At 34.5% G+C, this 288,358-nt stretch overlaps 2 protein-coding genes across 3 annotated transcripts; both read right to left on the reverse strand.

Moving 5' to 3' along the window:
• Positions 1 to 573: 573 nt before the first annotated feature.
• Positions 574 to 50,834, reverse strand: INTS2 (integrator complex subunit 2). The gene is made up of 25 exons (XM_051994116.1): positions 50,510 to 50,834; positions 48,801 to 49,107; positions 48,322 to 48,460; positions 46,765 to 46,867; positions 46,375 to 46,488; positions 34,505 to 34,635; positions 34,077 to 34,250; positions 32,166 to 32,392; positions 30,834 to 30,959; positions 29,367 to 29,438; positions 29,167 to 29,281; positions 28,596 to 28,664; positions 27,615 to 27,749; positions 26,092 to 26,268; positions 23,643 to 23,763; positions 18,492 to 18,596; positions 16,112 to 16,276; positions 12,851 to 13,052; positions 12,127 to 12,252; positions 9,509 to 9,710; positions 7,235 to 7,450; positions 6,679 to 6,786; positions 3,857 to 3,962; positions 2,763 to 2,939; positions 574 to 2,546 (listed from the first exon to the last, which is right to left on the reverse strand). The coding sequence occupies exons 2-25, from the start codon at positions 49,094 to 49,096 to the stop codon at positions 2,377 to 2,379; spliced, it is 3,576 nt and encodes a 1,191-aa protein (XP_051850076.1). The 5' UTR covers positions 49,097 to 49,107; positions 50,510 to 50,834; the 3' UTR covers positions 574 to 2,376.
• A 17,536-nt stretch (positions 50,835 to 68,370) lies between these two features.
• On the reverse strand, positions 68,371 to 160,029 carry MED13 (mediator complex subunit 13). 2 transcript variants are annotated; one of them, XM_051994118.1, is made up of 30 exons: positions 159,166 to 160,029; positions 156,969 to 157,203; positions 146,366 to 146,534; positions 131,339 to 131,484; positions 130,596 to 130,793; positions 124,963 to 125,157; positions 122,910 to 123,072; positions 122,635 to 122,745; positions 117,176 to 117,856; positions 103,607 to 103,823; positions 102,258 to 102,339; positions 99,592 to 99,713; positions 96,036 to 96,126; positions 95,704 to 95,918; positions 95,212 to 95,408; positions 93,745 to 94,661; positions 90,846 to 91,013; positions 90,403 to 90,626; positions 87,570 to 87,759; positions 86,230 to 86,683; positions 84,161 to 84,377; positions 82,723 to 82,914; positions 82,262 to 82,485; positions 79,751 to 79,893; positions 79,037 to 79,195; positions 77,904 to 78,089; positions 76,957 to 77,105; positions 75,170 to 75,343; positions 72,724 to 72,824; positions 68,371 to 72,563 (listed from the first exon to the last, which is right to left on the reverse strand). In XM_051994118.1, the coding sequence occupies exons 1-30, from the start codon at positions 159,229 to 159,231 to the stop codon at positions 72,431 to 72,433; spliced, it is 6,519 nt and encodes a 2,172-aa protein (XP_051850078.1). In that variant the 5' UTR covers positions 159,232 to 160,029; the 3' UTR covers positions 68,371 to 72,430. The 2 variants fall into 2 exon arrangements, with proteins under 2 accessions (XP_051850078.1, XP_051850077.1); XM_051994117.1 differs by lacking the exons at positions 130,596 to 130,793; positions 131,339 to 131,484; positions 146,366 to 146,534; positions 156,969 to 157,203; positions 159,166 to 160,029 and having other exon boundaries at positions 82,723 to 82,815; positions 124,963 to 125,834.
• Between the last annotated feature and the right edge of the window lie 128,329 nt (positions 160,030 to 288,358).

Raw genomic sequence — 288,358 nt, forward strand, 5'->3', positions numbered from 1 at the left:
TGATCTTTTTAAGCTAAAGTCTTTACCAGGTCTGTTTGTGTAAGACAGGGGTCCTCAAACAGTTCACTGTCCCTAAGACTGTTGGAGGACCAGACTACAGTAAAAACAAAAACTTTGTTTTGTGGGCCTTTAAATAAAGAAACTTCATAGCCCTGGGTGAGGGGGATAATCGTCCTCAGCTGCCGCATCTGGCCCATAGTTTCAGGACCCTTGGACTAAGGCAACACTCAATCAATGATTAAGACTAGGTAAGAAATGAAGCAAAGAATGACCTCTTTTACCAAGTCAAAAAAAAAAAAAGATCAATCTGGGAAAGGAGGACCCTCAGAGTTTCTGGCCAAAATAGAAACAATTGCTATTTACATTCGCATTTAACCAACCAGGGCTCAAACAATAACCAAATGGGGCTTGCCCTGGGACCTATACTTGGTCAATTAAAGAGAGTCAGAGTAATTTGGGTTTAAAGTAAGGTCCTAAAGAAAGAAACTTAAATTGACATAAACTAATAAGTGCAGTTCTTGGTTCAAAATTAATTTGAAATAATGCACAACAACAACAAAAAATTCAAGTCCATTTGATACCAAGAGTATGAAGATTTATAAACAAATATTCAAAAGTTGCACACATTTTTCCTCAAATCAAAAATATTATATTGCATTGTGACAAAATTTACTTTAACATAAAATACATGAATAATAAAATTTTCTAATGTATTTACATCTTTTATTTACAGATCAACAAATATGTAACAGCAAGTTCTGACTAGTAGTCTTTGAAAAAAAAATAGATTGGAATGTGTATTGTTCATTTTGTTAGAAAATATACTTCAACATTTTCTGAACTCCAAGAAAAGACCTATGCACTCAAACTAATACAAGGTTGAAGATTTTAAAAGAAAGCAGCAACTGTTGTTTCTTTATGGGAATATAAAACTGGTTTAATTAAAAATATGAAAATTCTTGCAATGCTAGTTTAAATGCTTTCATTTTGCCCTAGGGTTATTAACCAAAAGTTAAATGTAAGAAAAGTTATAAATATATTATGAAATGTGATACTGTACACTTAATGGATCTCTAAAAAAAAAAAAAAGTTCTTATTTGACCCTCCTAAAGATCAATATAATCCCATTTTAAAAATGAAGGAAATGGGATATAACTATGTACCAGGAGGAAAGTGAAACTCCTTAAATGCTATGTGATATGCTCTTATCACCCTATTTACTTTCATTTGTAAGCACAGAGTGCAAGAATTTATCATTCATGTACACCAAAAAAAAAAAAAAAAAAGAAAAGTATATCTACTTCAGCATACAAAATGAAGATTGGGGCCCTGACTTCACATAAGAATACCTAACTTAAAAGAAAGTTACCTATATAGGACTATAGTATGACTTACTATGATGACATTCCCCACCACCCAACTTTCCTGAGGATCACAATTATTATTATGTGCATGCACATAATAGCATGTGCACAAACACAGAAGAGTTGTTTTGTTTTTGTTTTTTTGCCAAAGACCTCCTGGAATACAGAATTCTCAATGACAAGTCAAGAGATCACTAACTCAATAGGTTTTATTGCTCTAATTTTTGTATAATTAGGTATCTTTGAACTTTACCCCTCTAAACATTAGATAAGTTAATTAACATTATAAAAATAAACTTTTTTAAAAATTAACTTAGACCTTTCAGGATCTGCTTTGCAAAAAGGTGTTTCTGTAAACACTTTTAAACCAATATCATAAAATTCCAAATTATTCAAGTACCTTTGACATATGGCTTCACACAATAGCAATAATTGAAGCATATATGTAGAATTTTTAAAGATCTCAACTGCAATTCCATGGAATTGATTTTCTTAGTTTTCTTAACACTAATCCTTGAGAATGAGAATTCATCTTGCATTATTTATCTTGCAAGTCCTTGAGGTTTCTATTTGGATATCTAACCCCTGATTTTCCCTGAATTCTCCCTTCTGATACTTCTTTCTCTTTGCCATCACTACAGCACTCAGTCCCAAGCTGACAGCCAAAATGAACACTAAGTCTACTTACAGACTTCAAAGAAAATTGAAGCATGATATATGCTTTTCTCACTTCAGAGGATAGACATGATGCTGAAATCACTGGAAAGAAGCTCAATTAACAACTGCTATCAGACAAACATACCAGCAAACTAGATCCATATACTTTCATCCCCAAAAAGGCAAGATATAAAGCATAATTTTCAACAAAGTCAAGTTTAAGTTCAGTTGTATGTTGTCTTTTTTTTGTAACTCCAACACATTAATGTTCCCATTCAATATTAACAGTTGTTATCAAATGCAGAATTATGGTATTTTTATGCTGCACAAAATTTCAATTTCATTCATTTCTTTTTTAAACTCCACTAACACTCATGTTTATTATTTCAATTATTGTGCTTTCAATACACTGACATAGCTGCACATCAGGATCCATGCTTCCTATATCCCTGGCTCCATTTTTATAAGCTAGGTCTTTGCAGATACCAGACCATCCACTTCGTTTTTCCTTCAGTTGCTGAAGACCTAAAAGTAAAATGAGAAGATACCAAAATCAAGACAAAAGAAGCTGGTCTGGTGTTGAAAGAATCACAGAACCTCAAGAGTTGGAAAGAATTCAGTGACTATTTTAAGCCATGCCAAAAAAATAAGGCTCCTTACCATATAACTGGTCTTTATTTAAAGACCTCAAGACTTTGTATACATGTATAAAAATTTTAAGAAATCAAGATAATTACTTACGTGTAATAATTGGGTCTATGTCTCTTGTCTGTGTAGCTACATCAGAGGCACAAACTTGTCCTATTTGGATCAATAAAGACATAATGTCCTCATAGAGTGGAGGAAATGCTTGACAAAAAGACACCAAACTTGGCAGGGTTGGCATGAAAAAAGCATACCGCTTAGTCTGAGTTAAAACTGTTGAAAGAAAATAAAGCAGATTTGAAGAGATGCAAATGTGAATGCTAATATCCAAAGCATAGCTTTAAGTACTTCAAAATTCATGTGTTTAAAATGTTTTGCATTGAACTGAATAAAATATACCTCCCTATCTCCAAAATGATGGGAGACCATGAGTATTGAATACTGCATATAATTTCAGACAAGAATATGTTGATTGTTTTTGCTGAGATATATTGTATTTTATTACTTTATATCTTATTACTTTATTTTGTTTTTATTACTTTTCCTTTTTTCACCTTTGTTGCAAGGAAGTACTTGCTGGGCAGAGAAAGAAAGAGGGATATATTTAGAAATGAAGGTGATACAAAAAACAAAAATGTGTTTATCATTTTAATCTACAAACTAAAAGTTAGTAATGGCAAATTACAAAGTTCCATGAAATCTATGGATACATTTAATATACTTTAACCTTTAATATTGCATGTGATATTTTATTGGAATTACTCTACAGAAAGAAGCATGAATTAGAAATAAGACTTTGGTTATTATTCTTAAGTTCCTGAGATATTCATATATTACAAGCGCTTCAGATAATTATATATAGAAGGTAATTTAGGCCATTAACTGCATTTAAAAAAATATGAAGTTTTTTTTTCAAGTCACTGTAAATGCATCCTGTCTGTGATAGGTAAGGTAGACTTGTAGTGAATTGAAAAAATACTTGTCATATTTTAAATATAAGCAGTCATTATCAATAATAAAAATAAATTCACAAATTATAAAGATACTAAATGTGTTTTTATTTTAGGATTATATAGTTATCGTTTTAAAATATGCAAAATGATGAATTGTAACAATTCAACTCAAATCACCTTATTAAAATCACAAAATTTATAAAGTGAACCATGTCTCTTGGCAGTCCAATAGCATACCTGTCAGCATTGTTCCCATGACATTGATAGCTAATCTAGCCACACTCAGTGATTTTGGTAAAGCATACTGGATACATAAGTAAGAAAGTAACTGGATAGCAAATACCTGAAAAGCAAAAGTGAAATGTTAAAATGTTTCAAAGGCATTTAGTCAACCAATATGCACTGTGGAGGAAAAACAAGATGAAGATCATCTCTTCTAAGGATTTTATAATAATCTAGTAAAGAAGAGGGCTTCAAGACGGAGGTATTTTGTCTTGTATGTGTTCAAGTGCAATCGATGTAAAGAAGCAAAGGATCATAAAATCTACAGCAAAGAGAGCTTAACTCTGTATCATGAATGCTTTGGCATAGTGGGAAAGTCTATACAACTTCCAATTCAAAATGTCCAAGCAGTTCATAATTCAATACTAGAATTGTTCAAAGACACTAGGGCTAGGTAGAGAAATTAGAAGCAAAGAGATGAACTGAACCCACACAAGAGCATAAGACACTTCAGGAGAGCTCAGGACATAAGCTCAAAAGATACCAACTTCTATTGGAAGCAATATAAAAATCCAGCCAAGTGGACTGAGAAGAGTATTAAGACAGGGAAGAGGAAAATGGATATCATGAAAACCAAAAAGAAAAGAGTGTGTCCAAAAGGAGAGAGTGGCCAACACTGTCAAATACTACAGAGATATTTTTAAAAGACTGGAGAAGAAGTCATTAGATTTGTAATTGAGTAATGTGGTAATTGGTAACGTGGGATTTTCATCTGAAAAATGAAGTTGGAAACCAGACTACAAGGGGTTTTAAGAACAGAATGAAGACAGGAAGTAAAGGCACTAAAGTAGAAAGCCTTTTTAAAGCAATTAGCTGAAAAGGGGGAAAAAAATATGGGATGAAAACTAATGGAGTTGGTAAAAACTCATTTTTTAAAAGACAAGGGAGAGCTGAGTATTTTTGTGAATAGCAGAAAATTAAATAATAAAAAGGGAGAGATTAAACATTAGAGAATACCTCCAATAGTGGAGGCAATCTGTTAAAGAAAATAGGAGGGGATAGATCAAGAAGATGTGTGACGTGCTTGAATTTGATGAAAAAGTCCACATTTCATCAGCAATAAGAGTACAGAAAAAGATAGTGGTGGATGAAGTCAGGGATATATGAGATGAGGAGAAAGAGAGAAAAGAGAATTAAGGCAAAAAGTATGGCAAAGATGGCATACTATGGCAGACATCCTCAGCTCAGAGTGGGAAAAGAAGTAGTGTAGGAAGTATAAAAGTGGAGGTTTGAAAAGATACTACGCATCTATATGTACTATGTACAAGGATTGCTTTGTTTCAATAAGATTAAATTGACTTTCCATCAGCTCACATCAGCGATTAGCTAAAAGATGGAGATAGTGCAAGTAATCCAAGTTGGGATTTGGCAAAGCATGAATAGCAACAGGATAAACAAACAATGGATAAAAGTGAAGAAGATAATTATAAGACTTGAACTGGTTCTCCAAAGGATGAAAAATGGGAAGAAAGAGTATAGCCCAAGAGAGGTGACAGCTCAGGAAAATACAAAAAGGATCATACAAAAAGGATCACAAGGTCACAGTAATTAGTAAAACACAGGGAGAAATGCTAGAAGATTACTATGAGATGAAGTGATTTTGAAGTTCCTGAACATAAATTACTAACACTTACTAAGATTATTAAGTTTATATGCTCAAAAAGTTATCAAACTGTGCATACCCTTTGATCCAGCAGTGTTTCTACTAGGCTTATATCCCAAAGAGATACTAAAGAAGGGAAAGGACCTGCATGTGCCAAAATATTTGTGGCAGCCCTTTTTGTAGTGTCTAGAAACTGGAAACTGAGTGGATGCCCATCAACTGGAGAATGGTTGAATAAATTGTGATATATGAATGTTATGGAATATTATTGTTCTGTAAGAAATGACCAGCAGGATGAATACAGAGAGGATTGGCAAGACTTACATGAACTGATGCTAAGTGAAATGAGAAGGACCAAGAGATCATTATATACTTCAACAACGATACTGTATGAGGATATATTCTGATGGAAGTGGATTTCTTTGACAAAGAAAAGATCTAATTCAGTTTCAATTAATCAAGCAGCTACACCCAAAGAAAGAACACTGGGAAATGAATATAAACTGCTTCCATTTTTTTCTTCCCAGGTTATTTATACCTTCAGAATCCAATTCTCCCTGTGCAACAAGAGAACTGTTCAGTTCTGCATACATATATTGTATCTAGGATATACTGTAACCTATTTAACATGTATAGGACTGCTTGCCATCGGGGGAGGGGATGGAGAGGGAGGGGAAAAATCGGAACAGAAGTGAGTGCAAGGGATAATACTGTAAAAAATTACCCTGGCATGGATTGTCAATAAAAAGTTATTTAAAAAAAATAAATAAGATTATTAAGTTTATAATTATGTTAATTAGGAAAAAAAGATCAAGACATATTTGGCAAATGACATAATTTCTACTGGCTGATGGTCAAGGAGAAGGGTAATAGAAAATAATAATAGAAAGGTACAAAAGTCCTGGTAAGGCTAAGGAATATGGATTTAATTCAGTAAATACTGGAGAAAGTTTGGGACTTGGTAAATAATGAGCTAAAAGTCATATTTTAAGAAAATGAATCTCAATTATATAAGGTAAATAAAAATTTGGAAGCTAGGAGATCAATAAGAGACTATAACTTAGTTTAAATAATAAATGGGAGTGACAAATGTTTTTGAGGTAAATACTTAAAACTTCTTATCAAGACTCAAAATGGAACAAAAATTACTAGAAAACCTCGATACATTCATTACCTGTTTTTCAAGTTCTGGCTGAGCTATTAGCTCAGGAATAAAATCCAGGCAGATGTGCATAGAAGGAATACCTGCCACTGTCAGTGGCAAAAGTTCACATGGATAACCCTATTCCAATATGAAGGAAAAAAACATTGATTAGATACAAATTATTAATTAATAGTATTTTTTAGCTACTAAGTCATTAAATCTGAGTAGACTATTATTCTCATTTCATAGACATGGAAATCAAGCTCAGTCTTAACAAAGCAAATCCTCAAAGTCAACACATACCCCACCTGCAGATACAATGGCCAATAAAAATTTTTTTTGCTACACGGAGAAGGGGGAAAAAGGAGTACTTCAAGACAACTGTCCTCACTGCAGTCTTACTTTTCATTTTTTAATTAAATACCTTAGTGAAAAGTGCTATTACTAAAACATCTGAATTTTTTCCAGTTCCATAACTGAACATAATAGCAGATGAAATTCCAGGAACATTACCCACTTCAATTATCTTTTGCTATCCCCCCAAAAAAATAAAATGAAAACAAAGCATAATTCTTTGAAAACAAACCTGAAAATGAACAAGTTTAGCAATGTTGGGATCAGCAATATACATTTGGTGTAATAAACAGCAGATAAGGCACTGAACCTCTCGAAGATTACAAAGCAAATTGTCTTCTCCTTCTTCGATTCCCTTATTATTAGTAGCACTCTGAATAATACCCTTAGTTTTCTCCTCTTCAGTAGGAAGGCAAATTTCTAAGAGAATCTGGACAGCAGCACTGTCCTACAAAGAAATGAAACACAATGAATGTAAGAAATCTAGTTTTTAAACTAAATTTGATATTATATGGTTCTATATACATAATCTAATTTTCTGTAATTTACAAATTGTCAAAAACACAAGCCAAGGAGAGAAGTTAGCAATGTAGATATGGAGCTTTTGAGCAGCAATTGGGCCTACCTTAAGTGCCACTGTGAAGTAGGCAGTTTGTTTCTGGCTACCATACCCATACCTATTAGCACTTCAGCACCTTCCTATCCCATCTACTTTCCTATCCTGTCCTCTAAAGAACCATCTTATATTCTATTCTTACTCTCTCCTGACTGCCGACTAATCCCTCATAAGATATTAATGTCAAAGTAAGATGTTCATTCATAATGGAGAGGCCTACTTAAGACCTTAAAGTGAGAGGCAAAAAAGGGAATAGCCTATATCTTATCTTGATAGAAGGCTTGTAACAAATAAATTAATTTCTTGGGAGTTAACCTGCTAGTAGTCACTACTATCACTAACAACCCTGTCTCAACAGATGAAAATTTACTAAAATATCTCTATCACGATTTGTTGTTAACCAACATGTTAAAAGCCAACTTTCATTCTGTTTAACCATTCAGTGTAAAGGGCTGAAACTCTTAAAAGGTATGCTTAAATCAGACAACCTAGCACTTCAGGCTAATTACCTATTCTAGATGAGACAATGAGTCTATTAGCATATGTTTGGAAAAATGGCTCTTCTCACTGTTGGATGCTTGCTTGCTAAATGTTTGGTGTTCAGGTAATCAGAGGCTACAGAATGAGGAGGAGAAAGGTGGAGAGTCTCGACTCCAGAATCAAGAAGAGATCTTTGGCAAAACTCCTGGCAGTTTGCCTGCTTCTCCCCCTAAAGACCAAAGACTTTTACTTATCCTGACTCTAGCTGATCCTGAGGCCTCCAGGGAGCTAGTCCGGACTTAATAATTCAGAAACTACAAATATTGTTATCTGGGATGATCTTGTCATATCATTTGCACTATTTAGACCCATTCTAATTATTTTTTTTCTTTCTAGTGGAAAAATTTCAAATAATAATTGTATCTTAGGCTTTCTTAGTCTATTTTTTTGTCTAATGAAGTCTAATGAAATCTGAAAAATGTTTTTAAAAGAATAAAATACAATGCATAACATCACAAAGGAAACCAATTATACTGAAATATAATTATCAAAAATGCCAAAAAGAAAATAAAATTCACACCCTAGGTTCCAAGACCTTACTCTAGCAAATATTTCCATTTTGAAGTTCTAAAAGCATTTTATATTTTGTCATCTCATAACACTTTACAAGACTCCTTCAAGGATATAAAAGTCATGGCTTACTGGAGGGTCAGATAAAAATTTGTTTCACCCTATTTTAGTTTTATATATCACACAACAAAACTTAAGTATAATGATGCCAAAATTAAAAAAAAAAAAAAAAAAAAAAACTACATACCAAGATACAGAAATTCAAGTCTGTGGTCCAAACAACTTCTTCAATATTTGAAAGGACCTGTAACTTAATCTACATAGATATTTACTCTACCAATGCATATTACAGGGTCTCTGTATCTTAGCAATTTTTATGAACTATGTGGCCAAAATAGTCATTAGCTGATTACTTTGAGTAATAATAATTCTCATTATTTGGCAAGGCTGATCCTTGGACAATAAGGACAGAGATTAGAGTCAGACTCCTATTCAAAAAGTCTTTTCAATTTGGTAGGATCTGCCAGGGCACAGGTTCCATCCATGGACAGTGATCACTTGCCATGACACAATAAATTATAAGGGTATAACTTTATTGGAAGGATTAAACATTCCAAATTATGATGGATGATAAAATTTATTATTACCAAGATCCCTTTTGATTTCATCAATACAGAACTTTTCAATATGACTAATGCTGGGCACCAACATAAACTTTAACAATAGGGCTTCTAATAGTAAAAAGAATGTCCCATATATCAATCTGTACAAAAGGGAGATAATTTGACTCATATTAGAACCAAATTCATACAACAGAAAGATGCTTTATATGCATATTACCTGAGCAGCCAGCAATGCATTTTTTAATTCTTCTCTGGTAACCTCCGGGGCATCAGCCTGAACCACTAAGCCTAGTGTATTATTCGGGGCAGGTCTAATATCTTGCTCTGCTGTTTCCTTCAGGTGCGAACTAAGATAGGCTTTGGAAGCAAGAAGATACCCATTCAACATGTGCAGAGTAATATCCATCAGAGGGGGACATCTAACACACCAAAAAATGGAAAAACATAAAAATATGTACAATTAGCTAGAGTATATTACATATTGAACAGTTAAATAAAGCTAACAGTATAGAATAACAGTCTTTCCCCTACAAAGATTTTCTAACTCTAGAAAAAATGAAAATATAATGTATTTTTTCCTCATTCTCCTTTGTATTTCAAGATGATGTTAACAAATAAAGACTATAATCTTAATGTAAATATAGAATGTAGCCCAAGACTGATACATAACAAGTTTTCAATAATTACTTTCTACAGTTATTATCTGCAAATCTGTGTCTTAGACTCACTGATGAAAAAAAAAAAAAAAGCCATACCCCCAAAATTGTGATAATTGATAAAATGGGGAAGAAAAGTAATGGAAAGAGTCTAAATTCAACATCTTTAACTCTTTTCTTTTTTCTATCTTTTCTTGTTTTTTTTTCCCCATCTACTGCCCACTAACAGCAGGTATTTCCCAAGGTCCAAATTCAATTTTCTGCTTTTTCCTCCTATTAAAAAACTCTTGGACATGTAATAGTTTTATGCTCAAACTGAAGTCTCTTCATACCTAGCCAATTCAGAAATCCAGGATCCTTCTTTAACTGCCTGCTACATTCTCATACCAATCTTCCAACAATACTTAAAACTTTTAACCCAATCTCATCATCTTCCCCTCAAAAGTGTCCACCCCATTCTCTACTTCTCTAATTGAAAGAATGGAATCATTATTATCCTTATAAATTAGGCTTTAAGTCAGGTTCATAGTTTTACTTCCCCTCCTCCCTTGTTCCACCACAACTAGTTACTGAGCTCTTCCTTTTTAACATTTTCTTTCTTTTTCCTTTCCTTTCTATTTGCATTATAACTGCTCTAAAACAGCCAGGCCATTATCACTTTATACATGAAATAAAGAAACACCTTACTAGCTAGTCTCACTACTTCTCAGAGTATCAATACCTTCTAATCCATTCTATATAACTCTAATTAAACTATCTTCGTCCAATCATTCCCGCTTTAAAAACAACAATAAAACACTTTTGATGCCATTGTTATTTCCTATAAAATACCAAATTCAAAACTTTTTTATCTTACTACTCAAAAGATTTCTACAATAAGAGTTGAATTTATAACCCTTATTCCCCAAAGTGAGTCCTCCATCAATCTGGTCTTGCTATAAATAGCATTATTCATTATTCATTATTGCCATTAATAAGCCTCCTTTATTCCTATTTCTTTTTACTTTTTAATCACTTTTTCCTCTGTCTGAAATGTGAGTCCCTTTCTAACTGCTATCCACACTTCAAGGTCCAATTTAACTTCTCTTCCAAGAAACTTTCTCTGACCAGAGCAGCATACAGTGAGTCTACCTCTTCTGAATGCCTGTTTATTTCACTTGTCACTACATTCAACTTTTTACTTTAATCATATACTGACTTGTATTTTTATTTAATTTTTCCTGTATTGTTTTGTATCCTCAGTGAGACCTCAAAGGCAGACTCTGTTATGCTTCTTTATGTCCTCCAAAGTGCTCTGCACACAGAAGGAATATAATAAAGAAGTATGTGTGAATGAGTACATGCAATACATTTCATAGTTAAAGTTAACAATTCTATATGAACTTTACAGATAAATGTGGAAATAATGAAACCAATTTCCTGAAAATAGTAGGAAGAATTGCTTTACAAGTTTACTGATTCATTTAAAGTATCTTGAGTCACACTACAATAGAAATGGACCTAACCGTACAACGTGCCAATTTTAACATTGCAACTATCACCTCTCCTTTTGCCAGAAAGCCTGAAGAACTATTCCTCCTTTTCCTCAAGTTTTGATTTAAAGAAAGAAACTTAAGTTAAATGTATAACAATTTATAATTACTTTTTAAGCTTTGCCCTATGGTTTGGTTTTTGGTTTTGATTGCGTTTTTTTGTTTGTTTGTTTTTTTGCTTAGGCAACTGGTTTTAAGTGACCTCCCCAGAGTTATACAGCTAGGAAGTATTAAGTGTTTGAGGCCAGTTTTGAACTCAGGTCCTCCTGACTTCAGGGCTGGTGCTCTATCCACTGTGCCATCTAGCTGCCTCTATAGTTTGTTCTTATTTCCTTACTTCTTATTCTTATTTACCTCACTGAATAATATGCTTGTACTTGTTAAAAGAATTTTTATTTGGCTTGTGACTAAGTGATCTATTTAACATTACATTTCCCTATAATTGGGTTTGGTAAATCATATACTAAATATTTACCAATGGATTACAAAGTTCAGGAATAATAAGTATAAGAAATACTGATTAGACTACAAGTTAGCTTCTCTATCAACACTATGTAATAATATAGAACTTAACTAAATGCTGTATTCTCTTGAAAATCTCCAAAGCACAGTATTATGGAAGAACATGAATATTAAATGACATTTACCTGTGAACCCTCTGATCACACCTTAGGACAATGAGAGGATCAATCATCAGGTCATTCTGTGTGTACTTTTGCTGTCTAACTAACTTCATTGATGGCTGCAGTGCATTAACTGTCATGACCCATAACCTGATAAGAAAATAAATCAAATATTCAAAAAATTATTTCAACCTATCTAAAACCCTATCCATTCAAGATATTAAAGTCTTACCTATATCAGAAAGGATGTGAAAGATTAAAATGAGACAACAGATGTAAATCTACTTTAAATAGTTAGCTACTACATAAATGTAAATTATTTTTTCATCAAAATAAAAGGTAGAAAAGTAAAATCAAAACTTGCATTTTTAAATATCTTAAAATTCATTCATCATAGCAATGAATATCCACTTTTTTATTAGATATTAGTATGTCAAACAGTAAGTAAACAAGTCAAATCACTGCAATTAGCTGAAAGAAACTAGAAATTCACTTTTTATTCAATAAAAAAAAGCAAGTTAAAAACACTGCTTCATCTATGACAAAGTTCATATCATTTTTGCCTATCTTTAAAGTTTATTAATGTTATTTAGTGATTTTAACATGAAAGTTACTAACCACTTAGAAGATAAATGTCCCATAATGATTGATATTACTGATGAAAAGACTTTTCAAAGATTGGCATAAAATATATTGTCCCTGCTGTCAATTAAATGGTTTATGCCATTTAAACAATAAAAAGAAGTACCTTCTAGGCATCACAGTATTAAGAACCATCCACAATTTGTTGACTGTTTGAAGAATTCTCCGTGGAACTCCCGAATTCAACAGCTGGTTCATATTTGATGTCAAAACTTCTGCATATGGTATAAGTTCACTAGCAGAAACCAGAGTCAAATGTTCCAGAATCTGCATCACTTGTGTATGACTTACTTGGAGCACTGAAAATGCTAAAAAGAAAAGACAGAATTTATACAAACTCAAACCTTCCAAAGCTATTGGCAAGAATATTATACTCTTATAATGTTATGTCTTGTACAATTACCCTGGTCCAATATTTTCAATAACTCAAGAAAAAGATGTGGCTAAAAACTAAAATGGAAACATTACATTCTGTCATAATAATTTTACAGTTTTAGCTAACCTTACAATTAGGAGCTTTGTCCAATAAATAAATAGTCAAAGGAGGAATGAGCAGTTTTCAAAGCAACAAATTGTTAATAACCACTTGAAAAACTATAAGTTTTAATAATCAGAGAAATTCAAATTAAGAACTCCCAAGTAAGCACTTAATAATTTTTTTTCATTACACCTATTAATACAACAAAGACAGTTAAAACAATGATATAATATTGGAGCTATATTAAAACAGGTAAAAATCATATATGCTAGAGCTGTGAACTGGTTTAATCTTTCTGAAAACTCTGAATACACAATGAATTTCAAAACTGAATAATAGCCTTTAATCCAATGATCCCCCCACTATTCCCTAAAGATGTATTTAAAAAGTAAAGATCTATTTGTACAAAATTATTTATTGGCTTTATTTGCAATAGCACAAATTTAAGCAATACATATGTTCAATGCTAGGGGAATCACTGAATAAATTGTGGCAAGTCAACAAAAAGAATGTATTTGAATTAAAACAACTAAGAAGAAAAAGAAATATCAAAGAAATATAAAGATTCAAACACAAAATTATACTTTATATGCACAAAAATATGCAATAGTATAAAAACAAGTAATAGGGAGAAAGACTTAATTGATGATTTCATGGGTACATAACAGGTTCAGAAACTGCTTTTACCAATGGAAATCAGTACCTTCCCTGCAACTGCCTCAGTTGAGCTCCCTGTAGTATTGAGAAGTTAAATGACTTGCCTAGCCATCAAGGATAGGATTAGTACCTTGCTCTAGCTGCCTTTGAGACTAGTTCTCTGTTCTCTATGCCACAAAACTCAAAAAATGTACCAAGAAGAAAAAAGAAATTAAGAGAATACAAAAATAAAAGCATTACTGTTATTTTGTTAAAATCAATATAATAACACTAACGGACATTTATACATCATTTACTATATGCCAGAAACTATGCTAACTGCATTACAATTATCATCTCATTTTATCCTTGCAACAATATGGGAGGTAGATATTATCATGATCCTTATTTTAAAAGTAAAAACCTTGAAGAAAATAGGTATTAAATAATTCTCCCAGGTTCCCACAATGAGTAGGTAGGCCAAAATTGAATTGATCCTTCTCTATATGATTTTTAGCTTTGTCCTAACAGAATATTTATCTTTATTCAAGAATTCCAAGTAATGTTGATTTTTTGTTTGTTTGTTTATTTTGGTTTTTTTGCTGAAGCAAGTGGGGTTAAGTGACTTGTCCAGGGTCACACAGCTAAGAGGTGTTAAGTGTCTGAGACCCCATTTGAACTCAGGTCCTCCAAACTTTAGGGCTGGTGCTCTATCCACAGTTAGGTGCCACCTAACTGCCCTGATTCTTAAAAAAAAGAAATATCAAAGAAATATAAAGATTCAAACACAAAATTATACTTTATATGCACAAAAATATGCAATAGTATAAAAACAAGTAATAGGGAGAAAGACTTAATTGATGATTTCATGGGTACATAACAGGTTCAGAAACTGCTTTTACCAATGGAAATCAGTACCTTCCCTGCAACTGCCTCAGTTGAGCTCCCTGTAGTATTGAGAAGTTAAATGACTTGCCTAGCCATCAAGGATAGGATTAGTACCTTGCTCTAGCTGCCTTTGAGACTAGTTCTCTGTTCTCTATGCCACAAAACTCAAAAAATGTACCAAGAAGAAAAAAGAAATTAAGAGAATACAAAAATAAAAGCATTACTGTTATTTTGTTAAAATCAATATAATAACACTAACGGACATTTATACATCATTTACTATATGCCAGAAACTATGCTAACTGCATTACAATTATCATCTCATTTTATCCTTGCAACAATATGGGAGGTAGATATTATCATGATCCTTATTTTAAAAGTAAAAACCTTGAAGAAAATAGGTATTAAATAATTTTCCCAGGTTCCCACAATGAGTAGGTAGGCCAAAATTGAATTGATCCTTCTTGATTGTAAGACTAGCACTAATATGTGTAATTTTTTAAAAAATAAAAAAAGTTTGGAAACTTTTCTATATGATTTTTAGCTTTGTCCTAACAGAATATTTATCTTTATTCAAGAATTCCAAGTAATGTTGATTTTTTGTTTGTTTGTTTATTTTGGTTTTTTTGCTGAAGCAAGTGGGGTTAAGTGACTTGTCCAGGGTCACACAGCTAAGAAGTGTTAAGTGTCTGAGATCCCATTTGAACTCAGGTCCTCCAAACTTTAGGGCTGGTGCTCTATCCACAGTTAGGTGCCACCTAACTGCCCTGATTCTTAAAAAAAAAGAAATATCTTGATATTAGCAAGAGTAAGAGTGGAAAAAAATTAATGTCACTATCTCTAATCCCACTTGTATTATAAGAATTGATTCAAATAGTAAAAACCATTATCTACATTCTGACAGAGGTCTGCATTCAGAGAACTGTCTGGTCCAAAAATTCATTAATTTAACATAAATTAAGCAACTATTATTTGCAATGAATTATGTCAATTCTATCTTGCCAAGGTTGTCCTAAAAGTCTCTTTTTCAGTATTTGGACACATATTAGATGACTATTCCTACTATGAACACAGTGATCACAGCCACAAATTATGCTCCTAGTCTAGTCTGTTCAGTAACAGTCCTCAAGAAATATAATAAGCACTTATATGATAAAGAATCTACAAGGGAAAAAAATTTTACAATTCAACAAAGAAAAACAAAAAAGTCCTCAGAACTACAAATTTAGAACTGCTTACTTTAAAAACTATTAACATCTTTCAAAGAAAAATATTCCATCATATTTAAATATTTAATAACATTAAGTAGCATTAAGAACTAACAGGGACTGCACATAAAACAATTAAAAAAAAACTTTAACACACCTTCTTGAAGTTGTTTAGGAGAGTGATTTTTGGCAGTGTTGGTCAAAAGCATTCGCCGTAGCAGAGCATCTGTCCCTGTAATTTCTTCTTCACAAATCCAATCATCCACAATACATAAATGTGGATAGTTAGTTGCAAGAAGACGCAATAAAGCAGAGTGTAACCCTTAAAAAATTGCAATAAATAAGTTAGAATACTTATGTTAAAATATTCATAAGATCTCTTTCCCCTTCCTCAGTTTCCAATTTTAATGAACAAATATTATCTAATACTCAATCACAATGGATGACTATACACTTGCTTCTCCTAATGATGGATCAATTAAACTTGGCTCCAGTGGCCAACTAAGTTTCTGAAGGAGAAGCAAGCAAGCAAGTGCTTAGAATCATATACTTAAAACACAATTTAGAGATGGAAACAACCTTAGAGACAAACCATTCAACCCTACCCACTTATAGAGAAGAGAGGTTAATTGGCCCAAGGTCACACAAGCAATAAGAAGCAGGCTCAAGATTTGGACTCCAGTCCTCCCTCTACTCCAAAGCCAGTGAATTTTCTATTGCATTAAGATCTTCTCCACCCCAGCCCTGTTTGTAGTAGCTAGAAACTGGAAATTGAATGGATGCCCATCAATTGGAGAATGGCTGGGTAAATTGTGGTATATGAATGTTATGGAATATTATTGTTCTGTAAGAAATGACCAGCAAGATGAATATAGAGAGGCTTGGAAAGACTTAATGAACTGATGCTAAGTGAAATGAGCAGAACCAGGAGATCATTATACACTTCAACAATGATATTGTATGAGGATGTATTCTGATGGAAGTGGATTTCTTTGACAAAGAGACCTAACTCAGTTTCAATTGATAAATGATGGATATAAGCAGCTACATCCAAAGAAAGAACACTGGGAAATCAATGTGAATTATTTGCATTTTTGTTTTTCTTCCCGGGTTATTTTTACCTTCTGAATCCAATTCTCCCTGTACAACTAGAGAACTGTTCGGTTCTGCAAACATATATTGTATCTAGGATATCTAACATATCTAACTGCAACATATCTAACATATATAGGACTGCTTGCTATCTAGGGGAGGGAGTGGAAGGAAGGAGGGGAAAAATCGGAACAGAAGTGAGTGCAAGAGATAATGTTGTAAAAAAATTACTCTGGCATGGATTCTGTCAATATAAAGTTATTATAAAATAAAATATATATTAAAAAAAAAAAAGATCTTCTCCACCTTTGCCCTCCAAAAAGGTAAAGGGAATATGGAATCAAAATCCCCTGTTATCAAAAAATTAAAATCTCAGTTTCCATTACCTGCCTTTATCACTACTATACTGTTAATAAATATTAACAATAATGATAACAACCATCCTAATAACAAATGCCATAATTGAAATTAGCTGGAAATTTTTAAGCACTTTAAAGATAACGTTTAACTATACATAGCAAAAACCTTCTTGTGAGCTTTTAACCTAAACATGATATAATGTAAAACAAAAACTAAAATACACCTATGACTTGGGCATATTCCAACATATGCTAGGAAAATTTACAGGGTTGCAAATTCTCCTTAAGTAAAAGAGATTCCAGATAAAACAATAAATATTAAAAGAATTTTGTCATTACTGTGATTGAAGAAACTTTGGTGTTTTTGTTCAAAAATTATATAGTTAAGAGACATTAGTTCAAACATTTCTTGTCTTGACAAGAAAATTTTTATTCCACTCTAAAATTCCATGCTCAGAAATTTATCAAATCTTTTCAATGAAAAGTCATCACCCAAATAAATAATATAATCTAGCATAGCATGAGTTGAAACATTATTTTAGGCCATGTCAAGGCAAATCAAACTTGTAGACTCACAACATATCAGAGATAGAACCAGTCCAATTTCATCATTTAACAGTTGAATAAACTAGAGCACAGGGTATATAAATAATTTGCTTATGGTCACAGTTCGCTAGTGGCAAAACAGGTATCTGGGGTTTAGACATTTTCCTGACTCCTAGACTAGCCTTTTCCACTATCTTATAGTGCCCTCTCTACATCTCTCTGTCCTTATTTCCTTATCAGTCAATTACGGATGACAATATTTATTTCTTACCTGCTCAGAACAGCTGAAAGAATTAATGTACAACATATACAAAAAAAATGCAAAGGAATATTATTATTTCTAAACTACATATGTTCTAACCCCTTCCCCCCCAAAAAAAAAAAAAATCATTGCTACAAAAAGGGATATTTTTCTTCATATTTTTCTACAAAACAAAAAAGGACCGAGTACAAATAAGACCAGCATCTCTTTGGAAATAAATTATTCAAAGTAATAAACAAGTAATAGCATTAAAAGACTAATAAAAACAATGAATGTACCTCCCAATTCTTGCTGTAGTCCTTGAGCCTGTCGTATGAGGAACTTGATTGGAATCTGATCCATTAAAGAGGAAGAGTATGATTTAGGTTTTCTCTGCATGGCAGCTGGTCAGATAAAGATAAATGTCAATAAACACATTTAAACCAATCTGAAATCTAAAGTTTCAATCCAAACTATGAATGAAAATTCAAGAAGGCCTATCCATTGTTAATTCATTTTGCGTTCAACTTCATAGCTCATAAAAGGTGTAGAATTATCAATATGCTTTAATTCAAAAGTTATTGATCCCTCAGTATAATACCATTTAAAGGAAAAGTTAGGATTCAAAGATTAGCATATTTATTTATCCGTAAAGATTTCTAACTACTGTCCAATTTCCAAATCAGCTTTTAAATTGCATATAATCATATTCATTCAAATACCCTCCCCTCCCACCATAGATCCCAGCCCCCAAAATATTTTAAATATTAGAAGGAGTACTTTCTCATTTTTCATCCTAAAACACGGTCAAACAACAAATATTTATAGCATGCCATCTATATTGACTACGGGGCAAAACTTAAAGGGTACTGTACTCTCACAAAACATGGTTAAAATCTTCTATTTTTATATTCTATTATTACTCTTAACTTAACTATTATCCAGATATGAAACTTCAATCTGTTATATGCAGATTTAAAGGTTTAAGATAGAAGGGCTCTTTTTTTTAAGGGAAAAGACAGCCAAGACAAAAGGAAAACCTCAAGTTGACTGGGAAGCTTAAAAGACAAGGGGGCCTTATACCTCCCCAGAAACAATAGATCTATCCATATCCCCTCTCGTCAACAGAAAGAATCATAGACATTAGACCTGAAAATCAAGTAGTCCAACCTTCTTATTTTATAGCTCATAGAATAATAGATTTAGAGCTCAAAGCAACCTCAGAAGCAATCCAAACAACCCAATCTTAATTTGAGCACCATCTTCTATGAGAGGCCCTTCCTGAAGATCCTCTCTCCAAAAATTATTTTATATTGAGAGAGATAGAGAGAACAATCAGTCTGTGTGTTGAAAGGCAGGGTGGACTATTCATTAGAAATAGGACCACTGGAGCCAATAAGGTCTGCCTCTGACACATGGTGGTTATATAACCTTGGGCAGGTCACTTAATTTCTTAGTGCTGTAGGCAACCAACACACTAACTTGCAGAGACAGCACTAATCTGCTTAGTAGAGGGATTTTCCCAACAGGCACTCTCTACTAATCACAAGTCTAGTCTCTTTCCCTTTCCTATTCTGTCCATCTGTATACCTGCATATATCTTGTCTTGTCGCTTCTATTAGAAAGTAAGCCCTCTACTAGGGAGGGAAAAAAGTAAGCTCGGCAGTGTTTGGAAGTTTTGTTTCCGCTTTGTCTTTGTATTCCAAACACTTAACACAACATCTGGCACAAGGCAGACACTTTAAAATGCTAATTGACTGATTAATATAAAATAGCTATTTTACAATTGAGAAAACTAAGGTTAAGTGACTTGCTCAGAGAGAAGTTGAACAAGAAGATTGACCAAAGTCACAAACATAGCAAGAGGTAGAGCTAGGATTTGAACCTAAATCCTCTTATTCCAGATAGAGGCAACTGATTTTTTCAGCAAGTTGATGTATGACAGAATGGAACAAAGAGAGAAAAAGCCTTGGTTCCTGTGATCAAGATACAAAGAAACCTTTTGTAAATCATTTGAGATCTACATCTATTCAAATCTGCTTGATGGTGCCTAGTACAACCCAGGTATAAAGACATTTATGTAGATCAAATAAATTATTTTTTCATGCTCTGAAATTATTTTTAACAGTATTTTAGTTTGAGGATATTTTAGACAACAGGACACATGAAAGTTTGCAATACATTGGTTAAATATCCATTCTAAGACAGCAGTGAATGCATAGTAATATAAAAATAGTTTTAACTTGAAGAGAAGTTACCAAGATACTGAAGTTATAAGAATATGACAAGCAGTAATAAAACTTATAACAAGAATTACCAACAAGAAGCAGGCAACCTTCTCGAATGCTGACTATCCCAGCCCAATCCATGAAAGCAGCCAAACTACATGACTGTTCCCAATACATCATGATCTTTCCCACTTCCATGTCTTTCTTTATGTATCTAAAAGGTCTCCTCTCTCCCTGTTCACCTTTTGAATTTTTATCCAGCTTTTGGAATATGACTTAAATGCCTCCTTTAAGATCTTTCCTGATCTTCATCCTACAGCATTGTTTTATACCTCTTTAATGCATTTATCATGTAAATTCAGCTATCTATATATGTCTTTTCAACTTACTAGGCCACAAATTCTATGAGAATGGGGACCATAAAAGTTAATTATAATTTGTCTCTTCCTCAGTACCTAGCCCAGTGCTTTTTGCACTTTAGATATTTAATGTTAATGGAATTAAGCTGCACTTCATGCAGACTAATTCCATTTTCTAAAGAGAAAAGAGTCAGGAAAATTCTCATATGGGAAGTAATTCTCCTCTAGCCTATTCTCATGAACAAATTTTCAGAGACAAAATTTCCGGGTAGAAACACTCAAATTCTCCAAAGAATTGCTACATGCTGTAAAGGACTTCTGTAGCATAATAGTCTTCTTTTCTTAAAGCTTGTATGATGTGACAGAAATAACTATGCTTCTGAGCCTTGGAATGAAGTTAACTTTGTCTAAAATAAGACAATCAAGTCAGAATATTAATTACTCAAATGTATTTTGCCATGCTCAATTACATAAAGTAGTAGCATAGAATCTTTAGGACTTACAAGTCTCAGGACTTAGTTTATATATCATCTTTAAGACAGTATATGTATAATGTATAACTGTGCCCCCCTCAATTTCATGACAGTACAGAAGAACAAGTCATTAATAAGATAAAATAATTCCCCACCTTTATGATCACATATGGCTATACAGACTTTAAATTTTCCTTCTGAAGTCACTATCACACATTCAAGCCAGTCACCTTGAATGAAAAAATACTTCCTTTCCTGCAGACATCAAAATTTATAACAGCATAACCTAGGAACATTAGCCAATTACAGGTACAAAAAGCAGCTAAAATGTAGCTTTTTCAATTTAGATCAATTTTACTTAATTCAATTCAACAAGCATTTATTTATTAAATATTATGTATCCTATTATGTATCTGGGACTAAGGATACAAAAAAAAAAAAAGAAACAATTTCTACCTTGAAAAAGTTTACATTCAATGTAAATAGGGGAATGGAGAGAACAAGCATACAGATAATATAACATACAAAGTAATTTGGAGGGAAAATAGAAGAGAGCACTAAAAATTAATGTAATCAAGAAAGAACTTAAGAGATTTTTCAGGTGTTTCGCTCTAAACAAGTCTCACTTTCCAAAAAAAAGTCTATACTCTTTCTTGAATTCTATCTAGCTTTTATTTTTCCCCCACCCTTAAGTTAAAATGGAATTTCCCTTTAGATCAGGCTATAGAATATTCCCAGGTCATATATAAGTCCTTCCATTAACTCAAACTTTTCATTAACTTGATCCTCTACTTAGTACCTTTTGCTTCCCACCTAAAACTAGTTTTTGCTTAAGTGCTAAGTGTTAGCTATAAATCTAGAGTTCTTCTTTCTTTCATATCAGACACTTAACGGTTACCCATTTAATACTGGCACTAAATAAACACAGTCATGAACAGAAACAGAAGGTTCAAATGATTGTTTAAGATATGAGGTTCATAGTACCCATTCACTTCTCAGTGACAACACAAAAAGTACTTCCTGCCCACCTCAGAAAGATTATGTGAAGGCACAAATAGTAAAATTTTCTTAAAGCTTTTACTATTTGGATATACAAATAGGCTGGTAGTAAAATCCTGCCCAACTGTCCCAAATGGAAAATCTCTAAAGCATGGTATAAAAAACTTTTTTTTCAAAGAGCTATTATAAAATAACAAACAGTATTCTTTACCAGAACTCAATGCCTAATCAAAGATTCAAGAGGAAGACAAGTAATAAGACCAATTAATTCAATTTTCTCTATGATAAATAGGTAGGTATTGGGTTATCACCCTGAATCCAGTTTCTTAAAATGTGGATTACGGCCCCACATGAGTTCTCATAACAATGTGGAGACTGTGAAATTATGATTTATTATCAGTAAATGTTTGATTTGTACACTTACTTTATACAATTATATACCCAGGATCATATAAAAATTTCTAAGGCAAAAAGGGGTCACAAGTGAAAAAAGTTTGAAAAGCCGTATTTAGAGAATCCTCAAAGTAAAGCGAAAAAGCCAAAGAAATATTCCTATCATGTTTATTACAAAATTACTTAAAAACATTAAGGACAGCTGATGGGCCTGTCACTAAGTGATTTAAATCAGCAAGATGAAAAAGTGCCCCTATCCTTGTGATAATGCCAAAGAACTTGTCCCAAGGGTAAAAATTCATTACAACCATAATAATGGTTTTCTACCTTAAAACAAACAAAAACCTTCCCAAATTAAATATATAAGACCAATCAGATTTAAAACAGATGTGAAATTTCCTCCTTGGTCACAGAAAAAGAGATTCTACTTGTTGTGATATAACATGTTATATTATTTTTAAAAAGCATAGTTTAAAAGCCCAATTCAATGACTATAATGGCAATATTTTAGACTAATAGTTAAAATATATATGTAAAATGTTGTTATATACACACATGTGCATATGTAATACCTAAGGCATGTATTTAAGTCTACATTATTTACCAGCAAAAAGTTAATGATATAAAAATTTTGTGATAGCTCTCACAGTGATGTCAACAATTGTACATATTTCCTAAAAACAAACTATACTATTTTAAAAGTTTTAAATACAGTCAACTCAATCATTTCCAGAATGCTATCATCATACAAGCAGAACCCAGAACACTTAAAGTAAAAAAGTCACAAGATCAATGCCAGTTCCTTAAAAAGTGTATAGGTATATATACATCTTTTATTGTATTCTAAACTCAGTGGAAATGATTCGGGGTTTATCTATTTTTTAAGCTAGTGAATATGTTCTACCATCCACTCAACCAAAGAATTGACAGAAAATACACTTAAAAAAATAAAACATCATTTGATCCCTTGACCGGATTCCAGGCATACAATCACCTACCAAGAGTCTTAGTGTTGGCAAGAAGGGCTTCTTCATAAGACAATATGTAGTACAACACCAGGAGCTGAGCTGTGATACTGTGACATTGTGCACCATGCTGTGTAATTCTATTGCTGTCAGCCTGCAGACAAAAATCAGACCCTCTTCATTAAAAATACTATGACAGAACTTCTTGATAAAATTTCATTTCATGAGACAAATACTTGATTTTACAAGACAAATCTAACCTTTGACAAAACAATATTCATTTGACTCTTTTAGAATCAAAATATAGGTCACTAAAGGCCAAAATAAAGGAGGAACCTGGACAGCTTGACTGTTGCAACTCAAAAATCTAATTTAATTTTTTTTTTAGGTAGTAGAAAGGTTGAGACACAGCAAATTCAATTACTCTTTCATATGCTAAGAAAATTGGATTCATAGTCCATTTTTTGCAAAAGCAAACCTTCACAAAGATTAAGGAAATGTTTTTGAATGGTGCTAATAGGAATCTTGTTTAATAACCACCATCACCAGCACCCACAACGCATTTGTACTTAGAAATTATCACAGGGGTACAAATTACATTATAGTAAATGACCACAATAATCTAGTTTATGATAAACCTAAAGATACAAGCTTTTGGAACAAAAGCTCATTTGACAAAAACTGCCAGGAAAACTGGAAAAAAGTACAGTGGAAATTAGGTATAGACCAACATCTCATACCATATACCAAAACGAAGTCAAAATGTGAAAATGATTTACATATAAAGGCTGATTCCATAAGAAAATTAAGAAAGCATAAAATAATTTTTGTGTCACCTACATGGATAAGGGAAGAATTTAGGACCAAAGAAGATGTAAAAAGCATCACAAAATATAAAACAGATAATTTTGATTATATAAAATGTAAATGTTTTTGCATAAACAAAAACAATGCAACCAAAATTATAAGGAAAGAAGAAAACTGGGGAGAAATTTTTTGTAACAAGTATCTCTAATAAATATTTAATTTCTTAAATATATAGAGAACTGAATCAAATTTAGAAAAATACAAAACATTCTCCGTTAAATGGACAGAGGATATGAAAAGGCAGTTTTCAGACAAAGACAAAGAAATCAAAGTCATATGAAAAAATACTCTAAATTACTATTAATCAGAGAAATGCAAAATAAAACAACTCTGAGGTACCACCTCATACCTATCAGAGTTAGCTAATACAACAACAAAAAAAGGAAAATGTTGAATATTGGGAGTTGTGGGAAAACTAGGACATTAATGTACTGGTTGATGGAGTCATGAACTGATCCAACCATTCCAGAGAACAAATTTGGAACTATGCCCAAAAGACTATAAAACTACATTCTTTTTGATCCAGCAATAACCACTGCTAAGTCTATATCCCAAAAACACCCCAAAAAGGGGGAAAGGACCCATTTATATAAAAATGTTGATAGCAGCTCTTTTTTTTGGTTATTAAGATTTAGAAATCAAAGAGATATCCATCTACTGAAGAATGGGTAAACAAGCTGTGGTATACAATTATAATGGAAGATTACTGAGCTATAAGAATGAAAGCAGGATGATTTCAGAAAAACCTGGAAAGACTTACATAAACTCATGCAAAGTGAAGTGAATAAAATCAGGAGAATCCTGTACACAATAATAGCAATATTATTTGATGAAGAACTGTGAATAATTTAGCTATTTTCAGCAATACAATGATCTAAGACAATCCCAAAAGACTAAGAAGCATACTATCCACTTCTAGATAAAGAACTGATTGAATAATGACTGAAGTATACTATTTTTCACTTTTCTTTTATTCATGTCTTCTTGTACAAAAAGACTAGTAAGAAGATGTTTTACAAATTGCACAAACATAATCTATTTCTGATTACTTACCATCTTAGGGAGGGGGGAGAGAAGGAAGGAGGAAGAAATACAAATTGGAAACTTAAAACTTTAAATACAAATATTTTTGAGAAAAATTACCACAGGGAAAACAATTCTAGGACAATTACATACACATAGGGAACAATGCTGTATTATTTTGTCCAAAAAGAAAAATCACCTTTCTTCAATCCTCCATAAGTGAATCCAGGTGCATTATAGATACACAAAGACTTGGCCAGAGCACCTGAATATGCTACAATTTTTCAAAAAGCTTTCTCCAACCCTAAGTTTAAAAGGAAATCCTTAAACCTGAGCAAAAGTCATCATGTTTATAAGTGGGTTTCAAGAGAAAACAAGATTTCCTCATAAAATTTCCATCTACCAAACTTACTTTTGAATTACTGTTCATTTTAACTTTAGAAACAGCTAAAAAAAAATGACCCCTCATCCAAATTCTGGACTATATAGAAGCCATCTAAGATCATCTATCCTTAATCCAAAAGAAAAAATCAAATGGAGTTAACCAAAAGAGAAAAGTCTGAATTGAAAGTATTAAAAAAAAAAGTCTTACCCCAATGAGTCCTTTAAAAACACTGAGTATTTCCTGTTCTGTGATTGGTTGGTTTGTGGCTTCTGGATTTGATTTAGAAGCAGGAGTAAGTACAGAATTTATGTATACATCAATAAGAGGAAGTAACTGAGGGTGAAGTGGAATGGAGGTTTCACACAGCTGTCTATAAATCCAGTCCTGAAGAAGGAAGTCAGAGAATCAATTACAGCAAGAAAATCCAAGTGAAAATTTTAATACTGCATATATATTTGTACATGACTTATGAACTCATGATAAATTTAAATTTAATTTGTTGCCATTTCAAAACATAACTAGCTCTAATATAAATCATATAACTTGGCTTTAAACTAGTTCTACAATTGACTCTCAATGATGAAGAATAAGTACTAAAAAGAAAAACTTGGGATTTCATATGTTTTAAAGTTAGGATTTTATCAAGTGCCAACAAGTAGAATATATAGTAGCAAGGTTCTTGACATTAACTGCATGGACTGACTTTGAAACAACTGCATTGGAAGGCACTTCCAAAAATCTTGTTTATTTAGTCTCAAATATGCATTGAGTAAACACTTAAATTCTTATTGATCTGTCTTAAGAAACTTTCCTCCCAAAAAAAGATATCTTTTTAAATTGAAGTGAAACATGGGGCCACATTACTATGTATCCCTTCAAACCAAAATGCAACTAAATTTTAAAATCATATCTGAAATATGAATTGAGAAGCAGCAGGTTCAAGAGAGGATACCATTGGGTGTTTCTCAATAGTTTAATGCCTAGGTAGAAGGAAATCTATAAAGGTGGCATGACAGTGAAGGAACACAGGACTGAAAAGCCTTGACTCTAGTTCTGGCTCTGACTCTCAGGGCTGGGACAATGTTGAGGCAATCACTTCATCTCCCTAAGTTTCAGTGTCCTTGGCTGCATAACTATGAGGCTAGACATCATGAACCCTAAAGTCTCATCCAGTCCTATACACTATCAAGTCTTATCATATTTACACAGAAACAAAAAACATGTCACATGTACATGCACATGACTACTGACAAAAAGAATGTCCACTGCTACTGGAAGTGGCTCTAGGATATCAAAAAAAAGTTTTTTATTTAATTTTAAAATACTAGTTTCAGTGTTGTCTTTGGAAAAATCTTCCAGAATTGGTTTTTGATCATTTTTTCCCTGTTTTTAAATACTATTTCAGAAGTGTTTCAGACAAAAATGGCCAACAGTGAAAAAAATCAGTTCTCAAAAAAGAAAAAAAAAGTTTTTTATGGATAAACAGATAAGATACATAACTTGGATTACTAATTCAGGATATTATTATAAAATTTATACGATAATTTCACGTTTAAAAATGTGAAATATGCATGGCTTATATTCATATAAACACTTAGTTCAATATTTTACATTCAAACAACTAAAAAGAAACAAATACCAAAAAGCATCTAGACTGCAAAACTGCAGAAAAATGTAATGGAAAATGTTTTAACACAATGTGACACTTTGAAATATAAATGGTAATATACTTTTATGGACACTTTGTGCTTGGTAAAGGATCTACTCCTGAGAAGCTGATAAATGCAGTGGATAGGTAAAAACCCAGCAATATTGGCACTGAGGCTGCTGGTTACAGGAACCCGAACAGCATGAGCTGTGACAACCTAAGGGTAAAAAAAAAAAACCACAAACTTTTAGTATAAGGTATATTAAAATATGCGCATTCATGAATAGTAGGTTGTTCTGATTAGTCACATGTACCTATTTCCAGCACTTAAAGATACTTAAAGTAAGGAACTAAAACTTTTTTTTTTTTTTTTTGCTGGGGCATTTGGGGTTAAGTGACTTACCCATGGTCATACAACTTGGAAGTGTTAAGTGTCTGAGACCAGATTTGAATTCAGGTCCTTCTAACTTGAGGGCTAGTGCTCTACTCGCTATCTACCTAGCTGTCCCAGAATTAAACTTTTTAAACAATCCAGTGAGACCTATTATCATTAGGCTTCAAATTTAAGATTAAGTAAAATTTAGGACTGATTCAATAAGGTTTAAAGTAATAAAGATACCTCCATGAGTAGCATGATGCTAAGGGTCAAACGAGAACCTGTCACATTAAGTCAAGTAGTTCTAAACAATGTCTAACCTTACAATTTCAAAAAAATTTAAATTAAAAGATGTAAAGCTCTGAACATGCCTCAAAACAGCAAATGAGTTATTACAATCTTTTTGAATTCCTCTTACTAGCAGGGCAATTATTAACAATGACTAACCATTCACATACTTCTAAATAAAAATGATATAAAGATACAATTTAAAACATGTACTAAATCATACATTGTTCTAAAGTATTAACCTCTATAAAAGTTTCAACAAGGAAGTAATCTACTGAGAGACTTTCAAGAAGAATATGAATCTTAATGTGAAATATTTTGCCTATTAAAGTGAAATATTCACCAAGTTTATATTACAGGATGCTTTATGAGTAAGTATCTAAGGTTAAAGAAATATACCTGCTCAGTAAAAATTTCCTGAGTGAAGATAGTCTTCATTCTACTCAAAGAGCTTGGTTTAATCACAATCTGAAAGAATGACGTAAATAGGTAATGAGTAAGTGAATAAATACAAACTATGAAAGTAGATAATGTACATATCTAATATATAAAAGACTGCTTGCCATCTAGGGGATGGGGTGGAGGGAGGGAAAGGAAAAATCGGAACAGAAGCGAGTGCAAGGGATAATGTTGTAAAAAAATTACCTTGGCATGGATTCTGTCAATATAAAGTTATTATTAAATAAAATAAAATAAAATATTGAAAAAAAAAAGAAAGTAGATAATATACAAAACAAGAAAAAGTTTGCATAATCTAAATTAGCTCTAAGTAATGGTACTTGTTTCAAGAAGCCTACCTCACAGGTTTTACAAACATGTAAAGGAAATAGCCTTTTCAAAATTTTCTAATATTAAAAATACTCAATTAAAATAAGATTAACAATGGAACCAAATAGATTTATATTAAGGTTCTAGAAAAGTAATTTGAATAGAAAGAAGTGCATTATGCTATAGGAAGGAGGCAAATTACCTTCATCCCCAATGTTGAACAGACCAAATCTATGATAGCACTCAGTTGGTTGCTATGGAAATACATAGCCACCAGTAACAGCATCTCCCCAAAGGAAGCAGACACTCCAGAAGTACTGTTACAACAGAAAGGAAATAATAAATGTTAAGAGAGGGCAATAAAAATTCTGTCACATAAAGAAAAATATTAAGCAGACTTACCTTTCAAAATAAGCTTCTTCTTTTATCATCCAGCTTAGCCACATCACCATTAGCTGCTCCTGTTCAGGTGTACTGAATAAAAGATGTCAGACCATTAACTGTTTAATTCAGATGAAGAATAACTATTCTAAAGAAAGCATTATGGAAATGTACATGCTAGAATAAAATTCTTTATTTTCATTTAAAGCTTAAACAAGAAAATGAAGAAAGTATTAAAGTCAGTTCTTTTAACAGAATTAGCAAATGACACAGTAGGCCAAGAAAAGAGGCCAGGCCTGGCCTTACTGCTGCCTTTCTACAGGAACTGATCAAATCAGACCTCCTCAAGTTTGGTCTATTTATCAGTAAAGCAGATACTTGAACTGATCACACAACACTTGGAATTGAAATAGTGGGAAGGCCACATTAATGTCTCCTAAATGACACTAAAAGACTCTTTTACCAAGTTAACAGGCAAATCAGCACAATGGTAAAATTCATTTTATCATATGTACAGACACCTAAGCAAATGCCATTTCAACTACTGGTTTGGGGCACAATTTTAAAAATAATCTGAGGGGGCAGCTAGGTGGCGCAGTGGATAAAGTACCAGCCCTGAAGTCAGGAGGACCTGGGTTCAAATGTAACTTCAGACACTTAACACTGCCTAACTGTGTGACCTTGGGCAAGTCACTTAACCTCATTACCTCAGCAAAAACAAGCAAACAAAAAAAAATCTGAGGAGCACAGGATCACAGATGTAGAAGAGAAGAGAACCTCTAAGAGGTTATCTAAATCAACTTCCCCATTTTACAAGTAAGAAAATCATGATCAGACTCCACACAGAAGAGATGACCAAATGTCTAAGTGATAAAGAATTTGTACTTCTTTCAAAAAGGGGATGTCTAGTCTCTGGACTTAATTTACATATTATATATTAAATCTATATTTTATATCCATTGCTGTAAGGCTTTACAAATCTACACATCAAATTCAACATACTAGAGTTAGCCAAATGAGTCCAGGCCCCAATAGCAAAAGAAAATAAGGTCAAATAAGGTAGAACAAGCAGAGCAAGAGACACAGACCAGAGAATGGTATTTTATTATTAATATTGTTCTGGATATTTTAAATGGTCAGAATTTCATTATATTAATGATCTGGATCTAAAAGCCCAAAGCATCTACAAAGATAGTTTCCAATCATCCTTCCATCTTACAGCTTTGATAATAATGGAAGCAAAAGCAGCTGAAAAATATACTTCTAACTTACTTCACTGATTGGGAAAGAGAAATGAAGCAAGCAAAAATAGGTCTATCAATAGATCCTAAGTGACAGCATTTTTAAAAAGCCTACACATAACACTTCTGATCCAAACCTGAATCTGCTGGAAATCTCTAATCTCTTGCTAGTTGTGCATTTTAACTAGTGAAAGAAAACACCTTCAAAGAGGTTAATAAAGACAGAGCAACATTTCCATAAAGATACCTGACAAGCGTGGAAAAGGCCAGTAGCATACAAAAGGAAAGAGAAACAAAGCGAACCCCAGCTGGTGTTGCAGGAGGACGACTTGTCATAAGCTGCAATAGCTGCTCAGCTTCTTCATCAGTTGGCCTAAAAGAAATCAATTTTTTGATGTCAAAGATGTTCCACATAATAAGACCTTTGTTTTAATTTTTAAAATAAATCTTTCCACAATCTTTAATATCTAGAATTGCCAAATGTAAAATTCTAAGAGATTTGTAATACAAAATATGTTCTTTCTGAAACAGACCAAAGGAAACAACTAATAAAAAGAATTAGGAAAGGGTGATGATCAAAGAACAATTCTTGTGTTTATGTACCTTACAACCACATAAACAAGAATTTACAACCAGCTGGCTCATAAATCCAGAGCTGTAAGGCACCTGAGAGGTCATCTAGTTTGCTAGTCCTTCTCAGGAAGAAAACATCTAAAAAAGAAAGCTATTCAGACGTAAGACGAAAGAGGACAGATTTATGTTGAACATAGCTTCTCATTCACCATAGTTCTGCCAAAATGACTAACAGTGTTAAAATATATGGAGTCCAACAAAGCTAGAAGAAAAACTGCTCTAGTTCTACTCATATCTACACTATGGCTTTTACAGACAAACAAAAATAAGTTCCTAACACTTTCACTTAGAAAGGAGGGATTTGTTCCTAATGTACACAAACCTGACTCTAAGTCTGAGAATTAATACAGAGGGTCCAAAAAGTTTTGTTTCAGTTTGAAGCTTCAATATCTTCAAACTCTAAAGCAATAAATAGCACTTTAGAGTTTACAAAGCATTTCTACATACACTCCTTTTTCTGGCTTACAGAATATTAAAATGTACTCAACATTTCAATCCAGCTTTTTTAATAGGATGCTTCATTTTATACACATTTGCCTTAGCACCAGCTATTCCCCAGTGCCTCAGATCTCTTTCTCCACATCTTTACCTGCTAGAATCTCTAGATTCACTCTTTCCAAGGCTCAGATCCAAGGGCTATCTCTTATACTATGCCTTCTCTGATCCCCCAAACCAAAAATTACTTTGTATTTATTTTATACTCATTTATCTGCTTCCATGAGGGATCTTTCTACACTCAGAATATAAGTTTCTTGAGAGATTGGTGTGCCTGGCACAAAATAGGTGCTTAATATTGACTGATTATAATGAATCAAAATGATCTAAGCCCATATAGTCTAGTTTGAAACTTGTGAATTCTCTGTTTAAGAGAGCTTTCATTCACTTACTTAGAGCAAAAATAAGAACAAAAAATTTTTATAGAATGAAATATCAAAATAATAAATACTTGAGTCCAGCAATTCCCATCAAAGCGCAATAAAGACGTAACAGTGCACTGGCTTTCACAACATGCTCTTCTTTCAGCCCTGAATACACAGACACATTAGGCTCCATCTCTACATCAGCTTCTTCCACGATGCGTGTACTTCTTACTGTGGGAAGGATGCCCATCAACTCCAAGAGAAGCTGCCTTCTCATTTGCCAAAGCACAGAACTGCTGGTCTCTCTTTTTTTCTGCAAGAAAAAATGGACCACATTAATCACTTATTGTATCAAAAGGAAATTTAAATAAAGCACTTAACACCTGAAATTGACTTCTATCATTCCTTGGAAGAATAGACTGGTCATTTTTTGTGATGCACATAACAGAAAGTAAAATCAGTGCACCCAATAGAGGAACATAAGAGAATCTGTAAGGAAAACGTGGAAATTGGGTTTAAACCAAATTCCACAATAAGCTCCACATAGATATATAGAGCCTAGGGGAAGCTACATGGCACAGTGGATAGAGCACCAGCTCTGAAGTCAGGAAGATCTAAATTCAAAAATCAGGTCTTAGATACTTAACATGAGCTGTGTGGCCCTGGGCAAGTCACTGAATCACAACTGCTTTAGGGGGGGAAAAAAGATATAAAGAGCCTAAATCAAATATATAACAATGACCCTTCTCCAATAAAAAAAGGGATATGAAAAGTAGTTCTCTAAAGAGGAAAAGTTAAGTTACCAATGACCATATTTTAAAATGTTTCATATTATTAATTAGAGAAATGCAATTAACAATAACTTTGAAATTTCATCTCACACTCATCAGAACAGGAAAGATTCTGGAAAGTAAAGTCACTAAACCATACATGTGTATGGCTTACCATTAATAGGCATATATTCCTAAAAACACCAAAGTAAAAGGAAAAGAGCTCAGGCTTAAAAATATTCAGGGAAGTATTTTTGGTTGTGGTAAAGAATGAGAAATTAAAAGAATATATACATGTATATATACATTGCACATAAAAATGCTTGTTGATTTGTCAAATGTGTGTGTATGTATATGAGTGTGTATACATATGTATACACACACACATACACACACACAAATATATTTCAACTGGGAAATGGATGAACAAATTATGGAATACCATTGTGCCATAAGAAATCTGGAAGATTTGTAAGAACTGATGAAGAGTCAAATGAGCAAGAGTACAAATGATAAAATAACAATGACAATGTTAATAAAAGATTTAAGAATTCTGATTTATACAACAACCAGCCACAATTCCAAAGGACCAATTTTGATGAAGCATGTTATCCAACTCCCGAAGGAAGACTTTAGAGGACAGGAAAAGGCACAATTTTTGGATACAGCCAATCTGGGAATTTGTTATCTTCATTACATATATTTGCTACAAGAACACTGCCTTTCTTTCTTTTTCTTTAACCAATAGTGGTAGGGGAAGGAAGGAATAAAATAACAAAATTAAATTTTTAAAAAGAAAATACACAATAAAAATTTGTGCACCGGTGAAAAAAATTTTTTTATTGGAAAAAAAAAGGTTATGTCAATGCATAAACATCAGTGTTGCTTAGTTTGAATCATTCCAGCATAGGCTAAATTATTACAATAGCCAATTAGTAGGATTAAAGTTAATAAATTTAACTTTTTACCATTATATACTGAGTTAATGATCAACTATTACACTAAAGATTAATCCACTATTAACTAATCATTATTGGGTTTAGATATTGTATAAGAACTGTTAGGGAAAATTTTTAAATATTATACTGCATTTTACAAGTATGAAAGTTTTATGCAAATGCAACATAATTTTTTTTTTAAATCACCACCTTCAAAGTATATTTTTCCCTTTTCAAAAACCCCTCATAAATTCTGAGTCCTTAATTCTCACTTTCCAATGTTTCTTACCTGCTGTCCATTTCGAATAAAAGTTCCAAACCAAGTCCGAACTCTTGCATTTGTGCCAAGCAACAAACCACTAACAAAACAAACCAGATCACTCACTCCATCTTCAGATGCTTCATTCTTAGTATGATCCAATGTCAAAGCTACTCCAAGCCCTGGCAGGTGGCATTCTTCCACCTAACAGAAAAGGAAATAAAACAAGGTCAACATATAGCAAGCAAGTAGGACTGGCAAGCCTGAAGTTAGATTTCACAAAAAGGAAAAGTTCAGAGAGAAAAGTGAAATGAAAACAAGGAAATCACACCCAACTCCAAAGTTGGGCACTCAGACTTTCTGGAGAAAAGTCTTTTGCACTCATCAATGGGAGGATACTACCTATTTAATGATCTATGTTTCATTCCTTTTACCCCATCAAGAGCCAAGTTTCTTACCACCATGCCTCGGACCTTCAGGGCCTGAGAAGGGTTCATTTTACATAAGAAACGTAGAGCATCTGTCCGACGACGTCCACCCAGGCTCTCCTCGTCTTGACGTTCACCATTCTTAATCAATCCTCTACAAACTGAATATTAAGAGTACTCAGTCACTTCAATTTCATTATTATCATGAACTCAACATTTCAATCCAACCCAACAAGCATTTTATTGTACAAGGCATAGTAAGCTCTGGAGATACAAAGAAAAGCAAAAACAGCAACAAGCATTAGCAATCTTTGAAGTCCCCCTTAAAAAGCTCTCTAATTCTTATGAAATTAAAAACTCGTTAGTCTACATTCAGTTTTTCTAAAATCTGGCTTCTTCCTACCTCTTTCAGTCTTAGTGTACTCTATTCCCCTCATATACTATTCAAGAAAAAATTGACTACTTGCTGTTTCTTAACTTCTTGCCCTTTCCATTTTCCTACTTTTGCCCATACAGTACTCCAAGCATGAATGGAGTACTCCTCATTCCCAACTTTCCACACCATCTCTATCTCAGCTCAGATGTCATATCTTTCATGAAGCCTTTCCTGAGACTGTTAAATAGACATTTAATAAGCACCCACTTTGTGTTAGTTAGACACTGTACAAAGCACTAGGTATAGAAAGAAAAGCAAAAGACTACCATACTCTCAAGAAGTTCACAATCTAAAAGGGGGAGACAACATGAAAACAACTATGTACAAATAAGCAATACACAAAATAAATCGAGGACAACTAATAAAAGAAAGACAACAGAATAATGGGGTAATGAGAAAAGCTTCTTGTAGGGGGGATTTTAGCCTAGGACATGAAGAAAGTCAGGAGGTAAAAATGAAGAAGGAAAACATGAGGGAAAAGCTAGGCAAAATACCAAGAGTGGAGACACTGAGAATCTAATATAAGGAACAGCAAAGAAGTCACTATCACTAAATCAAATAATACTGGACAGGAGTTCTAAGATGTTAGAAAGAGTAGGAAAATAAGGAGAGGAGATAAAATTATGAAAGCCTTTCAATAGCAAAAAGTGGATTTTATCATTGATTCCAGAGATGGCACATACTCATTGGAGTTTACTGCGTTTGAGGATATCATCAGATCTCTACTTTAGGAGATCAGTATCACAAGTGAAGAAGGGACTACAGTGGTAAGAGACTTGTGACAGAAAAATCCACTAACAAGCCATTGCTAGTCAGTGTGTAAGGCAATCAGGTTCTGCACCAGGACAGTGGAAGTGCCAGAGGAGAAAAGAGCACATATTATTCAAAGATAAAATTGGCAGGCTTGGAAACAAATTAGAAATAGGAATCAGAGTGAGGAATTATGGAGGAGACTTAAGTTGAGAGCCTGGGTGATTAGGATGATTGTATATTGATGTTGAGGATACTATTATTTTTCTAGTCATTCAGGCTAGTCAACATCAATAGACAAATTAAAAAGGGGACAGGGTTTGGAAAGATAATTAATTCAGTTTTGAACATGATATATTTAATATATCCAAAGAAAATACAATTTGATGTCTAATAAGAAGTTGGAAATCCAAGACTGGAGGCCAAAAGTAAGTTTAGGGCTAAATTTGAGAATTCAGTGGCATAGAGAGCAAAACTGAATCCATGGGATTTGATGAGATCAATAAGTAAAATACTATAGAGAAAGAAGAGGAGACAAGACATAGCACTAAAGGACACATATGATTATCATGACCTGGATAAAAATCAAAAAAGACTGAAAAGGAGTAACTAAATAAATGAAAGAATCAGAAGATAGCCGTATCCTGAAAACTTGTAAGGAAGAGAATTTCAAGAAGAAGGTGATCAACAGTCAGAGGCTTTGGAGATCAACAAGGATGAAGAGTGAGAAAAAGCCATTAGATTTAGCAATTAAGAAATCATTGGGAAGGAGTCAAAAAGAGTCCTTGAGGCAACTCTCAACATTCTCTTCCAAACAACTTTGAAATAATACCCAAATGAAACTTTGGGGCAAGTTTTTTCTAGCTTGAGAAAACTTAGGTCAATAGGAGAAATTTGTGACACGGTGTGTAGAAACCTGTTCAGAGTCTATATATAAGGTGGCAGAAACAGCATCTTCAGAAGATCTAAAGCAATCAGAAAAATGATCAGAAAGAGATCAGGGGACCCTTTGCTGTCAGTGGATATAACTAGAATTGATTGGCAAGTCTATTATCCATATAGAGTTCCAGGGTAAAGAGAAACACTGAGGTATAGAAATAAATTGGGAAAATAAACCAACAACAAAAAAAGAACATGATTATGAAAAGCTACTATGATAGCAGGCAAGACCAAGACAACAATGTAAAACCAGTTACAAAAAAAGCCTCAAAAGAAAAGGCATTAATTGTACTGAAAGCCCAACAAAAATTCTGGAAAAATTAAACAGATAAGATAAAGGAAAAATTAGGAAAAGAAATTAGTGGGGCAGCTAGGTGACACAGTGGATAGAGCACCAGCCCTGAAGTTAGGAGGACCTGAGTTCAAATCTGGTCTCATACACTTAACACTTCCTAGACTCTGTGTGACCCCTGAGCAAGTCACTTAACCCCAATTGCCTCTGCAAAAAAAAAAGAAAAAGAAAAAGAAAAGAAAAAGGAAGAAAGAAAAAGAAAGAAATTAGAATGATGCAAAAAATTACAAAAAAAAAAATCAACAACTTGCTAAAAGAGGGACCAAAAAAACAAATCAAGAAAATAACACTTAAAAAAAAAGAATTGATGTAATGGTTTTAAAAAAAAAAATAAGGTATAAAAATTCATTGAAGAACACTTTAAAAAAACCAGCATTGGCCAAATGAGAAAAAAGGTACAAAATCTAACTATAAAGAATTCCTTAAAATTTAGAATTAAGCAACTGGAAGCTAGCAATTTCCATAAGACATCAAGAAGACAATTAAACAAAGTCAAAAGAATGAAAATGAAATAAGAGATGATATTGGGGGGGATGGTCAGAAAACTTTCAACTCTCCAAATTTCCTCCACAGAAAAACATCTAACATTACCTAGAAGAAAAGAGCAACAGAAATAAACAGAAGTCAGTTGTTCACCTAAGAAGATCACAGAAAAGACCTGACCTTCCAGAAGCAGAACTAAGTTGTTCACATGAAGATCAAAGACCTATTATACTCAAGGGAAAGAAGGGAAGAGGGATGAGAGAAATACAAAACCCGCAGGCCAACCCTGCAGAATCAACAAACAAGCCCTGGGAGAATGTTGGCATTGAGTGACAGACAGTCTCAGCCTTAGAAACTTTCATCTCATGGACAGTATGGGGGTAACTTTGTGAAGATGGAAGGATCTTCCACTATTCAGAGAAACCAAGCATAGGTATGCTGACAAGACTCATCTACATCCAACCTGGATGGCAAAGAAGAAGTTACCACATACCTGGTGACAGGCAGGGACACTGCTGACTGTTGGCATCAGCAGGAGTTTCTGGTTTTGGTAACAAGAAAGTACAGCTACAGTTTTCAACTACATGAGGAATCTCAGGAAGTAAGATTGTAAACAGGACAGTGTGACACAGGGCTTAGGAATGGAGAGGAAAGTCCAAGATTGAGGCTCAGAACAGATCTCAAAAAATAACAAAGGACTTGGGACATTTATTCCCCATACTTCAGGACTAGAATTTGATCACACTAATAGCTGCTAAAAATAAAATAAAAATAAACAAGGAAAGAAGAAAGAACTCAACCACGTATAGCGCCTATGAGGATAATAAAGATCAGGGTTCATATTCTGAGGAAGACAATGGAACCAAAAAAGCTGAGAAAGATCAAATGGTCCCAATCCCAAAGATTTCTTTAAAAGAACCCCAAGATCAAAGAAAAATTAGGAAAAAAATAAGAGCAATCCAAGAAAATTATGAGAAGAAAACTTCTATGAGAAGAAAGTCAACGAACTTGAAACAGAATGAAAAATTTAAAATAACTTTTTGAAAACTAAAATTGGGTGAAGGGAAACTAACAACATTCTAAGATACAAAGAAATATTAAAACACATTCTTCAAAATATAATTAAGGAAAACTGCCTCAACATTCTAGAAACAGAGGGGGAAATATTCATTGAAAAACTTCATCAATCATATTTGTAAAGAGATCCCACAAGAGAATCCCAAGGAACATTGTTGCAAAATTCAAGAACAACAATCTCAAGGAAAAAATACTGTAAGCTCCCAGATAAAAACAATTCAAATATCAAAGAGCAACAATCAGCATTACCCAGGATCTCCTGGCTTCTATAATGAAGGATCAGAGAGCCTGGAATACCATATTCCAGAAAGCAAAGTACCTAGGGTTACAACTAAGAATTAACTATCCAGCAAGACTCAGCATTGTGTTTCAGGGGAGGCAATGGATCTTCAATTAAGTAAGAGACTTTCAATGATTTCTGTTGGAAAAAACCAGAACTAAACATAAAATGTAATCAACAAATACAGGTCTCAAGAGAAGCATAGAAAAGTAAACAAGGGGAAAATATGTATTATTTAAAGATTATTTAAAGGTTAAATTGTTTACATCCCTAGATGGGAAAACAATATTTGTAACTCTTGAGAACTATATCTGTCACTGGGGCAAACAAAGAGAGGCATCACATGGACTGAGGATGTGGTTGTAAATGGACTCTGATGTGATGACATCAAAGAAAAAGACATTAAGGAATGGAAAAAAGGAAAGGAGAGGTGTAATGGGACAATTAGTTCACATGAAGATCAAAGACCTATTATACTCAAGGGAAAGAAGGGAAGAGGGATGAGCACTGTCTGAAGTTTGATTTCATCAGGGAATAACTTAAACATTCAGTTGAGTATAAGAATTTATCTAATCCTACAAAGAAGAAAAAGGAAAGAAATGGGAAGAACAGGATACTAGGGGAAAAGGTAAGAGAAGGGGGGAGGGAGGATAAAAGATAAGATAGTGGGTGGAATTAGTTTAAAAAAAAAAAAAACACTACTCAAGAAGGGAGGCAGAGTGATAGGAGAGAAAGTAGTGGGTAGGGTATGTTAAAACAAAAACAAAAACTAGTCCAAAGACAGGGTGGAAAGAGAAAACAAAAGTATACACAAGGGAGAAAATAGGATGAAGGAAAATACAGAGCTGGTAATTATAACTGTGAATGTAAATAGGAAGACTCATAAAATGGAAATGAATAACAAAGTAGATTAAAAAACAGAATTCTAAAATATGTTGTTTACAAGAAACACATTTGACACAGAGAGACACAAACAGTAAAGATAAAAGGCCGGATCAGAATTTATTATTCTTCAGCTTAAGTAAAAAGATGCAAGGATAGCAATTCTGATCTCAGATAAAGCAAAGGTAAAAATAGATCTTATTAAAAGAGATAAGGAAAGTACATCTTGATAAAAGGTATTGTAAATAATGAAGTAGTAACAATACTAAATGTGTATGCACCAAGTGGTAGAGCAGCCAAATTCCTAGAGATTTTAAGCCAGTTACAGAAAGCAAAACTTTTAGGAGTGGGGGATCTCAACCTTCCCCTCTTAGAATCAGACTAATCTAACCACAAAATAAACAAGAAAGAAACTAGGGAGGTTAATACAATCCTAGAAAACTTAGATATGATATAGACGTTTGGAGAAAACTGAATAGAGACAGAAAATAAAACACCTTTTTCTCAGCCACATGGCACCTACACAAAAAATGATCATGTAAAAACTTCACAATCAAATGCAGAAAGGCAGAAATAGTAAATGCTTACTTTTCAGACCACACTACAATAAAAATTATATTCAATAAAGGGGTAGGGAAAGATAGACTAAAAACCAATTGGAAATTATGACAATAATGAGACAACATACCAAAACCTATAGGATGCAACCAAAGAACTTCTTAGGGGAAATTTTATATCTCTAAATAACTACATGAATAAAAGAAAGAAAGAAGAGATCGATGAATTGGGCATGCAAATAAAAAATCTAGAAAAAGAACAAATTAAAAATCCCCAAGTAAATACCAAATTAGAAATTCTGAAACTCAAGGGAGAGATTAATAAAATTGAAACTAAGAAAACAATTGAACTAATATATAAAACTAAGAGTTGGTTTTATGAAAAAACAATAAAATAGATAAATTTTTGGTTAATTTGATCAGAAAAAGGAAAGAAAAAATTCAAATCACCAGCATTAAAAATGAGAAGAGTGAACCAGTAATTAGGAGCTATTTTGCCTAACTGTATGCTAGCTGGGACAGGTAGGTGGTGCATTAGATACAGCACCAATCCCAAAGTCAGGAGGACCTGAGTTTAAATCTGGCTTCAGACACTTAACACTTCCTAGCTATGTGATCCTGGCAAGTCACTTAACCCCAATTGCCTCAGCAAACAACAACCAAAAAATGTTCCAACTGTATGGGCAGCAAATCTGAAACTAACCAAAATGAATGAATATTTACAAAAACATGAATTGTTCAGGTTAACATAAGAGGAAATAAATTACTTTCCTTCTATGATAAAAATATGGCATTGATACCTAACCTAGGAAAAGCCAAAACAAAAAAAAACAAAAAAAAAAAAAATTACAGATCAATCCCTCTAATGAATTTGATGCAAAAATTTTAAATATAATTTTAACAAAGAGATTACAGCAACTTACCAGCAGGATAATACACTATGACCAAATGGAATTTATATTAAGAATACAAGGCTAGTTCATTATTAGGAAAACTATTACCATAATTGGCCATATCAATAACAAAATCAACAAAGATCATGATAATCTCAATAGATGCAAAAGCACCCATTTCTATAAAAACACTAGAGAGCATAGGGATAAAAGGAGCTTTCCTTAAAATAATAAGCAGATATATTAAAAACCTATAGCAAGCATTATTCATAATGGAGAGAAGCTGGATACATTCCCAATAACAGGGATGAAAAAAGGATTCCCCCATCACCACTATTATTCAACATCGTACTTCAAATCGTTGGCTTTAGCAATAAGAAAAGAAAAAGAAATCAAAGGAATTAGAATAGGCAATGAGGAAATAAAACTATCACTCTTTGCAGATGATATGATGATCTATTTAGAGAATCCTAGAAAATCAGCCAAAAACCTACTGGAAACAATTCACAGCTTTAGCAAAGTTGCAAGATATAAAATAAACCCACACAAATCATCAACATTTCTATATATTACTGACAAAGCCCATCAGCAAGAAATAGAGAAATTCCATTTAAAAATATTGTATACAAAAAAAAAAAAAAAATACTTGGGAAGTCTATATGCCAAGACAAACCCAAGAACAACATGAACATAATTACAAAACATTTCTTACACAAATAAAGTCAGATCTAAACAACTGGAAAAATATCAAATTCTCATGGGCATGCCGAACTAAAATAATAAAAATGACAATTCTGCCTAAATTGATCTACTTGTTTGGTGCCATTCAAATCAAGCTATCAAAAAGTATTTTATAGAACTAGAAAAAAATAATTACAAAATTTATCTGGAAGGACAAAAGGTCAAGAATATCAAGGGAATTCATGAAAAAAAAAATTACCAAGGATGGTAGCTTAGTTGTACCAAACCTAAAACTACATTATAAAGCAACAATGATCAAAACCATTTGGTACTGGCTACGAAATAAGAGTGATGGATGAGTGGAATAGATGAGATACACACAACACAATAATCAAAGCTTATAGTAATCTAGTATTTGATAAACCCCCAAACTCCAGTTTCTAGAATAAGAACTCACAATTTGACAAAAAAAAAAAATTGCTAGGAAAACTGGAAAATATAACATGTCAGAAACTCGGCATAGACTTACACCTCACACCCCTTACCAATTATTTGGGCACAAAGGGTGATAACAAACAAATTAGGAGAACAAGGAATAATTTACCTAGCAGATCTTTGGAGAAGGGAAGAATTTATAACTAAAGAAGTACTACAGAATATTATGAAAGACAAAATGGGCAACTTTGATTATATTAAACTAAAGTTTTTACACAAACAAAACTAACAGAAACAAAATTAAAAGGGAAGTACAAAGCTGGGAAAAAAGCTTTACACAGCCAGTGTTTCTGATAAAGGTCTCATTTTTAAAATTATAATATAAAGAACTGTGTCAAATTTAGAAGACTACAAATCATTCCTCATTGATAAATGGTCAAAGGATATGAACGGACAATTGTTAGATGATGAAATTAAAGTCATCTATAGTTATATGAAAAACTACTCTAAATTACTAGTGATTAGAGAAATGCAAATTTCTGAGGTATTACCTCATACCTCTCAGACTGGCCAAGATGACAGGAAAAGATAATGATAAATGTTGGAAAGGATGTGGGAAAACTGGGACACTAATACACTGTTGGTGGAGATGTGAAATGAGCCAAACATGGATGTGAGTCAATTACATTGAAATGATTAAAAAAAAAAAATGAAGAGATATACTGGGAGAAGAGGGAAGGGAAACACAGGAAAAGTCCATTTATTCCTATGCTCTCAAGTGTTTTTATTAGGAATGGATGTTGGATTTTATCAAATGCTTTTTCTGCATCTATTGAGATGATCATATGGTTTTTGTTTGGTTGGTTATTGATATAGTCAATTATGCTAATAGTTTTCCTAATATTGAACCAGCCCTGCATTCCTGGTATAAATGCTACTTGGTCATAGTGTATTATCCTGGTGACGATTTTCTGTAATCTTTTTGCTAATATTTTATTTAAGATTTTAGCATCAATATTCATTAGGGAGATTGGTCTATAATTTTCTTTCTCTGTTTTCAGCCTACCTGGTTTAGGTATCAGTACCATGTCTGTGTCATAAAAGGAGTTTGGTAGGACTCCTTCAATCCGGAAGGGAAACACAGAATGGAGAAAATTTTCTCACACAAAGAGGCAAAGAAAGGAAGAGCTTATACAATGAAGATGAGGAAAAGGGAGTACACAATTCTTGAACTTCACTCTCAGCAGAATCGGTTCAAAGAGGGAAGAATATATACATATGTATGTATATGTGTATATATATATATATATATATATATACACATACACACACACACACACACACACATATACACACACACACACAAAGTCAAGTTGTGTATAGAAATGTAACTTAATAGAACAGGGGAAATGGATAAGAGAAAAGGTATGGGTAGTTATGATAAAAGGGACAGCAAATTAAAGGAAAAAGTAGTTAAAGCAAAATAGACTTTAGAGAAGGGAAAGAATTTTTAAAAGGGGAGAGAAAAACATACAGAAGAAAATGGGATGAAAATATACTGTTAGTAATCGTTAACTGTGACTATAAATGGAATTAGCTCACCCATAAAATGGAAGCAGAAAATAGAATGGATTAGAATCCATAATCCAACAATATGTTATTTATAAGAGACATTTGAAATAAAAAAACACATACTGAGTTAAAATGAAGAACTTCAGCAGAAACTAATGTTTCAATTGAACTAAAAAATTGACAAGGATAGCAATCATGATCTCAGACAAACCAAAAGCAAAAATAGACCTAATCAAAAGGGATAATCAGGGAAAATACATTTTGCTAAAAAGTACCACAGACAAGAATTTTACAGCAAGTTTCTCTGATAAAAGCCTCATTTTTCAAATATATACTGAGTATAGAATTAAGTCACATTTATGAAAATCCCTCAATTGACAAATAGTCAAAGGATACAAACAGGAAGTTCTCAAAAAGAAATCAAACCTATATATTGTTATATGAAAAAAAGACAAATTAAAAAACAACTGATATACCACCTCATATCATCAGAAATGATAAATGTTAGAGGGGATGAGGGAAAAACAAATGAATAGTAAACAGATCCAATCAGTCTTGAAAGACAATTTGGAAATAGGTCCATACAGGTATAAAATTGTACATACACTCTGATCCAGTAATACAAGGTCTATTTACCAAAGAGATTAAAGAAAAAGAAAAAGGATATATATGTACAAAAATATTTACATCAGCTCTTTTTGATGTTGCCAAAGAATTGGAAATCAAAAGGATCTGAGGAATGGCTGAACAACCTTTGACAAATGATTGTGATGGTGTACTATTGTGCTATGGGAAATGACAAGGTAGGTGATTTCTGAAAAACATGGCAAGACCTATATGAACTGAAGTAAAGTGAAAAAAATCAAGAGATCATTGTGCACAGTAACAGCAATATTATAAGGATGATCAAATGTGAAAGATTTGGTTACTCTGATCAATATAATCCAAGACAGTTCCAAAGAATCCATGATGAAAAAATGCTATCCACTTCCAGAGACAACTGATGAACTCTGACTTATACAGTGAAATATAATTTCCTCCCTCATTTTTCTTGTTTTTATTAAAATATATGGTTAATATAAAAATAGGTCTTACATGATTTCACATATATATATCTGATATTATATGCTTACTTTTTCAGTAAGTAAGGAATGGAATAGGAGGGAAAGAATTTGAAACACAAAATTCTTTTTAAGTGTAAAAAAAATAAATTTTTTTTAAAAGAAAGAAAAAAATCCTTGGTAACCATAGTTTTGATTAAATAATGAAGAGGGAAGCCAGAATGTAGAGCGTTAAAAAGAAATTGAGAGGAAAGAATATGGAGGCATTTATTACAGATAGATGGCCTTATCATGGAGCCTAATTACAAAAAGGTAGGAGAGATACAGGACAAGTTATTCAGGATGGATAGATCAAATGAAGGGTTTTTTTTTGTAAATGAGTAAGATATAGACATAGTTGTAGGGAGCAGGGAAGCAGCCAGTAGACAGGGAGAGATTCAAAGTAAATGAGAAAATAAGAATGATGAAGGGGACAATCTGCTGGAGAAGACAAATTAGTTATCAGTATTTACTTCTTATTCTCACTAATTGTAAACTCTTTAAAGATGGAGTCTGTCTTGTTTCATCTTTCCATCTGCAATATAAGTAGAGCGTTCACTAATTAATTATTGATACCTCCCATGCTATCTATAGATGAGATATATTTAACAAAACAAGAATTAGAGGAAATTACAAAAGATAAAATAGATGAATTTAGTTACATGAAACTGAAGTTTCTGCATAGACAAAATTAATGAACTTAGGATATGAAGGGAAAATAGAATGGGAAAATAAATCCTTGTCATAAGATTTCTCTGATAAAAATGCCACAGCCAACATAAGAATCTCTTTCCCTGATAATGTTCAATACAAATGCCTCCAATCATCTGACTTTAGGTTGATTTTACTGGGTTGGGAGAATGGTTAGTCTAAAAAAGTTCTTCTAGTCCCCAATCTTTTAGCTAAAACTACCAAAATAACTATTCATTGCAATATTGATTCTGAAATAAAGCCTTAAGAGAATCAATTCAAAGTACCTATCACCTTATAAGAAGGAAATAACTCAAAAAAGAGCTGTTGACTTGATTCTGATTTATTCAAATATTTGACTATATGATTATTCAATAAATTAATGCAATACCTTCCAGTCACTGCTACTTTGAAAGAGATAAAAGACAAAAAAAGACTGTTTCCATCATTTTCTATTCTAAATTAGATGAAACTGATGAAGAGAATTTACAGAAAATATATCTCCCCAGCATTCTGATTAAATGCTATATCAGGCTACTTTTTAGTTGACCTAAAAATACATTTCCAAAATTTCAACAGTCTAAATTTTCTAAATGATCTTTCTGAACCAGAGAATACATTATTGGGTTTATAGCTCAGTATTTAAAATGGCTGTAATTTCTTAAGAATACTCAAATGAAATCTTCATTAATGTTTCTTCATTTTAAAAAATCAAGCCCTTGAGGTAATCCAATCAAAAAATTTTAATCTTCCATTTTATAAGATCTACCTACCTTCGTTAAAACTATCAGGGACATTGGCCACTAAGAGACACAGAAACCAGGATCCATTTCGAACATGTAACAAGGCTTCAGCTACATCAACTATAGGAAGTAGGGAAGGAAGCTCTGTGGGTGAACAAGGTGTGTTTCAATTAATAAAATTAGCAATATGCCTTATTTCAATAAATTACAATAAATTAGGCATTGAACATCTTCAGTTGATATGATCAAAATTTGTATAGACTTAGGAACTTTATCCTCTTGTTAATTTCCTTTCCGCTTTGGGCATTTGAAATAAATATTATAGTTGGCAATTTGAAAGTAACACAATGTTCAAGGTTGAAATGTTACACTGTATCACTAAAGAATAAACTTTTTCTGAAATGTATCTTAGCATAGTACCTGCTTGTAAAATACAAAGCACATCTGCAGCTTCCTCCAAATAGACTGGGCTCTCAAAAAGCTCAGAAGATTTAAAAAAGAACTCTCCATTGGACTCAGAAACCTACAGAAAAAGATCCAAAATTACAAATTAGCTAATGATTCTATAAATTGTAATTAAGGAAATAAGATCCTTAAGACTGAGAATTATTGCTATCCATCAACAGGTGTCCTAAATATTCAAAAAATCATTATGACCTTCAAATAAATATCTATTGACTGATATTGATCAGAATAAATTTCAATTATGTGGAAACTCAATTAGAAAATCATCTGAAGAAAATAGGAATGACTGTGTAAGCATGTCAGTTTCAATCTCTACAATTGCATTTCAAATAACTATCTTTGAGTAGAGAAAAAATTAAAAGAACAGGAACCCTACAAACAATGAAACACATCCATGAACCAGAAATGCTACTTATAGTGGCATGTTTCAATCTTAGACTAACAGCTTTAAAACTTTAAGTGACTCATGAAAAGAAATGCAAATTCAAATTTCTTTAAAAAATGACACAAAGGATATTAAATTTACTTAAGTATTACAACATTACCAATAATAAATTATTTTTAAATGAATTCAATATTCTTCCTATTAAGTATCATCATCATATCTCATATAAACAGAAGTGAGCAAACAAACCTTCCATATGAATATTACAATTAATGAAGGATGATAGATCATTTTATCTTATCAACAAAATATACTTATTCAAAAAGAAAAGTATAAATGGAGAAAGTTTTACATTACTGCAGTACTAATAGAACACAAAACTAATCTGCTCCTACTGAGAAGTGTGATAAAGATTAACTTTTTTTTAAATCATGATACAAAACTATCTTTTAGATTATATATAACATTTTAAAAATACTTTGAGAAAAATAATAAATTAATAGAATTTGGGTTTTTTGGTCCCAGATTAATAAATCAGTTTTCACTAGTTTCAACTATTAGCAATCAGGACCAAAACTGATATAAACAATCATAATGTGATGATTTAGTAAAGTAGGTAGTACCAAAAATGATGGACTTTCCCATATCTTTTACAGACTAGCACACAATATCACACTCACTAAATAGCAGGTGATTTTTCAATTAACAACAATAAGATCTGATAACCCTCTACATTGGAGAAAGAAAGGTCCAAATGAGGTGAGAGGAGAGCAAGAAAGAATAAGTTATAAGGCAATATTTTGAAGAACCATTAGCCTCTGAAGTTAAAAGTCCCAGTAGATTTAAAATAGAACAATGCACAATACAGAATGGTAATCTGCCTAGCACTGTTATCACTGACCTTACACATCAGTGTGGTACAGTGGAAAAAGCAGTCTTCATGGTCAGAGAATCTGGGTTCAAATCAATAACTGACCTTGGACATGTCATTTGAACTCCCTGGGCCCCAGTGTCCTCATCTGTAAAATGAGGGGATTGGACTGAATAGTCAGTCTCTGGGCTCCCTTTCAGCTCTAAATCAATGAAATGTCAAGTGGATTTCTCATTATCAGCAAAAAAAAATTCACCTTGTTCATTATTGCCAAAAGTTCACTAAGCACAAGACGCAAACGACGAGGTGAATCACTATGTTCAAATTCTAAAGTCAGTCCATGCTGAAGCTGTGATACCAAGATGCTCTCTCCACTGCTTCCACCAAACTTATGCCTAGTAAAGAATGGAAAAAAAAAAAAATACTTAAGCAAACAATACTGTGGGAAATAGAACAAAAAAATCATGATTTTGTTTTAAAAAGCAACTGAGAAAATTTAATATAAATATGTACTAATAATTCTGAATTATGATCTCATCTGACTAATTCAAATATATGGTAAAAACTGTTTATTATCACCCATAAATTTATTTCATAAACCTCAGGATTAAAGCAGCAAAGTTTCAATTCCTTTGCTCCTCTTTTCTGAAAATTCCTTCCTATGAATATTTTGAAGAGCTCTAAGGTATATCATTTTTGGTTAAGTTCTAAACTCCAAAACAAAGATTTCATTACCTAAGCTGTTGTTCTTTATTGGCATCTTGTTCCAAAGCATGGAAATCCACAGACAGCAAAGCAACAATGGAATTGACAGCTTCCACCCCTGAAAGAAGGCGCAGAATAAGTTTTTTATCCTGAGCCCAGCTTTGGCTCTGGTCAGCTGGAGCACATAGTGCCATCCGCACCAAGCAAGGCAGGAGAAGTCTTAATTCTGGATCACTGAGGGAGGCCAAACGGACAACATCAACCTTCTGCATTGCCTCAAAGGCAAATGGGCTGACAAACTGAAGATTTGTACACTCTGCCATCATCACTGTTACCCCTGATAAAGAAAAAGAAAGTAAGTAAGTAAGAGGATACTTCCATTTATATGATTCCAAATAACTGCAATTCCATAAAGGCCTGAGAAAATGTAACCTACGATTTAAGTGAACTGGGGACATTTTTTTTCCCTGATTTTTTTTCTGATTTCCTGATTCACTGGCCCACTTAGCACATCAATTTATCTACTAGATAACTGTTAAGAAAACATGATATGTATAATATGAAAAGTAAATGTGTCAAGTCATTAAAATTAATACCATATAAGTTTTGAGACAGGAACAATGCCTTGTATTTTCTATACTTACAGGTGTCACAGTGCTAGGGAGCTAAAGCTGGGACCTCAGAAGCCATTTAGTTCACCCACTCATTTAACAGTTGAGAAAACTGAGGGTCAGAGACTCGCAAAGAATAAATTTCAAAAGTAGATCTTGAATCAATTCCTTTCACTACACCCAATAGTTTGAGGGACTCATATGATCTTAAATTTAGAACTGGAAGGAACCTGAGAGGCCAGCAGATCCAATCCCCTCATTTTATAGGGAAGGAAGCAAAGGTTTGGTAGGCTTCTGTGATCAGTCTACAATCTCTGGGCTAGTGAGTGCATGGGGGTAGAATTCAGACTTCCATCTGGCATTCTATCCACAAACTACTACCTCAAGCTCAGTGACATCTGAGCCCAGGGTTCCAGAGCTATTTAGGTATCAGAATCATGCAAGGAACTCAGATTTCTGAACTCTAGCACATCCTTATAGTACTGTCACAGTGCAATGAACAATAATACCGGTTCAACTTCTACTAGTTTGAGAAAAGGCATCTTAATTTAAAATAATAATAATAAAATAAATGGCGACACAGTAATGTTTTACATTTCGCCTCATTTTCAGGAGCGGGGGGGACGGGAGGAGAGGAAAGGGTGGGGAGAAAAAAATTGGACTTGTAGCCTCGGATTCCACTTTCCCCTCTCTGGGCCTCACTTTTCTTATCTGTAAATTAAGGGGTTTGGGTTCCTCTAGCAGCCTGCGGGAGGAAGACTCCAAGCTCCCTCCTCCCGGAGTTTCCTAGGGCTCCGACTCGAGGCAGAAAAGGAACGACTCGGGTCTGGCCTGAGGCCGCAACGCAGCACTCCCCCCCACCTTCCCCGCCCTCTCCTGCCCCGCAGCACAGCCTCCCCACCTCGCCTGCTCCGCCCCCTCCCCGCTCGGGCCGCGGGACTGGGCCCCCGCCCTCTGCACCCGACCTCTTTCCCCCCCTCCCCCTCGCTTGTCCTCCCCCAAGGCCCCGAGGGGCCCCGTAGCCCGGGCCGAGGCCGAGACCGCGCAGAAGCGCCCATCTAACCGCAAGAGGCGCCCGAGGCCCTGCTTTCCCCGCGGGCCTCCCGCGCCGCATCGAACCCCCGCTACCTAAGGCACAGCGCGGCCGCAATCGGGAGCGCGGCCCGGGCCGGGGCCCAGCCTAGGCAGCGTCCGGAACCCCGGAGCCTCGAGCTCGAGCCGCGCGCAGCCGCTCGTCCGCTCCCACGCTCCGAGTGGCGCAGGCGCCAGAAAGAGAAGTGGCCGCGGAGAAGGGGGAGGGAAACAGTGGGGAGGAGACCCAGGAAGGGAGGAGGAAAAGAGGGAGGAGAATGTGGAAGCGACCTAGGCTGCACGCGTTTCTCAGCACCTTCATTCATCCCTGAGAAATGACTCTTCTGGGCCACCGTAGTAGGTTAGAGAAAGAAGACGGGGAGTGGGGGGAGGGGAAGAAAGGATGGTGGCAATCAAGAGGAAGTGGAATGATGCTCGCTCCTCCCTCTTTCTTCCTCCTTGGCGTTCTACCTTCTCTTCCACTTATGTACAGTCCTTCATCTCTCTCCCTCCTCTTCCTCTTCCCCTCCATTCCTTTCCTTTTTTACCTTCCTTTTCTCCTTCCACTTCCTCCTTTACTACTCCATGTTTCCTCCTTTCCTCCTTACAGTTCCATTTCTCATCCTACCTTTGCTCGTCTGCAGCGTTAGATGGGCGCTTCTGCGCGGTCTCGGCCCCCTATCCTTTCCTCCTTTTTTCCCTCTCTCCCTCTTTCCTCCATCCTCCTTTTCCCCCTTTTCTTCCTCCTCTCTGATTCTCCTCTCTCGCCTCTCTTTTTTTTTTCTCTTCCCCCACTTCCTACTTCATTCTCCCTCCTTACTTCTTTTCCCCTCCCCTTCTCTATTTTCTTCTCTTTTCTTTCTTGTTCCTCTTCTCTTTTTTTCCCTCCTCTCTTCGCTTTCTCTTTTGTTCCCTCTTTTTCTTCCTCCTCTTTTCTTCCTTCTTCAACCTTCCAACTTTATTCTTTCCCCCTCCTCCTTTATTATCTCTCCTCCTTTCTTTCATCTTTCTCTTTTCTCTCCTCTTCTCCTTCCCCTCTATTTTGCCTTCACCCACACTAACTTCCCTTCATCCTCCTCTTCTTTTTCTATTCTCTCTGCTTCTCCTCCTTTCTCCTCTTCCTGCCTTATAGAAGGCCAGAACTTTGGAGAAGTATACTTGAAACAAAGATACTTAAAATAAGATGGAATTGATGAGATGATGGTTCTTTAGTATACATATACTTAGTATTTAGCATGGTGATGTAATGGTTCTCTAGTTCACATTTACATAGTGTGCTGTAATGATGTAATCACACCAAGTTATTTAAGGGCTGAGAAGGACTGGAAATGGGACATTACATTTTTGACCATCCTCCTGGTGGCTCTCCTGCCTCCTGTACTTCTCCACGAAGATCAAGGCTGGTCCCAAGATTCTCCAGAAAGCTACCCCGAACATTACACTCCTTTCTGTCCTCATTTCTGTTTTCCCTTTTTCTGTGTCCCTATCAGCTTCCTTCTAAAAGTACACTTTTGGGATGTTGCAGTTGCTATTCCCTTAGGCTGCAGGGGAGCCTTAAACGGCTCCATTTCTCATCTGGGCTTTTTAAAACAGCCTTGGTGGTCTTTTGCTCCCTGGGATTAATGGTATTTGGTGCCAGAATTAGTGCTGACATCCAATTTTCTTAAACCACTGTAACTCAGAACTCCTGAGTTTGTTATGTATACTAGCTTCAGCCTAATGGGTAAGCAATAAGAACTGTAGGCTTTCCACCATCAAGCCCAGCCAAGGAGTATATACTCTAATGTGAGAGACAAGCACGTGTGTGTGTGTGAAGAATAAAGGCAAAATTACAGCTTAGTTGAGTGTATAGAAGAGAGCACTAACAGTTGAGGGAAATTAGGAAAGAATTCCTAAGTAATGCTTGAGCTAAGTATTTTAGTTATTCTTAAATAACAAATAAAATGCATACAAAGTAGAATAGAAAAAGGACTAAATGTTTTTATTAGTAAAGCTTTTTATTTTCAACATTCACCCTTGAAAAATCTTGTATTCTCAAATTTTTCCCTCTCTTCCCCCCATTCCCTCCCCTAGATGGCAAGTAGTCTAATATATGGTGAACATGTACAATTCTTCTATATATATTTCCACAATTATGCTGCACAATAAAAATCAGATCAAAAAGGGGAAAAATGAGAAAGAAAACATAAAGCAAGCAAACAACAACAAAAAGAGTGAAAAACTATGTTGTGATTCACACTCAGTTCCCACAGTCCTGTTTCTGGGTGCAGACAGCTCTCTATCACAAGATCATTGGAACTGGCCTGAATTACCTCAATGTTGAAAAGAGCCATGTCTGTTGGAATTGATCATCATATAATCTTGCTATTGCTGTTACAATGATCACTTCACCCAGCATTAGTTCATGCAAGTCTCTCCAGGCCTCTTTGACATCACCCTGCTGATCATTTCTTATAGAACAATAATATTTCATAGCATTTATATACCATAACTTATTCAGAAATTCTCCAACTGAGGGCACTCACTCAGTTTCCAGTTTCTTACTACTACAAAAAGAACTGCCCCAAACATTTTAGCATATGTGGATCCCTTTCCCCTTTTTTTTCCCTGTGGCAATTGGAGTTAAGTGAGGTGCCCAGGATCACACAGCTAGGAAGTATTAAGTGTCTGAGGCTGGATTTGAACTCAAGTCATCTTGATTTTAGGGCCATTGCTCTATCCATTGTGCCATCTACCTGCCCCCTTTTCCCTTTTTTATGAAATCTTTGGGATACAAATCCACTAGATACACTTCTCAATCAAAGGATATGCACAGTTTGATAGCCTTTTGGGCATAGTTCCAAATTGTTCTCAGAATGGTTGAATTAGTTCACAACTCCATCAATAATGTATTAGTGTCCCACTTCATCCCCTCACATCCCCTCCAATATTCATCATTATCTTTTCCTGTCATCTTAGCCAATCCTAAAGGTGTGTAGTGGTAGAGAGGATTAAATATTAAACTGAATATTGCTTTCCCTTTTAATTACACAGTAAATTTAACATGTAACTGTTTCTGTTTCTTTCTGATCTTCTCTTTGTCCTTTTCCCTGTATTAAAAAAAAAAAAAGCTTCAATTATTCAAAATTTTTTCTTTGATTACCCTATGGATGGTCTCCTCTTTCACTCATTTCTCTCTTTAAAATTGGGGGAGGGAGGGAAGAAGTCTTTGTAAACTATTACATCACCTTTCTTAGGGAGGTGGATAGCATATTACTCCATTGGTCTCCTGGAATTGTGAATACTCTTTGCATTTTTGTTTTTATTTACAACATCATTGCTATCGTGTAAATTATTCTTATTCTTTTCACTTCATTCTACATCAATTCAGATGGTTCTTCCCATGTTTCCCGGAATCTCTCCCTTTCATCATTTTTTATAGTTCAATAATATTCCATTACATTCATGTGTCTTAAATTGTTTAACCATTCCCCAAGTATATTCACACTTTTAGTTTTCAGTTTGTTGCTATAAATAGACCTGCTATAAATATTTTCTTTAACATAAGGGGTTTTTTTGGTTATATATTCCAACAGAACGCTTTCCTCTTTTTTCAACAAATGTGCTTCAATTAATGAATTTTTACAAGTGTTTTCAAACACTGTTATTTATAGAGGTTTTGCATTTGTATGTTGTATACCTAATTTATTCCATTACTTGACTATAACATTATTTAGTTATATCAAGTCATTTTGATAATTATTGCTCTGTATTATAGTTTGAGATCTGGTATTTTTAGGCCCCTTTTATTCGCTTTTTAAAAAAATTTCCCATAAGATTCTCCATCTTTTGTTCCTCCAGGTGGATTTTATTGTCAAATATTCTGAGGCCAGATCTGAACTCAGGAAGATAAATCTTTCTTATTCTAGGCTTGGCACTCTATCCACTGTGCCACCCAGCAATCTCTTGACATAGTCTACTCTTCAGCAGTTAATTTTTCTCCAATTATTTAGGTCTTTTTTTCTGCTTTAAAAAAAAACTCAAACTGTAGGCAGTTAGATAATATAGTGGATAGAGCACCGACTCTGAAGGCAGGAGGACCTGAGTTCAAATTCAGCCTCAGACACTTAATATTACCTAGCTGTGTGATCTTGGGCAAGTCACTTAACCCCATTTGCTTCAGCAAAAAAAAAAAAAACATTAAAAAACAAAAACAAAAACAAAAAAACCACCTGTTTTGTAGTAGTATTCTTATAGTTTCTGTGTATTTTAGATGCTGTCAGATAGTTTGTATTTCTGTAATTATTTTTAAATGAAAATTTTCTTCCTACTTAGTTTTACTGGAAATAATCAAAAATGCTGAAGTTATTGTTTCAATTAATTTCATTAACTCTTTAAGGTTCTCTAAATAGAGCATTTTATCATTTACAAAAATAAATAGTTTTTTTTCTCTTGGCCTATGCCTATTCCATCAATACCTTTTTCCTTTATTTTTATCAATATAGCTAGTATTTCTAGAATTATATAATCAAATAATACAAGCAATAATAGATATTCTTCTTTCCCCCTGATTTTATTAGAAAGACCTTGAGCATTTCTCTATTACATCTAATATTGATTCTTGTTAAAAAGAATCTTATTGCTATTATCTTATGTAGCCTTCAACTTTGCTTAAGCTAATTGTCTGGGTATCCAGGTAAATAACCATATCATAAACAAATGGGGGTAGTTTTATCTCCTCCTTACCTATATTTATGTCTTTAATTTCTTTCTCTTCTGTTATTGCTACTGCTAACATTTTCAAAATTATAGCTTTTGGGGGTTTTTTGGAGGTTTTTGTGAGACATTGAGGTTAAAAGATTTGTCCAGTCAAACAAGCTAGGAACTATCATGTGTCTGAAGCTGAATTTCAACTCAGGTCTGCCTGACAGTGTCCTATCACTGTGTCATCTAGCTGCCCAAGAATTATATCAAAGAATATTGAAGGAAGCAGAAAGGGGAATCCTTGTTTTACCACCATTTTTATACAACAAGATCCTAGTGTATCACCCTTGCATATGATGTTCACTTTTGGTTTTAGATAGATGTTTTTTGATACTGAAAAATGGTATCTTTATGCCTATACTTTGTAGGGTTTTTAGCATAAAAGTGTCATATTTAGTGAAAGCCTTTTCTGCATCAAGATAATCATATGGAGGCAACTAAGTGGCATAATGGATAGAGCACCAGCCCTGAAGTCAGGAGGACTTGAGTTCAAATCGGGCCTCAGACAGTTAACACTTCCTAGTTATATGACCTTGGGCAAGTCACTTATTCCTAATTGCCTCATCGAAGGAAAAAAAAAAGCATATGGTCTTTGACATTTGGGATTTTAATATTATTATGTTGTTTTCCTCACCATCTTTGCTGATTGCCTAGGATTTGGGGTTTGCATACCTGATATAAATCCTATTTGGTCATAATGAATAATTAGGTGGAAATTCCCTGCAATTGGTTTGACAAAATAATGTTTAAAATTTTTAGTCAATTTATAAGAATGCAAGCCCTTCCCCAATTGATAAATGGTCAAAGAAATGAATAATTTTTCAAACAAAGAAATTAAAACCATTTCTGGTCATATGTAAAAATGTTCTAAATCACTATTGATTAGAGAAATGCAAACTAAAAACTCTGAGGCACCATTTCACACCTCTCAAGATTGGATAAAGTGACAGGAAAAATAATTTGGAGGGAGTGTGGGAAAACTGAGACACTATACATTGTTGGTGGATTCGTGAACAGATCCAACCATTCTGGAGAGCAATTTGGTACTATGCTCAAAAAGTTATCAAACTGTGAATACCTTTTGATCCAGCAGTGTTTCTACTGGGTTTGTATCCTGTAGAGAGTCACAGTCAGTGGGGAAATTCTGGGTAAGGTATAAGACCCTTTAGCCCAGAGGGAATCTGCTAACAATATCTTGTTCAGCTCCCCAGCTCCCCTATGAGCTCTCAGCCTTCCCGAGAAGTCAGGAGGTGATGACAACTTGTGTTGAGATTGAGGCAGAGTGATACCAGGTAGAAAAGTGATACCAGGCAGCAAACTACATACAATAGCAAGTTGTTTGTGTGGTCCCATGTACTCAGTGTTGTTTTTGTTACATTATAAAAAGGGGAAAGCCCTTGAAATAAATGGACTCCGTTTTTCCACTATCCTGGGGAGTCCCACCTCATCACTTCTCCACTAGGAAGGTATATTTCAGTCACCCTGGTATGGGGGCTCTAGAAAGCAATAGTATGTTTTGTCACCCCAACTTGGGGGCTCTAGAAAGCAGGACACAATAATATCCCAAAGATTTAATTTAAAAAAAGGGAAAAGGACTCACATGTGCAAAAATGTTTGTAGCAGCCCTTTTTGTAGTGCAAGGGACTGGAAAGAGTGGATGCCCATCATTTGGGGGATGACTAAATAAGTTATGGTATACGAATATAATGGAATATTATTGTTATATATGAAATGATGAGCAAACTGATTTCAAAAAAGCCTGGAAAGACCTACATGAATTGATGCTGAGTGAAGTAGAACCAAGAGAGTATTGTATATAGTAATAACAGGATTATGTGATAATCAACTTTTTCAACACTGAAGTTATTCAAGGCAGTTCCAATAGACTTGTGATGGAAAGAGCCATCCACATTCAGAGAGGGAACTATGGAGACTATGGATAAAAGCACAGTATTTTCCACCTTTGATGTTACTATGTTTCCTTGGGTTTTTTTCTCTTTTGATCTGATTTTTCTTGTGCAACATGACAAATGCAGAAATGTATTTAGAAGAATTGCATGTTTAACCTATATTGGATTGCTGCCTGGACAAGGGGGAGGGAGGAAAGGAGGGAGAAAAAATGGGAACACAAGTTTTTGCAAGAGTGATTGTTGAAAACTATCTTTGCATGTATTTTGAAAAATAAAAAGCTATTATTATCTTAAAAATGAAAATAAAAGCAAAAATAAAATTTAAATCAAATGTCCAATAAATGATATTAACCTAGGGGCAGCTAAGTGGCTCAGTGGATAGAGCACCAGCCCTGAAATCAGGAAGACCTGAGTTCAAATTTGGCCTCAGACACTTAACACTTCCTAGCTGTGTGATCCTGGGCAAGTCACTTAACCCCAAAGGCCTCAGGAAAAAAAAAAAAATTAGCCTACAATTTTCTTTTAGTATTTTAGCTTTCCCTGGTTTAAGTATCAAGACTATATTTGTCTCAAAAAAGGATTCTGGACTATGCCCAAAGAATTATAAAACTATATATGCTCTTTGATCCACCAGTGTTGAAGTGGAAATAAAGATACCATTAATGGTAAATAGATTTGAGAGAGCTTATTTGTAAAAGATTATAAAAATAGTATAATAAAAATTCAATTCATGGAGACTTGATATTTATTATAAGAATAGCACACAGGCTCAAACAATCTGACTAGACAAGACAAAATCATAAGGAGTGAGCAACTTGCTTTAGGGAAACATGACCTTTAAAGTCTCAGGGGAGCAGAGGCAGATCTAGGAAATATGGGGAGGAAACAAGAAGAAATCAGGGAAGGATCAAGACAGAGCCAAGTGTGGCTAACCAGGTCCCAGAATTGTCTAAAAGATATACTAATTAAGACAGTCTCAAAGAGGATGATCTGATTAAGGTTTCAGCCTGGCATGATAGAGATAAAGGAATATGAATGAGCTGATTAAGAGTTTCAGCCTCTCATCATTGATAATGGGAGCTTAATGATTAAGAATTTCAGCTTCACATCAGTGCCACTGCTGGGTCTGTATCTCAAAGAGAACATAAAAGAGAGAAAAGAACCCACATGTGCAAAAATGTTGGTAGCAACTCTGCAATGGCAGGGAATTAGAAATTGAGTGGATCCCTATCAGGGAATGGCTGAATAAGTTATGGTCTATGAATGTAATAGGATATTATGGTTCTAGAAGAAATTATGAGCAGGCTGATTTTAAAGAGCATGGAAAGACTTACATGAATTGATGCTGAATGAAGTGAACAGAACCAAAGTAACAGTAACAGCAAGATTATGTGATGATCAACAGTGATAGATTTGGTTCTCAGCAATGCAGTGATCCAAGACAATTCCAACAGGCTAAGAATGGAAAATGCCATCTGCATCCAGAGAAAGAGCCATGGAGACTGAATATGGATCGAAACTTAGTATTTTTATTTTTTTGTTTCTTTATTGTGTTTTTTTCTTTTTGATTTTTCTTGCACAACATGACAATTTTAGAAATATGTTTAAATGGATTATGTTTAATCTATATCAGATTTTCCTGCTCTCTTGGAGAAGGAGGAGGTTAAGGAGGGAGAGAGAAAAATTTGGAACACAAAATCTTACAAAAATGCATGTTGAAAACTATCTTTACATGTATTTGGAAAAAGAAAATATTATTGAAAAAGAAAAAAGAAAAAAGGATTCTGATAGGGTGTTTCCTTTCGCAATATTTAAGAATAGTTTCTGAAGTATGGGTACTATACTGCTCTTTAAACGTTTGCTCAAATTCCCCTGTGAATTCACCAAGACCAATTTTTCCCTTTGGCATATGGCTAGATATAATGGGGTGAATAGACCCCAGCAAAAGGCCTTGTCCCTGTTAGCAACTCAATATGTGAGGCCCAGAGAGGGATACTGACAATTACCGTGTCTTTAAGTGGGCCTTTATGGAACTTGTTACTACTGACAAATTATCTTGTCATAAGTGAACCCTGGTTGAATATCTTGTATTGACAGGATTATCTTGAACTAACACCCAGAGTTACTGCAAACAGAAGGCCGAGATTTATAGATGTCAACCTGGAGGTTCTTTTGTATAAACATTCCTAAATCACCAATTGACTTTGATTTTTTCCTATAAAAGATCCTCTCCCCTTTCTGCTAGGGAATTTAACCTGACTTATGGCATCACAATAAAGCTTTTGCCCCTTGATTTGAAGATGACCTGACCCTGTAATAGTAGGGAACTGATGTTGAGTAAATATATGATTCTGGACAACTTCCCACTTACATGATTTCTTGTACCCCATTTGATCTAGTCCTTTTCTGAGACTGTTGTAAGATTTCTATTTGGTTGTCTGATAATTTGGGCATTTGATAATTTTTAAAAGATATTCTTTTCTTTTGTGAAATCAGTTTAGTTTAGTTAGCATATTGCCATGTTTAATATGTTCTCGTTATTTTTACTTCTAGTTTTGCTGTGATTTTACCTTATTTGCTATATTATTGATTTGATTTTTTGCTCTCTTTAATCAAACTAGCTAAAGGCTTATTAATTTTGTTAGTCTTTTCAAAGAACCAGCTTTTGGTTGTATTTATCCTTTGTGGGTTTTGTTTCTCATTTATTCATTTGCTCTCCAATTTTGAATGCTCCCCTTCTGAATTACTTTAGGATTATTTGTTGGCTACTTTTTTTTCCAGCATTGACAACTGCAAAGCCTTTTATTCCAATTTTTCCCCTCCTTCTTCCTACCCCCTCCCCCAGATGGCAGGTAGATATAGACCAATACATGTTAGATATGTTAAAATATATGTTAAAAACAATATATGTATACATATCCATAGTTATTTTGCTGCACAAAAAGAATCAGACTTTGCAATAATGTACATTTAACCTGTGAAGGAAATCAAGTATGTAGGTGGACAAAAATAGAGGGATTGGAAATGCTATGTAGTGGTTCACACTCATTTCCTAGAGTTCTTTTGCTGAGTGTAGTTGGTTCTATTCATTACTGCACTATTAGAACTGATTTGGTTCAGCTCATTATTGAAGAGAGCCACATCCATCAGAATTGATCATTGTATAGTACTGTTGTTGAAGTATATAATGATCTCCTGGTCCTGCTCATTTCACTTAGCATCAGTTCATGTAAGTCTCTCCAAGCCTCTCTGTAGTCATCCTGCTGGTCATTTCTTACAGAACAATAATATTCTATAATATTCATATACCACAATTTATTTAGCCATTTTCCAATTGATGAACAGCCACTCAATTTCCAACTTCTGGCCACTACAAAGAGACCTGCAGCAAACATTCTTGCACAAACAGGTCCCTTTCCCTTCTTTAAGATCTCTTTGAGATATAAGCCCAGTAGAAACACTGCTGGATCAAAGGGTATGCACAGTTTGATAACTTTTTGAGCATAGTTCCTAATTGTTCTCCAGAATGGCTGGATGTAGTCACTACTCCACCAACAATGTATCAATGTCCCTGTTTTCCCATATCCCCTCCAACATTCAGCATCATCTTTTCCTATCATCCTAGTCAATCTGACAGGTGTGTAGTGGCATCTCAGAGTTGTCTTAATTTGCATTTCTCTGATTAATAATGACTTGGAGCATCTTTTCATATGGCTAGAAATAGTTTCAATTTCTTCATCTGAAAATTGTCTGTTCATATCCTTTGACCATTTATCAATTGGAGAATGGCTTGATTTCTTATAAATTTGAGTCAATTCTCTATTTTGGAAATGAGGCCTTTATCAGAACCTTTGACTGTAAAAATGCTTTCCCAGTTTATTGTTTCTCTTCTAATCTTGTCTGTATTAGTTGTATTTGTACAAAAGCTTTTCAATTTGATAAAATCAGAATTTTCTATTTTGTGATCAATATTGATCTCTAGTTCTTCTTTGGTCACAAATTTCTTCTTCCTCCAGGTCTGAGAGGTCAACTATCCTATATTCTTCTAACATTTATAATCTCATTTTTTATGCCAAGATCATGAACCCATTTTGACCTTATCTTGGTGTACGGTGTTAAATGTGGGTCAATGCCTAGTTTCTGCCATACTAATTTCCAATTTTCCCAATAGTTTTCGTCAAACAGTGAATTCTTATACCAAAAGCTAGGGTCTTTGGGTTTGTCAAACACTAGATTATTAAAGTTATTGACTATTTTGTCCTATTTCTTAGCCAATACCAAATGGTTTTAGTAACCACTGCTTTATAACATAATTTTAGATCTGGTATAGCTAGTTGGCTACTTTTTTTTTTTAAGATGCATATTCAATTAATTAATCCTTTTTCAATTTTGCTAATGTATATTTGTATCAATATATTTTTCCATTGAGTGATTGCTTTAGCTGAATACTAGAAATTTTGCTATGTTTTTTCATCATTATCATTTTCTTTTTGGCTTCTGTTCTGACTCCTGGACCCTGATGGCTTGGGAGAAGAGAGTGAAGTTGATGACTTTATACAGTTCTGCCTCACTTAAATCCAATTCACTTGCAAGTCAAAACATCACCCTATTGATGATGTCCATGGTCCTCTTCAAGAATAGAGATAAACAATCCCTGAGTAGTAGAAATTGCACCTTACTAAGATACCCCCTAAGAATTCAACCAATTAATTCCAATTGGACAGTGCTGCTACACCTCTTTCTTCCTTTTCCCCTGTCTACGTGGGAAATCATACTCTTTCATGTGGGCACTCAATCCAATGAAATGTTATGATTCAAAGGAGACCCCCAAAGGTTGGGGTTGCACATTGCTGTTGTGAGATGTTTCAAAAGAATTTGCAGGCTTGAACCCATCTCCAAGTCAAGGAATAAAATTTATTATAATTGTAATACCAGTTTTAGCAGGCTAATTTCCAAAAGGATTTAGCAAAGAACCAGAAGCAAGAAGATAAATCTATGAGAGAAATTAGGTGCTTCATGTCACTGAGATGCTAATTTTGTGGCTTAGAGATTAAATGCAGAATTGAAGAGTGATCTGGTATGTATCTATTGAATTTTATGGTTTAGTCTGGTATATCCCTTATTGTCTCAGAAACTTTATTACTTGTAATGGGCTGAGGCTTGAGTTGATGCACTGAGGTCCCAAGCACATGAGGCTAAATAGTAATTGGACCATACTCTATTAATATATAAGCTTGGAGAAAGAATAGCCCTCGCCCACTCTTTGTGCAAGTCCTGATGTGTTGTATAGGAAATTACGATTTTGGTGGGTGGGGGCAGGGGAGTGGAAAAGGAAGGGGAAGGAGAGACTCCTCGCATTGCCATTGTGTCGGCCTTTCAGCTCAGGTCTCTCTCTGCTAGTTGGCTTCCTGTCGCAGCTGCCCATATTGCTATTCCAATCCTTCTTGCTCATATTGCTATCACGATCTTTTTTTCATCTCTTCAATAAAGATTGAAGATTTTCCCCTTAACCTGAATTCCTGACTCTGGCTGATTTTAAATATGCAGTCATTACAATTACTGACCAACAGAGTGTTATCTGAAAGTTAGCAACATTTGTGGGACTATACTATAGTATTTCTAAGGCCAAGAGACTTTAGGATCATTGGCAAACAGATTGTTAGAATAACAGCATTCCTAAGGTCAGGGGGCCTCAGGATTACTGCTATATTTCCCTTAGAAGCTACACTCCGGGAATATAAATTTTGATCATTTATACTTCATAAAGCACCTTGGAGTTTAGGAGCTAGATTTTTTTGTCTGTTTCCTTTTTTCTTCCCAATTTATTAAAATTGGGACAACTATCTTGTTTAAACTATCTTCTAATTTTCACTTATAATTTTTTGGAAATATAGCTCTGAAAAACCAGGCTTTGTTTAAAACCCATTGTGACTCAATTGAAGCTCTCAACAACGCCTTTAAACCCAAATCACTCAGGTTTTCATCCTTGCTCACTGCTTGGGTTTTGATGGTCAGAATGAATGTAAATAGCAATTGTTTCTGTTCCAACCAGAAACTCAAGAGGATCTTCTTCTCTCAGACCAATTCTTTTATGAACACCAATTGGGTGATTTGGAGCTTCAATTTTTTTTTTTTTTTTTTTTTTTTTTTGCTTGAGGCAATTGGGGTTAAGTGACTGAGGCCAACTTTGAACTCAAGTCCTCTTGACTTCAGAGCTGGTGCTCTATCCACTGCACCAACTAGCTGCCCCATGCTTCAATTCTTCTTACCTTTAATAACTGAATGGGTTTTGCCTCAGAGACTCAAGAAACACCCGAGATTAAAAAAAGGCTAAGGTCTCCCATTACATCACGGGCCACTGTCAGATCAATGTCTTGCCAATGGATGCTGAGGAATTTAAAGGAGAAAGTGAGGCTGATGACTGCAGAGTTTTGCCTCCCGTGGAGCCAATTCATTTGCAAGTTATGACATGTCCAAATGATATCATTGGTCCTCTTTGAGAAGACATTTTATGTAATTATTGTTTCTAGTCTCTATCTTGTGTTTGCAGTCCTTGGATGAATTCTATTCTTATTGCATGGTTTTATAATAACTCACAATGACACTTGACTCTTCCACCTTCTATCTTTAGTACAGTTAGAAATTTCTTATTGGTCTCTACTCTTACTTGTACTATTGCTATCCTTGGCTGCTACATTTACTCTTGCATTTCTCTTGTTGGGGGATGCTCAAAAAGCAAATTTCTTCAATTCTGGTTTTCTTAAAATGTTTTCAAATGCCTCTTTACTGAATATTTTTGTCATGTACGGTTAAGCTCAGATTCACAGGCTAAGTTATTCTGGACTGCATCCTCACTCTTGTTCTTCAGACATTATTTCATTCCTGTTATTTCCTTTCAAACATACCTCATTTTGGAACTTCCAGGTTTAATACTTGGTGTCATTTTTGAGGTGTTACTTTCAATTCACATACCCCTATACCATCTCTTGGACCAGTCATCCTGTCTCCATTTCTATTGTCACTACTCTAGTTCTTTTCATAACCTATTCCCATTCTATATTTCCAGTCTTATTCTCCTTCATGCACACTATGGATCAATCGCTTACTGCTCCCCACAAATGTTTCATCTATCTCTGTTTTCACCATGCATGGACTGCTTTCCCTCAGAATCCTTATCTTTCCTTTGAGTTATCAAAGGATAACTCAAACTGGAAAATCCTTGTCTGTTGTGCCAAGTGGCAGTTACAGTTTAAGTGGGGCACTAGATAGAGCGCTGGGCCTAGAGTCAGGAAGACCCTAGTTCAAATATGGCCTTACACATTAGCTACATAACTGGGGGAAAAGCCACTTTGCCTCCATTTCCTCCACTGTAAAATGGGGATGTAAATAGCAGCTATTCTCAGTTATTGTGGAGATCAAATGCGTTAATTTTGCAAAAGCACTAAGCACAGTGCCTGGCACATAGTAAATGCTTAATTAAGCTTCCTTCTATCTTTTTCCCATTAGAATGCAAGCTCCTTGACAGCAAATTTTTTTTTAATTGTCCCTTTGTGTTGCTAACACCTTAGACATTACCTGGCATTTAATAAAGCTTAATAGATCTTTGTTGATTACAAAAAGTTCACCAAGAAGTTGATTTATTTAGAATGATAAAATACAAGATCAAATGCCCCATGAAATAGTATATATGTCCAATGATTAAGGAATGACTAAACAAATTGTTTAGTAATCCACAAAAAATAATTCTTAGACCACAAAAAATGACCAATATGTAGAATTCAAAGAAACTTGACAAAACCAATATGAATAGAGTAAATGGAACTAGGAAACGAATCAAATGCACAACAATGTAAACAAAATACTAAAGCTAAATGTCTTGTTGTTATAACCAATCTTTACACCAGTTGAAATATATTTTACTCTTCTTCCTCCATACTATTTAACTTGATCTCTTTAGTTTTGATGGTTTATCTTTGTCATATTGCTTCTGACCTTTTACACTGTTCTTGGTGCAGGACACCTTTTAACACTTAAAAGATTATGCAATAGCTTGCTGGCAAGTCTCTGCCACATCACAGGCTACACCAGGCCATCATCTACTCAGCTACTAGTAATCTTCTCAAAGCAAAGGTTTATATCACCACCAATACAAATTCCAGTAACTATCATCTCCAGATCAAATAGAAAATCTTGTTTGGCTTTAAAGTTCCTTTGTAATCAGTTGTCCTACCTTTCCAATGTTCTTATACCTTACACTCTTCCCATCTTCCAATACACCTCCTTCCCCACCAAGAACTGCCTCTAGAGAAAGGACTGATGTCTGAATACGGACAGAAGCATATTTTTCACTTTTTTTTGTCATCTTGCACAAAATGATGGAAATGTTTTACACGATTGCACATGTATAGCCTATTGACTCGCAGAAGGAGCAAAGGAGAAAGAGATAGAATTTGGAACTCAAAACTTAATGCCAATTGCTAATAATATCTCCTCTGTTTTTTAACTATTCACTCCCAGAGAAGGCTATATTCAACTGAGAACCATTTTATATTTTTTTTATGGCTAAAGACTTCACTAACAAGTAGGAGGCAAATGGTGATAAATGTAATAAACCTTTCCAGTTAGGTAGATACTTATAAAACATTTGCTAGAACTATTCTCTTAATCGTTTCCAACATGGTAGAACCTACCAAAGCTTATGTTCTTTTGGAATAGCCTTCAAGACCCTAGAGTCAAGACCCTGAAAAGTATCAGAGTAGATCATAATTATGCACTTAGTTGCTTAAATATTTGGTCTTTTCCCAAAGCTTAAGTGAAAATAATAGTATAAATCTGTGTAAAGACAAAGAAAATGTAGTAAATAAAATTTAATTAATAGCCAAAAGGATTGGCGATTTAAAAGCAAGATTTTAAAAAGGAAAAAAGACCATAGAAATTATTAATAGTCCAATACCTTTATTTTTCAGAACATGGAACTAAGATCCAGAGAACTGAAAAAAATCTTAAGCTCTATTGGAGTTTGTCACCCAAACCCTATATATAAAACCTACTATAAACCACCATCCAGAAAGACTAATCAAATGACTATATAACATTCTTACCTAAACACTTATCTATAATAAAGCAAATGAACATTACAGATTTACTTGTGTCCCTTTTAAGTTCAATTCAAATTCTACCTTTCATTTCATAAACTTTGTTACATTGAGGGAAAAATCCTCTTATGGAAAGAGTACAGGATTTGTTGTCATAAGGAGGCCTAGGTTTCAAGTACTTTCTAGAACACACAAATGATGAATTCAAACCCATTTGGAAAATAAATGAGCTGCAGCTTCAACAACACAGTACAAACTGACATAAGGCACGTTAGAATCTACTGCATTGTAAATTTGAAAAATTGCTTCTTCACATGATCTACTTTTGGTTATTGTATACATGTGATCTCAAAGGAGGATTTGCTCTTTGTACATAAAAAAAAATATTCTATCTTGCCTAATCAGAACTACCTGGCTAAATTTTGTTAAACTAGAGGTACAACATGTTGCGTTTATTCCTTACATTAACTTTTCAAAACCTGTTTTATTAAATTGTTAACCTATTCAAATTTGTTGAATACTATCATCTAAACTTAACATGTTTACTTTAGTTCCAAAAAAAAATGTTCCATACATATTTTCTTTCAGTATTCCAATATCTAAATTCTATAACTTTCTAGTTATTTCAACACTCTAATTAAACCAACCTGTATTATTGAGCCCCCATCACACCTATAGTACAATGGAGTACTCAATCACTGAATATTTCCTTAAGCATTATATATGTTTTGGAACAATGAATCATGAATTTACTAAAGTACATTTATTAGTTTTTAAATTTGTATAGATCTGATCACCTCAGGCAGAAATTCTTAACCTGGAATGTGTGTTCGTTTTAATGAAAAAAATCAGGAGTAGCTAGTGTATAAAGCACTGGGCTTTTGATCAGGAGGATGTGCATTCGAATCTATCCTCAGACACGCAACACTTCATAGCTGTGAGCAAGTTGCTCAACCCCAACTGCCTCAACAAAGAAAACCAAAAATTTTTAAACTTTTAACATAATTCTCTTGTGTATTATATTTTGTGTATCTAAAAACACTGATCCAAGGAGTACAAAGGTTTTACCAGATTGCTGGAATAAGAGAAGTAGTACCATAAGAGTTTTGCAAACTGGCAATATCTAATTAATGGTCCTAACTTTGGTAGAAATATAATGCAATTTTGGGAGGTTGGCAAGGAATTAACAACTTCCTCAAACTGTGAACAGAGATTTCCTTGAATTTAGCAGTCAAGTCCTTAAAGCAAAAGCATATGTAATCTTTTCAGTAAAGGAATATTTAATGGGGATATTGTCATAAAGAATTTTATTTGGATAAATAATCCCTTAGTAGCAAGAAGTTACTCAGCTTTCAAATGAAAATTAAAAGCACTAAAGAAAAGTTGTTTGCAACTAAAAGTGAATACAAAAAAGAAGCTTCTTATTGCATTCAGTCATTTTTATTTAAATATATGGTATTGCAGTAAAAATGCAGAAATAACCAGAAGCAATGCAAATTGTCAGTGATCAAAAAATGATGTAAAATGTAGGAGGCAGCATTATCCACTGTATACTTTCCAGTAATTTCCAAACAATACATACCTTTTGTTTTAAAGAATTATTTTAAAAAATTCATTTGTAGAAACTACCTCAAAATGACAGTAACAAATTCCAGCCGTGGTCATTTGATCAGCTTTAAAAAAAAAAAAAAAAAGACTTAAGACAGATAGAGTCCAAAGTTTGGTTCCATCAAAATTGATAGAACATGGCTAATTTGCAGCATGAATAAGAAACAAATGCATTTTCTTATGCCCCATTTCATGTATGCAAAACACATTGGGCCAGTTCTTTGAAACTACAAACTGGAAGAAGGCTATACTGTGTTGATTTTAAGTTATAGATCTTTTTTCCCCATCTTCTTCAACTAAATCAGTATTTTAAGGTAAAAGGTCTTGAACACACATTTTAATGTATGTATATACAAACACAACTGTATATACATGTTATTTTAAAATCTAAAAGCTGTTTTTTAAATTTCTTCAGAGATGAGTTGTAAATATGTTTTGAAGAACTTATGAATTACTTTTTAGAATGTTCCTCCCATTTATATGACGACGTGTTAGCTGCTTCCTTATATATATTTGCATAAGCTTGAGATAGAAATATGGTCAATAGAATGAGACACCACAATGAAGGCTTCATGAATAATTTATTCCATTTGAAGTTTTTTTTCTTTTTCTTTTTTTTTTTTTAAAAAGTATAAACCTTTTTTCATTTCCTCAATCACAATTTGTACAACTCAGTGTTTATGGCATTCGGCAGCAATAGTGTTTGTTCCTTATTCTTTTTATCATGTTAAAAAACACAATTGGACCATATTAAATGTCATTGCTAAATAAGAACTTAAAAACTCCCCTTATTAAAGTGACCCAGCTGTTTTGAGAGGGTTTATGATGCTGCTGACATGTCCAGTAATGATGTCACAATCTGCAATTTAAACCCATAACTTTTAAGGTCCGCAAATCCAGTTTACCTTGAAATCTAAAGCTATTTTAAAACTTCATGAAAAAGTCAACATGAGGAGTATCTTAGGTCCCAAATCCAGTTTTGCTAATTAATACTCCACTGAAAGAGAAAACACATAAATAAAAATCTGAACCACAGTTCTGGGTTCACAAAAAAACCAAAAGGCAAATCCAGCTGATATACTTTGTGTCTTGGCAAACAAAAGTCAAGAACATTTTTACTTAATTTAGACAAACTAAATTCTTTAGAGGAAACCCAGACCAAAGCATTACTTCTGTGTAACATTAAATGTATTAGACTGATATGCGATGCCATAGGTGGTTGTGTAGCAAATTATATGATGCAACAGCATTTAAAAACTTCCTTTTAATCTATTCAATTTGAACATTTTAAATAATGCGACATAGTATTTTGATATTACAGTATTAACATAGTGCTTGATTAAAGATCTGCAAATCTTTGTAGTAACACATTAAGTTAAAAAATTACCTCAGAAGGTAAATATGAAGACGAAAGGAGAATATTTTAATACAGTAATCTGTGCCATACTGACAATTGAGTACGAATACAGCTGAGGATACTTGACTAAGTAGTAAGAGCTTAATTTTAGTGGTTTCAGAAAAGTTTAGAAAGATTTAAAAATTACAGCTACTTTAAAATTTAAGGATTACACATAAGTACACTTGGTGGCCATCTGGCCAAACAATAAGGTGTACAGAAATTTATTCATACAGTGTTAATTCACAGTCCTGATAACTGAATGGCTTGCATAAGAAAAGTATGGCTAGATGTTTCTGACTGGCTGGAAGCAGACATTATATAATTATCACTTCAAATCCCCAAATACTGAACTTCCACCATGCTTCCTAATGGACAACTGCACAGAACACAGATATGAGCACTGTAATGAACAAGGATTCAAGTTGTTGATGATCCATTAGTACAAACTGTTAATATTTAGCTTGCACATTTAAAAAACTGCTCTTACCCATCTGTGACAGTTTTGTAGATAAGTCAGTATAATAAATTAGTCATTACCACCCTAGGGGTAGAATGTTAATCACTATTGAGAAAACTGATTCAACAGGTAAGAAATATTTTATTTAAAAGTAAGCCAAATAGGTTAACTTTAGCATGCTTCTTGCCGCTGCTGGTTTGAATGTGTCCATTGCCTGCAATGGATATCATATCATGCAGATCCATCATCCTGCATAAAAGTCTTAAATTCTTTTTTTTTTTTCTGTAGTGGGTCTCCTGACCTTTCCTAATGGCTATTAGATAATTTTCACTTTGACTTTCAGTTGACATGTGGGGGGAAAGGGAGAGCATTGGGAAGGAGAGAGGTAAAGAGAAGAAATCCTATTAGCAAATCCTATGTTTGAGGAATATTTAGCCCACATAAATTGAACTATATATTATGCTCCTGGATGTCTGGATCTAGGAACCTGGTTCCTTCTTATGGCTACAAGTAGAAAAATCACTGTCAAGAGTTTAAAATTTTACTTCTACCTGGTTTCAAGCTGGAGGTGTATTCACTTCAAGCTAATAAATTTCAACAATGGAAATAAAGACAGTCATTGCTGAGTTTCAAATATAAAAAAGGGGTACTTTTGGAAACTCCAAATTAGCCTCTTTTCCCTCAGATTCCAGCCAAATTTTTAAAAAGCTATAGAACAAAACATACCAACTGACTCTGTATTGTTAGCATAATTTAAAAATCAATGCAGAGATGTGATCTTTATACTCAATATCAAAATAAGCTGACCATCTGGATTGCACTATTATTTTGAAGAAATGACTGAAAACCTTTGTCATCAATGGAACATTTTCTTTGTACAAAAACAAGGGTTGCTAGTATTTTTATATACACAATTCAAAGAAGTTAGGTTGTTCATATGAAAGTGATAATTCAGATATTATTTTATATTTATGAAACAGGGGTTTCAGGGGAAAAAAAAAACAAAATTGGAGTTTTGTAAATACAAGTGATTTTTGTCCTTGTAGAGGATTAGTGAGTGCACTAATAGAAGTTTTACCAGACTGCTTCCGAGAAATAGGTAGACTAGGCGGCATTTTACGGAATCAAGTCAGTCCTACCTCCAAAGAGGAGGCTAATGGGCTCTCATGTGAACAGCATTGTAGAAGGGATTTTTCAAGGGAGTAGAAGCTGCATAACTGCAGCCATCATCTTGGCATGTGCAAAAAGGGGGATGGGGGAACGTGATGAAGGAAGGGGTGAATTAAAGTCCCTCAAATTCAAGTCCCTTCTTTAGGGAGGTGAGAACCTCCTTGGCATGCACCTTATCTGAGCTGTGTGATGAAAAAGTATGGACTCTAGTGTTTGGGACTGCCACCTCCAAACCAAGGAAATTAAATAAATAAAAAAGGCAAAGGGAATCAGGTCTAAGAAGTTTAGAAAATGGTTATTTCACTAGTGGAATAGAGTCTGAATACCAGAATTCACTGAGAATCTATTTACACCACAGTTTGCTTGCACTCACCCCCCCACCCCCATTCACACACCCACACACCCACGCATACCTGATCTTAAAAAAAAAAAAAAATCAAGAGTGACTGCTTTTAAAAACATTTGTAAAATGGTTAGAGCTGGGCTAAATTTCAACCTTGTAGTAAAGATCCTAGAGATAATATAGAATTATCAGCATGCCTCGATTTTGACATTGAAACTGAGAATCTTTTGCGCATGGTGTTAAAAATTATAAATTAACATCAGGATAACAGTATCTGATAGCAAATATTTCATAAACACTAAATTTCTATTAATGGAAAAGGCTTGAAATATTAGTCATAGCCCTAAACCATAATACAAAATACAACTGAAGAATTAATTTTATTCTCACTACAAGTTAAACCACCTAACAATATCACTTGTATATTGCCATCATGTTACTCTGTAAAGGTGTGATATATAAAATGCTGTAAGACCCGGTACCTTTTCAATTTATAAACACAGTGAACTTCATTACTGTACATGTACTCTGCAACTACAGCTTAGCTGTAAATCCTCCACACACAATGGCATGGACATTAACCCCCCTCTATCCCCATTAAACTGTACATCAAGACAATACAAATTTACTGTCCCACCCACCCCCTTACAAAAAAATAATACTCTAAAAGCAACCCTACTGCAACTTTTAATTAAGACGATTACATATATTTTAGACCAATTGCTTTAAAGCAAGAAGGCAGTATAAACCTTCTAGGAAAATTTTTATAAAAGAGGTTAAGAAATATAAGACAATTTATACATTTAAAAACTTACAATAAATAAGATGCAGGCATTTTTGAATACTAGGTACTATAATCCAATACAAGAACATCTTGATGTTCTGAAGCCATATGCTGAACTCATTGTTCCTTGTGTCTCTTCTCCATGCTTTTAATATTCATTTAACATGACTGGGCACTATGGCTCATTACTTTCACAAATACTGTGACTGGAAAAAAAAAGGTTAATTTTTGCTACTAAAATGTTATAATACATTTTGTATGATCAATCATCATAATCCTAAAAGTTCGGTATATGATCAGTGAAAAACAGCAGGGTTACAGCCCCCTCCCCCCGGGTCAAAACAATATTTGTTGAAGTAAGAAGAATGATACCCCATCACAAATGACTTGCACTGAGAAGATTATAACTTAGTCCTGCAATGAAATAAAATCCCTTTTTCCTTGTTCTTTTCTTGCACAGTTCAGAAGATCACAGCATATTCATGATAAAGTTATATAACTGATTCAGCACCACAAAATGAATTGGGAGACATGACCGTCTGTCCTGGATTGCAGGGTCACAGGTAAGCCAGGAGAGTGCATTGTACTGTTCCAAAACAAACCTGAAAAAGCAAAAACTTCATGAGTCATATTTTATGTAGAAATGTAGTAGAATCATTGTATACTTAACACCAAAAATTTCATCTTCTTTTACAAAAATTAAATGCACAAAGTCCCTAAGGAAAAAACAAATTTCTATCTTAATAGTAAAAAAGGTAATACCTGAGGACATCTGAAGTCTGATTTGAGTCAAGTGGGTGGGAGTGTTTACTGTGAAGCAGCTCATCTGATTGCACTGAAGGCACATGGAGGTGCAAAGAGGCCTAGGAAAGAAAATGAAACAAAACTTCCTTGAAGAGAATTAGTTTTGTGTTTATTCTTCTGTTATTGAACTGGACTATTATAATGAGAATGGTTCCATTATATACAATTAAATGGAATAATTATAAAAAAATCTTTGGTTTCCTTATGTGGCAAGATGACAAAATTCTGAGATGTCAGTGTCTTTATTTGCTTCTTTTGTTTTTCCAATCATAAGGCAACCAGTCTGAACAAAGGTTTCTATAATTTTATAATAATCAACTTGCCTCTATCTTTAGTTTCAAAATATACTGTAATGATCACTAGAGATCAAATCTCAAGAGTAATGTTTTTAATCTTCCCACTTTTGTTTAAGTCAATAATGCAGTATAACATAGATTTCTTTCTTGCCCAGGGCCCTGAACCTGGATGGGGGTGGAAAGAAAGGGCACAACCTAAGAAAATTAATACAGAAACTAAAGTTTTAATTTACTTGACTATTCAAGGACCAAGAATGCTGACACTGTCACTAAAAAAGAATTTCTAGGAGAATAGGAAATATGCCTCTCTTACCCATAGATTTATAGTACTAACAAATGATTTTCAGTATAAACAAATTTCAGCATATCAAAAGAATCTGAATAGTTTCTTGGTGGTTGTTACTTTGCATTCTAGAGATTAAATACACTAACTCAAGGATTCTTAACCTTTTTTATGTGTGTCATGCACCCCTCTGGTGAAGCCTTCTCAGTATAATGTTTTTAAGTGCATAAAACCAAACATGAAGGGTTATAATGGAGACTAACTGTATTGTATTATAGTTATTATATTTCTTAAAAGCCTGGTACTAGATGTAACAACAACTAATTAATTTGGAAGCAAGAGATGGGGGAGAAATGATTCGTAATGAAACCAAATACTACCTAGATAGGAACTTTTAAAGTATGATAATCTCATTAGCAGAGAGACTTTCATGACCCTTTAAGCAGGCATGAAAATAAAAAGTCTGACGTCTCATTTTGATATTTTCACACAGTTTAATATTGCACAAGTTTAATAGCAACTGTTGTTTGTTCTTTTTAAAAGCATGCTGATATAATAATGTTGAAGCTGTCAGAAGCTTTGTGGGAAAATGATATAGTCATCACTTTGTAAAGTGATATAGCACTGTCCAGGAGAAAGAACCTTCCACTGGCAGTGAAGACAAATGGGACTCTGACTCCATGCAGGATTCAGGACAGTTTGAACTTTAGTTTTCTCATCTGACAAAGACAGGACTAGATGGTTTCTATAGTTGGTTCTTGCTTCAGAATCTCATGATTACAATGTATATGTTTGGAAAGTCAAATAAGACAGCTGGTGGTAAAATGGATAAAATGCTAGGCTTGGAATTAGAAATCCAGATTTCAAATATGACCTCTGACATTTACTAACAGTACAGCCCTGAGCAAGACATGTCACTTCAGTTTGCCTCAATTGTAAAATAAGAACAATAAAAATGTGTGTCTACCTCCCAGGGTTGTTATGAGAATAAGGTCATTATAAAGGATTTAGTACATAGTAAGTGCTATATAAATGTCACCTATTATTAAAACAGCATCAATATCAACAGCCATTTTAATAATTAGGAACAATTAAACAAAACACTAAAAAAACAAGCTATTCTTACATCTATTTTTTCCATTTAAAGACTCGTATTGTGCCATGGAAGGACTTGTTTTGTGGTCAACCAAGCTTTCCTTTGGATGGCTGTGCACGTTTTAGCACCAATATCACTGTAGGCATGGTTTGCAAAATGTTTTATTAGAAGAAGGATTCTGTTCAGATGATTCTAACAGATTTTGCCTTATTGTATGTGGCGTAAGATATGAATAGAAGTAGTTGATAATATAAAATAAAAAATCCTCAGTCTGACCCAAAACAAAAAACCAAAACTCATGATGCATTTAAACATTTTTAGAACTCTACTTTAAAAATCTTTATGACTGTATAGTAATCCCTAATAATGAGGAATCTGAAGATCAATTATCTGAGCACAAAGGTTGTAGTGAGCTATTTGAAAAGGTGGTCTGCACTGCATCAGGGAACCAATAACCCTCAGGACCCAGCATCAAAAAAATAAACAAATGATTTAAAAATTTTATGTTGCAAAATCCCCACCCAGGAGTGTGCTAGTTTAACTGGCTTCTCATTCCCAAAACGACTGTAGGACATACTTTTAAATTTAATCTGCATTAATATTTTCTCCAATTTATAGAAATATAAATGCTCGTAATGAAAATTTAACCATCAGCTGCCAGCACACTTCTGTCTCTAGGTCCCCAAACTGTCAATTAGCATTCCACAAAAGGCATAGAAATAGTAATACCTTAAGAAAGAGGGGACACTGATGTTGTGCTTGAGGACATGCTGACCAAAACCAGTCAGGTAATGGACCCGCTTTGGCAGTTGATACAAAGTAACCAAGGGCCAACGGTTGCTGAAGAATATTTGTTACTTCATCGTGAGATTCTGTTGAAAGCAGCCGATCTGTACCTTGACCCTTGGGAATGAACAAGAGAGAAAAAACTGAGTTTTTCTGAAAATAACAAAGATATCCACACAAAAACAATGATTTATGATATTTGGTGTAGCTCTCTGCATTGCTTTGGGACTCTGTATTGAATGTAATGATATAAAAACACTCCTCACCATAAATCTCAACCTTTTAAAAATATTTTCCTGTTGATGCCATATGGTTGAGAATATTAGATTATAACAACTTCTGAGAAATCAAAGTGCCAAAAAGCAATGAAGAATTGTATGGCAGCACAAAAAAGTTACATGGTATTTTACTTATGGCATGGCATAAAAGAAACAGCACAAAGAATAATCATTAAGGAAACATATAAATGAAAAAGAAGATAGAATATCTTGTGTGTGTGGAAAGAATAACAGATAACATATTCTGAGAGATGCAGAATATAAAAAGACTCGTGCTTCTAAGCATTTTGGGTATAATTTTTCACACAGTCTATGGGAAAATATAATCAAGAATCATGAGAGGGTGTAATAGTACTCATGAAATGACCTATTAGTATTTTTGGTCAATTTTTGGAAAATCTTTGGTGTGATTATTAAAGACCAATTTTTACATATGGTTCATGTGAATTTTTCTTTTCAAATCTAAGCCCAATCCTTCATTTTAAAGTCTCAGTAATAGGTAATAAAGGGAATTTGAAAGACTACTAAAAGATATTTAAGAAAGCCTATATGCAATAGTATTAACATTAAAATAATCATTATTTTTCCTTTATTTAAAAACCAGCATTTTACAGTTCCAGTGATCTTGTGAAGAGAGTTATCTACACCCAGAGAGAACTGTGGGAAGTGAGAATCACAATATAGCATTTTCACTCTTTGCTGTTGTTTGCTTGCATCTTATTTTCTCTCTTTTTTCTTTTTGATTTTATTTTTCTTGTACAGCAAGATAATTGTATAAGTATGTATGCAAATATTTAACATATTTCTACCATGTTTAACTTATATTGGATTACTTGCCATCTAGGGAAGGGGGTGGAGAGAAAGCAGGAAAAACTAGAACACAAGGTTTTGCAAGGATTAATGTCGAAAAATTATCCATGCATGTTTTAAAAACTAAAAAGCTTGAATTAAAAAAACCTGCCACTTTAAAAATACAACTCAGCTATTTGCAGAAATTATTAAGTTGCTTCATAGTGAGACTTACTAGATACTCTTCATGTCACTAATGTTTTCCTTGCCAAAATCCTGCCTAGAGCAGTTTGAAATTAGAAATTCAAAGTTTTTGTAGTCCTGGAGATCAGAAGGGCCAATGGTAGTATAGGAGAGAAATTGTAAACAAAAGTTTATAGCTTTTTTTCAGTGCTCTGTCAAAAAACTAAATAAAACAAACAATAGAGGCCTCATCATGTCTTCTAGGATTCATTCCATGATGTATAAGTTGAAATAATAAGAGTAAAGGATAAGTGCTGAAAAATAATTACTGTTCATGTCTAGGAGACAGAGTATATTTATCTATATTATGCATAAGAATATGTATATAATATATACATAAAGTTCTATTGGTTCTATTGATTGAATGAATAAAGAACATGTTCATGGATGACCAATTTATCTTTATTACATCTTTATTACCTTGCCAGCATCACCTCCATGAGGATAATGAGATCCTGGAGAATGTACAGGGGACCCAGTTGGAGATGCAGGAAGTATATTAATGATGTCAGGGTCAAGATCATCTCCTGTGTCTAACAGATCAAAAATACCTATTCCATCTGCTCCATCTGTATAGTTAAAAAAAAAAAAGGGGGGGGGGTGGGGAGAAGAGAAGAGAGAAATCAAAAAATATTTTCTAAATTCCACAGACTTTTTTCTTTTTGAGAAATATCTAGAAAATTTATGATTTAAGTTCACTAAAATGGACTTTCAGATACACAGAAATAAGCAGATATGGACACATACCCTATTTCCCCAGCTAGCATAGTCGCTTGAATATTGACCTTGAAGTCAAGAAGGCCTAATCTCAAATCCTGCCTCAGATATCTCCTGGTTATTTTATCCTGGGAAAGACATTTACTCTCTTTCTCAAGTTTTTCCATTTCTGGAAAATGGGGACAAAAATAATATCCACTTCACTAGGTTTTTGTGAGGATCAAATGAAATAATATATGTAAAAACAAAAAAACATTAAGCTTTATATAAATATTGGCTATTATTATAACATACCTACATATGAAACAATTTTTTAAAAAATCTTTAACATAAAACAAAATATTCAAAAAACATAAAATCATAAAATAGTAAGAGAATACTTATACCAAACCCATGGTTTGAGAGGTCATTTGGAATTGTGCAAGAGATGAGCACTAACACTGAAATTTCATGTTGTTGTTTTTTTTTTGTTGTTGTTTTTGGAGAAATTCATATGGGGATACAGTTATTACTTAAGTTATCTATAATTATCTTGTAATGCTTGGTTATTAAAATTCTAGCATGGGAGAATCTCTACATGAAAGAATACAAAATAAAATTTAAAATTTGTTCCTTTATTAATCTATGTATAAGCTTGCACAAACTCTTACCATTGTTTGTATTGAAAGCCAAGTCCAAATTCTCAGTGGTGTAAGTAGCTGAAGCTACTTGCACAGAAGCGGAAGTAGGGAATACAAGTATATGCGTGCATGATGTATCCTGTGGGGTATTAAGCTGAGATGTCTGCATATTTAGAGTAGTACTTCGTCCAAAAACAGATCCTGTTGACACAGAATCTGAAAGAGAATCAGAAAATTTCTCCTTAGCAAAAAGCATAAGAGTCTCATGGTGGAGCCAACCATTCTGGAGAGTAATTTGGAAATATGCCCAAAGAATTATTAAATTGTGCATATCCTTTGATCCAGCAATGTCTCTTCTGGAAGATTAAAAAAAAAAAAAAAGGGTAAAGAACCCACACGTGTAAAAATGTTTATAACAGCCCTTTCTGTATTGGCAAGGAACTGGAAACCGAGTTGATGCTCATCAGTTGGAGAATGGCTGAATAAGTTATGTTATATGAATATAATGGGGTATTATTTTTCTGTAACAAATGATGAGTAGGCTGACTTCAGAAAAGCCTAGACTTACATGAACTGATGCTAAGTGAAGTGAGTAGAACCTAGGGAACATTATATACAGCAACAAGATTATGTGATGATCAGCTGTGAAAGACTTGACTCTTTTCAATAATAAGGTGATTCAAGACGATTCCAATAGACTTGTGATAGAGCTATCCACATTCAGAGAGAACTATTTAGACTGAATGTGGATTCAAAGCATATTAATTTTCACCTTTTTTTTGCTGTTACTTGTTTGTTGGTTTTTATCTGATTTTTCTTGCACAGCATGACAAATGCGGAAATATGTTTAGAAGAACTATACATGTTTAATCTTTATTAGATTGCTTGTTGTCTAGGAGAGAGGGGATGAAGGGAGAAAATTTGTAACACAAGATTTTGCAAAGATGAATGTTGAAAACTATCTTTGCATGTATTTGGAAAAACAAAAAGGAATAAAAAAATCATCATAATAATGAAAAAAAAAGTCTCATGTAATATAAAGTATTCCAAAAGTCTCTGTGCAATTTTAAGCTTTGCACTTTGACTATATGAACACTCTGTATTTACCAACTTAAAGCAGGAAAGAAGTAAAAAGTCATTCAAATATAAGCAAAATATCTAACCTGGCATAATAACAAAAGATCCTTGGGGCTCCATTGCTACCAGGCAAGCACTAAGAATGCTTGGAGAGTCAGCAGCAGATATACCACACATCCTACACATATCTTTTAGTCTTTTACTAAGAGACTGCAGGTTGCGACGACTTAGCAAACAGCTCCAATCTGTGGGTATTAACATTCAAGAAATAATGTGCAAGTAATTAATCAATAACGATAATATTAACTTAAGAAATTTAATTTACAATACAAGAGAAATTCTAACGCAGCATTCTTTAAAATGCAGTTGCCAATAATAACCTGAAATATTTAAAATAGTCTCTTGTCATTATTTCCTTAGCTTGGGATGTCTACTCAGATTCTAAGGGATGTTTCTAAGTAGGAATTTACACAAATAATGACGTATGAGTTAGAAGTTAAACAACAAAAACAGGCAGTAACAACCTTAAGGAATTCAAGAATAAGGCCAAAAGTGGAATGCTACTTATAAGCAAATTATGAGGGAAAAAAAGCCTTTCCCTCTTGTATTTCAAGATGTAGCTCTTTAAAAAAATTATTCCAGTAACAATCATATATATTATGTAAAGCTAATCTATTGCTTTAAATGATCAGAAGAAAAATAAAAATAAACCTAATTACAATCTGATTCTGAAGTTGTATTAATATTACTCATGTGGTTCAGACATAAAAGCAATTTAAATACGGAAACCAAAATTTTACCTTTTAATTCTCCATGCCCTATTCTTCCTAAGCGACCAATTACAACTCTCCAGGGTAAAGAACTCATCTGCACAAGTCCTAAACACCATTCCCACAGTTTTTGGAGACCAAGTCTTCGAGCAGAACCTTTTTTCCTACGAGCTCTATGAGAGAGAAATGAAAAGCAATAGTTATTGATATCCTACTGCAACATATCAAACATATAAAGGATTGCTTGCCATCTAGGGGAGGGGGTGGAGGGAGGGAGGGGAAAAAAATTGGAACAGAAATGAGTGCAAAGGATAATGTTGTAAAAAAAAAACATTACCCTGGCATGGATTCTGTCAATATAAAGTAATGATTAAATAAAAATTAAAAAAAAAATAGTTATTGATATCCACAGAAGCTAACAAAGGAAAAAAAAAATCTATGTTTACTCTTTATTTAATAATCCCTTTAAAATGTGTCTAACTACTAAAATGCAAGAAGAAATTGTATAGAAGTAAGAAGATGGCAGGGAAGGCATGTCAAAAATTTTAAATGCACAACTGATTTCACAAAATTGATCATTTTTTAAATTTTAAAATCTTATCTACAGATATCTTAATTGTGGCAGGCTCAGATGGTCAAATTAGCTTAGAAAACTTGCATCTAGAATTGACACAAACTTGCATCCAAAAATGGTTGTCGTGCAATTGTTTTGTTTTATCTAGTCAGAACAATGTAATAGGAATGTGCCTATTATACCTACAGACTTTAAGATATCAAATTCAATTTCACTATTATTGGTTAAAACTACAAGCCAATTCCTTTAATACAAACTTCAGGAAGCTGTTAGTAAAGTTTTGTAAACTATATTGATATTTCTTCTGAATGATAGTATTTTCATCCAAAACAACCCTTGAAAGCAATCACTCGAATGCTCACACAGGAATATATGTCAGCACTTTGTTTGAATATGAAGGGTAAGCTGTATAACTTCTGAATTTTGATAAGAAAACTTACAAAATCAATTACTATAAAGGAGAATGTGAATACCTTGAGAGTTTTTATTTTCTATTTTCAGCTCTAGAGAGCTTAGTATAGCAAAGACACAGTAACATCTATTAAATGCTTCATTCACAATAGAAATAATAACAAAAAGAGTTATTATCAGAGTAGAAACAGTTTGGCCCAGTCCATAGAGCAAAAAATGTCTGGTCAAAAGACTTAGATTTAAGTCTCACCTTTGAAACTTAACTAGCTGTGTAACTAAGACTTTACAAAATTTCAAGTTACAAATTTGCCAAGGAAAGGAAAAAACTCCACAGTTAAGTTATACACACATACCCCATAACATAAGTGTTTTCCTCATAATGTTCATATGTTCATAGTGTGCAGCACTAATAATAATTGACATTTACAGAGCACTTTAAAAGGTTTTTGAAGTGCTTTTCTCAGATATAATTACACAACTACTTGGTAGTCAAGCCAGGATTTGAACCCGGTTGTGACTCTAAGCCCAATCAATACTCACCCTATAACAACTATCTGAAGACCACACATTTTACCTATGATAAAATTTTTAAAATAATTATAATTTAAAGACTACTGCTATATGATAATTGTGGAAATACATACAGAAAAAATGTACATATTTAACACATACTAGATTATGTGCTATCTAGGGGAGGGGGTGGGGGAAAGAAGGGAGAAAAAATTTGAGACACAAGGTTTTGCAAAGGTAGATACATGTTTTTATTAAAGCTTTTTATTTTTTATAACATATGCGTGGGCATTAGCCCTTGCAAAACCTTGTGTTCCAATTTTTCCCCCTTTTCTCCACCCCCTCCCCTAGATGGCAAGTAGTCCAATATACATTATGTTATGAAAATAAAAAGCTTTTTAAAAAAAATACTACTGTTCTTCATATAACACTCTGAATTGTATTAAAGATACTTTACATACTCCTTCTTTGAACCTACAACCCTCTGAGTTAGGTAAACTATCTTCATTGTTTAGATAATAAAACAGGCTCAGTGATTTGTCCATGATCATATAACTTACAAGCACTGGAGGCAGGATTTGATTTCAGATCCACTATACTATTCAAATAAGGTCTTTTAATTAAAGTTTACTCAAAATAAAACTATTTTAAGTTTGTTCAAAATAAATTATGTCCTAATGAAGTTCATGTCTTCTATCTTCCAAGGAAGATTAGCAACGTGGTGGGGATACAGTATTAGGCAATCAAAAAATGCTTATAGACTTTTTAGCTAAATAATATATACAGAACTAAAAGTAGTAACTTTGGAATTCAAAGAGAAAACATATTCAAAATAAAGTAATAGAAAAAAATTGAAAAATCTAAAATACTGGTTTTTCCTTTAGTTTCTCTTGGACAGACTAAAAAAAAAGAAAAAAGAAAAACTTGGAAAACACTATTTTAAACTATTCATAGGAAGTAATGTGAAGAGAATATTTAAGGACTATTATATTCCCTTATTTAAAATTAAAGTTCACAAATACTCACACTTAGTGAAATGTTATTACCTGTTTGGAACATCAATATTAATGATGCAAGTTTCTAATAATTCTCCATATAGATCTGTGCATGATGCAAGAAGCCACCTTTGATCATGAGATAAACAGTAGCCCACAAAAAGTACATTGTATTTCTGTCCAGCTTCTCCAAATGTTTCTCCTAGTTCTGTCTGTTTGTCCTTCACAGGGGCCAGAATAAAAGGAGGAGTATAAAGCCGAATACACTCTGGTCTCTGTAAAACAGGAAATTGAGGTACTAAAATGCCATCATAAGGAATAATTTTAATGATGACAATCTAAAACCCTATTTAAAAAACAACAACAACAATAACAACAAAACAACCCACAAGATAATGAGAAAATGAAAATGATAAAAGGTAAAGAATTTCTATCGTACTTAAGCAAAGACAAAATTAAGCCTACAAAGATATTAATATTTAAGAATTTGTTTGTTCAAGAAAAATACTTACATCAGGACTTTTAAGGGCGGTTTCCATTGCTAAACCTGGCCCAAAGCCAGTTAACGTTTTTACATTGGTTGATGTTGGAAGTGGTCTCCGACACTGGGTAAAGACCGAAAAAGCCAAAGATTTTAAATGTTGCGTATAGATCTGTCTATCTTCATGTTTCACAGGTTGTAGCAGGTATTGACATGGGACAATCTAGAAATTGCAGACAAATAATATTACAAATGCTGAATTTGTAATCCAGAGATCAAATTATGTTCTAAGTCAAACATATGCAACTAATATTCTGGCAGAATGTTGAACTCAATTACTGATATAGAACCAAAGTAAATGATAAGGGCAGTGTTTCCCAAACTACTTGGCCACAGAACACTCTTAGTCTTGAAATATATTGATGAAACCCATAAATGATGGTAATTGCTGAGGGAAGACAAAGGAATGTGAAGAGAAAAAAATCACAATGCAGGTGAAAGAAAATTCTAAGGTTTGTCACAATGAAGGAAGGAGTGGTGATGCCCCACCACCATGAGTGCTCACCACTCTCAGGTTCCTCTACTTCTTCCCCTATTCCAGGTACAACAAATTGTTCTGTCCTCCCCCTGGCTCCAACCGGTCTCAGGAACAAGGCTACACATTGAAGATGTCAGTGACCATTTGGAGCTAGCATTGATTTTCTCATGGAACCTTTTTCACATTCACATGTGCAAAACCAGAATTCCATGGAACCCAAATTGGGAAATGTGGCTATAAAGTACAGCTATAAAAAAAAAATGAAGCTTCCTAATATTTTCTTATCTAGTTAATTAGATTTTGAAAAACAGTAAACCTGGACAAAAATCAAAAGGTCTGAGTTTAAGAACTACCTAAAAGCTTAAAAAGAGATAGGTTCTGAGTGAAAAAATTCCAACAATTTAGTAGTATTAGCTCACCCCAACCTTTAGCTACTTCTGGTATAGTCTGTAACAGACAACAAAGACGTGTCAAAATCTCCTTTAAATCTGTGCAAACCCTGTTAGGTATGACAGAGAAGTCAAATATTTTCCCCCTTTGTCACCCCTCACCCCCACCCTTTAGCACCATCATAGATCTCAATTACTTTCATATAATAATTATCCTTGCTTCTGATGGGGAATGTAAGCAAGTGAACAAGGTAAATGAAACATTTTTGAAACCTAGTCAAATTGTCGTGTTTATTTCTTTGTCCAGAAAATATCAGACGGAAAATATTAAGATACACAAATATACTCTCCTACATTATGATTATCTCACACACATACTCCTTCTCCCTCTCTTCCTGTCCCCTCCCCCACATAATCAACAAGTTGCTAAATAGACATTTAAAAAAACTTATTTAAATCCAGAAAAGCTGTTAAAACTCAATTTTGCCCAAATAACAAGCTTTGTCACATATTGTAAATGATTTAGGATGCATCACTCTTACCTGTACAGAAACAGTACTCTTGAGATTTGGTGGAAGAGTTTGGACCATTTCCAAGAAGCATCTAAGTAGACCCAAGGTCCATACATTAGAATTAGAGCTCTCATCTTTATTTTCATATGTAAAAGGATCAATTATGTAAACAACAATTGCAGGTGGGTAAGTGATTGCATGTGAATCACCATCTGTTGGAATTCCCACCTTATCACGATCCATAGTGCTAGAATTTAAAAAAATTTAAAAGTCAGCAAATAGTCAATAAGTATTTATTAAGCACTTAATACTTATTATTTATTAATAATAATTAATGATTATGCCAGATATGGCATTATGCTAAGTTATGGGGATATAAAAAAAGGCAAAATATAGTCAAAGAATAGTACAATGCAAACATATGCTATATATAGGATAAAGTAGAGATGATCTCAATGGGGAGAGAGGGAAGAGTATAAACTACTACCATTAAGGTGGATCAGAAAAGGCTTTCTTTTAGAAGCTAAAATTTTACAGAAACTTAAAGGACACCAAGAGGTGGAAATGAGGAAGAACATTCTAGGTATGGAGGACAGCTTGAAAAAATACCAAAAGTCTGGGGATGGAATACCTCATTTGAGGAACATTAAGGAAGCTAGTGTCATTAGACTGCAGAGTACGTGGATATAAGATTAGAAAGGGAGGAAGAAAGCTATCATTATAGCTTTCAATGTCAAATAGAAGAACTGATAGTTAATTCTCAAGATGACAGGAAACCACTGAAGTTTACTAAGTAGGAGAATAATCTAGTAAAACCTGTGGTTTAGGAAGATCACCATGGCAGCTGAATGAATGAAGGATGGACTAGAGTGGGGAGAAATTTGTGGCAGGAAGACTGACTAGGAATCTATTGAAATAATCCAGGCTTGAGATGACAATTTCTTGTACCAGGTGGTGGACAAAAGGAAGAACATAAAAGATTTATCACAAAAGGAGAATCGAAGGACTTAGCTACAAATTGGAAATAGGGAGAGGAGGAAGAGAGCACACCAGGATGAATGGAGAGAGAAGACATAAAAAAGAGGAATTCAGGATAACATTCAAGTTGGCAGCCTGAAGCGACTAGGAGGATAGTGTGCCCTCAAAATTGGGAAAAGGAGCCCTTGGAAGAAAAGATAGTGCGTTTACTTGTGCATATGTTGAATTTAAGAGTTATAAAAATAAAAGGTAGCTAGAGATACTAGAAGAATCTAAGGTAGAATATTGGGGGACTCCCAAGTGTTAATGGATATGAACAGATCCGGAATCAAGCGAGGTAGGAAGAGAACCAAGAGAAAGTAGGACACAAAGTCCTAGAAAAAAAGAAAATGGCTGATACTGCCAAAGGCTGCAGAAAGATCAAAAAGGAGGAAGATTGGGAAAAGGGACATTAGACTGAACAATTAAGAGATTATCAGTAAATTTGGAAGCTGAAAGCTCTGATTACAGTTAAAAAACTTACATGAACTTATGCCGAGTGAAATGAGTGTCACTTGCTTGTTTCCCCCCCTCCCCCATGTTCATGATTTTTCCCCCCTTTTAATCTGTTTATTCTTGCACAGCATGCGAAATATGGAAATATATTTAACTTAACTATATTGGAAAACTTGCTCTCTTGGAGAAGGAGAAAGAGGTACAGAGGGAGAAAAATTTGAAACACAAAACAAAATACAAAGTTTTACAAAGAAGAAGGCCCACTCATTTTGTGGGCTTGAAAAACAAAATGCTATTAAAAGAAAAAAAGATCAAGGGTGTTGTATGTGGTAAGTAAACAAACAAAATTTAGTGAGAGTGAGTATGACAGAGTAGGCAATTTCACTGAGAAAACAGGATTAAATGGGATCACATATAAATGCAAAGTTCTAAGTATATGGTAAACTATGATCCAAAGAACTCAGTTCCTAAAAAATAAAATAAAATAAGGAAATACACAAACCCCTCCTCAAATTTTTAAGTGTTGTGTGTGTTAACTATTACAGGTTAAATTTTCATTAAAATTAAATTCCCAAGGGAAAAGCAAAAATAAAATCTAAAATTTATTCTAAACATGGGTTTTTTACCTTTCAGACACTTCTGGATGTAGCTGAGTTGGACCAGATGATGCTTCTGCAGAAACTCCAGCAGTCTGTAGAGTTGGGGGCTGTTGTCCCCCTAACTGGGCATTCTGAACAGTAGCTGTTTGGGTAGGCATAGATCCAGCAGCAGCACTGTTCATGCTTCCAAAAGGTGGAAATGAAGTCTGTTTATTAGCTGACATTCCACTGTTTATGTTGGTGGAGGAGGAAGAGGAGGAAGTTGTAGTCAAAGTAGAATTAGTTGTGGTGACTGCAGAAGAGCTACATGAAGTCATAGTCATAGTGCTGCTAGTTGTGGTTGCTGGGGTGGCAGATGGAGTGTTTGAATTCCCAGTATTTGACAGCTGAGGTGGTGTAGTGAGAGACTGACTTGTGGGGACAACCAAATTTGGCTGGGTAAGTAAAGAGCTATCCAATGGCTGGGAAGCAAGATAAGGACCTAAAGGCAACAGAGCACATGGTATATTTAATTCTTAATTTTCTTTTGTTCTCCATTTAACATGTTAACAAGAAATTCTAATCATTTTTTCTGTAATAAATATTAAGCATCTATAATATGTAAGAACATAATAAAAAATTATAAAGACTTAAACTGGCATTTATCACAAAAAGAGAAATTTAAAAAAATAAGTAACTTTCCTTTTTTTCTTCTGAGGAGGGCTATCAATTTAAAAGATGAAGATTATGTTATATATTTAACACTGTGTAAACATCACTTCATTGAAGTTATTATTCTGAAGTCATTAATGGGTGAATAAGACAAATGAACTCCCCTATGTAAAATTCTTAGAATGTAGTATATTTCTATAGTTTTCTTGAGGAAGCTAGGAGGCAAAGCGCATAGACTACTCAAGAGGAATCAGGATGACCCAAGTTTAAATTGTGTCAACATTAGTTGCCTGACCTTGCATTCAAAGGTTTCTAAATACCTTCCAGGTTCTAAAAATATGATTTCAAACATTAGGGGAAATATGGAATGAGATATACATTAATTTTTTGCTTGCCAAGTAATAAAATATCATTAAATATTAAATAAAATATTAAAAAATAAAATGAGTAACAAGACTAACTGTAGCCTTGCTATAAGGCTACTTAAGGTCACTGATATAAACATAAATGAATGAAGTCCTTTCAGTTTCAATTTTAAACCCTTTTGGATATTTTTCAGGTAAACATGCTGCCTTTAAAAAAGTTACTAACCTTGAATTATAAGTAAAAATCCTTCATGTTTTTCAGGCCCAATAATCAAAGAATGCATGTCATATATTTGTAATTCCCAAATAATTCCCTTTCCACCATCCCCTGCAGTAATATAAATTCAGTACCCAGGTCGTATCTGCAGACTTGTGCATACAGCTTGAGTTTAGAAAATGCTTCATTGTTGCCATCAGCTGCCTGAGAAAACCATTCAGTTACCAACTTTTCTGAAAGTTTCTTTGAAGCAGTAGATCCAACTCTCATGATCCCATCAGCCAATAATCGTGAAATGGGTCTATGTTGTCCTAATCGACAGGACTACACAAAGAGAACAATAAGACTAATGAATTCATTATAATAAAGATACAAATTTTATGAAAGCATCTATTAAAAATAAGGCAAAGTTAATTCTTTAGCCTCTTTTGAAGAGAAACCAAAGCATTTGAGTAAGAAGATTAGTAACAAATAACATGCTAAAATTTTAGATTCATTCATATTTTCTCTCATTCAGAATTAAAGTTCCACACATTACTGATTAAAATTAAACAGCAAGGAACCAATTACATCAATACCATGAGTTGTTCAATCTTTTCAGTCATGTCTGACTTTTTGTGACTCCATTTAGGAATTTCTTGGCAAACATACTGGCATGGTTTGTCATTTTCTTCTCCAGCTCATTTTACAGATGAGGGAACTGAGGCAAACAGAATTAAGCTACTGGCCCAGGATCACACCGCTAGTTAAGTGTCTGAGGCCAGATTTGAATTTAAAAAATGAGTCTTCTTCATTACAGACCCAGTAGCACTCTCTCCACTCAGCCATTTAGCTGCCCTACAATACTCTATTACTTGAAAACAATAAACTGCAAAATACAGATATAGATTGCAATTAAAAAAACAACTAGACATTTAAAATGAGCACATAGAGCCTTAATATGAGAGGCAATGTGATACATAGTAGATAAAGATGCTTATCTTAAAGTCAGAAAGACTTTTTATGTCTTCTCTCTGATATACACTAGCTGTATGACAATGGGCAAATCATTTCACTTCCCTGTACTTAAAGTAATTAAAACTAAATGGTGAGAGAGGTGCTGATCCAAAGTAAAGAAATTTTTACAGAGAATTTTCTACACAGATGAAATCGGATATCAAGCCCCTTCTCTAAAATTATCTTAAAATGTCAAAATAGTAGCAAGAACAAAAATTTATACTGAAATAAATGAAATTTTTACTGTCTCTATATAATTTGTCACGATGTGTACATGTTTGAAATTTACAATCAATCTGAAGATCTTGTCTATACTCTTAAAACTTTTAAAAAATACCTATTTTAAGTATATTTTATATGATTTTAATATTATATATATCTAAATATATTTTTATATTAAGTATATTTTCTACATACTGAAGGTAAATAAAAATATACTAAAATGAAAAAATACAACCCTTAATATTGTATGTGTACAATCTTTAGTACTCTGTGTGTGTGTGTGTGTGTGTGTGTGTGCACAAAACAATCCCCTGCCCATCTCCCAACTTTAATTTATTTAAACAAATGATAAGATGAATACTTGAACTAATTGGTAAGGAAGCAAGTCAAGAAAAACAAAGAATTCTAACTTTGGGATCAAAACATGTCATTTTACAAATTAGAAAACTGAAATTCAAAGAGACACAGTGATTTACCTATGGCCAGCCAGGGCCAGAACCAAGATGAAAATTGGCATAATAATTTCTCATGTATCTTCCTCACCCCTTTCCCAAATATAAACTTAAGGCCAATTTGTCAGTTATAAATACAGTATTCTTTATATATAATACATACTATAAGCTTTCGTGATAGCAGGTCATATTAAACCTATTCTACTTTTCCTGGAGATTTTCTGGGAACTATGAAATATCTGATGGTTAGCTGATCAAATCTGAGTGCAATGGATCAGTTTTTCTTTCAATTTAAAGATTTATTAACCATATCTTAGGTAAAGGTGGAATGGAATAGTGACTTGAGGAGCAGACTACAGTCCTTTAGCCTCTGACTTATACTAGAATTTTGAACTTGGAGAATACACTCAGATTATGTTGTTTACCTAAGACTATAAAGTACAAATGAGTTGTCATTGTTGGCTTTAGTAGAACAATTCTACACTAATATATGAATACAGTTCCAGACCAAAAAGTCAAAACAAAAAAGTAGAAAAGCACTATCACAGATATCAGGAGCATAAAGGTAAATGAATAACACTCCTTGATTTTGAGGAATTTCTACTGTGGGATACAACATTTACATAGATTAATTGATATAAAATGGCCTGAACGTGAGAACATTAATAACTAGAAAGTGCATGAAAGTCTTCCGCAAGGACACAAAATATGAACTTAAAGCTAAATACTATTAAGAAGCAGGAGACAATGTCAAGTCCAAGTAACAGCATGAAGGCCAGCTTGGTTGAAATGTATAAGTATATGAAATCAGATAAGCACAATATCAGATACTATGAATAGTAATGGAATGACAAGGGTGAAACAAGTTCTTTCCTTCAAAGAATATACAGTCTAAATGGAGAGAGAAAATGCAATATAAGTATATAGATACTATAAACAAAATGAATATAAGGGATATATGTAATAGTTTTAGTAGGGAGGGCACTAGCAAGAGGGTTGGAGGATGATGGAAGGAGAAAGGAAGGGAATTCATTGAGATAAATATTAAATAAAACAAGATGCAAAGATGTGAAGGTGGGACATGTAGTGCCATGTGCACAAAATGGCAGGGAGGTTAGTAAGCCTAGATCACAAAATGTGTTAAGACTCATGTGAGAAATGTGAAAACCCACTTTGCCAGCAATATCATTAAATCCTACTTGAACCACCTGCCTGGTAGGTTAGGTTTAGATAGCAGCATAAAGATATAAGATACTATATATTTTTAAATTTCATATCTCTAACTTTGAACACATACCTCATATATTGCAGTAAGATCTCGAAAAAAGGTTTTTGCTCCATTCAAAAGGGCTTCATTCTCTGGACATAGTACAACATATGCTATATCTCTTTGAGATCCATAGGGTTCTAGCATCAGCCTCTCCCAATAAGGCAAGGCAAATGGAGAGAGCACCAGAAAATCATAATCATATCCCACCAAAAATGTGGGAATTGGCAGTGGTTCTGGGGACTCATCAGTTCCTTAAAAAAAAAAAAAAAATACAATAAGAACACATGCAGAAGTAGAAGAAATTGATTCCTTAGATTAATATGAAGCAGTGTACAAAACTGAAAATTAAAATGTTACTTACTTGGGACCACTACAGATTTTAGAAAATTAATTTGTTAACAATTGAAATAAAAGTACCACAGTAATTTAAAGACACTTAACCAATTAATAATTCCATACATGTTATTTACCATATGAGCCTCGGCCAGCCATTTTATGAAACTGTTGCCAAGTAAGAGGACCTTGGACTCCCCAAGATCTCACTGTTCTTTTTTTCTGAATGGCATCTTGAAGTACTGGCTGAAGGGACAGAAGCATTCGAAGGATGTCCTGTGAACACTGCATGCTTACATCTACAGCTATGAGGATACAAAAATAAGAATTGTTATCTCAGCTCTATGACTTCAACAAAATATGAATTTGTTAAATCCAGCAGAATCATTCACTATATATTTAAATTTCTACTTATAAAGAACTTGTTTCTGTCAGAACTATATGGGAAAATTTGACAGACAATTCTTCCAGTATTCTACAACAAAAATAGCAACTCCTCTAATTCTGATACTTGATAAAACTAAAATGTACAAGTATTCTTTAAGAATTTTCATTTTACATGATCTCATATACTTGTTCAAAATACTAATGTTCAAATCAAATTTTTAAAATTTAATTATTTAGTTACTGATAATCTATACTTACTCATGTGCATGCTTCTTTTTCTTTTTGTGACTTGACCATAAATATTTTATTCCTTTAATGCTATGCATTAAGAATGAAAGGTTGCTAACTTGGACTGAGGAGGGACATGATCTTGAATCGTACCACTCAAACTACATAATTAAGAGAAAGTCACTTAACTCCTAAATCCCTCTGAGTCTCAGTTTCCCCATCTGCAAAACTGGCAATGGTACTATTTTTAAAATCTATATTCCAGAACTATTTATATTCAAATGAGAAGGTTTACTTTGTAAATTTTAAAGTTTTATGTCAGCTATTATTAGGAAAAGTTAATTTTGCTTAGTTCCTTTTCACTCCTACCCAAACATTTAGAAAACAATGATTAATGGAAAAAACAAAATAGTAAAATTATTAATTACAATCAGGTTGGAGAATGTAAATTTCCACTCTTATTATCATGCCTTTTCAGTTCCAAAGCTCAATAAGCATGATATGATTGATTTTATTTTGTACTCTTTTTCTCCCCTAAGTAACTCAGTTGCCTTCCAATTTTGGCTTGATACCACTTTCACTCAAATAGTTTAATATCCCTTCATTCAAAACAGTATCATTTAACTTTGACTTAAATTTGTTAATAGCAAAATATTTCAGGATTTCCAATCCAAAAGTCTATCACTTCCTATTTATGTTATTAAGTCAATGTTTTACAATAAGACCACAAAATAACTATTTTTTATGATTTAATTCATAAAAAAATTCCCCAACTCAGTGAATTTCAGTATTACTTCTGTTTTGATTTTATGATATCTTTTTGGGGGGAGGGAAGGGGAGTGTGGGGAAGGTACAGCAGGGAGAATAGGGCCCAGATCTGAAGTTTCTTTGGTGCAGGGAATGCCACTCAAAGAAATTTCTTCTATAAAAACACTTCAGCACCTTTTCTGCAATTTATGATTTTTAGAGTTGCCTAGAACACTGGGAGGGTGATTGACTTAGTCCACTTAGAATTGGCATGAGTCAGGGACCTCCAGGAAGTCATAAAGTTTCTATGCCAAGTCAACACCTCTATTCCAAACAAAAATGCAAATTACTGTAATTAAAACATAGTTTCAAATCAATACAAAATAAAGTGTTTAACAGTTTCTTCTTAACTGAGATCCAGTTTTGATCATCAATAAATTAGCAAAACTAAACCAACTTGGGATAAAAACAATTCAAGGTCCACATTTTTTTTTCTTTTGTAAATGCTAGCTCTTAATTGACTTTCATGCAGGTGAATCCTGAGATCTACTTTAACAGTAAACTATGGTTCAAATGAAAAATGCTTTCTTCCAAAGTTACTAATGAGGTCTTAAATTATTGAATCAATGATGTCTTAATTGTTGAATCAAATTCCTCTTCATACCCTCAATCCTTACGATTGTTGTAAATCTGCTGACCATCCTCTTGTCTTAGATATTATCTCCACACTAGGTATTGATGACACAACTTTTTCTTGGTTCTCTTTTTGCCTGTCTTGATTGCTCCTTCTCAGTTTCTTTTACAGGATTATCATACATAGTAAGATCCCTATTTGTGGATATAGCCAAAAGTTCTGTCCTGGGAGTACATTTCCTCTCAGTTACTGCATCAGTTTTTATGAGTTTAATGATCTATATCTCCAGTTAAAAGACTCTTCCGCTTTTCAGTCTCCTTTGCTGGAAACCCATTAGGTCACACCAACTACCTTGGGGATAAACCACAAGACTCTATTCTAGGGGCATGTGTGTGCATGTGTATGTGTCTTTCCTCTACTTTTAATCTGTGATCTCATCAGTTCCTATATATTTCATTCTCATCTTTATGCTGGTAATATCTCAAATTTATCTATCCAGTTCTAATCTCTCTGATGATCTTAGTCTCAAATCTTCAACTTCCTTTCAGATACCTCAAACTAGAAATACAGTAGGAAATTCAACACAGCCAAAAATTATCATTATTTTTCCTACTACTTTCCCTATTACTATAGAAGGCAACACCATCCTCCTCCAGTCCTATTAGGTACTATACTTTTACTATATATTATATGTTATGTATATATATATATATACACACACACACACACACACATACACACACATATTATTAATTTATATTATAATATCTAATCATATATGCCATATAATTAAGTGTTATATTTTTATTATTATTAGGTACTACAGGTATCTAATAATAAAAGCCAGTCTGAATCTCCTTGAAAATTTTCAGATTGCCCACCATAATCTCTTATTTAAAGATATGTGTAAGCCAATAGGAAATTTACATTGTGAGCCAATAAATACTAAGAACAACAAACAAATATATGGAGGACAAAAGGTTAAAACAACAACAACAACAAAAAAAAACCAAATCCAAAAACATCGTTAGCACACTTACCATTTCTTTTGGCCCAGGGATGTAAACATGTAGTTTTCACGAGGGTTTCATCAACTTTTCCTCCTGACATATTATCCATGAACTGACGTCCATGTTCTAATGCAAGGTAGCAGTCATTGCAACAATCCCGTTCTTCAACACGTACCGAGTTGCTAATTACACCAATTTTGGGAATAGGATCTTGGTCTGCTGCTCCAAATGGTGAAAATAAATTAGTGCACTGATCTTGTAGCAATAATATTAACTCATCAGGCAATTTTTCAGTTTCTTTCAGTCCTCCATTGACATGTTCAACAGAGGTAGCCCTGAGAGCTTCAAAACGTTTCTCTGCTTCTTTACCACATTCAGTATTACGTCCTATGATATCTAATTCATCTTCAAGAAACAATCCAGAGCTGTTTCCAAATTTTCTGTTCATGACAGCACTGAAGCCACAGGTACACCTATACTGTGCTTCCTGTGTTGGATCTGGAATGTAAACTCCAACATCAGCACCTTTGATGTTCATGTTGCACACACAAATACAGCAACTGTCAAAATTACAGTCTTTGTATAAATTCATTACTGACTCTGAAAGAATGAGGTTTACATAAAGACTATGTGCTTCAGGGATAGATGGAACAGTTGCAGGCTCAACAGAATTTAGGGGTCTGCACGTTGATGGGGTGGAAGCTGGTGAATACAAATCTGAATTCTCATATTTGACTGAACCTTGGGCACTGGCAGGCCCACCAGCTCCACGAGGCGTCCGAGGTGTCCTTGGTGTTCGTGGAGTTGGAAATCTAGGGGTGGAAGGAGAAGGAAGAATCCCTGCTCCACTATTACTAGGAGGTGCACTACTTGGGGGCATTCCAAAAGGAGTATGAGTTTGAGGAGTATAAGCAGGGCCATATTCTTGATCAATAGCACTTCCATCACTATAACATTTCCCAAAGGAGAATTCATAAAAAAAAAAAAAAAGAGAGAGAGAAATTGAAATTAGAATCACAAAATATGGCATTCCTAAAAATCACACAGATAATAAGTGTTTAAGGCATGATTTGAACTCAAGAATTGCACTATCAAGCTGCCTCACATACAACCACAATCAAAACACCTACAAATGTCTCAAAATATATGAAACTTGTACAGATATAATAGGACTACACTATTTAAAAAAACAAACAAGCAATTAGATGATTCTCAAACCCAAATAAGGATATGAGGCAGTGAATCAAAATATGCCATTAGTTTATCATGCTAAAAAAAAAAAAAAAAAAGATGTTTTGGAAGAAATGAATGCATAATGTCATACAATTTATTCACAAGTTTTTTTCAATGTTTTATCATATTAACAATTTTTGCTACTACAAATAGAAGCTTAAAAACCTGAAAGATTTGGGAGGGGTTAAAGTCTTTTTAAAAAGCCATTTCATAAAAGTATTTTTCTCAAAATTCAGTTTCATACATGTTGGATATAAATCATACCCCTCTTTGATGAAAGGCATGGTGGGCCCTGGAGGAAGCAACTCTAATTTTCCAACAGTCCAACTTTGCCGATAAATGCACTCTTCTGGAAGCTTAATAGGAGGCAAACACTGGCTGGGGAGTGTTTTTAGAGGTGCAAACATGGAACATCCCACCAGAGCTTGACAATTTTCCAGTTTATAGACATATGAAAAATCCTATAAGATAAAAATTCAAACTTAATTTTTGAACCTCAAAAAGAGGGAGTTAAATATTTAGTGAATTTTGAGTGGCAATTTAAATTTTTTTTAAATTAAAGAAAAAAAAACCCACAAATAGTTTACCAACTTCAATCCAGTCATTTTCTAACAAAGAGATGCTACCATAATAATTCAATTAACAATAAATTTGAGAGGAAAAAAGTACAGTAAGTGCCACAACTTAGTACTGTTAACTACAACACTACTTGGACTTATGAAAATTCCTCTTGCATAAAATCATTTACAAATTCACCTTAATTTCAGAAGGTTTGGGACTACAGAATCCCTCATCAACCTCAATTTTGAATTGGGCTCCTATACTGGAACTATTCCCATCCAGGATAGTTCCTCCAGGCGTAGTATCTATACTACCATATTCTTTGTTGTTCATATTCATTGGGGAAAATCCCATAATATGCTGTTCCAATGATGGAGGTGTTGGATACATCTTATGAAGATCTGCAGTGCCTATAAGAAACACACATGTTGATATAAAATAGATATCAAGAGAATGTTTAAAATGAAAAGTGACTAAGTTGAGAATTCATATATTTAAAAATGCAACAAATTATTTAGGAAACTTACTTATGCATGATAGTGGATCCAAATTCCCTGCCTTTGACTCCTTGCAATTAGATTTTTCATCTGAGCCATTCAGTGTTTTTTTAGAGCCAGGCTATCAAAAACACACAACAGAAATTTACATGAAAGTTTAATTCAATGTGATTCAGTTCAGCAATAATTCAAACTGATAATTTATTTGTTAAACATTTGACAGTGAAGATACAACTTTAGATAAGATAGAGTCTGTTTTCAAACAGCAGGATGAGACTGACACAAACAAATTATAATACACTATAAAATTACATGGCCACACATGGGTCAGGGAGGTGGTGCAGAGGATAGAGCACCAGCCCCTACGTCAGGAGAACCTGAGTTCAAATCTGGCCTCAGATATTTAACACTTTCTAGCTGTGTGACCTCGGGCAAATCACTTAACCCCAGTTGCCTCAGCAAAAAAAAAAAAAAAAAAAAAAAAAAAATTACATGGCCACTGCACCAGAGAATTACAAAGCAAAAGACTATTTTTATGAGGTATGAGGAGGAAGGCTTTCATCAGAGGATGTAATACTTCATGGTGAAATAGAATTTGAATTAAGCTTTTATAGGATTGGTAGGAATTTAAGAAGTATGGGACTGAGGACCTTCTAACAAAGATTTAGCATAAGCAAATACATGGAGGTAGGGAAGCAAAGAGCAAATTAGCAATATAATCTTGGAGCAATGAGGAGTTGGAAAGAAAATAATATATAGTCTTGAAAGATAGGGTGGTCAAGATAAGATCAAAATGGGTTCATGATCTAGGCATAAAGAACGAGATTATAAATAAATTAGAAGAACATAGGATCGTTTACCTCTCAGACCTGTGGAAAAGAAAGGAATTTGTGACCAAAGAAGAATTAGAGATCATTATTGATCACAAAATAAAAAATTTCGATTATATTAAGTTAAAAAGCTTTTGTACAAATCAAACTAATGAGGACAGGATTAGAAGGGAAGCAATAAACGAAGAAAACATTTTTACAGCTAAAGGTTCTGATAAAGGCCTGATCTCCAAAATATATAGAGAATTGAGTCTAATTTATAAGAAATCAAGCCATTCTCCAATTGATAAATGGTCAAAGGATATGAACAGACAATTTTCAGATGAAGAAATTAAAACTATTTCTAGTCATATGAAAAAGTGCTCCAAATCATTGTTGATCAGAGAAATGCAAATTAAGACAACTGTGAGATACTGCTACACATCTGTCAGATTGGCTAAGATGACAGGAAAATATAATGCAGAATGTTGGAGAGGATGTGGGAAAACTGGGACACTGATACATTGGTGGTAGAACTATGAATAGATCCAACCATTCTGAAGAGCAACTTGGAACTATACTCAAAAAGTTATCAAACTGTGCATACCCTTCGATCTAGCAGTGTTTCTACTGGGCTTATATCCCACACACTCTAAAATTATGTTAATATAAGCCTAAACTGAAATGCTAAGAACTAAATTCATAGTCTAAGTGTGTGCCAAAGTAGACAACATCTTTTTAAAGAATGAAATTCTAGCCCCTTTTGCAGTGGCAAGGAACTGGAAATTAAATGTATGCCCATCAATTAAGGATTGCTGAATAAGTTACAGTATATGAATGTGATGGAATATTATTGTTCCATAAGAAATATTTTAAGCAGGCCAATTTCAAAAAAGCATGGAAAGACTTATTTGAATTGATGCTGAGTGAAGTGAGCAGAACCAAGAGAACACTGTACACAGTATCAAGACTATGTGATAAATAAATTGTGAAGGACTTGGCTCTTTTCAACAATGCAGTGACTGAAGGCAATTCTAATAGACTTGGGGTGGAAAACGCCATCTGCATCCAGAGAGAGAACTATAAGGACTGAATGTGGATTGAAGCATTATATTTTCACTTTTGTTGTTGCTGTTTGTTTCTTTCGCATGGTTTTTCCTTTTAGGTCTGATTTTCTTGCACAATATGACAAATGTGGAAATATGTTTAAAAGAATCACACATGTTTACCCTATATCAGATTATTTGCTGTCTTGGGGAGGAGGCAGGTAACACAAAATCTTACAAAAATGAATGTTGAAAATTACATGTATTTGGAAAAAATAAAATATATTGTAAACTTTCAAAAATAAGAAAGAAAAAAAACACTAATCTTCCTCCCCATTAACAATGAAATTTTCTATTCACAATTTCAAAGGAAGAGTGATTATCCCTCCTTAGCTTGATGAGAACATGCATTTTTAAACTACTTATGTATAGGTTTTCTTCCATAAAAAAAAAAAAAAATAAGGATAGCTAACTATAATAACTAGCATTTATATAGCATTTTAAATCTTGCAAAGCACTTTTACAATTATCTTATTTAATCCTCACGACAACTCTGAGAAGTATAATTATCCCCTCTTTTTTTAAAAAAATAGGTAACAAGGCAGAGAGAAGTGATTTACCTGGGGTCACACAGTTATTAAGTATCTGAGATCATATTTGAAACTCAGATTTTCATAACTCTCAGTGAAGCATTGTGCCACCTGGCTGCTTTCCTAAAGAGATAGTTTAATACAGCTGAAAAAGCAATTGCTTTGAAGTCAAGAGGAACTGGGTTCAAACCTATGAACTTTCTTGGGTCTTTTTCCTTCTTCTACAGGAATCTCAGAGACTAGATAATCCAACTTTCTGAAATTCCTTCCAGTTCTAAATATATGACTATGATGTAAAAATATTTATTTTTATAAATACAACTACCTCATCAGAAATTAAAGATCCCCCATAAAAAAATCAAACAATGAAGCCAAAACTTAAGATACAAAGACTGCATCAGACAATCCTGTTATCTAACAATTTATACAAGCTTCTGCTCTATATAGCATCAATTTTAAGATGTGGGAACTAACATCTTTTTGTTGGGTATTATTGTTAATACTAAATTTACTTCTCCAATGCCAAATTAATTCAAAAGTACATGATCACAAAGCACAATTTTATTATATTAAGATATGATATTAATCATATCAGACAGGTTAAACAATATTAAATATGGAATCGATTAGCATACTTCTTACTTAAACAACTCAGCATTCTGCTTTCAAGATATATAACCACCTTTTAAATAATACCTTCATTTGATTGGTAATACCCTCCTAGATTAGTAATTCAAGATAGCTCTTGCCATCATGCTTCCTTTCCCCTATTACTTCCCCAACCTTTTTGCCACAGAGCTCTTTTAGTGCCATACTATCCCCTCTCCAACCCTACAGTTCTGAACCAAGAACAGATCAATTCTACCGTGGACAGAGTTCATCAATGATTCTCTCATCATTCTATTAATTTTCAAAATACCCCTTTCTGCCCACCATTCCCCTATGTATACAGAAATCCAAAGTTGCTTTTGTATTAAAATCTTTAGGCTTACCACAATACTTGGCACATAAATTCTTAAAAATGTCTCATTCATTCAATAATCTAATACACTTAAAATCTTTTCAAAGAAATACAAATCTCAAGTAAATTAGTGACAAATCCAGATTAAATGATGGTCCAAAAAGGCAGTACAACACTCACTGTTAGTTCATCTTCATCAGAATTGAAGAGATTGTCAAGGTCAGTATAAGAGACGGCCAGATCAGAATCATAAATGAGGCTGGTTGATGGAGGACGGGCATGACCACCAGGACGCTGTGCATCTACAATATATGAAAAAAATTGTACTACTGATAATATAATATGCTACTTAAATCAGTTAGAGAAAGCCTCCAACTTAAAAAACTACAGGTAGTGTTCTTAAATTTTTTTTTTTAATACTTTCTGAACTTAAAACATCTATAGTTAGGTATTGTGGGCTAAGCTACTTATTTTAATCATTTGCAACAAAAAAGTAAAAAATAATTTTCCAACATTGAGAATGAAATGTTAAAGTAAATGAGATTTTTCTTTTTTGATACAGAAAACTTATAGGAAGTAGGCAAAGCACAAATACAATGAAATTTCTAGAAATAACAGAATAAAAAGTAGGGGAAAGGCAGGAATTAAACATGTCTCATCTTCACACTCAATGTAGGAACTCTTTCTAAATGACAATACCTATGAGAAATGGTATATCAATCTTTGCTTACTTTATTTTTAGGAGAGCAAATCATGAAATAATACATTCAACTTTTAGACAGCCCTTCTTTTTTCCACCTGGTGGTTCTAAATCTCACTACTAGAGCTCTATAAAATAAATCCAATGTTTAAAAATGTTTATATTGGCCTAAATAATCTCCAATTTCTTTTCTGGCTCTAAATTCTATGATTCTAAATCTCACCTATCTCCTCCTACCAAGTCTTCTCTATTCAATCTCAATATTCCAGGTGCTCCAAATATTCTTCATTACATTTCACATTATTTAGGTCATTATTCTCTAGATAAAAATCCAATATGCCAGCTGGAATAGAATAGCTATAAGGAATAATGAGTACAATGCTAGACTTTGAATCAAGAGAGATAAGCTCAAATCCTACCTAACATTCATTTGTCAGACCATGGGGAACTTAAGGCTTTGTAAGGCTTAGCTTTCTCATCTGTAAAATGGCAATAAAAGTGTGGTTCTTATCCTCATAAGGTAGTTAGAAGTTAGGTAGCTCAAATGAACTGAGGTATTAAAAATGCTTTTGCAAACTTTAAAAATGTAAATACCAGGTTTTTTTTTTTAATGGAAATTTATGTACATGAGAGAAACTGCCTATAAAAGGATGTAGTAGAAAGCAGAATAGTGTGGTACAATAATAAGCTCCAAAGGTAGAAGGAAAGATAGAAAGGTAGCACATTTGAATGGTAAACATTCAAACAGAAAACAGGATCAAGACATCTTGGATGATGGTCAGAGGCCAAAAGCAGACAGGTCAGTTGTTCATCAGCACCAAGTATCCCCAAGTTTTAAAATTAGTAATTTTGAGATTAAGATTCTACTTATCTCAGTTTGATAGTAAAAGTTACTACAATTCAAGTTTAAAGAATTTGAGGAGTCTATTTGTTCACACCTTCACCCACAATGGATAAACAGAAATCTGAAAATAGTATCTATTAATGTTTGCATTATATAAAAATCAAGAACCCTTTTATAATAAAGACATTAAAGTCAAGACTTCTCAGAGTTTAACACCAATTTTCTTCTAATTTATAAGATTCTGATTGCTATTTACTTCATTCAAATTTCTAAAAAAGGTTCTTGCTTTATTTGCAGATCAAATGAAAACTCTTCCTCCTTTAAGATGTAACTCTGGGATAACCTCACCTTTCAGAATTGAACAGAATCCCCAGTCACCTTCTGACAATTTTGCATTTCCTTCAAGGATTCACTGGGGTGACAACCAAGGGGATTAGGTTATGTTCCCTCTTCAAAGAGCTGCTCATTTACATCATATTCCTTAAACATGGGACATAAAGATAAGCTATACAACTCTAAATGTTCTTATAACACCAAGCTCTCTACTACCTAGGTTCATAGATTACTATACAGTACATAAACACTTTCACTTTCCAATTCAGATTAACCTTTTCTTCTAAGACTTATGAGTAGCTTCACTCAGACATATAACCTAAAACTCCACCAGGGATCCCTTAGCAAATAGCTTTCCTAATAAGGAGCTAGCTGGTACATGTAAAGAAATGAAAACTTAACCCTAAACAAATCAGATTAAAAAAATATAAAAGTGAAGGTAGTCTGATTTACTAAGGAGCTATTTAGGGGTTGAAGGGAGGGACTGTAATTTCATTAATGTAGATATTCCCTTCACAAAAACAAAACAATAACTAGTCTACAACTTTTAAGAGTTTTATAAAGTTGTTTGTTTGTGTTTTTTTTTTTGAGAGGCTAAGTGATTTGCCCAGCAATAATATGTCATTAGAAGAGGGACTTAAATCCAGGTCAGCCTAACTGGGATCAGCTCATTGTGTACCATTTTGCCTCTTGATTTTTTGCGTTCTGGGGGGGAAAATGGCTTCAAAGATTTCTTATTTTTTATTCTCTTAAATAGTTACAAATGCATAAATTCTGATGTACCCAGCACGAAGCTATATAATCTCAAACTGCTCTCAACATAAATATATTAATAAACCTAGCATTAAAATTTATATTTTAATTCAGAGGTCCTCCCTTTTTATTAAATGCATTAATTTTGTAAAAGTGAACACAGTTTATTGCCAAGCTGAAAATAAAAAGACTATATTCTAAAATGTCATTTTTTACCTTGCTTGACAGAAGGACTAAATAATGACATAGCATCTTCTTCATGTGATAACACTGTTACATTAGAAGTCCCATCTTCTGCCTGCAAATGATAATGATAAAGCAATTATCACTTTCATTTTTAAGAAGCCCAATTTCAATCAATTTATTCATTATAGGAAACACATTAATTCTTCTAGAAATAAGACATATTATTTATTTAATGATTAACACAAGCACAGGAAAATACCAATAAATCAAATGTGTAGATCTGCAGACATATGTGTAAATGTATAGGTTAATAAACTTGATTCCAAAACAGAGTGGAAATCAATTTGTTTTTTGATATTAAAAGAGAGCTAACTAGAAACAATGAGTATCAAGTGTGAACAATGCTTTCATAAACGTTAAATAAACATTCTTTTCATAATTGCATTATATCAACTGTAAACAATTTCTATTTTCATTGGAGTGCTTAATGTAGAATATTTTGCTTTAGAATAATAATTTAGAGATTAGCTAGTTCCATCTGATCATTTTATAGATGAGGAAATTGAGATACAGGTGTTACTTGACTTACTCAATGTCACCACAACAAGTTAGTAACAGAATCAGATCAAGAGCCCTGTTCTCCTGAATTAGAGACCTTGTTCTTTTTATCAACTTATGTTGTTTTTTCACTAAGATTTTTCATGTAGTAGGTATTCAAATATTTATGTAGTTTTTATATTTTCTTTCCTGTGGCACAGTGACTAAGTGTGAAAACTGGGCTGCAAGCCAAATAGTTCTATTACCCAGGAATTTTACTCTTTATCACTGCAATAAACTAAAATTATGTTTAGCATAGCTTTGATTCCACATGTATATTTCCATTCTAATTCTCTGAATATTGATCATTTCTCTTCAGCACTATTAATCAGAATAGAAGGTGACAATGGCTAGATTTAACATCATTAAGACCTCAGTACAAATCTTGCCTTGAACTTTTAAGCTTGTTCTTTTCATTTACTAAATTGTAGGTGCAATTATTTGGGGGGGTGAGAGGGAAAAGGAGGAGACAGGCCTAATCAACTGAAAACACTCTAATTCCAACCATGAAGCTGGACCAATTTACCATATTATGTTTTACAGAGGCAAAAAGGCAAAGATTTTCTCATATGAAACCTTTTAAAGCATCCCAAACTCTCAAAATTATTTTTAATAGTAGATACCACTAAAAATATAATTAAAAGTATTCACTTTTTACAAAATCTTTGCAATGATAGAATTGCTCTGAATTTCAAAAAAAGTATAAAAAGGATAAAAGTTGACTATAAAATTTTTCCCTATAATTATCAGCCCCCTTTCAGAGCATTATTTTATCCACTCACCTTATGTTTTTTCCCAGGTTCTCTATCACTGTTCTGCCTATCTTTTTTATTATCAGGAAAAAGAAACTCCACATCTCCATCAACAAATGCATATGGATCAATTTCAGGTTCTTGTTCCATATCAGATACTACTGCTGAAAGATACTGATTTTTACTCTGATACTGTTGCACCAGTTCATCAGAAACCTTTAAAGGTTTTTTACATTGCACCATTAACCTGGACAAAATAAAGATAACATTAGAAAATTTTGTTTCACTATATCAATATATGCTTTTTCCCACTTCCCCCCCACCCCAAAATAATTGGAAACATTCAACTTAAGAGCCTAAAGGCATATGAATACCAACCATGACTTGGAGGTAAGGAAACTAAGAACTAGAGAAATTATTCAAGATTTTATTAATTTAATTTAGTTTAATAATAGAAGCTAGGAATGGAACATAGATCTGATTTAAGCTTTTTTCCATTAAAAATGTCTCCTGAAAGACAACCTTTATTCTGAAATTCTCAATATTGAAATAAAGTCCAATGTTCTTTTCAGGTGGTCAGGTATGTAACACCACTGTTTAAGTAACCATGAAAAAAACAATAAAATGGCCTAATTTTATAGTACCAAACACCATAATAATCATATTTTCTGCCACAAATTGGTTATAATAAAAATTATGTATCAATTCATTATCTCATCAAAAGAGACATACTTTTTAATTAATTCTGCTAGGTGTTTTATGACGGGGATGAATATAGACATAAGTACTCCATTTTGCTCTAAGTATGATATCAAAAACTTTAAAATTCAATTATCTGTACAGATTAACAAGCAAAACCCAATGAGAACTCTTGGGACAAATTTGATTGATTCTCATAGAATTAGGGAAGAAACTGAGTTCCCTGGCGTAGAAACTTCCAAAAGAAGAAACTCCCTCTAGCAAACCTTGAGAATACTAAGGAATTCCCCGAGTCAGAGAGGTAAATAAAGTGTCAAAGACAAAATCTGACTCTAAAAATTCCTGGATCTGGATGCAAACATTTTTGTGCACGCACGCGCGCGCACACACACACACACACATACACATTCAAATAATGTCAAACAATTATTTGAATTCAGAACATTTCCATAACTAGAGGTCTCAAATCCTTCTGTTAGGTACATTAATGGGTGAAAACCAGAACTGACAACCTTTTTATATTTGCCATCTCACAAATGGAAGCTGTTGTCTTTGCTACTTGTGATGTCTTTTCTTCCTTTAGTATCAAGGGACTTGTTTCAAGTAAATTTATTTTACTTAAATTAAGTAATATGAAATATTGTAAATATGTAAAGATGAAATAAGCAAAATGAATTAAGATTCATTTTAAAGACTTATTATTTACACTACCCTAAAAATTGGTAAAACTGTTTTATCACCACCAACTGGTGAAATGTAGTATTGAAGTTCTAGCTTCCTTAGTCATAAATGTCAACAGGAACAAATGAAATGAACTATGAATATAAAAACCTATTATGCCCCTTTGTTTCTAATATCGTGTTTTATATTGCTTAACACTGAAATGAAATGAAATGGGGGGAATTCTTATATTCCAGGAAAGGATACAAAGCACAAAAAGGAGATCCCAGCAAAAGAAGATTTAAGTCCTATAAAAGTATTAGTATTACTAATACCAAAGTAGAATTCAGAAACCCAGGCTGCCAGCTTAGACCTCATTGTCAATAAAAACTTCCAATTCAGACTACTCAGACTAGATATTTATTCCTTTTAAGAAAATAGTGCCAGTGTTTGTTTTTTTTAAATAACTGAAGCCAAAGGAAAATGAGGATTCATGATTCCGCCAACAATGTCCTAAATTCTAAAGTATTTTATTCTCAGAGATTAAGTAAAATAAGATCTTACAAGATAATATGTTTAAAATACTTTTTCCTTACAAGCTTAGACAAACATTAGTTCTTTAAATATTCACAATTATTATTAGCTCTATTTCATAGATAAGGAAAAGTTGAAGTGATCTGTTGAAAATCACATGGGCTGGTTAATGACAGTCAGGATTAAATCTCCTAATTATAGTTCAATGTATATTTCAATTTGACCATAATGCTTTGCCCAAATATTTCACAATTATGTATTTACAAATGACTAATCACATACACAAGTTTTTTCTGATACTCAGACATGTGCAGAGAAAAGATATTTTAATCTATTTGCTTTATATTGGATGAAAGAACCCAGAACCCTCACCTAGTATTAAAGCAAATGGATTAAAATATCTTTTCTCTGTGGGAAGATATGGAAGGGAAAGAATTTGGGACTCAAAATTTTCAAGATGTAAAAAGTTTTTATGTTCATGAAATTGGGAAAAATCCCTAGAAAACAAAAAAGCACACTTTTTTCTTAGCTTCTGGTAGAAACACCAGAATTATTACTCTATTCATTTACATAGGTAACTGTAGAACGATGTAATAAATCCATTGAGACATATTTCTACTTGGGCAACTACATAGACTTAAGGACCAAAAAAAAAAAAAAAAAGAACTAAATCAACTAAAACATACATTAATGGAATTTATATATGCTGCAACTAAGGAACTTTATAATGCAAAGGTATTAAATAACATGTCCAAGATTATAAAGACAGACACAGACATCAAAGATTCAGGTCATCCTAGCTTTAAGATGGGCTCTCTAGACAATATATCTAGCTGGCCTTCCTAAAATCACATGACCAAAATTGAACACAATACATCAACTTCATTCTAAGACAGTAAAGTGAAATTTTAACTTTATTTGTCCAGGGTAAACCACTATTTTTGTTTTTAAACATGAACTGTTAATTTCTTTCAAAAGAAATGTAAGACGGTGATTTTATAATGATAAACATAATTTCATTAAACTCATTCTATCCACTGAAATATTTTTGGATCCTGATTTTGTTGTTTAATATGCTGGCTATCATATTCAGCTTCTTATCAGCAAATATGATAAAGATTATGACGATACCTTCAACTAAATAGTAATAAATATCTTCTTCCCTGCATAATACAGATAATAAAAATAAAGTAGTTTTCATGACCCCCAAGATTGGCCTTTTTTTTTTTCACAATTCCATGCTAACACTCATGTAAAGTTATCTTTACAATATATAAATTGTTGCAATATGAAATGAATATTTTCTACATCTATTCTATTAATTTGTTAACGTAGCTATAGTTAGAAATTTTAATAATCTAATTCAATAATTTATTTATTAGTAATTAGCAATTTAATTCAAACGAATACAGAAAATGCTATTGTTACATAGTAACATTAGTCTTTTTTTTCTCTAGTCCTCTTACTTTTCTTACCTCCTCAGTCTCTCTGAATCTGCTTCAATATATTTACTATGGTTGACACCTCTCCTCCTTCCCCATCCCATTCCCCCACAATACTGTCATAACCTTTCTCCATCTACAATTTCAAATTCATGATAGCATCACCTATATGTAGATTCCTTCCAGATCTGTACATAACAAGTGCCAGTATCTTCTGAGAGTTAGTCCTTCTATTACCAGCTACTCAAACTGGATGACCTGTAAGTATCTGAAACCTAACATGTCTAAACATAGAACTCACTATCTCTCTCCACAAATCTACCCCTCTTTCAAATTTCCCTCCCTGTTACTGTTGAGAGCATATCATCCTTCCTGTTATTTTCAGCTTCTCATATCTACTTCTCACAAAGGTTACTTTCAGTTCCTTTTTTTAAGGTATTTCTTACATAAGTTTTCTTCCTTCCACTCACTACCACCCTAGTTCTGACTCTCATCACCTCTTTTCTAGACTTCTTCTAAAAGTCTTTTAATCAGACTTCCCACCTCATATCTTTTCCCCACTTCAATCCATCTTCCACAAAGTTGTCAAAGTGACTTTCTGAAAGTTTATAAATATAAACCCTTTGATATTTAACTTCATAATCTGACCTTTTCTAGCTTTCAGGATTTTAACACATCAATCATCTCCATGCATGCTACTATCCAAACATACTGGACTATTTGTCTGACAGAAGCTCAGCAGAGAGGTTAGGGCAAATAGACAGCCTGAGAATCATCAGCATAGAAATGTGGATAATGAAATTCATGGGAACTGATGAGATCACAAGTCTAATGTGAAGGGAAAAGAAAAGTGTCAAAACAGAGTTCTGAGGGACATTTAAGATAAGAGTGACCTAGATGAGGATCCAAAGAAACAGAAGGAGCAATTTAATAAATGAGGGGAGAACCAGAAGGGTTCTCAAAAACTTAGAAAGACTGAATATCAAAGACAGAAGGTGATCAATAATGTCAAAAGAGGAAGAAAAGTAATGGAAGTCTTCAAAAACTGGTGCTAACTTCTTAATAATTTGCACAAAGTAGGGAAATTAAAATGAATTTTCAGCACAGCTATACTCTCTCTGGTGTTCATTCTTTTAAACACAATAGTTTAAAAAAAAAATCATGCTAAATTATGCCTCAATTATAAAATGAAACATTTGGAGACAAATCCAATTCAAAAACATTTATTAAGAGCACATATGAACAAGACACTGTGCTACATGTCAAAGCTAAGACAAAAACTAAAGGGAGGTTATAGTCTTTTTGGAAGAAGGCATTTGTTCTGCCAGTACAATCAAGTTTAGCGACTTGACCAAGATGAAACTGCTAATAATAAGTGGTAGATGCCAAATTTGAACTCAGGTCCTCCTGACTCCAGGCCAGTACATGGTCTACTGCACCAACTAGCTTTACAGTCTATTTGGGAAAGGGGAGAATATATAATATAAAACATGTAAACCGACAAATATGTACACAATAATTTCATGAGAAAGAAAAGACTTAACAGCTAAGGAATATAGTAAGGCTTCCCATAAGCTAGCCTTAAAGGAAGCTATAAATTCTTAACAGGGTAAGGTGAGGAACACATTTCACAGAAAGAGAGCCAGTGTCAAAGTTTATATACTAGATAGGAGAAAGAATTTTTAATTTGGGTGAAAGCAAATAATTCTGTTTCCTGGAACACAATACAGAAGGGGAAACCAATGAACTAAAACTGGAAAGGCAGACCAGAATCCAATTTTAAGAGCTTCAAGTTTGAGGAAAAGGAGTTTATAGTTTATCTTAAAGGTAATAAAGAGCCAACAAAAATTCTGAAGCAAAGAAATAATATGATTATTAGGCTTGGGCTTTAGAAGATCATTTTGGTAGATTTATTAAGAGATTGCAAAGGGGGGGCCTGAAACCCAGCATTTCAATTGGAAGGCTGTTGCAGTAATTTAGGTGATAGAATAAAATAGCCTCAACCAAGATGGTGGTGACATGAATGAAGAGAAAGCAAAGAGTATAAAATGCTATATAGTACTGACTAGTTTTAACAACTCCTAGGCTGTCTGGATGTGGAGGTGGTGGTACTCCCAAGAAGAAATAGGGAAGTTTAGAGGAATTGGGTTTAGATTATATTTTGAACATGTGAAGTTTGAGATGCATCTAAGGCAGAGGAAGAAAGGACAGGAAAAAGGGAGGGGGAAAGGGAGAGAGGGAAGAAACAAGGGTGGAAGAAGAAAAAAAGGGGAAGGGGAGAGGGGCAAAGTATGAAAAGGAGGGAGAAAGAAAGAAAAAGGAAGAAACAGAAGAAGAAATGGAGGGAAAGAGAAAGCATAAGAGAGAGGGAGGGGAAAAAAGAACAAACCATAAAATTGAGCAATTAAGAGATTTGTTAGTCATTTTGGAGAAAAGTTTCAACTAAGCAGAAGTTTGAAATGAGACTGCAAGATTTTGAGAAGCATATGTAGGAACTTCTTGGTTAAAGCTATGATGGCAAAATGAAGCCAGGAAGCTGCTGGAGTTCTCCTAGTTTCCCTCGAAAACTACATGAAATCAAGCCTCTGAACAGAGTCTGATGGAATGAAACCACTTTCCAACTCAAGATAAATCAGAAGGACTTCAAGAAAAGTCAGTCTCACTGGGGTGAAAGGAGAATTCAGTTCAGACAGAATCTGGGAAAGCTGATAAAAGGGTCTTAATCACAACAAATAAGCAACTGAGACCCTCGGTCTTGGCTCAGTAGAGGAGCAGACCAGTGGGGCAGCCCCCAATACCAGCTCAGAAGGCAAGTTCTGAGAAACCAGATTGTTTCCTGAAAAGAGCAGGTAAAGCTTCAAGCAAAACACCAAACACAAGGGGCCCCCTGTGCTCAAAGCCAAGACTCAGAGCTGAACAGGAAGTTTGGGACAGTGTCCCCTTTACCAGGAGCAGAGTCCACCATAAATTTTACATAAATTGTAAAAAATTACAAAAAGAAAATGAGCAAGAAACAGAAAAGAACTGTGACCATAAAAAGCTACTATGTGTGACAGAGCAGACCAAAACACCAAGTCAGACAAGGATAACATGTCCACAGAAATCTCAGGCTTTTTGGAAGTGCTCATAAATCAAAAAAGAAATGAGAGGTATGAAAGAGAGTCAACAGCTTGAAAAAGGAAGTCAATCCCTTAAAAAATACAGATGGGCCAAACGCAAAATAAATAAATAAATAAATAAAAAATTCCACTGAAGAAAAACACCTTTAAAAGTATAGCAGTGCATGAAAGAAATAAGTGAAAGAAAAAGAAGAAAAGGCAAAGAAAGAAGAGGAAAGGAGTATAAAAGAGATTTTCTAGGAGCTCTGGAACAACAGTTTAAGGAAATGGTGGGGTTAATAAGTCAAGGTTTATGGAGAGTTTTTTCTTATTAAAGGTCAGAGAAGACCTGAATGGAAAGAAATGAACTATGAAAGAAAATGAACTTTTGGAAAGAACCAAAAGGAAAATTTAAAAATCTGACAGATAGAAAGAAGGAAAAAAGAGACCAGAGGTACAAACAGAAATTGACCCTGAAAAGGGTCATTTCTTCATCAGAAATTGGATCAAATAAGGGCAAATGGGAAATGACAGAGCTTTGAAGAATTAAAAAACATATTTTGAGGTTATATCTTTTGAGTAGTAGCAAATAAAAGACTTAAAAAGAGATATGAATAGGTGCAAAAGAGTAGATTGAATTATTTAGGAAAAAATAATAAGAACTGTTGTATATCAGTGAAGGGTGAAGGACCAAAGAAAATTAGGTAACAAAGTTGTAGTTGATACAGTAGAGCTGAAGGACTTCTTTCAGTAGCATACAAAAGTGGAGAAAACAAATCAGGGATAACTTGGACAAGAAATGCATGACAATAGAACAGAATGACAACTGATTTTAAGAGTAGAGAGATAGATGATTGAATTGGCTAATTAGTGGGTCAAAAGGAAAAAAGTGAGAATGAAGTGAAGAAATGGGAAATGAAGGATATAATGTCTGAAGGTCAAAGTCAAAATTTAAAACAATGTTGGGAAGGCAAAGGGAGAGAAGTAAAGATAAGAGATTGTATTAAGAAAGAATTTCAGATATTTGAATCATGGGAGAAGAACACAGATGGTGAGATTAAGGGGTATATCATTTCTGTGTGGACCAACGTAGAAAGCAGGTGCAGCTCATGAAGTGATTGAGGAAACACCATCAAGACATATACTGAAGGCTCCAAGTATGAGGAAAGGGATGTCACTTGAGAGGAAGACTAAATTAGATTTCTTAAGTAACTGTAAATAAGAACTAAATAAATAGAGCAATATAAACAAATGGAATTAAACCAAAGGTAGACAAGTTAAATGATAGCAGCAAAGAGAGGAGGGTTTTAAAGTAGTAGTGAGAAACAGGGAACATGTTTGAAGAGACATAAACTAAAGCAAAGCTTCCTAAACTGTGGATCTGTGACCTCTCCCCACCCCTACAGAGTCATATAATTAAATGAGGGAGTCATAAAAATTTGTCAACAGTAAAAGCTATCAAATATTCTGCCAAGATTTAAATCTTTATATAAAACTAAACAAGCACATTCATCATTAGTATGCAAATTTGCTTTTGTCTTTAATAAAGGGTAAAATTTTACATACATATATACGTATACACACACACACACACACACACACACACACTGAATTGTTTTATAATATATTTCTATCTTTTTTTTTTTTTTTTTTGGAGTGGCAAATGAAGCCAAGTGACTTGCCTAGGGTCACACAACCTAGTATTAAATGTTTGAAGCAGAATTTGAACTCAGGTCTTCTTGAGTCCAGGGCTGGTTCTCTATCCATTGTACCATCTAGCTGCCCCAAATAAATTTCTTTATGATTTATTATCAATAAATGTTTGATATGTACACCTATTTATAAACCTATAACCAGAGTCATGTAAAAATTTCCTGGGTGTCTAGCAGTACTAGATCTAAAATTCTTATTATAAAACAGCAGTAATCAAAACCATCTGATACTAAGTAAGAAATAAAAGTGGTGGATCAGTGGAATAAGTTAAATACATATAACACAATAATCAATAGCTATAATAATCTAGTGTTTTATAAATCCCCAAACTCCAGCTTCTGGGATAAGAACTCACTAACAAAAATTGCTGGAAAACTGGAAAACGTCAGAAACTCAGCATAAACCTACATCTCCCACCCCATACCAAAATAAGGTAAAAATGGGTACATGACTTAAGACAACTATGATTATATTAAATTAAAAAGGGTTTGCACAAACAAAACCAATGTAGCCAACATTAGAGGTGAAGCAGAAAGCTGGGGAAAATTTTTTTTTTTTACAGCCAATGTTTCTGATAGAGGCCTCATTTCTAAAACATATAAAGAACTGAGTCAAGTTTATAAGAATAAAAATCATTCCCCAATTGATAGTCAAAAGACATAAACAGATAATTTTTGGATGAAGAAATTAAAGCCACCTATAGTCATTTGAAAATACACTCTAAATAACTATCAATTAGCGAAATTGTAAAATTGGGACTACTGTACTGTTAGTGTTGTGAAATGATCCAACAATTCTGGAGAGCGGTTTTGGAACTATGCCCAAAGGGCTATAAAACTGCATTAGCTTTTGATCCAGCAGTGCCATTCCCAAAGAAATGATAAAAGGGAAAAGAAGCCACATGTGCAAAAATGTTTATAGCAACTCTTTTTTATGATGGCAAAAAATTAGAAAATAAGTAGATGCTCATCAATTGGGGAATGGATGAATAAGTTATAGTACATGGAATATTACTGTTCTATTAAAAAATGATGAACAAGTTTATTTTAGAAAGGCCTGGAAAGATTACGTGAACTGATGCTGAGCAAAACAAGCAGAACCAGGAGAACATTGTACATAGCAACAGCAAGAATGTGCTATGATCTGCTATAACAGACTTGGTTCTTCTCAGCAGTTGAATGATCCAAGGAAATTCCAATAAACTTTTTTCCCCCTGAGTCACTTGGGGTTAAGTGACTTCCCAGGGTCACGCAGCTAGGAAATGTTAAGTATCTGAGGCCAGATGTGAACTCAGGTCCTCCTGATTTCAGGGCTGATGCTCTATCCACTGCACCACCTAGCTGCCCCTCCCAATAAATGTTGAATGGAAAATGCCATCCACATCCAAAGAGAATTTTGGAGACTGAATGTAAGTCAACACATGCTTTGTTCACATTTTTTTCCCCCTTGTGGTTTTTCCCTTTTGATTTTTCTCTCCCAACATGATTTATAAGGAAATATTTTTAGGAAAAAAAAAAAGAAAGAAAAGAATGTACATGTATTAAAAAAAAAAAATGTTGTTTTTACATATAACTGTGGGGGGGAAATTCCTGGCTGAAAAGAGAAAAAATGGGGAAAAGTTTAAGAAGCCCTATATAAATTCTACTAGGTTGAGAGGCTTGGGACAAATGTTTAAGAGTTAAGGAGAATAAGGGGAGGAGACAGATTTCTATGAATGTAAAAAGATGAAAGTATGTTAATAATATAATCAGTATTTCAGCGGACACAATAAAAGAAGAGAACAGAGCAAGATAATAGATTAAAAGATAGTAAGAAGGAGGTAGATAGGGATGAGAAAGAAGTTTAAGAAAGAATCACAGGGATTAGGGAGAATGGATAGAAGCTAACTAGCCATATTTAGATACCACAATATTCAGTTAAGTTCAGTAACATTTCAATTTACATCCAGAAAATACTATATGATACACAGTAAAGGTTCAGTTTAAAATGAAAAAGTAGCATTATCATATTTATCTGATTTTATACTAGAATTAAGTATATCAATAGAAAAATAACAAACAATAACCAAAGATGATTCTGAAAATAGCTGGAGCATTTAGCATAATGTGTGCATATATACTCAAATATACGTAAACCACAGAAACTACAATTGATAGGCTAAGTGCGCCACACCCCAAAAACATTTAATCAAAATTCATCCTCAGAGAAAGGTGATACTTAGGAAACTAAAAACTCACAGAGTAATTAATCAAGCAGTCAGCTTTGAAATTTTCAAAAAAAAAAAATTGAAAATTGCTGTATATGAAAGATCATAAATAAGATAATATGATCCAGAACTACCCGGAGATCCTGAAAGTAGAAAACTATAAATAAAATATTGAACAAACTAGACTCTAAAGCAAGAGCCTTCAAAGCATTGATCAGCTATCAGCTCCCAGGTTTGAAGCTGAGGAAATGAGGAAAAGAAATCATTCTTTCTATTTAATCAAGTTTCAGCACTTGTTATAAAGGCTCCAGATAATCTTCACTAGGATTAAACAGAAACCACTACTCAATCAATCCGTAAACATATATTAAGCATGTAGTATGTTCTTGGCACTGTGCTAAACAGTTTCCATTAAGTGCAAATAATCAATAATATTTCCTAATTTCTCCTCTAACAAAGACTCCAAAGAGTTTGGAAAACTCTTATGACCTAAGTTTTAAAGAACTGCAAAAGTAAGATAATCTGAGCAAAAATTCAAATGTGTTATGTACTGTAATGGAATTTTTTTTAATACCACATGGAAAAGTTATTTTTATACAAATTAAATATAAAAGCATAAAAATAAGATTTCCAGAAAAATTAGGTCAATGGATCATTTTATCTTTGTGAAGTAATTACATAAGCATTATTAAATGCCACCAGGAAGATACAGTAGAAGAAAAAATACCAAGAAGCTATTTTTCAGGAATAAAGTGAACATGTGGGTTTGTCTGAATTACTAGTTCCACAGGGAACATAGTCTGACTTTCACTCCAATTAGCTTTGTTACTCTTAGGGAAATGAGTATTACCTGAATGTTACCACTCTGATCAATTTGAAATCCTTTCAAGTAAAAACAGTCAGTATATGCAAGATCCTTTTCACTGCTGAAGAACTAATATTCTGGATTGAGATGCATGTAATTAATGAGATATGGCCAATACATTAAAAAAAAAAAACAGAAACTTTCAGTTCTCTACAGTACTGGGATAGTGTCCCTAATGAAACTAACTGGGAAACTCATATTCTAGGATTCATCAAATATGTGTTAAAAGTTAAATTAGTTATATTTAAGACCTTGAAGGCATACTGACACAGAAATAACATGCTGATCAAGACCAAAAATCTTTTTTCCTAAGCCACTAAAGTACAAATAGTAATTAAACCTGAGATTTCTTAGTCTATTTGACTTAATAGCTGGAGGGGCACAAAGTAGTAACATATTTGTATATGTATGCTTATATATACAAATATCTATCATTAACCGCAACATCCCTGTCAAAGTTCTGATGCCTAACACCTTGCATTTTACCACCTGTAATTCAGGGCTTCTTAAATTTTTCCATTTGCAATACCTTTTCACTTGAGAAATTTTCAGGCTTTGGTCTATGGTATATCAAATATGTAAACAAATCAAACATTTACTGCATTATGATATCTTAGCAAAGGTGATATCCAAAACTAAACATTTCCCATTGATGAGTTATCAAAATATTACTTACACTTTTGTAACATAGAAGAACTGAATTTCTGTCTAATCATATGTACACAAATCAGTCAATCATCCCCAACCAGAATGGAGTACAGATAAGGCAAAAAAAAAAAAAAAAAAAAAAAAAAAATCAAGTACAGAAATCACTTGATTGATTCATATTTTTTTGGGCTTTATTTTTAATTTTCCTATACTTTCTCTCTCCCCAATCAAAATAAAATAAAATGGAAAAGAAATATTTGATATAGCTCAGCTCCAGGATAAAATATCAAACAACTTAACAAAAACACCTAATGGATTATTGTTTTCTAAGAAATGACTACAGAACAAGATGGCATGAGTTGGAAGAACTAATACCCAGACAATTAAAATCAGAGAAACAATATACACAATGGCTCTAACAATGTAATAAAAACAAAAACTTAAATGCTATGAAATTCTAATGACTAAATTTGATCTCAAAGTGATAAAACAATCACCTTTTCCCCTTCTTTACAGAGGTAGAGGATTATGAGCATGGAATGCAGCATATAACAATGGATTTGGAATATAGGATTTTAGAACAAGAAAGGACTTTAAAAACAAGAAAGAACCTTATATGTCATTTAGTCCAACCTCCTCATTTTAGACATGAAGATAAAAAGAAAATAAAGCAACTTTTCTAAGGTCATAAATGTAGGAAAGAATGTGAAAATTAAATCAATGCTCTACTCCAAAATTCTCTCACTTTCCACTGAATCTAATATGTCGATTAGTTTTTGTTTTTAAGTAATTTTTTGTTATAAGGATCAGTCCTCTCTAACATATAAGTCCTGCTACTGGGAAGGTGTGTAGAGTAGGGCAGAATACATTAGAAAACAGAGCTGATGTCAACTATTATGTGTCATAATTATAATTAAAATTAACTTGATTTTCAAATTTGAGGATTTCAAGATACTCTTGAGTTAAGTGGTTGCCCTTGTGAAATTACAAGTGGGAAAAAACAAAGATCTGGATCCTCTTCCTATGGCCACTATTTTTTGATAATAAAGGGAGAGAAGGGTAAGAGGAGCTACTCATGAACAATGAGAATATTTTTTCATTAAAACAAGAAAATGACTGTTCGGGTCCAAATGTGGAAAGTCTCTAAATATAACTCATAAAACAAAAATGAGATCACCTTGAAATAAAGAATCCATTCAGATAATGAAAAATAAATATGCATCAAAAGTAAATATGCATTATTCAGGTTTTACATAAGCCAGATGAGGGTGAAAGTATAGCCTATTTCCATACCATGTTGAAATTTTAGTTGTCAGACAAACCTACTTTACGCCTTCATTTTCTTCTTTTGTAGTTTTTAGCAGTTATTCAATATAGACTCAGTTCTTCCAAATTCCATTTTTAAAAAATTCACAGTTCTATTATTAGTGAACACATTTATAACACCTATACTAGTTGCAACATTTAACCAGACAATACTGGGGGGAAAAAAACTATCAGAGATATTAAAGTTCATGCAAATTTCTATCATTACCAACTTATTCCCAGGGGTTACTCTTTAACAACTAGACATACCATTCATTGACCCTAGAATTTAATAAAGTGGCTTAATCTTTTCAAATTTACAAATTAGTGATTTTATCTAAAAAACAACACTGATGCCCTAAAGAATTTGGAAAAAACAATTTTTCCACTGTGGTTAAACATATATTAATAGACTACAAAAATACATACTCTGTAACTGATGTTACACTTTCCTGTCCAGCAGGTCCAACTGGATCATCTTTGAATTTATCACTTGGAAGCTGTGGGGGTAAAAATTCCACATCTTTTTTCTTTGGGACCTTGTAATACTTCCAGGTTCTATGATCTTCATCTTCTTCTAAGTTTACAGCTGTACCAACATATACTGTGGGCTCCAAAACTTCTGGAAACTGTGCTGGGAAAGAATGAGACAAACCATCTATCCTATCTTCCAATGGTTTAGTAGGTACCAAGGGATCAGGTGTTGGCATTTGATAGAAATGTTGACTCTGAGGAGTTGAAGGGGTTTTAGTTACTGCTTCATCAACCACATCACATGGATGAGGACTAAGAGGTGGTGGCTGAGGGGAGTTTGCAATTTCAGTGCTATGCATCTGAGGAGTCTTTGCCACGTCATTAGTTCGGATGTTTGAGAACCTCACTTGGCTGTCTGGAGCAGAGATCACCAGCCTCTGACTGGCTGTATCTGATTCCATAGTATCATCACTAATAGATGCACGATGGTGAAAAGGAGTCAAGGGACGTTTCTGTGGCTTTTCACTTTTTTCTTGCTTCTCATTGGCTTTGTGCTTGGGAGCTGCTTGTTGTTGCTGGCCTACAGGTGGTGCCTGCCCCTGTTGTCCAGAATTTCTTGCTTTGAAATTTTTGTGCCTAAAGAAAGAAAATCAAAGAAAGGTTTAAAAAAGCTTAGGGCACTACTATATCTAAAGTTATTGTTAACATTAAAATAATTTTCAGTACGAATCTAGTTTCTAAGACAGCTCCTTCCAAATTAAGAGATGACATCACAAGGATAACAAATTCAAAATGAAAGTAAGATGAGACTTTATTCAGTTACTTGCAATTTAAAAAAATGCTGAAGGATGATTTCAGAAAAGCCTGCAGAGACTTGCATGAACTGATGCTAAGTGAAGTAAGTAGAACCAAGAGAACATTCTATCAATTCTGATGGACATGGCTCTTTTCAACAACGAGGTGATTCAGGTCAATTCCAATAAACTAGAGAGCCATCTGCATCTAGAAAAAAGACTAGGGGGACTGAAGGTGGATCACAACATAGTATTTGTCTTTGTTGTTGTTTGTTTGCTTTTTGCTTTTTTCTCAATTTTTTTTCTTTTTTTGATAAGATTTTTCTTGTGCAGCATAGTAATTATGGAAATGTGTATAGAAGAACTATACAAGTTTAACATATATTGGATTACTTGTTTTCTAAGGAAGGGGAAGGAGGGAGAAAAAATTTGGAACATAAGGTCTGGCAAGAGTGAATGTTTAAAACTATATTTTTAAGATAAAAGACTTTTATTTAAAAAAAGGAAAAAAAGAATGCCGAATGAGGAAACAATCTTATTCTTATTTAGCAACTCTGAGAGAATAAAAACAGTTTTTCTTAAGACACTTTTTCAAACCATACAAATATGAAGGTGCCATATTCAATGATATTTAAAATCAATGAGGCTTAATAAGGAATCCCATTGAGACTGCAGACATCCTATTTGTACCCAATTAGATAAATTTAGGAAGTCTGTGTACTCTCTTCCCTTTCCCTGGAGTTACCTCTTCTATGTGATTTTCTATAACTATATCTGTCTCTCTTTCTTTTGGGCTGAATTGAATTGTAAACCCTATTGATTCAGTCAAGTCTACAGAAAACTAAAATATCTGGCTAACATAATCTTTAAGTCTTTATTTCAACTCTTCATAAATATATCAATGTTTTCTCTTCCTAACTCCAAAGAGTTGATAAAGTTTTCATTCATTAATGTAAAATATTAGTGAACAATCTATTTTCTAATATTGGGAGCTCAAGCCTATGTTTTTTACATTGGTATTTATTGTTTATTTATGGAATAAAATAAGTATTTCTATAACACAGTAAAAATGATTGCATATAAAACTGCAAATCAATTATGTACAACTTGCTATTCCTTTTAAATATATAATAAAGTTATCATGTAAATTTAACAAAAAAAAAATAAGGAATCCCATTGTATGGAGATTGTGAATACAAAGAATAGATGTATGGGAATAGAGAAATAAACTTTTAGAAATGTATACTGTGGGTTCAGAAGCAGGGAGAAGGATGAAGAAACTGCAGAGTAAAAAAACTGGTCAACAGAGAACCACTCAGGAAATCTCAGCAGCATGCTACATGCCCTAACCTAAGTTATTCAGAGAAATTCTGCTAGCATCTTTTAGTACAGCACCAATTTAGAGTTTAAAGGCTATTAGGTAAACAATTTCAACCTAAAATCAAAGGATGAACCTGCCCCTCCCCCATTCTAGGAACCAAAGGAAGAAGAAAACTGGATGACCACTAGTCAGGTATAATAGATAGGAGTCTTTCAAGTACAAAGTAACTGTTTAAGACACTAATCAGAAATTCTGTGATTATTTTTCAGCTGGTTTCCTATGAGTCTAAATTAATCTTCTGAGTTTTATATATAGAAACAAATAGTATTTTACATGTAGTTATGATTAAGTCCAAATAATTTGTTACTATTCACACTGAAAAGCAACATATAACTGATTACATATATTCTATATACTTCCTATTAAATGAGTTAAAAAATAAGAGTCAGCTTTTTATTCTTTTATCTTTCTTTTTTCAAGAGGCAACTGGGGTTAACTGACTTACCCATGGTCACACAATTATTAAGTATTAAGTATCTGAGATTGGATCTGAACTCAAGAGCACCAGCCCTGGCATCAGGAGAATCTATCAACTATGCCATCTAGTTCCCCTTTTATCTTGATAACAGTATTTTGAATATTTACATATACACAGTAAGGAAGAGAAACATATCTGAAAAATGATTACAATATAAATGCCTACAACTTTCCTTACTTTTTATTTATTTATTTAAATTTCTCAACCATATGAGTTGAACCATATTGCTTTGGGAATACAAAATGCTTTTAACAATCAAGTTATTCTTTGAAACATCAAAAGCTTTCTGGTGATGCTCTATGGTTCAGTCATGATATACCACAATTTGTGAAGAATTAAAGTAAAGGATTTCCCAAAGGTTAATGAAGAGGAACAAGATAGGTATCAATAAACAACAACATAAAAACACAATAATATAGGAGGAGCACCATAAAAGATGAGAGGGATGACACTGTACTCTACACTCCCAAAAAGAGAAGGTTGTGGAGTGAAAGCATAGGAAATCCAATGTACTGCCATGTGATCCACTGATATACCATGTTGAAATCTAGAGAATGTCACTGGCATACTGCATGGATTTCCTGTGAAAGGATTTATAGGAGATACATGTAAGTTACATAGAAATAAAAAGGAATGGATAGGCACCATTGTAAGAGTATCCATAATGATAGAATCAAACACCCAATTCTAAAAATGGAATGATTAACAACAATCAAAATTTTTTTATAGATTTAAATAAATGCCAATGCATAAAGTATAACTTTTCAAACATTCTAAGCTTATATCAATTTTGTCTCTATGTATTTTTCCCTTAATCCATGGTCACAGTTAATAGATTTTGTTTTTCTGGTTCTGCTTTTTGCATCTGACATTGTTTCATAAATATAATTCAAAATTTGTCATATCTAACTGCAATTGCTAGAATTTCTAATACTAGATAAAATAAAAGTAGTTTAAGTGGATAGTTATTCTGTATTTCAGCCCCCTCCTTTTTCAGTGGGTTCACTTTTAGTGTTGCCACTGCAGAATGGCTCCCGGTTATAATTGTTGAAGAAAAATTTCTGTATTTTAATATTTTAAAAATCATACATAAAATTTGTTTAATTGTCAAAGTTTTTATTTACATGTTGTATTATGATGGTTGAACAACAAAAACCTCTTTGCAATCCTGGTATAAATTATGATGATGAAAACAATTTTTGATCTATTCTTAGCTAATATTTATTTAGTATTTTTACAATTACATTCATTACAGCAATTAGTCTTTGCCAGGTCTTAAAAATCAAAAGCATATTTTCATTGTGAAAGGTATTATGCAATACCCATTTTTCAATACTAAGGGGTTTTACCAACTCATTTTAAAGTGAAAAGTGTATATTCTTCTAGAAAAAGTGTTCTGAGCTAAAGGCTTAACCAACCATATTTTTTTAAAAATTCAATAAACTTAAAAAAAATGTATTGGAAGGGGGCAGATAATAAGAAATTTTGGGGGGTTAACATTCATACTTAAAATAGGATTCACTGAGAAAGCCATGAAACAATAAGACAAAAGCTTTAGAATTAAACATGACTTTATCCCTTTCACAGTTTGAAGCCCTTTAAGGTTTACAAAGTCTTTGAGACTTGTGGCTCTTTTAGTTAATGGTGATTACTACTGTGGCTCTAGTAGAAGAGCCTGAGAGCATTTTTGAGTTAGATTATTATTTTGACTGCTTCTTTAAAAATTGAAAGGAAAATATGACAACATAACTCAACAGAAAAACATAGATGTTACTCGTTAATCAATCCTGACAATATTCTAACCCAGAATAACAATCAAATCTCAGTTATTCAAAGTCTCTTAATTTCTAAAACAAAGGGCTTTGTATGGAGTAAACACCAACACAGAAGTAACTAAGAGCTTACATACATGAATATGTGAATAAATAGAATATATTTACTGGACCATACATAAATTCTGTAAAGAAACTGAATTTAAAGATTAAGTGTTCAAAAAGCAAGAGACTATTCTAGATCCTGGAGATAAGTATATAAGGTCTATCTTGGAAATTACAATCTAATAGAAATTTCTACAAGTCTCAAAAATGCCAATTTATACAAATAGTAAATGTCAATATATCAAGTTTCTGTATATAATGACGTACACTTATATTGTGCCAAGAATTGCTTGGAACATAATGCAAGCTGGTTCTTGACAATAGCCATTTCCAGAAGTTCTTAGGGACAAAGAACAGAACAGGGAAAGTATTGGGGGGGAAGCAGGGAGAAGGAAGAGGAAAGAATGGAGAAAATTAAAGAGGAAAGGAAAAGGAAGGAATGGAGAAAATTAAAGAGGAACCCTTTGAGAAAGTTTTTGTTTAGAGACTCGATATAAATTCAATTTAAAATATTTGATGACGTTCGAAACACTTCATTATTTTAACTTCATTACACAATTCTACCAAGAAAAAAAAATCAGAAATTAAAAAAAAATATTATGAATGAAACGAAACAACATTAATATGAGTTAATTTGAGAAAAAGATAAAACATATTTAACATTGCTACTAATTTGTAAGAATTGATACTAGAGTTAATCTTCACATTCTGCTTCTATCATCCAAATACAATTTTTGCCTACCATCAGATACAAACTACCATTTTGTGATTTGTTATTTTCCAACCAAAAAAGAAAAATTTCTAGATCTAAAAATTCCTTGTCACAAGCTCTTTATTCACTTTCTTGGTATATCCAACAACATATTTAACAACTTTAAATCTACCTTGAACAACTGCAACTTGTCCTCTGTGTGGCCTCCACAAAATCCCAGGATGCAACTTTGTTAGCAGTTTCTTCTTCACACATACCACTTGATGAAGCAGAATACTTCCTCCTAAGATTTGAAATTGTTTAGAAATTACACTACTTTGTACTCTTAGCTTAAACTAAAATTAAAAGTTTAAGTTAAGAAAAAGTTAAACAGGGGAAAAAAATTGTAAAGGCTCGAAAAATTTTTTTTCACAATGTACCATTTCAGAACTTAATAGAAATACATACTTGTTCTGTGCTCTGTTCATATTGCATTCTTGCCACACTCTATCCACCACCTGATTGGCTAGTTTTCTGGGTATTTTCCCACCGTGATGGCTAGTACTATCTGAGTTGAATCCATCAGAAACGGAAGGAAATTTGACCCATTTTTGAGCAGACTGGGCATCAACTGGGGGAAAAAAAGAATACAGGGTGGAAGGAATAAAGTAAATGAATCCATAATCCATTTTAATAAGTTTGTTCTGGGTTTTTGTTCTTTTTTTTTTTTTTAATCAATTGCTCCAACAAAACTGACTACAGGTATCTATTCATACAGAAATAGACAAAAAAAATCATTACTTAAATTTAATTAATTGTTCATGTACAAAAATTAGCCACTGGGAAAAAATCTTAAAAACAGATGTTCTAAAAATTAGCTAGTATTCATTAAGAAGAAACTATTTTAAACAACAAATTAAATATGTATATATTTACAAAGCACATATAACAAGACAGGAAAAAAAGATGCATTTTAAAATAGTAAAAATATTGCCACTATAAGCCATATTACCTTAAAGTAATAAGTATATATAAGTAGTACAGATATGTTCATATTCTTCATTCATGGAAGAAGACAGAAAAACCAGACAACTGAACAATTTTGTTTTGCAGAAAGCACGGAACTTGGAAATAAGTCATTCTCTGTACATTTCTTGTTTACTACCATTCCACTCCAATGTAAAGTATCTCTCATACCAGAGAAAGAGTGGTAAACAATAGTCTATATTACTAATATAAAAGCTAGGTTTTTCCCATTCTTATTAACTTCTTCATCCACATAGTATTGAATAGCTTAAAATTCTATACATACCATCACTCTTCAAAACAATGATATTTTTAAAAAATATCTTGGTGACACTGCTGTGTGACCCTGGGCAAGTCAGGGAGGAAGAGGAGGAAGAATATATTGAAAGAGGGAGACTGAAAAGGGATAGACCTATCTATAAACTTAAGGAACTGAATCACTTTTTAAAAGAATATTATTCAACAATTGTTGTCTGAAGGTGGATCCATACCCAGTGAAAGTAGAAATGCTCTAGCTAATCTTTTTAATTCAATCCCCAAAGTACTACCAAAATTGGTCTTAGGAGATGTTACGTATGATCATAGATTGTCAATCACCTCCATTCCTAAATGCACAGGCAGTCTACATAGAAGTCTTTAAATCGGAGAAAATTATTTTTAAGTATTTTAGCTATCTTAATGTGGTTGAAATTCTCTAGGTTGATTGTTTAAAAAAGTTTTGCAGTAATCAAGTAACTCAAGGCTAGAAATGAACATTTTTGGCTTAACTATGAACAATTCTACCATTTAAATTCACTTTCTAACAAGTTTGGGTTGTCATATATAATGAAAAATAAGCAAAATGACTAGCAAATGACTAAGGATGAGAAAAAGAACAAATTTCAGTTCTTTAAAGAAAGGTATGAAGACCTTGTATCTGTAAATCCTTCTAACGAAGGATGTTAAGATATAGCCTAAACCATAAACAATTAAAGTCACTGCTACTTCTAACTTGCCTCTAAACTGACTAAATTTCTCTTGATAGCACTAGCTGGAATGTCATAAAACAAAATCTAAACCAGGGTTTACTTATATAATAAATCAAAATATCAGCATAGTCACCTTTTTGGTTTTTCGGAACACTATAATCAAGAATATCAGATCATTTTTCAAATTAAGAAACCTAAGTAGCAAAGTAAATGTCCAAAAAAGTTGGTGGCATCTACTCCATTTTGTTTTCTTTAATATTAATAGAATATTATTATTTTATAATAGTTTAACTACCAAAATAAGTTTACAGCTAGCATTCTAATCTCAGTAACAAAAATACGAGTACTTAAGCTTTTGCAGTTTTAATATGAAAACTAGTAAGGCAAAAACAATTTTAGAACTTGGTATTCCCTAAGAGGAGTGAGTGTGAGTCTGAGTGTGAGTGGGGTGTGTGTGTGTATATGTGTGGTGTCACCAATCAAAAAACAAACCTACTAAGAGTTAGAAAATAAATTACTTATAATACCTGTTTGGACTTCCTCAGGAGATGTAGGTGGAGTCAGAGTTACTGAAGACATGGCAGGATCTCTTGAAGAGGCAGGCACTTGGTGGACACCCAAGCAAGTAGTTGAACAATGAGAAGATCCCACGGAGCTAGGAGTAGGAATGTCTGACTGAGGGACTAACACAAAGCATGCTGGATAGATCATTCGCACACCAGCTGAAGGGGGGAAAAAGTACTTGTCTCAATTGCTAAAGATAAGTTTTATGATTCTGAATGCAAGAAAAAAATCACGTGTCTTTCTATATATGAAATGCTGAGAACAAAACCAAAACATTGAAATGCAAGTTGGCTATGGCAATTAAAATCTTATCTAAGTATAAATAGACAAACCTAAAGAAGACAATGTTGTGTGTGTGTTTTGATATAAAGATATGGCAAAAAACTCAAGACCATATCCCCATATTGCTGCCAAATAAAAATATTCAAACATGATCAAAAAAATTGTGATTACCATGTTATGGAAAAAAACATAAACTTCTGTTAATATTTTGTCAGATTAACTTCAGTGTCCCTCTCTGAAATTTTCCTGGATATTTATCCTGATTGGATTACCATATCTATTATTATTTACATGATAGTAGTCAATATAAACATATATACATGCTGGATTTTTGGTTCTAATTTGTTCACCTTACATTACTTGTCTTCTCCTATTTCTTTATATTCCTTGTAATTAATATTTCTAATAGAATAATATTCCCTTACATTTACATCAGTATTTAACTTTTCTCCAGTCACTGGGCACACCACTGCTGTCCAGTTATTTAAAACCTATTATTATAAATAGCATTGCTAATATTTTTGTATAATAATAGATCATTCTTAGTACATAATTCTCCAAGGATAAATTGTTTTGCTGGGTCAAGTGCCAGGACCATTACAATTAGCCTGTTAGTCTTCCTCTTAAGGAGATTATCTTTATCTCATTTTTGCATATGTATACCCATCACCTAGCACATATTGGGTGCTTAATAAAAGTTATGGGTTGAGTACTACTAAATGGTATTCTTATCTATAAATCTGCTAAATTTTTCCCTTAAAAAAAAAAAGATAGGAAAAAATGTTGGTTGATTTTGCCTTCATACTTCATATTTCTGCTATAACTTATCTTAGTTATATTTTTAGAATTTCCATAAATAAAACTGGCAGAAATATTCTAACATATTTCCTTAATATTTTTTTTGCTTTACTGCTATATGTAGCATTTAAACACACACACACACACACACACACCAATGAAGAAAGTATGAAAGATCTCACTATATTTCCCCCATTCTTAGAAGGAATGTTTGTTTTAAGACAAAATATTCAGTTGTGCAACCACTGACGTAATCATAATTTTTTAATTTAAAAAATTTACCAATATAATTATGTTGATTAGTAACATAAAAAAATTCTCTCATCTTACTGAGATAAACTGCCCTTAATAATTACTGCTACCATTACAGTACCAAATAAAAATTATGCAATGCTTTAAGGATTGCAAATCACCTTATATTCGCATATTATTCTTATAACATTCTGTGGGATATGTACAAGAATTATCTCTATTTCGCTGATGAGGAAATGGAAATTAAATGACTTGTCCATCCATAAAAATGCTAAATTCAGGATTTGAATTTGGGTCTCTCCTGTACTCTTTCCTTTATAGCAAGCTTCACCTAATCATCATATAACATTATTTTACCAGCATTAAAAAAAAAAAACCTCAGTTCATATTTAAATTTGTTCATGAAGTCTTACTGTGAAGTAAGTGGCATAATATTGATTCTGTGTTCTAAAAAGTTGTGCTTGTCAAGAGAATGCTTTGCGTGACAAAGCCAAAAGCCACAATGATAAAGAAAAGAGTGTGGGGAAAGACAGAAAATGCTAAAATTCTCAAAAATTTATATCTGTAAAACTGCTGAGACTCTTAAGCTGAGATTTCCATTTAATGTTAAATTGAGATTTCTGTTTAATGACCAAGTGATATACAGTACTATTAGAAGAAAGAATTGCATCAAATATTGATGTTTTCATAACAAATAAAACAAGAATAACACATAATTGAATAGTGCTTTAAGGTTTCAAAGCACTTTCCTCACAACATATTTGAGATAGATAAGATAATAGCTGCCATTTGGAAGTCACAAAATGGCAGAACTATATTAACACATGCACAAAGACAGTAACAAATATTTCATGAAAGTCTGGAAAGACTTACATGAACTGATGCTAAGCAAAGTGAGAACCAACAGAACACTCTACAAAGCAACAATAAGATTATATAGCTCTTTTCAACCACGAGATAATTTAAGGCAATTTTAACAGACTTGAGATAGAAAGAACTATCCGCATCCAGAGAGATGACTATGGAGACTAAATGTGGATCACAGCATAGTATTTTCATCTTTTTTATTGTTTGCTTGTTTCTTTTTTTCCCTCTCATTTCTCCATCTTTTGATCTTATTTTTCTTGTGCAGTATGATAAATGTGGAAGTATGTTTAAAAGAATTGCACATATTTAACCTGTATTGGATTACTTGCTGTCTAGGGGAGGGAGGGAAGAATTTGGAACACAAATGTTTTGCAAGGGTGAATGTTGAAAACTATCTTTGCACATATTTTGAAAAATAAAAAGCTATTACTGCCCATAAATAAATAAATAAATAAAAGGCGATAAAAAGAAAAAATTTCATGGAGCAATTATCTTAGCTTGTAGAATTCATAATGAATATAAGCAAAATGAGAATCATAATAAAACTGCAACTTAAACAGGGGATCTCAAAGAACTTAAGATTCTCAAACAAATCAAGTCAAAATACATTTTTATATTCTATGACATCTATGTCTACATTTGCCTTATCCTAATATTTTCCTCCATATTAAATCCAAACACAAAGGAGAATAGCAATGAATATATTGGGAAAATACAAACTAAATTCAAGAAATGGGGGGAAAAATTAAAGACTAGTAGACCCAGAAGCCTTAATTCTATATATCACAAATACTTTCTTCACAAAGAGAATTTAGAAGGCACTGAGCATGGCAAACAATCATATTACAAAGACTGAACCTGATTGACAATCTCTAGAATATCAACTACTAATACCATCTATGTGCAGGAACTGTGCTAAGTGCTGGATATATAAGTACAGTAGGAGAATTATTTTTTAAAATCGGTTGATTGTGTGCAGTCAGGTCATCGACTAATTTAGAACCACCCGTTAAAAATCACTCCCCAAAAAAAAAAAAAAAACCCAGCCAAAGAAACAAAAACAAAAAAGATCAAGATAAGAAAATAACATCATGTGATTAAAGCAGTACTAATCTGACTTGTTCAAAAAAAGTACTGATAGGGCAGCTATGTGGTATAAAGAATAAAAACATGGACTCTGGAGTTAGAAGGAACTGAGTTCAAATCCAGCCTCAGACACTTGCTACTTACTGGCTGAAGGATTCTGGGCAAGTCACTTAATTCCAATTACCTCAAGCTCTCTTTTCCCTCCCACCCAAAAAAAGGTACCAACACAACATGAAAAAATATTTAAAGGAAGAGAAATTGACATAGACCATAACTAATTTCTATAGAAGTGTAAACAAGAAAAAAAAGATGCCTCCATGAGGAAGCCAAACATCTAGAAACATCCCTTTACCAATGATCAGTGGCAATACCCATCAGAATTTCTTAAAAGTTGCTTTCAAAAACAATTTTTTTTAAACTTCATTTACAACTTATATACTTTACACATAGAAGATGATGGCAAAATATTAAGGGCTATTTATTTTCAAATAATGAAGAGAAAAGAGTGAAAGGTCTGCAGAAACTCTGAAGAAACAACAAAGCTGAACCATCCCAAACATATTTATAACTAAAACTGGAAATGCTTACAAATACTGAAGGGCAGAAAGCCAGTATTTCTATACAGAGATCCATTATCATCAGGAACAGTTAAACATATGGATACCTCAAGTTCTCTAAATGTTTCTAAGGGCTTGATAATGGTGCTCAAGATAAATTTGGGAAGAACCAATAGCCATATACTACACCAATCACATCAGATACAGATGAAATTCATAGAAGGGGTGGAGAAGGTAAAAACAATTCTGAAAACAAGGTCCAATTTTTCCCCACGTATTCTCAAAAAGATGATACTGAATGCTGGAAGGCAGGGATGATGGACATGAAGAAAATAAAAGGCAATTATCACTTAAAAGGTAACTCTGGCAGTAGCAATAATACTCATATGTCCACTTTCTATTTGCTGTAAAACCTTTGTAAATAATCTATGCATGAATTAAGGGAGACAGCCTTTTATCAACAATTTTCTATAGCAGTTCATATCTTCAATCACCTAACTAACTTAAATATGAAGAGAATATAAAATTGGATTGTTACTTTGTTGGCTTTTGTTTTTTCCCCCAAATCATTTAACGTGGCCTTAAAAGCTCTTTTCTGCGAATATAAGATTATACAATTTGCTAAATAAAACATCAGAATATCACTGAAGCAAAGTATCAATATTATAAAGCAAGGCATGAGAAAAGCAGATCCATACTAGCTAAAAAGTATTTTGTGCTGTCCTAGTGGAAAAAGAAGAGGAAAGCAGAGATAAAATCACATCAAGTCCCAGAATAATATCAGATCTTTTCAAGGAGTCCCAGTCACTTGAATCAGACTAATAATTGACTCAGGGGGAAAAATTTTTTTTTAAATGACCAAAGATTCATAGAGTTGGATGAGAAATCTATCAACACATGTACCTTAAGTGTATGTTCCAAAAGGACAGTAAACTAGCCCACATTGGGATAAGAAGAAATATGGGACTGGACTGCATTGGAAAAATTGCAGTGCTTTCATATTAATTTCTACTTACCTCTTAAAACATCCAAATAAAGATCATTTTTCCTCAGTGATGCTACAAAGAGCTGTGAATGCTACTATACACAAAGAATAAAAATGCAAATAACAGAAGATACGACAGCAATGTATGGTAGGTATAAGCAGGTTTCAACTTATCACTAAAGATCATTTTTACACAAGAATTGGTATAAAAAGTTATACAAAAGACAGAATCAGAAAAGATGTGAAATGGTCATGAAGAAAGAGCACAAAATAACTGAGCAGCGGGAATGCATTTTAAAACATTTAAAAAGACTTATGATCAGGCCTCTAAAACGTTGACTAGATCCTGTAGTAAGGATCCTATAAAAAATAAATGTATGGATAAAAGGTCAACAGGTGAGGGTGAACTGGAAGAAGCACCCACCTCGAGGAAATCTCAGATATTTATATAGTTATCTTTTAATGTAATTTATTATCTATAAATCCAATTTTGCACCCAAATATTACACAATGAGTCATAAATTAAATTATTACTTTTAAGTATAATGACTTTATAAGTAAGCATATTTAAAATATTTATGAAGATAGGTTCACGTTTCTCTTATTCTTTCATTGTTATGTTGTAATAAAACTTTTGGAGAAGTTCATGCTTTCAAAACAGTATTTCTCCATGGGGTAGAGTTAGAAATAACTGAGAAATTTCCCATTTCTTTTCTTTTCTTTTTTTTTTTTAAGTTTTCTTTGGCATCTATATCTAAAAAATGCATACCAACAAGAACTTCCACAGCAGCTAAAGAATCATCTTCCCAATCCATATCTTCCTGCTTTTCTTCTGATACTTCCTTCAAGCATGATGAAATAGGATAAAACTGTTTCCATTCACCAATCAATTTCTTGGTGGATGAATCAGACATTTTGAATGCTTGTCCTGTTAGAGTGCCATTTAATCCAAACGGACTTAAGATAACTAGAAACACAAAAAGTTGTGTCACTATATTAAGCATTTATTAAATATCTACTAAATGACAGTATTCTAAAGAAAAAGCAACAATAAAAAGTCATGGTGCCTACAAACTATGGGCTCTATTCTCAAGGATTTGTATTATAAAGAGGGAGGAGATATAAATGGGGAATATAGCATTTGAACAAAAAGTGACATCATACTAATTGTTTTGGTCAATGATATAGCAAATATTTTTTGGCTACATTATTTTAGAAAAGGGAATTTTATTAACAACCTCAAAAGCCCTATGATAAGATTCATCTTAAAATAACTTTGTACCTTACTGATAGGAATACACATTAATATGCAATCTTAATATTTATGTTCAAGAACTTTCTGATAATACTTAACCATGGCAGGTTTTTATTCATCAATAATAGAAGAAAATTACTGAGAGGCTTAGGGAGAGAAGACATAACTGAAACTGAATATTCCTCAGACACAAAGTAACAGAACTATCCAAACATGGGTAAACAAAAACTGAAAAAAAAAAAAAAAAAAAAACATACCTTGAAAAGGGTTATTAGATTGTTGAGCAAGGGTGATGTGCTCTTCACTAAGAAGATATACAGGCTGGTGCTGGTTAATTTCCACACTGGTACAAACATTGCTGTCCCCGTGCAAGAAAAAAGTGAAAGAGCAGGACAAGTGTTCACTGATTTAAAAAAAAAAAAAAGAGTAAATGTTACATTTTAAAGTGATCTGATTAAACAAAAAGACTAGGGTTTGCTTTCCAAAATATATTTTTCATACTACCACCAAATATTTCCTGTTTGTATAACAGATCCTCTATTATCCTAATAATAGATAATATTAATAATAAATTAATTATATATAATACATTATGATATATGTAATATATAATAATAAATAATAAAAGATAATAAATAATAGATCCTAATAGGTTATTCTATTAGATGCCAATCAAGCTTGTTCTTTATTAAGAAATTATGCCACCCAAGAAATTGGAAACTGAATGGATGCCCATCAGATGGAGACTAGCTTAATAAATTATGGTATATGAATGGTACTGAATATTATTGTTCTATAACAAACGACCAGCAGGATGATTTCAGAGAGACCTGGAGAGACATACATGAACTAACACTAAGTGAAATGAGCAGAACCAGGAAATCATTAGACATGGCAACAAGAAGACTATACGATGATCAATTCTGATGGATGTGGCTTCTTCAACAATGAGATGATTCAAAACAGTTCCAATTGTACAGTGATGAGAGACAGCTACACCCAGAGAGGACTGTGGAAACTGAATGTGGTTCACAATATAGCATTTTCTTTTTGTTCTTGTTTACCTGCATTTTATTTTGCTTCTCTTTTTTTCTTGTGTGGCACGATAATTGTATAAATATGTCTACATATTGGATTTAACATATATTTCTATCATGTTTAACATATATTGAATTACTTGCCATCTAGGGGAGGATGTGGAGGAAGGGGGTGGAAACTGAACACAGGGTTTTGCAAGGGCTAATGTTGAAGAATTGTCCATGCGTATGTTTTGAAAAATAAAAAGTTTTAATTAAAAAAAAAAAAAAGAAATTATGCCACCAAACAGAATATTTTTAAAAATTTATGTGAGTAAAGCAGGTTGCAAAGAGTTGTACAGTGCTCAAGCAAAAATGCTCTAGGATGCAGAGAAGTATAGAATTATTCTTGTACAACAATCATTTTTCTGGAAGAGTCAATCCAAGAATAAGAGAGAACAGAGAAGACAATGAGGTTAGAAAAAAATGGAGAGAGGAAAAGTATTTTCTTTTCTCATTCAATTTTCTACTATTCTTTCTTCTTCAACCTTAAGAGTTCATTCTTTAAAACATTTCTCAGGGTAGTCTACTCAAAATTTCATCTCTCCATTATATACATCTTAAAATAAATGATTCATTTCCATAAGAGATTAAAAAAAAAGATATCAAAAGCTTAAAAAAAATAGCCAATGTGAAATTGGTCAAAATACCTAGTAGTGAAGTGAATACCTGTTTTAGTAGATATTAGTGTAACTGACAAGTTGAATTAGTGCAGAGGCTATCAAAGATCCTAAGGCATTTCCACTAACAAACAGAATAATCCTTACTTTAACTAGTCACTTAAGTTAATGTATGTAAACCTTATAAATCTATAAAGTATACACACACACACACACACACACACACACACACACATATATAAATCAGATATAAGATTTAGGTGGCAGCAAATCCTAAATCAGAGCAGGTTAATTATATTTCCTACCCATTAATAGTTATTGAGTTTGCCACTTTGAGAAGAAGAAAATATATTACCCATCTTCCCAAGAATGTTTTTCCTAAGTCACCAATCAGACCATGTCTTTCCTCCTACTCAATAAACTCCACTGGCTCCCCACTTGACTTTAAAAATCAAAACCAAAATCCTCCAGCACCTTTCTAGATGTTCTTTACAAATAACATTGCATCTTCTATCTTTACTTTTGCACAGGTTGTTCCGTACCCAAATATGCTTAGAATAAAATGCCCTTCTCATTTCCATGACTTAAGAATCGTCAGTTTTCTTCAACACCTGATTCCAATACCACAACTCATGAGTTTTTTTTCTGATCCATTCAGTTGTTTGTATCTCTTGGACCAAATTATTTTGTATATACTTAAATATATACATAGTTTCCTTTTAGTTAAGTAGCATGGGCTCCTCAGAGGGGCAGACTACTAGATTTTTGTCTTTGTATTTCTATCATCAATATAATTCCTGGCATACCGCCAACACTAAATAAATGCTTGTAGATTCTTATGTATATTTGTCTCTTTAATACCCCAACAGCAGATTTTAAAATCTGCAATGATTCAGCAAGAACATATCTGTCTAGACAGCTCCAGCTAAGCTAAGTTCTCTACCAGTGTTTCTACAAGCTTCACTCTTAGACTTTAAGCTCCTTCCCAGTAAAGGGTTTGTTTTTGTACATCTGGTCCAGTTCCTCTCAACACTGAAGGGATCATAATAGGTACTCAATAAATGTTTGTTGATAATAAATATGCCAAAGAACTGCACAAATTTAAGTCACACATAAAAAAGTTCCTGTTTCAAAACAATGTTAATTAAAAGGACTAATCTTGTTCACATATCAATATTTAATGTAGTAGCCTCCCTTGAATTATGTCTTAATAAACCTCCCCCAAAAAAAACTCTGCCTCTGAACAGTCAATCACACTCCATTAATTTAATCCAGTGTCTACTTACATAAAAAAGAATAATGTTTCCAATTTTTTTTTCCTTGAAAGGTAAAAATAGTTCAAAACTTGTGTTTGGCTACGTTTCTCCTTTCATTATTTATTTCACTGGCAGTAAACAAATTCTGACATCCCTATTCACTTCACTAATACAGAGAAAATAATTAAAATTTCCTCCAAATCAGCAGTATCCTGTGTGCCAATTCTCAGAAATTAAAGCTAGTGTAATATACAAAATTAGGTGAAGGTACAATTTTTCAATTTATTTAATTTTTTAGCACAATTAGTCATTTCCTCCATAAACACCAGAGAAAGAAGTAGCAGTGTAAAAGATCATCCAGAATACTTGACAACTGGCTAGTTCTTACAACACTAATACACACACATATACACTTTAATTTTTTTTTCTACTTTTGAAAGCCAGTCTTTATATCTTTTCTTTTTATTATAAGTTCTATTTTCTCAGTAGGACAAGGAAATAGTAATATATATCAAAATTCTTTTCCTAAAATTATTACTAGAAAAGCTGGCAAGTCTCTCTTACTCTCTTATCATTAACTTCCTCACCTTTAAAATGAGGAAAGTAAAAGCAACTATCTCCCAGAATGAAATAAGGTAACAATAGGCAAAGTTCAGCAAACCTTAAAGCACTATGTAAATGTTAAGGATTTATCTATTTTATTTAGCTGAGAAAGATGGCAATGGAATTAAAGCCATCAATATTTTAATGTTCCAATCAAGAAAGATAAATTTGCAAAATAGAGTGCTATTTCTAATGTGTTATGTAAGTGACAAGATCTACAGAGGCTCACATGTTTTTTCCTCAAAAATACGTATATGAAAATAAAGGGGACATGTAGGAAACTCAGAGCAAGATGAAACTGTAATAAGGAACTGTGACAAGAAATGATAAACTGATCTGCAGTTGGGGTGGGGAGGGAAAGAAAAGAGAGAGTGCTGGTAAACTGTCTTAAATGATTGTATTGTTCTGAAACATTACCCTTCTTTATAAAAATATCAAAGATTTATTTTTAAATGGCATTAATAGTTCCTTAAATACACAAAAATACAACAAGGATGAGAATTGAGGGGAGATCATTAAGTTAAAATAAAATAAAAAATATAAGGAATAAAACATAAATGACCAATATTTTTAAAAAATCACAGCTATAGGAACCTGTTTATTTTTAAACATCAAAAAGTATCTACTATAACTAAATGATCAAGAACTCTATCTTCTCCATAATAGCATATATTTTTAAATCTGAATTGCAAATTATAGAAAATATTTGCAAGTATAAGCAACCTGAAACAAAACGCTCCAAGTACTTATATCTTAAAAGACAAAGGAAATAAAAGAATTTGTTTTGACTATGGACATTTGTTACAAGGATTTAGTTTTTATTTTTCTTCTGGAGAAACTAGGTAGGAGGAAAAGAAAATAAAGCTTGTTATTTAGAAAAGACAAAGACTGAGAGACCAGAATGTTATATGTATTCCTCCCATAATAATTAAGGAATATTTTCTTTTCCAAAGGGAAAAAAAATTCAACAAATAATCATTTAATTATTTTTTGACCCCCGTGAAAATGGAAATAAATAACTTAAATACATAAAAACAAAATTAAATATCTTAATTATCAAACATTCAAGACAGATTAAGCCATACTACTCTAACTACAAAGACAACATTCCTCTACTCTAAAACTCTTCCTTTTACTCTCCTAAAAAAATGACCATTTATATTTTTGAGGAAGAAATGAGAATACAGCTTTCTGATGTAAAGTGCTAAATTTGTCTCCTAGAGGTCTCTGTAGCAACCCAATATTCCAAAGAGACAGTCATGTGATCACTGCTCAGCTCCTGCTGTTTATCCTGCACTGTCCTACTTACAGCAGCTTTCATTCCAGCTGTCTACAGTAGAAGGAAAACATCATTGGTTATACTGTTAGCATATGTTCTTAATACAGTCTCATTAGCACCGTTGTTTAAAAAAATAAAATCTTGTTTGTGCAGAGTATGGAAACATTTTTATGAAAATTTCTGAAGTTTATAATGAATTAAATTAAATTAATTTATTAATTTCTGAATATTAGATATTGCTGTAGCAAATTAAATGTGGTATCATAGTTTTAAAATTATCATTAGCATTACTTTTTAAATTCTATATAGCCAAAACAAAAAACAAAACAACCACCACCATCAGAGTACTTTTTCTTTTGAGGTACTGTTCAGAATTTCACGGCATGTTTATCTTTACAATACTTTACTCACAAAATATTTGAGTACCTATTATAGCAACATTGTGTAAAGTAGGCAAAAAAGAAAAGTAATTCTGCTTTCTAGGAACTTATAACCCAATGTACATATGACAAACATGGATGGGTTATATAAGTAATTTGGAAATAAAAAAACCAAAATAGGCCAAATATTTCCTAGTCTAGAAGAGAATGCTTTCTACTTAAGTATTAGAACTATGCAAATTAAATATAAGAAAACATACTTGTAGTATACCCAAGTTTTTTGTGTGTATTCATTCTACCATAACCTATCTAATCTAGATCTTAAGAAAAGATAATATCAAATGAGATAATACAGTAAAGTGCTTTGTAAACCACAAAATACTATATACTAGCTATTATTACTGGGAACCCCTAATATAGTCCTGCTTTTAGTGTGAACTTTCAAGGAGAAACTGCTAATATTATTAAACAAGATATTTGCAAATATTTGCAATATATTACCAAGAAAAGTTAAAAGCTACCTATTTCTCTCCAGATAAGGCTTAGCAGCTTTATTATCTATGGACTTTCCAAAATCTATCATTTCATCAATATGTTGAAAAATATTTAAAAAAAACAAAACAAAATTTTTTTTCTGGCCTACAAGTACAAACACTGGAGTTTTATTATCTCCTATCACTTGAAATTCTACAATGCAAGTGATTTTGATAGGGAACAATCTATTTTTAGTTTTCCACGCTTTACAGCTTTGCCTGTGTTCTACTACCTATCTGGATGTTTTCAAAATTCTCATTTTAAATACTCTTAACTGAGCAACCAGCTTAGTTTCTTTTTCTTTTTTTTAATTAACGATCAAACTAAAGTTTTGGGGGAAATTAAATACTTGTTTCCAATTCATTTATATTTACTAAAAAGTGAACTTTGTTCAGTCAAAGGATAGTCACGAACACTTTTCTCCTCAAAAAGAGTTTTTAACAATTAAATTAGCTTCATGAAAATGTGAACATGGAATTAAAAACATGTTGATCCTAAAGAATTTAGCACTATAGACAGCTAGGAATTGTATTTACATATTATATTCTATTTTGAATCAATATAAAAAGGATCAGTCATTCTGACACTGTTGGGACTTATTCTACTAATGCAGAATACAAACCAGTTTATAACCTACTCTTTCAGAGTGACTTAGTAACTGTTCTTTGGTCACAAAGTTATTAAGTGAGAGAGGCTAAATATGAAGTCAAACATTCCCGACACCAAGTCCAGAATTCCACATAGTCACAGAAGTTTTTGTTCATCAAAAGACAATTATTGAATACAGAATTAATACATAGTCTATCCTTGATAACAGACACTAAGGGAAAATATAAGTAGATACCATCTAAACAGAAACAGATAAACATGGAAAGAAAGAAGTTGGAAACTACAGAAACTAAAAGCCCAATCTTAACAGTTCTTTGCTAATAAAAATGGGTCTTTTCTAGGGAATCTGGGACCTCGCTGGGGTTCTGGCCTCTCCACACTGCTGTTTAAAGGACATTCAGGTTCATAAACAAATTTATCTGACTTGTGAGAGAAGGGATGACAGAAAAGTTAATTGTCATAGCCTTATACTTGTCAAAACCCAAGTTAGTTGAGTGGAATGCAATTTCTGCCTGCAGGTATTTCCATAACACGCTTTCAAGAGTTTTTTTTTTTCTTTCTGACAATTAGTGATTGTATGCTCATAAACATAAGTTTCATTTTGCAGGGAGGAAAAATCCCACTCTTCCTCCTTTAAAAAATAAAATGTGGGGAGGAGGCGATTGGGAGGGGGGAGTTCCCATTCTTTTTTTGCCCACAATGCTGAAATCTCATAATTCATTACAGAATGAATGGTTTGTAACCTTAAAAAGGCACCAAGTCCCTGGGTCAGACTTTAGAGATTGTATTCAACTATGTTTCTGATCTGGTCTTTATTGTTTTATACCTGGCAGGGATTCACCTCATCCTTCATGGATCAACAATCTATAGCTTCTTCAAGTTGAGGTCAAAGATAAAAAGCTTTTTACTGAAGAGTACAAATTCCAAAACAGATTTAACAATAGATTATATTTTTATCTTCATTTCATTTAAATTTTTATATTCAAAGTATTTTTTATATTTATTCCAATTATAATTCTTCCTCTCTGGTTGAAGAAGGGCAAAATGAAATCACTTCTATAAGAAGATAATTTTCTATGCCTTTGAGGGAATTTAAACAGCTGATAAAGATGCAAACCTCAAGTATCAATGTATTATGAATTTATAAATATATAAGCTTGACATGTAGTACAGACAATTATTCTGCTGTAATAAGTTCCACATGGATGTAAATGAACCCAAGGCAACTCATGACTTGAATAGCATAGCCTCAATGTCTCCTTTTTCTCCAGAGAATCTACCCAAAGTTCCCTTTAGGATAGGGTCTTGCTGATATATTGGTTGCTCTGTTGCTCAGATAGGATGGCTTCCATCAGCTAGCAATCATTGTTGGGCTGAATCAAGCAAGTCATGTGACTGATTGTTGGTCAGCAGGGCTAAGCAGGTCATTTGGTCACTTGTTTAAGTGGGTAGTTATGGCTAGTTTTGAGTTTGGGAGATGACTCAGGCCTTAGGCTTTTCATACAATCTCTCTGCTGAACGGGTCAATCTGTTAGTTTTTGGGTCCACTGTTCCGTGGGCAACTGTAGTTTTCACTACCTTCAGTCTCATCTAGTTTTTACTCTTTCCTCAGCTGAAGTGTTACACGAATCCTTTCAGTTGGAATACTGAACAAGCATTTGTAATAATTCTCTATGGCAGGGGTAGGAAATGTTCAGCCGATGGGCTGTATAAGGCTTGTGAAATCATTTGTTAAGACAACCGCAGGCAAGATAAGCTGAAAGCTAGATGCAACAATCTCTTATTGCTTGAGTTCTGTAAGTTGATAATTTTGTATGGCCCTCAAATGATGTTATAAATATTCAAATGACCCTTGAATGAAAAAAGTTCTCCCACCCTACTTTATGGGAACCATATCCAAAAAATAACATTTGAAGCAACTCAACAGTTAGATAAAATAGCTTAAGAATACCTCCTCTACTAATGTTTCTTTCTCTGTTCCATATCAAATTTGAAAAAATATTTTTCCATGGAAAGCAGGAAGTCCTATGTTCCTACAAGTAAAATGAACATAATCTGTATTTCTTTATTAAATCAATTCAACAGAGATCATGAGAGCAACAAGATGGTGAACTAGACATTTTCTTCAATCCTATAACCTCTCAAAGCTCCAAAATAGAAATTATGTACGAAAGATTAAGCAATTTTAGTTGTTTTCATGACCTAGTGGATACAAAAAAAGTTGGGGGGGGGGGAACCCAACCCCAAACCCAGAAACTGATATTCAATGATCCTGAACTCATTCAGCACATCAACTTCTCTTCCCCAACTTTTGTACCAGCAGAATCTGCAAGAACACAGGTCTATATCAAACATCAAAACTCATCCCCACACCCAGTCTCCTCTTCTCTTTTATAGAGCTCCAGACTTCAGAATATGGAAGTTTCCTTGGGCCTCAATAACTAGAGTGGCCAAAGTCCTTCTAGAGAAAAGCCTGTTGCAACCTGGAAGCACCAAACTCAATCCAGGTAACCATGCTCTGTCCTGGCAGTATCTGGCCAAAGAATTAAGGAAATGAGACAGATCAGAGTAGATACTTTGCGTGTGGAAGACTGTAGCACAATTCATCGAGTTTGAGAGAAGACGACAGGTCTAGCTTAAGCTAGGTCTGACCACCCAAAAACTGGCTTACATTGATAATCCATGAATTGTCCAGTGTAGGAAGAAACTGAGGTGCTTTGAGAACCAACAGCTAAGGAAATCTTAATCAGAGAGGAGGGAGTCAAAAGTGAACAATAAGGAAAATAATTGGGGGTGAGGATTAAAATTACCAAAAATCCCAGGAAAATCAATTGAACAAGCATTTATTACCTATTACATGCAAGGCATCATTCTAAAGTGGATGGCCAAAGTACCTATCTCATCTTATTTTGGCTGATGCCAAAGTAGATAAAGTAATAAATATAAAAATTAGCATTTATATAGTGTTTCAAAGTTTGCAAAGCACTTTACAGATCTCATTTTATTCTCACAATAACCCCTGGAGATAGGTCATTTTAAAGAAAAACAGACAAATAGGAAAATAAACAGGTGGTTCACCTGGAGTCCCAAAGCTAGTGTCTCACATTAAATATCAACACAAGTCTTACTGACTTCCAAGTCCAGCATTCTACCATGCTACCTAACATTTGTTTTATTTCTAATCAACTTCTGAAAATCATTTTAGATAGTATTCTACCACTTCAATATTCGGAAGTCAAATTTCTAAATAATATATCAATTAAAAATTTATCACAGAAATTTGAACCCATTTCCCTTGCTCACTTCTCTGCATACTTTAGTCACACAATAGTTATTAGTAGGAGATCAGGGCAGCTAGGTGGCCCAATGAATAGAACACCAGGCCTGGAGTAAGGAAGACCTGAGTTCAAATCCAGTTTCAGACACTTACTAGCTTTGTGACCATGAGCAAGTCACTTAACCCTGTTTGCATCCAATTCCTCATCTGTAAAATAAACTGGGGAAATAAACAAACCATTCTAAATAGTGTCACAAAGAGTCAGACACAACATAACATCAAGAATAAGGGGAAACCATAAGTTGGGGAATGGTTGAATAACTTATGGTATTTGAATGTAATGGAGTATTATTGTTCTATAAAAATCCATTAGTAGGCTGATTTCAGAAAGGCGTGGAGAGACTTACATGAACTGATGCTAAGTGAAGTGAGTAGAACCAAGAAAACATTGTATACAACAACAAGATTATGTGATGATCAACTGTGATGGACTTTGCACTTTTCTAACAAGGAGGTGATTTCAGGCCAATTCCAATAAACTTGTGAAGGAGAGAATCATCTACATCCAGAAAGAGGACTGTGGGGACTGAATGTGGATCACAACATAGTATTTTCACCTTTTTTATTTTTGTTTGCTTACTTAATTTTTTCTCTCATTTTTTTCCCTTTTTGATCTGATTTTTTTTTTTTTGTGCAGTATGATAAATGTAGAAATATGTTTAGAATTACACATATTTAACCTATATTGGATTACTTGCTGTTTAGGGGAGAGGAAGGGAGAAAGGGAAAAAGTATGGAACACAAGGTTTTGCAAGTGTGAACGCTGAAAACTATCTTTGCACGTATTTTGAAAAATATAAGGAGAAACCAAAAAGTATAATAACTTTTTTCTTCTCATAATGTTTAAATCTCAATTTTGAGTATAATTTTTCCTGGGTCAGTTAAGTTTCTCACAAGCTTACTAAGCAGTTTTAATAATTAATCTTTGCCTAAATTAGAAAAGGGAACCTTAGCTTCTGCCTTAAAATGGGCTGAAGTATAAAATTACAGTCTACTGTATAGCTGTGGACTACACTAAAATAGTTAAAACATATTTTAATTAAATAATTAAAACATCAATAAGTTTCCTTGTACCCTTTTTCTGTACTATGCCAAAGAGATTTCCATTTTAAATTCTTTTGTGTATCCACCAACATAAACTACCATATCAAGTAGTAGTATAAATACTTAGTTGTAAAGGCTAAAGAATATTATAGAGTAAAAAAAGCTTTTTTTTAAATGTTAATTTGGACATAGTAGGATGAATAATATCCCCTAGAACACAACTACGGATAGTATAAATTAGTCTTATTCCTATTCAGAAAGATAAGGTTCAACTATTTTCCCTATAATGCTTATTAAGCATATAGATATAACCAATGAGTTATTAATAAACACTCCCAACTATCTATACCTGCTGCCTCTACTTCATCATCATCAATCTCAAGCAGTCTGGTTTCATGTCCTACCCTTCTATTTCAATTATGCCCTGTGAGGAATCCAATAAACACATAATTGCTGAATGCAAAGGCATCATATATTATAGGAGCAGGGAAAGAAATAACTTTACAACTATGGATATGAAAAAGACTTCTAGACCAAAGGATGAACAAAAGGATCAACAAAAGATAAAATGGACAACTTGGATTACATAAAATTCCTACACAGACAAAATCAATGCAATTACAAAGGAAAGTTAACTCAGGGAAGCCTTTGCAACAAGCTACTCTGAAAAAAAGTTTTCTATCTAAGATATCTATGGAATTAAATGTGTTAGAGTTAATCATTCCTGAACAAACAATTTAAAGTAAGGATATGAACAAATAATTATCAAATAATCAGATCAAATCAAATAAAGAAATCCAAGCTATCAACAGTCATATAGAACTGGAAATTAAAAAGATATTCCATTAACTGAGGAATGACTGAACAAATTACAGCATATGAATATGATAGAAATGACAAATAACAGAAGGGATGGATTCTGAGAAACCTGAGAAGACTTTTATATACTCGATTTAGAGTTAGTTATGTATGTTAATTAAATGAGTTAGTTCTCATTTAACTAGGAAAACAGCTTTTACAGTGACTACAATACCATAAAAGAATCCAATTTGAAAATATTTAATAACTATTATTAATGCAATGTCCAACCACAATTCCAAAGGATTCATGATGGAAAAAAATGACACCCATTTCTTAATAAAGGTATGATGAAAATGCAAAATGAAAGATATTTCCAGACACAGACAACATTCATTTCTTTGACTTAACTATTACAAAGGAACAGTTTTTGCTTTTTGTTTTTAAAATTTAGAGGAGGGGCAACTAAGTAGCGCAGTGAATAGAGCCAGCCCTGAATTCAGGAGGATCTGAGTTCAAATCTAGTCTCAGACATTTAATATTTCTTAGCTGTGTGACGCTGGGTAAGTCATTTAATCCCAACTACCTCAGGAAAAAATAAATAAATAAAATGAAATGAAATTTAGAGATAAGTGATAGTAAAACCAAAAGGGAGTGGGAGAATGGGGGAGTATTTGAAGCAATTTTTAAAAATGCCAAGAACAGAAGGGAACCATGGGCAAGACAACTTTGAAACTCATCTGTTGAATTTGTTTTATTTATGTATATATACATTTATATGTGCATACTTAGAGATTTCTGAAGCAAGTTATAGGTAATAAAAATTCAGTTTCATATGTAATCCGCATAAACAATCAGTGGCCTTGCTCCTTTTAAGTTCATTCCTATACCCAGAGCTCCTATATTACATTTACAGCTGTCTACTTTTCTCTTTTCCTCTAAGTTCTACCTCAACAATAAATCTGCTTAAATAACTGAACATCTCCCTGTTTCTTTCTTCCCACCAAAAATAAAACCAAGAACCCACCCACCTCCTAAATTTGCCATTTCTCTTGAACTAGTGACTTCTTTCTTCACCACACATACATCCATAAATTCTGTTTACTTAACCTCCCCAAATTTTTCTATCCCTTCCTCTCCACATGCAAAATTCCCAAACTGGTTCCAGCACTCCCCATCTCTTGCCAGACTACTGTAATGATCCAAACTGGTATATCTTTCATTTCTCCATTTTATAAGATCCCTTTCACAAAGTACCAGAATAATTTTCCTAATGAAGATGTCTGACTTCACTTAATCCAACAGAAAATGGTTTTCTAATCCTAATGCCTTTACTATAACATAGGCTTCACTACATCTGCCTAGAAACCTCCAAAACCTCCTAATAGGTCTTTCCTACCCTTTTTGCCCTCTAATACATCTTTCATTCTTTGCAGGAATAATCTTCCTTATAAAAATATCTGGCCATGACCTCCCCAACCATTTTTAATGGCTCCCTATTGCTGGAATCTCATGTACTATCCCTTGTCAACAAAAGTTAATACAAGATTTAGAGCCTGAATAGTCAAGGTCTAAAAAAGGAGTCATTAAAGCCTCAATGTCAGCTTGAAAGAGGGTCTCCAATACACTACTCCTAAGACAAAATCCTCTTCTTGCTGGTTTTTCCCTACCTTTTACTGATGCTATTAAAGTATAATTTGATATACTTAATCAAATTTTCAGATGATTCAAAGCTAGGAAAAATAATTAACACAATGAATGACAAAAACTAAGACCTAAAAAGTTCCTGACAAACTTTAACATGATTCTGCTAAAGATCATCTAGGGAAGAGAATCAGAATGGGGAAGAGACTCAAGATCATGAAGCTACCTTACAGAAGGTTTAGACTTGTTCTATTTGGGGAAAATCATCAAAAGCTGAAAAAAAAGAGCAGATTCCAATTCAATGTAATAAAAATCTTGTCAACAACTAAAGACATAAGGTATAGGGATTAGTCCTGTGTAATTCTGGGTTAAGAAAAATTCCTACTACTACAGTTTAGTACTTCCCTACAATGTAAAAGTTTTAAAGAGCTACCCAGAAAACTGACAAATGACTTTCCCAAAACCAGTATGTCTCAGAATTATACAAAAGCAGAATGAGAGTTCAGAATTGTTTCCCTCCTTCCCTACCCCATTAAAAGTCTTCTAGCAAAAGCCAGATTACTTGTCTGGTATGCTATAAAGGAAATATCTGAACAGTTGTACCTGACTTCCAAGATCCCTTCCAATATTGAGATTCTGAGTCAAGTTCAAAATTTTATGTAGCAATCAAAGCTTTTAGTCTTATATGACCCTACCTTTTCAAGTCACCTCCTATAGTTCTATTTCACACACTGTATGTTGCTGGCCTTTCCCATGACTGGAATGTTCCTCCTTACTTGCTTGGTGAATTCCTACTTATTCAAGTCACATACTGCTTCTTTCTTTCAATTTTTTTCAAGGTCCAAATCAAATGGCACCACTTACATAAAATTTCAGATAATCTCTTCATGTTGCAAACATCTCATGACATTTCAATTTTAACTTCCCAAAGGACTTAATACTGTCTATTACAGTTTTATAGTAAATCTTAACCTTTCCACATCACTAAGCTTTTTGAAGGTAGGGAATGTACTCCCACTCCCATAACTACCCTCCAACACTGAGTTCAGTGTTCTGAGTGCATTTTAGGTACTTCAACCTACCATTATTTCATATTACTCTTTACAAATCCCAAGAAAATCAGAACACTAGTCTTTTCCCTCTGATCAAATTTTCTGCTCTCTCACTTCTATACATTTACACTGGACATTGTCCATGTTTGTTGTTGATGGTGGTCACGTCCAATCTTCATAATCCCATTTGAGGTTTTCTTGGCAAAGATACTAGAATGGTTTGCCATTTCTTTCTCCAGCTCATTTACAGATGAAGAAACTGAGGCAAATAGGGTTAAGCAACTTGCCCAGGGTCACACTACAATTAAATGTCTGAGACCAGGTTTAAACAGAGGAAGGAGTCTTCTTGACATCAAGGCCCAATATTCTATGCACCATACCACGTACCAGTTCACAACTGCCTATAGATGGGATGTATTTCTTACATGACTGTCTACAGAAATTATTTTACTCATTCACAAGGAAATTTAGGTACTACTAGAGTACAGCAGAAAGGATTTGTGTTTCATCTCCTAACTCAAATTTATCACTTACCCTAACTGGTCCTCCCTTTCCTCATCCAAAAATACTATGCTCTTCCAAGTTGAAAATTATTTTTCTATCCTAATTTCTTAAAACATTTTTGGATCTCTTACAGAGTAGCAAATTCTGTACTTTTTGTCCTCATCATAGTAGGGGCTATAGCATACTTATACATATGTCATATCATCCAGTAAAATGTAAAAAGCTCCTTTAGAGCAAACACTAATTTTTTCCAACTTTAAACTACTAACCATCAAAGAAGATTTTCACATTTGTAGATATAATCTCCTTATTTACTTTTCCTTTTCCTTTTCCTTTCTACTATACAAAACAAATTTATGTCACTCTTTTGGAACAACTACATTACTTGTTATTAATTAAATTAATTAATTTACTTAGGGTAATTAAAAATAGGAAAACTGGAACACATATCTAAATTTCAGAGTCATAATCTAAATCTTCTTTATAACTATTACCCCAAAGAAAAACAAATTCAAGTAACAAATGAAAGTTAAAGTAAGATATCTTACCTTTTATTTATAGGTTTTTCATCTTTTTCATAGGGTTTCACAAACCACTTGCCAATTCGTACAAAGTTACGGTTCATTAAACACCTCTCCAACAGATTGTGAACTGCTTTGAAAAGCAAAGTGCGGCATTCATAGGAAAGTCCATTCTCCCACACTCCATCTTCTTCTTCTACAAGGCCAATAAAGAAAAGAAAAAGAAAAAAATAAACACTTAAAAAAAAAAAAGTCACACAACAGATTTATTCATAAAAACCTAAAAGTTACATTCCAACCTCTACATTCATGAGCTTTACTTGCATAAGATATTCAAAACCACAGTCATTTATATTTTTCCATAAATAAACTGACATTTTTAACAGATAAGATTGCAAATCTTAAGAAGGAATAAAACTTAATGGTGGCTTTATTAAATGATTAGTTCATTAAGTTACCTTAAGTAATTAATTGATGGTTTACGTTCCAAAGACAAAGCTATGAGAGTACATTTTTAAAAAGTGTATTTATAAAGTTTTTGGCCTAATTTTTCTCATTCAACTTGTTTTCCCTATAACCCATCCAACTTCCAAACTCAAATAAACAGTTAGTAAAAAATTACTTTTTTGTAGGAAAAAGAGGGTTGTGAAAATCTTTATCTACTATGTAACTAGCAACATCTTCAAATAAATTAGTTCCCATTTCAATTAAGCAATTCCTAGAAATAAAAAAAAAAAGTATGGTAGATAGAAAGTTGGCATCGTTCTAGAAGAATATTTGAATTCAAGTCCTACCCCTGGCACTACTGACCCTGAGCAAGTTGCTTAAACTTTAAATGTTTTAGGCAACTTTTCTAACCCTAAGAGTTTCAGATGAGGTATTAAACTGCATTAGTGGAAAGAATTTCCTTTGACCAGGAATTACATGAACCAATAAAATCATAAATCTAGTCCATAGCCTTGATTCCCAAGGAATATTGTTAAATTTTAAAGTTATTTTTGAGAAAGCTTATCTTTAGAAAGCTAATTTTGTAAAAAATACTCATTTGTAGATTCTTATAACTATGTCCACTAATGCTTCCTAATTTTATTTTAAAGTACAGTATTAACTATTCTGAGAGCTATGAGTATGTCCATTTGTTGAAAATAAATATAAATTTAAAAGTAATTGAGACTATTCTGGGAATAATCCAGTACGAGCATTCTCATTTTCTATTTCCATTACTGAAATCTTGCTTCAAATTATCAGGATTATTCTTAATACTACTTCAAGAATTTTTATTTGCATCTTTTGAATGATTTTAAATATGAATAACCTCTTTTGATTGCAACATGCATATACCCAACATCTTTAAAATGTGCAAAACCTTTGTACATATACAGATATACACAAGAAGTGGTAACTTTTTAATTACAAGAGAAAAACCAATAGGTTTTTAAATAAAGTTGGCTATGTATATATATTAAGGGGTACAACTATCAGAGTTTACACTTGCTATTCAGAGGTTACACAATATTACCCATTACACATGGGTAATACAACAAAACAAACATTAACTAGAAAGCTTAATGATAGTGGACTTTAACTGCACTATAAACTCTGAACTATTACAAAGGTTAAACAGTTGATTTTATGTTGTTCTTTAAAATGTCCCTTAAATTACAGTGAAGTCTTTCAAATCAACTTGTCAGAGTGTTTCCTTACTTTAAAAAAGCTTACTACTTCTGGTCACTCTAAAATCGGAATTTGAAATCAAATGGGAAAAAAAAGTCATTTTGAAAATCTTTATTCAAGAGCCTCACTTCTTTTTAAGCAGTGATATTTTAAACCTAAATTTATCATAAAATGGAACATTTCCTCTCATACTAATTACATGGTTATACCCTTCCATCCAAAACCACAATGCTTTTAAGTTTCACTTTATTTTAAAAATAAACTCATGTTAATAGCTATTCACAATTAAAAACATTAGGTTAGGCAATATAAAAAAAAGCACATGTCAATTTACTAAATGAATTACTGATCTAAATTACAGGCATATTGGGGTGTAGCTGAGTGAATACAGTATTTACACCAATATTCTTGGAGGCCTAGACAATTGTCCCTGCAGGAACATTTTAAGAACAAATATTAACAGATTTCTGCGTCAATTATCTATACTACTATTTAATTTTATAAATTCTTCCTTGCTCATAAGCTAATGTTGAGCCAATCACCTCACAGATTCCTAATCTTATTGTAAACCATTTTTAACATGCCTTCTCTTTATCTCAAAAAATCCTTAGCTTCCGAGATATATGTTACTACATTACTAATTTGGTTATATTCATTATTTGTCTACAAATACTTAATATCTCTAAAGTAGCAATAACTTTTTAAAAGTTAAGATTGTTTTTTATATATGGATATATGAATAAGGATTAAAAATTCTAAACTTCACAATACATAAAATTGTTAAACCATTCAATGCCAGGGTTTTTAATTTTTTGTGTCAGGAATCCCTTTGACATTCTAATGAAACCTATACGGACCCATTCTTAGATGTTTTTAAATACATAAAACACATCAGATTACAAAGGAAATCAACTATATTCAAACAAATGTCAAACTATTTTAATAGCTCCAAGTTCAGAAACCCCATGAAATATATCCACTTAAGAAATAATCCACTTATTCCTTGCAATTACAAATCAGAAAAATAAATTGCACTCAAAATGTAAATAAGTTATTGATATAGTGAAACAAAAAAAAAATTTAATCCAAGGCTTTTACAAAGTCTGTATCTTACATGAAAATTATTTACCTGAAATAACCATATTATTGGTTTGTTTTTGAAATTTAACCTCCTCCTCCCCCTTAGATGAAGTTTATGCTTTCAGTGAAGGGTCTCTCCCTAAGCCCCAAAGTGTTCATAGTTCTCATTAAAACTAATGGGAATTTTGCATAAAACACCAGTTTGGCTAATCAAGGGCCAACAAGTCTCTGAAGTATTTCTACAACTACATGGTAATGACTAAGCAAAGACTACAGTGTGGCATTGTCTTAAGTACTGTAAATTCACTTTCCCTAGGAAGTAATGAGCATAATTCTTAATTGCATTCATTGATGTCTGTAACACGCAATATTAGTTCTACACTGGCAAAGTTAAAGGATACATTCTTCCCTTCTCTAAAAAAAAAAAAAAATCAATAAATTAAACTGAGAGTGGATATATTTTCTAAGTCAATTTGTATCTTTGTTGGGAAGTGCTTGCTGTTGTCACAGCAATATATCTATGTAATAGATAATAAAATGTATCTATGGAAAATGCCATCAACATAGAATACTACAGAGATTTAATGTGGATGGAAGCATTGTATTTTCAGCATTTTATTTGTTTCTTTCTCATGGTTTTTTCTCCTTTTTGTCTGATTTTTCTTGCACATGCCAATATGGAAATATTTAACTGATATTATATTGCTTGCTGTCTTGGGAAGGAAAGAAGAGAAGGAAGAAAAATTTGGAAGACAAAGTCTTACAAAAATGAATGTTGAAAACTATCTTTATATGTATTTTAGAATAAAATACTATTGAGAAAAATGTATCACTAAAAACTATTTTAAAAAACACAGTGACTTAAATGTATGTTGTAACTTTGAAAAGAAAAAAAGCACCAAATAAATTTTAATAGTCTTTAAGGAATGCTGCACAATTACAAAAATCATTTACTGTTATGTAAAAATGACACACAGAACAAAACATTTAAAGTACCTCCATATACATTAGATTCAGTTGTAGCCGCAGGATCAATATCTCCACACAGACATATTATATTCCTGTCTATAAAGCAGTTCCTCATACAACCTTTTTTGGTTTTAAAGTAACATGTTACTGAAATCTGAAAATTTCACATTACAAAATTAAGATCAACTCCTTCTCTAATTCAAAAGGAAGAAAAGAGTTTACTTTATACAAGATCTGGTAAGTATACAGACTGAAAAAAGAAAAAGACAGCAAGCCAGATAATATTACTTCATCCAATTTTCTTACAGTCATGGTTTCCTTTTAGTAAACTGCTATTAAACAGAGTTTACAATTTTATAATTCTATTTGATTTGTACCGCTCATAACTTCCTTTTTAAGACTTGCTTCTAAAAAGACATTTCATGCAACAGCTTCACATCTTTTTAAAACCTTTAAATCCATGTATTTGATCTCTAGGAGAAAAGGTAAGTTTCTATATTTTCAAGTATTTACAATACCTGATAGATCAAACTAGAATTCTAAAGAACAACATAATATCATGGAAATACAAATTTGAATCTCTGCCACTAACAAATAATCTCACTGAGCCTCAATTCCTTACCTTTAAGAAGAGTCAGTACTATTACCTACCTCACAAAGTTGAGTGAAGGAAATATTTTTTACTATTATGCAAACCTAAAATTTGACTAGTTGGGCTTGGAAAATTACCAACTAGTAAAGAAGTCCAACTAACAAACTCATCTGCCATTCTAAGACTACCTTAGCATTACAGAGAGCCTCGTTATGTTGGTCATAATGTAAAGTGTCCGACCATAGCAATATACAAAAACCATCTACCAATTCAAAAAGTATGTCCGTAGTAATAATGGATATACAAGAATGATTCATAATACTAAATATTTTACCAATTAAAAAGTTAATATACTCAGAACTCCACTGACTACTGATTTGGATTGATTCTCCTTTTGTTTTGAGAGTAATCAGCTAGCCACCAAAGAATATTAATTTTTTATCTAGTTCGGTCAAAATATTTAATGTAATATGCAAAAGAAATCCAAAGTGAATAAACTTGAATTTCAATAGTGTAGAAAATATGAATTTTCTAAAGTATAAGAGAAAAGCTTAAACTGTCCATATCTTTGCTTGTCTTGGAAAACATTTTCTAACTAATTTATTCATTCATTTAATAGATTTATTTATTAAATATTGAAGTCTTGGCAGTATATAACAAAATGTAGAAAGAATTCAATTCAAAGAAAACTCATTATATTGAACTCTTATTTTTGTTTTAATGGTAAAATTATACTCCTACTTTTTTAAAAGCTCAGCAAAGAAAAAAAAAGTACAAAACCAATTCCATATAGCAAATTAATATTTTTGAGAAAAAATTAATTAAATGACAAATTAAAAGAAAGGCATATGCGTCTGGTTCTGACTCATGTTCTTCCACTTGGTCTCCCTTCTCCATCTTCAGCAACACATGTCCCTGACCCTTGTGAAAGCTCCCTTCCACAGGTAGGTATTCCCCTTTCTGACACCCTACACTCCCCTCATGTCCTTGGTTAAATTCAGATTTATATAAAAATCTTCTAAATTAAAGGCCTAAAGGACAGTCCTCATATATAAAGAACTGTGTGTATAGTTTCCTAATTATTTTTAAATAAAATACAAGTTTTAAACAACAACAATAACAAAAAAAAAAAAGCAAAAATATTTTCAGATTTATCTTAACGCTACCAGTACTTACTCCTTAACCCTCAGCTGCTATTTGCCTACTTAGAATCAAAAAAAAAAAAAAAATCTGCCATTTAAAGTCAAATCCCATTACATCATAATACCACACTGAAAATATTATATAAAGAGATACTTAAGCCCTAATCATGGCCCATTAATTTAAAACAATATTCATAGAAGCAAAGAATCATATGAGATCTTAGAGGACAGCTAGTCCCCAACTTCTTTAACTGTGATACGCAACCCCAAAAGGGATCTCATAATCAAGATGGGGATCATTTTATCCCTTCAAATTTGAAGGTCAGCTATCATGTCCCTTCCAAACCTCTTTGACAAGTTAAAAAACATCACTTAATGAAATTCTACTACAAGTAAGTCTTTGGATGTCCTCTACAAAGACAGAAGAAAGTTGGACACTAAAAATCAGTAATTTTTGACATTGGCTGCTTTTGTTTAATATCTTGGGGAATCGTGTATTTCAAAGTATACCCTAACATTCTCAAATTAAATTTTTAATTTAAAAAAATTCCATGTTCATTACCAAGTGACCTTTTTTTTTTTTCCCGTCACCCATCTTAAGTTTTAGAAACGTTGCAACCTATTACTAGAAGGAATACCAATACATAGAGATTCTTTAAGCCTTTTAAAAAAAAAAAAAAGTCTTTTTTTTTTTTAATTGAAAAACAGTATCATTAATGGTAGGGTATCACAATTCCAAAAGTAAGTTATGAATGCCTGAAAAATATAATAAAGTACACAGTAACCTATTCTCTTAAAAACAACGCAACATATTATCTCATGTGGATGTCATCTGAATATAGCATTACTTCTCTAAAACTAGAACTTAGTGATCGCTCAATAGTTGACAATAAAGGATGAGCAGAGCTTTTTCCAACTAATTTAATACTTTTAAGATGTAAGACACATCAGAAAGATAACTAGATCAAGTCAATCTAATGCTCATTATAAAATGAGAATATTTGAGTTCTTAGCTTTATCATAAATAGAACACTCTTTAATGTTAAAGTACCACATAAAAGTGAACTATTGTCAGAATAATTAAATGAGGTTTGCAACAAGATTAAGGAAGGACTATAATCTAGTTGGAAGTGAATATGTTCCATACCAACAATCAAAGTCAAACTGAAATTTAAAGAATGGAAAGTTGATATTATTTTGCCAAACTAAGTTTAAAAAAAAAAGTGTAAAATAATTATCCTTTTTTGCAAAAGAGAATGCTAAAGTTCCTTCCAAATCAATGAAGAAAGTAGAAGAGCAGTTATATCTGAGTGACAGTATGGTTAGATGCTCTACCAAAACCAGCCAAACAAACCAATACACCTTATACTATCCATACAGAGTAGGCCCAGGTTAAATTAATGGAGCTTTGCAGCCACCATCTGGATCCTTCCGGTTCCCTTTCCTCAGTGCTACACCTCCACTTGAGCTCTAGATTGCCTCCTGCAGCTGATGCCACCCCCACTGTCCAGCTGCTCTCTTCTCAGGGGAGTTTAAAAGAAAGCAACGGAGTGACACAGATGAGAAGAGATGAGAGTGAGTGAGTGAGAGAGAAAGAGAGAGAGAGAGAAAGAGATGAGAGTGAGATGAGAGAAATGAGAGAGAAAAGAGAGAAATGAGAGAGAAGAGAGAAGAGAGAAGAGAGGAGAGAGAGAGAGAAAAGAGGAGAGGGGGGAGAGAGAGAGAAAAGAGGAGAGGGGGGAGAGAGAGAGAAAAGAGGAGAGGGGGGAGAGAGAGAGAGAGAGAGAGAAGAGAGAGAGAGAGAGAGAGAGAGAGAGAGAGAGAAGAGAGAGAGAGAGAGAGAGAGAGTGAGAGAGTGAGAGAGTGTGTGTGTGCAAGAGAGAGAGAGAGCGAGCAAGCGCTAGCTCAGCTAGAGACAGGAGGGACTAATTACTCCAAAAGGGAGGCAGATTGCTGGAGGGGGAGGGGAGAGGGAAAGCCATGGGGAGGGGGAAGGGGAAACTACTCTACCAAAAAAGAACTCATTTCTTTTCTATTTGGGGTCTGATTTAAGAAACATTTTAAACTTGTTAGAGGTAAATAGGTACATATAAACCAAAACACTTGATAAAATCCACAGACAGAACTAATTGAAACACAAGTTTTCCAAGAGTAAATGAGTGCACGCGCGCGCACACACACTCTCTCTCACACTCTCTCTCTCTAATTGTACTTCAGATTATTCAAAATAATCATTTCCACTTTGATAAGTCAAAAATTATTTGCTATTTCTGAAAGTACATCTGGAAAATTTCTTGTTTTGATATTTTAAAAGTAGTGTATCAGGAATTTTTTTTTTTTTAAGTACAGTCTTACTTTATTGAAGCAATCAAATATCATAAGCCTAGGAATCTGAAGAAATTCATTCCAGTTCTACCCCAACTTCAACTTGGCTATGTGTACCTGATAGGATACATTGCTCATACCAATGAAATCATTGATCTAAATCTAGTTTAAAGATCTGGTACTAAAAAGATTCTTGCTTTAATTTTAAACGAGATGGGGTCAATATTAATTCAAAAGGACATCCTAAACTGCTGAAAAAAGAATAGAAAACAATAGAACTCAGGAAAATTGGTTTTAAAAAAATCTTACATCCTCATTTAATTTACACTAAAAGCTCACTACATTAAAGAACTGATCTTTCCCCCAAAACGCTATCAGTATGGAGACATAGTTACTACATTAGAAATTAAAGAAACACAACAATCCTTAAAAGAAAGAGAGAGAGAGAAACAAGTAATTTGACACCCAAAGAAAAATATTCACAGAGGAACTCTAATGCATACCCAAGAGTAGCATGCTTAATTTTAAGGCATGTAACTTTCAAGCTATTAATTCCATTTTATATTAAATTAATTAAACATATCCATGTATTGAACATGTACTTCATATGAAGATTTCTATGCTAGAACTATACTAGACTGTGTAGAGTAAAACTAACTTCTATTCATCTGTTCTGATAATCCGTGACACTAAACTCAGGCACACTATTTTTTGCCTTTGTATTATGAGGGATTACTAGAAGTACCTCATAGTAGGAAGGATATAAGAAATGCTGGCCTAGCTGACTAAATCATGGTCTATTAAGACGAAAGTTTGTTTTCTTAAAAATAGTGCAAGATCTTGTATCAAAGCATTCCGTCTCAAATTTTAGTGATAAATGCCTATGAGACTAATGAATGAATATTAAATTAATCTACCTATATACAGATTTAGTCAGAAAACTACCAAGGAGTCACTTATCACTTCTACCTTCTTGCTTAATGATTTAGAAAGTACCACAATTTATTTTTTACATATACATAGACTATTTAGAATTTCTTGCCAGATTCACTGAACAGGATATGATAAAGGGTAGAACCAACTCAACTACTTTCAGGAAATAAGTCTAACAGTGAGTTTTTCAAAACTATCAGCACAGATTTTAAAAAGTTAACTATGACAAAAACTTCCACTGTTTTAAATTTGGACATCTCACATAACTAGAACTCCTTAAGTTTCTAAGTACAGCAATAATATTGCTTTATTTGTATAATTCATTTACAAAAAAACCTTAATGGGCAATTAGGGCAAACATCCTTATTTTATGGGGGCTCAGAAGTGAAGTGGCTTATCCAAGACTCATAGAAATAGAAAAAAATTGTTTGTCTTCAAGATAATCTACACTAGGCTGTTACCAGTTTCTCTAATCCAAATGAATAGTGAATTGTTTTGTTCAAAGGTTGCTCATTCAAAATTGATACTTACATATTTAGAAATAAGGTGTCATCATGGCGTAATAGGAGATTCCCCAAGCTACACATGAAAATCAGTTTAACTATTGTACAGACATATCTTATTCTTCAATAAAATCTAATTACATGCTCAATTCTTAAAATAAAGTAACTTATTTGGTAACTATAACCTATAAATAAATGGGGATCTTCAATAAACAATAGCCTCAGATAAAAATAACATACCTAGATTAAATTTCATCTGAAGTTTATCTTTATAAATTAAAATAACAGTAAATTTACAATAATAAACTTTGGATATCTAAATTTAAAATGAAGAGATCTGCTGATCAATTATCTAAATATTTTAGAATTGCTCAAAAGCACTATGCCAACATTAAAACCTCTATTTCAACAGTTGCCATTTTATAACAAGTATATAATCAATTATTTTTAACACACAAGCAATTGCCAGTGATACAGTACAGATTTACCCCCTAGAGTTTAAGGGAAAAGATACAAACTTAAATTAGCAAACACATACAAAATTAAATACAAATATTAATAGTGCTTTTTTTTAACTGAAGAAACATTGTATTACTTTCTATAAGCCTAACATTCTTTTTGGGGGGGAACATATGATTTCATCCACACAGAGATCCCCTAGTAAAGAAACTCCTACCAATGCATATCAGCAATTTCTTGCTATTTATAACTATACAGAGTCACCCTGAGCAATGAAAAGTTAAATGACTAGCCCAGGATCATATCAACAGTATGTGTTGAAGGAAAGACTTGATTTCTATCCAAACTGCCTCTTCATATTGGACATCCATACCATGTTGCCTCTCAATTATTTTAAACCTAGGAAAAAGCATCATTAAAGTTAGAACCCTGAAATGCAAGTTACAAATCAATCATTATTTTTTACTATATATATGAATATATATGTATCTATTCACTAAATATAGCAGTGAAAAGTAAAATCCAAGTCATTTACATTGGTCTTCAGAATATATCCGATGAAATCCTGTACCCTATTTACATTCTGAATAGTTTTGTTTGGAGTAATGTTAATATGCATTCTCTGGGTAGGAAATAAACCAATAGTGAGGATGCAGAAGCCTATAGGAATTAGCAATGGGGAGAAAGACATTCAAGATTCTACAATATGCAATGGATTATCTACAATGTAGAAAACAAATGGAGTTAAGTAAGCACAGTAGGATAGATATTCACAAGGAATTGAAATAACATTAAAATTTAGTTTATCCTGGGCCTGGCTTTACCCATAATCATTTACCCTTTTTTTGATACTTTTATTTTTAGTGTCATATATAAAAATCTGCCTCTTTAATGAAATTCAAAGGGTTCATAAAGCTTTATTACATTACAAATATGTAAAAAATTATTCTTACCTGCTAAGTCATGGTGAATAAGATCAGCAAAGTTGGGGTCCTCCCCCCACCAAAATATCCACAATTCTCTTCTTCCAGGTCTCTGATCTCTCCGCCAAACACCAAGTACATCTGCCTTAAGACAGCGACTAAAACTGCTCAAAATAGGGTCTTCTTCAGTCACCGGAAAGAGAATTGGGGCAGAAGTTGGGCCTTGCCATACATATCGTTTCCATTTAATTCCTGTCAAGTCAGCCTAAAGTAAATAAAATATGATTACATTTTCTTAAAGAGATTGTCATGCTTTTCCAAAGAAAGCTTTAAAGTATGAGAAAGAGCTACAGTAAGTTAAGCTTTGTCATCAAAACATTTAATAAAGAACAATTCATTTCTGCTATCTTTGTCAACTCAAGGACAGGGGCCACGTTTTATTTATATTTGTAACCTCGGTGTACCTTGCAAGCAAAAGTCACTGATATGTTTCTTCAATGAATATTTCAAATTATAATTGGCTTACCTATAAAGCCAAAGATGAAGAGGGGAAAAACCTCAAGGATGAGAAGTGTCATAGGATCGAAGGTCTAGAACTTGAAGAGACCTTAAAGATTGTCTCATACAATCCCCCTCATTTTAAAGATAAGGAAACAGAGGTCCAAGGAGATTAAGCAATTTGCCAAAGGTTATACAGGCAGTCTGTATCAGAACTGCATCCAGTCCTCCCCTGTTCCAGAGCCAATGTAGCACTAATTCCTTCAAACCTTTTGAGTTTTTTAAGTATCTTGTAATTACATATTTGCAAATTAGTAACATTTAGTGAAAATAAACATTTGAAGTAGTATCTTCCCAGTCCTTCAAAGAGTTTTAAGCAGTTTCCATTATTATGAATTGTCAAATCAGTACTAGTCTCTCACCATAAAAAAAAACCTAAAATACAAGATAAACTCAAGTTAGAGAAACTAGACCATAAAATCTAGTTTCAAGAGAAAGCTGTGTGCTCAACAAAGATTTACTATAGCACAGCCCAATTATAAGAAAAAATTCTCCATATTTCAATTTTTAAGTTGGGGGGGGAAGAGAATTAACAGCTGGTATTTCAACATGTCTTCAGTCTGACTTCAAGGTGTAAAGCTAAAAAGTGCCAAAAATGAAACTGCTGATACATGACCGGCAGCTTACATTTGCCAACTAGCTGTGCTCTCATCCCCTCAATTCACTATCCTTGCTATGATATCACTTTAATGTTTCACTTACACACAGGCAAACAAAAAAGGTCAAACTAGTCACTTAAAAACAAAAGCTGAGAGTTTCAGATTTAGAACTAGAAAGTTTGCAACAGTTGAGATGTTTTCAGGCCTGGTCAATCTGGCACAATGCATTCCTCCTGAGTTGCCTAGCTTTCCCAAGTATCTCACTTCAATTAAAACAAGGAGCAGTCTGCTCAAAATATTTTAAAATGCATACCAAAATATACACAAATATAGAAACATTCAGAAGCAACACTACAGCACTTCCTCCACTAGTGCCCTCTACTTACAACACAATGTTCCAGTGAGCAAGATGGTTAAAAAATTGTCAAAAATGGAAGGAAAAAAAACTTTGTTTTCAAAGTAATAATTAAAAAGAAAAAAAAGCTGAAATGGAATCCCTTCCATGTTTCGGAGGCTCTCTTCTAGTTATAAAGGGGAGCAAGTTAAGAGAAAAAAAAGGGGGGGAAATCTTCCTGTTAAAATTGGTTTCCAATTATTCGGTTTTGTTTGGGGTTCTGGGTCGGGTTCCCAGAATGATAGCAAATTTAAAAGGAGAGGGGAAGATGAGGGAGAGCAAAGAGTGAAAGAGAGCAGGGCAATCCAGTCACAGAAAAGTGTGATGGGCACCGAAAGAAAGCAGCAGCCGAACAGGAGAAAGGGGTGGTCGGTCCGGGGCCTGGCAGAGAAGGGGAGGAATAGGGTTTGGGGAGGGGGATTTTAGGGAAGGAGGTAAGAATCAAGTAGGAGTCAGGAGAGGGCTGGAGCCTAGGGTCGGGGGGAGGGGGTGGCGGCGCCCGAGGCCACCAGCAGCGGGAGGGGAGGGGGCCTAACCCAGGCCGCCGGGGCCTAAGCCCGGGCCGGAGCCCCTAGGGACGGGGGCACGCACTCTCTCCCTCCCTCGCTCCCTCCCCTCCGTCCGGCCGTCACTCGCTCGCTCGCTCGCCCGCCCGCCCGCCCGCTCCCCCACTCACCAGGCAGAAGAGGTTACAGTGACAATCCTCTAGGCTGGCCCCGTTCGGCACGAAGCAGGAACTCATCGTCCCTCACAGCCGCCGCCGGCGCCACAACCCACCATCCGCCATTACCGCCGCCTCCGACCAGAGAGAGAAACACAGACGCCGGGGAGGGAGGCGGGCGAGCGGGCGGGCGGGCGAGGGAACAGGGGAAGGGGGGTGGAAGAGGAGGCCGCCGCGGGGCCGGCCAGCCGCCCGCTCTCTCTACCTACTCCCGGCGGCTGCCCCGGCCGCGGCCCCGGGGCGGAGGGTCAGGCCGGGCCGGGCCAGGCCGGGTCAGGCCGGGCCGAGCCTAGAGAGGAGCCCCGCCCGGGGACAAGGGGGACGGGACCTGCCGCCGCCGCTGCCTCCGCTGCCGGGCCCCGGGGACCCGCCGCCCCCCGGCTCAGCCGAGGCCGACAGGGGCTCGCTCTTTCTCACACTCAGTCACTCACACACGCACTGGCACGCACACGCAGCCCCCCGCGGCACGAGAGGAGAGATGAATAATTAATAATAAATTACAAAATAAATAATTAAAAATCTAAACAGAGGCCGCAGCACCCGGACCCAGACTCGGGCGCAGGGAAGGGCGGGCGGGGAGGCAGGGAAGGGGCAGGGCAGGCAGGGCAGGCGGACGCGGCTCCAGTCCCGGCCCCGGCCCGGCAGCGGCTCCAGCGACGTCCTCAAGCCTGGAGTCTCCTCAGCAGCAGCGGCGGTGGTGGCGGCGGCGGTGGCGGTGGCGGCGTCCGCGGGCTGAGACCATTCTTCGCTGGTGGTTTCGCTTCTCTCCCTCCCTCCCCCGGACCGGGCCGGGCCGGCCTGCCCGTCCGCTCCTCCCCCCCCCACCGCCCCCCGCGGCCTCACCGCCTGGACGCGGTCGTCTCCCCCATTTTGTGGGCCCGGCGGGCGGTGTTTTTCCCCCTTTAATCCGAATTCACGGGTTTTCCCTTCGCTTTAATGGCGGCCGCAGGGACCAGCTCGGCCTCTCCGCCTGCCCATTGGACGCCGAGGGGTCACGTGAGCTCAGGCTCCAGGGGAGGGGGGGGAGGAGGAGGAGGAGAGAGAGAGGAAAGGACCAAGGGACTGAGGGGCCGGGAAGCCAGAGAGCCCCGGCAGCTCGCCGCTAGGGGCGGCCTGGGAAGCGGGTGGCTCCTGAAACAGCGCCACCTAGTAAGTGCCCCTAGGTCGGAGACCGAAAGAGCGCTTCTAGCCGGCCTGACACCTTCCTGCGAAGTTACAAAGTGAAAAGGCGAGAAAATGGCAACAGTAGCTGAAGAAGGTTAACTTTACAGCTCATTTCGTATACAAAGTACTGTAGTTTGTGTATTGCGCTGAGCAGGCAATCGAAATACACTGAGAAAATAATTAGGAATTCCATAGCTTTCCTCACTACTATGATTATTAAACCCATTTTACAGATGGGGAAACTGAGGGTCATAAAAAGTAAACTTTCTTTTTAAAACTTTTTTAAAAAATGATCATAGAATTAATATCTAGAGCTTAAAGGCGTTCTGTCTAGAAGGCGTTCTGTCTAGTTCAACACATTTTATAAATGAGACCTCGTAAGTGAAGTCACATAAGAATTAGAAACAAGGAGCTGGCATGGCAGGCTGCCTTTGAAATATGTTTTTTTAAACTTTACAGTCATTTCCTGATTTGTCCTACACACATGGTTACTGAACTGTCCTTTGTAACATAGGTTCTGATCGTCTCTCCCTCACAATAAAACAAGCAGCCCGCTTATTTCTAGGAACAAATGCAAACTACTCTTTCATAATCTTGCATCACTCACCCTACCCCCAAATGTCTTTCTCAGGTTCATCATACATAATTCCCTTTCAAACATTTTAAGGTCCAGTCAAATTTGCCTTTTTTGAAATTCCTTTTTCCAGATACTTCATCTGTCAATTCTATGGTTTTGTAAAGGCTCTTTCCTATAATGGGAATGAATTATCTTAGCAACTCTACCTATTGGAATCCCTAGTTTTAAAGCTTAGTTCAAATATTATCAGCCTTTCTTTCCAAATTCACCCAGTTACTTGTGCCTTCCCTCTCAAAAAACAAAAATTTGTATTTTTTTTTTTTGCATATACTTATGCATGTACTTGTTTTCTCTAATAGAATTCCAGGACGAAGTACATTATTTTTGTCTTTGTATCCCCAGTAATTAGTCCAATGCCTATCTAAAACAGTGCCCCAAAACAGATAGCCATTTGACAAATGTTTGTTGGTAGATTGATTAATAAAGAAAAACATTTAAACAAGACAGATGGATGAATAATAGCAGCTCAGTTTAAGAATTTATAAAATGCTTTACATACATTCTAATTCTACCAGCAATCACATCTTAAAAGTTTTTAGAGAATTGGGCACCTTACTTCCCTACTTCTCTCCTGAGAGGAAGGATGTGTTTCATCCTCTATCAGGCATCAAGACTGTTCATTGAATTTAATCTAAGATCAGCTGCCTTTTAGAGTTGTTTTCATTTATGTTATGCAAATGTTGTCTTTGTGTCTTCTGTTCTCTAGATTCTGGTTTCTTTTTTCTTCCTCTGTCAACACATGCAGGTCTTTCCACTGAATTTCTCATATCTGGTGGTTGTTCCTTTTTTACCAATGCAATAATGTTACATTCACATACTATAGTTTATTCATTCAACTAAATTGACTAGTTCCAGTTTTGTTTTTAGTTTTGTTTTTTTGCTTTGCAACCACAAAGAATACAATTGTAAGCATTTTGTTCTATTTGGGACCTTTCTGTCATTGTCCTCCTTAAGGTATAAACTCAGAAATGGGTTTGGAATGGGCAATTAAGTCTTTTCTCTTACTTCCAAGTTATTTTCCAGAATGATTGATCCAATTCACAGTTCCACCAACACTGATTATTTCTGATTTATATCATCTTTGCCAATCTGAAGGCTGTGAGGTGAGAATTCAGAGTTGTTTTAATTTGAATTTTTGAGATCATTAAATTTTTATTTTTATTATAAACTTAAATAGCTGGAGCATTTGTTTCAATATAGTTGTTGATCAATTGACTTTCTTCTTCTGAAAACTATTCCTCTCTTTTAGGTCATTTTTTCCAGACTCATACAGGGTTGGTCAGAGGTGGAATTTAAACCTAGGTGTCTCCTGACTCTAGTTCCAGATCTCTTTCCATTATGCCACACAGTTTCCCTGATGGATAAACTGTTTCAATTATCTATTTGAATTCTCTGGAAGAAAGGTTTTCTACAAATGCATGAATTATTATGTATACTCATAACTTTTTGCAGAAGCCCTATCTTTATACATCATTTTAAGTTACCTAGGTTTTTAAGGACCCTGTCCTGTTAGCAGTTTGTAATCCTCTGAAATTTTATTTCAAGTCTTATCTGGCTACAAACTGTTTTTATTCTCTGATGGTGAGTCTAATTGGTTTCATCATTTAAATCCTAAACATTTCGTTTATGTGTTTTTTTGGCCATAAGGAGGGTTGGAAAATTTAAAAATAGCTTTTCTTTTTCTATCTTTTGCTTTACATAACTAATAATAGCTACAATTTACATAGTGTTTTAAAGTTTACAAATTGCTAGATGTGTTATCTGTTTGATTCTCAGAATAACCCTTTTACATAGGTGCCATTATTATCCTCATTTCACAGGTGAAAAAACTAAGATTGAGAGGTTAAGTGACTTGCCTAATACAGCTTGTAACACAGCTAAGGCTGAAGCAGTTCTTGTCCCTGAGGAGTTTAAAATCGAATAGGAGAGACAATAGGCAAACAACTGCATGCAAACAACTTATATACAGGATAAACTTGAAATAATCAACAAAGCACAGGGACTAGAATTAAGAGAGACTGAGAAAAACTTCTGATTGGTAAGATTTTAATCGTTGTTTAAAGGAGGCCAGGAAAAGTAGGAAGCAGAGATGGGAGAGAGTGCATTCCAGGCCTGAGGGACAACCAATGAAAATGCCCTTAGGAAATGGAGCATAGACACACCTCATTTTATTGTGCTTTACTTCATTGAGTGTCAAAAATATATGGCATTTTTTTTCAATTTGAAATTTGAAGGTTTGTGGCAACTCTGCCTTCACACAAGTTTATCTTCCATTTTTCCAATAGCACGTGTTCACATTGTGTGTCTCTCACATTTTGGCAATTCTATCAATATTTCAAACTTTTAAATATTATTATATTTGTTATGGTGAACTGGAATCAGTGGTTTTTGATATTACTATTGTAACTGTTTTTGGTGTGCCACAAATCCTATTCATATAAGACAATGAACTTAATCAATAAATGTATGTGTTCTGACTGTTCTACTGCCATTTCTATCTCTCTCCCTGTCCTCAGGCCTCCCTATTCTCTGAGACACAATAATATTGAAATTGAACCAGTTAGCAACATATTTAACATATATAGGACTGCTTGTCATTTTGGGGGGGGGGTGGAGGGAGGGAGGGGAAAAAACGAAACATAAGCTAGTGCAAGGGATAATGTTGCAAAAAATTACCCTGGCATGGATTCTGTCAATACAAAGTTATTATTAAATAAAATAAAATTTAAATAAAAAAAAAAAGAAATTGAACCAGTTAATAACCCTACAATAACCTCTAACTGTTCAAGTAAAAGGAAGAGTCAATCAATGAAGCAAACTTCATTGTTGTCTTATTTTAAGAAATTGCCACAACCATGTCCAGCATTCAGCAACCATCCTAAACAGTTAGCAATCATCAACATTAAGACACGACCCTCTATCAGCAAAAAAGATTGTGACTTGCTGAAGACTCAAGTGATGGTTAGTATTATTTTTAACAATAAAGTATTTTTATTAAGATATATATATATATTTAAAACAATACTATTGCAAACTTTAACAGATTATAGCATAGTATAAACATAATTTTTATATACACTGAGAAACCCCAAAATTTGTGACTCACTATTTCAATATTCAGTCTTCTAGAAGTGAACCTCCACCATCTCCAAAATATCCAGGTATCTTATTCAAAAAGCTGGGGGGGGGGGAGGGGAGGGGAAGAGAACAGTATTAGAGATTTAAAGGTTATGGAGCAGGGGATAGAAATGTAAGATATAAGAAAACTGAAAAGATAGGAGAGATCCAGCTTTAAAAAAGTTTTGAACACCAAAGGATTTTATATTGATCCTGGAGGAGATAGGAAATTATTAGAGTTTATTGAGTTGGGAAGGGAGGGAGTGACATGATGAGACTTATGTTTTATGAAGAACACATTCTTATGGTTGAGCAGGTTGGAATAGGGAGAAACTTGTGGCAAATAGAACAACCAACAGTCTATTTCAAAAGTCCAGGTGGCAGTATCAGAGGAGAGAAGGAGACATATATGAAAGATATTACAAAGGTAGAATTAACAAGTTACCTATGAGAGCATAGGTAACTAGGACAGTAATGGTACTCTCAACAGCAATAATGGAGTTTGGAAAGGAAGGGACTTTGGGAAGGAAAGATAATTAATTTTGGACATATTAAGGTTCAGATGTCTACAGAATATCCAGTTCAAGGAAGGCCTTTGGATATGTGAGGTCTGACATTAACTGAAAAGCTAGATCTAGATAAGCAGTTTTGCAAATCATCATCACAGAAATAATTGAATCCATGGGAGCTGATGAAATTAAAATAGTATGGGAGGGGAAGAAAAGGGCACAGAACAGAGCCTTCTGGGACATTCCTATTAGCAGAAATGATGATCTGATTGAAGAACATGCAAAAGAAGATGAGAAGGACTGGTAAGATAGGTAGGAGGAAAACCAGAAGAATATAGTATCACAAAAACCTAGAGAGAATCAAAGAGAAGAGGTCAGAAAGGATAAGGAAGGAGAAAAGCTATTGGATTTGGCAACTACAAGATCTTATTAACTTTGGAGAGAGCAATTTTCATTGAATTATGAGATCAGAAGCCAGATTGCTGAGAGGAAATTAAATGAGACACCTCTTCAAGATTTTTTTCTTTCTTTCATTTTTTTTTTTTTTGCAAGACAATTGGGATTGTGACTTGCTCAAGGTCACACAGCTAGTAAGTGTTAAGTATCTGAAATCATATTTGAACTTAGGTTTTCCTCACTCCAGGGCCACTGCTCTAACCACTGTGTCATCTAATTCTCTCCAGACTGTCTTTTTCTTAAAGAACTTAATCACAAAAGGAAAAAGACATGTGAGACAGCTGTGTGGGGGAAGAATGGTTGGATAAAGGCTTTTTTTTGGGATGAAGGAGACATGGGAATGTGGTAGGTAGTAGGGAAGCAGCCAATAGACAAGAAGAGATTGAAGATAAATGAGAGAGTGGGCATGGTAAAGGAGACAATCTGTTGGAAAAGACACAACATTTTGAAAAAACATATCCCTTTGCACATGTTTAACCTATATCAGATTGCTTGCTGTCTTGGGAAAAGGAAAGGCAATAGAAGGAAGAAGAAAAATATGGAATACAAAGTCTTATGAAAATGAATGTTGAAAACTATCTTTACATGTATTTTGGAAAAACAAAATACTATTGAGATAAAAAGAAAGGAAGAAGGAAGGAAGGAAGGAAGAAAGGAAGGAAGGAAGGAAGGAAGGAAGGAAGGAAGGAAGGAAGGAAGGAAGGAAGAAGCAGTTCAATAAAAACAACCCAATATATCAGTTTAGTCTGCTAACATGTACAACATTTCACATCCAGAATTTCCCACCTCTGTAAAGGAGGGAGAGAAGTACATTTCCTCATCTCTTCTTTAAGCCAAAGCTTGTTTATTATAATTACACAGTACTCAGTTTCTTTTTAGTTATTATTCTTTTCATTTACTTTATTATAGTGCTTGTTTATATTGCTTTCCTGGTTCTATTTTACTTCACTTGGCAAATAGCTAATATTTATATGATGCTTTAAGATTTTCAAAGCACTTTACAAATATTATTTTATCTTCATAACAACCACAAAAGAAAAGTCCCATTATTATACCTATTTTACATTTGAGGAACTAAGGCAGGCAATTAAATGACTTGCCCAAGATTGCAAGTTAGTTTCTAGTTCTGCTGCCACTACAAAAGTTGCTTTTGTAAATATTTGGTGTGTATGGCATTTTTCTATCGACTTTCAATCTCCTTGGGGTATTTGCCTAGCAGTGTGGAATTTCTGGGTCTAAGGATATGGACATTTTAGTAATTTTTTTAGCGTAACATTCATGGATATTTTTCTATCCAGAGGAACATTTTCAGGACAGAGAGTTTTATCTAGATTAAATTAGGAAAATCAGTGTAATTACTTTGTATAGACTTTTATTTACTTTTCTGTGTATACATTATATCCATTCCTCTAGGAGAATGTAAACTCCTTTTAGAAAAGGAATTGTTTCCTTTTTGTCACTGTATTCTTAAAGTTCAACACACAACAGATCTTTAACAGGTGCTTGTTTGATTTGAACCAAAAATGTATCACATTTATTGCTGATGAGAGATGGCCTCATCTTCTACTTCATTGAGAAGATGGAATCCAACCTCTTTGAGGTTCCTCAGTTCTTCTTGATCTCTTTCTTGCTTTTTCCATTCTTGTATCTTCTAAGATAAAAGTAAAGGTAAGTAAGGTAAAATTTGAACCCAATAAAAAGATGGTGTTTCAGACTGACTCTTTGTATAAGGACCCCTTTTCAGAATATTTTTGAATGCATAAAATACATCAGATTACAAAGGAGACAATCATAATTTATCAAATATCAGTTGTAATAATTGATCAAAATTTGTCAAAAAAAATTTTTTTTGTAAATCTACCCAGAGCTATAGGATAGGCCTCTGATGAAAGACTTCACTGGAAGTGCTTTACTGGTGTGAAGTAGTCAGCTAAGAGCTGCAAAAGCATTCTCCCTCCACCCCAAGAGATCACAGTCTGAAAAAGATGGAAAGTTACTGAGGGGTGGCAGTGGACAACCCTGGATGAGTGTTACTAAATGTGTTGGTTACCCTTTTCAGAGAGCTCTTAAATAAAGAGTTACACTGCACAGAAGAGTTTCATTGCCGTTTGTAATGGGCTGAGGCTTGAGTTGATGCACTAAGGTCCCAAGCACATGAGGCTAAATAGTAATTGGACCATACTCTATTAATAGATAAGCTTGGAGAGAGAATGGCCCCCACCCACTCTTTGTGCAAGTCCTGATGTGTTGTATAGGAAATGACGATTTTGGTGGGTGGAGGCAGGGGAGTGGAGAAGGAAGGGGAGGAGAGACCTTTGGGACGGCCATTGCCACAGTTGCCGACACAGTTGCCTCCATGGTTGCCTCGGCTCGCGTCGCTCTCTCTTAGCTGGCTTCCTGTCGCAACTGCCTATATTTGCTATCGCAATCTTTCTTGCCTATATTTGCTATAGCAATCTTTATTCACCTCTTCGCTTCAATAAAAATGAAGATTTTCCCCTTAACCTGAATTCCTGACTCCGGCTGACTTTAAATACGCGGTCATTACATTTGGCGCCCAACGTGGGGCCCAAGGACCCTACTTTCACTGAAGAAGTCTCCAGTGACCAGGAACTTAGGTGAGTATAAGACAAACAGGGAACTTATTTTCTTAAAGACGAAAGCAGTAACTTTTTGGCTGAAATGGGACAGATCCTAGGTAAAGATTCTCCATCCCCACCCCAAACCCCCCAACCCCTGCCCCACCCAGGAGTGGTGTTATAAAAAGCCTGCGTGACCTGATAGAAGAGGAAGGGCTAGTTGTATCTTGGGAACACGCAGCTAAACTTTTGAGTACATTAAAACTTACCTCCCCTGGGTTCTTAGAGGAAGAGCAAATCTCTCTGGGTAACTGGGCATTGGTTGGTCAACAGATCTCTGATTATAACATTGACAACCCTCAGTCAGTTCCCTTCGAGGCATTCTATTTATACAATACGATACAGATGGCCTTAAAATACCGTACTAGTTTTAGGAGAAAAGGAAAAAACTCTAAGAATGGCCAAATGCGGAAGCCTGAGGTAAAGGAGAAAGACAAAGAACAGATTAATGACCATATCCCCACAGGGCATGAAGACTTAAGTGAGGCTCAAGGGCGGGGTGAATCTGAGGCAGCTTTAGCCCCACCTGAGGAGCAAATGCTAGAAGCATGTCTGCAAAAGACCATAGAAACACTAAGATACTACAAATTATACATAGCTGAAGAGAAAATTCAAAGACATGCTCCTTTTCAATATTTAGGATATGAAGTATACCCTAAGGTGCTTACAGTACAAAAACTGTCCTTAAGAACAGAGAAGCTAAACACCTTAAATGATTTTCAGAAATTGATAGGAGATATCCAATGGATGCGACCAGTGTTAGGCTTGACTACCTATCAGTTACAACCATTATATGATATTTTAAGGGGAGACAGTGCTTTAAATTCACCACGCCAGCTTACAAAAGAAGCTCAAGAGGCTTTGAGAGAAGTTGAACTGGCTTTATCCAATGTGGTTGAGAGAGTCACTCAAAAACCTTTGGAAATAACAGTTTTTGCCACACAAGAGGCACCCACAGCAGTCCTTCATCAAGGAGACAGTGTGATAGAGTGGGTGAACCTCCCGGCACAACCAGAACAAAGCCTTACTCCTTACCCAGTGCTTGTGGCTAGAATTTTGTTAAAGGCCATTAAGCGAGCAGTACAATTATCTGGGGCAAGACCTGATAAGATATACACCTTTTACACCAATACACAAATTAATGTGTGTTGTGAGACCATCCCAGAGTGGCAAATTTTATTAGCCATGGCTCCTAATTTTATACATGGGTCTCCATTAAAGATAACCAGACTTTTACATAATTGGCGATGGATTCTTGAAGAAAAAGTTTCTAAAGTTCCTCTTAAAGGACCAACTATCTTTACAGATGCATCCAAACACAATATTTGTGCTGTATACTCTCATGATTTAACCATAAAGAGAGTAGTCAGAACTCCTTTTCAGTCCACTCAGCAGAACGAATTGTATGCGATCATATTAGCTCTCACTTATTACCCAGGAGACATAAATATAATATCTGATTCAGCCTATTCAGTAGGTGTGGTACAAAGAATTGCCACAGCCCAAATAAAATTTGCAGCTTCTAATATATATCAGCTCTTTAAGGAACTTCAGGAGCAAGTGAGAAAACATCCAGGTAAGATTTATATCTTGCATGTCCACTCACATAGTGGACTCCCAGGCCCTATTTTTGATGGGAATTCAAAGGCAGATAGCCTTTTAACTATGTTGGCCAGTACACCTTTATTTCAGGAGGCCAGGAATCCCATTCTAAGTACCATCAGGCTGCTCGAGCTTTGCGTTTACAATTTGGGATTACAAAAGAGGAAGCTAGGAGCATAGTAAAAAGCTGTACAGCTTGCCTTCCTTTCCATGCTCCTACACTGCCTCCGGGGAAGAACCCTCGTGGTTTGAGACCCAATGAAATCTGGCAAATGGATGTGACTCACTATTTCAATATTCAGTCTTCTAGAAGTGAACCTCCACCATCTCCAAAATATCCAGGTATCTTATTCAAAAAGCTGGGGGGGGGAGGGGAGGGGAAGAGAACAGTATTAGAGATTTAAAGGTTATGGAGCAGGGGATAGAAATGTAAGATATAAGAAAACTGAAAAGATAGGAGAGATCCAGCTTTAAAAAAGTTTTGAACACCAAAGGATTTTATATTGATCCTGGAGGAGATAGGAAATTATTAGAGTTTATTGAGTTGGGAAGGGAGGGAGTGACATGATGAGACTTATGTTTTATGAAGAACACATTCTTATGGTTGAGCAGGTTGGAATAGGGAGAAACTTGTGGCAAATAGAACAACCAACAGTCTATTTCAAAAGTCCAGGTGGCAGTATCAGAGGAGAGAAGGAGACATATATGAAAGATATTACAAAGGTAGAATTAACAAGTTACCTATGAGAGCATAGGTAACTAGGACAGTAATGGTACTCTCAACAGCAATAATGGAGTTTGGAAAGGAAGGGACTTTGGGAAGGAAAGATAATTAATTTTGGACATATTAAGGTTCAGATGTCTACAGAATATCCAGTTCAAGGAAGGCCTTTGGATATGTGAGATCTGACATTAACTGAAAAGCTAGATCTAGATAAGCAGTTTTGCAAATCATCATCACAGAAATAATTGAATCCATGGGAGCTGATGAAATTAAAATAGTATGGGAGGGGAAGAAAAGGGCACAGAACAGAGCCTTCTGGGACATTCCTATTAGCAGAAATGATGATCTGATTGAAGAACATGCAAAAGAAGATGAGAAGGACTGGTAAGATAGGTAGGAGGAAAACCAGAAGAGAATAGTATCACAAAAACCTAGAGAGAATCAAAGAGAAGAGGTCAGAAAGGATAAGGAAGGAGAAAAGCTATTGGATTTGGCAACTACAAGATCTTATTAACTTTGGAGAGAGCAATTTTCATTGAATTATGAGATCAGAAGCCAGATTGCTGAGCGGAAATTAAATGAGACACCTCTTCAAGATTTTTTTCTTTCTTTCATTTTTTTTTTTGCAAGACAATTGGGATTGTGACTTGCTCAAGGTCACACAGCTAGTAAGTGTTAAGTATCTGAAATCATATTTGAACTTAGGTTTTCCTCACTCCAGGGCCACTGCTCTAACCACTGTGTCATCTAATTCTCTCCAGACTGTCTTTTTCTTAAAGAACTTAATCACAAAAGGAAAAAGACATGTGAGACAGCTGTGTGGGGGAAGAATGGTTGGATAAAGGCTTTTTTTTGGGATGAAGGAGACATGGGAATGTGGTAGGTAGTAGGGAAGCAGCCAATAGACAAGAAGAGATTGAAGATAAATGAGAGAGTGGGCATGGTAAAGGAGACAATCTGTTGGAAAAGACACAACATTTTGAAAAAACATATCCCTTTGCACATGTTTAACCTATATCAGATTGCTTGCTGTCTTGGGAAAAGGAAAGGCAATAGAAGGAAGAAGAAAAATATGGAATACAAAGTCTTATGAAAATGAATGTTGAAAACTATCTTTACATGTATTTTGGAAAAACAAAATACTATTGAGATAAAAAGAAAGGAAGAAGGAAGGAAGGAAGAAAGGAAGGAAGGAAGGAAGGAAAGAAGGAAGGAAGGAAGGAAGGAAGGAAGGAAGAAGCAGTTCAATAAAAACAACCCAATATATCATTTTAGTCTGCTAACATGTACAACATTTCACATCCAGAGTTTCCCACCTCTGTAAAGGAGGGAGAGAAGTACATTTCCTCATCTCTTCTTTAAGCCAAAGCTTGTTTATTATAATTACACAGTACTCAGTTTCTTTTTAGTTATTATTCTTTTCATTTACTTTATTATAGTGCTTGTTTATATTGCTTTCCTGGTTCTATTTTACTTCACTTGGCAAATAGCTAATATTTATATGATGCTTTAAGATTTTCAAAGCACTTTACAAATATTATTTTATCTTCATAACAACCACAAAAGAAAAGTCCCATTATTATACCTATTTTACATTTGAGGAACTAAAGCAGGCAATTAAATGACTTGCCCAAGATTGCAAGTTAGTTTCTAGTTCTGCTGCCACTACAAAAGTTGCTTTTGTAAATATTTGGTGTGTATGGCATTTTTCTATCGACTTTCAATCTCCTTGGGGTATTTGCCTAGCAGTGTGGAATTTCTGGGTCTAAGGATATGGACATTTTAGTAATTTTTTTAGCGTAACATTCATGGATATTTTTCTATCCAGAGGAACATTTTCAGGACAGAGAGTTTTATCTAGATTAAATTAGGAAAATCAGTGTAATTACTTTGTATAGACTTTTATTTACTTTTCTGTGTATACATTATATCCATTCCTCTAGGAGAATGTAAACTCCTTTTAGAAAAGGAATTGTTTCCTTTTTGTCACTGTATTCTTAAAGTTCAACACACAACAGATCTTTAACAGGTGCTTGTTTGATTTGAACCAAAAATGTATCACATTTATTGCTGATGAGAGATGGCCTCATCTTCTACTTCATTGAGAAGATGGAATCCAACCTCTTTGAGGTTCCTCAGTTCTTCTTGATCTCTTTCTTGCTTTTTCCATTCTTGTATCTTCTAAGGTAAAAGTAAAGGTAAGTAAGGTAAAATTTGAACCCAATAAAAAGATGGTGTTTCAGACTGACTCTTTGTATAAGGACCCCTTTTCAGAATATTTTTGAATGCATAAAATACATCAGATTACAAAGGAGACAATCATAATTTATCAAATATCAGTTGTAATAATTGATCAAAATTTGTCAAAAAAAATTTTTTTTGTAAATCTACCCAGAGCTATAGGATAGGCCTCTGATGAAAGACTTCACTGGAAGTACTTTACTGGTGTGAAGTAGTCAGCTAAGAGCTGCAAAAGCATTCTCCCCCCACCCCAAGAGATCACAGTCTGAAAAAGATGGAAAGTTACTGAGGGGTGGCAGTGGACAACCCTGGATGAGTGTTACTAAATGTGTTGGTTACCCTTTTCAGAGAGCTCTTAAATAAAGAGTTACACTGCACAGAAGAGTTTCATTGCCGTTTTCAGACACATAATGAAGGGGAATATTGCAGCCATAGATTCAGTCTGTTGGAGATTCATAATATCTCAGAAGGAAATATATGGTGTTGAGCCATACTAGAGGCAACAACTGCTAAAGAAATTGGCCAGAGTATGATGATAAGTGTCTATAGATATGCAGATGCTTGAGGAGTGGTTGGCTCAAAGGTAGATATTATTGTTTACCATGATCTCTCTTGTGAGCTTGGCTGCTTTTCTATAACCTATAAATAAACCTCTTTATTCTGGGAGTTTTGTGAGCCATATATTTGCAAGGGGAGTTGGTATAACACAGTAGACCATGTCACATAGCTAAGGACGCAGATTATTTGAGTGAGGTCAATGAACCAGAGGTATATAAAGCATATAAAATTTTGTTTTTTTAAATTATAAGTTTGTTACACACCAACAGACATATTTCTGTGTACAAAGAACAAAAAGATTGTATATAAAATAATGTATCAACCAAATTCTGCTTATTTTTAAACTCTTTTAAAAGTTAGAATGATAATACCAATACTACCCTGCTTGCCTGTTTCCCCTTCTGAACTTCCTTCTATAAACCAGGGCTTCTTAACCTTTTTCCACTTCCAACCTCTTTTCTCCCAAGTAAATTTTATGCAACACTAGGTATATAGGTACATAAAATAGGTACACAAATCAAACATTTGTTGACAATAAATAATAATTTCCTGACCCCATTTTCAATTATACAACCCTACAACCTACATTTTAAAAAGCTTTGCTACAGACTTTGGCAGATTTTTAAAATTAAATTTCATTTTCAACTATTAAGCATTTATTTTTTCCCTCTACCACTTCCCTAATCCTCCTTCACTAGAAATAGAAAAAAAAATCCTTGTAACAGGTGCATATAGTCAAGCAAAACAATTTTGAAGCCCATTTTAATGTGCCCCACATTCTATATTTGCACTAGTAGTAGGACAGTACTCCTTGTAATTAAAAAATCATTAAGGAAGGTTTGAGCCAAATAGGCATCATAATTTGCATATAATGGAAAGTAGACTATGGTTTAGAGAAATGCAAATTAAAACAACTCTGAGATACCACTTCATACCTATCAGATTGACTAACATGACAGAAAAGGAGACTGACAAATGCTGGAGGGAATATAAAAAAATTGGGACATTAAGATACTTTTGGTGGAGTTGTAGACAATCCAACTATTCTGGAGAACAATTTGAAACTATGCCCAAAGGGCTATAAAACTGCATACTCTTTGACCCAACAGTATTAATAATAGGTCTGTATCCCAAAGAGATCAAAGAAAAGGGGAAAGGACCTATTTATACAAAAATGTTTGTAGTAGCTTTTTTTGAGATGACAAAGAATTGAAAATTGAGGGGATGCTCATCAACTAGAGGTTGGCCAAACTAGTTGTGGAATATAATTGTGAATGACAAGCAGGATGGTTTCAGAGAAATAAAAGAAGACTTATATGAACTCATGCAAAGTGAAGTGAGTAAAACTAGGACAACATTATACAGCTATATTGTAAGGATAATCAACTATGAAAGACTTAGCTACCCCAATTAAGACAATGATGCAAGATAATTCCAAAGGACCTTGAGAGAGAACTGATGAACTCAGTGCTGGTTGAAGTATACCTTTTTTAAAAAGTATATTTTTTTAAACTTTATTTTTATTGTTTTATTTTGTGTTTTGCAACCTGACTAATATGGAAATATATTTCACGACCTCAAATGTATAATCAAAATCAAAAGTGCTTGCCTTCTTAAAAAGGAAGAAAAGGCAAAGGAGAGAGGATTTGCAATTCAAGATTTTAAAATTTTATTATTAAAAATTTACACGTTAATTGGGAAATAATGAAATAAAAATATTTTTTAAAAAGTTAGTAGACTATAGTAATTTGAATAACCTCACCTAATAAACATATTAAGGACTTGTAAGGTTAAATGGAGAATTATCTTTCTGTACATTGAGATAAAGGATGCAAATCTGACAAAAGCTCTTTCATGACTCTAGAGACCTATGGTAGGGAGGCATGCCATTTAGGTGCTGGAGAAAAGAGAATTGTAAAAGTCATTCTTGACCAAAGCTGGTATCTTTTAGAAGAGGAAAAGGTACTTTGGGTTCCTGATTTTGTCTGCTGATCAATTGTGACTAAACAAGGGGCTGATCTACTGTCTGAGGAAGCTTAAAGGGGCCATGATAACAGTTTATTATTATGCCCTAAATTTGTTGGACCAGGCTAATATGTTTTCATATGTATCACTGTAGTCATTATCTACCTTTCTCTGTTGTTCTCCATAATTCCCAGCAGGTAGTACCCATTATTCTTTTCTGAGATTCTCAGTTGTCCCTTGCCACTCTTCAAAGTGGAATTTATTCTATAAGCAATAATAAAGATCCACTGAAAGATTTTTGAATATGGAAGTTATAGAATCAGGATTGTGTTTTAGAAACATAGGCATTTGTTTGAAAAATGGATTCAAGAGAAGAGCAAGATATTAGAATCAGGGAAACCAACTAGAAGGCTATTTTAAAAGTCTAGGCAAAATGTGTTAAGAACTTGACCAAAGGTAAATGTGAAAGTGGAAAGAAGGAAAAAAAAAAATGAGAGATGTTGTAGAAGCAGAATTGGATGACTTAGCAACTAATTGGATGTGGATAGTAAAACAGAGGGAAGGATCAAGGATGACTGAGTTGTGAAACAGGATGGCTGGGAGGATGGTGGTTCTAAATAGGGAAAAATGGAGCAGGGTAGGTAAAGAAATTCATGGTAAAGCCACAATTCCCTTCTCCTACTCTTTTTCTTGACAAATGGAAATGTAGCAGGAAATGATCAATTCCTTTGGATGATTATTTTCTGAACAGCCATGACACTTGGTAGTTGTCTTCATGAATTTAAAGGTTTATCATGTGAAAGAAGAATTAAACTTTTTCTATTTGAGCCTAGAAAGTAGAATCAGAAACAATGGTATAAGTTAACAATGAGGCAAATTGGGTCTTTATGTAAGGGTAAAACTTCCTGATAATTAGTGTTTTCCAAAAGTAGAATGAGCTGCTTTTGGAAATAGTAAAAAAAAAAAAACTAAAAATCAGATTTTCTCCTTGAAATCTTCAACAGCTGTATGACCACTTCTGGGAAATATAAGGAGAAGTAGAGGCCACTGGAATGCCTTCCAAATCAGAGTTTCTGGAAATCTCATTAATAGAAGGAAAAGAATTTAAGAATATTTTGAAGAACTAGCTATCTCATTTGACATTGATTTAAAAAAAAATTCATATAGCAAAGAAAATAGATATTGTAGGAAATTTTTTTACTCCAAAGTAAAAATGTTTGCATTAATTGATGCTTCTGATATTTTTATATTCTATATAGAATTGCTTCTCTAGGACTATGTTAATACTTAGGTTGTAATGCTGGTATGTTAATAGGGTCTTACTTGTCTGCAGAGTATATATATATATAATAAATTCCTGGAAATAAGGAGGAAGTTTTACCAATAAGGCACAGCTTAGCATATGTTAAGGTAGAAGAGTTAGAAATGACATACATCAGATCTAAGCAAAACTTAAGTTTTTTCTAATTCTTCCTTCTTTTTGGAAAGGGTGGAACTGAATCTCACTGAGGCCTTGCTTACCTCTTCCTTCTCTCCGCCCCTCAATACCTTCATAACTCAGAGCCCCAAGTTAGGAAAATCCCTAACATTCAGACAAGATAGATGCTTACTTAGCTCTCTGTCCTAATTTAAATTTTGTGAATTTCAGCTAACCCTTGATTCCTTTGTATCTGAGGCAACAATCAGAATACAGGAAGTGCTTAGGTAAAACAAGCAAACATTATATTACAGTGTCTGTTTTTGGAAAGGCACAGGGAGGAGAGATTGGGGAAAAGAGTAGTTTTTTTTTTTTTAAACTTCTCTTAGTCTTTACAATGCTCATTATGAATTTCTCTGTTCCAGGATGCCAGAAGAAGACTGGTGGTTCATGTTCATGTCTCCCTTGTCTGCCACAGCTCAACCCTCCTTTCAATTTCTCCCTTTGCCTGTTGCTCCAGGTGCAGCCAAGTCTTTCCATCTGGGCTTGTTAAGGTTTAGGTAAGGCTAAGGATGGCATCTACAGATAATATTACTACTCAGTTCATGTAGTCATCATTCCTTCCACTCAATCTGCTTTTTTGAAGTCTCTGTGGGCTCTTTTAACAACTCCTACACAGACTTTGACTGAAGTTTGCAAGCTCAGAAATCACAATAGCCAAATCACAATTAAGGCTGAGAAGGATACTTGTACAAAATGCAGGATGCCAGTCAATTGTCCTATTCCTACTAATAATCCCAGTGCTCCTGAAATGTCTGAAATAGTCCACTTTCTTTAAGAACTAGTGTAGATATTCAGGTTTAGCAATTCATTGTGCTAGGCATAAACTAACATGCATTCATTGATAATCATAGGAGAATATGGGATTCTAGGGATATTTACTCTTGTTGAGCAAGGACAAAGGTCATAATATTCCCCAAATCCACCAAATCTTGGTTCTATAGTATCAGTACTTTAGAAAGTTTGATCTCAAGGGTCGGGAACAAGTAGACAGGTGAGAGGGTTGTAGGATTCATTGTTTGAGAGTTGTTCAGGAAAGTGTCCTCTTGAGACTTCATTATTTGAAGAGCTGGCTAATTTGGTCTAGGAATGGCTTCTTTTATTGGTTATGCTATAAGTTAGTGAAATAGGGATGTCCTACATCTGATATCCTCGAAGCTACATAGATCCTACTGTAGTAAGCATCACCCTAATGGTAGGTGGATAGGGAGAATGGTAAAGGTACTGTAGTACCTTTTTGGGTGCAAATGAAGCTATAGCTTTTCTAGCACATTGCCAGATTATTGTGGGCGAGTTGCTGGCCACTTCTACTTGGGCTAATGAAGCTTGAAAAGACCTAACCATACCTATTAAACACTGATTAAATAAAGTAGGAGTATAATATGCAAAACCTGGCTTGGAGTCTTGAAGTAATAGTCTCTTTGCCCCTGCATGGTCTGATGTTTTATCTGACAGTCTCAGACCACAGAAAATCTCTCTTGAGCTTCTGAAGGAACCTCTCCAGGTCATGCAATAAAAAAGGGATGTAGCAGGTAACCCAATGAATGACTTATTCTGCCATAAAGGACACTGCAAAGGACATTGCACTGTTGTGCAGGGAATGTCTATATGCAGTAATTTAAAAATAGACTATTTTGAGCCAGCAACCCCAGGAAGTCCTCTACTTACCCAGTGAATTGATTTGAGGGGCTCAATTGACTTGTTGGTGGATGGGGTCACTGACTCCACCCACTTCTGGAGCCATGCAGTCATTTCTTATAAGACTTCAAAAGCTCCCCTAAGGCATAGGTAATTCTGTGGTCTGGCTCAATTGTTAGAACATTGTGTTCTGGCCCTAAAGTTCTGGGGCCCCCAACTGAATGCCCTTTAGATCAGCTGGTGGCTCTATAATTTTTTGCAGTAGGGAGTAGTAGTTTGTTTTTGTTCTGGTGTAAGACAAGATTGTCTGATGCTTAATTTCCAAGAGAGAAAATGATTCGTTTTTGACTAGTTGGTGATGAGCACCAATTAACAGACCTAAAGGAAGACAGTAGTCCTAGAAGTAGAGAAAGGTAAAGTGATATCCAAGACTCACAAACAACTCATTGATTCAGAGGGCTATTTAGAGAGTTGTGATCTGAGTTCCAGAGAGGGGAAAAACGGTCCTAAACCATATAGGAGTAAGAAATAAGGGAAATAGCATGAAGGGGAAGCCAAAACTCAGGCAGCTGACAGCTTACTTCAAATAAGAAATCAACCTATTAACTCAAGACAATATTTTATGAGTGGTGTGTTAGCCAAACCCTTTCCTCCCTCAACTATGACTATGCCGTTAAGGGCTTAGAAATAGCCTTTGAAATGTAGATGAAACGTTTAACTCCTCTGGTGTTCATATGTCTTCGATTTTAACCTTCTGAAGCTCCATGCTGAACTGGATAACCAGTGAGCTAATTATTCTCTGGGCAGCAGCAATAGTAACCAGAGTAACATCACTCCATGGTCAAGTCGATATGAAATAAAAAATTAGATCTGCCTCCACATTAGAAGATCCTCATCCCTGACTTCATGATTTATAGTCTTAACAACATACACAAACAACTCTATACTTGTTAATGTAGCTTTTAAAAAAAGACAACACACCTTACTTTCAACAGAACAGAAAGTCCTTCTTGTAGATAACTGCAGAATATAGCTTCTGCTTTTGTTAGGGTGCTGCAAAGAACCTGCTAATTGCATATCAAATGCCCTGCATAAGCAGATAACTTGAGAAAAGGTGAGAAAATCTGCTATAAAAAATCCTGGCTTAGGAAGACCCATGACAGAGCTCTTCTTCAGTGAGGGAAACAGACAGTTTGCTGTGTCAGTTAGCAGCATGTGTTAATAGCATGTGTTAGCAGCAAGAGCCATCGAGAACTGAAGAATTTCAGCTTCAGCAAGTATGGAGAGCAAGGGGAATGTTCTAGTGACTCACAAAGATTACACTGTTTGTGTTTCTTCCAGAACCAAATAACAACTACGTGTGTACAAAATGCAGATTGGTCTGCCTGATAGAGGAAAAGATAAAAGAAGGAGCTTTCCTCTGACTAGTTTATCAAAGAGAAAGAATTATGCCTTATGTAAAGAATTGCTCCTTCAAAGTCCCGGAGCTAATAATAGAAAAGGAGCGGTAACAAGGTGTTAAACTAACTCTAAATATGTAACTAGTCAATAAAAATTTATTAAGTGTCCATTATGTGCCGGGTCACTGTGTGCTAAGGATGGAAATACAGAGAAAGGGAAAGGACAGTCCCTGCCCTGAAGGTACTCACCATCTAAGTAGTGAACCACTGTGGATTGTTCACTCTAAGGAGTGAATCAAGAAGGGAGCAATGAAAAAAAAGACCAATAATGATAGACCATACCCCCAGGTGACCTTTTAAAAAGTCAGCTCAAGCAGAAGTCACTCCCAAAGAGGAGCTCAGCTTTTGAGGAGACTTGCAGAAGATGAATGCTACTGGAGGGGAGCCCCATGAAAATGAGAGAACAAAAGCTCAAGCAGAGGTAGATGCTGAAGGTATCAGAGCCTGGCAGGACTCTTGGACTGAGGTTATTTGGGCTAATCACATTATAGGAGTGCTGGGATAAATTCTGAAACATCATTTTGAAAACCCAAACTCTCAGGCCCAAAAAAGTGATAATTCTCTACCTTCCCTCCCTAGTATAGACCCTAAAGTGCTAATCCTGTGTCTCTTTCCTTCTTTTGGAATCCTTCAAGGAAGCCTAAAGGCTTTCCTTCTGGACACCGTGGGGGATAAGGAGGGGGAGGGGAGTCTGTTAACCTTTGTTTTAAATGTTTGCTTCATCTTTATAAACCACATTAACCACAAGCATTCACTATGGTAGTTCTCAGTGGGAATGCAGCTGGGAGGAGGCAATCGAGGGTGGGAGCATCCCGAGAGAAGAGAGACATAGATCTAACACTGTGGAATTTTGCCAGAAGCACTTCTCTGGCTGTGGGCTCAGAGCTTTAAAAAAAAAAAAAAAAAAAAAAAAAAAAAAGCATTACAGATCCTTTGATATAACTTCTCAGACAAAGGAAAACCTATGTAGGGTCACAAGTAGGGTGTATGGTATTAAATTGTTTCAGTTGTGTCTCACTTTTCAGGATCCATTTGGGGTTTTCTGGGATACTGGAGTAGTTCACCATTTCTTTCTCTAGTTCATTTTACAGATGAGAAAACTGAGGTGAACAGGATTAAGTGACTTGCCCAGGGTCAGACAGCTAGTAAGTGTCTGAAAAAGGAGGGACAAATCAAAGTGATTGAATCACCCTGTTCATCACATCTTCCTTATTGTCTGCTTCAGAAAGAAAACAAAGAAGAAAAAGAATTCAAGGAAGCAGAACGGAATCAAACCTGTGTCAGAAAGTTAAGAGGTGAAAGAAAGTTACAGAGAAAGAGGAGAAGAAAAAAAAGACTGCTAAACCATTGGAACGATGTAATCTGTTAAGAGTTTTTATGGAGAGTACACTTAAATCATTTGAGGATAAAGCTTTTTCCAGTGCTTGTTGGTACTGATGAAGATCAGCTGGTGTTGTGATAAGATAGAGCATCTAATATTGGGCACAAATAGAAAAAAACAAGTCCTGTTTTCTATGATCTCTTTCTAAGAGATATGCAGGTATCTAAGAGATATGTTAAACTAAAATGAAAAATCTGGAGGCATGTTGTCCTTTCAGTCATCTGTACATAGGATATGATGAAAAGCCTCGTGAAGTGTACCAGACAAGATAACCAATCCCCACTCTTAATGATTCATATGGGGACAAATGATACCATCTGAAAAACTTAGAAAGCATGTCTAGAGATTATAGAGTGTTAAATAGGAAACTCAGGTGGGCTAGAGGTAGTATTTTCATCACTGCTATCGATGATGATGCTTATAGAAGAAAAAAATATGGAAAGTGATTAACTGGTTAAGAAGAGGATATCAGAAAATGGGTTTTGGATTCCCGGGTCAGGTTTTAAAATACAAGAATGATGGCCTCTTGTTCATATTTAAAATATATTTAGTGAGGGCTAGAAAGAATGAGTTTACCTGGATACTTATAAAGAAGACTTAATCTGAAAGTGGAAGAAGGAAAATGGATCATATATAACCATTAATTGAGAAATCCCCAAAGTAGCAGGTAGTATTCGAGAAGAAATATAATGGTTATACCCACTGTTTTTAATTAGTAGAAAACAATATCTGGGAAGAGGGATAGTAATAATAATTGTAAAAGAGATGAATGAGAGAAATCCTCAATCAAATCTGGGTATTTTCTTAAGTAACCAGATAACAGAGCATAGGGGTAATAGATTGGGGAGTCACTAAACAAATTAAGTTTCTTTTTGTTATTGAATCATTTCAATCAAATCTGATTCTTCCTCCTTTAGCTTTTTTTTGGGGGGGGGCAAAGATATTGGGATAATTTGCCATTTTCTTCTTTAGCTCATTTTACAGATAAGAAAACTGAAGCAAACAGGGTTAAGTGATTTCCCTGGCATAGTTAGTGTCTGAGGCTATATTTGATCCTTCTGACTATAGATCCCCTAACTCTAGTCACCTAACTGCCCCTGAGTTTCTTAAACAACCTAATAATAGAAAAAGGTTCTTGTCATTGTTAATCTAAGATGAAAATGAAGAACTTCCTTAAGCAACCTAATAATACTATAGATATTGGTCTTTGAATGATATGGATTAATGGAATACACGTAACTCTGAATGACTGACTGGCTGAGGATCTGCTATGACTTTTATGCCTTATAAAGGCAAGTTGCCCTTGTTATGTTGAGATGTAACTCTTCCATGCTGCAGCAAGGAGAGAAATTTTCATGTCCTAAAACCTTCTTGTCATAAGCAGTAGTAACAACTTGTGAAAGGAGTATAAAGTCACCGAAGACATATGCTTGCCTATAACCTGAGTCAGGAACCAGGAGTTCATGAATATTGCTTCTTGAATTCCAACCTTCTGTGTAGAAAAGGAGGAATTAGGAACTCCTTAGGCAATATAATCAAGAATCTAGCCTTCTAGTAAAATGAGAAAAATGGGGCTATATCAACTTCAGAGAGCTTTCTCCTGAGTAACTTACAAATTCAAGAGTTTTAAGAATTTTTCCAGACATTGGATCTCTAAAAAGAGCTTTCTTTGCAGAGTTGTTACATTTTTAAAGTGCTGCATTTGAAACATGCATTACTCAAAATTCTTTAGTTTGGTTAAATTCTTGAAAAGTATCCCTATTATAATTTAGGAGATAGATAGGAGGAGATGCTGCATTATATGCTCCAAAATTATTATTATTTTTTTTACTAATAGACAATATACCACATCAGAATTATTTGTTTAGAATGATATATCACTATATTCTGCTAATCAATTATATTAGCTCTTCAAATGTGGCTGGGATTTTTTTCTTTGAAGTTATTAAAAATTCAAATTTCTATAAGCAGAATAAAACTTTAAAATAATAATTAAAAAATTAAAAGAGATTTCTTGATGGAACTTTTTCCTTTAAGAAAGAAAAATGACATTTGTACGGTTCTTGTAAAACATTCTACTTAGACCACAAAATTATTTGAGTCCCTCCTTTTTTCTAAAAGAGTATAGACATATCATAGGTAAGGATTTTATGAGCCAGAAGCTCATAAATGCAATGGTGACTCTAACCAAGCAATTTCCAATGAGGCAGTACCTGGCAATGACTAGTGAAAGTGTCCTCAGTAGACACTAGAGATTTAGGTCAGTGAGATCAATGCACAGATATTAGTGACCCTGCAGCATCAGATACCAGACTTGTCTTTGTTTGCACATGCCTTGGACATATGTATTCCCTACTTATAGTATTCCCTACCTTTTAAGTGTTTTCTCTCTAATAGGTGTGTTTATAGAAGATTATTCTTCAGGTTTTTGAAGGAGATGTTTTTTTCTCACTTTTTTAATGATGTCATTTCAGTAAATGCCTTTGCTTCAAGCTAATTGTGTCCTCCAAAAAGTCAGCACAAGGATAGAGGTTCATGGACCTGGCTTTAGAATATTCCTGCAGTTGATACCTTGAACCTAAAGTAGCTGATCACAGGGGCACTTATCTTTTGAATTGGGGAAGGAGGTTATTTACTTTTAGCTTTGGGTATCTATATAGAAATGCACAGAATGTAAGAAATAACTAAGAGATTTTAATGCACGAAGGTAACTATGTCTTCACAAGTACTGAAACTTTGTAGTCTGAGACTCATTATTTGTAGTCTGAGACTCAAATAAAAAGATACTGACAATGGAGTATCTTATTCAGAAGGGACAAATAGATAATAGCAACAATGGAATATTGTTATTTTGGAATAAATATACTTATGAGTAGAATCCATTGTTGATAGTGGGACCACCTGGTGAACATTGAGATTAAGATCCACAGAGGGAAAAATAAAATAGATTGTGGTGGGCATATATTATAAACTTGCTTACCAGAAAGAGAAATTGTATGTTAAGTTCCACAAGTAGGCTTCTCCTAAAATTAGAACAGCTGAAAAATTATGGATTTGCCCCAAAAGTAACTTCCTCTATCAGAAAGGAGAGTAGTTAAGAAAGGAACTGCTATTCTGGAACTTATCCTGACCAATAAGAAGGAACTGAGTATTGAAATAGAAATGACTATAACTTTGTTCTTTTTTTTAATAACTTTTTATTGATAGAACTCATGCCAGAGTAATTTTTTACAACATTATCCCTTGCATTCACTTCTGTTCCGATTTTTCCCCTCCCTCCCTTCACCCCCTCCCCCAGATGGCAAGCAATCCTTTACATGTTGAATAGGTTACAATGACTATAATTTTGGAAGACAGTGATTATATCATGTTAGAGTTCATAATAAAAAAAAAGAAAGAAAGAAAATTTAGGCACAGTCTGACTCATATTATAGACTCTGAAAGAATGGGTTTCAAGAGGTTCCAAGAAAAGATAGGTAGGAATGCATTGTTGAAGAGTATACAAGGGAAGTCAGCTAGAGAGGGGTGGTGTCAGGAACTTGTCTACTATGAGAAAGAAAGAAAAAGGGAGATACAAGCATATGCCCTATTACAAATTTCCTTCCTGTCTCCAAAGTTGTGTTTTTTTGGGGGTGGGGAGGGGGGGAGATTGGGGGGAAGAATACATAATCCCACAGTGGACATTTCAGAATATATAAAGAGTAGCCTCAGGGTTGGTGTTTATCCTTTGGTGGTTTGGGAGCTGTGAAGAAAAGTCAGCAATTTCAATGAAAGCTTGTTCTGGGTGTGTGTATGAGATTAGATTGCGAGAGAGTCAGAATGGGTGAAGGTGAATGTGGAGTTTGTATGTTCAAATGAGATTAGGGAGTGAGTAAAGCAGGCTTTCAGAGTAAAAGTAGGTGCTGTTGAGTATACATCTGGGATTAATTTGAGAGTCAAGTGCAGCAATGTTTTGGCAAAGGTTTAATAACTTATCATTTTTGTTTAAGCCTACACAACTGACAAAACATTAAACCCAGCTCTGATTTGTAGTTTGTCGATATCCAAGCTGTAAATGTTCATACAGAAAATTTAACAATTGGTTCTACCCACCCAGTTAGGAATGGCTCCAGCTTATCTCTAAGGAGAAGGCTGCATCAAGAAATCTCTTTTTTAATTTATTATTAATAGAAATTTGAATTTTTAATGATTGTGCTTAAATGGATGAAAATAAGTGGATAAGTATAAGTCAAATCTTGTAATGAATGGAGCTGGTTCCCTTTTCTTCCTACATGAGCATTATCATGGGTACTCAAGTGACATAAGTTTAGAACTTTTGGCCTGCTTGCCTACACCTGCTTCCTGCTCTCCACTACTTACGCTAAATCAGAATGTTCAATGATTAAAGGCTATAAGATCAGATTCCTATCAATATAATGTATATGAATCATGAACACCTGAACTTCTGGTTTTTGTTTTAGAAATAGTGCTTAGGGACCAGAGGGGGAATTGTCTGATTGAGGATATTGCAAGTATGGCATACTCCAGAATGGCATTCTCATGTCAAAATACAAATATTTTCCATGAGAAAAAAGGAGTATCTATCAAAAAATGATCAAATGAAATAATAATTGAAAAATTTTGCAAACCTGAAAGTATTATGTAAATGCTAGCTTTTAATAACTATTTTTAAAAAACCTATATGATTTCACAAGGAATTCATTAACCAACTCAGATGTTTTAAAAGATATGTACGAAAAAATGGAGGCAAGGGTAAGTAACTGAGTATGAATACCAAGGAGTGACAGAGATCTAGAAATGTTAAATCCTAGAATGACATGAGAGTTGCAGTGAGTACTAAAAACAAGAGGGAAAAAACAATTTTGTGTGATAATATGAAGTCTTTAGGTTACTTCTTGGTATAGGTGGAATGCATGGACCACAAAAAGAAAGCTTAGTAATATTTTGCTTCTTTTTCTCTTATCTAAGAGAATGATCATCAGAATGGGAAAGATAAAGCAGAAATTATTAAGAGAGAAAGTCCAAGATAAATGAGAAGGCCATCTAGCATCCTTAAATTAAGGGTGGATAAATTCCTTTGCAATACACTAAAAAAACCTTACAAATTAAAAATTGCTGGTTAAAAAAAATGCTGATCATAAAAAAATTATGGACAATATGACAGTTGATGTAGGATGGGAGAAAGGAAAATGTTCAAATTTTAAAAGAAACTGAGTTTGACTATAATTTCTGGCAAATTTTTATAACAGGTTATTAAATATATAATTTGTGAGCAGTTAAAAAAGGAAGTGATGATCATGATGCTCTATCAGAGTTCATGAAAAACAAGTCATGCCGGACTCAATTAATTCTTTTTTTGTTTTTGTTTTAATTTACAGTGTTGCCAAACGAGTAGATCAGGGAAATGATCTATCTGGAATTTAGTGAGGTTTTTTGACAAAATCTCATTATATCCTTATGGACAAGATGGAGTGATAAGGTTTGGATATGGTACAGTTAGGTAGGTTCAGAACTGGTTGAACAACTAAACAGAAAGGTGGTAATTAAGAGATTGATATCGGCCTGGTTGGATGCTGCTGGAAGAGTACTATCTGGCTCTGTCCTTGACCTTATTCTATACCATACTTTCGTTATCATAGATGGAATGCTTAGGAAATTTTTGGATGACATGAAGCTAAGAGTGATACCTAATATGTTGTATGGAATAATATGCTCAAAAAGATCTAGACAGGATGGAGCAATAGACTGAATTAAATGAGATAAAAATTTATGGTGATATGTAAAATGCTATCTTAGAATTCAAAAAATCAACTTCAACAGGACAGGGGAGAAATAACTAGATAAATAAGACCTGGGATTTTATTTTATTTTTTTGTTGAGGCAATGGGGTTAAGTGACTTGCCCAGAGTCACACAGCTAGGAAGTGTTAAGTGTTTGAGATTTGAACTCAGATCCTCCTGACTTCAGGGCTGGTGCTCTATCCACTGCACCACCTAGCTGCCCCAAGATCTGGGATTTTAGTTGATTATGAGAAATAAAAATGTCAAGAATGTGATAAAAACTCTAATGCAATCTTAAATTGCATTAATAGTGTCCAAAAAGAGGTGAAGATGACTCTGCTGAGCTCTGCTCCATTAGAAGGGAAACATTCATTTAATAAGCACCTACTATATGATAGGCATGTGTTATATGCTTTACAAATAGTATGTCATTTGATCCTCAGAACAACCTTGAAAAGTAAATGCTATTATCTCCATTTTACATTTGAGGAAACTGATATAGTCGGCAGGTAAGTGACTTCCCCAGAATCACATAACTAGTAAGTTTAGAATCTTTCTGACTCCAGGTCCAGAGCTCTATCCATTATGCAATGTAGCTGTTTAGTTAGACCCATCTGAAATATTATATTTAATTTGAGTTTTAATAAGACATTGGTAAACTGGAGTGTGTCCAGAAAAGGGTGAGTAGATGGGTGAACAGAAGAGTGAAAGAACTACAAAACATGCCAGATAGGTTAAAAGAAAGGAAGGTGTTCAATCTGGAGAAGAGAAGATTTGGGGATTCATGGGTATAGTGTTAAGATCGGGAAGAGCTGCTATGTAGAAGAGGGACTAGAGTTTAGTGTTAGAGAGTAGATCTAGGACAGAAATTTCAGAGGGGCATATTTTAACTCAATTGAAGAAAAAGTAGAATGGACACCTTTGGAATATAATATGCCTTATCATGGAACTCTTTAGTTTAAGGTTGGGTAACTTAGTTATTAGGGATATCACACTAAAAAAATCTTCAGGTAGGGTTTGGGGGATCTCGGGTGACAGATTCTAAAATTTTATGAAAACCCCCTAAATGGTCAAACTTGGAAATCAAGAAAAAGTTTCTGAAAAAACTCTAAACTAGAAATAAAGACTTGAGATCAATTTTTGCCTGGACCATTTATAAGTCGTGTGACTCTGGGAAAATCATATGCAAAAATGGTCATTTGCCTATACAAATTTGTAATAAAGGTCCAGTGGAATGATGTTCATTTGTTTTTAAATACTTTGCAAACTAAAAAGAACTATATAAGATAAACTACAATGATGGCCCACTGAGGGTTTTAAAATCCTCAATTAGACTACCAATTAGACTAGATAGGGCATTGGTTTTCAAAAGCCTTGTTAATGGTTCTAATACTATATCTAATTTAATAGCTGAAATGTTGAGGAATTTTGATGTTTTATCAGTTATCAAATGCATGAACTCTCCAATTTTTGGACATTAAGATAAAGGTCAGGTGTAAATTAACAGATTAAGATGGTACCTGTATAGAAGAATTGCACATGTTTAACATATTGGAATACTTGTCATCTAGGGTATGGGTTTGGGGAAACGGAAGGAAAAAAAATTGGAACACAAGGTTTTGCAAAGGTGAATGTTGAAAATTATCTATGCATATATTTTGAAAATAAAAGGCTTTAATTAAAAAATTTAAAACAGATTAAGATGGTAAAATGGATGCCTTTAGGCAATTATTAAAGATATAAAATTATTTCAGTAATTATTCAAGATATAAAACACATTTCAGGTGATAGCTTCCTGTTATCTCTTGCTTCAGATCTCCATTTTACCTACTGGTGTAGACTTGGTTTCACTTCAGAAAAATTAACTCTAAACTTTCATCTCAGTATTTAATAGTTAGTGGCATTAGAACTCAAGTTTCTAATGTCTTAATTTTTGCCTTTTGTATTTTCTCACACCAAAATTGGATTTGCTTTTCTTTAAAAACCAAAATCTGATGCTTCTTTCCTTCACCCATCTTTCTTTTACCAGCTGAATAGAACTCTTAAAAACATCTCTGTTGTTAGGTATCAATTCCCAGTTTCATGAAGTTAATGTATGAGGCAAAGAAGCAGAGAAAATCACTTTTACAGATATATATGATTCTGATAGTCTAAAGCTGAAGATTTTTTTTCAAACTGTCTAAAGATAGGGGGTAAGAAGGGAGATGGAAGTCAGAGGTGGCCTGTTACCTTGCTCAAGGTAGGCATATGCAAACAAAGCAACTCAAAAGTTTTAAGTAGTATTTCAGTCTTATAAGATAATTGTTTCTGCCTGTAGATAAACCTGTTTGGAATGCAATTAAGTGTCCCTTTTCCCTCTACTACACGAAAAGATTCTAGGGAATTTAGAAGATTAGGACAGTATTGGGATAACCCCTAAAGCCAAGAATTCAGTTTTGGGTCCTCCTGCTTCCACCAATATACTTAGATTTCTTTTTTTTTTTTTTTTAAATAATAACTTTATATTGACAGAATCCATGCCAGGGTAATTTTTTTTACAACATTATCCCTTGCACTTGTTTTTGTTCCGATTTTTTCCCTTTCTCCCTCCACCCCCTCCCCTAGATGGCAAGCAGTCCTATATATGTTAGATATGTTGCAGTATATCCTAGATACAGTGTATGTTTGCAGAACCGAACAGTTCTCTTGTTGCACAAGGAGAATTGGATTCAGAAGGTATAAATAACCCGGGAAGAAAAACAAAGATGCAGATAGTTCACATTTGTTTCCCAGTGTTCTTTCTTTGGGTGTAGCTGCTTCTGTCCATCATTTATCAATTGAAACTCAGTTAGGTCTCTTTGTCAAAGAAATCCCCTTCCATCAGAATACATCCTCATACAATATCGTTGTCAAAGTGTATAATGATCTCCTGGTTCTGCTCATTTCACTTAGCATCAGTTCATGTAAATCTCGCCAAGCCTCTCTGTATTCATCCTGCTGGTCATTTCTTACAGAACAATAATATTCCATAACATTCATATACCACAATTTACCCAGCCATTCTCCAATTGATGGGCATCCATTCAATTTCCAATTTCTAGCCACTACAAACAGGGCTGCCACAAACATTTTGGCACACACAGGTCCCTTTCCCTTCTTTAGTATCTCTTTGGGATATAAGCCCAATAGAAACGCTGCTGGATCAAAGGATATGCACAATTTGATAACTTTTTGGGCATAATTCCAGATTGCTCTCCAGAATGGTTGGACTTAGATTTCTTTTTTATTCTGTGTGGTGTTCTCTTCTTTAAAATATAATGGTTCTCTTTGGGAGCAGGTTTCTTGGGGAGGTTTTCTGGAGGCAGCCTTAGTTTCAGTTCAGAGTAATAATCACTCCAAATACAGCCAGCTGATAAAATCCAAAAGTTTATTTCTTATCTCTTTCCTTGGGCCTGGTTAGCTTTCTTAGAGGCCTATCTCTCTGCTTGGTTCCAAGAGCTCTCACAGATTGTCCTTTTCCTCTGCTTTCTTCAGGTTCCAGCCAGCACAAAGGTGAAGATGGAATGAATCTGACTTTGCCTCAGAGAGTGGACTTGTGGGCTTCTGTATCTCCCAGAATGCTCTTTGGCTCTAAGAGCTTCTTGCTTATATGAGCTCTCTAAAGGGGTGAATACAAGCATTGTTTCTATCAGTTCTACTTAGTACCTTGTTTCAAGTTCTGGCCCATAACATCTCCTTGTAAGATCAGATCAATCATACTGAACTATGCTAAATTAGATAATTATTGTCTCTATCAATTCTAATGACTTAACAGCTTGTAAGGATTCTAACATCTCCCGCTTTCTTTTGATTTAGAACATAAGGTGGTCATGACCTCCCTGACTTCTCAAGAAGGTGAGAACCCCCCCAAAAAAGTGATCACGTCTTCCCTGACTGCTCAAAAAAGAAGTGAAAACACCATAAAAAGAAGGTTGTCACACCCTCCCTGACATCTCAGGAAAGAAGATGAAAACACCAAAGGAAATAGGAAATCAAATCAGATTAGCAGGTTTCTAAAGGGGCTCACTTGAAACAGGTATACATAAATCCATCAATATGGGAGATATTACACATAATTACACAAACTACATAAGCACATAGCAATATACCACAGGCTAGTACTAATGTAACAAATAACATGAATCAACATGAGAATTTATAAATGTCCATAAGTCCTAGAAATAGTCCAAAAGGAATCCATTGTCCATTAGTTCATGTGCCAGGAATCCAATAATTCCTGCAAGCTTTGAAATATTGCAATAGTCTCATCAACAATTTTTCATCTCAAGGAATTCAATGATTCCTGCTGGTTTTCATGAAACAGTCTCATCTTGTGTTAGGGAATCCAATGATTCCTGAAGATTTTAAAGTTATTTTAACAGTCTCATTGTCAGCCATGCTCTTTCAGTGTCAGATGTTTCTTAAATCTTCTCCTTTGTTTTGAAGTTTTTCTTTTTTTCTGTTTCTCTCTGATGGACAAGGCGAATACGGCTCATTGGCACCCATCTGATTCCTTCTCCACCTGTGGAGATACAAGTAACCCTCTTCCCCAGGCAGTTAACCTATCTAAAATTCCCTTCTATTTACCACTTTTGGGGTTTCTCATCATCATCTGGCAATTACATTGGAGCTGTTTGCATTGGACACTGCCCTGTTGGATTAAAAGGCCTGTATTCTCCCCAACTATAATCTCTTGATGCTATCTCATTGCTTTTCTGTTGGTTAACCATGTAATCTCTTTGTGCCATGTGATTACTTTTAGGCTGATTGATCACATTAGAGTCCTGATCTTCTAAAGACTCTCTGGGTGTAACCTCAGCTGCCATCATGCCCCACCTGTCTTTTGATTGATATCTTGGAGCTGGGCTCTGCTTTTCTTTTCTCTGGGTCACTCTACATCCAGAGGCCCAGTGAAAGCATTGGTTGCATTTTGGACATGGGGTTTGGGGTTTTCTCTCACCTTGTCTTCTCACTCTATCTCCATATCTACACTGAGCTCTAAGATGTCCAACTTTTCCACATTGAAAATATTGATGAATTTCTTTAGAAGTCCCTTGCCAAGAGGAACCCTGTCTTCCCATATTCATCATAGTTTGGGCATAATAAGCATTTGTGCCCACTGTGACACAGCACCTTAAGGTTTCCTCTAAAGGAGCATCTTTGTCTAGTACCCATATAATTCTTTTGCAAACATCATTGGTATTTTCCTTAGCCAGATGTCTGGTCATTATTTCTGTTGCTGCATTGTCTCCAGTGGTTCTTGTTACAGCTGTTTGCAAACATCCCACAAAATCTGCAAAAGGTTCACTGGCACCTTGTTCTATTTTTGTGAAGGCTTCCCCTTGATCTTTTTGTCCTGGGAGGGAACCCCAAGCTTTTATTGCAGCCTTTGAAATTTGCTCATACACTGGTATGGGATAATAAATCTGTTCTGAATTCTCTCCATACTGACCTTCACCAGCTAATTGGTCAAAAGCTATTTGTACATTAGCTCCTGTTTGCCTATTTTGTTGGGCTTGAATCCTACATAATTCATGATACTCTGAAAGCCACTACAAATTTTGTCCAGGTTCTAAACATGTCTTAGATAGGGATTTCCAATCACTTAGGGTTAAGATTTCATAAGACAAATTATCTAGTAACATTTTAACATAAGAAGATGTAGCCCCATAAAGAATGCAACCCTTTTTCAACTCCTTAATTTTTTCCAAATTAAAAGGAATGTATCTTCTCCCTTTTTGATTTGAAGAGTCAAGCTCTTCAATCACAGGATATGCATTTATAAAATCAGATATATCTTCTCCTTCATTTTTTGCCTTAATTAATGCCTTTTCTAATCTTCTCACAGGCTCCTTAATAGGTTGTTCTGATTGTATTACTGCCTCTCCTCCTCTTTCTCCCTCCACCCATGAAGGGTTAATTGAGGGGAGAGGATCATGAGATGAGGAATGATCTAATTTCTCCTGCTGTGAAGTATCACACTCAAAATTGTACTTAACTCCATTCTTATCTGATTCTTCCTCCTTTTCACCTAGTTTAGTTGGCACCTCCCCTTCTTGCTCTTTCTTCTTTTTCTTCATTTTAACATTTAAATAATTTCTTATAGCCAGTTGTATTAAATTGTATGTATAAAGTATATTTTTGGAAATTGAGTTTGGAGGAGAATTGTAGTATTCACCTAGTTGTTCTCCTACTAATTTCCACTCATTTGGATCCAATTCTTTTTCCGTAGAGAACCAAGGAGATGTGTACTTTACAGTTTTAACCAAATCAATGGCATGCTCGCAGGTTATAATTAAACCTTGATTTTTTATAAGTCTAGCAATGGTCTCTGAACATTTTCCTTGAACAGAAACATCTGTCCCATCTTAGATGAAATTCTACTTTAACTCTTTTAACAAAATTTCTTTGTTGTACTTACCCTATTTCTGGGTTGAGAAGACTTTTCCACTGGATTCAGGATCAGAGGTTTTTCCACTGAAATCAGGGTTCTATCAGCCCCATGTTGGGTACCAAAATGTGGTATTCTTCTTTTTTATTATAATCTATGATGGTTTTCTGTGGGAGCAGGTTTCTTGGGGAGGTTTTCTGGAGACAGTCTTAGTTTCAGTTCAGAGTAATAATCACTTCAAATACAGCCAGCTGATAAAATCCAAACATTTATTTTCTCCTTCCGAGTCTTGTCTCTTTGTCTGGGGCTGGGCAGCTTTCTGGAGAGCCTTTCAGACCAGCTTTGGTCTCAGTGGGGGAAGTGCAGGAGGCCAGCCACCATGGTGGTGTGAGATGTAGTGAATGAATCTGGTTCTGCCTCGGAGATTGGGCTTCTTCTAAACTGACTCTGACTGATTCACTGTAACTCTTTTTATGCTTGGTGTAAAAAGTTGACTCCTCCTCCAAGAGAATGGGATTGTGGGTTTCTGACTTGTGAATCTCATACTGAATACTGACTTGTGAATCTCCCAAAAGTGTGAACTCCAATGAGTACTTAACTACATTAGTGATCTAGAGAATTTGTTAAGTACCATGCTAAATTAGGCAACTTATCACTTTGTAAGGATTCTAACAATTCTGGATACTGTGGGAAAAAATATTTCAATTTACATAGAATATAATTTTGCTTTAAAAAAAATCTACCATTTTCTTTATCATATTATAAGAATTTTTATTTTTAAAATTAATTATTTAATTCTTTAGATTAGTTAATTAATTTAAACTACATTATATTATAATATTAGGAGAAGTGCAGTTTATAACCAAAACATGACAATTTCAGATCACTTTACTCCTATGAACATTTAAAAGTTAATTTTGGTTAAAGTAGTAGTCATCCTAAATTTTTATGTTTGGTATGACCAGTATTCCTAGGTCAGTGCAACCAAATGATGGCAAAAACAAAACAAAACCCTGAATCATACTGCATATGATTCCCTGCCTCCGCAAAATACAATGTATAAAATATGCATCTTTCAGTTTACACTATATAAAAATAGGTAAAAATACATTCCAAGTTAACATGTTGCACTAATAAATAGTTATCCACTGAGTAGATGCCCCTCAGTTGGAGAATGGCTGAATAAGTTATGGTATATGAATGTTATGGAATATTATTGTTCTATAAAAAATGATCAGCAGGATGATTTCAGAAAGGCCTTGAGAGACTTATATGAACCGATGCTGAATGAAGTGAGAACAAGAGAACATTGTACACAGCAACAAAATTATTTGATGATCAATTCTGATGGATATAGCTCTCTTCAACAATGAGGTGATTTAGGCCAATTTCAATAACTTGTAATGAAGAGAACCATCTGCATATAAAGAGAGAATTATGGAGACCAAATGTGGATTGCAATATAGCAATTTCATCTTTTTATTATTGTTTGCTTGTTTTTTGTTTTACTTCTCATTTTCTTTACTTTTTGATCTGATTTTTTCTTGTGCAGCATCATAAATGTAGAAATTTGCATAGAAGAATTGCAGCTGCTTAACATATATTGGATTACTTCCTATCTAAGAGAGGGGGTGGAAAGAAGGGAGGGAAAAAATTGGAACACAAGGTTTTGCAAGGGTGAATATTGAAAACTATTATGCATATATTTTGAAAATTAAAAAAAACTAAATCACACACACACACACACACACAGAGAGAGAGAGAGAGAGAGAGAAAGAGAGAGAGAGAGAGAGAGAAATAGTTTCCAGTAAAAAGTTGGCCCTCAAAAAAAAGAAAAGAAAAGTAAAACTATTTTCAACATAATAACAAAAAGCCATGGAATTTATCTTCATGTTGTATGGTTTTCTCTATATGGAATTCCTAACAGCTAAGATTATAACTTAACAGGTGATTAAAAACTAAAATTTCACCATAATTATTAATTGCTGGTTGCTTTTTTAGAAAGTGATTATCAAGATTAGATAAACTACCATTATTACTTCCTAACAAGTAGAATTGATCATGAATTTTCAAACAATAAATAACTTAGGATGTTCTTGTGATTCAGACATTTCAGCAGTGTCTGACTCTGGGACCCCATTTGGGGTTTTCTTGACAAAGATACTGGATTTTTCTCCAGCTCATTTTACAGATGAAGAAACTGAGGCAAATAGAATTAAGTGACTTGCCTTAGGATCACACAGTTAGTAAATATCTGAGGTCAGATTCTAACTCAGAAAAAAATGAGTCTTTTTGACTCCAGATCTGCTGCTCTATTTACCCAGTCACTTAACTGCCCTCTGGCCTGGCATGGACATTTTTTCCCTTTAGGACTGAATATAGCTTGATAGCCTAGATGATGTTCCATGATCCTAATGTTAGAAAGTAACATTTGAGAAAAGCTACATTTAATTTTATCCTGAATGGAAACTACATTCAATTTCTATGAGATATTTCTTAGTTACTAGTTAATTTTTGACAGTCAAACTAAAGCTAATATTGTTCTACTTCCCAAATTATTCAAATAAAAGGAAAACTAAGTTAAAGCAACTTATAAAGAATTAAGTTCAAGAAAAGACCTTCTCTACTTCCAGGTGAGCAGAGCCCAACTTTAACCAAAGTTCAAAATCAAGAAATGGGCTAGAAAATGAGCAAACAAAAAAAAAAAAAAGAATTTTATCATAATAAACTGCAGTGATGGCAAGGAAGACGAGGACATAAACTCAGAAAGACAATAATATAAAAATAACTACCCAAAAAAAGCTTCAAAGAAAAATGTTAATTGGAGCCAAATCTAACAAGAATTCTTAGAAGAGTTAAAGAAAGAAATGAGTGGGGAAAAAAATTAGAAAAAGAAATGTGAGTGATGCAAGAAATTATGAAAAGACAATTAATGGCTTGTAAAAGAGATAACAAAAAATACTAGAGAAAGAATACCTTAAAAAAAAAAAAAAAAAAAAAAGCAAAAATTAGCCTAATGGTAAAAGAGGCACAAAAAATCCACTGAAGAAAAGAACTGGAAAAAGAGATATATGTCATGGAAGAAAATAATTCTTTGAAAATTAGAATTGGACAAGTGGAAGCTAATCATTCCAAGAGACATCAAGAAACAAAGTCAAAAGAATAAAGCAAGTAGAAGAAAATGTGAAATATCTCTTTGGGAAAACAACTGCCCTGGAAAATAGATCAAAGAGAGATAACAAGAATAAATGGACCACCTGAAAGTCACAATCAAAGAAAGAGCCTAGACATCATTTTTCAAGAAATTATCAAGGAAAACTACCCTGATAACTAAAATCTATAAGGTAAAGCAGAAATTTAAATAACCCCCTACTTACTTCCTTAGAGACTGAAAGAGAAAATAAAAATTCCCAGGAATATTATAAACAAATTACAGAGCTCCAAGGTTAAGGAGAAAATACTTCAAGTTGTCAGAAAAAAATAATCCAAATATTATGGAGCCAAAAAGATTTAGAAGCTTCCACATTAAAGGGGCAGAAAGCTTGTATTATAATATTCTGGAGGGCAAAGGAGCTAGAATTACAACTAAAAAGAATCTATCCAGCAAAATTGAGTGTAATTCTTCAGGGGGAAAAAATGGATATTTGGTGAAATAGAGGACTTTCAAGCATTCCTGATGAAAAGACCAGAGCTGAGTAGAAAATTTGACTTTAAATACAAGATTCAAGGGGAACATCGAAAGGTAAATATGAAAGATTAATAATGAGGGACTCAATAAAGTTAAAATGTTTACTTTCCAATGGGAAGATGATAAATGTAACTTCTAAAAACCATATCATTATTATGGAATTTAAAAGGAGTTTAATCAGAAGGCATGGTATGAGTTGATTATGTTGGGATAATATTTCCCTCCCCCCCCAAAAAAAAATGAAGAGGTGAGAAAGAGGAATTCACTAGGAAAAAGGGGAAGGGAGAGGTAGAATGGAGAAAATTTTCTCACATAAAAGATATACAAGAAAAAGATCTTATAATGGAAAAGAAAAAGGAGGGGAGAGTGGCAAGCAATACCTGAACCTCACTCACATAGACACACACACACTCAATTGTTTATAGAAATGTAATTTGCCCAATAAGGAAATAGGAAGGGAAAAGGATTAAGTAGGGAAATGGAAACAAATAATAAAAAAGCAGATAAATTAAGGGAGGAAATGGCTAGAAGCAAAATAGACTTCTAAGGAGGAACAGGATAAGAAGAGAAAAAGAGAGAAGAAGAAACAGAAGAAAATGGGATGGAGGAAAACACAGTATTCATAATGTAAATGCAAATAGGATGAACTCATCCATTAACCTGAAATTAGGGAGGAAATTTGGGTTAAAAACCAGAATACAACATGTTGTTTATAAGAGACACACTTGAAACATAAAGTTAAAATAAAGGGCTGCAACAAAATCAAATATATTTCAGCTGAAGTAAAAAAAGGAAGGGGTAGCGATGATGATCTTAGACAAAGCAAAAATAAAAATAGGTCTAATTAAAAAGAGATAACCAGGGAAAATACATTATATTAAAAGGTGCTATAGGCAATTAAATAATATCAAATTTTTCTACGGCAAGTTTCTCTGATAAAGACCTCATTTTTCAAATATATATTAAGTATAAAATGGAGTAGAATTTACAAAAATAAGAGCCATTACTTAATTGACAAATGGTCAAAGGGTGTAAACAGTTTTCAGAAGAAGAAATCAAAACTAATTATAATCACGTAAAAAAATAGTCTCAGTCATTATGCTGAAAGAAAGGCAAATTAAACCAACTCTCAGGTACCACCTCACACATATCAGAAATGATAAATGCTGGAGGGGTTGAGGGAGAATAAAAGGTACACAAATTGTAAGGGGAGTAGTGAACTAGTCCTGCTCTTCTGAAGAACAATTTGGAATTAGGCCTGAAGGGGAATAAAACTGTATATATCCCTTGATTTAGATACAAGGTTTGTATTCTAAAGAGATCAAAGAATAAAAGAAAAGGACCTATGGGTACAAAAATATTTACAGAAGCTTTTTTTTTTTTTGTGGTGCCAAAAAATTGGAAATTGAGATGTTCATCAATTGGAGAATGGCTAAAAAAGTTGTACTGTATGTTTGTGATGGTGTACTATTGTGATGTGGGAAATGACAATAAGATAGTTTTAGGAAAAAATATGGCAAGACTTATATGAACTAATGCAAAGTGAAGTGAGAAGAACCAGGAGATCATTGTGCACAGGAACAACAATGTTGGAATGATGCTAACTGTGTAAGACTTGGCTTCTTTGATCAATATAATTATCCAAGACAATTCCAAATGATTCATCATAAAAATAAAATGCTATCTACCTCCAGAGAGAAAACTGATGAATTCAATGCAAATTGAAATTTTTTTTAAAGTGAGAACTTTTTTTCACTTTATTTTTCTGGCTTTTAAAAAATGACTAATATGGAAATATGTTTTTCATTATTCCATATGAGTAACTAATATCATATTACCTACCTTTTCAGTGGATGTCCATGGTGGAAAGGAAAGAGAAAAAATTTGGAATTCAAAATTTAAAAGGAAAAAAATGTTTAAAAATAAACAACAAATTGAAATGTGGGTTGCTTTTTTTTTTAAAGGTCCCTAAAGGTCTTCCTGACTGAATCAATTTAAAATAAGAAAATTAAAAAAAAAAAACTTTTACTGTTTTCTATTGCCTCAAACATTTTTATTGTTATTTCCTTTTTTTATAGAAAAAAATTATTTTTAAAAGAGTTACTGTAACAAATAGTAATAATAGTGAAAAAAATTAAAAATTCTAAATGACTTACTTTCAATAAAGGTGATCTTAAACTACAGGACTTAATTTCTATAAGTGAACCTAAAAGAAGGCTATCAGATGTTCTGATATTCTCAAAATTAATAAAGTCAATCATTTAAATTTCAACAGAACTACTTAATACCTAATCTATCATATGATAAAATAAAACATAGTATAGGGATTATTTATAAATTATATTACATTATCCTTCATTAATTTGTTAAAACCTAAGTTCATAATTGTCAATAAAAAAAAGTTATAGTAAATGTGCATGCACCAAAAATCTCAAAGGGAAAATTTCAGATATTCAATTTCTTTTTTTAAAAAATATTTCTTTTTTATTATTATAGCTTTTTATTTACAAGATATATGCATGGGTAATTTTTCAGCATTGAGCCTTGCAAAACCTTCTGTTCCAACTTTTCCCCTCCTTCCCCCTACTTCCTTCCCCAAATGGCAGGTATTCCAATACATGTTAAATATGTTAAAGTATATGTTAAATACAATATATGTATACATATCCGTATGGTTATTTTGCTGCACAAGAAAAATCAAACTTAGAAATAAGGTAAAATTAACCTGAGAAGGAAATCAAAAATGCAAGTGGACAAAAACAGAGGGAATAGAAATGCTATGTTGTGGTTCACACTCATTTCCCAGAGTTCTTTCGCTGGGTGTAGCTGGTTCTCTTCATTATTGAACAAATGGAACTGATTTGGTTCATCTCGTTGTTGAAGAGAGCTGCGTCCATCAGATCAATTTCTTTTTCATAAGCATTGCTAGCTAAAGAATCAATACTAAGGGAAAACTGCACTTAGAGAAATAAAGTTTTCATTGTCTTTTTAAAATAAGCATTCAGATAAAAGGTAAGAATTTGCATGAAGCAGAAAGAAAACTAGGAAATGCTAAACACATACTAATAATTTAACATAAGATATAAACTGTCTTAAGTATGTTTTGAGAAAAAAAAAGTAAAAATTTGATTTATATAATTACATATTTTTTTTCTTTTTTTTTACCCTCCTTGTTTATCTTTAATGTTTTCAAGTTTCACAAACTAATGTGTAAATGGCATCATCAACACCCTGTCTTGTTTTTGCTGATACTCCAATGAAAGGAATTCCATAACTTTTCACTAAGTCAAACTGATTTTATATCTATTCTGTAAGGCAAATCATTTATTTCTGTTGAGAACAATGGATGTATCTTCAGAATCTTTAACTTTTTATTTGTTTTTCATAATGAATATCTTCAAATAATTTGTTATTATGGCAAAAATACATAGAAAGCCTCTCCAGTCGTGATGCACTGGTTCCTCATTGTGCCATATTCCTCTTGACCTGCTGTATAGAGAATATCACAGAGACAGGTATCTTCATCAATTACAATTCATTTTTTGTAGGAGTCCTCCATCATAGGATCGTGCTCATCTATGAAGTGATTCTGAATTAGCTATATTGTTAAAATACTCTTATTTAGACCATCACTCCGTTTATCACAAATTTATATTTAAATAGATCTCTTTCTTTCATACCAGAGAGACTCTGGGTCTTCTGCCCTGCGACCTGTGATAGCAATCCTCTGAAATCCACTCTGAAATGACTGGGGAGTGCTGAAGGAGACAAAGCTAGAGATGCCTCCACTTCTCTCCTACTCTGCAATTTCCACTGCAGCAACAAATGGTAACCTTCCATTTGCTTTTGAAAAATATCTATAAGAAATTCTATATGTGATCTTCAAAATTATGCTCCTTTTCTGTTTTTCAGTGCACTCACTTCTTTATTTCCCAAAGGCCTTTTTTTGACATCACTATTGTCACTCTATCACCACTTCCCCCACAGAAAGAAAAAAACAAAAACAAAATTCAACAACCACCTTGAAACAAATAAACATAAACAAATGGAATCAACAAATAAACACAGTTAAACAGATGAAATCCACAGTAGCCACGTCCAAAAATGCATTTCTTTTTCACACATTGATCTCATTTGCCTCTCTTTTGGGAAGTGGGTTACATGCTTCACCATTAATTTGAATCCTTAGTGCTTTTTCCTTCTTGAAATTACTTAGTGTTACTTTGCATAACTTTTGTGTTTATCTGTGTACAAATTGTTCATTCCATTGATCACAGTTCTCAATTTTTTCAAAGTTGTTTTTCTTTATATTATTGCTATCCTGGTAGAAATTATTCTCCTAGTCCTTATTTCACTCTGCAACTATTTCAAATTGTCCAGGATTCTTCAAAATCATCTTTCATTATTTTATATAGTACAATGTTCGATTACATCCATATATCACAATTTTTTCAGCCAATCTGTTAAATTCCAATTCTTTTCTTTCTTCCTTTTAAGTTTCCTTTTAATCTCCATTTTGGAATCAGGAAGTTTGTTTTGCTTTTGTTCCCTTCCTAAATATATTCCTCCCTCTTAACCTTCCCTGTTCTTATCCTCATTTCTACCTCTGCTAACTTTGATGAATTTTCTATTTTCAAATAAAATGAATTCTCTATATTTCAAATAAAAATAAGATTCATCTCATGCTCCTCTCCCTAACCCTTCTTCCATGTTGATGTACTCTTCTCATGAACCCCAAATAGGAGAATAGCAAGCCCTACTATCTTCTTCTTCCTTTTTACATGTAATCCAGATTTCTCTGGGCATGACTAGTTTGTCTAAGAAGTTCAGATAATATACAATATAATATAATTAATTAATTAATATACAATTCCTTTTATCATCCTTCCACCCCCACCTCCCTTAAAACCCTTAGAGGAATTCTCTTAGAGTAGAATCTATTCAATATTGCAATCCCAATGTCCCCCATCTCCAGGCCCTCTGTTTTTTTCTTATTTATCTTCCTCAATACTTTTGGTAGACATTATGTTCTGAAGGACATGTTTCTTTTCTCCCAGTTTTCATTTGTATTTCATTCATATTTCTCAAAGTATGGTATTTAGGCTTCTTTTTTAAACCATGGTTTTCATGAAGTCTAGCGATTCTTAAGTTACCTCTCTTTAAGTGGTTTTCCAGGTCAGTTTTATTTTTAAATATTAAATATGTCTTTCCCCTAAATTTTAAATCTTTTGATTTTTTTCTATATCTTATCCATTAATTAATTTCTGTTTATTTCATTCTAGTTTTTAGAGAGTCCATTTCTTAGGCAAATCTTACCATTGTCTTTTAAGCTAATTATTCTTCCATTTTTTTCTCCAGAGTTTTAAAATTCTTGCTTCATTTCTTCTAGTTATCATGGAAAATTCAAATTTTTCTTGTGGCTTCTCCTTGAAGATATTATAATTTTTCTTAACTATAGCCACAATATTAAAAGATGCCTGCTCTATTGGAAGGAAAACTTAAACTTGGGACTTTGTGTCAGGGCCAAGTCAATCTACTTGTGCTTTTGGGTGGGGTGGTTGGCCCTGCTTGATCTTCCCCTAAATTCCTATGCTGATCTCTACTTCCTGGATTTATACTCTCCTGAATCTTTTGAGATTCAAAGCAAAGGCCCTCTATGCCATCTCAGAACACAATGTTAGGGACCTTAGAGCCCCTGGGCAAACTGGGTAATCCCAGATTGAGCACTGCTATTCCTTGAGGCTTCCAAGGTTCTCACCTTGGGGTTTTTTGACCTCTCTACTTCTTCTGGAGGCCTTCAGTTCTTACTATCTCCAGACACAGAGCCCTGTAGGCTATATGTATCTATAGCCTTTTTCTGGTCCTGCTGGGTGGCTCCCTTTCCTGTTATTCATTGGTTTCTGGCTGACTTTTTTTTTTTCCTTTCAATTCTGGAATGGAAGAATTCACTTACTGAAGCTTCTCATTGGACTTCTTGTTCATTTTTTTGGTGCGGTGTGAATTTCAAGTTTTTGTTAGAGCAGGTGTGTGGAGGAGCTGGGAAGCCTGCTTCTTTTCAGGCAGCTATTTTGCACATAGATAGTTTTCAATACACAGAAATGATTTAACTGGAATATTATCTGGATTCACAGAATATATCCATTTGCACCACTGGTTGTGGATTTCCTTGAATCCTGACCAGTAAAACATTAAATTTACAGAGATGAAGTATTCATCAGTTCCACAGAAACCCATATTTTTTTTGAATAGATTATGCTAAAACACAAATCAGAACATATCATTTCCTTACTCAAAAATCTTCAGTGTCTTCATATTGTCTAAAAGATAAAAAAGCAAAACACTTAGCCTGGCATTTAAATCTTTGAGCAATCTTTTTCCTATTTACCTTTCAAGTTATTTCATATTATGCCCCTTTATTCACTCTTTTTCTTGATTAATCTGGTTTTACTGGCATCTCCTCCTTTACGGAGATGCCATCTGGCAATTGCCTCCAAAGTTGATCCTTCTTCCTAAGAATCCATAACTATGAAAGATCTAGAAAAGAAAATTCAACTACCAGTTCAATTCAATAAGCATTTATTAAGTACCTATGAAGGTCCAGGCAGTGTGCTAAGCACTGGGGATATAAGTAAGAGGGCTGTATATTTTCTTTCTGACTTTGTATTGTTGGTCTCTTATGACTGGTCTTCACTTTCTCCCCATCTTTGTATCATAGAATCTTTAGGTTCATTCAAATCATGGCTCAGGTGCTAAGTCTAACACAAATACTTATCTGATGCTTTGAATCCTTAATGCTTTTTCTTTCTTGTAATTACTTTGTGTTACCGGTTTATTTATTTAGTGTACAATTCAGTGCACTCCTCTTCCTCCATTGCAAACTCCATAAAGGGAAAGACTATTTTGGTTTTTAATCTTTATATTCCCAACTATCTATCTTATTTAGTTTATTTTTAAAAGTTAAAAAAAAAAAAAAGCCAGGGGAAGCTCAGGCATCAGACTACACTTAAAAAAAAAAAAAAAAACACTCAAAAACAGGATTGGAATCTGCCATCATTAAAGTTAAGCAAGTAGGACCTCTCTGTTAAGAAAAAAAAAATCTACCAGTAGTGATGGAGAGGAGTGGTGATAATGTATTGATGAGGAGGGCTTTTCATCCCTTCCTTGTGGACCTGTCTTCATGTAGGTAATGCTGTGTCATATCACTCTTTTTTCGGCTCTTTCCTTCTGGTGTCATTTTTCCTCCTCTAATCCAATGATTTCTAAACTTTCTTGAAAGCCACTTAATTTTTTTCTACTTACTAGTATTTTCCCCCAATTATATGTAAAGATGGTTTTTAACATTCTTCTTTGTAAGATTTTGAGCTTCATTTTTTCTCCCTCCCTTCCTTAGCTCCCTCTTCCCTCAAATAGCAATCTGACATAGGTTATACATGTACAGTCATGTTATACATATTTCCTCATTAGTCATGTTGTGAAAGAAGACTCAGAAGAAAAGGAAAAATCAGGCAAGAAAAAAAAAACCCAAAATGAAAATAATATGCTTCAATCTACATTCATACTCCATAATTCTTTCTCTGGATTTAGTCAGCACTTTCTATTATGAGATGCTTGGAATTGTCTTGGATCATTGCATTGCTGAGAACAGGTTAGTTTTAGTTGGTAATTGAACAATGTTGCTGTTATTGTGTAAAATGTTCTGATTCTGCTCACTTCACTCAGCATCAGTTCATGTAAGTCTTTCCAGATTTTTCTGAAATCTATTAAAAATTACTTTAGCTGAAGCAATAAGGTATTGTCTGAGGGACAGACAGGTAGTATGTGTCAGATGGGTCAAACCATTACTACAATTTCTTCTTGGGCCCCAGTGAAGATATCTCAGGTCTAAAGTCCAAGTTCCAGAGCCTTAGTAATTATAGTATTCTGCCAGAGCACTGGACTTGCTTCCTACTTGACTCCTGCAGCCTTCAACAAGGGGAGCAGTTCCTGTGAAAAAAGGCCTAACTATCCTTGCTACCATCATCAACATACTGCCACAAATAAGCAAGTGAGCCCCAAATTCCTGAAAATAGTAGTGTCACCCAGACAACCATCCCTGCTACTATCTTGGCCTTCTGTAGCCTTTGTCCAAAGGAACAACTCTTATTCAGATGCTACCTGGCAACTACTTCCATAGGTGAATTCACAGCTATTAGAGATCTGGGGAAAAAAAGTTCCATCACCAGTATAATTCAATTTAGTGAACATTTATTAAGTATATATTAAGTACCAAGAAAAATGCTGAGGGTACAAATGAGATTATTCCATTAGATTGTAAGCTCATTGAGGTCAGATGTTATTTTTTGCTGCTTTTTTGTATCCCTGGCTTAGTTCTGGACAAAGGCATTTCATAAATATTTATTGATTTATTGACTGATTAAGACAAAGATTGGCATAATATTTGATACAGAGTCAATAAGGAGCCAATGGAGTTTGAGTTGGGGTGGAACATGGTCACACCTGTACTTTAAGAAAATGATTTTGGCAGCTATGTGAAAGATGCTTGAAAGGGCTACTTGAACTATGGAAATCAATTAGAAGGTTATAATAAAAGTTTAGGTAAGAAGCAATGTGGGCCTGAACTAGGATGGATGGCTATGTAATTGGAGAGAAACAAAATAGCCCAATAGAACAAATGTGAAAAATGCAAAGGTAGAAGCAACAAAATATAGCAACTAATTAGATATGTTGATATGGGATGAATGTAAAGAGTTCATTTGGGTTGTGAGAGCCTGAATATCTGGAAGAATGGTGGCTAATAGGGAAGTTGGGAAGATGAGTATATTTGTAGAAGAAGATAATGTGGTGTTATGTGTAATCCAGATTACATCCATTCTTGTCTGCTTATCCTTTATGCCTTGTTTTGCTTTATCTAAAATGAAAAGGGGAGTGAAGGGCGTCCCTTAGTGGTCACTACCTTCAAGCAGAGCCTAGGTTTTGGGAGGTACATGAAGTCATCTAGTAGACAGAAGATGAAAGAGGAATTTTCTCAATGATACCTAAGCAGCTGTTGTGAATAGTGGTTAATTTGGGTAAAACTGTTCTAGGTTATAATGAGCCAATACTTGGCTAAGAAGAGAGGAGGTTGGAAGCTTGTACAGTAGAGGAAGCTGTTGGAATGAAAAGTATTGGGGGATACTAGTAGATAAGGTTCTTTTTGAGATAAAACTTTTATAGTTAGCTATAGTTTCCATTAAGGATAGAAAGATGACTTGTTTTCCTGCTATTTGATGGGCTGATTAAGTCAGGCTACAGCTCCTCCATCTCCTAAAGCGATTCCACAACTCCCATTTTTGAGACCACTTCTCTAGTCTACTTCTTGGGCTGACTTAGTTTTCTTTTCAAGTCTGCAATAGGAAAAAACAATGAAGAGAAAAAGTGGCCAGGATACTCCCTCCCATATGAGTTCCAGTTAGTTCCAGCCTTTCCCTTATCTAAATGGTTTATACATTTGTCTAAAGAGATCTGGATCCATATTCTTATTCCTGATCTGGAATGTTATTATTTTTTTAAAATATGAATCAGTTCTATGTCCACATGCCAAGAAATAGCCCAACTGTTATAAAACAAAACAAAACAAACAAACAAATAAAACCCCAAACCTCTCTCTTGCCAGGTGTTCTCCACTGTAGAAATAAGCAGTCATGTGTAGCCTATTTTGTGATTACTTGTCAGCCTGCTATTTGGTTCATTATCATATTCATTCTCCTCACTCTAAGTTCTAAAGCTGGGGTATTTTGGCTTTTTCCTTCACAAACTCAAACTCATTAACTAATCAATCAGCTCTGAGTCCCCACTCTAGTTTATTTTCCAACAAGGAGCTCTTCATGTTTCTATATTTAAACTCTTGAACTCAGTCTTAATAAACATTAAACTGCTGACTATACAATTTAACATTGTAATAATAAAACAAAGACAAATAATCATTACAATGTTTCAGCTGTGAGAAAGATCACAGACAGATTTGCCTCTAATCAAATATGCTAGCTACTTTTTTTTTTTCAGTTATAAATACACTGGTGAAAGAGCTATTAAAGTAGAGGTATCTTTCACAGATAGATTATCAATTTAAATATTTTATAGACTGGACAGAGACAAACATTTTATAGACTGGACAGAGACACAGATTGACATTTTAGATTGAATTCTCCCCTAAGACCATGGTATAGGGGATCTCAAGCACATCCTAGATTCTGTAATAACTGATAAATGGAAAACAGAAGGGTTGTCTGAGTTGAGTCCCTCAGATGTGAAGATGAACTCATGTCTTAATGTCTCTAAGAAAGGCTATTTTGGGCATTTTGGTCTTTTTCACATACTATTCAACTCTGGTAAGACAAACGCTAAGTGTGGTGGAATCAGAGTTACTATATTTCAGATTCATCTTCTTAATTTGTTCCTATATCAATTCCTGCATTGACACTCAGAAATTAGTATTTGGGATCTTGCTGCATAACATGCAGCTAATCTGATGGCTAGGGGAGCTGGAAATGAAGTAGGCATGTTTCACAACAGAGCAGAGTTGCAGAATTGATGCATCTCCATGATGAAGTTCAGATTTAGCCATTGTCATTCATTCATGTGGCCTAAGGAGTTGATGATAATGACATCATAAGTGTTTTGGTTCTGCTGTATGAACTTGAAGCCATTTTGAACATTCAAAGTGTTGAATTTGAACATTTTTGTTCAAATTGGAGTAGCTTACTACTACTATCATGCTCAGAAAATACTTCTTAGAGATGGGATCACATTCTCATTAGTCTCATATTGGATCACTGACTACATTCATAGACTACATTCACTATTTCCTATAGGATGTTCCTATTCCTACTATCAACTATTATCACCTTTTAGTTCAATAGGATGGCTGCAGAAGAGCAAGTTGGCAATGATCTCCTATATAAGAACTCTTTCTGTCTGTGCACTGCATGATTCTGACTAGCACCAAGATGTTGCTTTGGTCTTACTGTAGATCAGCGTCTCTTGGGAATGGGGACACTGATGATATAATAGCTCATTCACTTGTAAAGATATTGCCTGGTCTGGCCATAAGATGTAGTCTTCTGGAACCAGCCTTCTTAGAGGAGAAAAAAATGGAGTTTGTAGAGCCTTCAGAACTGATCTTTGCTTACTTATGTCACAATATAAGAAATAGCTAAAAGTTATATAGTACTTTAAGCATTTTACACATTATTTCACTTCAGAAAAGTACACACACACACATACACAATATAAATTTGATCCCTCCAATAACCCTGTGAGTTAGTGAGTTATTTTATAAATGAGGAAAACTAGACATAAAGATTAAGTGACTTGCTTATGTTTTCACTACTAGTAAGTGTCTGAGGTATTTGAACCCAGGTTTTCCTGACTCTAAATCCAACACTTTATCCATTATGCCACATAGCTGCAATTACTTTAAAGTAATTGCTAACTTCTCTGCAATTCTGGAATGTACTCCTATCATTTAGATTTCTTAAAATAGTAGTCAAAACCTTTCAAAAATTCTCTTTAGATAATTCTTTGCAAAATAAAAAATTAAAATGATTCTCTCAGGAAAGAAGTTCTTTTTATCCTCTTTCTCTGTGTATCATACTCATTCTTTATCTTTTTTAATATTCAATTTCATTTCATTTTCAGTTTTAAGTTCTTTTCCTTCTTTTCCCTCTCCCATTGAGAAGGGAGGGAGGGAAAAAGGGAGAGGAGGAGGAGATGGATAAACTGGAGAAGGAAGAAGAAGAGGAGGAGGAGAAGGAGAAGGAGGAGGAGGAAGAAGAGGAGGAGGACAAGGACAAGAAGGAGGAGAAGGAAAAGGAGAAAAAAGATGATGGGAAGGAGGAGGAAAGGAAGAAGGGAGGTAAAAGTAAAAAAGATATTTCAGTCTTTACTCTTGAATCCATCAACTCTTTGGAGGTAGATAGTATGTTTCATCATTTCGATCTCTCTTTGGCCATGATTACAATTTCTGTAGAAAAGAGCATCAAACTAATGTCTTCTTAAGATCCAAATACCTCTTAAAGCTATACTAACTGTATCTATACTTTTCAAGAAAGGCTATTTAGAAGAGAATTAAACTCTCTATTACCTTTTCTTTCCACTTACATTTGTACATGAACACATACAAATGAACAATGCAATGGTTAACCACATTATCTTAGAAAACTGATTGAAACAGAAAGCAAACAAATTCTCAAGAAATAAGAGATTGGAAAACAGACATTTGTCTCTCCAGAGAAGGGAGAGTATTAAAAGGGAAAGGCTTGGGAAAGTGAGGAATTTCTCATTTCCTGCAATTTAGTGAGCTCTAAGGGCCTCCAGCATAATCTGGGTACACTGTCCTTGTCTTTATGTTTTTGCAGAAGTTCCTTTCCAGTAGTGTGTCTTTGTTTCCCCAGCACTTAGCGTGATGTCTGGCACTGCTGGCGCTTAATTAATGTTTACTTATTGATTATTTGTCTGCTTCTCAGCTTCTCTCCTGCTCACCTCTCCCCTGATGCAGGAGCCTGTGGGGGACAATGGATCCAGTAATCCTAGCTCTTCTCCAAGTCTGCCTATTGCAGCAGCGAGCATCTGCTCGCCATCTGCCTACCTGAACAGGCCCTATATCTCCTTGCCTCATCTAGCTTATACCTTCACTCCATGCTTCTTGGGTCAGGTGCATGGGATTGTTTCTTCTCCCGATTCTTTCCCTTATGATTCGAGGATGAGCTTGTCAATCACAAGTCCTTGTGCATTCTGGCCATATCATCATGAGAGTCAAACTCTTTGAGGAACTGAAGAATGAAGAAAGCTGAGAGATTCCCATCTTGAGCAGCATGTCATCCAGATATGTTTGGTAATGAATGTTTCACAGAGATTTATCAGTGGGATCAAAGTCCACTTCTGAAGAGAAATCCAATGAGCAACAGCTGATGCCCCTCCCCCATTCTCTTGCTAACATACCCATGTTAGAAGTGACTTCATTTGTGCTGGACTTCAATTAACGAGAACCCAAACTATTACTTTAAGCATTCCTTCTTTAATAAACAAAAGCTTGGCCAAGTTCAGTGGTTATCTTTTTATCTTCAACAAGTCCCAAGCTACTTATGTTGGGAAAACATTTTTCCTCTTTAATTAAGGATCATTTAGTAAAAACATCGAAGCAAATGTAAGCTATGTGATCATTGTTAAAGTGGATTTCCCTCTTGCTCTTTAGAAAAGCCTGGAACTAGGATTGGGGCAGATTCCTATGCCTCGCTCCAGGCTATTTTAAAAGTAGGCTTTTGCATAGTAATTCAAACCACTTACTTAGAGCAAGTAGAGTCTTTGTGAACCAGATAATAGAGCTGGGGCAAGGTTGGTGTGAGGGGGCTTAGAGATCATCTTCACCTTTCAGTTTTAGAAGAAACTAAAAAACTCCAAAAACGTAAAATAATCTGCCTGTGGATAGACAGGTAGCAAATGAGCAAGGATTTGATTTGAGTCTGGGTTAAGGCTTCTTAAACTTTTTCCACAAATGACGCTTTTTTGTCCAAGAAATTTTTCCGTGACCCTGAGTATATAACTGGGTATACAAACCGAACATTTTCTGATAATATATCATAATTTTGTAACTCCTACATTCAGTTATGAGATTCCATGGTGGGTCATGACCCAGAGTTAAGAAACTGGGTTCTTTGTCACAGTGATATGGTATAGTTTCTAAGACCTTTCCCCATTTTTAGAATATCTACTTCATTCTATAAAAATGGTGATTATCGGATATTGTTGAGTTATGTTGCCTTAACATTATTTCATCATTATATGCTTTCCTCCTAAAAATGGCAAATGACACATACTTACACGCTCCATTTATCCCCATTTTATCTTTAGAAATAAAGCTTTTGCTCCTTGGCTAAGGAGATGGGTTCAAGCCTGCAAATTCTTTTGAGACATCTTGTCACACACATCTTGTAACCTTGTGTCTTGAGACATCTAGGACCCCAAACTTTTGGGGTCTTCCCCTTCCCAACCTCAACAACAGAATTCCCTCATCTTAGATTTGGAAGAATCTTTGCAGGGTCATTTAGTCCAAACCAACATCACTATCAAATAAATCCTCATCTAGTTTTTATTTAAATATTTCTAATGATTAGTTATCTAGTTTTTCCCAGAATAGTCCACTGCATTTTTGCACAGCTCTCATCCTCAGGGAATTTCCCCCTTATATCCTCTGATTCCACTTCAGGAGGACTCCCAGGGCAGCCAGATGGCTGATGATGAGATCATCATTTCCCAACTGGCTGTACTCCTGGAGTACATCGGAATCTCATCATCCTGGAATATCACATCAACCTTAAACCTCACACATCTTCTGTACCCCTGTCCCCAACGCCCCTCTTCTCCTCTTATTAGAGTGTAGAATAGACAGCAGAAAGCTCTCCCAGAACCTCTGTTTAAAGAGGGCACCTCTTCTTTCACCACTTAGCTGCAGTCTCCTGGACTTCACTATCCCCACCTCACTCCACTCCTTTCCTCCTTTTTTTAAAGCTTCTTTTAAGTGTTGTCTTTGGCCATTAGATTGTGAGCTCCTCGAAGGTGGGGAATCTTTTACTTTTCTTTGTATACTCAGTAATTAGCACATAGTAAGCATATTCAGTTGTTCTTTGGACTCTTGGACCCCATGATAGTATTCCATGGTTCTTATGTCCATGGGCTTTTCTTGGCAAAGATATCGGAGTGGTTTGCCACTCCAGGGGACTAAGGGAAACAGGGTTAAATGACTTGCCCAGTGTCTCGAAGCTAGTAAGTATCTGAGGCCAGATTTAAACTCAGGTCTTCCTGACTTCAGTCTCAGTACTCTCTACAAGTGTCCAGCAAGCACTTAATAATTGACTGATTTGGCTAACTCCAAATCCAGAATTCCTTCAGTTAAAAAACATTTACATCAGCTTTGTTTTCCAATATATCCGTCCCCTTTCTCCAGTCAGAGAGCTGTCCCTTATGACAAAGAATAAATGAGAAAGAGAAAATAAAAATAATTCATCAAAACAGTTGGCACCATCCCAACTATGTCTGACATTATATGCAATGTTTCACACCTGAAGTACCCCGACTCGACAAAGAAGGAGGGAGGGAGGTTCACCTTCATGTATTTTCTTTGCGGTCAAGCTTGGTAATTATAATTACATGTTACTAACATGTAATTAACTTTCTATTTTTTGTTCTTTCTTTTAAAAAATATTGTAGTTATTTTGAGTATTGTGTCCTTGCCAGTGCTCTTTCTATCCTAAAATGCACCATCATTTGTTGTGTTGTTTTGGACCTGTGATTTCAACAGTATAGGGAGCATTGTTCATGGAAACTCCCTCTACAGAGGATGATCAATCATTCTGATGTAACTTAACAGGCTTAGAATGTTGTCAGGCAGTAGGGAGAACTTAAAATGTCTTGCTTGCCTATGGACATTTAGGCATATATGTCAGAGGCAGGACATGAAGCCAGATCCTCTGAAACCTAATTTAGTTATCTTACCACTCTTTGCCTTCCCTAAACTGTCTCTTGCTTTCTTTAAGATGCTGCCCAAGCCTTATCTTTTGCATACCCTCAGTTGCTAGTGGTCAACACTCCCAAGCTATCTTAAATTTAACTACCTAATAATTAATTAGTATTTATTCATTTTATATTTATTCTATATGCATGAATATATTTGGATATGTTCTTTTTAGTTTCCTCATTAAAATGGTAAACTCTTCACAAGATTTGTTTTATTCTTTGTACTAATATAACTAGTGTCTTGCACAGTGCCTGGCACTTACTTAGTAGGTCCTTACTTAATAGTTTCTCATTGTTTGGTTGACTACACCATGACTGCCTTTCATACTCCCATTTGGTCTTGCTGAACTCAAATCGAATAAATAAAAAGAATAATAAATAAAAATAAGTAAAAAAAAAAAAAGCAAATATACTTAATAAATCTGATTTAATTATCTTTTGGGTCTTTAGGCCTTTCTTCTTCACTATGATTGGGATGCAAAGGGGCCCAATCAACCTAGGAATTCAAATATGAGATAGAAACCAAAGGATCCTTTTCCCCTTTCATGTATATAATGAATTTCCAAAACAAAACAAAACCCAAAGAGACCTGGAAACTGTTGAATGACAAAAGGGTCATTAGGTTGTATTTTGTTCTAAACTGCCCTGAGGACTTTGGAAGAGGAAAAAAAACAACTTAGGTTCTTGAGACCTTTTTGAGAAGTCCAGTTAAAGAGTGAACATGGGTAGTCACCTTTGTTAAGAAAAATTTCTCCTCATTTCTTGATGAAAAAGGAGAAAAAAGAGATAGAACTTCCCAAAGCCCTTTTATATTCAAATGAAGAATATCCTTGATAAAAGAGGAAAATTACCAAGTATAATCAGGAATCTCAAAATGTACATATCTGAATCAGTAGTAAATGGGGTAGAAAGTCTTCAATGTAAAATCATAGTGCTTTATGCCTTGTATATATTTATGCTTTATTCCTCTTTTTAAAAAAATCTACATGTTAAAAAAAAGTTAAGGAAGTATATAATATTTTGAAAATATGCATACAAAATACATGGGCTCATTTTTAGGAAAAAGTCTCTTGAAAAATCCACTCTAAAAATATGTTACTTTTCCATATACTAGAGCCAAACTAGAATTTTTTCACCTGGGGCAAAAACCCAGGTAGTAGGGTAAAAAGGGATGAGCTAGTAGGGAAACCTTAAATAACTAAGCCCTGAGGGAAATGGCTGTTATCTCACAGTAGTGTTGGTGGAAGGCCTCTAGACTAGGTTTGGAGATGGAGGCTCCCATAGAGTAGAAGTAATTCCTTGAATCCTGTGGCAGAACTCTCTATGCTCTCCCCATCTCCATGCTAATTAAGACTTTCTAAAAGCTGTAGATAGTCTTATTTTTTAAGTACCAAAGATGGTAACATAAAGTAACACTTGATTATGTTCATTGGATATCTTTTTTTGTTGTTGTTCAGCTTGATGATAATACACAGAGGACCATAGCTAGTGAGAGTATCCTGAAATAAAATAAGAAGAAATATTATTCAAGAATAAATGAAATTCAATGGCAGATAAGAATGTTTCCTCTACTAAATGTCAGCTATTAGTTTTAGGGAGGTAAAGTCTTCCTTCATAGTGTTGTTCCTAGCCCTCTCTCTGTTGTGACCAGGATAGGTAATAATATTGCAAAAAACTGAATTTTTCTAAATATTAAAAAAATGTTTAAAAAATACTTTGTTGAATGAATGAAATTAATGAAATAGCATTTCCTAGTTACTTGCCATGTGGAAGCACCAGACAAGGGACAGAAATATAAACAGAAAAGTAAGATTATCTCTACTCTCTAGGAGCTCACTTTCTAAGAAGAAGATAACACAGATAGGAAGTTTCAGCAACTGGGAAGTTGGAAAGTCCTAGTGAGCCTTAGTGGACAGTAATAAAACATAGTATTGCATGTTCTTCAATGTCATTTCCATTGATAAGATCACATAATTTTTCTTTATTATTGAGTCATTTGATTCTGCCAAGAACTTTGGTGATGAGATTTTCTTTTCTGAATTTTTAGTAGCTGTGGATACTGAGGAAGTGGAGGCTGTAGCACCTGAAGAGGAATTGCAAGGTCACATTTTGACCATGGTTATTTCCTTTGATTATGGCTTTAGAGATTGGGTTAGAAACAGGATAAATGATCAGGACCAAGGGAACTGCTGTTCCTGGGACTCTCAAGGTTATGACTTTTGGTCAATAGTTGGTATGGAAGGTAATGAAGAAGTTAGGTATAATGACAAGGCTTTTGAGCTATCTCCATCAGCATCACAGGGGAAATGGTTTTTAAGATCCTTGCAGGATCTTGACTGGTTCATATAGTTCTAGTTAGTAGCTATGTGGAAAAAGTTGTCAGTGCCCACCATGGCTAAATTCCAAATTCTTCCAGAAATATGTACAGTTTATTACAAGAAATATTTCTTTGCCTTATCAAACTCATCATGCTTAGCTTTGCTCCTACTAATTCTTTCCAAATGTCACTTAATAAGAGACTGGGATGTTCTACTTCTGTGGTTATTTACCCTCAATTATCATTTGGATACAATGGTATTTGTTCAGTCATTTCAATCATATCAGACTCTTCATAACTCCATTTGGGGTTTTCTTGGCAAAGAAAATGGAGTACCTTGCCATTTCCTTCTCCAGATCATTTTGCAGATGAGTAAACTGAGGCAGATAGGTTTAAGTGACTTGCTCAGGGAATACAGTTAATAAGTACCCAAGGCCACATTTGAACTCAGGTCTTTTTGACTCCAGCCTATTGCTATCTAGTGCTTTACATGGCATCATCTCATTCATGTTCAGTTCAAATTTTAGGGAACATACTCCTTTATTATCTTAGCAATATTTTTATTTTGTTTGTGTGTCAACTGTCTTCAAGTTGTTCTTGATGATATAGTATTCCTGTGGCTTCTGGGAGATAGCCGCCCTCCTTAAATGGGTAAAGCAAGAACTTTTATTTGTATTTCAGCTTCAAAGATTCTTTCTTATTCACATGTGGATATCTTAAAATTAAATGCTAGCAGTATCTCTACTGGGCCTATATCCCAAAGAGATAATAAAAAAGGGAAAAGGACCCACATGGGTAAAAAAAATGTTTGTAGCAGCTCTTTTTGTAGGGGCAAGGAATTGGAAACTGATTGGATACCTATCAATTGGAGAATGTCTGAATAAATTATAGTATACAAATGTTATGGAATATTATTGTTCTATAAGAAACAATCAGCAGGATGATTTCAGAGGGACTTTACATGAACTGATGTTAAACAAAGTGAGTAGAACCAGGAGAACATTATACACAGCAACAACAAGATTATGTGATGATCAATTCTGATGGACTTGGCTCTTTTTAACAGCAACGTGATTCAGGCCAATTATAATGGTTTTGCAGTGGAAAGAGCCATCTGCATTCAGAGAAGACTGTGGGTACTGAGTGTGGATCACAATGTAGTATTTTCATTTTTGTTGTTGTCATTTGCTTGCATTTAGTTTTCTTTCTCATTTTTTTCTTTTTGATCTGATTTTTCTTGTGTAGCATGATGATTGTAGAAATATGTATAGAAGGATTGCACATGTTTAACATATATTGGATTGCTTGCCATTTAGGGGAGGAGTGAGGAAAAGGAAGGGAAAAAAATTTGGAACACAATGTTTGGCAATGTTCAAAGTTTTTGTTGAAAACTATCTATGCATGTGTTTTGAAAATAAAAAAAATTTTGTTAAAAAAAAAAAGTAGCAAGCTAGATTGACTGGGCAATAAAAATTATAACCCACATTCTGATAAATCCCCAAAAGGAACCTGTATTTTAAAAGGACCATTTCTGTGAAGTCTCAAGGCTATAGAGACCATGATTATACCAATAAAATAAGCCAATGGTTGTTGGGAGAAATAAAAGATTAAATGCCACAGTAAATTTTAACTCACTCCTTCCAATGGATGCTTTATATTTTACACCAAGTTTATGGAAGAAGTTTTGCTTATTTTTTTTTTAACTACTCTTCTTACTATTTCATTTGAGCAGTTTCCTTTGCTAAGAGCTAATAGAGGCAATGGCTGATAGCTGATGGGAAGAACAGCCATAGGGGCTTGTGAGTTTTAACTCATGGAGTAGACACCCAAAGGGTCTGATCCAAGGTAGCTTTCACCTTCTGTAGCCCCAATCAGTGAGTGTAACTAGAAGTTGGGGGAATATCTTAGAGGAGGTGTTAACCTGAAAAAATAATAATAGGTCTAGAGGTTTCTAAAAATAAAGTTGTAAATTAATTAAGGTTACATTCTTAGGCTATAGAGAGCTTTGAGCCTGTTTGGCCAGTTCTTTACCCCACTCCATTAGCTGCTTTTTCTCTTATTCCTGGCTTTCGATGCTTCTAACAGGTTTACCCACTGACTACCAAAACATAACACCTTACCATGGGATGGGGAATCTGGGTTCTTAATGGTTATGCAAACAGAACACAGATTCCAGCACATTCAGGTTGTACCAACTCATGAAGACTATCTATTAAAACATACATGTAGGCTCTTCATTAGTTGAAGGAAGTGCATATACCAAATGAATTATTAATTCATGAAATAATGAAGAAAAATATTGATACCATTTTTTTTCACAATTGCTGCAAATGAATGTTCATCTGTAATTTTTGTGTCAGCAACATTCACATGAAATGAAGGAGCCAGATATCCTTTAGGAGATTTCTTAACCTCTCTGGATAATAGCCACAATTCTGAGGAACTCTCTATATGACCCAGGGTGTTGACACAAAACTATTTTACAAGCATGTTGTTCAAAAGTTCAAAGAAGCAACGTTTTATTTACAGATTGAAAAAACAAAACAAAACAGGAGAGAACTCAAAACAGCCTCCTAGAAATCAAAGATAATCCCCAGAGAACATTATCTCCAGAAACCTGTAAGGTGTCCTAGTCTCTTGTGGTCATGTTTGTTGTTCTTTCTTTGTTTTTAAAAAAGACCAGTGATGTCACAGGGTGATGTCTTGACTTTCAAGTGAATTGGATTTAAGTGAAGCAAAGTATGTTTTGTGGAGTCACAGAAGTATAATAAGAGGGCGATAGTCAAAACAACTGGTATTGGCTTGGGACACAGTGGATGACATTAGCACTATCCATACCCGATCAAACTCTAGCAACTCCACAAAGCCTGCTTCAGCCACCTTCATGGTTGTTGGACTATATTGCCCTTATCTACCCATTCCCTAACTCACTGATGGGTTTGAGGCCTCAATTACCCTCAACTTGGTTTAGCCCAAGATGCTATAGCATGCATAGCACTCAGCAATGTTTAATCAGGGCTCCTAGGAGGTATAGCCTCTCCCAGATCTTCAGCGGGTACCTCCTCCTACAGTTCTGCATAATGATGCTGTTCCCTGTAGTCGAACTTCCTACATGGTGTCTTAATTTCCTAGGATAATAGAATCACACACCCACAGATGGGAGGGATGTCAAGGACTTAGTCCAAACACTTTGGTTTAAATGGGTAAAGAACTGGAAGTATTGGAAGGTAGGGTGACTGGTCAAAACCACAAAGGTGGTAAGTACTGAGATTTGAACCTCAGACTTCTGAGCTAGCACTTTTCCCACTGCATCATGATGTCAAGATTTCCATCAATATGGTGGAGAGGAAAAAAGATTGGATCTTTCGACTGGGGACCTAGGGAGTGTCACATTTCCTGTGTGATCTTTACTTCTCTGGGTCTCAGTTTCCTCATCTGTAAATTAGATCAAATGCCCTATGAGATCCCTTCTCTTCCTAGATCTATGACATATTATCCCAGGACCTCCTACAATTGATATACGCAATAGATGTTCAGGTACCAGTAGTTATTTACAAGGGAAATCCTTCACTATTGTGGGCATTGCTCTAACCTACAGAGAGCAAATACTTCAGAACTTTCTTGTTTTGTTAAGACACACAATTCTTCCTTTGGCTTAGTTCTGACCCAGGGCTCTAAGAGGTCCTTCTGCTTATAGAGCTTTACTTGTTGCTAATGGACTTTGGCTTGGAAGAAGTTTGCCCAGGGATCAGTAACACCCTGTCTCCTAACCTTTCCAAGTAGGTCTCAGTCAGTGACACCAGGTTCAAACACTGTAAGTTTAAAGCCCAATGTCCTCTCTTAGTCAGACACACCCCCTTAAGTGAACACTTGAGCTTGACAAAATAACCCCCTCCCTCATTTCTCCTCTCTAGCCTGTCAGATTCCAGGGAATCGAAGGCAACTGGGTGGGAATATTCAAATTACTCTAGGATGGAACTACCCTTTTGGGGGGAAGGGAAGCTAAACAGTGTCCCCACCTTTCCCAGTGCCTCTCCCCTTTCCTCCAATGTCACTAGGAAAACTGAAAGAAAAAGAGAAATAGCCCTCAATTATATTTCTAAATTGCTTATAATCTGATTGTTGAAAGAAAACATGGCTACTAATGGGTTATAAGCCTCTAAATATAGCATGTAGCTTCTCTGAGGAAAAGATCCATTCTTATTTTTTCTCTTTAGTTTACTGAATGAAAAAATTACTTAGGTTTTTGTTGAACTTTTTTTTACTCTTTTTAAGACAAAACACAGGAGATGGGTGAAGGGGTGGGTTAAATAATTATTTTACAGTGAATTTTGATTCAGTAAAAGACTATAAATAAAATCTATTGTTATGCTTTTAATTGCCTGAGTGAACCAGGCTGGAGTCCTCAAATACCACAAAAGGAATAAAACAAATCCTCTGGGATCTTGTTACATTTCCAACTGAGGTGACTAAATCTGCTTCAATTGCAGTATCCCCCTTGTATTCACAGGAGCCCTGCATGTGGTTTGGGGTCCAGGTGTGCTCTCTCTTGACACTAGATTTGGATCTCCTGGCTTCCCTTGCTTCCTTCAAATCCCAGCTAAAATTCCACTTTTTTCAGGAAGTGACCAATTCCTCTTTATCACAGTGCCTTCCTTCTGTTCATTATTTCCTATTTATCGTTTACATAGCTTGTTTGTATACAGGTATTCATGTGTTGTCTCTCTCATTAGTTAATGAGATCTTTGAGGATGGGAAAAGTCTTTTGCCTTTCTTTGCATCTTCAGCACTTAGCAAAGTATATGGCACATAGTAGGTGCTTAATTAATGATTGTTGACCAACTATATCCATATTCAAAGCACTATAGTGTGGAACCAAAATAATACAAGATAATAATTTGTAAATCTCCTATCAGTACTAAGGATTCCCTAAAAATCTTAACTTTTCCTTATATATTTTGCAGATAGAAAAATGGAGTCACCAAAAGGTTAAACGACCATCCCAGTCACAATTAGTTATTAATAAAGCTAGAACTAGACGCCAGAACTGTGATTAGAATAAGGCAAATGGGAAACATACACGTGTATGAGTGTATGAATGTATATAATTTTTGTTTATATTTGTCTCTATATATTCAAATATATACAAATACACACACATACATAAATATTTGCTGAGTATACAGACAATATAAGAATTTTGAAAATAAAGAATGTACTGTGTTTCAAGTTAGCGGTGAGAAGACTGTGCAACAGGGTCAGAGTTGGTCCTAGTTTTAATTGCATCCCTATAATTACCATGTATTTATTTTACATACATACACATACATGTAACTCTCTTTCTCTGTCTCTGTCTCTCTCTGTCTCTGTCTCTGTCTCTCTCTGCCTCTCTCTTTGTGTGTGTGTGTGTGTGTGTGTGTGTGTGTGTGTGTATGTCTGTGTGTGTCTCTGTGTATGTGTCTCTCTGACTCTTTCTGTCTCTATGTGTGTGTGTGTGTGTGTGTGTGTGTGTGTGTGTGTGTGTGTGTTTGTGTATGTCTATCTCAACTCTCCCCATTCAATGTTAGCTTCTTAAGGTCATTATTTGTTTAATTTTTGTCTTTATGGATTACACAAAATCTTTACTATATCAGATTGCTTGCTTTCTTGGGGAGTTATCCCTTGAGTAAGGAAGGGAAGGAGAAAATTGGAACACAAAGTTTTACAAAAATGAATGTTTAAAACTATCTTTTTATGTGTTTGGAAAAATAAATTACTGAGAAAACATTTTTTTTTTTTTGTCTTTACATTCTCAATACCTAGCACAGTAAGGGCAGCTAGGTGACTCAGGGAAGATGATTTTGAACCCAGGTCCAACTCTGTATCCACTAAGCCACTTAGCTGCCTTCTGGAGTCAGGATTAGAGAATTGTAAAAAAGATTGCTTTGGGACAGTGAGGGCTTCTTTGAGGTTGTATAATGTAAATTTGTATAGGACCCAACTCATAGTATGGTTATTTTCCTCCACCTCTATTTAATAACATGGTGTTTACAATAAGTAGTATATGAATTTAATTGAAGGGAACAGATTCTGGGAGTAATGCACATTTGGAACTTGGGAAAGCATTATTGGTGCTATTTTACAGAGGCAAAAGATTTGTGAAAGGGGCAAGAGACTGACTAAAGTGTTGATGGTATTTAGAACTGTTCTAGTTTAATAAGGGATTGAAATAAGTAAAGGAGGAGGATGTATCCAGAGCAGAGGTGATAGCCTGGGAAAGAAGTGCTGGCAGGGGAGGAAAAGGAGGAAAGGGAGAAGTAAGTTTTCCATCAAGCACAATCAAGATAGTCAGTGCATATTACACTTCAACTTCCTTCTTCAAATTTTAATAAATGAGAGATGATCTCCAGATGACAAGTGAGATATATAATATATATAATTATTTTTATTATGAATATTTGTTAAGGTCACCAGAGCACTGAGAGAGAAACAGAATGATTCCAATCTTACTTTCACTTAATTGAGCTTTCTTTTTTTAAAAAATTCTGTTAAGAAATAATAATTGATGGATTTTACTTTTATTTCTCATAAACAATAGCTATCAACCATGTCCTTTTGTTGCCTGATTTCCCCTTCATTCAAGGCATGAGGAGATGGGACAATTCTGAAAGCTACACAAGAGAGAATGCCCTCCCCCCTTCCTGCAAATTGCAGAGTTGGACTCTGAACCTCTACATTGTTAGAAAGTTTCACTTTCTAACTAAGGGCATACACTCTCATTTTATGACTACATTCCCCAAAGCAGAATTACTATGGATTTGGACCATTTTTCTCAAATCTGTCTCATGGTCATAAAAGAGCCTAATAGTAATTAAAGGTTTTTAAGAAATACTATGCTTAATGGTAATATTCAAACTGAGAATATATAAATTATAAATATGCATGCACTAAATAATCTGGTAGTTAAATTTATAACAGAAGGGCTTATTTTTGACAAGAACAAATATATGGAAAACTAATGGTAGGGAATTTCAGCATTCTACTATAAGATATGAAAAAAATTTAGGACATTTAAGAAGGAAATTATAGACTGGAAGACACTTTTGCATAATCTGTATTTTATAAATATATGGAAATAATTTAATGGAAGAAGACAAAAACTATACTTTTTTCAGGAATTTCAGGAATCAAATATGTTAGAGCATAAAGAAGTTTAGATTTAAGAGAGCAAAAAATGTTCCACATTACTAGATGATAATACAATAAAAGTAAATATAAATTAGAATATGACCAAAAGATGCAGGCCCAATGAAAACTTTTTTTTAAAGACATATTAAACAATGCCTGAAAGATAAAATTTTGAAAACTAGCAGATTTCTGCACAAAGAATATATGTGCCTTACATATCATAATTGAATTAAATTCAATAAACATTTATTAAGTGCCTACTTTGTGCCACGTACTATACTGTGTTATTGATACAAATAAGAAAGCAACTAACTATTCCTGCTCTGAAGAGACTTATAATTTATTCGGGGAAGACAACACACAAAAGGAAGCTGAGAAAGGAATACCAAGTGATAACTAGGGGTGGAGGAGGATGTTTATGGAGTAGAAGTTAAGTAGAGTTGCTGATGGATAATGGAGTTACCAGGAAATTTGTGAGTCTACTATAAAAGAAGACTTTGGGAGGACTTTAGCCCTCCATCGTTCAACTATCCAATCAGAGAGAAGAGGCAACAATCTAGGGAATGTAGCTACAGCAATATTCAGGTACAAATTTACAATGCCTGATTTATACCTATTTTTTATGTCAATAAAAAAGAAAATGAGAGCTCACTGAGCATACATTTTTAAACAACTTACAAAAGAGAAAAAAGGAAAATGGAAATGATAAATGATTAAGATCATAGTGGAGATAAGTAAAATAGAAAATAAGATAATGATTAAAATGATAATGAATGCAAGAGATCATTTTTTAAAAGAACAATACCATAAAATGTATGAAAAGAAATTTTAATAGAGAAAACTCAAATTACCACAATTTTAAATTAAAAAGGAGAGATCATACGTGCACAAGAAATTAAGAAAATTGTCAGAAATTATAATGTGCACACTATGATAACAAATGGATGAGAATTTACAGAAATCTAAAATGTTTTAACTCACAAAACAGGAAGTGGCTAACCTAATCTATTCTTAGAAGAAATCAAACAGGTTGTGAATCAGCTGTAGGTGCAAAAAAGTGTTAGAATGAGATGAAATCATGTCTCCTTAAAAGAATAAGTAATTTTTTTATTTGGTAGATTTTTTTAGATATTAGTAAAACTAAAATATGACCAAGGGCAGCTGGATGTCCCAGTGAATAGAGCACTGGTCCTGGAATCAGGAAGATCTGAATTTAAAATTTGGCCACAGACATTTGTTCATCCTTCATTTTTGAAGAGTACCAATGACATTCTCAGGTGAAGTCTAACTCATGCATGAATTGGATTTAAGAGATGCAGAATTGCACAAAATCATTAGCCTCATTCTCTCTTCCAGAATCATAGATGTCCAGTGGTAAGACAAATCAGGACAATTGAGAGAGCCTGACCAAGCTTTAAGCTCTCTACAGAATCTGTTCAGCTACCTTCATGACTGTTGGAACAAATTATTCTCATCTACTCATTCCACAGAGGAGTGAGATTGGGGATTTAGGGGAAAATCTTCACTTGCTTGGGGTAGACATCTCCCTAACTCACTGATGGGTCAGAACTTGTTGGTTACTCTGAACCTGGTTTAGTCCATCTGTGAGAAAATTTACAGGGTTTGGCCACTGCATATGCTACAGCTTTTTGGAGCCACGTGTGAGAACTGGGTGCAGGTGGACACCAAAGTTGGATAAGCAGCCTTGAAAAGGGCTTGGTAAGCCCTCACACTCGAAGAGCTAATCTTCCCTTAACACTTCATACATCTCAGGCACTTATTAGTTGTATGACCCTGACAAGTCACTCAGCCTCTGTTTGTCTTAATCCACTAGAGAAGGAAATGGCAAACCATTTCAATATTTCTATCAAGGAAATCCCATGGACAGTATAGTCCACAGGATCACAAAGAAGTGAGCATAACTGAACAACCGTATGACCTAATTGTTTCCTCTGGTGTTCCTATCAGTTTTGATCCCCAAATACAATGCTGGGGAAAAAAAGGTTATATACTAATATCATTAGTGAATATCCATGTATATATTAAATAAGGAACTGTCAAATCACATAATCATGGAACTTTAGAGTTGGAAAGGATCTTAGACCGAGGTTATTAACGCCAACCCACATCTAACCACAAATCCTTCTGTCCCTAATCAATCATGACCTAGACTTACTTCCCTTATAACATAGTGAATAAAATAACATACACAAAAATTACTAAGACTAAGTAGAATATAAACTATCTTAGAATGCAAGGATATTTCAATATTAGGAAAGCAATAAATATAATAAAATTATTTGATTGTATACAATCATTGTATAGATTGTATACAAAAAAGGTTTTTAATATAGTAATTGAAGGATCTTTTCTTATTATGATAAAAACGTATCTATTTTAAACCGAGTTAATATTATATACATTGAAGAGATTTCCTTTAACAACATGTGTAAACAAGCCTGCTCCCATCATTACTTCTATTTGATACAAGCTAAGAAATATTAATTATAAAGATTATTAAACAATTAGCTGGATATGTATTAGCAACTAAGAAGCAAAAATGTTTCTATTTGTAGGTGACATGATTTAATATTTTTGAAACCTGTAACTCAATAAAAATTGAGATAATAAATGATTTGAATAAAGTAGGAGGACATTGAATAAATCCATAATACCATTTTTATTTCTCTCTCTATAAAAACAAAAAACTTATCAAAAGAGAAATACCATTTACATTTATGATAAAACATATTAAATATTTCATTATTAAGTTATCAGATAAAATAAATATTCACAAAAGACAACTTTTAAAGTTATTTTGATACAAATTAAGGCAGAAATATACAAGAAGATGGATAGCTGTAATGCAAGGTTAAGTCTAGCTAATGTAGTAAAATTATCAATGTTCATTGTAATACCAATCAAAATACAAATTAACTACTTTATATAATTAAACCAAAAATTTAAATAAAAATATATGGTCAAAGAAATCAACATTGTACTTGTTTATGTATACTTACATATAAGCACATTATTTCCCCCAGTACATAGTTTTATCTCTTGCAACAATGACTACAGGAACTACTTAATTTTTTTTGTGCTTGTATTTTTAGTACCTAGCATAATGCTGAATCCATAGTAGCACTTAATAAATGCTTATTGATTGACTGACTGAATAGGAAAGAATCAATAATGGGGATTGATATGGACATATTTTAAAATATATTGCAAAGCAATAAACACAGAAATTATTATGACTTAGGCTACAGTTTAGGTCCTTAATTGGTTTTCTTCATCACTTGGGCCCCTTTAGTGTAATCATAACAAAATAAAAAACAACCCATGAGTAAAATTTATGTATTACCTGTTGCGTGAAATGGATTTTTGTACCTAACTTTTGTGTGTGTGTGTGTGTGTGTGTGTGTGTGTGTGTGTGTGTATTCTTCCTTTATATTGAGAAGTTCAGATGAGAGGGGACTCAAGTACCAGCTGCTCCCCACTTCTTCTTGTTTGTATAGATATCTACTTTCTACTTTTGTGTTTGTATAGATATCTGCTTTTGTGTCCTGATTTTACGAGATAATTTCCCTGAACCTTTCCTTCTGTTTCCCCTAATGCATTCTTCTTCCACTTTATTTCCATTCTTAAGATCAAGACATAACAGAACCAATCACAGGCATTGTCTCATTGGATACCCTGTGTGAAATCTGATGATGATAAGTTTCATAGTGGACATATATCATATCTCCCTATATTTGAATGGAAGCTGTTTATCCTTGTTTATTCTTTTATCATTGTCACATCCTTATATTTGAACGTTAAAGTTTTTTTAATTTTTGTTTTTGTTTTCGTTTTTGTTTTGCTACTATAGTTTTTTCCATCAGGAATGCTTGGAAGTCATCTATTTTATTAAGGCTCCATTTTCTCCCCTGTAGCAATTATACTCATATAATTTTCTGGGTAAATTATTCTTGGCTGTAAGCTCTTGGCTGTAATTTCACTTTCTGGAACTTTGTATTCCAAGTTCTGCTTTATAGTGGTAGCTGCTAAAATGTGTGTGATCCTTTTAGGATTCATGATGCTTGAATTTTTTTTTTTTTGGCTGCTTGTAATATTTTTTCTTTGACCTGAAAGCTCAGGATTTTGACTTATCATATTCCTAGGAGTTTTCATTTTGGATTTTTTTTTCAGGAGGTAACTAATGGATACTTTCTATTTTTACTTTGCTTTCTGGTTCTGAAAGATCTGAGAAATATTTTTTTTTTAATGAATTGATAATACATTATCATAGTATTCCTTCTATCATTCCCTTTCTCCCTCTCTGAGAGCTATTACAGATGACAAATCATTTTTTTTAGACAGGGAAAAAAAGTTAACACAATTGATCAATACATTGAAAAAAATCTGAAAATACATGCAATATGCAACATCTGCGGATCTTCCACTTCATGAAGGGAGAATAGAGGCATCTTCTTATATCTTTTAATTTTAGTTATTCTTGATCTTTATAATGTAGATTCATTTACTTTTTTAAAAAATTTTTATTGATGCTCTTTACTTTTACATTAGTTATTTCCAATATGCTTCCTCTATATTCTTTTCTACCACTATTCTGTGAGAAAGGCCATGTTGAGAATAATAATTAAAAAAATAAGTACTCCAAAAAAGTGAAAATAGTATGTGTTGATCTAAATTCAATCTGCGTAGTTCTCTCTCTGATCTGGATGGCATTTTGCATCTAAAGTTTACTGGGATTGCCTTGGATCACGGAACCACTGAAAAGAATCAGTTCTATCATTGCACAATCCTACTATTGCTATGTACAATGTTTTCCTGGTTCTGATTGCTTCACTCAGCATCAATTCATGTAAATCTTTCCAGGACTTTCTAAAATCAGCCAGCTCATCATTTTTGTCATAGACCAATAATATTCCATTTCTTTCATATACCATAACTTATTCAGCCATTCCCCAATTGATGAATATCTACTCATTTTCCAATTCTTTGCCATCACAAAAAGAGCTACTACAAACATTTTTGTACATGTGGATCCTTTTCTCTCTTTTATGATTTCTTTGAGATACACACTCAGTGGTGACACTGATAGGTCAAAGGGGACGCACAGTTTGCTAGCCTTTAGGGCATAATTCCAAATAGTTTTCCAGAATAATTGGATCAGTTCACAACTTCACCAATAATGCATTAGTATTCCAGTTTTCCTGTAATGTTAGCCAATCTGATAGGTGTGATACCTCTAAGTTGTTTTAATTTGCATTTCTCTAATCAATATTGATTTACAGCATTTTTTCATATGATTATAGTTGGCTTTAATGTATTCATCTGAAAACTGTCTATTGATATATCCTTTGACCATTTATCACCTGGGAAGTGATTTGTATTCTTATAAATTTGACTCAGTTCTCTGTATATTTTAATAAGAAATGAGGCATCAGAAACATTGTAAAAACAAATTTACCCCATCTTTCTGCTCCTTTTCTAATCTTGACTGCACTGTTTTTGTTTGTGCAAAACCTTTTTAATTTAATGTAATCAAAATTATCCACTTTGCATTTCATAATATTCTCTAGTTCTTTTTTGGCCATAAATTCCTCCCTTCTCCAAAATGTATTCCCTGCTCCTACAGTACAGGAGTTGCTATCCTAATCTTCTTGTGCAGCTTTGAACCTTGACTTTGTGCATAGGCGTTTCTTGTGTTTTGCCTGTTATCTTCCTCATAGCCCTGAGGGTAGCCAGACTTAGTCTGCCTGTTGTTGCCTAGTTTTCCGGACTAGCAGTTTGCCTTCTGCATTGGGACCAACAATTGCCCACTGCCCCACTGATATGCTACTGTTTTTCTGAGCCAGTGCTGAGAGTCTCAGTCACTGATCCACTGTGATTAAGACCTTCCCATTGGTTTTCCGAGACACCATCTGAGTTGAGTTGAGCACGCTTTTCACCTCAGTGAGACCAACATTTCTTGAAGTCCTTCCAATTTACTTGTGCTACATAATTGTTTCTTTCTATCTCTGTCATTCTAGACTGTTCAGAAGCTTGGTTTCATGTGGTTTTTGAGGGAAACTAGGAAAGCTCCACCATCTTGACTTTACCCCTGAAACTTGATTCATTTACTTTTGATTTTTTTGGTGTGTCATTGCTTCCATTTGTATTGCTGTAGTTACTGTGCATATTGTTTTATTGACTCTGCTGACTTCATTCTATATCAGTTCATATAGTTCTTTCCATGCTTCTCTGTATTCATAACTTACATAATTTCTTACAATTCTACAGTATTCCATTACATTCGTGTGCCACAATTCGTTTAGACATTCCCCAATTGATAGGTATTTACTCTGTTTCCAATTCTTTTTTGTTGTTCAGTAGTTTCAATCATATCTGACTCTGTGACCTCATTTGAAGTTTGTTGGCAATGATACTGGCTTTGTTTCTCAACTATTCTCACAAAAGTGTTGTTCTAAATATTTTGGAGAGTACGGGGATCTTTTTCTTGCCAATTGCTTCCTTTGAATTTAAGCCCTGTAATGAAGTCTCTAAGTTCAAAGAGTATGAACATTTTAGTCACTTTATTTCCTACTTCAAAATTGTTTCCCAAAATTATTGCCCCACAAACAATGTAATAGTGTACCTATTTTCTCATATTCCTCCAACATAGACTATTGCTATTTTTGCCAATTTGTAGGGTGTGAAATGAAACTTCAGGGTTGATTTGATTTGCATTTCTCTTATTATTAGTGATTTGGAACATTTTTTCATGTAGTTGTGGATGCTTTGCAGTTCTTTTCAGAACTGTTAGTTTATTGGGGAATGGTTATTAGTCTTGGACATATTTATTAATTGTTCATTATATCAAAACTTTATCAGAAAAATTTGATACATAGATTTTTTTCATTTAACGACATCCTTTCTTATCCTAAATATACTAATATTATCTATGCAGAAGCTTTTCAGCTTCAAGTAATCAAAGTGGTATATTTTATCCTTTGTAGTTGCCTCTCTCTCTCTTATTTAATTAAGAAAATATCTCTTACCCATAGCTATAAATGGTTTGTTTCTCTTTTAATTTGTTACTGTATGATCTTTAATATTAAGGTGACATATGAATTTAGAATGCTCATAGAGTAAGGTATAAGTGTTTGTTGAAGCCTAATTTTCACCAGAATGCTTTTCAATTTTCCCAGCAGTTTTTATTAAATAGGAATTTTCCTCTAGGTAACTATTTTTCCATTTTATAAAACATTAAGTTTTATGCTTTTGGGGCAGCTAGGTGGTGTAGTGGATAGAGCACTAGCACTGACGTCAAGAGGACCAGAGTTCAAATCTGATCTCAGACACTTAACACTTCCTAACTGAGTGACCATAGGCAAATCACTTAATTAACCCCAATTGCCTTGAAAAAAAAAGTTTTATGTTTTTTTTTTAATTTTCCTTTGTCTAGTCTGTTTTGTTTATCTGTTTCTGTTTCTATTCTTTAAAGAAAAACACTAGATGATTTTGATGATTGTTTCTTTATAAAACAGGTCTGAAAGTGCTATTCTCTTTTCATCCTTTTCTTTTCATCATTTTATTAATGGTATAGATTTTTTTTCAAATGATTTTTATCATTATTTTATCAAACTCTGGGAAGTTTTCTTCCTTCTTTTTTTTTTGGGGGGGGAGGTGTTTATAGTGTTCAGATCTTCCAATGGCTCTCAATTTTTTTTCTCCTTGACTTATTTTCCAGTTCAGTTGCTTTTGCTATGTCATAGTTAACATTTCTTTCCCCCTTTTTAATCTTTTGACTTTGTTTTAATATTTCTTGTTGCTTCATGAAGTCATTGGCTTCTATTTAATCCATTCAAATTTTCAAAGAGTTTATTGCTTGGGCAAGTTTTTATACCTCTTGTATCAAATTGTTACTTCTCTTTCCAATTCTTTCTTCCTTTACTCTCATTTCTTTTCCAATTTTTTCCTCAAGCATTCTCATTCCATTTATAAAAACATTTGTAAACTCTTTTTTGAACTCTTCATCTCCTTCAGGAATTCTGAGTTTGTGCTCAAGCTATGTTTTAATCAGAGGCACTGCTTAAAGATATTTCAGAATCATTTTCTTTTTCTGCATTTGTGTCCTGCCACTATAATAATTCATCATTATGTAGTTTTTGTTTCTTTGCCCAATCTTTCAATCTATTTTCTGACTTTGAAATGATGTTAGGACTGAGCTCTGCACCTCTTGGGGAGGTAAGGTTTAGGATGGTTCTGTTGATACTTTTTTGGATGTATTGAGTATTATGTTATTTTAGGATCTCAAGGACAGATTGAGGACAAGCAGGCTTTCAGAGCTTCCAAAGGGGGTCTGGTTGAGGGCAAGGTCTGATTGCTGCTCCCTCCCCACCAGTTTAGCATTGCTAATTTCTGCTCTGGGTTTGGGTCTGTGCAAGCAGAATTCTGCTAGATTCTGCCCCTATCAACAAGTTCAACAATGTCATTTCAAAGTGGCAGAATTTTAGGCTCCCCTTTGGTCTAAATTTCCTGTCTTAGTTATCTCTCTGAAGATAGGGTAGATGTTGGAAGTGAGATTGTGCTCTGAGCTTTCAGGTCTGAGCAACACTATTGTTGCTTTTGGATACTCAAATTTCTCCTTTCTCAATATACTTCTCAGGGCTTTCCTACCTGACAAAGACCATGGTGGTGATCCTCTTCTCACTCTCCTCTGGTTCTGTGAGCCAGGATTGGGAAGTGGGTGACAAAAAATTTGGAACCTATCCCTGTTTCTCCTGTAGGGACCCAAGAATGGTACCTCCTTTTGTACGGGGGTACAGTCTCTCCATGACTACTGGTTTCTTCTGCATGTCTGTGTGTTTCTGCCTAGAATCTGTCCATGGCATTTACAGACTTCTCTGCCTCTTTCCCTATGCCAGCTTGGGAGTAATTTAGTTTTTTTTTATAGATTTTTGGAGGCGTTGTGGAATAGAGCTCAGTTGCATTGCTTTCTACTCTTCCATCTTGCCTTATAACTTATTCCTGATGAAGTCAGATAGGTCCTTCCCTTATAATCACTGTTTTTTTAATATTCATCCACCACCTCTTTAATAATCAGTTCTTTAATTTTTTCCCCCCAAAAGTTTACTAGATCAAGACCACTTGCCTATAGTTGGCATATTATTCTCTGATCTTTTTTCTTTTTTTAATCAGGATAACATTTACCTTTCTCCCATCTTTGCTACCTTTCTAATATTCCACGATCTGTCAAATATTACTGATATTAGTAATGTCAGCTCAGAAATCACATCTGTTATTTCTTTCAGTTTTTTGGGATGGAATTTGGAGGATGGAGCCATTTGAATTCATCAATTAAGCTATTTGGTACTCTCTTACTCTCTTGGGTACAAACTCTGTTGGCCATTTTTCTTCCATCATGTTTGGCATAAAATCATTCTTGCCAAAGAAAATAGACACAAAATGATAATAGATTTTCTCTGTTATCAGATATTACAGTTCCATCTACCTTAAGCAAACATCCTATGTTATTTTTTCCAGTAAAGCTAAAACAAAACAAAATCAAAATCAATAAACCCAAATTTGGTTTTGTTATTTATCCTTAACTTTTCTCATCAGCTTCAGCTCATTCTGAATTTTAGTATTCCTGATGCTATTGGACAGGACTTTTAACTTTTGACTACCCTCATTAATTGTCATCTTTGTCAATTTGCTGGATCTGAAGTAAAACATCAATGTTGCTTTAATGTGCATTTCTCTTATTCGTCATTTGAAATATTCTTTCATGTAGTGTAAATAGTAAGTAATTCTTTTGTATTTTGTATTTGAGATACTTGTTCTCTATTACTTGGCTTTACTTCTGTCTTATGTGTATTTATTTTTAAAATTTAAGATGGTCAATGGGTTTTCTATATATTTGTCTCGTTCTCTTCAATTCAATTCAGTAAACATTTAAGCTTCTACTATGTGTCAGGCACTGTACTAAGGGCTGGAGATACAAAAAGAGACAAAAGACAATCCCTAACTTCAAAGAGCTTACAATTAGGAATCCCTGTCACGAACAGGGAACAATAGTTTATTTGGAACTTAGAATTCATGAGCGAAAATAAGGGAAAATGCTCATAAGTGATGATAGGATAACATGGGCAGACCTACATTTTAGGAATATTAATTTGGCAGTTGTATGAAGAATAGATTTGAGAGAGGAAAGAAGAGATGAAGGGAAATCAATTAGGAGGTTATTTAATAATTTAGGTGAGGAATGGGAGGCCTGAACAAGGGTAGATAGTAGGATGCCTGAGTTTGTGAACATAGGTGAGTGGTGCTCTTAATAGCAATAGGGAAGTTAGATGGTTTCATTTTGAATATGACAACTTTGATGGGTCAATTAAGTGGAACTAACTACCAAGAATTTTGAAACAGGGTATTGGAGATCAGGAAAGACATGGTTATATAAATTTGGGAGCCATCTGCATACAGATAATAACTGCACCAAAGATTATCAAAAGACAAAAAGTAGTAAAAGTTATTAACCATTTTTAGGTCATGGACTCCTTTGGCAGACTGGTGAAGACTATAGATTCTTCAGAACAATGTTCTGAAATATCCATCAAATATAAGAAATTCATATGTAGCAAGTTAAGAATATCTGAGGCAGAACAGAAAAGGGTCCAGGAGAAAGGGGTACATTCGTGCTTAAAGAGGCAGGACATATATGAAGATCATGCAGAGGAGACTTAGAAGCAGTTTGACAGGAAATAGGAGAACTAGGAAAAATCAATGTCATGAAAAACTAGGGAGAAGAAGGGAAAATGGGGTCAAGAGCTGCAGAGAGGTAAAAAGTACCAGTACTGAGAAAAAAAAATTGGATTTAGCAACTCTAAAGAAGAAAGTTTCAGTGAGTTGGTGGGGACTGCAAGACAGATTACAAGGGTTTTGAGAAGTGAGTCAGAGGTGAGAAAGCAAAAGCAACAATTTTCAAGGACTTTTTCTAGGATGGATTTTTATAAAAAATATTACATGTGTTTATAATTAATGTTAAAATAATGTTTAATGCTTATATTCTTACCATAAAGTTACCCCCCTACCCAAAGTTACATAACAGAGAATATTTCCCTTTTTTAAAAAAATAAAACTCCTCACGTAGCTGATACTTGAAAGGTTTTTGACCTAGTTTTAAAATTTTGTTCAAAGTCTTCAAAGATGTGTCATATTTCTGCTTTTCATCTCTTTGTGGGAAAGGAGCCAATGTATGAAATTAAATAAAATCCATGCAAATGGGGGAGGGGCACAGGAAAAGGGGTACAGGCTCTGACTGGTATGTATGCTTTATCTCAGCCCCCATCTCACACAAGATAAAATCAAAACATTTGGCTTAGATAGTAGAGCTGGAGCTGAAGCAATCTCTTCATACTATATTTTTCTCCAAAAGAGGAATCAGGAAAGAAGAGTTAAGAAATCCCCACATTGACAATTTCCTAGGTCCCATCATGTGAGGTCCCAGCAGAAGAGCAGCCTGATCCATAGAGGACAATGGGTTAAGTTCAGAACAAATACTAGGGACCTATAAGTGGAATCCACAAGATTTTCAGAGATATTGAACTCTTTTCCCCTCAACTCCCTGAAGGAGTTAATTCATTTCGTTGGGACCAGAGTGTCTCTATTTTAGAATAAATCTGTCTTTATCTAATTCACCTATCAATAGTTATTCCCAATAGTTATTCTCTAGCATCTAGAATAATGTCTGACATATAATAGGTGCTTAATAAATATTAATTGGTTGTTTGGAATCAAATATATATTTGTCAAAGGAACTAGGTGAATTAGCCCAGAAAGAAGAAGACTCAGGTAGAAAATCATAGCTGTCTTCAAGTGTCTGACTGTCTGTCTTATGGAAAAGGAATTGAGTTTGATCTGGGAAAAAGACAGAAATTCCATTAAAATATCTGTGAGTTGACTCACTAAGACATACAGGAACTATAAGAATACAATTATAAAACAGTTTTTATTGAAATGAAATACTAAATCACTGGAGAAATTATAATTGCTCAGCAATAGACTATGGCACAATGGATAGAGTGCTGGGCCTGGATTCAGGAAGAGAAGTCTTTCTGAATTCAAATCCTGCCCCAGACACTTACTGTGTGACCTTAGGCAAGTCACTTAACCTTATTTGCCTCAGTTTCCTCATCTGTAAAATGAGCTACAGAAATAAATAGCAAACCATCCAATATCTTTGCCAAGAAAACTCCAAAGGAGATAATACAAACTTCTATATGATTGCTTAGATGTAGAAATATGACTGGGTATATCCCCAGGAGATAAGTCAGAAGAGTATCCATTACACAAGCAATATTTTATGAAGATGCCAAGGACTCAAGCCATGTTTCAAATCAGAGAGCCTTAGTTCCTCATTTTAGTTGATTAGTAGGTTCTGGGACTTCAAGTCCTGGTATAGAACATTACAAATATGGAAAAATTCAAAATCTTTTAACATTTGGAAATTCTAATCAATTAAATGAACATTTATAAAGTATCTACCATATATAAGACTGAATATCACTTTGAGGAACCATTTGCAGAACCTGCTTAAGTATAACCCCACTTCCTGGCACTCTTTTAACAGCTGTCATACTAGCATTTGCACTACACTTTCAGATTTACAAAGCACTTGGCATATGCTATCTCATTTAATTATTACAACAACCCTGTGAGGTAGATGCTCTTTACAGACGAGGGAACTGAGGAGAGAGTTGAAATGATTTGTCCATGGTCAGACAGCTAGTAAGAGTCTGAGGCAGGATGTGAATCCAGGTTTTCCTGATTTCAACTAACATTTTATCCTGTTCACCACCTGGCAGTCTCATTTCTTTCACATGAACTTTCTTTATCACAATTATTTAGTATTTGGTTTTTCCCCAGTTACATGTGAAAAAAATTTATAATATTTGTTTTTAAATCTTTGAGTTTTAGATTTTCTCCCTCCATATCCCCCATTGAGAAGGCACATGAGAAGTCATAAAAAACATTTCCATAAAAGTCATGTTGTGAAATAAAATATAAATCCCTCCCTCCAAAAAAAAAACTTGACAAAAATTTAAAAATATCTTTCAATTTATATTCAGACACAATCATTTCCTTCTCTGGGGATGGATAGCACAAAATGGACTTTTTTACAATAAAGTTCCTTTGTCATATCAATATGGGCACTTGAACTTGTGCTGCAGAGATCCTATTAATGACACTGAAATGCTTACTTATTGCTCTAATGCTGAGCCCAAATAAGGTAGATGAAAACATAAAGACTACCTAGTTCAATCCCATCATTTTATAAAGGACAAAACTTATTATTTGCTCAAGTTCACATACTTAAGTAGTGAAAGGGGGGAATTTAAAAAAATGTTTGTGTGGGTATTTATTTTTTACATCACCTATATTTCCCTCTATATTTCTTCTTTCTACCTTTACCAGAAAACATTCCTTAATGATTCATAATTAAAAACAAAAATGAGTGGAAGAAAAAATTCTAATACATTGGACAAAGTTTGATATTATGTATAGTATTCTTCACCCATGATCCCCTGCCTTCTCAAAGAAGTTAGGAGAGGTACATTCTCATCTCTTCTTTGGAGGGAAAGATCAATTATAATCACAGTATTCAGTTTTGATTCTTCTGTTATTCTTTCCATTTGTGTTATTTTGCTCATTGAATATATTGTTTTCCTAGTGTTCTGTATCACTTTGAATCAATTCACTTAAGACTTTCTGTGCTTTTCTGTATTCATCATGTTCATTATTTCTTACAGCACTGAAATGTTCTATTGCATTCTAGTACCACAATGTACCTGTTCTGCAATTGCTAGACATCTACTTTGAGCTGCCATAAAAAGTATCGTTATAAATATTTGAGTGTATATGGAATCTTTCTTTTTCCTTTGGTCATTGACCTTCTTGAGGTATGTGCCTACTAGTAATTTGTGGTCAAAAAGTATGGACATTTTAATCATCCTCTTCACATAATTCCAAATTGCTTTCCAGAATAATTAAACCAATTTATGGCTTCGCTAACAGTATGTCTATATTTCTACAATCCCTTCAATATTGATTCTCATTACTGTTGTTTAGTTGTTTCAGTCATTTTGGACTCTTTGTGATTCCATTTGGGATTCTCTTGGCAAAAATATTGAAGTGCTTCACCATTTCCTTCTCTAGCTCATTTTATAGAGGAGGAACTGAGGCAAACTGAGTTAAGTGATTTGCCCAGTCATATAACTAGTAAATGTCTGATGTTAAGATTTGAATTCAGTTCCTGACACCAGGTCAGGTACATGGACTACTTTCACCATTTATTATCTTTGTCAATTTTATGGATCTAAAATAAAACATCAATGTTGTTTTGATTTGCATTTCTCTTTTTAGATATTTGGAACATTCTTTCATATGGCTGTTAATAGTACATAATTCTTTTGAGAACTATTTTTTCCCAATCACCACTTCCATTCTTATCTTCATTGTATTAATGTTGCTCATGCAAAAACTTTTTAGTTTTTTGTGACTGAAATGATTTTCTACTTTTTGTAAATGGTTAAGAATTACCCTTTGCCATACCTATAAAACATAATATGATCTGCTTTTCTTCTAATTTTTTTATTGCCTGATCTTTAAAATTTTAAATTACAATTACATGAATCAATATATAAATTAAATTAAAATTAAAAACTAAAATTAAAAATTCATGTCATGTATCCAATTTGAATTTGAATATATTTATGATGTAACTCTTTGGTCTAAACCTAATTTCTGCCTACTGCTTTATAGTTTTCTTGACAAGGAGTTCTTTGACAAACAATTTATGTTTTGGAGTTTAAAAAACATGGGATTATTGAATGAAATTATTTCTGATTCATCTTTGTGTAGTCTGTTTCATTCACCAACTTAAAAAAATTTAAACTAAAGTCAAGTGTTTTTTTTTAATACATTTAGATGTATTTTTTTAATTATAGCTTTTTATTGACAGAACATATGCATGGGTAATTTTTACAACATTGTCCCTTGCACTCACTTCTGTTCCAACTTTTCCCTTCCCTCCCTCCACTCCCTCCCCTAGATGGCAGGCAGTTTCATATATGTTAAACATGTTAAAGTATATCCTAGATACAATATATGTATGCAGATCCTTACAGTTCTCTTGTTGCACAAGAAAAATTGGATTCAGAAGGTAAAAATAACCTGGGAAGAAAAACAAAAATGCAAGTAGTCCACATTCATTTCCCAGTGTTCCTTCTCTGGGTATAGCTGATTCTGTCCATCACTGATTAATTGGAACTGAGTTAGATCTTCTCTTTGTCTAAGATATCCACTTCCATCAGAATACATCTTCATACAGTATTGTTGTTAAGTGTATAATGATCTCCTGGTTCTGCTCATTTCACTTAGCATCAGTTCATGTAAGTCTCTCCAAACCTCTCTGTATTCATCCTGCTGGTCATTTCTTATAGGACAATAATATTCCATAATATTTATATACCACAATTTATCCAACCATTCTCCAATTGATGAGCATCCATTTAATTTCCAGTTTCGAGCCATTACAAAGAGGGCTGCCATAAACATTCTTGTACATACAGGTCCCTTTCCCTTCTTTAATATCTCTTTGTGATATAAGCCCAGTAATAACACTGCTGGATCAAAGGGTATGCACAGTTTGATAACTTTTTGAGCATAGTTCCAAATTGCTCTCCAGAATGAGTGGATCTGTTCACAACTCCACCAACAATGCATCAGTGTCCCAGTTTTCCCCGCATCCCCTCCAACATTCGTCACTATCTTTTTCTGTCATCTTAGCCAATCTGACAAGTGTATAGTGGTATCTCAGAGTTGTCTTAATTTGCATTTCTCTGATCAATAGTATTTAGAACATCCTTTCATATGAGTAGAAATAGTTTCAATTTCATCATCTGAAAATTATCTGTTCATATCCTTCGACCATTTATCAATCGGAGTTTATAAAGCCCAGTGTTTTTGATAATCACTGCTTGAAATACAGTTTGACATTAGGAACTACTATTTCCCCCTCATTCATAACTTTTCTTCATTATTTTTCTTTAGAACCAAGATTGTAACCTAAACCCTTTGACTTGAAATCTACCACACTTTGCTGCTTCATTCATTCATCCTAGTTTTCGCCTTTGGCACTACACAAAGTGTAACTTCTTTTCCATATGACAATTGTATTCCTTCTCCAATTCTGTCCTTTGCCCTCTAATAAGTCTTCTTCAGAATAATACCCTAGTTCTTTGAAATATTTCCTGTATGAATTGGTTTCAAGTTTTAAGTCCCTTCAGCATTTCTGATCATTCTCTCTTGGATATGGTCCAATTTTTTATCTCCTTCTTAAAATGTTGCCTACCACTGGACATAATACTTTAGATGTTATCTCATTAGTACACAGTTTATTAAGTACACACGTCTTCCTTTGATGCAGCTAGACTCAAATAATCAAAATACTCCGCAGCTTTTTCTTTCTATTTTCTCTGTCAAGGACAATGATCTTCAGAATTTCATCTTTCCTCTGAGTATCAGTAACCCTCAGAGCAAGTTTAAGCTTTTCTGTAATTTTGTAGGTAGTGAGCGCTTTGTGCTTACTAGGATTCTAGTTTGTTTTGCCTGTTTTTTTCCCCCAGTAATGCTGCTTTCCCCACAGGATAAATATCAAGCAAAATATCTGGATTTTAAGGCCAGTGTGTTCCAGGCAGTGGTTATGAAAAAAAGGTGTCTCTCAAAAGATATGTAAATCTAAACCTTCTCACTGAATTCCATTACAAGAAAGGCCTGATTAAAATTTCAATTCTCATATCAAAATATCTCAAAATGCAGCATTAGTTCAGGGAACAACTCACACTCTGAGCTCACAGTCTGGAGAGAAAACATTAAACTTCAAAGGATTTGACAAATCCCTAAAGCACAATGTCTCCATCAGGAAACAGCTATAAACCAAAGTCAAAGCATGAGTCCATGGTCCAGGACATCAATCTAGGCAGGGGACAGGGCTGGCAATTGGCAGAAATCCAAACAATGGGCAAGCAGTGAAGGTCCATGGAGGCAGAAGATCAGCATCAGAAATATTTAACAGGAGGTGCCAGGGACCCAGCATGTTGGGAAACCAAGGGAATGAAATATAGGAGACCAGCCATTGAGGTTCAAAGTCAAAGCAAGACTGATGCCATCTTGAAAAAACAAAAGCTGGCTGGAAGTTATTTAATGTGGAGACAAGTAGCTTTACATGTCTCAATAGCCTGTGAGGTCATCAGCCTATCACAGCAGAACAGAGTAATTGATGTTCATTGTGATGATGTCACTTTAGAGATTTGAATTTTCAAAAGCAAAATTCTAAAAGCCGTTTATCTGCTTTTTCTCCAATTAGAAAGTGAGTAGGAAATTCTTGACTGGTGTTCTAAGCATAAAGAGAAATTAACATCTTTCTTTTTTGAAGAAATATAACAGTAAAAATAATTAAGTGTAAGGAATTGGTAAATATTATGTTAGGATAGCTAAGTAATGCAGAGGATAGAGCACTGGGTTGGAGTCAGAAGGACTTGAGTTCAAATCCAGCCTCAAACAGTTAATAGCTGTGTGACTCTGGGCAAGTTAGTCATTTGTAAAATGAGTTGGAGAAGGAAATGGTAAACCATTCCAGTATCTTTGCCAAGAAAAACCCAAATGGGGTCACAAAGCGCATGAAACAACTCGACAACAACAATGCAATGTTAAAGATAAATGTGTTTGTTTGTTTGTTTTGAGTGTGTGTGTGCACACATAAAAACATGAATCTGTTACGTTGGATAGTAGATTCATAGATTGAGAGCTGAAGGGACATTAGATATGATATAGTTTTACCCCTCATTTTACAGAAGAGAATACTGAGATTCAGAGATATTAAATGACTCTCCTAGCACATATAGCTAGTGTATGTCAGAGATGGGGAGAAAAAAGTGCAAAACTCTATTGCAATACTCTATTCCCTATACTATTCAATATATAGTTTGTTTTTTTTTCCTTTTTTTTTTTTTAAAACACATTACATGTAACTTGAGAGTTCTTAAGTTGACCAGCTTGTCTGTGTCCCTTTCTGAACTTTCTTCTGTTTTCTTTTATGTGTATTTTTTAACATTTTGTCCATATTCTTTTCTTCTCCCCCCCTTCAATAATACTAATCTCATTCCTCAATAATTACCCTCCCTAAAAAAAGCTCTTCCTTATACCAGATAAGCATAGTTAAGCAAAATAAATCCATACACTGGATATCTTTGAAAAAGAATGTCTCATTCTGCATATCTACCAACACATCTCTTCATCATCAGTTTTTCAGAATTATGGTTGGGCAGTGTATTGATTAGAGTTCTAAAGTCTTTCATAACTGTTTTGTTGTTGCAGTCATTGTGTAAATTAGTTTCCTGGTTCCTCTCACTTCATTCTACTGCAGATCATAGAAATTTCCCTGAATCTATTCCTTTGGTGTTTTTTAATGTCACAATTATTTCATTGCATTCATATATCATAATTGGTTCATCTCTTCTCTGATTGATGGACATCTATTTTGTTTGCAGTTCTTTGCTAAAATAAAAGTTCTTCTATAAGTATTTTTGTATATATAGGATCTTTATTTCTTCATTATTTTTTGGTGGTATATGCCTACAGGTAATATTGTAAGATCATAGAATAGGCACAATTTAGTGACTTTGGGGCATACTTCTAAATTATTTTCCCGAATAACTGGAACAATTCCATAACAGTGCTTTAGTGTACCTATTTTTTTCATAGCTGCTCCAAATCTCTCTTTTTTTTTTTTTTTTGCTATCAACTTTGCTAATCTGTCAGGTGTGAGGTAGAATATTAGGGTTTCTTTAATTCCTGCATTTTCTCTTATTATTGCTGATTCAAAGAATTCATATGGTTGTTTAAAACTTGCAATTTTTTTGACAATGTTCTCTTCATATCATTTGGCCTTTTATCTCGTGAGGAATAGTTTTTCTTACATTTGTGTATACAGGACCTTTATCAAAGAAATATGATGCCAAGATTTCTTTCCCCAGTTGATTATTCTATTTCTAATTCTAGGATTGAATTTGCTTTGTGCACAACCTTTTCTGTTTTATGTAATCAAAAATGTCCATTTTATTTCCAGTTAATCTCTATTTAGTCAATATTTCTGTAAGTATTTTCCTGTGACTCTATGTTCCTGTGCTCTCTGTTTAGTCAAGGGATCTTTGCCTTTCCATGATTAGGAAAGGTGCTTCCCTTCTTGCTCCACTAATTTGTTTATGATCTGACTTTTAATACTTAGTTTATGTATCCATTTCAAACTTGGATATGTGGTGTGTAAAATGTTGCTTTTTAGGGCATCTGATTTCTGCCATACTATATCCTACTCCACTCAATTTTCCCAGAATTTTTTGTTAAATTGCAAATTCTTATCATAGTATTTGGTATCCTTGGATTTCTTGAAAATTATGTTTCTATATTTAATTGCTTCTGGGTCTTGTATATTTAATCTGTTTCAATCATCCACTTTTCTATTTTACAATTAATACCAATTAATTTTAATAATTTCTACTTGTGGTAGAATTTGAGATTTTTGGAAGTCACTTTCCCACTTTTCCTCCCATTATATGCTTTGAGTAATATGACCTATTATTCTTCTAGATGCATTTTAAAATTATTTTTCCCATTTCTATAAAGCAACTTTGGTAGTTGTTTGGTATAGTATTGAATAAGTAAAATAGTTTAGGTAGTATTGACATTTCTAGTATGTTGGTATGAACCAGAGACAAACAATTCATTTCTCTCCAATTATTTGCTTTTCTTTATTTCTGTAAAGAATGTTTTGAAGTTCTATCCATGTATTTCCATTGGTGGATAAATTTCCAGATGCTTAGTCTCTAATTATTTTGAAAAGAATTTCTTTTTCTTTCTTTTTTGTCTTAGTTTTGTTCATTATAGTCAGAAAGGGTCATTATTTTTGTAGGCTTATTTCATATCTTGCTATTTTGTTGAAGTTATTGTAATTAATTTTGGTTAAAGCATTAAAATTGTCTAAATAAAACACCATACCATCTGTAAAAAAATGATAAATATATGTCATTTTTGCCATTGCTTATTCCTTTAGTTTCTTCATTTTATCATTATAGCTAGCATTTTTATATAGTTGGTTATCAAATAATAGTGGGGAAAATGGGTATCTTTATTTTGTCCTCTTCTTATTGGAAAGAACTCTAGTTTTTATCCTTTATGAATAAAACTCTTGATTTCAAATAAATGTGACTTGACATTAAAAAAATGGTCTCTTTATTTCTATGCTTTTTAATTTTTTTAAACATAAAGATGTATTGTATTTTGTCAAAAAAAAGCCTTTTCTGTATTCACTGACACAATTATGTTTTAAAAACTGTTTTTGTTATTAATATGATCAGTTATGTTTATAGTTTTCTTTAATATTGAATCAATTCTGAGTTCCTGATATAAATTCAACTAGTCATATTGTACAGCATTTCTAATATGTTGTAACTTTTTTTGCTATTATCTCATTTAATATTTTGTATTGATATTCATTAGAAGTATGTAGTAGATTATGATTTTTGTTCTCTATTTTATCTCCCCCTGATATAGGCAATAGTACCATATTCCTTTCATAAAGGGAATGTGTGAGAAATCCTTTTTTTCCCTATCTTTTTTTTAAAACAAATAATTTATATAATATGGGAGTAATTGTTCTTTGCCTATTTGATAGAATTAAGTTATAAATCTAATCCATGATTATAGATTTTTTTTCTTTTTATGAATTATTTGATGGGTTGCTCAGTTTCTTTCCTGAGATTGCCTTACTTAAGTTCTCTATTTCTTATTCTATTAATTTGACTGATACTTCCCCCTTGGTAAATATTTATTCACTTAATTTGTTATCAATTTTGTTGGCATATAATTGGGTTACAAGAGTTTATAATAACTTAAATTTTTTTTCTTTTTCCCTTTTTTATATTAGCATTTTGGTTTTCTCACTTTAAAAATCTGATTAACTCATGGCTTATCTGTTTTTCACTATTTTAAAAAATTCCTATTTTTATTTACCAAATCAGTGATTTTTTTGTTTTCAATTTTGTTCTTTAATTTTTAGAATTTCTAATTCTAGAAACTTTTGGATTTACCTAAAAGTTTTCAATTTGTTGTTTTTCTGTGTTTTTGTTGTATGACCCATTCATTATTGTGCTATTATACTTTTTTTTTACTGATTAAAAGTATTTGTGATAAAAATATTCTCCTATGGATTGTTCTAACTGCATCTCAAAGAAAGTTTTGATATGTTATTTCATTATAACTTTAATGATAATATTTATTGCTTTTATGATTCGGGCTTTTTTTTTTGAGCCCCTAATTCTTTAGGACTCATTTAGTCTGCATTTAAGTTTACACTTAATTAATTACAATTTTTAATACATTGTAGTCGGTCAGGAGGTTTTTAAACACTCTTGCTTTTTGGGATTTATTTAAGAAGTTTACAAGATTAGTTTTTTGTAAATGTGAATAGATGACAAATATGTATATTCCTTTCTATTCTCATTCAATAAACTGACATAGAATTATCATATCAAGTTTTTGTACAGAAAGCCATATCTTATAAGAAACTTTTTTTTGGGGGGGAAGGAGGAATAAAAGAAAAAGAAAAAAAACCCATAAAAGTAATCAATATAATGAAAAAAATCTGAGATTATATACAGTGTTCCATATCTGTGGAGTCTGGGCTGCGTAAAGGAATTGGGGTGGAGAGGGAAAGGGGAGATATCTTCTCATAGTTATTTGGGACCATATTTGTTTTTTATAATTTTACAATATTTAGTTTTGTGTTCTGTTTTTGTTGTTGATGGCTATTCTTTCCATGTATTCTATTCTAGTAGTTAGATGCATTGTTTTCCTGGCTCAGCTTACTTCACTTTGCTTCCCTATTACAATTATTTCTTTTTTCTAATTCTGATTTTTGACAGGTCCATATCATATGTGTTTGAGCCTACAGCCCGATGAGCAGAGCTGAATGAGGAGTCTGGCTAGAACTATCTCCTTTCCACATTGGCATGGCAGTATGGGAAACAGAAGCAGTTGCTATAAAGACTGATACTTGGGGATTAAGATGAGCTAGATGCTTAGCTCCCCTGAACTACTTGCACTTCAACTACTGATTTTGTATTGACCTCATTCCCTGAACCTCTGCTTCCCCTAGTTTTCTTATTTGTTTCAATCCCTTGGATATTTTCACTCTGCATGACTTTTTTTTTCCTGAGGCAATTGGGGTTAAGTGACTTGCCTAGGGTCACATCAAAGGAAGTGTTAAGTGTCTGAGGTCAAATTTGAACTCAGGTCCTCTTGACTTCAGGGCTGGTGCTCTATCCACTATGCCATCTAGCTGCCCGGGATATTTGCACTCTGAAGGTTTGATATCAATTCATCTTGACTTTTAAGATTACCAACCTCCCAATTTAGGTTCTGCGTTTTCTACCCTCAGAAAAGACTTGCCTATCTGTACAAGAGTATTGTCTGATCATGGCACCACAAAGTAGACTCTATACTAGAGAAATTGATCATGCTCAAAGCCTGTCCAGAGAAACTTAGGCTACACACTTCATCTCCCATCACCTCCTCTAGAATCCAGCAAGGTACTTAAGAATTCCATCTCTTCATTTAGTGCCTTTTCGTTAGTAGTCCCCAAAGTCTGGAATACTTCCATCCTTGTCTGTGTATTGTGGCTTTCCAGGATTCCTTCAAGACTCATCTCAAATCCCACTTTCTGCAAGAGAAGATTCCTTTCTCTATACTCCTTCCACTACAAGTGCCGTCCCACTGAGGTTATTTTCCATTGAGGTATTTATATCTATCATCTACTTAATTATTCACATGTTGCTTCTCTATTTAGAATGTGAGTTCCTTGAGGCCAAGAATTGTGCTTTTGCCCCATTTTGTGTCCTTAGCACTCAGCAAAGTGCCAACATATGGGAAGTGCTTACTAAAGTACTTGTTGACTTCTTGGTTCATTAATTGATTGAAATAAATATGTGGTTGCTAAGAGCAGAGCTGTTTGAAAAGTAACAAGCCCAATTGCAAAGCGCTCCAGAAACCACAGAGGCTTTTTAACAATTGCCTCAAACCTCTGAGCATATAGAGATGATTCCAGAGGCAGTTGAGATTCAGAAGGAAACAAACTCCTAGATTAGATAGTCGAAAACAGCACCTATAATCTGTTTTTTTCCCCAAGTTTTCTCCCCTAATATTTGTGGCCTTATTTATGAGCTTTACTCCCAAAGATGAGCAGCTACATCTCAATGGTACAACAAAACAAAACAATTCCAAAAAATTCATAATGGAAAATGCTATCCACATCTAAAGAACTATGAGCCTGAATGCAGAGTGAAGAATACTATTTTCACTTCTTGTTTGTTTTTTTGTTTTTCATGGCTTTCCCTTTTGTTCTGATTCTTCTTTCTCAATGTGATTAATGTGGAGATATATTTAATATGATTATACATGTATAACCTATATAAGATTGTTTTCTTGGGGAAGCATGAAGGGAGAAAAATTTGGAACTTAAAAATCTTTTTTTAAATAACTTTTTATTGACAGAACATATGCATGGGTAATTTTTTACAACATTATCCCTTGCACTCACTTCTGTTCCGACTTTTCCCTTCCTTCCCTCCACCCCCTCCCCTAGATAGCAGGCAGTCTTATACATGGAACTTAAAAAGCTTATAAAAATTAATGTTAACTTCAATTAATTAATGTTAAAATTAATTAATGTAATCTTTAAGTATAATTGGAAAAACAAAATACTATTCAATTGGAAAAAAGAGGGGCAGTTAGATGGCACAGTGGAAAAAGTACCAGGCCTGAAGTCAGGAAGATGAATCTTTCTGAATTCAAATCTGGCCTTAGACAATTACTGCGTGACCCTGAACAAGTCACTTAACATTTGCCTCAGTTTCATCTTTTGTAAAATGAATTGGAGAAGGAAATGGAAAACTGCTTCAGTATCTTTGCAAGAAAACCCCAAATAGGGTCATGAAGAGTTGGTGAAGAATAAACAAGAACCCCCAAAATTCTCCATGGCCTAGGGCAAAGAAGCATTCAAGCTATGCTCCTTGTGGGGGAGGCTGCCTATTAGGTTCACCCCTTATCTTATTAAAAAGTTCTGCATTAATCAATATGGAAGGATTTCTTCAAGAGCTTGATTCTCCTGACAATGAGACCTTTACTCTATAGATTTGTCTCCACAGAGCAAAGCAGCATGGTCGATCAGGCTAGCTTTTCATAGACCCCAAGCTAAAATATGATATGCCATGCTTCTGCTCTCAGTTTTTCAAGGTTTGACCACCCTCATCTAGGATGAATTTCTGCTGATAGATGTTCACCACCTTCTTTTCCCAGATACTTAATTCTCCTCTAGGTTTTTATAACAATTATTCCCTTCTGGGTCTCTTCCTGTCCATCTAATCTCCTTTTCAGTGTCTTTTGCTGGATTTTCATCCCCATTAACATGTCTGCTAACCATGTAGGTTACCAAGATTCCCTTAGGTACATCTTGGGTATTCTTCTCTATTCACTTCTTTTCACTCTATACTATCTCACTTGTTGGTCTCATTGGCATCCATGAGTTCAATTATCATCATTATCCTGGTGATTCCACAATCTATAAATGTGGCCCTACTTTCTCTATGAACTACATTCACATATCACTTCATTCCTAAGGGACATCTCAAACTGAATATTCTATAGGAATTTCAAATTGAGTAAAACAGAATTTACTATTATTTTTTCCCACACTCTTCCTCCCCACTTCCTTTTTATTATCAAGGGCACCACCATCCTTCCTGTCAGCCAGATTCAATATTTCATTGTCATCTTTGATCTTAATTGACCACACACATCTAGGCTTGCCAATTCTTATCATTTCTATCTTCACAACATTGTTCATGTCTGTTCCCTTCTCTCTAGTCACATAGATGTTTCCTTGGCATGGGTGCCCATTACCTCTTGCTTGGAATATTGCAATAATCTTCTGGTTGGTCTCCCTGCTTCAGATCTCTTTCCACTCCAGTTTATTCTCACCTCAGCTGCCAAGGTGTTGTGTTGCTTTTTTTTTTAATGAAAGCTTTTTATTTTCAAAACATATGTATGGATAATTTTTCAACATTAACCCTTGCAAAACCTTGTACTCCAAATTTCCCCCTCTTTTCCCTCACTCCCTCCCCTAGATGACAAGTAATCCTATATATGTTAAACATGTTAAGAAATATGTGTTAAATCCAATATATGTATACATATTTATACCATTGTCTTGCTGCACAAGAAAAATCAGATCAACAAGGGAAAAAATGAGAAAGAAAACAAAATGCAAGCAAATAACAACAAAAAGAGTAAAAATGCTATGTTGTGATCCACACTCAGTCCCTACAGCACTACAGGCGGCAGATGGCTCTCCTCAACCCAAGATCATTGGAACTGGCCTCAATCATCTCATTGTTGAAAAGAGCCTCATCCATCAGAATTGATGGTTGTATAATCTTGCTGTTGCCATATACAATGATGTCCTGGTTCAGCTCATTTCACTTAGCATCAGTTCATGTAAGTTTCTCCAGGCCTCTGTGAGATCATCCTGTTGATCGTTTCTTACAGAACAATAATATTCAAGGTAGTTATTTTTTTCTTTTTAATCCAGTGACAGTAGCCTTCTTGCAGTTTCTTAAACACAATATCCATCTCTAGACATCATGCCCCTGCACTGGCTTTTCTCCATGCCTAGAATGTTCTGGAATGTCCCTTTCAACTCTTAATTTTCCAAGCTCCTTTCAGGATTCAGTGCAGTTCTGACCTACAAGAGGCCCTTTCTGATCTTTCCTCCAACTGCTGTTTTTCTTTTAGATTACTTTCATATTTTTTAAACATATCTTTTACACGTTGCCTCTTCTATTAAAATGTAACTTCCTGGAGGACAGAGGCTATTTTTTGCCTTTCTTTGTATCTTAGCACTTCACACAGTGCCTGTTATATCATTAGCACTTAATAAATATCTCTTGATGGACTATTGTTGATTCATTGACTTCCTTTAATAGTCAACATGGTATAAAAAGTAAATCTTTAGGAATATAAAAAGATCTCAGCTTTTTAAAAAAAATTAAAGCTTTTTATTTTTCAAAACATATGCTTGGACAATTCTTCAACATTAGCCCATATAAAACCTTGTGTTCCAGTTCCTTCCCTTCCCCCATGCCCTCCCCTTGATGACAAATAGTCTAACATATGTTAAACATGATAGAAATATATGTAAAATCCAATATATGCATACGTATTTATATAATTATCGAGCTACACAAGAAAAATTAAATCAAACAAATAAAAAAAAGAGAGAGAGAAGCAAAATAAAATGCAAGCAAACAGCTACAAAAGAGTGAAAATGCTATGTTGTGAGATCTCAGCTTTTTTTTGTCACTTTCTTTTCTGCATCATTTTACAATTATACTGTTTTACAACTCTGCCCATCCAAAGTCCATAGCATTGTAGAGAATATCTTCAATATCACCATTATCATAGTTAATAGGTATTCCCAAAGCTGACAGTACTTAATGACAGTCCAACCCAACCCCCAGTTGCCTCATAGTTAAGGAATTAGGGTGTCTATTTGCTTCAGCACACAGTTATACAATGTACAATGACAATTAACAATGTTAGCTTAACACAATAAACAATATATTTCAACATTGTACTCAATGACACTTCTGCAAATTGCTTCTGCCAAGGATGCAAAGATACTTTAACATAATTATACGTAATGAAAATGAACTTTTAAGAGGAAGAAACACAAATTATTAGTAGTTTTAAAAAAATCCTCTAAATCACTAATAATTCAAGAAATACAAATTAAAACAACCCTCACAATCATCAGATTGAGCAATTTGACAAAAAGCAAAATGACAAGTGCTGGAGAGGCTGTGGGGGGAAAATCCATCAAGATACTGTTGGCACAACTGTGAACTGGCCCAGTCTTTCTAGAAAGCAATTTGGAACTATGCCCCAAAAGTTATTAAGTTCTATGTACCCTTTGTACATACCACATGTACAAAAATATTTATAACAACTTTTTTTTTGTTTTGAAAAAGAATTAGGAACTGAGGGGATTTCCATCAATTGAAGAATGGCTGAACAAGTTGTAGTATGAGATACAATAGCATACTATCATGTTGTAACAAATGATAAAAATAACAGTTTCAGAGAAACCTGAGGAGACTTGTATGAACAAATGAAGAGTAAGGTAAGTGGAACCAGGAGAATGTTTTATACAGTAACATTATTGTAAAGACAAACAAGTTTGAAAGATTTTAAAACTGATCAACAATATACTCATGATGAAACTTGTTACTTACCTGACAGAAAGGTGATGAACTCTGAGTGTAGACTGAGATAATTTTTCTTTAAAAAAAAAAAAAACATGGCTATGTTTTGCTTGATTAAGCTTGACTGTTACATGTTTGTAACAGATTTTGTATTTCTTTTCCAATGGGGAGGAGGAAAGAAAGAGATGAGTAGGAGAGAAGATGGATTTTCATTGATTGAAGAAATTAAAATTTAATTAAAAACAATTATTTGGGGGTAATACCCAATTATATAACCTACTATGTGTCAGGAACTATGCTAAGTATTCTTCTAAATAATCTCTCATTTGATCCTAACAAATTAGTTCTCTGACTGTAAAGACTCCAATTTGCTAATAAGGTCTTCATGAGGTGGTTGTAGTGCATTATTTAAAAAATAAACAACAACAACAACAAAAAAAACCCTAAATTGTTGCCCAGGACTTGAAGGAAAAGGGAGAGAGGTTGGAAAAAATTGTTCTTGCTGATAAGTAACTTAAGCAATTCAATTTACTGTTTCAACCCTATTGGCATAAACAATTTGTACCTTAAAATAATAGCCTAAATTTCCCTATACACGCAACCAAAGACTTTTAATATATCACCAAAATGCTATTGTATATAGTATTAACTTAAATCAATTAAACATAAATTCATAAACCTCTTAGATAAGTCCCCACAGAATATAAAATGTTTTATTCAATCTGAGAATTTAAATTTATCTTGAGTTCCTAACTAACAGATCAGAGAAGAAACATAAATCAAATAGCAAAGCATTTAATTAAGATAGAACAGCAAAGTATAAATAAATAAAGGAAGAAAAAAGCACTCTTTAAAAGAATATTGGTTAGCACCTTATCATATATAAATAGTATTAATCTCTCATAAACTCTCATGCTAAGGGGTAAGGGAATCAGTAGTAATAATAACTAGCATTTATATAGCACTTACTATGTGTGGGCACTGTGCTCAGTGCTTTACAATTATTATATCGTTTGATCCTAATAACAAACCATTTTACAGTAGAGGCAACTGAGACAAAGTGACTTGCCCAATGCTTCATATAAGCCAAGTGTCCGAGGTCAGATTTAAATTTAGATTTTTTTCAGCCTCAGAATTATACTCTAGGAGCAATTAGATGATACAGTGGATAGAGTCAGGAGGACCTGGGTTCGAATCTGATCTCAGAAAGCTTGATATTTCCTAGCTGTGTGACCCTAGGCAAGCCACTTAACCCTAACTACCTCACAAAGAAAAAGAGAAAAAATTAGACTCCAGGCTTTGAGGAAGCTTTCTGTCTTAATAACTAGTCTAGGAGAAATAGTGTAAGGGTCCAGCTTGGGTCAGTGGATGACAGAAAATAGTGATTTGTGGCTTACTGAGTTGTAAACACTGAGGCTGAGGGAGTTAAAAAAAATTGTCACTTTTCTTTTAACTCCCTCAGCCTCAGTGTTTATAACTCAGAAGCCTCTTGCTTCCTGACTACACAAAGCAATATCTTGGGGTCCCTTATCTATATAGCTGTTAACTTTACATTGGGAAATTATCAAAAGTTCATACCAAAAGGAACTGCAGCTTTTTAGAGAGGCAAGCTTGTAAAATGAATATATGTTGTTCTTAGAGTGGAGAATACCTGGGTCCAAAACCTGTTTATTATTATAAAAGGCAAAGGGGAAAGAGAATGCCAGGCACTTTGCTAAGCACTTTACAGATATTATCTCATTTAATTTCCACAACAATCCCTCTAGGTAGGGGGTGTTATTAGCTCCATTTTACAGTTAATAAAACTAAGGCAAATAATAGGCATGTACAGCTGAATTTGAACTGAGTTCTTTCTGATTTCAGGCCCAGTATTCTATCCATTTTGCCACCTTGTTGCCTTTAAAATAAGATGAGGAAGGGCTGTATTATGATTAGAACATGTCTCCCTGAGTTCTTTCTGCTTTATCTCCTGGAAACTTACTTATTAACCTTCCCGTTTCTCTGTCTTATCTTTCACAGCTCAACTGGTCCTAGAGTTCCTCTGATGTTGTTGATCCATTGTCAGCTGCTCAGCCTTCATGCACTGACGCTCCATCTGCTCCTATTGCTCTAAACTTCCAAAGCCACACTATTGTTTCTCCATAAAGTTGTTGCTGCCATCCACTGAAGCTTGTCTGCCTTGACTTTCTTCTCAAAGGAGTGATAGTTAACATATGAAAGAATCAAATTCAGTTATTGTTCAGTCCTGTTTGACTCTTTATGAACCTGTTTGAAGTTTTCTTGGCAAAGATACTGGAGTGGTCTGCTATTTCCTTCTCCAGCTTATTTTGCAGATAAAGAAAGAAACTGAGGCAAACAGGGTTAAGTGACTTGCCCAGAATCACCCAGCTAAGTGTTTGAGGCAGAATTTGAATTCAGTCTTCCTGACTCCAGTCCTCATATTCTATCCACTAACTGTCCCCAAAAGAATAAAGATCTCTCAATAAAGTCCCCAACCTTAATTTATAACCAGGTTAGATATAATGAAATCCTTTAGTATTTTTTTTTCCAGCCCAGAATATACATTATGCAACACTCACACAGTCTGCCCAGAACTTTCCTGGAGTTATTGTAAACAAATACACCAATTTTCATTTCTCTTTCAATTCCCATCATGCTTCTGGAAGTTAGCACCTGGCCATGAAATTTTGATAACTCTCAAGTAAACACTTGGAAACACACTGGATGGGGTAGGACGGAACTGGCAACTCTTGTGCTAGGGTGATGTCAAAGGTCCTTATCCTCCTTAGATGTATCTAATTGAATTTGTTAGTTTTGAAAGGGGAAAGAGCCACTAATAGACACTTCTTATTATTTATTTGTCACTTTATTTAGATTTATTTATTTATTTATACATTATATAATGAATTGGGGTTGGAGTTTATTTCTGGATTATATGGAATGGCTTATTTTGTTTTTGATTTAGATATAATTTGCCAGTTTAAAAGAATATTCATCCTTTAAATTATAGGAGCATAGGCTAAGAGCTAGAACGCATTTTAGAGATCACTTAGTCCAGCCCTTTTGGAGGCAGCTAGATGGCTCAGTGGATAGAAATTGGCATGGAGTCGGCAAGACATGAATTCAAATCCAGCCTCAAACATTTATTAATTGTGTGATCCTCGGTAAGTCGCTTAACTCTATTTGCCTCAATTTCCTCATCTATAAAATGAGCTAGAGAAGGAAATAGCAAACCATTTCAATATATTTGCCAAAACAAACAAACACCAGAACTATGGATCATATGGTCTATGAGATCACAAAGAGTCAGATGCAATTGAACAACAAATAGTCTAGCCCTCATGTTTTATGGAGAAGGAAATTGAGGTCCAGAGACATACATAATAGAACTGGGATTTGAACCTTGGTTCCACTATGTTGTTATTCAGTCATTCAGTCCTGTCTGTTGCCTTGTGATCCAAGGAACCAAGGATTTTTGTTTGTTTTGGCAAAGACGATGAAATGGTTTTCCATTACCTGCTCCAAGGGATTAAGATAGGAGTTAAGTGAATTGCCCAGGATCACACAGCTGGTGTCTGAGGGGGAATTTAAACTCTAGTCTTCTTGACTCCAAACCCAGTGCTCTATCCAATGTAGCTATTTAATTATAATTTCTGTTGTATTCTGCGCCCAAAACTAAAGCTTCACTGAATCAAATGGGAAAGAAAAGTGGATATTTAAAGGAACTCCTTTGCATCCTCTCCCTTCTCCCTCTCTTTTTCTGTCCCTGCTCCTCCAACTCTCATCTGCACCACCCCATCTGGCTGTCTCTATCTCTGCCTCAACCTTCAACCCTTCCTCCCTTTGCTGCTACTATTGTAAAGTATTTGGCTGAATATTCTTTTTTATATCCACACAGTAAAGTGAAAAACATCAGGTGAAAGAGGCATGCACCATGTTAAAGAAGGGAAACAATTCTTTGAGGTTTTGATTGTTATTATGCAAAAGTAAATGTTTCAGTGAAATTTCTCCTTAATTGCATTTTTAAGGTAGCATTTGAGTTTTCTGGTTGTTTGTTTGTTTATTTTTGATTTTGTCCCCTTCCCTTTGCCTTCCTTATTAACAGTGATAAGAGAAGAAAGCACAAGATATGGAGGGGGGATTCATTAAAATTCTAGTGAGAATGAAGTTTTTTGCTTCTCCTAATATTGTGCTGTTTGCATTAGAGTAAAGCAGTTGATCAATGTCAAATTAAGAATGTTTATAAAAAAAGCCACAAAACTTGTTTATTATTTAAACTTCATTATGCCAGTTTTCAGAATGTGTAGCTCAGTGGAAAGGATTCTGGAGTTGCAGTCCAAAGATTTGAGTTCAAATCCTGTAGTGCTATGTGACTTCAGACAAGTCACTTAAACCTTTCGGGCATGAGTGTCCTCATTTTTAAAAAAAATATTTTGCTCCTAATATATTGTTGGAGGAGTTGTGAACTGATTCAACCATTCTGGAGAGCAATTTGGAACTATGCCCAAACGGCTATCAAACTGTGCATACCCTTTGATCCAGCAGTGTTTCTATTGGGCTTATATATCATAGAGCTAGTAAAAGAAGAAAAGGGACCCACGTGTGCAAAAAATGTTTGTAGCAGTCCTTCTTGTAGTGGCAAGAAAATGGAAACTGAATGGATGCCCATCAATTGGAGAACGGCTGAATAAATTGTGTATATGAATATTATGGGGTATCTTTGATCTATAAAAAATAATCAGCAGGATGATTTCAGAGAGGCTTGTAGAAACTTACATAAACTGATGCTGAGTAAAATGAGCAGAACTAGGAGCTCATTATACATGACAACAACAAGATTATACAATTGATGGATGTGGCTCTCTTCAACAAAGAGATGATTCAGGCCAGTTCCAATGGTCAGTCTTGTGATAAAGAGCGCCATCTGCACTCAGAGAGAGGACTGTGGGGACTGAATATGGATCTCAGCATAGCATTTTCACTCTTTTTGTTGTTTACTTGCATTTTGTTTTTCTCATTTTTTTTCCTTTTTGATCTGATTTTTCTTGTGCAGCATGATATTTGTGGAAATATATATATGTATATATATACATATATATATATACATGTATATATAAGAATTGCACATATTTAACATATATTGGATTACTTGCCATCTAGAGGAAGGAGTTGGGAGAAAGGAGGGAAAAAAAATTTGGAACACAAGGTTTTGCAAGAGTGAATATTGAAAATTATCCATGCATAAATTTTGAAAATAAAAAGCTTTAATTAAAAAAAAAATCTTTTGCTTGAGGCAATTGGGGTTAAGTGACTTGCCCAGGGTCATACAGCTAGTAAGCATTAAATCTGCATTTGAACTCATATCCTCCTGACTCCAAGGCAGGTACTCTATCTTCTTTTCCATCTAGCCAAGTTTCTTCACTTGTAGCAGTCTTCCCTTTCCCATTATCCTTCACAACTCAGACTCGGAGATTGTGTCCTCAAGAAACAACTACCTCCCTTTCAGGATACTCTGTCCATACTCCTAAAACTATAGTTCAGAAGCTCACTTTTGAGGATAAATCAGAAAACACAATTAGCTTAAATCAAAGGCATTTAAATTTAATAGTAAGATCAGTTATACAACTATTTCGTCTATAGTCTCCCACTAATACAGAGAAAGGCATCGGAAAGTGTAAATACCTACAAAAAAGACACTGATAGAGAAATGTACATAATCAAAGCAACTCACATCTCTGGAACTGCAGGTCTCTAAAATCTTTTTTCATGGTGTCCTCAGTAGCTTCCCAGAGTACAGTGAATCTACTGGGTAGGGCCAGTTCCCCAGTTCAGCTCAACTCGACTCAGCAACAACTAGCTTCTTTGGACCCTGCTCTCTGCTGGGCACAGCATCTCCTGCTGTTTGAGTTTCTCCACTGCAAAATGACCATGCCTTTGAGAAACTCTCCCCAAGGAGAAGATGAAAAGCTATTTCCTCTCTAGAGTTGGGTTCTTCTTTTTTCAATATAAACATTCCCCTTTGAAGGATCTGCCTCCGATCCAGCTACTAAGGTTTTTGGACCAGGGTTCAGTGCTGAGGAAAGCCTGGCTTCTAGGGAAAGGGGATTACCTTCTCTCTGATTCATCAGCTTGTCAGCCCCCAGACACCCAGATATCCTTGGAATGATGCTAATTGTAGTAAAAGTTATGATGTACAATTCTAGGATTCCCCTCCAAATGGGAAAGTAGCAAAAGCATTTAATGAAGAAAAATGAATTAGAAATGGGACAGCGAGTTTCCTCTGTGGATTTCACCTTTGTAACATCTCACAAATACGACTCCTTCTCTCCTCTGACACCATTTCCACTCAAGTAAAGGCCCTCATCAGCTCCTTCCTGCCTGGACTATTGCAATAGCCTGTTGGTGGTTCTGCCTGCCTCAGAGCTCTCTCCACTGCAATCCATCCTCTATTTAGTCACTAAAGTGATATTGTTAAGCTGCAGGTCATTCCATATCACAAGCCTCCACGTATATACGCATTCAATAAACTCCAGTGATTTCCTATTGCCTCCAGGATCAAATACAAAATGCCCTGTTTGGCATTTAGAGTCCCTCATAACATAGCCTTTTTCTACCTTTCCAATCTTCTTGCACTTTACTCCTTGATATGTACTTTTTGATCCACTGATACTAGCCTCCTTGCTACTCTACAAACAAGACAGTCCATTATTCAGCTCCAGTCATTTTCTCTTTCCTCAACTTCCCCTACTGGCTTTCCTGGATTCCTTGATGGAAAAAGAAGAAAAAGGTCTATCTACAATCTGAGACAACTATGGAGACTGAATGCAGATTAAACCACACTATTTTCACCTTTTGGGGGCCTTTTTTCTTATTTTTTTCTCTTTTAAGTTTTTTTTTCACAATATGATTAAGATGGAAAATTTTTAAATGTTTCTACATGTATAACCTATATAAGATTATTTGCTGTCTTGGGCAAGGAGGAAGGGGAGAAATTCGCAATTCAAAATCTTACAAAAATGAGTGCCGCAAACTGTCTTTGCAAGTAATTAGAAAATAATTCTATTTATTATTGAAGAAATATTATTGAGGAAAAAAAAATAGGCCTATTGGCTCTGACTCTCCAGATGGAAACATATGACTCCAGTGAGAGGTAGGAAAGGACAAGGTCCTTCTCTACTCTGTTATTATGGCAATCTTTCTTACATGTCAGCTAGTATTAAGCACTACAAATAAGCAAGTTCACACCTCAGTCTCCAGTTGCTCTTGATTCTTTTGTATTTCCCTTCCTTGTGAAAAGATCCGAAAATCCTTAGAGGGCTGGTAGGTGGCAACTGCAATATCCCCAGAGAGACCATGGTTGATGGCAAAAGAAACTTCTTTATTAGGGAAGATGGCCACTCACAAGAGGATTGCTCTAAGCCTGGCTTTTGTTACCAGCAGACAAATACCAAGAATGGTTAGAGATTGTAATGCTGAGGTGAAATACAAAATGCCTGAATATCAGGCTTGAAAATTTATGATGAGGCTTAAATATTAGTCTTCCAGTCAATTATAATCATAATTATAAGTTCAATTATGGAACCCCATTAATCCTATTAATTCTGTTACTATCCACTGTGATTCTTCCATTATTAGCATTTCTTTCTGTGTAAGAATAAATAATAAATCAATAGATTATTTATTAAGTGCCTAATATGTGCCCAGAATTGTGTTAAGCAATAGGGACACAAAAAGAAGCAATGATAGTCCCTGTCCTCAAGGAACTTTCATTTTAGTGAGGGAGATAATAAGCAAACAAATATGTACAAATAAGATAAAGGATAAATAGAGGAAAGGCATTAGAATTAAGAAAGGTTGGGGAAACTTTCCTTTAGAATGTGGGATTTTAGTTTGAACTTGAAGAAATCAGGGAATCCAATAGACAGAAATCAGGAAGGAGAACATTTTGGGCATGGGGGAATAGCTAGAGAAAATGCCCAGAACTGAGAAATAGTGTCTTGTTTATAGAACATCCAGGCCATTGTCACTGGATCAAGGAAAACATGTCAGAAAGTAAAGGTATAAGAAGACTTGAAAGGTAGTAAGGTGTTAAGTTATAAAGAGCTATGAAAACTAGAGTATTTAGTATTTGATCCCAGTTGAACCTGCGCTGTAAGATAACCACTTTGGTGGCTAAATGGAAGGAATGTGGACTGAACTGAATTCAGTTAGGCAGATCCACTTAGCAGGCTATTGCAATAATCCAGTCCTGTATAGTCTCAATTATTTTTGAGGAGGGTTCCATAGACGATAGGGCAGGTAGCTTCAGGCTAGAGTCGGGAAGACCTGAGTTCAAATGTAGCCCCACACATTTATTTGCTATGTGACCCTGGGCAAGTCACATAACTCAGTTTGCCTCAGTTTTCTCTTCTGTAAAATGAGCTGGAAAAACAAATGGCAAACCAATCTAGTATCTTTGCCCAGAAAATACCCAATGAGGAAATTGAGGGGATGCCTGTCAACTGGGGAATGGCTCAATAAACTGTGGTATGTGTTTGTGATGGAATATTATTGTTCTATGGGAAATGATGAGCATGATGCTCTCAGAAAAAAACAGAACAAAACTTGGAAAGTCCTCAATGAATTCAAGCAAAGTGAAATGTATTGTATACAAAGTAATAGCAATGTTCTGAGATGATCTGCTGTAAATGACTTTGCTATTCTCAGCAGTACAATCATCGATGACTACTGTGGAGGACTTATAAAGAAAAATCCTATCCACACCCAGAGAAAGAACTGATTGTAATCTAAATACAGATTGAAGCATTCTCTCCCTCTCCTTCTCCCCCCCTCTCTCTATCTCTCCCTCCCTCCCTCTCTGTCTCTCTGTCTCTGTCTCTCTCTGTCTGTCTCTGTCTCTCTCTGTCTGTCTCTGTCTCTCTGTCTCTGTCTCTGTCTCTCTCTCTTCATAGCAAGAAGGGATTTAATAAATGCTTACTAAATTGAGTCAAATATTAAGGAAATCCATAGGCGGGTTAATTGGGAAAAATAGATACCCAAATGACCCAACACTTAACCTTGTGTGCCTCAGTTTCCTCATCTATAAAATGAGCTGGAAAAGGAAATAATAAACCATTCCAGTATTTTTATCAAGAAAACTCCAAATGGAGTCACAAAGAGTTGGATATGACTGAAAAATGACTGAATAGCAACATGGATATATCGTAAGTATATAAAAAGTAAACTCAAGGTAATTTGGGGAAGAAGTTATTAATAAGAAAGCCAGGAAAAATTTCTTGAAGGAAAATGGCCTCTCAGGGTCAGCTAGGTGGCATAATGAAGTAATAGCCTTGAGGTCAGGAGGACCTGAATTTAAATCTGACCTCAGATACTTAACAGTTACTAGCTGTGTGATCCTAGATCACATTACTGCTTCTTTTTAAAAATAGTTATCAAAGCTTTTTATTTTCAAAACATATGCATAATTTTCAACATTAATCCTAGTAAAATCTTTGTTCCAAATTTTTTCCCTCCCTTCCCCCACTTCTTACCCTAAATGGCAAGTAATCCAATATATGTTAAATATGTGCAATTCTTCTATATATATTTCCACAATTATCATGCTGCACAAGAAAAATAAGATCAAAAAGTAAAAAATGTATCTCTTTTTTAACTTAATTTTTTCTTTAAAAAATAGCTTTTTATTTTCAAAATATATACCAAGATAGTTTTCAACATTTACCCTTGCTAAACCTGGTGTTCCAAAATTTTCTCCCTCTTCTCCCCTCACCACTTCCCCAAAACAGCATAACTTAATTTTTCTTGAGGGTTTTTATTTTCATTAGGGTGGGAGATCTATGTTTTCTTTCACAACTTGACTTTTATGGAAATGTTTTGCATAACTTTACATGTGGTTTCTTAACTGTGGGTGGAGATAAGGGAGAGAACCTAGAATTCAAAAATTTTAAAAATAAAAAATTGGGAACAAAAGGTTTTGCACAATTGAATGTTGAAAATTATATATCCAAATATTTTGAAAATAAAAAGCTTTAATAATTAAAAATATTAAAATAAATGTAAAAAATGTTTTTAAATGTAACTGGGGAAAGTAATAAATAAAAAAGAAAGAAAATACCCAATAAGGTCGTGGAGAACCAAACATGACTCAAAAATGACTCAACACAGCAAAGAGAGGCTTCACCAGACTTCTGATGGAGTCCATGACACAAAAAGATTAAGTACAATTGTAGTACAACATGTACCTAAATGATAATTCCTTTAAAAATATCCACAAGTAATCTTCCAGTCTCTCCTTAATTATCTGGAATTACAAAGAACTCACTTCCTCCTGAAGAGTCCCATTCTTTTTGGAATGTTTGATCATTTTGGGGGGGATTAGTGATCATTTTTCCAGGATATTTCTCTTATATAGAGCCAAAAACAACTTAACTACTCCCACCCATTGCTACTAGTTTTTGTCCTTTGGGCCAAAGCAATAAAAATGTCTAATTCCTTGTCCATCTGACAGCTTTTCAAATACATGAAGACAGTTATCATTTCCCTCAAGTCTTATTTTCTCTGCTAAATATCCTCAATTCCTTTCAACTACTTCTAGTATGGCATGATTCCAATACCCTATGTGTTATATATAGCTTGGCATATGGCTTTCCGAAAGCATTTGGCCCACAGAATTCACACTAATCTCTACCTTCACCAAAGCCAGTCCCTCTCCTTCTATTTAGCTTTATATTATTGTAGAGGAAAAAGCACTGGATTTAGTCAGAGGATCTCAGTTTGAGTTTTGGTTCTACTATTTTCTGTCAGTGGATATAATGCTGGGTCTGGAGTCAAAAGGACCTGAGTTCAAAGCCAGCCTTAGACACATACTAGCTGTGTGACCCTAGGCGAGTTACTTCACCCTGTTTGCCTCAGTTTCCTCATCTGTAAAATGAGCTAAAGAAGGAGATGAAAAACCATTTCACTATCTTTGACAAGATAGTGACCAAAATGGTATCACAGAGAGTTGGATATGACTGGAATGACTCAACAGCCTAGGTGACCTTGGACAAATCAACTTCTGCAGTTCACTTAGCTGCTGAATAAAGGATTTGGATACAGTTGATCAATCAAGACACACTTAATAAACTCTGACTGTGTTCCAAGCTCTCTGGGAGATTCTGGGGTTATGCAAATAACAATCACAGCATTCAAGGAAATAATAATATTGAGGGAAACAACAGATATATGTAGTGTATATCTGGGCAGTGAGAAGGGTGCAGTGGATCAAGCACCTATCAGAAGTCAGGAAGACTGAGTTCGAATTGAGCCTCAGACACCATCTGTATAAGTCTCTGTGTGCCTCAGTTTCCTTGTCTGTAAAATGATTTGGAGAAGGAAATAAATCATTCCAGTACTTTTGATAAGAAAATCCCAAATGGAGTCACAGAGTTGGGTATGTTTGAAAAATGATTGCATAGCAACATGAAGATATCAAAAGTATATACAAGGTAAACACAAGGTAATTTGGGGAAGAAGTTACTAATAAGAAAGACAGGAAAAATCTCTTGAAGGAAAATGGCCTCTGAGGGTCAGCTAGGTGAGGCAATAAAGTACTGGCCCTGGGATCAGGAGGACCTGAATTCAGATCTGGCTTCAGACACTTAACACTTCCTGGCTATGTGATCTTAGGTAAGTCATTTAATCCCAATTGCTTTGCAAAAAAAAAAAAAAAAAAAAGGAATCTCAGTTTTATAAGCAGCTATGGGTTCTTAGAGATGGAGGTAAGTTAGGAGGGCATTATAGACAGAAGGCTGGCTTGTGCAAAGGTATGGAGAGAGGAAATGTACTATTTTGTGTGAAGAACAGCAAAGAAGGCCAACTTGGTTAGATTAGAGAGACTTGGAAAGACAGTTTGGAGCCAGTTTGTGAAATCTATATTTGATTCTAGAGATAATAGGGAGCAACAAGAAATTTATCAGTCTGGAGAGTGACATGGTAAAAATTGTGCTCAACAGGATCATTTTGGTGGCAGTATGGAGCAATAAACAGGGAAGGGGAAAGACTTGAGGCCAGGAGACCAATTAGAAGACTATTGCCATGGGGATTAAGACATTTCTTGTTCAGTCATGTCTGACTCTTAATGACCTTATTGGAGTTTTCTTGGCAAAGACACTGTAGTGGTTTGACATTTCTCCCTTCTCTTTCTCCTTCATTTTACATGAAGAAATTGAGATAAACAAGGTTAAGTGACTTGCCCAGAGTCATTCAACTAGTAAGCATCTGAAGCTACATTTGAAATGGGATCCTCCTGACTTCGGGTTGATGCTCTATTTATTGGGCCATTTAGCGGCTTTATTAAGACATTTACTTTTCCATAACATTTGTTAGCTTCTCCCTCTCTATTTCCTCTTTTTTTTTATTGGTTCCCTCCTCTGTGTATGTGTTTGTGTCTGTGTGCATATTCCTTGTTCCCTTTATATAGGTGAAGTTGTGCACTCTTCCTTTAGTTTTGTTTTCTTTACATTATTTCATGGAAATCTTCCTATTTAAACCCAAATGTTTATAATTTTTGATGAGAACATAACATTCCATTTCATTGTTATTCTTTGGTTTATTCACTAACTCAGATTTTTGTTCTTTTCAGTGACATATAATGTTAATATAGAACTCACACAGGGCAAGCATTCACAAGCTGGTCAGAAAAAGTGACAGGACACTCTCAAGATCTCTCTTAACAACTTTAAAATCAATTGGATGACATGGGAGACACTGGCACAGGACTGCCCAACATGGTATGCCTTCATCAGAGAAGGTGCTGTGCTCCATGAAGCAGAATTGAATTAGCCCCAAAGACACATGAAGTGTGCAAAATTAGAGAAGCTACCCCAAATGTCCATAGGGATTGTGTCTGAAGTGTGGCAGAGCACTCCAAGCTCATGCTGGTCTGATCAGCCACAGTTGGACACAGAGACTTACATGAATTGATGCTGAGTGAAATGAGTAGAATCAGGAGATCATTATACATGGCAACAACAAGACTATATGATGATCTTTCAGAGAGACCCAGAGAGACTTACATGAATTGATGCTGAGTGAAATGAGTAGAATCAGGAGATCATTATACATGGCAACAACAAGACTATATGATGATCTCTCTGAAATCATCCTGCTGGTCATTTTTTATGGATCATAAGATTCGTTTACTATAATTTATTCAACTGTTCTCCAGTTGATGGGCATCCATCCACTTTCCAGTTTCTTGCCACTTCAAAGAGGGCTACTACAAACATTCTTGCACGTGTAGGTCCCTTTCCCTCCTTCAAGATCTCTTTGGGATATAAGCCAAGTAGAAACACATAGCAGCCCTTTTTGTGATAGCAAGGAACTGGAAACTTAATGGATACCCCTCAGCTGGGGAATGACTGAATAAGTTATGGCATATGAATATAATGGAATATTATTGTTCTATAATAAATGATGAGCAGACTGATTTCAGAAAACTCTGGAAAGACTTACACAAACTGATGCTGAGTGGAGTGAGTGGAATCGGGAAAACATTATACACAAGGACAGCAAGATTGTGTGATGATCAACTGTGATAGACTTAGTCTTTCTCAGCAATATAGTTACCCAAGACAATTTCAATAGACTTTATATGGGAAATGCTATTTGCATCCAGAGAAAGAACTATGGAGACTGAATATGGATCAAAGTATAGTGTTTTTTTTAAAACCCTTTATTGTAGTGGTAATTGTTGTTTTCTTGTGCTTTTTCCCTTTTGTTCTGATTTTTCTTTCCCAATATAACTCAAGGAAATGTGTCAAAACTTATAATGGTTTGCTTGCTGTTTGGGGGAAGGGATAGGAGAGGTAAGAAAGGGAGGGAGAAAAAAAATTGAAACTCAAAATCTTGCAAAAATGTATGTTGAAAATAATTTTATTTATAATTGGAAAAATAACATACCATTAAAATTGAAAGATTAAAAAAAAAGAAATAGTGATCAGAGATTTAGTTTGAACCTAAAAATCATAACCACTATTCTAACAATATTTAGAGGAGCAGATGAATACAATTGTATCTTGATACCCCTTTTCTCTGAGGAGAACAGAATGGTCCGCATTTTTACTTTACCCTTCTGAAAGGAAATAAAGTCTCCCTTGGAGAAGGGATATCATTTCTCCGTAAACCATACCTGATACTCCATGCTACATATGGGAGCCAGCCTTGCTACAGAGGGGTTTAAAGTATTTTCCACATATTATCTCATTTCATCTTTACAACAACTATGTGAGGTACGTGATATTATCTCAATTTTACAAATGAGAAAACTGAGGCAGACAGAGGCTAAATGACTTGCCCAAGTTCACATTACTAATGAATGTCTAAGGTCATACTTGAACTCATTACTCTTACTGAATCCAAATCAAGTGCTCTATCCACTGTGCCACATATTTGTCTCAAATTAGTACTTTGAGATTTTCTAAACTCTTTACATATATAATCTCATTTGAATCTTATAACAACACTTTGAGTTAAGAGAACTTAAACCCCAGTCTTGATTCTCAGATCATCCCTCTCTCCATTAAATCATTTTCCTTCCCAAAAAGAATATACTTCACTTTTAAAAATGTTCAGTCTCACTAATTATCAGAGAAATGCAAATTAGGACAACTTTGTGGCATTACTTTGCACTCATCAAAAGTGGTAATAGTAGCACTGCTGTAATTGCTATTTTTTAAGATTCATTTTTTTAAAGCTTTTTATTTAGAAAACTTAGTTTTCAATAGTCACCCTTGCAAAACCTTGTGCTCCATATTTTTCTCCTTCCCCTCCCCTCAACATCTCCCCAAGTAATCTAATATATGTTAAACATGTGCAATTTTTCTATACATATTTCCACAATTATGCTGCACAAGAAAAATCAGATCGAAGAGGAAAAAATGAGAAAGAAAAAATGCAAGCAAACAACAACAAAACAAATGAAAATGCTATGTTGTGATCCACACTCAGTCCCCGTAGTCCTCTCTCTATACCCAGATGGCTCCCTCTATCACAAGACCATTGGAACTGGCCTGAATCAATTCGCTGTTGAAAAGAGCTATGCCCATCAGAATTGATCATCATATAATCTTGCTCTTGCCATGTATGATGTTCTTTTGGTTCTACTCACTTCACTTAGCATCAGTTCATGCAAGTCTCTCCAGGCTTTTCTGAAATCATCTTGCTGATTGTTTCTTACAGAACAATAATATTTCATAACATTCATATGCTATAACTTATTCAGCCATTCTCCAACTGATGGGCATCCACTCAGTTTCCAGTTTCTCGCTACTACAAACATTTTTGAACATGTGGGTCCTTTTCCCTGTTGCAAAGGTGAAACCCACAGACCTTGGCAATGGCATGGATGTGATGGTAACAGAATACAGGATGACCCCTAGGTTGCCACCTGGGAAATTAAATTGGAGGAGGTGTTGCCCTCTATAGTAATAGGAAAAGTTAGATTACTAAATGTTTATTGCTCAATTGATTTTGTTCTGGATTTAGTATTGGAATCAATAGTATTATGGCTTTTGAAAGGGTAGGTCAACTCTGATACCATAGACTAAATTCCCTTCTACATATATTGTCCCTTATATATATGTTGTCTCTTTCTATTAGAATTTAAGCTCCTTGAGAGGTTTTGGAGAAAACAGAAACACTAATGCATTGTTGATGGAGTTGTGGATTAGTCCAAACATTCTGAAAAACAATTTGAAATTAAGTACAAAAAACTATTAAACTGTATATGTTCTTCAGCTCAGCAATACCACTACTAAACTATACCCCCAGAGAAAGCAAAGAAAAATGAAAAGACCCCATGTGTACAAAATATTCATAACAGCTCTTTTTATGGTGGAAAAGAATTGGAAATTTTAGAGGATGCTGATCAGTTAGTGATTAGCTGATCAAGTTATAGTATATGAAAGTGATGAAATATTATACTACAAGAAATGATGAAAGAGAGTTTCAGAAAACCATAGGAATACTTGTTTAAACTGATGCAAAAATGAAGTGAGCAAAACCAAGAGAATAATTTAAACCAAAACAGAAACATTGTAACTTTGCAAGACTTAATAGTTTTGATCAACACTATGACTAATCACAAGTTCCAAAGAACTCACAGTGAAACATGCTATCTGCCTCTCCCTGAGAATATTATAAGCCTCCTAATTGGTCTCAATGCTTAACCCCCCCCTTCTCAAATCTACCCTTATTACATCTGAGAAATCGGGTGTACCATCTTTTAAATATGGGTGTGAATATATCACTCTCCTATCTATGGAAGCTACAGTATTTTGCGCTTGCTTCTAGAATAAAGTACATACTCCTCTGCTTAGCATTTAAAGTCCTTTATAGTCCTGATCTAACTTAACTTTCTAGGCTTTCTGAACATTATTCCTTCCCACATACTCTACAATCTGGTCAAATTGGCCTTATTATTCTTCAACATATTATTATACATCTTTTTTTTCCATGTGTTGGCAAACTGCTTTATGCCTAGCATGTACTCCCTCCTCATCTCTATCTTGCAGAGTTCTTTGCTTCTTTCAGAGCATAGTTTATCACTATTCACATGGAAACTATTTTTTAAAACATTTTTTATTATAGTTTTTATATACAAAACATATGCATGGGAAATTTTTCAACACTGACCCTTGCAAAAACTTCTGTTTCAACTTTTTCCCTCCACCCCCTGCCTTAGATGGCAGGTAGTCCCATACATGATAAACATGTTAAAGTATATGTTTAATACAATATGTGTATATATATTTACACAGTTATCTTGCTGCACAAGAAAGATTAGATTTAGAAAAAGGGTAAAAATAACCTGAGAAGAAAAAACAAAAATGTAAGCTAATGATAATAGAAAGAGTGGAAATATTATGTTGTGGTCCATACACATTTCCCAGTGTTCTTTCTCTGGGTGTAGCTGGTTCTGTTCATTACAGATCAATTGGAACTGATTTGGATCCTCTCATTTCTGAGGAGGGCCACGTCCATCAGAACTAATCATCATATAGTATTGTTGTTGAAGTGTATAATGATCTCCTGGTTCTGCTCATTTTACTCAGCATCAGTTCATGTAAGTCTCTCCAAGCCTCTCTGTATTCATCTTGTTGGTCATTTCTTATAGAACAATAATATCCCATAACATTCATATACCACAGTTTATTCAGCCATTCTCTAATTGGTGGGCATCCATTCAATTTACATGGAAATTATTCTGATCCTCCCAGTTAATTCCTACCCTCTTGGAAATTTCTTTATTTACTTTCTGTATATTTTATATTTAATTACCTGGTTTCATATTATTTCCACCCCACTTCTCCAAGATAATATAAGCTCTTTGAGGAGTTCATTTTTAATTCTGTATTTTCTACATTTACTACAGTAGCTACTACATGACAGGTCATTTAATAAATGTTTGTGGAATTAGTTAAATCTTTATTAAAAACATATATCAAGTATTATGGTAAAAGCTGGGAATAAAACCAGAAAAATTAGAATTCTTGATTTTAGGAAGATTATATTCTATTTAAGAGAGAGAGCACAGATAGGATCATTGCAGGGCTGATGAAAAGACCCCACTGGGCCTTAAGGTATAATTTACCAAGGCAAATGGTTAGGTGAGACTTAGCAGCCTCATTAGTGACACCTTGCATGTCAAAGCAGTATAAGCAGTGATCATGTCTGTCCAATAATTTGGACAGGGATGCATGGGGGAGATGGAGAGGTGATGGGTCAGAGTGACTCTGATGATCTTGGTTCTCTCAGGAGTAGCTAAAAAGGGGAAAAGAAAAGGAGGAAAGTTGAGGGGAAAGGGAAGTCCTAATGGAATCTGGGTGGGGAATGGTTTGGGGTATGGGAAAAGGCCTGATCCTCTCTACCCTCTGGTAGTCAACAAATGAATGTATGAATGAGCAAGCAGGTGGGAGGAGAGCAGCTGGGGTAAGGCACTGTGTGGTTGTACCAGCATTTTCTTCTGAGTTGCATTAACCAAGTTATTTAAAGAAAGAAAGAAATGTGAACATCGCAGGTATATTTTGAGACAACTGGCTGGCATAATTCCGCTATGCAGAAGGATTATGCTCAAGAAAAGAGGGAAAGAAGAATGAGGCATGATGCTCAGGAAGAACTGGGGAATGTAATGACAATAGCTTGAGAGCATGAGCATGTTCATTTTGTTGGTATGATTTTCCACTGATTACCTTCTACTCTGTGACTATTTGGTAATCATTAGGGAGTGGATTATTGTGTCTAGGTATTATCAATCTATGACCATATTGATTTTGGTACCCTTTGATACCAGATATATGTATATCTAATTCCATCATCTGAGACTATTCTTATGTCCCCCATGAGGTTGCTCCACAAGGGCCAAGGATGTTACAACCACCCTGGCCAAAACAAGTTTATGCAGTTACCTGATTTATTTCAACACACTCAACAAATATTTCATTAATTTATTCAATAAGTACTAAATGTCTGATATTTATGCACACCAATTTATGAAAAACATTTGTTGAACACTTCCTCTATGAACCAAGTAATATGAGGAAAGATATCTCTTGCAATATTTGGCATAGAGAAGAGAGATTTTTCATTTTCCTTTCCCTTCCTCTCAATCCCAAACCCATATGCAATCAGTGGAAAAGACTTCTCAATTCTATCTCTACATCTTATGTCTGTCCCCTTCCATTTCACTTGTGTGATGACCATAGCCTCCTATTTAGTTTCCTTGTCTCCAGTCTCTCCCCAGTCCAACTGATGATCCTCCACACAACTTCTCAAAGAGCAGATCTGACTGTGTCACTCCCATATTTGAGAATCTTCCTGGATTCTCTGTTGACTCCAGGATTAAGCACAAATTCTTCATCTTGGCATTAAAAGTCATTTACACTTTGACTCTAGCATCTTTCCTGACATTTCAAATTACTGCCTTTTATTCACTATATTTGAGTCAAACTCTTTTGCTTAGTGTTCCACCTACTCCTGCTTCCATGTTGCATGTCTCTAGAATGTACTAACTCCTCACCTTGGCCTCTTAGAATCTTTCTGTGCTCCGTGTAGAAGTTTAATGATGCTTCTTGTGTGGTTTTCTACATTAAAAGGAGAGAAAGCAATAGAATCACAAAGGTTGTGAGGAGCTGAGACTCCTTGTTTACTTTCTCTGTGTTTATGTCTTTCCTTTGTTATGTACATTCCTAGAGAAGTCTTATGTACTGGGCTGTGCTGAAAACTTCCTGAGGTTTTGAGTATAGATGACATCTAAAGGGCTCAGTGAAGATGATTCTGTGTCTCGTTTATCAACAGCAGCATCCTTGGCAACATCTGACCACTCCCTAACATTCTCTTGGTAGTGTCTTTGTCAAAGTTTGTGGGACTACATACCATGTAGGAAAGGCACTGGAAGTTTCAAAGTCTGTTGTTGGTTTTGTGCTCTCTCTCTCTTTTTCTCTGTCTTTCTTTCGGTCTCTCTCTCTCTCTCTCTCTCTCTCTCTCTCTCTCTCTCTCTCTGTCTCTCTGTCTCTCTCTGTCTCTCTCTTTCTCTTTCTCTGTCTCTCTTTCTGTCTCTCTCTCTCTCTCTTTCTCTGTCTCTCTTTCTGTCTCTCTCTCTCTCTCTCTCTCTCTCTCTCCCCCCTCCCCTCCCGCCCCATTCCCTCTGTCTGTTTGTCAACTTTTTAATATCTACAATTTCCAAGTTATCTCTGGCTTTGGAACTTCAATTCTGCTACCAGTAAAGCTATTGGCTGATAAGGGTGCTCTAATACCTTTCTCCCACTCCTACCCAACTAAAGATAAAAACTAATCTCTTTAGCCTACATAGGGATGACTAGAATTTTTCCAAAGTGTTTACTAAGGAAACTAAGCAAAAAAAAAAAAATACATAGTGGATTTTTTTTTGTGAGAATGAGTTTTGGGTTCATCTAATTCCTACACCAATAATCTCATTGAACTGAAGATATTTTGACTGATTAAGCTTCTTGTTATGGAAGAAAGCAACGTGGTGGAATGGAAAGAATGTCAGACTTGGAGTTAGGAGAGTCTGGAATTTGTACTGGGAAAGTCATCCCTTTAAGCCTCAGTTGTATTCTTTGTAAAATGGGCATAATAACATTGTTAAAGCCTACCTGGCAAAGGGGTTGTATGGATATATATATGGATGCATAAAATAACTTGATAAAACTAGGCTCTTTATAAAATCATTAGCTATTGCTAGCACTCAGGCTAATGTCAGGGACATTTTGTTGTTTTGTTGTTGTTCAACCATTTTTAGCAGTGTCTGACTTTTCATGACTCCATTTAGGATGCTTACTAAATGTTTGTTGAATTACAGAATTGTTTATCATTGGTACCATTCTAAAGAGAATCTAGGGTGTTTTTTTTTTTTAACTTATTCTAATCAATATCAGTTCTATGCTTTCTTTGGGATTTTGTGGCCTAGATCGACGGTTTTCTAACTTTTTGGTCCCAAAACTCTTTTATATTCTTAAAAAATATTGAGGACCTCCCCTATAACAGTGTTTGTTGATTGTGCTGTATCTACTGATATTTATCATATTAGAAATTAAAACATCTTAGTATTATTATAAAAATAATTTTGACCTAATGGACTTCCAAAAGCATCTGAGGACCTCTAAGGGACCATACTTTAAGAACTGCAATTTAGGGGCAGCTAGGTGGATAGAGCACCAGCCCTGAAGTCAGGATGACCTGAGTTCAAATATGATTTCAGATATATAACACTTTCCTGGCTGTGGAACTCTGGACAAGTCACAATCCCAATTGCCTCAGGAAAAAAAAAAAACTGCAATTGGCATTTAGTAAGAATATAGCATGTACAAATCATTGTGTTAGGCACTGAGTTTTGTAAAAGACAAAAACAAAACAGTCTTTATTCTCAAATATGAAATAATTTGAGAAGAGAGAGTACTGTCAGTTGATTCTATTAGCAGCTGGAGAAGGGGAGATTAGGAAAGCTCTCATGATGAGGTAGCATTTATGTGGAGCCTTGAGTAGGCCCACTAGAAAATATAAGATACAAAAGGGAAGGAAACATTCTAAGCATGGAGCATAAGAGATGGAAGAGTACGAAGTCCACTTTGACTGGAGAAAGGAGTATGTAAAGAGGTTTAATGTGAAATCTGTCTAGAAAGTAGATTGGCGTTAAATCATAAAAGACTTTAAACAGCAAAAGAGTTTACCTTTTATCCTAGGGCATATAGACTAGAGAGCCACTGAAGCTTCCTAAGTGATGTTCCTTATAACTTATGGATTCGTGCATATTTATTTCAATTCAATAAAAATTCTTTAAACATTTACTATATAGCAGGCACCATGCTAAACTAAAAATACATAAAAGAAAAAGAAAACTCCTGCCTTCATGGAGCTTACAATCTAAGGTGAAAGATATCACACAAAAAGGAAAACTCTCAAATGAGTATGTGGATGCTATTCAGGGTACCCAGGACAAGGGTATCACCTTCTGTAGAATGATGGGTTATTGTCGAAGAGACCAAAATGACATCACTATGTTAGAGTCGATTTACAGTGTGTCCAGCTGTGACTGATCAGATCAATACAAGCTTGGGATTCTCTGCTATAAGTCAGACACAAATAATCCCTATGAACATTTGGAGTAGCTTCACAAATTTTGCACATCTCTTTTGGGCTAATTCAATTCTGCTTTGCTCAAAGCGCATAGCACCTTCTCTGATGCCCATGATGGGCAGTCCTGTGCCAGTGTCTCTATGTCATTCAATAGATGCTAAAATTCTTTTTTGTTGTTGTTGTTGTTGAGGCAATTGGGATTAAGTGACTTGCCCAGTTTTTAAGAGAGATCTTGAGAGTGTCCTTGTATCACTTTTTCTGACCACTTTGTGAGTTGCTCTGTGTAAGTTTTCCATAAAATAATCTTTTAGGTAAGTGTACATTTGGTATTTGAACAATGTGGCCAGCCTAATAGAGTTGAGTAGAGTTTGTAGTAGTAGAGTTTGAGTGCTTAGCAGTTTAGTTCAAGAAAGGACCTCAGTGTCTGAGACCTTATCCTGCCAGATGATCTCCAGAATCTTTTTAAGACAATTCAAATGAAAATGATTCAGCTTTCTGGCATGGCACTACTAAGTTTTGCAGACGTACAACAATGAGGTCAGCACAACAGTTCTGTAGATCTTCATTTTGCTCGTCAGTCCAATACCTCTCTTCCCTCACACTTTTCTTCAGATCCTCCCAAATCCTGATCTAGCTCTGGAAATACATGTCAATCTCATTATTAATGTGGACATCCTTGGAAAGTATATTATTGCCAAAGTAAGAGAACTTATCCACAGCTTCTCCATTTGCTGTAACTGATGATTCCACATATGGATGATGTGGTGCTGACTGATGGAGGACTTGGTTAGCCTGAATTAATTGTTAGGCCAAAATTAGCAGCAGAGAATCGATTCATACTTTGTTGCATCTCAGCTTCCAAGACTGCATTGAGTGCTCAATCATCTGCAAACAAAACATCAAGCACCCAAACTCCCTCCACTTTAGTTTTGGCTTGTAGCTTTTTCCAAGATGAAGAATCAGGGAAATAGCTGACTTTCATTCCATCTTTGTCCTCAATGAAGGCATTTGACAACATGGCTGAAAAACACATGTTTAAAAGAATGAGAGCAAGCAGACAGCCTTGTTTCACCCTATTGGTGATAAGGAAAACTCAAGAACAATTGTTCAGAACCTAGTCAAGAATGGGAATCCAAACCAAGCAGAGGTGCTGATGGAAAATGGAAAGCTATTTCCTCCTGTTTGAAAATTCTAGACTCCCTTTGATTTCTCTTCCAACTTACTTTTTCCTATCAGCTGACCTCTATCTTTTCATTGATCACTGATCCAGTCAATAACTAGTCATTTATCCAGGGAGAGCTATTGCTCCTAACCCTAGAACATTGCCTCAAAGTAATTGCTCCAAGCTTTATTTTAGATGCTAACAGCTAACTTAATCCAATCCATTATCCCCAGAGAAGTGGAACTTTCCAAAAGGATCTTATTAATTTTTTTTATCAGAGACTGCAGGATACCTTTGGGTACTCCTATGCAAATATGACATCTGGGAAATATCTCTAACTGGGAACTATGATTTTAACTTCTGTGTTCATTATGAAGCTAGCTGTTTGCAGTTAAAATTATGTCGATCCTGGGGGTATCCCCTTATTCATAAGGTGGGATCCTCAGAGAAATTTAAGATTCAAATTGAATCTGTAGTTACTAAATTTATAGTTCACAGGCCCCCACCAATGTATTTCTTTTTATTACTTAGCTAGAGGACACAGTTCAAAGTAAAGGCATTTACTGAAATGACATAGTAAAAAATATAGTTTATATTTCCCCCATAAGCCTGGAGCACATGCTCCTTCCAATATATATGCCATTGGTGGAAAGACTGGGCACACATAGATACGTGGAGAGCACATACAATGGGAATGAATATGGCCAGGACACATAATTGGAAAATCACATACAAAGCCACACATAAAGCGCAGGACCTCTGATATATTTTAGTGATGCCATCATGTTGTTGCTGAGCCAGCTAATCAGTGGTCACTGTTGTACGTGTAGTCTTTGCTGGTTGCTGCTTTGTTCAGACACTACTTGGCTGTACACTGTTCCATTGGATAGTATTCTCCAGGATACAATTTCCACTTGATCCTGTTATGCTGCTTCTAGCTTCTCACTTTAGCTAAAGGATTATCTCTTCCTCCTGAGAAAAGAGGGCTCTGTCTGCATGTTCTTCTGGTTCCAAAGCCAGAGGCTTTTTTTTATATCTCTTTTTGAAAAGCAGCTGCCCTTGCTTCGGCCGTAAAAACAACAGGTCCAAGGGGGAGGAAAGGGAAACTTTTTCTGAAAATCTTTTTAATACAGAGGCTTGACTGTTCCTTTCTATAAGAGTGATCTTTCCATCCTCAGCTGGTAATTTTTTGTCCCAGGTGAAAAGCTCATCAGGAAGTCTCTGATCTGTAGGAGTTTACCACTTGATAAAGGAGACTATATGCAAACAGCTATGAACAAATGAAATATATATGGATAAATTTGAGCTAATTTTAGGGGGAAGGCAGAAGCATTAAGGGGAGTTGAAAAGGGCTTCTTGTAGAAGGTGGGACCTGATGGAAGCCAAGGAAAACCTGAGGCTGAGGTGAGGAAGAAGAAAATTTGAGATTAGCATACATCAGATAACACACAGAGTGAAAGAGCTCTCCCACTGGGAGTGAGATAACTCAGTTCTACAGAGAAAAAGTCCTTGATTTCCCCCAAGAGGAAATTCCCTGAAGTCTCTGGTGTGGGAAGCTACAAATTAGATTCACAGTCAAGACTCTGATCCTTCTTTGTGTTTGCTTCTTTCCAAAGTTTCTCTCCAACAGTTGCTCCCTGAAGAGTGCCTAGAGCCACATGTCCTCTCTTGAAGCCAGAAGAACTTTCCTTCCCCAAGTCTTAGGGGAAACTCCATCCCTCATGCAGGCACAGATTATCAACTAATCATTCTCTCACCAATGATGAAAGTTCTACACAAATGTCTAGACTTGAACTCCAGATTACAATTTTTTGTTGTTTGTCTTTTCAGTGTGTCCAATTCTTCATAAACCACTGGATTTTTTTTTTTTTTTTGGCAAAGATTCTAGTTATTTGTCATTTTCTTCTTCAACTCATTTTAGATAAGAAAACTGAGGTGAACAGGATTTAAGTGACTTGCCCCAGGTAACACAGCTCATAAGTATTTGAGGCCATATCTGAATTCATGAAAATGACTCTTTCTGACTCTAGACATTGTGTTCTGTACACTATGACACCACCTCACCACTTTCCAGCTTACGATAGTTTTTACTTTTTTGACTGATGGGTCAGGCTGTTGAATTATGTTGAGTCCACTAATATCATAAATCTTTTCCAGACAAACTACACCCTAACTATGCTCTCTTCATGCTCAACTTACAAAGCTAATTTTTGTACCCAAGTGTAAGAATGTACATTTATCTATAAATGAATTTCATCTTAATAGATTCAACATGTTTTATTTAGCCTCTTAGGATATTTTTGTGTCCTGTTACCCAGTGTGTTAGCAATCCTTTTCAGATGTGTCCTCTCCAAATCTGATGAATATCCCATCTATGCCTTTCCCCAGTCATTGATAGAAATGTTAAATAGTACCAGATCCCTGGAGTACTTCTTTGGTAGCCTGCCAAGTTGATACTAAATCGTTAACTCCTAGAGTCTAGCCATTCAACTAATTAGAAATCCATCTGATTGCATTATTGTCTAGTCCACATCTCTTCATCTTATTCATGAGAAGAGTTAGAGATGTTTTGTCAAGTGCTCAGTTTCACTGTGAAGGAGTAAAATGAATACCTCTTTGTGAATTGTATAACATAGGTATCTAACTGTACAAACTGGAAGAATTTGGGGTGGGATTATCAAAAACCTCAGACAAGATCTAAAATCACATCAAACACCCCCAAATCCAAATGTTAGATAAAAGGACTAGAGAATATATTAGAAAAGACATAGAGTAAGTGCCTGGAGCTTTTTCTCTTCCCCTCTTTTTCTCATAACTAGACCACACACAAAGCTTTAGATTAATGGGGGAAGTACAAGAGATAGGCTATGGGAGGAAAATAAGTTATAGGAACTTGGTATAGTGGTGATTGATGTCACTTGAGCATTTGCCTATAGGAAAAGGGAATAGTCCCCAAATGAGAATGACTGTTATATTGAGTTGTATGTGATGGTGGGTAGAAGGCACCAGAGAGGCAGGATTTGGCATGGTATTTTGAAAGGAACATTGACTTCTGAATAAGAAGATGTGGGAAGAATCTCAATTCTGATGCTGATTCTCTGTGTGACCTTGAACAAAAATCACTTACCTTTCCTGGGCCTCAATTTACTCATTTACAGAGAGAGAGAGAGAGAGAGAGAGAGAGAGAGAGAGAGAGAGAGAGAGAGAGATTAGGCTAGATCATCTCAAAAGTCTCTAACATGCTATTTTAACATATTTTTAGGCTATTTGGCCATGTCTACTCCTACTCAAAGGGTGGGTTCTCAGAGGGATGACTGCTCCCCTCAGACTCTAGGAGAAACCCCAAAGGCAGTTATTCTTTTGTTGTTGTTATTTTATATTTAATGTTTATTTTTTCTCAATTACATATAAACAAAATTTTAACATATGTCTTTTTTTAAATTTTGAGACCCAAATTCCTTCCTCTTTCCTCTCCCCCCCCCACATTGAGAAGGCAAGCAATTTGATTTCAATTATACATGGGTAGTTATACAAAACATTTCCATATTAGCCATATTGGGTTAAAAAAGAATAATAAAGTTCAAAAAGTATGCTTCACATTCTATTTTCACTTTTCTTTGGTTTTTCCTTGCTCAAGGTTTTCCCCTTTTTGTTCTGATTTTCCTTTTCCAACATAATTATTATGAAAATATGTTTAAAATGATTGTACATGTACAACCTAAATCAAATTGCTTGCTGTTTTAGGGAGAGGGGAGAGAAGAAGGGAGAAAAAAAAGCTTAGAATTAAAAATCTTACAAAAATGAGTGTTGAAAACTATGTTTGCATGTAATTGGAAAAGTACTACTAAGTGAGAAAAAATAAAAAGTATGATTCAATCTGCCTTCAGACTCCATCAGTTTTTTCTCTGGAGATAGATAAGACTTTTTATCATAAATCCTTCAGAATTTTCTTGGATCATTGTATTGCTGAGAAATCTAAGTCATTCACTGTTGACTATTATACAATATTGCTGTCATTGTATACAATGTTCTCCTGGTTATGCTCACTTCACTCTGAATCAGTTTGTGTAAGTCTTTTCAAGTTATTTTGAAAGAATCCTGCTCGTCATTTCTTATAGCACAATAGTATTTCATCACAATCATATCTCATAACTTGTTTAGCCATTCCCCAATTGATGGGCATTCCCTCATTTTCCAATTATTTGCCATTATAAAAAGAGATACTATAAATACTTTTACACTTATAGGTCCTTTCCTCTATCTCCCTACCCCTCTTTTTTTCTCTCTTTGGGTTATAGGCCTAGTAATGTTATTGCTGTATCAAAAGGCCTGCAAATTCCTAATTTTTTTTTGAACAGCAATCTTTGGAATTTGTTGATGAGTTCATTACATCTGGGACTATGATAGTATCTTGCTTGTTATCAGCAAATTGGATTATCAGTTTACCTTGGATTATCGTGAGCACACTTCCTTTCATACTACAACTCCATAACTACCAAAGTAACCACTTTGTAACTTTTGTAACCTGTAAAAGTAATCTTTTTTTAAGGTTATTCACATAGAATCTAAACTCATTTTATCTTCATCTCCCATTCCGAGAATACTGTTCAGCATTCCCCTTAGCCTAGAATCAAACTGACTGGTCATGCTTAATTGTCAGATATCAGAAAACTATTTTGTCTCAATTGCCTCTGAACCCTCCACATTTCAGCTCTTCATCTGTGCTTGACCTTGCATATTTACTTGAACATATCCCTTCTTGGACCCATGTGTCAGCCTTGTACACTTTGGATCCCCTTTGTTTTCATCATATTTAATTTCCTGAAACAAGATTTAATAGTTTGAATTGGACTCTGTCTTGTACAGATATCTAGCTAGTGTTCTCGTACTCTTGTAATATCAGGAAAACATGAGAAAGACCACTTTGGGTAGATCCCCTGGGGGGAAATTATGGGAGGTCATCCACATGATTTACAGAGGATGGGCAAATGTGGATGATTTATGTTCTGCAGTGTTGGAGAGTTCTCCTGAATCAATGAGATCACAAATCCCCTGAAGTAGAACAAACATGTTTAAAGCACTATTAAGTGCAAATTCATTTCAATAAACATTTATTAAGTATCTCCTAAGTACTGGGCACTATGCTAAGCCCTGGAGATAAAAATAAGAAAAAGAAAGACAATCCTCTCTTCAAGGAGCTTATATTCTAATGGCAGAAGATCCAGACATGATAAAGGTGGAAACTCCCAGGAGATCTGTGATAAAGGGATACATCTTGACCTGGTCTATTTATTATTATGATGAAAAAGGTCTGATAGTTTGCTACATCCTTGTTTTTATATTCCTGTTCATTAAATTATGTAGAACACTTCTTGGAGAATGCACATTTGATATTTGGTTCAGAGACACAAGTGATCTAAAAGACAAAATAATGGACTTGAAGTCAGATCTGAATTCAAATTCAGTCTTAGGTACGTAATAGCTGTGTGATACTAGGCAAATCTCAACACCTTTATTTTACTGCCTCTATTTCTTTTTCTATAAAAAGGGGACAGCCATAGTACCCATCTCCCATAGTTGTTATGAGGACACAATGAGATAATATTTACAAGGGATTTCACAAACTTTAAGTCTTTCTATGTGTTAATTATTATCATTAATTATTTGTTTATTTGGACAGACCATCAAAAACTCAATTACTAAATTTGTCATCCATAAAATATTTCCTGGATGATCACATGCAAAATCTCAAAAAACATAAGATGACTTGTAAGTGAGTTCCTGGTTGAGCTGAATGATCTTGATCAGAATTCCCCTAAGTGTGATGAGTTTGTAAGACAAGAAACATAGCAGTCCATCTGTGATGGATGCTCTTAAAGGGAAGAACAGGAAGCTGGAACTGATAGGAGGGGTCTCTGGCTACCAAAATGTTCCAAGGGAGTCCTGAAATCTAACCAGATTAGTGTATTGTGAAGCTTTCAGGGTACAACATAATCTTTGGGAGAGGATAAGAGTTTTCTGATAACATTGACTACCCTGAATTATCATTTGCAGAAGATATGGCATAATAATAGCTAGAATATAGTATGTTATATATATTTTAAGGTTTTTAAAGCTCTTTACCTATGTTATCTCATTCTATGCACATAGTAGCTAGAAGGTTAGATTGGGAAGACCTGACTTCCAGGGTTTAAAACCTACCTCAAATATTTTCTATCTATATGATCCTTGCCAAATCAAAAGAGATCCCATTCCAATTCTAAGATCTTCCCAAGGAAATGATTAAGCAACAAATCTCTGCTAGACCTTGTTCCTATTTGCTGACCCAAGTGTGAGTAGAGTTTCTGAAGCTCATCTCCCATGTGTGGCCCCAACTGAGTTTCTCTGCCCCTAAACCATTTGCTAAAAGCAACATCTAGATACTAAGGCTCTTTAAATATTGGACCTTACTATGGCCCCAGTAGCATGTCTGCGACATGTTATTTCTTTGGGCAGAAGTGACAGATGGTCTCACTGGGTATCAGTTAAACAGTGCCCAGATTTTGCATGGGAAAGACAGTGATTGAGGGACTTGTGGTTTTGTTTCTTGGCCTCTGATGCTGGTCACATTTTCTCTTCATCTCTATCCTTTCCATCCCTAATTTGGGATATGTTTCCCTGGAGGCATTGGAAGGAAGAAGATCAAAAAATTCTTCCTTACATCTCCTGTAAATTCAGTCAATCACAATCCATGTTAGCACAGAAAAAGCTAAGGTCCTTTGGTTCAGCTGGAGTAACTGCTAATGCAACTTATTTTTAATATGGGGGCTGGGCCCTTGTCTACAGTAGAGAATAAAAAGTCTGCAGTAATACAGTAAAAAACAACAGTATTCTTTAAGGTCAGTGAGCCAGCCTACCTTCTCAGCTATGAAAATCTCTTTGGATGACCTGAAGAGTTGCAGAGTAAATCCACAGAATCTCATAAATTCTCAAGAAAACACCAACTAGAATCACAAAGAGCTAGACAAACCTGAAACGACTTAGTAACAACAATGTGTCAGGAAATAAATGTATTATTTACAAATTTTATTTCATTTGATCCTCACAAAAACCTTGGGAGGTATATAATCCTCATTTTACTCTTGAGGAAATTGAGGCAAACAGAGATTAAGTGATTTGCCAAGGGTAACACAGTAAATATTTGAGGTTAGATTTGAACGCAGATCTTCCTGACTCTAAGGATCATTCCTGAAATAGTTATTAGAATTAAAAAAAAAATCTCATGGATCCCAGGTCTCTAATCCTTACATCATAGATGTAGTGCTAGAACGGACGTCAAGGGCCAGTGAGTCAGAGTTTTTTTATTTTGTAAATGAAGAAACCAAATACCTGAGTCATTTGCCTAAATTCATGTAGGTAATAAGTGAAAGAGCTGGATTCAAATTCAGCCCTCCAAGCAAGTTTCCTATCTTCATAATGGAGTTCCTGGAATAAATTTCTGTAGCATGTGTTGAGTCCCCTCTCCCCATAGTTTTTATTGAGAGCTTGGATCACTTGGTCCATATTTCCCAACATCAGGTTCTCCCCTTTGCCTTTTGATAATTGTCTTTTCATCAAGAAATGCAATACCTTTGGGCAGACTTAGAATAGAAGCTGTGCTGGATGATGAGCCTTCGCAGTTTGGCATTAAAATTTTTCAGCAAAAGAGGAACTAAGGTGTCAAACCATCCAGCAAAGCAACAGCTGTGGATGAGTCCTGGGCTTGTGCAGCTAGTGTCTCTGCCAACAAAGATTCCAGCCTTGATGGCACTGAAAACCTGTGGACTTACAGAGCTGTCCCATCATCATCTGGAGTGAAGGTTTCAGGAGAAGCTGTCCTTGACTTCAAATGAATGGTGTTCCAAAAGTTCACCATCTGTAAGACTATTGTTTGGAATTTGGAACACGTGTTCCATAGAAACAATATTGTGCATGATGGTAAGATTCCCAGGCTAGTATATTAAAAAATCATTTAACCCCTACCTATGGTAGTGATATGTAGTAGAAAGTGCACTGGATAAGTAATCAGCAGGCCTGTCCAGTCTCAGCTGTCTCATTAACTAGCTATGTGAGGCAAGGAAGTAGCTCTACTTACCCTGATAGGAGTCAGGGCTGGAGACTTTCTGTGTGAGGAAGTTCATTAAAGAAAATAACTGAATTTACACTCTTTTGTTATTGTTTGCTTACACTTTTGTTTTTCTTCCCAGGTTATTTTTATCTTCTTTCTAAATCCAATTTTTCTTGTGTAGCAAGACAACTGTATAAATTATATATATGCATATATTGTATTTAACTTATACTTTAACATATTTAATATATATGGGACTACCTGCTACCTAGGGGAGGGGGTGGAGAGAAGGAAGGAAAAAGTTGGAACCGAAGTTTTTACAAGGGTCAATGTTGAAAAAATTACCCATGCATATATTTTATCCATAAAAAGCTATAATAATAATAATAAAAGGAAAATGGCTGAGACCTCTTTTGGATATTGGAGAAGAATCTGTTTATCTCTGACTTAGTAGATAAGAGCTATGAAGTTGCTAAAGGCACATAGAGATTAAAAGATTTGTGCAATAATAAAACTAATAAGATTCTTGCTCAAGAATAAAATTAAAATAATAAAACTTGCCCAATAATAAAACTAATAAGATTCTAATACTAATAACATTAGCATTGCTACTAATTATGATAAATAATCCATATCAATCATATTAATTTATCAGTAAAGTTATTTTAATTAATTTTACAAGTAACTATCAATTGATTAATGAGTAAATTTTAATAATAATGCCAGTAATACTAATAATAAATTGAATTGTAATCTCTGTGTGATGGTGTGGGTGTGTATGTGTATGAATCCACAATTTTATTCCTCTCTCTACTGATAAAAATGGATATCCCTCTGAGCCTTAGTGAATACATTTCACAATCTGTTTTTGTTTAAAAAAATCATATTATTATCATTATCAATCTTTTAGTGATGAAATTGTTCAGATAGAACTGGGATGGTTCTTAGGTGCTGGGTGTATAACACTGAGCCTGAACTGGGTCCAGTTCATTTTCATGGTATCTTTATTTATCTCATATTTCGATGCTCATAAATAAGCATTTATAAAAAGATTCCCATGAAGGTAACCACAATTTAAGTGTCAACATTTGTTGCCCTGGATTATACAACTTTGATGCAAAGAGGGGTGTAGGGGAAGACAATAAAAGATATGTTGGAAAACATGGCTCAGTTATAAGAAACAAAAAGTATTGAAAGACTTATAGACTGATCCAAAATGCCTATGTATCATGGATATGTTTTTTTTTTTTTAAGGGGAGGGGTACTGACTATTGTGAAAATGAATTATTTCACTCACATACAAAACTGGAAATTAAATCTCCTATCAAAGAAAATAATTAGTAAATTATGTGGGAATAATTTCTGAATCAGCAGTGTACAGTCAGACCCTTAACTTCCTTGAGAAAAGATAAAAATCAATATTAAATTAGAATAGCTTAGCACAGTATCTAACACATAGCAAGTGCTTAATAAATGTTGCCTCCTCCCTCACACCTCCTCCCTCTATTTCCCTCTTCCTCTCCCTCTCCCTTTTCTCTTGCCTTTCCTCTCTCTCTGACTCCCTCCTTCCCTCCCTCTCTCTGTCTCTTTCTGTCTCTCTCTCCATCTTTCTGTCTCTCTATCCGTCTGTCTATCTCTGCCTGTCTCTGTGTGTGTGTCTCTGTCTGTCTCTGTCTCTGTGTGTGTGTCTTTCACCTCCACCTCTCCCTTCCTCTTTGTCTATCAAAGAAAATAAACAAATAAACACAGCATGCAACTGAGGCGATTACAATCTTACCTATTTAAACAAGTTGTTGATATTAAAAAATGAATGAGAATAGACACTGACACAGACCATCAGGATCCTCTGGTTAACTTGAGGAAGTTAAACCAATGTAAATCAACCACAACAAGAGCGTCAAAAACCCCTTGACTAGCAAAGATGGAATCTCCTTGTCTAGTGGAGAGCTAGGATAGCCGAGGACAAGAGCAGCGACTGTGGTCGCTGGGAGCTCAAACATTAGAACGTGCACCATGTGTTCTACTTGCTGGGAAGTTGGAGGAAGTATGGTGAGACTGCTTCTGAAAATCAGTTTAACAAGTGTAAAGTGCTTACCAAGAGCCAGATACAGTGCTAAAGAGCTTGAATTCTAAGGAATACATACAAGGAAGTGTAAAAGAGTTTTTGGTGCTGAATCTGGTTGGAGAAATATAGATCGCAGTCTGGTGGGAAAGGAGGAGTTGGCTTCCTCCTTAAATGGAGGTTCTGAAGGGAATCATCCAGTCTAAGATTTAGCTTCTTAAACTGTGGGTCCCAACCCAATAATGGGGTCTCATAACAGAATGTGGGGGTCATGAAATAGTGACTTATTATCAGTAAATGTTTGATTTGAATATCTATTTTATATACCTATATACTCGGGAGTCACATAAAAATTTCTCAGGGGAAAAGGGACCACAAGTGAAAAAAGTTTAAAATGCCCCGATAAGGGATGAATGCTCTTCCAGGGTGTCAGTTCCAACATTGAAATCATCTTCCAGGATGAAGAGAGTCCTGGGGCATGATGGAGAAGTCCAGGGCGCAGCCTGGGAAAGAAATACAAGATATGCAATGTTCCTAATTCAGAGCATGCATCTGTACCTTTTAATTATTTCCTGTTAGCTTATTATCTGGAGATGCAAAACTTTTTAACTGGCAATTGAGCCAGCAATGAATGTGCATATAAAAGGCATAAACAGACATCTTCCTAGTGGTTTTCAGGTGAAGAGGGAGAACTCCTATAAGACCCTCGGTAGAAATGAAGCAGCATCAGATAATTATTCTCCAATGGGTCTCCTTGTGGCCATGAATGCATACCTCTGCTATTTCTTCTCTCTTTGTAATGTTTATTTTTTCCTAATCACAGCGGAGGAAGCAGAATAGACCTTGTGAGTTTTGAAAGGTGGAAAGAACCACCAGAGATCTAGCAATGGGAAACCACAGCAGAAGCTGCTGAACCAGTGCAGAGGAACAATAGTTGTTTTTTTTTTTTTTTCCAAGCCAGAAGGCAATTTGTCCATTGCAAACCACAGAAGTGAACTTGGTGGGAGGAATGTTGGTAATTACCACTTTCAGTTCACCACCCTAGGGACTAAGGTCATAGAGAAGAGTTCCTTCCAAGTTTCAGAGAGTTCTATACTTTGTATCTTGTTATATTTTCTCAATCCTATTGATGCGAGTTGGTTAATTAGTCTCTGGTTTGTAATCACTGGTTAGAGGACATTGGGATAATATTAACTAAACTGATAATGGACAGGGATATATCAGATGGGACATGTGAACTCATAAATGTGAAGAAGATCTATAAACTGCATCATAGTTTCCTCCTCATCAAAATGAGGGGATTAGATAAGTTGGCCTTTGAAGTCTTTTTCTGTTCCAGATCTACGATCTCTTCTGTCATCTATAAAGTAAGGAGGTTGAAAGAATGACAGTAGTGATTGGAAAGCACTGAAGGCACTTTAATGAACCCAAATAATTCTAATGAACATGTTGGAGTAAGACTAAAAAGTCCTTGAATAGAATGGGAAAGGATAGCAGAAGTGGATTTGGTATAATGGGGATTCCTCAACAATTTTATTCTGGGAAAATAAATGAGTCAGTGCATGGAAGGTCAGGGCAATACCCTATGAGAATGGGTATGAAAAAAACAAAATCGCCAATGGAGGGGACTGATTTTTGTTGCTAGTGTCCACCTCAGTGGCATAGATTGAGCTATGAGAAAGAGACTATAAGGTCAGATGTTTGTCTTGTAGGACATCCCTCGGTTGTGGATTTTTAAGCTCCTATTGGTTTGGCCAAGATTGCCTGACTAAGAGCAGGAAAAGATGCAGTATGTCGTAAAATCCAGACCATCATGAGAGTAGTATGATCTAGAGCAGACCCACACAATGAACTAGATAGCCTTTTTCTAGTCTTCTAACATTTCATGGCTGTCAGTGGAGTAATCAAACTCCACATCTGTTCTTTTTCATTCTTCTGACATGTCTAGCTCAACTTTTCTAATTTTCCACATTTTGTTGACTATGTTTTTTATGATATTCCTCCCCCACCCAATGCATCTCTCAATTAATTGTTCCTGGGGTCATACACATGAATCCATGTGAATTCCATAATTCCATGGAGACTGTGGTATTCCATGAATTTTGGCCATCTAGTACAAAGGGGAAAATCATTGGTTTCCAAAGGATGGGGTTTTGTGTCGGGGAACAGCATGGCATTGTGGAAGACATTGTATTTTTCCAAATGTAATTCAATTTGTTTTCTTTCATCAATTAAATTGAGGGCCCAGATTACCCTTGATGCCAAGATATATGTCCAGATGGATTAATTCAATGTTTTGTTTTTCCAGGGGCATGTTGCAATCAGACCGTTATAGGCATCTTCTGATTTTTCCTATGGGAATTACTAGACTGAAATCTTTTAAGTAACTGTGGATCTCATAAAGATACCTTAGTATTCTAAGGCTTGTTATAATGGTCATAATGTCTTTCACAAACAGAAATATCTGAATGGTCTCAGAATTTATAGGAAATTTGGATTCTATATCTCCTCCATAACAGTGAACATTTCAGGTGAGAGCGCATCTTTCTGATTTATGCCTACTTTTATTTTGAAAATCTGAAGAACATTGAAAACAGTTCATTGACTGTAGCAGAAAATATTGCATCATCTTAACATAGACAGAGAAGAAAATTTGACAGGTATTAAAAGATTACAAAGCTCATGTTGGAAAAAAAAAGTATGTATAAACAAAAAGGAATTAACTTTTAAACCAAAAAAAATGTGGATCATAAAAAAATTTCATTTTCTTGTTCGATTTCAGTCTTGCAAAAAAAAAAAAAGCTTTTGAATGTTAAATAATTACCAATTTAAAGAAACCAAATTTGTCTCTCCAGATAATTATGCACACATGACAGAAATTCATAAGCAAATTTAATAGCAATTTCATTTCAAGAAAATTTATTTGCCTTCAGAAAATATAGATTTAGGCTATGTGTCTTTCCCTATATGTCATAAGTCCTGTGTAAGTCCACATGAATTTGTGTAAATTTGATTTGAAGAGAGGCTTTGAAGAGATATTCCTGGAATCTTGTCTACTTGTCTCCAAAGGAAACTTTGATTCCTACAAGGAGGGTAACAGAAAAGAGGGGTATTGGGTTGGCTATTCTGCTCTTTTAGGAGAGGAAGTACCAGATTAAAGTGATATCTACTTAACTCTTTCCCCAAATAGTGTTAGTTTAGGAGAATTTTTTTCCCCTGAGTTCAAGTAGCTTTCCTGATTGTTATCCCTTAAAGGAAAGTGGTCCTCAAGCTTATATAGAAGGCTGACTGCTGCGCATTAAATGCTCGTTACCAAAAAGAGGAACACAATTAGCAAAAAGCAAGTAAACTTATTTATTTAAGCAAAGAGCTCACAGAGATCAGAGAAGCTATATAGATTAAGATCTACAAGAGGTGTTTCAGATCAACTAAGAGACTCCTGTCTCACCAGAAAGGAAATTGATTGAAGCCTCTAGGAAACCTCAGTAGAAATGGGATGTTTTGAGATGCTTACATCTCCCTTGTCTCCCTTACAAAGTCTTACCATCCATAGGATTATGTCTTCTTATTTACCCTCTCATTAATTCTCTTTTTTACATGCTACACATTGCATTACAAGCCATAAATTTCTAAACCACCTATATTTCAAGAAGAAATAGCACAAAAGGAGGCATGCAATGTGTATCCAGAACAGTGTGTTCAAAGCAGGGAAGAAGCTGCATCCTGGGGACATCTTAAAAGGGAATTTAGGACACTTCATCTAGAGTGCAAAGACTCCTAATAAATATCTTTCTAACCTAGCATTGGATACCAGGTGGTATTCTTCCAAATTATTGTGTATTTATTTTGTATAGTTCCTGTACTTGTATGTTCTGTGTCTATGGTACAGGGGATAAAACACTGAACTTTAAGTCAGGAAGACAAACCTAAGTTCAAATTTTGATTCAGACTTTTTACAAGAATTTTACAAATTACTTGTTCCCCTTTGCAACAATTTCTTCACCTACAAAACAGAGAGCAGATGGTTTCTAGGTGCCTTCTGTTTTAAATCTATGATCCTTGAGGACAGGGACAGTCCCGCATTTATAGCATAGTACTGGCACATAACAGGTTAAGCAGTATAATAAATGCCTATTGATGGCTTGATTAAATGCCGTATGATAGAAGAATAAGCACTCATCTTTTGTTTTGTCATCACTATGTTATGAAAATGATTGTTTTATTCCATAAATTAAAAATAAAATAAATAAAATTTTAAAAAAGAAAAATGGTTGGAAAAGTAGATTGGAGCCAGATGACAATTGGAGCCTTAAATGTCACACTAGGGAGATTGTCTTTTATCCTAGAGAAAATACGGAGTCACTGATGTTTTTAAGCAGGAGATTGGCTTGATCAGATCCAGACATCAGGAAGATTGCTCTGGCAGCTGTATAGAGGACAGAAAGACTTGAGGCAGGGATACTTAATAGAAGACTATTGCAACATTGCAATAGGCTAGGGGAAAAAAAAAAAAGATAATTCTGATGCTGGCTCCAAATGAAGTAAAGGGGATAAAGCTAACCTAGGATAGTGCAGCATAGAGGGAGAAAAGAGAAAGGGTATTAGAGATATTGAGAGATTGAATCGATAGAACTTTGAAACTGATTAGATAATGTAAGGAAGGGAAGAGAGGGAAGAGTGCTCAGAAATTTTGACACAATTCTAGGATTGTGAGAGGATAGTGCTGTCTTCAACAGAAATAGGAAAGTTGGAAGGAGAGGCTCATTTAGGAAGGAAGGGGATGAGTTCCATTTTGGATGTGTTGAATTTAAGATGCCTGTGGGACACCAAGTGGCAACTGGAGATGTAGGATAGAAGTTCAAGGGAAAGATTAGTGCTAAATAGATAGGTTCCCCAAACTAAACACTGTCAATTTAGTGGTAGAGGTGTTAATTGAACCCATGGGAGCTGATAAGATTGCCAAGGAGACTGAGTAAAGTGTTAAGAGAAAAGTGCCTAGAAAACAGATTTGGCTGATACCCAGGCTTAAGGAGTAGGTGATGAAAGGGAACCAGCATAGAGACTTAAGAAGAAACCTATGAAATAGTATGAGAACTAGGAAGTGTCATGGAAGCTAAGGAAGAAAAGGGTCAAGAAAAATGAGGAAAAGACCATAGGATTTAGCAAACAAAAGGCTACTGGTAATATTTATGGCAACAGTTTTTGTAGTAACAAAAAACTGGAAACAAAGTAAAATGCCTATTAATATCGGTGTGACTAAATAAATTGTGGCACATTAATATAATGGAATATCACTATTGTAAGAAACAATGAATGTGAAGAATATAGAGAAAAATAGGAAGACTTATAGGAGTAATAAAAAATAGAGTAAGCTGAATCAGGAAAATGATATACATAATGACTAAAATGATGTAAATGGAAAGAACAACAACAGCGAAATAGAAATTGAATGCTGCATAATTAGGTTGACCTCAAAGAAGAGATATGAGAATATATCTCCCTTCTTTCTTTGTAGAAGTGGGGGACTATGGGTGTGGAACCCTTCACATCCTGTTAAAAGAGAATAGTATTTTGGTTAGCTTTGTGGGACTGCCTTTTCCCTCTTTCTTATTCTTAGTTACAAAGTTTGTCTTTCTGAGTATGAGACAGGAGGGATATATTTGGAAAAGGAGGTTATGTAAAAATAAAAAATAGCGATACCTTTTTTTTTCTTTAAAAAAAAAAAAGGTCATTGGTAACCTTTGAGAGAAAAATTATTTTAGAAGAGTGATGGGATAGGAAGCCAGATGGCAAGAGGTTGAATGAGTGGGTGGTGAGGAAGTGGAGGCACAGAATATATACTCTTTTTAAGATTTTATCTATGAAAGGGAGAAGAGAACTATTGGACCCATACCCTACTGGAGTATGCCTTATCCTTCCAGCCTTCTTTTATTGAGGCTTAAAAACCACATTTCCTTTAGGCCTCTTCCTAAGGTATCAAAATAGTTAACAATGGATAGCTGATAAGACCATGAGAAAGTCTAAAAATATTTTTTATCAAACAATAGCAGTTTAAAAAATGGCAAAGAACATATCTCTAGTCTGAAAATATCACCATCTACATGAAAACAAGGGTTTGAGAGGAATCAGGCTTGGCCCATCCCCCAGATGAAAGCAGCAAGTTCCTTTACTTGCATTAATTCCTTGCAGTGGGAACAGCAAAAAGACAGAGGAGAGGTCAAACAAAAGACAAGAACAGGAGCCAAAGGGCAGGACATTCCAGCGTTAACATATGGGGCCTACAATTGCCAACTGCTGGATTACAT

The sequence above is a fragment of the Antechinus flavipes genome, chromosome 4 (genome assembly GCF_016432865.1).
Source record: "Antechinus flavipes isolate AdamAnt ecotype Samford, QLD, Australia chromosome 4, AdamAnt_v2, whole genome shotgun sequence".
Taxonomy (NCBI): Eukaryota; Metazoa; Chordata; class Mammalia; order Dasyuromorphia; family Dasyuridae; genus Antechinus; species Antechinus flavipes.

Excerpts from the sequence above, each read along its gene's own strand:
- MED13 (XM_051994118.1), bottom strand. The coding sequence starts at position 159,231 with ATGAGTTCCTGCTTCGTGCCGAACGGGGCCAGCCTAGAGGATTGTCAC. Across the intron at positions 130,794-131,338 it reads ATCTAATAACCCTTTTCAAG|TTATCTTAAGTCCGTTTGGA; the intron begins GTATGTTTTTTT and ends TTGTGTTTCTAG. Across the intron at positions 94,662-95,211 it reads ATGCCTTTCATCAAAGAGGG|TGATGGAAGTGCTATTGATC; the intron begins GTATGATTTATA and ends GAAATGTTATAG.
- INTS2 (XM_051994116.1), bottom strand. The coding sequence starts at position 49,096 with ATGATGGCAGAGTGTACAAATCTTCAGTTTGTCAGCCCATTTGCCTTT. Across the intron at positions 2,940-3,856 it reads CATGGGAACAATGCTGACAG|TTTTAACTCAGACTAAGCGG; the intron begins GTATGCTATTGG and ends TTCTTTCAACAG. Across the intron at positions 2,547-2,762 it reads CATAGACCCAATTATTACAC|GTCTTCAGCAACTGAAGGAA; the intron begins GTAAGTAATTAT and ends TTTTACTTTTAG.